General features: G+C 33.8%; 2 protein-coding genes and 1 pseudogene across 10 annotated transcripts in view; 1 reads left to right on the top strand and 2 right to left on the bottom strand.

Moving 5' to 3' along the window:
* Window positions 1-14,143, bottom strand: part of LOC143245471 (uncharacterized) — a 106,885-nt gene extending 92,742 nt beyond the window's left edge. Inside the window, exon 1 of the mRNA XM_076491831.1 lies at window positions 13,596-14,143. Coding sequence (XP_076347946.1) covers window positions 13,596-14,064 — 469 coding nt within the window. The 5' untranslated portion in view covers window positions 14,065-14,143. The remainder of the gene's footprint in view (window positions 1-13,595) is intronic.
* Window positions 14,144-71,610: 57,467 nt separating this feature from the next.
* LOC143240927 (uncharacterized) lies at window positions 71,611-241,530 on the bottom strand (annotated as a pseudogene). Its single transcript, XR_013022056.1, has 20 exons — window positions 241,392-241,530; window positions 206,139-206,336; window positions 167,267-168,539; window positions 151,362-151,592; window positions 147,586-147,669; window positions 143,218-143,310; window positions 141,358-141,453; window positions 140,063-140,158; window positions 134,884-134,970; window positions 130,207-130,311; window positions 127,774-127,907; window positions 127,510-127,610; window positions 126,518-126,544; window positions 119,669-119,740; window positions 98,499-98,652; window positions 97,434-97,539; window positions 96,058-96,403; window positions 92,933-93,709; window positions 79,045-79,178; window positions 71,611-74,841 (listed from the first exon to the last, which is right to left on the bottom strand). The product of XR_013022056.1 is annotated as an uncharacterized LOC143240927 (transcript).
* An 11-nt stretch (window positions 241,531-241,541) lies between these two features.
* On the top strand, window positions 241,542-271,188 carry LOC143240954 (sodium channel modifier 1-like). Of its 8 annotated transcripts, none has more exons than XM_076484281.1 (9): window positions 241,542-241,667; window positions 250,388-250,485; window positions 253,329-253,399; window positions 254,139-254,227; window positions 254,722-254,828; window positions 263,365-263,470; window positions 266,270-266,584; window positions 268,441-268,550; window positions 270,025-271,188. In XM_076484281.1, the coding sequence occupies exons 2-9, from the start codon at window positions 250,435-250,437 to the stop codon at window positions 270,052-270,054; spliced, it is 879 nt and encodes a 292-aa protein (XP_076340396.1). In that variant the 5' UTR covers window positions 241,542-241,667; window positions 250,388-250,434; the 3' UTR covers window positions 270,055-271,188. The 8 variants fall into 8 exon arrangements, with proteins under 8 accessions (XP_076340396.1, XP_076340426.1, XP_076340430.1 ...); XM_076484311.1 differs by having other exon boundaries at window positions 270,021-271,188; XM_076484315.1 differs by having other exon boundaries at window positions 269,801-271,188.
* The last annotated feature ends 17,170 nt before the right edge of the window (window positions 271,189-288,358 follow it).

Here is a 288,358-nt window from a genome sequence, read left to right as displayed (position 1 = left end):
CAGAATGCACTCGTAGAAACAAGTATAAATAATTCATGAAGATAATTTGATCCTTAACTTATTATTATTATGATTAATAATGTTTCTTTAATTGATTTTTCTGAGGTATTACTTTTCCTGTTCGTGTTGTACGACACACTGTAACAGTTAGTTGTTCATTATGCTTTCCTAGAATGCAATAGAACTGAAAAAAATATAGCATTACACTATATAATAGGCTTAAAAGTATCTATAAATAAGATACTGCACAATGAAGATTTGTATAATCATGATGTTCATAGACGTAATTAAATTGTTAATAATGAAAGAAAATTACTGTAGAACTAATAATTTAGCCACAACTCTTATCACTATCGTTAAATATTAGAAGATGTATTTCTAAGTCACAAAAAGATAAAAGGTTTTGACATTTTTTGTGTTCTGCAAACGAACTAAGTTATTTAAAGTTTAGCACACTTTCCAATACATTACAAACTTATTACCCCGGTTATCAACAAATAAAATATATTCTACATGAATATAATAAACTTAATGCTTTCAAAGCAATTTCTATTTTAACTGGTTGATCTTCAGTGGTGCGTCTACGGACTTCTAGCACTAAAAACCGGGATTCAATACCCAGTGAATAGCTTTATGCTTAATAATAAACATCAACAAATATTTAACTAATCATCAATTACTTTGTAAATCTTGTCTTATTTATTTACTCTATAATAACCTTTACTCTATAATACAAATTCACAGTTTTTCATAGTTATGTTTCCAATAAGTAAAGACTTCAAACGCACATATAAATACATATTAGTTCTATTAATGCCACAAACTCCAGCACACGTCTTATGTCCGAGAGCCTATCAATTGAATGTAGATATTGTTTGTTGTTTTTGAATTTCGCGCAAAGCTACACGAGGACTATCTGCCCTAGCAGTCTCTAATATAGAAGTGTAGGATTAGAGGGAAAAAAGATGATCTTCAACACCCACTGCCAATTCTTGAGCTACTACTTTACCAACGAAAAGTGGGGTTGACCGTCACGATATAATAGCCCTACAGATTAGGAGTTGGGCACTCTAACCACCTGGTTATGCCGGGCCTGTAGAGATTGAACAAATAAATCAATAATTTGTATTTATATGCACAATTTATTTTACACATAAGACACCTTACAACTACTTTATTTCACACCTACTTCATGGACACCTATTTTAGTTCGTATCTTCTCTATTCTACATCAGAGACATGGGGCTACTTTAATTTACACATCCCTCTACAACCTCAACATGCTTGGCCCTGCATGGCCAGGTGGGATAAGGCGTTCGACTCGTAATTCGAGGGTCGCGGGTTCGAATCGCGGTCGCACCAAAACATGCTCGCCCTTTTAGCCATGAGGGCATTATAATGTGACAGTCAATCCCACTATTCGTTCGTAAAAGAGTAGCCCAAGAGATGGCGGTGGGTGGTTATGACTAGCTGCCTTCCCTCTAGTCTTACACTGCTAAATTAGGGACGGCTAGCGCAGATAGCCCTCGAGTAGCTTTGCGCGAAATTCAAAACAAGAATACTTGTTTTTTAATGCAGTGTTTCAACACACACAGGAAATTGTATTTATAACCAAGTTCTAAATACAATAAGGTTTCAACTATAGTATTGTTTATGTACTATTGGCTTGTAATTTCTGTTTCACCCTATACATGAGGTTTCTAAGATAACATCAAATATATATGTAAGAAAGTTACCTTCAACAAGTAATGGTAACATCGTTTACAATAAAACAATGATTTTTTGTATATACTACTAATTGACCGGGCATGGACAGGTGGGTTAAGGCGTTCGACTCGTAATCTGAGCGTCGTGGTTTCGAGTCTCTGGCACACCAAACATGCTCGTCCTTTCAGCCGTCGGGGCGTTATAATGTGACGGTAAAACCCACTATTCGTTGGTATAAGAGTAGCCCAAGAGTTGGCGGTGGGTGATAATGACTAGCTGCCTTCCATCTAGTCTGACACTTCTAAATTGAGGACTGCTAGCGCATCGAGTAGCTTTGTGCGAAATTTAAAAAAAAATTCCCATGCTCTGAGTGTTTCTTGATGGACCACATTAAAAACTCTTCTTCATTCTTGGGTCAAAATGAAGAGATGCCTTAGTGATCTTACTATTTGAAAAAAGCTAACATAAAATTGACCACATGAAAACGAAGGGGTTTCCCGATGTAGTCTTGTCACCAAAAGGGTCTAATTTTGTGCTTCAGTGGCCCTTTTACCTGGCCATAATGTGAATGTTCCACATTTTTAATGAGAAAACTCAAAATTATTTTTAAAAAATGAATTTTGTTTGTTTTGGAATTTCGCACAAAGCAACTCGAGGGCTATCTGTGCTAGCCGTCCCTAATTTAGCAGTGTAAGACTAGAGGGAAGGCAGCTAGTCATCACCACCCACCGCCAACTCTTGGGCTACTCTTTTACCAACGAATAGTGGGATTGACCGTCACATTATACGCCCCCACGACTGGTAGGGCGAGCATGTTTAGCGCGACGCGGGCGCGAACCCACGACCCTCGGATTACGAATCGCACGCCTTACGCGCTTGGCCATGCCAGGCTTTAAAAATGAAGAAAACACTTAAAATAAAAACGTTATTAATAAACATTGTTTTCAAACTGTGACATTATTAACTGATCACTCTTTTTTTACTGTGAGCATGACCCGGCGCTACTCCATGACAAGTCCCTTGGTCCAATATATCATCTTATCAAGTTTGATTAAAAGTGAGCCAAATAGCATGGAGTAGTTCGCGGCCAAACAAATATATATTGCAAATTTAGATTATGTTTAACAAACATAGGCACCTACATCCGGGTTATGAATTTAAGAAAAGGAACGTTGGTTGGATGCTATGAAAAATAAAACAAAATCCCAATGTAACATATTATTACGGTACTCACTACTACCGCACCAAACTTTTGGATAAGCTTTCAGAGTTCAATATATGTATACTCGAAACAAAGTATACACAGTGCAATGTGACTTTGTAAGTAGAGGTAGCGGTTAAAGTAATGGCGGTAAGAGTGTTTTCTGATACCCGCTTTCAATTTTTAATTTCCTTCCAAAGTGTTTCACGTGATTTATTAATTCACGAAAATTAGCCGCAAAAGTGACATACAGGCCAAAGTTCAAGGATCACGGGTAAAAGTAAAAAGTGGGTATAACTCAAGAATAGGTTATTATAATGGACTTATTAATATGTATTTATTTTAATATCTATATTTGTTGAATTTAATATGTATTTAGAAGTGCATGTAACTCACATTGTTGAATGCGTATTTCAAAACTCCCACCTATTTATTCTTTAAATTTATAAAAGATTCTCGCGTGTAAGAATTAAAAACGTACTATGTGTGTATTTAAAATATTAGATATTGCCAGTGTTATTGCCAACTCAACTTTCGCAAACTTAGCCTAATAATCATTAAAGAGCCATCGCAACACGCGGAGAGACAGTAGAATATTGTTGGTTTGCTACAGTTAGTATACTATATATCTAAGAAGCTATAACTGTGATAAACACTTATTAGTCGAAAAACTATAGTTGTTTGACCAGGAATTAACTACGGAAGTTAATATTTCTAGAGGACATTAGATATTTTCATCAGGGCCCGGCTATTTATTTATACAATTTTCTATATGTATACACACTTCACGGCCCTGCATGGCCAGGCGGGTTAAGGCCTGCGACTCGTAATCTGAGGAGACGCGGGTTCGCATCCCCGTCGCGCCAAACATGCTCGCCCTTTCAGCCGTGGGGGCGTTATAACGTGACGGTCAATCCCACTATTTGTTGGTAAAAGAGTATGCCAAGAGTTGGCGGTGGGTGGTGATGACTAGCTGCCTTCCCTCTAGTCTTACACTGCTAAATTAGGGACGGTTAGCACAGATAGCCGTCGAGTAGCTTTATACGAAATTCCAAAACAAACAAACAAAATCTTCATCAGAGAGAAGTCAGCTTGTGAACGTTGTGAGGCCAATCATTAATCGCAGTGTAACAATGTCAACTCAGAATTAATTCGTTCATTGTGAACCATCCACAAACTCTTCAGTTCCAGACTAGATAGGAGACTTGATATTGTTTCTAAGTTTGTGAAACTTTTGTATATAAATCATTATTTGTGATAACCGTTAGTACAAATCGTGTCGTTGTTTGTATATATTTGTGTTAAGAAAGAAACTTGTGTATGTCAATCTTGTTGGTAAATACAATAAATTATGATACTAACATTATTCATATGAACATTATGGTGACTGTTGAGTAGAAACTGAGTTTATGTATGAGTGCAATAGTGTAGCCATTATTCGCATTGCATTTCTTCATAGTGAGTGCTAGTGGACTCTGTAAGATATAAATGTATAAGGCATTTATGTGCCCTCGCCCACACTATTTGCAAGTTGTATTATAAAATATTGAGTACAGTTTTTGTATTCTGTAATGATATGACGCCGTCTATTAATGTAGTTAACCTCAATACATATCAAACATAATAATGCTCAAAAGCAGCAATAATAAGGTAGAATGTGTTGTGAAATTCCATTAATATGCATTTTGTTCCAAACTATTATCCCACAAATTTTGATTGAGATTAGCCAGACGAACTAAGAGTGTAAACAATGTAAACACCTGAGTTGTCTTCTATAATACATTTTACATCAGGCTCCACTGCAATGTTTTACTTCTGCATCAGATCAACCTAAGTTCGAGAACGTTTCCAAGCTGTCTTCTAAAACACTTAGTTAAACTCAACACAAGCTTCTAAGTATAGGTCTTAATTTTTCTCCTACTCTTAAAAACATAGATAGCTTTGAATTATTTTCCAAATCTTTTAAGTGTTTGTCGTTTTTTCACAATCAAACGACTAAAAGAAACAATTTTTACTCACAATTTAAGCTCCTCAATCGCACATCTATGTGTCTGAGGACTTACTACGATAGATACTTGGTTTGGGCAAAGCACAGATGGTTCATTGTGAAACTTTGTGCTTAGCATAAAACAAGCAAACACATCACAATTTAAATAAAAATTCTCCTTAGAATGGGTGTTTATTCTTTATACACAAACATTTCTCATGACGAAGGCCCAAAAGCCCAAGCATCTTTTCACTGATAAAAATAAATAAACCCAACACTCGAATTATTACAGACTTAGCTGAACTAGTACTTACACTTAAGGGTTTTGAATTTAATAATAAGTTTTATATTCAAACAAAAGATACAGCTACGGGTATCAAACAATGCCAATATTTTGAAGGGAGACATATACACAAAACTGTTGTAGAGTTGCACAAATAAACCAGAGTTTTGGAAACTCTACATTAATGACCTTTTTCTCTTATTTATGTAAAAGACAAAGATGCATTACTGTCCTTCTACAGTCATGCTAACATTTTCCACATTTCTGTCGTATTTATTCTAGATTACTCCACTACTCAAATAAGTTTTTTCAGATGTAAACTTAACATTAAAAGATGGTATTCTAAATGTTGATTTGTACCGTAAACTATCAGATAAACCACAATTCTTACATAATCAAAGCCATCAGCCCTCCACACCAAATGCTATGGCATTCAATCAAGCACTTAGATTACATAATATATGCTCTGACCGTCACATTAATTCTTTGAAACAGACTGTGACTGAGGATATAAACAAAACACTATCATCCAACAACTGAACAATATAGCACATGAAACTGCCTCGAATCAGTCACCAAAAAACCAATTCTTTTCTGTTTCACTGGTTATTACCTATCTCCAAAAGATATTAAACCTACCACAAATTCTAAAGACACTTTTTCCTTCTTCAACTTAATTATCGACTAAAATATAATTTTATAGAAGTTTCTATTGTCTCTTTCAGAAACTTTGTATTCATACATAGTTCACGATATAGTCATCTTTAAGTCTACCGAAGGTGGAAGTCATCCTTGCAATAACGAGCGATATCAAACCTATAAGTTCATGCATGAAACGGACAAATTTTCCCATAAGGACAACAAAAAGTAATTCAAAATTACTAAATCCATAATTTGCTCTACTAAGAAATGAACGTTATTTGCTTAATCCAATGCCGAAAATGCAGCTTGCAACGAACAGATGAAACCAAGACAACTGTACGGGAATGTCTTAATAACCATAACTCAAAAATCGAAATAAAGAATGAGCTTCCAGTCACAAAACACTTTAACATTCTTGGACACTCTCTTGAAGATATTAAACTGACGGATGTAAAAAACAAATTTGAAATTTAAGAGAAACCTGGAGATTAAAAAAGCTTAGTGGAAATTACTATTAAATGGTGGCCCGGCATGACCAGGTGGGTTAAAGCGTTTGACTCATAATCTGAGGGTCGCGGGTTCGAATCTCCGTCACACCAAATATGCTCACCCTTTCAGCCGTTGAGGCGTTATAAAGTGACGGTTCATTCCACTATTCGTTGGTAAAAGAGTAGCCCAAGAGTTGGCGGTGGGTGGTGATGACAAAGTGCCTTCCCTCTAGTCTTACGCTGCTAAATTAGGGACGGCTAGCGCAGATAGCCCTCGAGTAGCTTTGCGCGAAATTCAAAACAAAATCAAAACAATTTACTAGTTGAACGCGCGTTCACGATTGATGAGTATATATGTACAATATAAAATAGTTCTTTGCGAAGGATTTCTCAGTGATTGCTTTTTTAAAGATAATCTAGCTTCAATACGAAATGTGTTTTAATGTCATTCCCATGTGGCATTTAGAGTCGTCCATTTCTTCAGTGCGATACGTTATAAAAGCTCTTATTCAATACATTTGATACTGAGAAATCATTCAAAAAGGTATGATCGACAAATAATTAGTATTATTTTAAAGACATATGCCAAGCAAAATTTTTTGTATGTTGCTTACCAACGCTTATACTATGATAGTCACAAAAGTAAAGTGTTTTGGTTGTCTAGATACGTTACAGTAATAGTCTTCCTTCCTTGAAGTTGGAGTCAGGTTGAAGTCAATATTAATTGTACACAAAACATATAGTGCTTCATTTGTTTGTTTCGCATATCCAACCAAAGTCACAAAAAGCTATCAACGTTAAAGTCCTTAATTTTGAGTTGATAAACCAGAGTGAAAGCAGCTAGATAACACAAGTCGTAGACTGTAATCAGTTGAAGATGAAATGAATCTGGGTAATCGAAGCCAGACGCATCTTTCTTCATTATCTCTCCTCAATATATCTAGAGATAAATGGGTGTTTTAGTTACAAGCTGTGTTGTATGGAACTGTTAGAGACATACTAAAATCAAGATAAATTTCAGTAAAAATTTAAACGTTAAAATCGGATAGAAAATAACAACGATGAAGGAAAACAAAGAAGACTTAATTGTTATCAAATGGGCCGACAGATTTTTGTTTTAGTGAAGCGAAATGATGCAAGTACTGTTATACGGTTAAATAAATATCAACTACTAGTAAAATGTTTAGTAATTAGTGTCTGATAAACTGAAACTTAATCCTGTATATAAATGCGCATCTCCTTATCTCACACGGCCCGGCATGGCCAAGTGTGTTAAGGTGTTCGACTCGTAATCCGGGAGTCGCGGGTTCGAACCCCGGTCGCATCAAACATGCTCGCTCTTTCAGCTGTGGGGGCGTTATAATATTACGGACAATCCCACTATTCGTTGGTAAAAGAGTAGCTCAAGCGTTGGCGGTGGGTGGTGATGACTAGCTGCATTCCCTCTTGTCTTACACTGCTAAATTAGGGACGCCTAACGCAGATAGTCCTCGAGTAGCTTTGCGCGAAGTTCAAAACAAACAAACAAACCTTATCTCACAAATCTTGGAATGTTTCTGTGTGAAGAACACAGTACCGTACTGAGTAGTTATATTCAGTGTTATGCATGCAATTCTAATGCTTTAAAAATGTACAGATAAAATGAACACTATTTTTATGAGCGAAACGGTGCTGAAGAATACAGGACGTTAATGATGTTTTAACAAAAATGGCGAATAAAAAAAACCATTACTACCGATATGGATAACTGCCGAAATAACGTTATTCTTTACTCTATGTGAAAGGTTAAGAAGGGTCGAACAAAGTAACCGTTACGAGGTTTTAAATCCTTTTCAGCTCATCATTTTGTAACCTAAATTAATTTAGGTGTCTTAATAATATTATGGCATTGCACCTAATTTGTTATTTAACATTACACAGTAGATCAACCGTTTGATGATCATATTATAGTTAGTGGATTTGTTTATTTAATAGCAAAACTACATTGAGCTATCTCCTGTCCACCAGAGGGAACTTAACGCAATAGGCTTTAAATGCTTAGAAGTTCAGGTTGGAATAAATACATGAACAGGGGAAAAAGTTGATTTATAGCCTGATGCTAGACTGGGTAAATATGAGGAGAATATCTCCCAAGAAATGGTAAAAAAAAGAGATATTTTGACATTGGTGCAGATGTTAATGATTACTCCATCCCAACAGTTTCAGAGGCATTACTGTTTGTAATTATAGACCTAAGTGAAACCTGTTAGGCTAGTCTATAGTTAAAGGTATGTCAGGTACAGAGAGAGGAAACATTCTTAATATGTCTTACAAGACTAAATGACAGTGTTGAAAAAACGGTTTCTTTAGCGTATAAATGTAAAATTTATCACTTTAATATATTATGATGAAAAATTAGGTGGGAATATAGAAATACCACATTTAATGCTGTAGTCCATTTGTTTTGCATATTTTGACATGCCTGTATAATATTTATAGGTACTAATCACATGCGAAAGATTATCAAGATGCTACGGTGAAGAATAAAGTATGTGTTAGAAGTATATGGAACAGTTTCATACCACTCAACGAAAGGAAGAACTCATATTTGGAAATAAACACATCAATATTCACATCTTATGGCAGTCTCAAACAATGCAAGCAACTTAGCAGCTCAGACTACTTCCACTATAGCAGACGTGATTGAATCTTGCACAGATTAACTTGTACTACCAGAATCAGAAGCCACCGTTTGTTTTTTGAAAACTTCTGACTTTATACTTAATATTTTCAGTTCAAAAACTCAACTGCCAAAGATTACGACAATGCTTTAAAACCTAATGATGAACACATTTGTAGGCCTCTTATGAATCTTCTTTCGGAGGGAAACTACCTGTGGTATTTTGTTTTCTTTTGTAAACGTTTAGGACTCTGTTGAGGCTTACAACGGCTAACATCCTCTATTGCAACATGAGTTCCATAAATAAGTAAAGGAGTGCAGTGTTAACAGAGATCTGTATTAACTCAGAACTTCCTTGTTGGTAACATGGTGCAGTTATGAGAGAAAACTATGTTTCGTTGGATGTTTCTTGTTCGTTATGAGACGGATCTGAAATAGAATTGTGTTGTGTTTAGTTGGGTGTTTCTTGTTCGTCATATAGCGTCACCATCTTTCTTGGGTATATAGTTCAATATTTTGATGTATGTCGAAAGGTTAATTTTAAATTTATATATGAATTGCATCTTTTATTTGAGATGGATCAACAGTAAATTCTCGAACGTACAACACTAATCTTCGGGGTTCGATTTCTCTGGTGATGCCCAAAGTGACTTTGAATCTAAAACAAACAAACGAACAGAGGTTTACCTTCTGAGAGTTTTTATGTTTTTGTTTAACAACCTGCTTTGTTTCACTGTATGACGTTTCCAGTTTCAATGGCTGAAGTTTTAAAACTTTTATAGTGAACGTTGAGTCTTACACTTGTGGTTAGTCTTAACTCTTGTAAATTAGACAGTACAATATAAATTCAATGAGGATGAATAACTTATCAGAAATGAAAATTTTGAATTGCAGCAAAACCAAGAAACAAGAAAACTTTATAAGATTTAATAAAACATCACAGCTTATTTGTGATCAAAATCAAAAATGTGTTATTGAAGTAGAGAATAAATTTTGTTTATTTTTAAAATTTTGCTCATAGCTCCACGAGAGCTGTATGTACTAGCTATCCCTAATTTATTAGTGCAAGACTAGAATGAAGGCAGCTAGTCATCACCATCCACTGCCAACTCTTGGGCTACTATTTTTACCAACGAATAGTGAGATTGACCAGTAGCTTATCTATATAGAGGCTAGAGGAGGCAGACATGACGCTGTTCCACTAAAAAGGCCCAACACATAGAATCAGATACTTTGGATTTACTCTTAATACTAAAACGAAGTTCTATAACAATATAAATGACGCAATAAACTGGATTTCGATATCCGTGGTGAGAAGAGCACAGATAGCCCATTGTACAGCTTTTTGCTTAACAATGATAATAATGGGGCCCACTGATAATTTTATGTAAAACTTACGTGGGATGTAAGGCACACAAAAATTATTAGCTCCTGGGCTCACACAATCTTAAAAAAGTGTTTTACTGAAAGTGCTTGAACAATATTAAACAAATTAGAAGTGTTGGTAACCAAGAGGTTAAAGTATGTCAGAAATTATGAAGTGATATGTATCTTATTATATCTGACGAAATGAATTTTAATTCAGAAGACTTTAAAATTTGTAGAAATTATCATGAAAACAGCAAGCATTCTAAAAGAACAATAAGTTATGGTCTTGTATTTCATATATCTTATAATAAAAATCAATAAGAACAGTGGGTGATTTAACAGGAAGCAATTAGTGTTTGAATGTAAAACACCAAATTTGAAAGAAAACAATATTTTGAACATTGTAAAATAAATATTATTTTATTTTATTAAACTATAATTGTCACCAACACATAGATCTGCGTATTTTTTGTGTATTTCAAGTTGAGTACAAAGTTGCACTATGGGCTACATGTGTAATGCCCACTACGATTATCGAAAACCGGTTTCTAGCGTTGTAGCTCTGCAGACACGTCGCTGTGCCACTAATGAGACCCAACACATAGAATCAGATGCTTTGAATTTGTTCTTAGCACTAAAACGAAGTTATAAACAATATAAATAACGCTAAAAACAAGGTTTCGATACCCGTAGTGAGCAGAGCACAGATAGTCTATTGTCCAGTTTTTTGCATAAATACAAACAAGCAATATAATTGTGCTTCTTGTTCATTCTGATATAAAGAGTGGCCATCTTTCTGTAACGTTTTCTTGAAAGTAAACACAGCAAGATATATTTATATACATATTAATAGGTTCAAGTTTAAGTTTAGCAATGCAGATAGTAAAATTAAAAAAATAGAAAATAAATTGAAAAGTATGATTTCATTGCAGCTTCAAATGCATGTGAATTAAAACATGAAGAGTTATTGAAGTAAATATTATTATGTTTTTTCATATTATCCGTTTTCAGCACAATTATATAGGTCTGTCTTTAAAAACAGACTGTAACTCCAATGATCCATTTTTAGCGTCCCGTTTCCTGTACACAATGAATATCTCTATCTCCGTGAGTTATGGAAGTGACGGTCAAATCCGACTGTACGATCAGAGTAGCCAAAGAGTTGGGGGTGGATATTGTAGAATTTACTTTTAGTACTAAAACGCAGGCTTGTGAATGGTAAGTTAATTTGCAGAAGTTCAGACTTATGGATAACTATTACAAGTACCCAATGTGTATTTTTACAGTGTTCATCTATTTTGTATTTACTAGTTGAGGCCCGGCATGGCCAAGAGTGTTAAGGCGTTCGACTCGTAATCCGAGGGTCGCGGGTTCGAATCCCGGTCGCACCAAACATGCTCGTCCTTTCAGTCGTGAGAGCGTTATAATGTGACTGTCAATCCCACTATTCGTTGGTAAAAGAGTAGCCGAAGAGTTGGCGGTGGGTGGTGATGACTAGCTGCCTTCCCTCTATCTTACACTGCTAAATTAGGGACGGCTAGCGCAGATAACCCTCGTGTAGCTTTGCGCGAAACTAAAAAAAAATAAACGAATCGAATTGAAATTTGAATACGTTAAGAAAAATCTTCCTCTTTTTACTTAATTTTCAATTGACTTTATACTAATATAAATAATTTTTTTCAGACTCAAAAGATATTTTTTTCTATTTCAATTCTACGAGTCATTAAGATGTGATTGTAATGAGAAACGTCGAGAGTCTCATTACCAAGTCATGTGATGAATGAAAAAAGCATGAATGAACAGAAATACAATAAAAACAATGGGACGAAGACAATTCCAGTTCCTGGGCTGCGTCATGAGAAGAGACGAGCCAGAAATAGTAGCGGTAACAGGAAAAATTGAAGAGAAACAAAGTGGAAGTAGGCTTAGATTGACACATCAGTAATCTCACTAAATGAATGAGAGTGAGTGAAATAGAAGTATTGAGAACATGAAAGGATAAGTACATGTGGAAAGCCATGATCACCAACGATGCACCCGGATACGGTACTTACACTTTTGCATTATTTTATCCTTTCATGTGCGTGTAATTAATATATATTGGATAAGATAAAATAGTAAAAGTATTCTTTTATTTATTTTGATTTCAATTTATTTTCTAGCGTCCATCTAAGTTCAAGAGAGAAATAATTTGAAAATTAACACACTTATTTTGTATACGCAATGGCACAGCGGAATATCTGCAGACTTACATGGCTAGAAACCGTGGTGGGTAGAGAAAAAGGGCTCAGCATGGCCAGGCCGCGAATTTGAATCTCTGTCCTACCAAACATGCTCACCCTTTCAGCCGTGGAGGCATTATCATGTGATAGTCAATCCTACAATTCTTTGGTGGTATGTGATGAAGCTGGCTGCATTGTCTTTAGTCTTACACTGCTAAATTACAGAGGGCTAGCACAGATAGTCCTCGTGTAGTTATGCGCGAAATTCAAAAGAGAAGCAAAACAATTGGACAGTTCTTGTGAATTATAAGTTAAGCAAATTAAACAGTAAATATATATAATAATAAAAATAATTAGTGTTAAAATAAATGAATAATTTACTGGTACTTCTTTTCCAAATTCTGATTCGCAAATCATTTAAAAATAATTAGAAAAAAAAGTATTTGCTAATTTAAAATCCATACCACAAAAATTGTTGTTTATTCATTTTGTTTTTAATTGAGTTTTATGACAAAATATTTAAATCGTGTTTGTTAAAGAGATTTTAAACAAAATACTGGTTAAGGAGCTCGAATTGTAATCTGAGGGCCGTGAGTTCGAATCCTCTTCAGGCCAAACATGCTCTCCATTTCAGCCGTATGGGCGTTATGATGTGACAGTCAATCCCATTATTCGTTGGTAAAAGAGTAGCCCAAGAGTTGGTGGTAAGTAATGATGACTAGCTATCTTCTCTATAATTCTGCACTACTAAATTAGGGACAGCTAGCGCAGATAACCCTCGTGTAGCTTTGCGCCAAATTCAGAAAGAAACAATTTTATTATAATAAAGCCTGAGGAGTTGTTTGATGATGATATTAGCAAATCCAAATACAGATATGCGTATAAAGACCAAGGACTGGTTGGTTATAGCCAGTTTCAACCAGTATGTCCCAGTATATCGTTGTTAACAGTAACTGCTAAATATATAATTTATCAGTGAGAAAATGTCTTATTCAGAAAAAAGTAAAAATAATATATATAGAACTCAGTGTAACTTACCCCAAGACAGGCAGAAAGCTTGAATGGGGCCTCTTGTTAAAACAGCTCTTCCACAGCTTATAAGTGACATTCGAATCAGAATCTGATCTACAACTGGAAAACAATTTCGCTGAGACGGTGAGTTTACGGTGTTACATCGTTTGGCAGAACCTAGGGCATAAGTCAATAAAATCGTCAAATTTCCTAAAGTCGCAAATAGGGAAAACACTAGAGATAAACTTACTCTTAACGCATTCCACGAATTATCTTCCACTTCCTGAAAAGCAGTCTGTGTCTCATTTGTTATAATCTCATATTCTTTTGTAACGAGTGTTTCGACGTTACTTTGGAAAGGTGCAAGGATCACATTATTACCCGAGCTGTTGCTAAGAGTTACGAGATGAGTTTTTAAACTGATCATAGTCAAAACCGTATAACCAACAGAATTTCTTAACATTCCTTTAGTGAATGACCCAATAGTAACTGTCATCAAATCATGTAAGTAATGTCACACAAATCACTTAAAATACGGCAGTTACAGAAACTCGTTATTGATTCACAAAAACGTCTTTATTTCATCTTTCAATATTCCAACCGTCTTTTACCGAGGTCTTAGAAAAATAGATAACGCTGTGCTTGTAACTGAGCGTGAACAACCTTTACCCACCAGACCGAGGCATGCGCGCCCTCTGTACGATTTAATATCTATTATTGATCAGTACATTGTTGTTTCTGTAAACTTAGTGTTAAGAGCGGAGGCTTAAAATCATAAAAACTTGGTTATGATATCCGTAGAGGGTATATCATAGGTAACCCCCTGGGTAGCTTTGTGCTGATCAACATAACAAATAAGTTACCAATAATTTTCTTTATTGGACACTGTTGGGTCGCTAAACACTATTGAAAAGTGAAAACATTACTTTTCATTGACTGAAAGTTTCTTTCACTTTGAATCTTTTCGTCGAAGCAGATGCGTAGTCTCCAGTCACAGAGTGGCACAACTGCATATCTGCGAACTTATAGTGCAAGAAACCGGGTTTCGATACCATGGTAGGCAGAGATAGTTCTATGTACATAATAACAAAACAAACACACACATGTAATTTCTTGATATATACTTTGATCATGAACAAGCTGAAAACTGTATACTAACCTTAAAGCTACAAAATATGAGATGACTTTGACACTTGACACGCACGGTTGGTTGTTCGAAGTTTCAAAAAAATAAAGAGAGTAGCTTTAAAACACATTCTACAACTTTAGTCACACAATGTTCAGACAACAATAAAACAATAAGTAAAGATAACACTCGTTTCACAAAATTTAGTCACACAACGTGCAGGTAACGATAAAACACGGAGTAAATATAACACTCCTTTCATAAACTATAACCACACAACATAGAGGCAACGATAAAACACGGAGTAAACATGACACTCGTTCCACAAACTTTAGTAACACAACGTGCAGGTAACGACAAAACAATGAGTAAACATAACACTCGTTTCACAAACTTTAATCACACAAAGTGCAGGTGACGATAAAACACGAGGTAAACATACACTCGTTCCACAAACTTTAGTCACATAACGTACAGATAACGATAAAACACGGAGTAAACATCACACAGCGTGCAGGTAACGATAAAACACGGAGTAAACATCACACAACGTGCAGGTAACGATAAAACACGGAGTAAACATAACACTCGTATCACAAACTTTAGTCACACAACGTGCAGGTAACAAGAAAATAATGAGCAAACATAACACTCGTTTCACAAACTTTAATCACACAAAGTGCAGGTGACGATAAAACACGAGGTAAACATAACACTCGTGTCACATATCACAAACTTTAGTCACACAACGTGCAGATAACGACAAAACAATGAGTAAATATAACACCCGTTCCACAAACCTTAGTCACCTAGTGAGATGGTAGCGATTGTAAAAAAATTATAAGAAAACCAATATTGACATCATACAACTAAAGAATTTAATTAACAATTTTCATTTCTTGTCAAAGCACGACTAAAATAACTGTTTTACAATTTCTTCCGGCTTACAAACTATAATTTCTTTATCTGCAGCAGCCTCTTGATTGATCCGTGCTGAAGCTGAAGGCTTATAATATTAAATAGTGAGTTTTGTTTCCCACAGATCATAGACATCCCATAATGACAAAGAACATGGACAAAAGCGCCCTCTTTCGCTTATCATCACTTAACTTCCTATCGAGTGTTACCGAAATAAGGACATTTTTTCTCCTTTTTTTAATTAATCGCAAAGCTAGATAATGCTTTATGTACTGCGTCCAATTGAAGTATCGAAACTTGTGAGCCCGCAGACGAACCGCTGAGCTTTTAAGGGTCGTGTTTAAAAATGGATCAACGCTACCTAGAGCAACGCATTGTCATGAAAGTTGTGTCTTCTGCTAGGTTGAGTCTTAAGCCTTTTATTAAAAAACAAACAACAGAAACATGTCTAGTTTTACAAATAAGAAAGTGAATAACATTTCTCAAAATTCACGAAACAATGACTGTTTTTTTCCCTTTCTTTTCTAACAGTTTGCAATGTTTGCACAACTTGAGACTCAAAACGCAGTACTAAAAGTTTATTGTGGACCTGTACATACGTTAAAAGTAAAAAGCCCAAACAAAAATTTTAGCCCATAGTGAAAAGTAGTCTTGACTAGCTAGTTAAACAGACGAGTTCCCATAATACAGTTATCACCACTAGGTCTTGTAATTTTAATGTCCAGTAATAAATGTGTGAGAAGTGAAATTGTTCTTTGGGTATAATGATTATAAAACAAATTAACCCCTGTAATAATTTTAAAAAGTATTCAACTGTAGGGACTAAATTATTGTCACAGAATGCACAACGCTGTATTCATACGAGTTCACTAACTCGAACTTATATTAATTAATTAATATATATTAAATATTTTCTGTTAACTATAAGCTTCAGTTTGTTTTCTAAAAGTAAATCTACTCCGATACCCAGGGAGTGTAATATGAAACAATATAAGTCTTATGGAAAATATATATATTTTGAACGGGTAAATTAAACGTTTACCTTTTCAGACTTAACCTGAAAAATTAATTTCCTCTTGACTACTTCACTTCAAATCCATTACTGAGCTGAAAACTGTTTTTGCTTGGAGTTAAGAACAGAGCTACCCAATGGACTGTCTGTGCTCTGTCCACCACGAGTATCTGAACCTGGTTTCTCGCATTGTAAGTTTCCAAACATACCCCTGTGCCACTGGGGGTGCTGAAAATCTGCCGCCTTTTTGCTTAACTAAATTTTCCCGGTAAAATATCCTTGCTACTTGACTAGTTAGTTTTATATTGCCTAGTAGCAACTAATATTGTTTACTCTAATAGCCATCAATTTAATTTGTCAAACAAGATGGAATTTTTCGTTTACGAAAGATTCCGGGGCCGGCATGGCCACGTGGCTAGGAAGCTCGACTTGTAATCAAGGGATCGTAGATCCAAACCTCCGTCTCACCAAACATACTCGCTCTATCAGCCGTGAGAACGTTATAATATGCGGTCAATACCACTATTATCTGATAAAAGAGTAGCCCAACAATTGGCAGCGGGTTAGAAATTTAATGATTTCTTCTACAGATTCACTGGTCTTATGCAGTCTCCAAAATGACATATTTGTTGGTGGCAAGAGTATGATCTAATGCAACATTATAAAACCAGAAACCGGGTTTCGATACGTGTAGTGGGCATAGTACAGATATTCCATTGTGTAACTTCGTGCTTAACTTCAAACAGACAAACTGATAAAACAGGCAGGTTCCCGCCGAATTTCTTGACTGTTCAAGTCAGGAAGCATGACGTCAGCGACTTTGTTATTTTTAAGGAAATCTCTGAGATCAAACATGGAGGAAGATCTAGCCGTTTTTTCACTTGTGATTGGTGACATGAGGTTTATAACAATCTGTAATATTAAGCCTAAAGTCAAGTCGAACGTACCTCCACAATTTGACAAATTCCTAAAAAAAAAATTATAAATTGGAATAATGTAACTTCTCTAAATAACCGAGATAAATAAAATATTGAAAGTAACAGCAGCACAAACATTACTGACTGAGAAAAGAATGTTCATTATCTGTTGTTTATTGTCTTTTGTTGGTAATGTGACACCTGGCCAAATATCTCAGATAAATAAAATATTGAAAGTAACAGCAGCACAAACATTCCAGATTGGGGGAAAAAAACGTTCAGTAACTGATGTTTTTTGATTTCTGTAGCTAACGTAACACAATTTGTAACTTAAGTATTCCACCACACGTTATTTTGAGCAAGTTTGGTGCAAACTTGGGTCATGGTTTCAAAAATATAAACAAATATGTCAAAAGTTTCAGTGTTAGCATCTCAGAAGTAATAATGATACATGAGATCTAGAAACAGCTGTAGCACTGACGTTAAGAAACATCATGACAGTTTGTGATGACGAGAAATCCACTTGAAGTAAAATATATTCTCAAGACGGCTGGTATGGGTATTAAAACTATAAATGAAATAAATTAGAGAATAACGTTTGGATCTTTTATATTAACCTAAGGATGACCTAAGAAGGTCGAAACGTTGTTCTGTACTTTATTTTAATTGATTGTTTGTTTGTTTCTTTTTGAAATTCGCACAAAGCTACTCGAGGGCTATCTGTGCTAGCCGTCCCTAATTTAGCAGTGTAAGACTAGAGGGAAGGCAGCTAGTCATCACCACCCACCGCCAACTCTTGGGCTACTCTTTTACCAACGAATAGTGGGATTGACCGTTACATTATAACGCCTCCACGGCTGAAAGGGCGAGCATGTTTGGCGCGACGGGGATGCAAACCCGCGACCCTCAGATTACGAGTCGCACGCCTTAATTCGCTTGGCCATGCCGGGCCTATTTTAATTGAAACTTTACTACCCATACCAGCAGTCTTGAGAATACATTATGACTGTTGTTCTGTCCGCCATGTTGTTTGCAAAAACACACAGTATGGTTTGTGTGATAAGTTTCTAAAATATAAACTGTTAGGTCTCATCAATGCAGTTTTTATTTGTAGTTTATTTAAATGTCGTTATTGTATGTTGCGGTTGGTTATACATTACCTTCTATATGTAGCCCATAAATTATTTTAACTCTTACTTTTAGATGTATATTTATTCACGAAATAATCCAGAATAGTCACGTTATGAACAAAAGCTAATTTTCCGACTGATTTACGTCGTTCTTCCCAACTGAACATTTCTGCTGCGTACATGAAGACTATAAAGTTATCAATATACCTGTAAACGTTACGATGCATTTCCTTCTCAGTGCTACCCAATACTTACAGACATATGGAACAAAGATGATATCTGACAAAAAAACAGGAGTTAGAGATTTTAATCTACATATCTAACTGATCCATTATTAAGTTTTTAAATGGCTTATTACTCGCTAGGATTTATTTGAAAGCATTCTATGCATAAAATTATTGTTTCTGTTGTATTCACATAAAGCAGTACAGTTTATTATTTGCATTTTTTCCTCCAAGAGGATGTGAACCTTGAATTTTAACGCTGTAGGGCTGTACATAGGGCTGGCCCACTGGGAGATTCTATGTATAAAGATAACTTAAAAATTACATTCGGCGATACATATTAATAAGGTTTCAAATGATTAGTTTAGATGCAAAGTTTGACGCACAATTGTGTAGGAGGGTACAGTTTTCTATATCAAAATTAATTTATAAATTGTATCACTGATATATGTCTAAAAAGTGTGTAATTAAACATTACAATTTTTTGTCAATTTTTATTTGTTTGTTGGATTTCGCGCAAAGCTATTAGAAACGCCATCTGTGCTAGTTTTAAAGCGGCAGACTAAAAGAAAGCAGCTAGTCAACATCATAATAAATATATTTGGCTTATACCCCGTGAACCAGAGAATTTTACGTACAGGTAGAACAAAACAGGCTGGTTTCAGCTAGTTTATTTCAAGAAATTGTTAATGAAGGTAAAGAAAAATGCACGACGATATGTCAACTACGCTGTATATCTCTCATAACCAGTGCCCGCGAAGTTATTCGCTCAATATAAGAGATCTACGGGCCATCTGAAACACAACAAACACAGTAGTGGTGGAGCTATGTAACAAAATTTTTACTTTGTCTTGTTCCTGCACAAAAAGTGTTATTTCCCAATTGTTTATACTTCAAGTAAAGAAAAAAACCTATTTTTTGCTTCAAACTTTGCTTTTGTGACCTGGGTAATGAAATTTTCAAATTTACCCATTTTCAAGAACATTGCAGGTAGATTCAACTCTGAGTACAAGAGTACAAGTTACAAGAATTTTTAAGAACTTTTTAGAATATTTTAGAACTTACAAGAATTTTCTAGAATGTTGTAGAACTTAGGAGAATTTTAAAGAACCTTTTAAATTTTTTCTAGAACTTTCCATAGTAATATATATATATATAGGGGCTCCCCACTCACCACTTCAGTTTTGTTCTAGCTGCCAAAGTGAACACATAGACCTATCTGATTTATTAAATACGGCATCAAGAAGCTGCAAGCATTCTGCTACGTATTTGGCCAACTTATCAACACAAGAGCGAAATAATACTCTGTGACAGCATCCGCTAAAATCTGTGAAGCCTACATGGCTTTATATCACTTATAAAATATTCTGATTGAACCTCTTACACAGTAGTTGTGGACAAAATATATTTATTTTTCATAATAACAATTTTATTTTTATATATTGCAGGATGGTACAGAGGGGAAAAGAGAACCATAAAGTTCACTATCCCAAGAATTTGGCGTGAACCCACTGACTGCTCAAGCAATTACTACTTCTGCATGGTGGACCCTTTCAAACGTCGGACTGACAAGGATGCATCTGCTATAATGTATCCGGACCTTCCATCATCCATCACCCCAGTGTCACACTGCCCTGAGCTCCATCTACACACTCTGCCATAGAAAAAGCAGCCATTTCGAAAAACTACTCACTTCTAAACATTTTTGTTCTTTTTGTACATCTTTAATGTAAATACATGTAAATCTTGATTCTTATGTTGTTTTATTCAGACCTTATGCAAATGAAAATGTTTAAATTTCTAAATTTCATTATCTAGGTCACAAAAGCAAAGTTTGAAGGGAATAATGGCCATTTTTGTGTACTTTTACAACACAAGCAATTACGAAATAACACATACTATCCAGGAACAAAATTTGTGTTACATGGTGTTATATTATCACAGTGCGTAAAGATCAGCTGTTCTAGTCTGTACTAAATTAATTTCGTGACGGCTATTCTTTAAACAAGTGTTATACGAATAATTTACAAATGAGAATTCGAATGAGGATTGACAACACGATATCATTTGTACTTGAATTAATTTTATCTAACGTTCAAAACTGGAAAACCGGTAAGCAAATACTGTATTCTAATATATAGAATCAAAAACACCTAGCTTATAAAATAACATTATTTATAGCTAATAGGTTTCATAGAGTTGATACCACAAAAGAAAATTGTTTTATTTATAGAACAATCTTTCATTCTAAAAACAATTAAACAAAGTAAAAATACCAACCTGAAAACTAAGTGTTCAATATTCGGAAAGTGATTCCATCACTCATTTCATGTGATTAATAGACTAAAAATCCTCACTGTGCATTATCATAGGAAATATATGCAAAACTGTTTTGTATATTCGTAAGAAGGAAGAGAGGGCAAATACAGTTTAAAAGCGTGAAAAGTTAAATTCACTGAAACACACTACGGTATTTTTTGTAATGCATATGGCTACTTTAAATAGTCTCTAGGTTTTACACATTTGCGCTGTAACAAGTTACCATTTTCGAATTAAGAAACGTATTTGTATGTTTCACATCTAAAGTGTGTAACATGTGGAAGAGAGATGTTTGATTTCTCCAAATATCAAATACTGATCACAGCTTGATATCATTAGCGTGTTTTGTCAAAGTTTCTCATTTTATTTTTTGATGCTTAACGGTAACTTTGTGCAGTTGGAAGTGACAGTAAATACGACGTATACATAAAAGGAAATGTTACCTATGTAATACAGTGATGGGAGAGTCATTGTCATGCTTCGTGAATTCATTTTGATAAAAACATTCACTTTGTCTCAGTTTTTAAGCAATTTACATGACAACTGAAATTATTTCAGATTTTTAAACTACAGTGTAACTTAATTCTTGTAAAACTGTCTAATATTACAGAGGAATATTTAAACTTTATTTCAACAATTTTGGTATGCTTGCGTAATTCAAAATCTTAACTGCATATGTTATTGACAACAGATTCTACGTCGTGTAACAGTACAATATCGCCACGAAATAATTGTGGTCGAAGAAAAAATTTTCGTACAAGATGTTGTTAGAAGATATATATACAGAACCAAGGTACAAGATGTTGTTAGAAGATATATATACAGAACCAAGATACAAGATGTTGTTAGAAGATATATATACAGAACCAAAGTACACAGTATTAAAAAAATACTTAGATGATTTCATAAAAATTGAAACATTCGCAAAGTAGAGCATTTAGAACAGAAATGAGCTCTGAAACCATTCCATAAGCTAACAGAGAACAAGTTATCATTCGCAAAAGGAATGGTTACATAAAAGAATCTTCTAACACAAAAAGTCATTGAGACCAACCTGGGTATATTTCCTGGTAATGCAAACAAGATAATGAACAAGAATTTCATGTTAACAAAAATTCAAAAGCCATAAGGACACAGTATTCTAATCATATCACAAAATTAACACTTATATTCGTGAAAAAACTATAACAATCCCTTTTAACTGAATACCTATCGTGTTACATTTTAGGTCCAGTGGAGAGTTATACTTTGAGATCTTTAAACTCGATTCCGAAACTCAAGAAAACTGGGCAGTCTACATAAAATTTGTCAATATACGTGCTCAAAAACTGACCGTGACATTCTTTGTAATACCTTGTTACAGCGGAACTTACCGCATAGTGCAATATTCTACAGTCAAAGCCATCAGGCTGAGCACAGTTAACGTTGAATAAAATAGGTCCAAGGAGAGTATGAGAGCTCGAATCTCATTCTTATAAAGTGCAGTTGATCTCAGTACAATACCAAGTGTTAGTGCCATGAACAACGAAAATAGTTTTTGTCAGATATAATTTCACTTTAGGTCGCCGTATATATATATATATATCTTATTTATATAGAAATTGGGATATTATATATTTAATATGTATCCACAAATCGTACAATTATTTGAGTAAAGATATCGTACGTCATTGAAAATATTACCAGGCACCAATCGACCCATACAAGATGGTATCATATTTATTTTTGAACCAATATTTTTCTAAATAACGTTAATAAATTAAAAGTTTGTGGTACTTAAAAGTTTATAAAGAATATTGTGGTTGAAAGATTATGTTATAACTTTCTCGAAGATAAATTTTTCTATAAAATGTTAAAAGATGTAGAATAGAGCCAAGGTACACAACATTCCAAAAAATAATAATTATATGTTTCTCATGAAATGTGAAAGGCTCGCAAGGCCAAACATTTAAAAGAGAATGAAACCACTAAGTTGGCCAGTTGAGAATAATTTATCAACCGCAAAGATGTTTTTGTACTAGACTTCTGTCTGTTTGTTTGTTTTGAATTTCATGCAAAGCTACACGAGAGCTATCTGCGCAAAACGTCCCTAATTTAGCAGTGTAACGCTAGAAGGAAGGCACCTAGTCATCACCACCCACCAACAACTCTTGAGCTACTCTTTTACCAATGAATAATGGGATTTTATGGTACTCATTATAATGTCCTCCCAGCTGAAAGGGCGAGCATGTCAAATCTACGACCCTCAGATTGCGAGGCGAGTGCCCTAATCACCTGGCCATTCCGGACAACAAGCTAGACTTGAGAGCTTATTGTAATTAATAAATTGTTTATATTTAATCACCATGAAGCTGTAACCGATATGAAGGCTAATTTAAATGTACTTTTGGATTAAGTAAATGAGCGACGATTGCTCTTTATACAATTCTTTCACCACTAGCATTGTTTGTTATGACGAAGTCTCTGTGCATTAGAACACAATAGAAGCAAAAAAGTGATGCCATACTGCCCTAATTCTATAATCAAGACGTAACCATTCTGTCATATGTACGCATAGCATCTATATTTACCAATCTTACACTCGCAAACAATAGGTGCACAACGAAAGACAATTAACCCGATTCTAGGAATCTTGTATCCTGAAGGGTTCTGCTTAAATTTAGCAAAACTAAGATTTAGTTATAATTTGAGAAAGATATTGAGAGTACATATTTTGTTGTAAGTTTTACTTTATTCCTCAAGTTAACCAGCTGGAAGCGTAACATTTAGCATGAACCAACATTAAACTCTGATGAATTATCAAAATAAATGATACAACTTCACAAGATGTAGTACTTTAATTTCAACGTTTGGTTTAAATATTCACGAACCTATTTTTTTTTATCAAGAACACAAAAGGGCAAAACGATTAAAAATGTAAAAGATGGCGAATATGAATCTAGGTAACTAAATCAAGAACAAACTGAACTCTGAAACAAAGACTAAACTGAAGTTAACCCAGCTAATAGTAGCTTACAGAAATGTGCTAATTTTAACATGTGAATTATTTAAGCTTATTTTAAAATGATGTATTATCATATAAACTTGAATAAAAATATACGTGTTAACAAATGATAATTCTTTATGATCAATGTCATCGGCATGTACTGCTATAATAATGATATTGAGTGTCGTCATAGTAACAAATAATAATTGAAATGTTATGAATACTAAGACATAACTACCAAGTTGTATTTTTTCTGCTGTTTGTAACATAAGAATAATATTTCACGAGATATGTTTCTTTTCATGTAATAGATTGGGTTGTTTGAAATTAAGCACAAAGACACACAATGTCTGCCCACCACGTGTATCGAAACCCGGTTTTGAGAGGTGTGAGTCCGCAGACCTATCGATGTGCCACTGGAAGTCTACGTAACAGAGGAAGATGTACAGTATTTTTAGTAAGTCATAAGCATGTGCTGCTTATACGTTAGGCTTACAAGTTTAATTCTGTGACTTAACCACTTTTATTCATAAGCTTCAGATTAGCAGCTGGTAATGTACACAACAATGTTTAATGATATTTCTTACAATAACAGTCGTCCTAATCATGCATTTAAATCTGCAGTGGAATTCTCAGTGAAGGCTTTACTTTCTAGTTTTGAGGCAGCAAAGTAAAGTCGTCGTGGCCTCTGAAAACGCATATTTTGTCTCCAGCGTCATTGGGCACGACATCTTTTATTCGTCCTTCAATAATAATAGTTAAAAATACTTTCAAAGAGTAGATAAACATTGTTAGGACATGGATGAAAGTAGAGTTAAAATACTACGACTTTATCTTCCTATTTATACAGGAAGGCTTAAGTTAAGCTTAGGTAATCTAGAAGAAGCTTACTGATCGAGCTTAGCTTATTAAATTTAACTCTGATATCTTCTGTTCAGTGGAAATCAAGTATACTTTCTTAATTCGTTTTGATGAGTTGTAAGCTATGAATTTTCTTGTGATATTTGACTTTGGTTGGAATGTGTATTGAAATCAATATCTATTCACTAGTAACTAACAGATCTTCAAATTTACTCGCAGCCTGCTTAAACCTTTTCATAAGAACATTCCGTATATAAGAACTAAATAAAAATATGTCGTTTGTTTGGTTGTTTTGGATTTTGCACAGACTACAAGGTGGTTATCTGTGTTAGCCGTCCCTAATTTAACAACTAGTCATCACCATTTACCGCCAACTCTTGAGCTACTCTTTTATCTATGAATAGTAGGATTAACTGTCAAATCATAATGCCTCACGGCTGAAAGGGAGAGCATGTTTGGAAGGGGCTGAATTCAAACCGCTGACTCTCAGATTGCGAGTCAAGCACCCTAATCAACTAGCCTAACGTATGTCGTTAGTAGTATAGGTATCAATTACCTTTAAGTGAGAGATATAAGACGTATTTTTTAAAACCGTAATCTGACAATGGTCGTATTCAGCTAGTTCAACTATGTAGTGGGGTGTAACCAAACGTAACTTCATCGTTTCGACTTTATAATTTAACATAAAGCTATAATAGTTTCAAACAGAACTGAACTAAGAGTTATTGCTATTATTCATGGAAACTAGTTTGCAATACTTATCGAATGGACTTTCTACAAGTGTGAAATATATGTTTTGATCGGTTTGTTTGTTTTGTGAATTTCGCTACACGAGGACTCTCTGCGCCAGCCGTCCCTAATTTAGCAATGTAAGACTAGAGGAAAGGCAGCGAGTCATCACCACCCATCGTCAAATTTTAGACTACACTTTTACCAACGAATAGTGGGATTAATCACACATTATAACGCCTCCACGGCTGAAAAAGTAAGCATGTTTGGTGCGACCGGAATTCGAACCCGCGACCCTCAGATTACAAGTCGAACGCCTTAACCCACCTGGCCAGGCCGGGCCTTATGCTACGAACTGTTCAACATCAGTTTTATATTTCTTGTTCAATTTTTTATTTTATACATAAACAACGGAAGCAAAGCACGTCATATCCCATTCAAAGCGATGTGATAAGAAACGTTCACAAAACGGCAAGATGATCAGAGATGGAATTTAATTTGAATCATTGCTATTTTAACGTATACATTACAAGATGATATGTGGGATTTGTTAACCACGGTGAACGGAGCCCTGGATTTTAATGAGTTGAGCTCATAAACGTGTTGTTGACCCATCGCGAGGCTTGATAATACACATATCGTCTCCGGTGGACTCATTAATTTTGTTTTTTTTTGTAATTCCACGGTAACGGTGCATTAAACCGTTTTTTTTCTTTGAAACGTAAAAAGAAATAAATTATTATTATATAGCAGCACTGCAATTTGTCAGAAAACATGAAATCAACTGAAAATTATCTCTCTATATATGTAGCTAACAATCTCGTGCGGCTCGTGTTCAGTACCTTGTATATTCCTTTATTTTCGTTAATATCCAAACATGGGCTCACATTTAAATATTAAAACCTCCACTCTACCTGGTGTTTATTCTTAACTTCTGCAGAAAGTTAATATATTTTTTTCTTGGTAAATTTGTTCAGAGTTATTGTGTTACCCTGACTACAGCCTCAATCAGAAAGTTTTGTATTTTCTTACTAACTATCAGCTTAAGAACTATCAGCATCTTATTGGGTGATTTTTCGGAGTATTTATCAGGACTGTTGAGCACCTAAACGATGTCGTCTGAGAATAACAAAAGTATTACGTAATATGACGATACATCGTCAGATAATAAATAAAATCCTCTAGTATGCGTAAACGATATTATTGTCAAATCAACGACAGTGACTTACGCAAAAGTTCATATCGTTGGCTCTGACAAAGTACTTACAAAAATTCTGGCTTATAAAATACAGACTTTTCACTGAATCTGCTAGGGCTATCTTAAAATATCATCAGGACAACAATGACACTGTGTATTAGCCACTAAATTATCACTTCGTCTAAATACAAATGAATAACTTTGATAATTATAAACGGGCCTGGCATGGCCAAACGCGTAAGGCGTGTGACTCGTAATCCGAGGGTCGCGGGTTCGCACCCGCGTCGCGCTAAACATGCTCGCCCTCCCAGCCGTGGGGTTGTATAATGTGACGGTCAATCCCACTATTCTTTGGTAAAAGAGTAGCCCAAGAGTTGGCGGTGGGTTGTGATGACTAGCTGCCTTCCCTCTAGTCTTACACTGCTAAATTAGGGACGGCTAGCACAGATAGCTCTCGAGTAGCTTTGTGCGAAATTCCAAAACAAACAAACAGATAAATATAAAAAGTTACAGCTTATAAAGATCTGAAATAAATTATTCTTGTGATTAATTATGGATAAATGAAATTATAGTGAAACAAAGAAAATATTTAGAAACGTTTCAGTTTTACGCCTCCATTAAGATTTTAACTTCTTGTATTAAAACATCTATTACTGAAATTAAGAACCGCTGTGTTCTAAAAGTTAATATAATCAAACATGTCACACTTGTACTCATCTTCATTGTTACAAAGCTCGTGACGTATACTTGAACACTATGAGATAAAAACTACTGTTAAACAAAAGATTATATATGTTACACAATTAAGGGAAAACCTGTAGAAACATTCTATATAAAATTAAGTTTCTAAGTAACTATTGTTTAAATTATCTACAAGTTATCCCACGTTATTGGTATCCCAACCGTGAAATTTAGCTAACATTTAATTAAATTTAAGAGAGGGGTCATATATTATTTTCATTAATTATCGATTTGCATTCTTATGCATCTCCAATGAGTAAGCAATAAGTTTTTGCATTATAAAAAATAAAGAGTTGGATTTCGATACCAGCGGGTTTTCCGGGAACGGCGGTAATTCTTTGGATATGCAACGCCAAAACGCGAAAATCAGGGGCTTGGTTCATCGTGGTGGACATAAAAAATAGCTCAGTAAAGGTTTTCAATATGCTGAACCTTAACAAAGTCTCTAAACACACTTATAAAGGTTGAAATATACGTTCAGAGATTGTTTTATGTATGTATTTATAAAATAAAATGGAAAAATATTAATACATATATGAAAATAAAATGTTCTAGATACGTAACGTGTTCTATTCTAAATTCAATCATGTCAATAGTTCACTTATTGGTTTATTATACATGCAACGGTTCACTTGTTGGTTTATACATGCAATGGTTTACTTATTGTTTTATACATGCAATGGTTCACTTATTGGTTTATACATGCTATTTATTTATCATTATTGGTTTGATTTACCATAACAAAATAAATTTCAAAATATTTGATATTATTTTAATGAGATCTGAACTTTCTTAACACGTGTATCAATGTTTTACTTACGAATTACAATGTTCTAGTTTGTATTTAATTGGACTAGTGAATTTGCAAGATATCGATAGCTCCTGAAGAAATTCTAATCGAAAAAAAATATTGAGCTAATAACGGTCATGATTTTATTTACGTTTATAAACATGTCTCATAATGAACTCCAGTTTGCGTTAAACAAAGTATATATATATCAGAAATTACTTCTTAACTTTCCGCTCTAAACTCGTTGGTTTTGGTAAGAAATGTAAATATTATTGGGACGTCTGCTTGATGTATCATAATTCAAGAAATATTTTTCAATTACTGAATTTTTCTACTTCCGCTTTGTTTGTTTTACAAACGTGTTCATTGATAGGCTCAAGGATGGCCTTATATCATAAGACTTAATAACTAAAAATAAATCTGTTTCAACACAAGCCTTGTATGACAAAACTAGATTCCTTGCTTCACAATTAATTTTGAAAACTGTGTTTTTTCATGCCCGTTTGTATCAATATTATTTATATCTTGCAGACTTTTTCGTTCAATTCCAGAACGAATGAAGGAAATGGAAATATGATTATGCACAGATAATAGGTATAATGATTAATTAGTGAAAAACATTTTAGAACAGGAAAAAAAACAACTCCAACAGGATAAGATACTTCACAAAAATCAGCGTTTTCTACAACGAAAAGTAACTAAAATTCTATATCATATTTTCTCCAGCCGTCGACTGCGCGATAAGTTTTACTTACTTTCTTACGTCATGCATAATATTGAATATTCAAAATACAAGTTGTCATTATTCTTGAGCACAGAGCTACAAAAAGGGCTATCTGTGTTTTGCCCACCAAAGATATCGAAACCTGGTTTTTGGTGGTATAAGTCCGTAGACATACCGCCCTGCTACTGAAGGGCTTAAAATACAAATTTTCTTTGATATGCAATCTTAAATATAAGAATTGCAAACCATTTTGTACCACATATTTGAATTATGCTAGTTTATCTTTCATTACAGAAATGATTCATGCAAAGACCTACGCGTTATAACTATGTTATAATGTTGTTTTCTTACAGCAAAATTTAGAAGAAGAAACTGCTAGCGTTCAAAATGAAATTTTTTACAAAACTTTGTGTCTTTTGTACCGTTTGTCTTTTTTGAGGTAAAAATAAGGTAATCATAATGCGTCATTTCAGACATAAATTTCAACACTTTTCTGGAGAAGGTCCTTGGGATCAATACCAGTATCCTAGGAGATCGTTTCGGTTCAAATTTGCTGACCTAAAAAAAGAGATAGTCAAAAACTTTTCAGCCAAAAAACAAAAAAAAAATCGTCCTGACTGTTACTACGGCACAGAACACTCGCTAGCCGACGATAACTTCGTCTTTGAATAGATTTCACAACGATAAATAAACACTTGAATCTAACGTGACGTCGAGTAACTTGTTTCCGTCAGTTGCTCAAGTCAACACATTTATTTTCCACACTTTCTGCTCCACAGACGACATATGGAAGAAACGAAATAAACAAGAAAATATTTGTCTCCTCACTCTCATCCCATGCTTAATTGAACTATACACCTAGTTATGACCTTTGGTCTGTCTTCAGTGAGGGCAAAGCTCACGCGATGGTTCAGTTATGTAAAAATGAGTAGATAACGTTCATTTCAGAAGTGGAGTCAAGAGATCAAATTTTTGTATATCTTTTATATACGCGTTTAGCCAGTAATCAACAATTCTGAATTAACAGCATAGCCACGCTATAGATTACCAATACTCGTAATCGCCAAACAACATTTTAAGTTTTTCACAATGTAACTTATAAAACATTTTGGATCAAAGTATATTCACTGCAACAGCAATTCTTCAGATATAATATTTCTAAAATAATACACACGAATTGTAATCGAAGCATTTGATATATACGACTATTCATTTTAAGTTTAATATGAGAGTTTTATTGAACTTAGATTATATGAGTGTTAAAGTAAATTATATTAGAAGCAGTAGTTATGGCAAATTTGCTTACGTAACTGATTAGGAATCATTTGTTGTTTGCTCAGTCGTCGTAAATTGACATCACGTTATTAATTCTGTATTTCCAGCAGTGGTATAACAGGTCATAGAATGGCTCTGAGTTTTGACTCGGCATATCAAACCCTTTCAATTGATGTGATTAACCACGTCCAAGGTCACATAGATCAATTTACACTAACACTTCCTGAAAGAATTTCAATTTGAGAGTAAGCTGGTAAGAATCTTGGTGTATAATAAAATCAAATAAGATATATGCTTGCCCCACGCTTGGTATTGCTGGCGTCCAAAAATATAGCTACAAAAATAACAAAAAATAGGTCTCAAATTAATTTATTCTAATCCTCTTTAAAAGAATTTCATATGTCGCGGCTATTGAGCATTCCCTTTGTTCTCGTTGTTTAAAGAGAGAATTTATTACATCAAAGCGTTTCATAGTTAGTAGAAAGTTCTAGGCCTCAGATTGAAAATATATATTTAGATGCAACAAAGTCAGCGCAAGTTATGTTAGTGAAAATAAAACAAAGTTAATGACAGATATGGATCTAAACTGTGTTTTATGTTTAGCCATAGAGTACAGTGGCAATTTTTAATGTGTAGTAATCGCAGATTGTATTGTAATAGGCAGATCAGTGAAGAGTAATTCATCTTGTCGATTGTGATCTGAGGTAACTGAATCAGCCTGAGTGAACCTTGATGAAATAGAGAGACAATTATTTTTATTTCTGGATACAAGTGTGATAACCAATAGTGTAACGAAATTTTTGTACGTACGTTTTGCTTGTTTTGTATATATTGTTTTAAATCAAGTAGCTCTCCGTTTATTGTTAAATTTTGTGGCCAACAAGTCACAAACACCTGCTGTAAAGAACCCGTTGCCTTTATAAAACCTGACACGTAAACACAGAAATGTGTAGGTCCACTTGTATATAGGCCGTACTTTATAAAACCTTAACTAATATTAGACCTAATTTCAACAAAGAGATCAGTTAATACTGTAATATCTACATTTTTTACTTTAGTTTAGATTGGACTAAACTTTAGTTTGCTTGATACTATCAGCAATGAAACTTATATTGTTCTACTAACTAACGTTGGGCCTTTCAATATTGTTAAACAAAATGGTTGGTAAAGTATATTTACTAAACTTTCTACGTCTCTCCTTCAGATAGGCTGGATGTTGGCAAGTGCATAATGAGATTTTTCTTGGGTAAAATTCTTACTGCGCATGCTTATAATGCGTACTGATGAGCAAAATTGCATTGATTTTTATGCTTTATTATTTTGAAAATATTCAATAAAGCATTGTGTACGCATTGATTGAATATGTCGAGTCCTCATGTTTGCGATATTATTTGTATTTTACAATTGCTGTTCCTTAGTAGTACGTATGACATAGGAGAAAGGGGTAATGTTTTGTTCAGTTGTCGTGTCCAAGGGAAACAAATTCTTTGTTGAAAATACAAACTACAGTTAAAACTTAAAGGGGTCTAAATCTGACAGCAAGGTAAAAACGAAAACAATGAAGCGTCGTATATTCAGGATAGATGAATTAAACCAGGCCACAAGTTATGCAGTTGTAATAAAGTTAACCATTAATTCCACGAGTAACTATTTTAATAACGAAATGTATCTGAAAATTGAATTAAACACATACTGGACATTGATCAGAAGTTAAATATACAAACAATACGATACGTATTTTATTGAACATAAAACAAGACTAAACTACATAAGATGTGAAAGCCTACAGTATTCGAATTATTCAAGATATCAAAATATTAAGTTTGTTTGTTTTGAATTTTGCGCAAAGATACTCGAGGGCTATCTGCGCTAGCCGTCCCTAATTTAGCAGTGTAAGACTAGAGGGAAGGCAGCTAGTCATCACCACCCACCGCCCAGTCTTGGGCTACTATTTTATCAACGAATAGTGGGATTGACCGTCACATTATAACGCTCCCACGGCTGGGAGGGCGAGCATGTTTGTTGCGATTGGGATTCGAACCCGCGACCCTCGGATTACGAGTCGAACGCCTTAACACACTTGGCCATGACGGGTCCCAAAATATTAATAATAAAACTTAAAAATTTACTTCAAAACTTGGAACAGCCTCTTTATCTTCAGAAATTAAAGTATTATATCTAGAGACTATATCCAGTTGCCCAATAATAAAAATAATGAAAGTCTCGCATGTATGGTTCCAAAAGTAACAGCTGTATAAGAACAAAAATAAATACTTAGACATCATTAATATAGATGCATCACATTCCAGACGGCAAAAACAAAATCGTATATGACTAATACCTAAAGCAAAGTTGATCAGTTACATATATTTCAGTTTACCTTAAATATAAAGTTAAAATTGAATAATGTATTGAACCTAGTCATTTTAATTTCTAATATAAGAAAATAATGACATTCAAGACAAATAGCATCCTAAAACAAAATAACACACTAGTATTCCCGAAATTCTTTCTATGTCATATTTTTAGCCTTGATCTTAAATTATATTAAGTATGTGATATAGTTTTATCAGAATACTAAGAATTAAAATTCTTCTAAAATTTATTATTATATCACTTTTCTAGACGAAGAGCTTCCTTTATTGTGTTGCATAGAAGTACCTGGGCGTCTTTTGAACTTTATATTCGCGGATTCTCCCTCTTGCAAATCTTAGCGGAGTAAGACTAGAGGGAAGACAGTTAGTCATCACCATCCATTGCTAACACTTTGCCTTCTCTTTTACTAACGAATTGTAGGATTAACAGTTAAATTATAATGCTCCCCACGGCTGAAAGGGCGAAAATATTTGATGTGACGGGGATTCGAACCAGAGAACCTCAGATTTGGAGTCGAGCGTCCTTACCACTTGGCCATACCGAACCATTCATTAAATAAACCCCGGAAGCTGGTTTAAAACTCGAAAATTAAAGTAAAAAGCTTAATTGCGCAAATTCTTTTACGTTAATTACTAGTGAAATTTAATTAATAAACTTAATACCAATCCAAATCTTAATTTCGCGTATTAACAAATGGCAAGAAAACTGGTTAAATAAAGGCCAATTCTTAAGACACAATTTAGCTCCAAGAAATCGTATAATCAGAATTTAATTTTAGGTTGACCATTAGAAATGGACCCAGCGAGGATTATTTGCTCGGTTTGTATCTGAGAGTTCATAGACCCGTGAGTGCAGTGTCAGAGTGACAAGGGAATTAAAATATTCAGACAGAGGAAATCAACGTTAAAGTACCAAATAACTTAAATATAGTAAATAAATGTTCAGTTGTTGTTGAGTTTTTACTTGTGTTAATACGAGCATCTTTTTATATTCAAACAATGTATTTTTAGAGCATGCTTTCTGTTTTGTTTTGGTTTATCGCTCATACTCCATAGGTTGCTATATATGCCCTCACCGGATATATGGGAACGTATGAAGTAATTTGTTGTTTGTTTGCACAAACAAAGAATGCAAATCTCATTGCACTAAATAAATCTTACAAACCCTCAAAACATGTGAAATAAAGAAATGGCCAACAAAAAGTTAACATAAACCTGTTGGCAGGAAGAAGTTTTAAATTTACGATAACAACTAAATAATATGTTTCTGTGATTAACGAAAGAATTTTATGTAATATTAACGTAACTCAACATCAAACAATTTACGCTGTAATCATATGTTGCTTTAAAACATCGACTTCAGTCTCTTGTACAGATTCTCCATATAGATCATCTAACAATCCTCTTTTGCAACCATAATGTCTGTCAATTAGAGCATTTATTTCTAAAAATATACTCTATAAAAGTTTTGATTGGAATTTTATTTTCAACGTTCTATTATTCTGTGCCCTCCCATTGGCTCAAATAACTCATTGTGTAGTTTTGTGCTTGCTATCAAACAAGCAAACAGATTTAATAAACAAGTTAATATATCCAATATCTACGTGATAGTTTTAGAATTCTATTGAACTGTGACATTGGTTTACAGACGTGATTTTATTTTTATTTTTTTAAACTATATAAACAAATTTTCTGATATCTAAAGAAAACATGTTGGAATTATATCCATATATTTTTCATACATTTCTTATATTTTAAACTGATAATATTTAAATCGTGTTTATTAAGAAGATTTTTTCACTAAATGTTAATTAGGCAATCTGAGGGTCGTGGGTTTGAATCTTCATCACACCAAACATGCTCGCCCTTTCAGCAATGAGAACGTTATAATGTTTCAGTCAATCCCACTATTCGTTGTAAAGGAGTCTCCCAAGAATTTGCGGTGAGCAATGATGACTAGCTATCTTTCCTCTAGTCTTTCATTGTTAAATAAGGGGCGGCTAACAAAGACAGTCCTCGTGTTACTCTGCGCGAAATTCAAAACAAATAAACAAAAAATAATGATATATTTTCAACATTAACTGAATATAAAATATAATTTGTGTGACAAAAATGTTCATCCCTAATATATATATAGAATTACTTTAACAGTTTTATATATTAAAATACATTTCAGTGTAAACAAGCTTACTTTTATGTGCAAAGTACTTAATTTCCTTGTTTTATAATTATATCTTTGAATTCATTTTATTTACGTTTCAATATATCTGTTTATTATATTTGGGCAAACTTTTTTTTTCAATATCCCACTTTTTAATCCCCTTTATGACTTACAAAAAGCAACCTAAGTTTGAGATGGAACGTTTAGTATCTACCAACCACCAGACAAAATTGTAGTGTTTTCCTCCAATTAAATATATGGTTATTAGTGTGTGTCACATTTTAAGCTTTGAATATGCGATATTTTCAGATAAACTGTTGTCCCAAAAGTATAAATTGGGTAAATTTTCTACATAACAGGAGATTCAGCCAGATAATTTGTAAGCTACTTCTGAGTTCCGCTAAAACCAATTGAGTATGTACTAAAAAATAAACTGACTGGATACAAAGTATGATACGAAAGGGAAAAAAAAAATATTTATTAATATCACAGTGATAGTGTGAGTATTTTGTTGGACACTGATCGGTCACTTTTATTGAAGTTGTGAATTAATTAGATTGGCTATACTCCCTCGAGACTTACTTACAAACTAACCCACTCACCCGAGGTAATGTTCTAGAATTACTAAATCACGTTACTTCTAGGTCAGACGTACCCCAAAGCATTTGGGACTACCAACTTGTCTGTTCATTTCCATTCAAATATAAGGAAAGTTATAAGCTCGAGATATCACATGACTTACATTTAGAAGTCAATGCGGTCAACCTATAAGCACAAACAGCAGCTTTACTTCCATCATTTTATGGGAAGAACACATGTCATCTCCCAGGGAATAGCAAAGAACAAAAGTAGCTAGAATGAAGTCAATATAACAACCTTCCTGACTATGTGTTATGTTAAAGATTGTACATTTTAAGAATAAAATAATAAGGTAAAATACCTGGTATATCTGCACATCACACATATGTAAAATAGTTGCAATGAAGTTAGGTTCAAGAACACAAAGAAGTTGACGTGCAGTTCGGATGTAAAGTTATTATATTATACATTGTAAAACTGCCTTCACTGCAAAAGTTTTATGTTATGCAGTAAAAACGGATATCTGCTGCAAACACTTCATCGTTACTGTATCTTCTGTTAATACAGACCAGGCTGTTAGGGCGCTCGAATCACAATCTAAATGTCGTGGGTTCGAATCCCCGTCACATCAAACACGCTCGCTCTTTCGTGTTGTAATTTTACGATCACTCCCAATAATTTTTAGTAAAGAAGTAGCCCAAGAGTTGGCGGCGGGTGGTAATAACTAATGGAGGTCTTAGACTGTTAAATTTGGAAAGGCTAGAGCAAATAGCCCTCGTGTAGCTTAGCGCAAAATTAAAAACCAAACAAACAAAAATGTATATATATATATATTATTTTGTTTTGCAGAAAACCGGCTAATTAGACACAACAACATACCATATATGTAGACAAATGTTAAACCGTTAAGCAATTTTACTTCACTTCATATTCTCAAGGCTAATTTAGTTACCGAGTAATTTTATTTCACTTGCACGTCATGAACAGATGGTGAGAACTGATAACAGTAATATATACGTTGTTATAAGTACATTCCTCGAAAGATCATATATTCGCCTGTATAAACATTGTTTTGTTAGGTTTTGTTCATTCTGCGCTCCATCTGGTCGTTAAACTATATCACATAGTTTGAAGCACGTGTCACATTAAATATAAGATTCGAGTGTTTGTGTTGTGAATGTACAGTTGAAATTAATTTCTGAAAGAGACCTTTTCTAATTCGATTAGTTCTCACATTTTACAAACACGTTTATTAGGAAGTAAATTTTATTCGTATAGTAAATGAACAAATAAAATATGGGGTTAATAAATATTCAGAGCTACAAATTTATGTATATAATCCAGAAAACGGGCTAAATGTAAAATCACGTCGTGTATTGCCCATCTATTGAATATCTATCGAGTTACAACCCTGAACTCTGAGTTTCATTCCCCGCGGTGATCACATCCAACATACACATCCTTTGCTTATTATGTATTAGAACAAAAAATACTACAATTTTAAAATCGTGGTCTTTTTTGACGCTGAACAAAATATTTATTCATTTATTATTCATATAACGTCAAAATCTAACACTATATTAATTTGACCGAACAATTACAAATGTATAATCTAAGTAGTATACGTAATGATAGAAAAATACATCAGGCATAAACAGTGAAAGTTTCATTCAATCTAATCATAAATATTTCTATTAAACAACAAATGAAATTAGCAGAAACTGATTGTAAAGTCAATATATACGATAAAAATTTATTAAAACAATTTTTAGTTTTGTTATTGCTTTTAACTTTATATGACAAATTATTGTGTATTTTAAAACGTTGGAGTCGTCATTGAAGCTTATTAAGATGAGCTAATCTGATCACGTGATAAGATGGATTATAATATTTATGATAATATAATTAAATATATTTGTTCGTCTTTCTTTAACATAGTCTTTACGGGGACTTGCTCTGAGTAATATATTTAACCTTAAATAATGTCAGCTCTAGTGGTTTGGCTAGGTCTATGATAGGTCCGACAGATTTTACGTGTCTCCATATGCACAAATTTCTTTTGAGTAATGTAGTTTCAAAGAAACCTTACATATATTTGTATGGTTAGGTAGTTAAGACGCTCTACTCGCAATCTGTGGTCCGCGGGTTCGAATACCCGTCACACCAAACGTGCTCTCCATTTTATCGGTGGGGACATTATAATGTCACGGTCAATACCACTATTCATTGGTAAAAAGATAGCCCAAGAGTTAGCGGTGGGTCGTGATAGCTAGCTGCCTTCTATCTAGTTTTTCCTTAATAAATTAGAGTTGTTGTTGTTGTTTTGAATGGAACACAAAGCGACACAATGGGGTATCTGTGCTCTGCCCACCACGAGTATCGAAACCCGGTTTTTAGCGTTGTAAGTCCACAGACATACCGCTGAGCCACTGGGAAGAGCGCCAAATTAGAGACGTATATTTGAGCGAAATTCAAATCCATTTGTAATTTTGTTTTTCATGGTGATGACAAGTCATAGTTACGTAATTTTCAAGGAACACATTTACTCTGGTATATCAATAATAATATACATTATCAAAAGTTAACAAAAATAGTTTTCTTACGTTAATATAGTTTTAAATCACCCAAAAGAATCTTTAACCGGTTTATGTGATCGAAAATATTGTATTTTATTCCGATTATCTATAAGTATAAATAAAACTGTATGCAGAGAACACCAGATTTTTTTCCTTTTGTTTAGACACGTAAACATTTCTAGTTTACTTACAAATTTAAACTAAAAATCAAAGACGTGTAAAAGTAACATTTCACATGCTTCTGATTATGTATCCGAAATGAATGGAATCAAGAAAAAGTGTGAGAAAAATATTTACAGTTAACGTGATTTTATCACAAATGCTAGGCTTATTGTTTCTAATGCGTCGTCGGCTTTTGGCGTTTAAACTATAATTTTTAAAGTTTTAGACATTTGTTTCTATACGCGCTTATAGCCATGCTTGTAGTTTTAATAATATGGATCGGTTCTGAGGGGCGAATATTTAGTGGTTGCCTTGGTTACTTTTATTATAGATCGTTCCCTTATCAGTATCAATTAAAACTTTGCTAAAATAATGAAAGACATTTTTATTTTACGTTTCAAAATAGCTAGATTCCACCATCAATACTCTACAGAGGATACAGAAGGTTTTAAAGATACCTGATTACATAAAACAACAACAAACAAGAAAAAACACCAACATAAGCATTATAAGTAAATAGAGCATATTTAATTGAAAAGAGGACAGTGAAGTGTTAAAGTGTAGGGAAATATCCATTAATTAGTAGGTCTAATTTAATTAAACGTTCGTGTCGCATATAGCAGTAAAAAAATGGTGAAGTTGGTAGATATAGCTTGCGAAAAATGTTTTCGTTGTGCTGGCGTATTGTCTATCTTTCTTTAGAACTAGTAGCACTGAGTAAATAATCTTAGTTATTGTTAAAACCGGATTATGAATCTAAATATATAAAAATCACCAAAGTACTCCAGAAATAATTTCTTTGATCGAACCAACGTTTTGGGTCCCTGTTTTAATTGCATAATTCGTATGCCAATAATAATTTGATTTGTTTTTAATTTCGTGCAAAGCTACAAAAAGGCCATCTTCGCTAGCCTTCTCTAATTTAGCGGTCATCAACACCCACCGCCAACTCTTAGGCTACTCTTTTACCAATGAATAGGAGGATTGACCGTCATATTATAACGCTCCCGGGGCTGAAAGGGCTAGCATGTTTGGTGTGATGGGGATTCGAACCCGCGACCCTCAGATTACGAGTCAATTGCCTTAACTACCTAACTATGCCAGGCCTGTATGTTAATAAACTCGTAAAATAAGTTTGGCGTTTAGAGTCGTAACATGTCGGCTCATGAGCTGTCGATATATCCAATAATATTGTTTCCACGCGCATATTGACAGGCTATAGTTTATTGATTCTTGAGTTAATCAATACGTTGAATGATTAATGTGTTTGTTGAAAAATAATAACTTTATAATTGAATATTTTATTACTACTTTAAAATATATACTGATCATAGAACACTAAACCAAATATAAAATCTTATGTCAATAAAAAACAAACTTTGAACACAAATAATATGCTTTTCTTACAGTGTTTATTCGTGTCAATGCTACATAAGTGACCTCTTTGGTCCAATTGAATCTTGTCGTATAGAAAATGAAGCTTGAGTTGCGATGCAATAGAAAATGTGAAGAGTGAGTCATTTAAAATAATCAATCATGTTTCTCACAATATTATTATTTCGGCAAAAGTTCTATATCGCAATGCTACATTTTTCTTTTGGTAGCTTATTTATCAATGGATTAGATTATTACGCCCCCGCTAGCATAGCGGTATGTCTCCGGAGTTACAACGCTAAAATCAGTGGTTAGATTCCCCTCGGGGTGCTCAGAAGACAGCTCAATGTGGCTTTGTTATAAGGAAACACACACACACAGGTTATTGCATTTATATTTACTATAATCACGACATAAAGTATATTAATATATATGAGAACCGATGGTAAGAACTCAGTCGTGGATTTTTAATGTTTCTCTTAGTTTGATTAATATAAAGTTACATCAACATCACATAAAACGAAAGTGTACGGAAAATTTGGAAAAAAAGGTTGTACGGATAAGCTTTTATCTTTGTGGGTTTAGTGTCTATCAGTGTTGTATCACTCACTGCTGCACACAAAAATCTTGTTTCCAGCATTATCTCTAGTATAAGTCGCAAATAATTTAACCAAGAAACATTGTTTATCTCGGAATGGTCTCCAATTTATTATGTTACGTACATTAAATATCAGTTTCAAATATCGGAAAATTTAAATTTGAATTTAGAAGTTAATTAAATGTTAATATGTATCAAATATATAATATTTGCCAACAAGATTGATACACAGTTTTCTTTCTTAAGATAAATATATTTTATCATACAAACAATAATACAATTTATAGTAACGGTTATTACAAATAATGAGTTATATACAGCAGTTTTACAAACTATATTGAGTCTTCTATCTGGTCTGGAATTGAATATTCTATCGACGGTTCACGATGAGCGAATTAATTCTATGGTCATACAGAGATGCACTACTCTTGATGAGAAGCTAACAAGCCTCTTCACACACGACAAGATCTAATACCCTTGTAGAAACACTAACGTCCAAAGTTAATTCTCTGAAGTTAAGCGGTTTGTAATGTTCGAAATCTATCAACGTTCCTGGTCAGATATCTGTAATTTTCTGATTAATAACGTTTATCATAATTATAGCTTTCGAGTTTCATAGTATACTAATTGTAGCAAACCAACAATATCATTAAAACTGTTTTCTGACGCGTCGATTTATAATCTTTAGGCGAGGTTCTCGAAAGTTCAGTTAGTAACAATATTTTACTTATACCTATAGTGCATAGTTGATTCTTAAACTCGAGAATCTTCTACAAAGTTAGAGAAAAGGAGGAATTTTCGCAACATTTATTTAATACTATAAGTTGCATGCATTTTTAAATATATATATTTAAGTAAAGCAAACATCTAAATTAAAATAAATACATCATAATAAATCCGTTGGACATTCACCATAGTTTAAAGTTTTAGTTTATATTCTGAGGGTTTACAGTTTTAAGTACATTAAAGTCTAACAAGTAAGTATGCTATGTAATAATTACACTTATTCAGTAAACAAATTAGGAATCTACTCTTAGGTAAGTCAGGGAATAGTTGCCAAGATGTATCGGGGTATGAATTACAAATGCTATCCTGTAATTAAAACTTCGTTTACGTGTTAAACCAATACGTCATGTGCCTGAAGGATTGCTTTGTTTCATTTGCTTCAAGACGCCAATCGTCCTTTAAACCGATACCAAAACTCTTGTAAGGCTATGCAACAATTCTTAAATTAATCTCTATATGAGGTGACAACATGTTTTACTGAGTAATGTGGCAGGACTAATATAGGCATTCAATCTAAAACCAGCCGACTTCACTTCCTCTTGTTCAGTTTTACTTCATTCTACTCTTTAGTTAAACATTATCCTCAACCGTAAGTGAATCGGTTTGATGCGAACTAAAAGTTAAAACCAACTGTCCAAACGTAACCATTACCCAAACTTATTTTTATATGAATACAAAACATAGACGGGCAAAGACCTCGTGTGCGTAGTTACGTAAAATACGAGTTTGTTGTTAAACACAAAGTTATACAATGAGATTTCTGTGCTTTGTTCACTGCGAATATCGATACCTGATTTTTGTGAGAGCCATCGAAAACAACATTAATGTACTTTATCCAGATCACCTTCTATAAATTGTTTGTGTTTTCTTTAATAGTTTTTATGCAATGTTATACATATCTATTGTGAATAAAAATCAATATTATTCAAGATAAATAGGAACAACATCGGACTTCACTCACGATACAGATATTTGTAATTCATCGACCAGTGTTCTCTCTCGCTAGAGGCTACCTTGGCTCTGATTGTGAACGTTATGAAAAACTGAACAAACCAATAATCCTCACCACGCCCTTATATATATATATACATATGAACTGGCAATTCTAAACAATATCAAGAGGTAAGGCTCCGAATTTAGTTCTAAAAGCTGTGAAAATGACATAGATGTATTACGGATGACTGACTGAGCTGTGCTCTGCTTGCCACAGGTATCGAAACCTGCTTTCTAATGGTGGGAGTGCAGGTAATGAGTACATGTGTAACTGAAAGACAGATGATATTCTGGGCGATCATGATATCTATTCAACTCAGCTATCCTGAAAGAAGAGAATAAACTTTATAAATATACGTCAATATCTGTCTGTGTGTATCCGTTCCTTATACATTTCCACGTTTCTTAATCAGTCGACATCAACGTAACACAGTTACGCAGGACATCATGAGGAAGGTCATGAAAGGGGTTAGACCCCCATTTAAGTTAATATCTAATTTCTGAACAACTACCAGTGTTATATATTTCTCAGAATTAAATTGAACTATGTAACCAATGTTATTAGCATTCTTGAAAACTACGTGTCTTTTATTTCAACATTCGTAACTTTATGTAGTTATATTTCACTTTTAGTATTTATTATGCAAAGGAAAACTGGAAGCACAGTTTCCTATCCTTTGTCACGTACGAGTTTTTATTTCACCAATGGAAGAATACTCCAGCTATTTATTTACACAATTTTGTATATGTATACACACTTCACGGCCCGGCATGGCCAGGCGGGTTAAGGCCTGCGACTCGTAATCTGAGGGGACGCGGGTTCGCATCCCCGTCGCGCCAAACATGCTCGCCCTTTCAGCCGTGGGGGCGTTATAATGTGACGGTCAATCCCACTTTTCATTGGTAAAAGAGTAGCCAAAGAGTTGACGATGGGTGGTGATGACTAGCTGCCTTCCCTCTAGTCTCACACTGCTTCATTAGGGACGGTTAGCGCAGATAGCCCTCGAGTAGCTTTGTGCGAAATTAAAAAAAAAAAAACATACACACTTCACACACACGATACATTCACTTCTTTTTTATATTGGTGTTCAGTTAAGTTTTCTGAGCTTTAACACTTTAATTTAAACACTTTTCATTTGAAGTAAAATTTTAATTACTTTTGCAAAGTAAATTAACTAACAATCATATGTTGAAAGCTACACGACAATAAGTTAATGTTAAACAGAATCCATTAACTCGATACATCCTAAACTTCATAATATTGTTTGGAATCAATTAATTACGCTTTTCTAAATTATGTTTGAAAAAGAAAAAATGGGAACCGCTGTAAAAAGATATTCCTCAGAAAGAAGCAAGCGATGTAAGTTATATGCACAGAAGAACAACACTATAAGTTATTTTATCTTGAAAATTGTTGTAATAAATTTTATTTCTTCTATGAATTCAGCTTCTATAAGTGTGTATGTATTTTTGGCTAACTACTCAACACCTCAGAAGCCAGAAAACAGAGACAGAGTGGCACAGAGGTGTCCATATCTAAACATCACGTCTGTTGTGATTGTTTGTTTGTTTTTACCTAACTTATCGATTTGTTTTAGTTGACAAACTTACAAAAAGTAGCTGCAGTCCGAGGTTAATTGTTCACATTATAATAAGCGTGTTGTGGATTCGAATCTCCATCACACCAACTATGCTTGCTCTTTCATCCGTGGATGCATTACAATGTTCGGTCAAAGCTACTATTCATTGGTACAAGAGTCACCCCAGATTGGCGGTGACTGACACTCACTTGTTGTCATTTCCTGTAGATCACTCTTAAATTAGGGCGGCTAGTGGAGATTGCTTTCGTATAGCATTACGTAAAATTCAGATTAAACCAGACTTATATATTATTTGATATAATAGAAAATGTGTTTTTACTTTTGTGAATAGTTTATATCGAATTACTTCATTCTATATTCCATACACAATCAGTGTCAGTCGAGGAAATCGAGACTGCATTATACGTGATGTCTTGGTGGTAAAGTATTTACATTTTCAAATTAAGTCCACTTTTACTATCATTATATGTTCAACATCAACACACGGAACTCCCTGAAATTTAACAGTAATAAAACTAAAACCTTTAAACTGTGATAGGAATCAAACGGAAATTTTGAGGAACAGTATAAATTGGATTGTAAGTTTTATTGGTTATTAAGCACAAAGCTACACAATGGGTTATATGTGCTATGACCACCGCAGACATTAAAGGTCTAATATTTGCTTAACCCTAAACTACCAGGTGGCTTGCAGGTTTTAACGGACGTTGTAAATAAGGTCGAATACTTTGAGGGGAACTAGGAGTGAAGAGAAATAGAATTTGTTTTTCTTATAGCAAAGCCACATAGGACTATCTACTCAGCCCACCGAGGGGAATCGAACCCCTGATTTTAGCGTTGTAAATCCGGAGACATACCGCTGTACTAGCGGGGGCGTAGAAAAATACTGTTCAGGATCTATAAGAATGCGAATGGGGTTCGTAAAACTCAAATAATGATCGCTGAATTATTCGGAACCTTATTTTTGAAAGAAATTCTAAAAATACGTTTGAATATTAGTGTTATTGGACAAAGCACTTCAATAATTTAGAGTAAAGTTCTGAAATGCATATACATTAACTCGTAAAATGTTTTTGAAATGTTCACTATATTTTTCCAGCATCTGTATTGACCAACAATCAATTGTTATAATCCAGATACTACATACATTTTACTTAGAACGATAAAACACTATGTAAGTACTTCAAGCATCTACTTATTGGCCTAATGGCTTTTAATGTTTTCATCATTTTTATTTAATTTTTGGGGGCAATTTAAGATTTGTCCAATATTTAAACTACTTAAAGCTTGGTACTGTCATCATGGTTCATGTTTTAGTAGATTAACACTCTTGAAGAAGCTGCAAAGCGAAACGTTGAGAATGCACATTTAAAGTTGAATAAAAAATGCGGTGTTAAAAGGTCGTTTATTTCTAGTATTCCGAAATAACATTTCTATCGTCTACATACTTCAGTATGCTATGTAGACATAGCAATACTATGTTCCGTTTTAAATTAACACAAACATTTTATTACAAATTTTTACAATAAGGAAAGCAGCATTTAAAGTAGGTACAGCGTTTCGATCCCTAGTTCGACAGTTCTGAAGTACACGAGTTTTAACGATAGAGGTTTTAGTTTATAAATCAACATTCATCAATTTAACAATGTAATTTAATTTTAGAATTGGCAGTCGTTGCTTGTATATCTGTCCGTGTTAATTGACAGATTATTTATTTGTGGTTGAAGAAACAAAAAACAAAAAAGTTAATAATATAACAATATGTTAATTGGGTTAAATAAGTGAATTATTCGCTCAAGATTACTAGTGCGTGGGGAAGCAACAATCGAAGACATAATGATGTGCCTGTATGTTTGTTAATTGTGGGATTGTCTGATTTTATTAATAAAGTTTCATTTTTTTGTTTTGAAGTCAGGCTCATATTTTAGTACTGCGACGTTCTGAACAGAAAAACTGTTTTCGCTTTTAATCACGTGCTCATGGGCTTGGGAAGGGTTTTATTGTTGTTTTTTTAACTTGATCTTCAAGTTACCTCCCGTTTCACCTATGTAAAAGGCTGAACAATTGTATTTTGTAAATGCTTCCTGGTCACCTGGATTTGTTATACAATATTCTTAACATGTGTTTAATTTTTTTTCCAGAAATCTAAGCGTCATGTTAAGGTGCTAATCATTTCGAAATTTTTGAGAAACATATGCTAATATCTTTTATATGGTGCAAGTAATTAAACATTCTTTGTTTTGTGGAATGTTTGAGTTTGTTTGTTTATTAAACATCTCTTGTCTGTGTTTCTTTTTTATTAACAGTTCCTACAACTACTTTAGTAGGAAACTGGTTAACGTTAGTGAAACATTGAGTTAAGTAACTTATTTAACGATGTTTTCTGTGGTGCATACAGTGTTTGCTATATTTTGGAGGTTTTCTGCACTGTCTAGCTTCTGGTAGATTAAATGATTAGAAAACCAGTTTATATAATTTTCGCTTTTTTTAGTGAATTTTACTGGTGAAATCTTGGGAGTTTCGTATGGTGTTAACGTTACAAAATTAGTGTGTAGTTCTTTTCATTTTTAACTATGAACTGTTTGTCTTGTTGTAGGTTGTTTATGTGTTAAACGAGTTTGTTTTTTTTCTGATCATCTTGACCAGGAAAACGTCATCTGCATATTTAAGCCATAATGTTATTTCAAACTACTCAAACTGTATTCTTTAATTCGTTAAACATACATTTATATAATATATAACAAAATTTACTGTTGTAGAGATAAAATCGCAGATTTGGTGGGTTTTGAACAACACGAGTTCCTTGTGGTTTTCAGTTCATTGTTGTGTTCTGAAGTTACGTTTATAATGTGTACATGTACATTATATATAAACGCACACAAAGAGTAAACAGCAACCAACATATTGGATTGTTTTCCACAGTATATTGCCATCATTCTTACTCTACGTTTTACCAAGCATATTTTATCGTTTGTATTACTGTTGAACAAGCACCGTTTTGAATTTTTCATTTTTGTTATTACTGTTTAAAAAGTCTCACTTTGATTACTTTATTTTTCTTATTGTTTAACAAGCAACGTTTTCAATATTTTATTGTTAGTATTACTGTTTAATAAGTGTCAGTTTGAAAACTTTTTGCTCGTATTCGTGTTTAATAAAGCAATGTTTTCAGTATTTTATTGTTGGTATTACTGCTTAAGAAGTTTCGGTTTGAAAACTTTTTGTTCCTATTCTTGTTTAATAAAGCAACGTTTTCAATATTTTATTGTTGGTAACAATAACTTCAGTTACATCTCTCCAGATAAGACGTAACTCTGTTATCAGATTTTATTTTAAAACTTGTTTCATTTTATATAATTGCTTGTTATTAAGTTAACCTGATGTTGACTAATTCAACCATATTTACATATACATTCAAACATCATACTTTCAATTAAACAGAGTGACCGTGGTTTAGTTGTTGACGCGTCGCGTTGCCGTAATAATGCTGCCCATAGTATGGGACCATGGCTAGGTTATAAAGTGACGGTTAGTCTAACTCTTCGTCAACAGTGTAGTTTAGAAGTTAGCAGTGGATGGCTCTGACTAGATTAGATGTTTACTATCTACTCTAACCCTCCTAAACTGGGAGAGCAAGCAGAGGTATGCCTCTGGTAACTTCACGAGAAATTGAACATTCATACCCCTGTCATGTGAAAACAATTTATTCAGCTATAACTCTGAAACGTTAGGCACATTAATATAAAAGAGAAGTCTAAATAACGAAATATGAAGTCATTTCTCTTAAAGATTGAGAACTAACAAACATAATAATTCTTTGTTTCAATGAAGTCTGGGATGAAATTAATTGAATTATAGTCTTACGTGTAGCGTCGCTTATATTCATCTCGAACAACTCTGGTGTCAGTTTGCCTGGTAATTCCAAAAATCAAAAGGCAAACAATATTGGATCTGGAATCTATTTACTCACACTATAACTTTTGATCTGTTGGATGACGGCCCAGTCAAGAAAAACAACGGACGTTCTTTACTATCTACGTGCATGCGTAAGTCGACGTTTTCTGCTTTGAAAGCAAACAAAAGAAGAAAGCAATCTAGTCTTCAGAAAGAAAATGTTTGCCTTCTACTATGTACTTCATTTATTTCTTTATGGGATGCGGGAGTATGCAGTACGACTAATATTTTAAAAACGGGGAGCCTCATACAAAGTAAGTAAAAGATTTGCGCACCATTGCTCTAGAGAAACAACTAATCTGATTACAAAAAAATCGATACTAAAAAAAAAGCACATATCATGTGCTGTAGATCTCCTATACTTCAATGGGATGCTTCAAACAAGTGTAAAGAGTGAGAATAACGAGCTTGAATCCCCGCCACACCAAATATGCTCGCCCTTTCAGCCGTGGGGGTGTTATAATGTTTCAGTCAATCCCACTATTCGTTGGTAAAAGAGTAGCCCAATAATTGGTGGTGGATGGTGATGACTAGCTGCCTTCCCTCTAGTCTTACACTGCTAAATCAGCGCAGATAGCCCTCGAGTAACTATGCGTAAAATTCAAAAAAACAAACAATCTTATCTTGTAGTTAGTTAAGCTGTTTATCATTAGCTCTTTCATTGCTACGTTTATAGGTTAGTCTCCCAATTTAAGTTTTTTTTTTTTTTTTTAGATACAGTATAAAACGAACCACGTTTGGTATTTCGTTATTTGTCTGAAACTTGAAACTAGGCAATTTTGAGTATTTTGAAGGGACTACTTCTTCTTGGTGGCACAAAATTCCAAGCATCGTCATATAGGGGAGCGTACAGGGGTTAGACAAAATGACATGAACACCTGTTCATTTCAAATTGTTATTATTAATATGGATTTGGTATTCTATGAGCAAGTAGTAAAGCATTAAAACGACGTGACAGTTATGAAACAAGATACTGTGCATCATAAAATGACCATTTTGGCCATTCGTCTTCAAGAATTTCTTCTAATTTTCGAAATGTTGTTAGTGGTAGAAATACTTTTCAAGAACCGACCGCAGACACCCAGAAATACTTAAATCTAATCACTCGGATAGTCAAGTAAGGAAGGAATCTATAAACATTTCAGTAGTTTGAACTGGCGCATTGTCTTACTTAAATGGACTATCCCCGTTTGTAGATAAAGTGTTCATCACAGGCAAGGCCGGATTAAGGGTTTTATCGGCCCTAGGCTTTTCAATTTATGAAGGCCCCCTCGAGACAGAACATTTACGTGCAATACATTTATAATAAAAGCTTAAGGCCCAGGGCTTCAGCCCGGTAAGCCCATGCTTTAATCCGGAGTTAATCACAGGGTGGATATGTTCTGTAATAAGCAGGAATGGATACAGAGGGGGAATGGGGGATGCATCCCCTCACTGGCCATACCAAAATTGTGTAAAATTACTTGTAACTTGCTATTTTGGAATAAAATCAATAAATGAGAGTTCATAGTCATATATGTTTCTTTTCTTTGTTTCTAAATTAATTCCATGAAATATACGTTTCAGTAACAAGGAAAAGTTCACTTGGGGTCGGGTTTAAGTCACTGTTACTTAGTCGATCATACCCTTCATCCAAAAAATCCTGTATCTACCCCTGGTAATAAGGTTTGTGCCGCTTTAAAATGAGATCATAGGCCCTAAACTCTCACAATGTAAGGCTGCCAACATAAGACTATTGAGTCCCTCTGTGCTTAACTGATGATATAAAACATTTCACTTCATTTTTGTAAACATTTTTTTTTATTTTAGCCACACTTATAAACACTTCTACTTAATAAGGAAAGTCAAGAAGACGATACATCTGACAAAATCACATTCTTTCGTCAATCTTCGACCCAATTTTTATGTTCATGATATCAATTTACTCGGGAGTTTGAAATTCCTCGTGTCATCAGAGTTTTCCGAATGACTGACCTACTATGGTAACTTGGTTTGTGCATTTTACTTTGAACTGTTTTGATAGAGATAATTGTTGTTCTAATTAATATTAGGTTCAGCGCACAGTTTTAACCTGAAGTGTTTTGTTTTAATCTAATTACTCCCATTAATATTCGTCTTTCACGACATATCAACTTCGCGTTAATGTGTGTCTCTCAGTTTTGCTTCAAGCACTGTGCTGTGTTTGTCTGATCCAGTTTTATTTCTTTGTGATGATGTTGGCATCACAGTGCACCCTTTAATTTAGGATTTCTTATTACCTATAACCACGTATTTTTGGAGACCTGACATAGTTCCAGCTCGGAATATCCCGAATGTTTTTTATCAGTAAAACCAATGAATTATTGTAATAAACAAATACAAAGAAGTTTAACGTTGTAGAATAATTCCAGGCACAGTTTACTCCTCTCGAAATTTTGATAAATTAGGTATTTCCATTATTTTGTCCAACCCTGTATATATATATATATATATGTGTATGTGTATTTATGTGTCTCTATAGTTAAAATGTTTCGTATTGTTACGTATTAAACTTTATTCCGGACGGGTCTCCAATTTATTACGTTACATATTACAATTTCAAATAACCGACAATTGGGAATTTGAATTTAGTAGTTAATTGAATGTCTATACGTATGAAAGTTATAATATTTGCTAATAAGATTGATATACACAGTTTTTTATTTTAAAACAAGTATATATCAATGTACACCCCAACAGTACAATTTATAATAACGATTATTGCAAACAGTTATTACAAATAATGGTTTATGTACAACAATTTTACAAACTTACAAAGAATACTGAGTATTTTATTTGATCTGGAACTGAAAATTCTATTGATGGTTCACGGAGAGCGAATTAATTCTATGTCGATACACAGGTACATCTCTTGACGTGAGAGAAGTTAACTTCTTCGCACATGGGCGCGGCATGGCCAGTGGTTAAGGCACTCGACTCGTAATCCGAGGGTCGTGGGTTCGTGCCCGCGTCGCGCTAAACATGCTCGCCCTCCCAGCCGTGGGGGCGTATAATGTGACGGTCAATCCCACTATTCGTTGGTAAAAGAGTAGCCCAAGAGTTGGCGGTGGGTGGTGATGACTAGCTGCCTTCCCTCTAGTCTTACACTGCTAAATTAAGGACGGCTAGCACAGATAGCCCTCGAGTAGCTTTGTGCGAAATTCCAAAACAAACAACCAAACAAATCGTAAGAGTACTAATGTCCGAAGTTTATTCACTGAAGTTTGTAATGTCGGAAATCTATAAACGTTTCTGGTTAAATATCTGTAGTTTTCCGATTAATAAACGTTTGTTGCAATTATAGCTTCCGAGATTTATAGTATACTGACTATAGCGACCAACCAATATTAAACTGTCTGTCCATTTGTAAACTAGAAAGTTCAATTGGCAACAATACTGGCAATCACTAATATTTTATATTACATACTTCGTACACTGATGAGAATCTTCTACAAATTTGTAGAATAAGCGGGGCTTTAGCAATACACATTTGACAATTTAGGTTACGCACTTTTCTAAATATATATTTAATCAAACAAACGTCGATGTAAAAATAGATATACTTTACATGGATGCAGTAGAAGTTTTATAAGCACCTTCATGACAATATACAGAAGTTATATAAACTAATCTTTTGTGTGTCAGTACTTTTATATTTTTCAGATCTCAAAAATCTACAAAATGTTCATACAACATTAATATAACCTTCAGTCCAAAGTAATCTACCCACTTAGACCAAAAGGAAATTCAATCTGGTAATGCGTATAACTGATTAACTGTATTTTTCTTACATTCTTATTTATAAAAATTATTATGCACTATTTTATCAGTTAAGCATCCTTTATGCGAATAGTATATGATCTTTAATATGCCAGTTTGCTTAAAATAATTGCCTAAAGACACAACGTATACTCACTGGTGATTCACTTAAATCGTCCACTTGAAATATAATATTCATAAACTTACAGAATTCTTTTAAAAACGGTTTTACATCATTTTTGAATAAGTGTAAAGTTGGTCATTAATGAAGTGTCTTACATTCAACGGTTCAATACACTGAAAGTTTAAAAGTTCGTTTGCTAAGTTAAGAATATAAATAAGCAAACAGATATATTCAATTTCGAATTTTAGCAACTAAACTGAAAAAATAACAAGCTAATTGCTTGGGCAAGAAAACAACTTGAATTTTATTGGTTCACAACTAGCTTTAAATTTGGAAATAAATATTTATTTTTTTACCGAAAAAAAACTTTTATTTTTGCTAATAGTTCTTATAAAGATATACCTGTTCGTTATAAATTGCCCCTAGTGGCACGATGACATGTTTGCGGACTTGCACTGCTGAAAACTGGGCTTAGATACCCCTGATGGCTGAAACACAGATAGTATATTATGTGGGTTAAGCCTAAACAAACAAGTCGTTATCAGTTAATTACACTTCTCTGGTTCAATATATTTGTTTTATGGGAACGTCTAACATATGTTTTTCTTTCTTTTTCGGATACTTTTTATTTTTACCTGTGTCATTATTTATAATTTTCATAAAAAAGCATTTTTTGTATATCCTAATTTTCATTGCTGTGTTTTAGGTACTATATATTGTATCAATATCATTCAAAAACATCACATAGCAATAACTAAATATTTGTCTCTCAATTTCGACAGCTATAACCGATCAATAACAATCAAAGATTTGCTGAGAAAATCATTATCATATAGGACACATCGAGTCGTATAACAAAAAACATCATTAGTAGAAAACAACTATTAACAGTTTTCTTTACTTGTTTAGATATCAAAAATAACTAAACAGGATTTTCCTGTTTTATATCTTTCCTTGTCATTCATCTAAAACTTGGAACAACTATTTGTTTATGCAGTAGGATATTATATCTAACTATATAGGTTACGCTGTCTGCTGTGTGAGACAAGCATGCTAATGTACATGCTCAGTATTAATGTTGTTTCGAATCGATGCAAATATATGTTTTGCATTATGTTGGTATTCATTTCTGACATGATGCACAGTAAAGGATGTTATTAAATATTCAAAGAGACAAAGACGCTTGTATGCTATCACGACAAAGTGACTTACAGTAGGCAATATAGATGCATTAAAAGCAAATTAAAGTTTACTTATATAAATGCGTTTACAAAACCCAAAACCTTGAACTTTCAAACTTTTATTTTTGCTAGTTTCGAATCTTTAAATGAAAATACAACATTGTCTTCTAGGACAACATACAGTTTGTTTTGTTATTTGTATTAAGTGCAAAGCTGCACAACAGACTATGTACACTGTAACCATAACAGGGACCGAATCCCAAATTTCAATGTTATAAGACCTTAAGAATACTGCTGAACCAGTAGGGTGAAAAGTCGAACAACGCATGTGAAAAACAAACTGTTACTAGAAAGCAGATAAAAATATTTAAGGATAAACTGAAAAATTTGCTTCTTTAATGTTAATTATAAACTTAGTTCTACAAATGTTATATATGTAGTTTTACAGTCTTATATTTTCAAAGCTATTTCTACAAGGAAAGGGAAAATTTAAGAATTAGAATAAACATATGCAAGCCACATTAAGTTGACAATACCTATGCTAAGCGTTTATATGTCAACCAGCATTGTAATATATCTATTGTAAATATATTTGATTGTCTTAGTGAAACTTTTTAGGTATACAATTCTTTATCTTGTAACAAATAAAATAGTAATAAAAACATATCATCGATACAATTGGTACAATACTGAAGAACTAGTACTTAAATGTAGACGTATGAAGTTAATTTATTCGTTAAAACTGTTGTTTTACTATTTGTTAAGTGTGTACACGGATTTGTTACTCCATGTGTTTTGTTCGAGTTCTTATGGTTCTCTGAAAAGAACAACTGAAGATGTGAAACCACTAAGGAGAGTGTTTTTTACGTATTAACTCATATTTTACGTGTGTGTATTTGTAATTTCAATATATAAAGGGGAAATAAAACGTCCTAACAACATCTATATGCCTTTGATAACATCGTGTAGTATCTCTCCAAAAATGAAAGCCAAAAATAATAAGTGATGTACATATATAAGGCAAAATATCTAATAAAGGTACAAACTACAACGAAAAAAGAATACGAAGTTTGCCTTTGTAAACAGAAGTGTCTACGACTCAACACAAAGCAAGGATGGGTAAGCTTTTGGATTTAATCTTCATTCGCAAGTCTTACATACGGGAATGAAAACAATTATAAACATTTCGAATAGATATGATTGTTCAAACCTAGGCCATTCTACGTCGAATATTGTCTTTCACCGTTTACAGTTAGGTACCTGTTTTTAATAAAACAGAATCACATAAATATGAATAAATACAACTAGCAACTGGAACAAGAACAGTGAGATGATGAATGAGTTATCTCTCAATTTTTCATTCCAGCCTCCATAGTAGTCACCTATTTAAACAAACATTATGATAAAACGTAGAATATTTTATGAAAGAAAAATTACATTTTATATAGACTACATAATAGTAGCTAATAAATAGTTTGTGTATTTAAGCCACCCAATCTAAACAAATTGAAATCGCATCTTTTATTCTTATTTCCTGTAAGATATTTTAACTACTGTCTTCTTGCTTTGGAACTATTGTTTGTTTGTTTTGGAATTTCGCACAAAGCAACTCGAGGGCTATCTGTGCTAGCCGTCCCTAATTTAGCAGTGTAAGACTAGAGGGAAGGCAGCTAGTCATCACCACCAACCGCCAACTCTTGGGCTACTCTTTTACCAACGAATAGTGGGATTGACCGTCACATTATAACGCCCCCACGGCTGGGAGGGCGAGCAGGTTTTGGCGCGACTCGGGCGCGAACCCGCGACCCTCAGATTACGAAGCGCACGCCTTAACGCGCTAGGCCATGTCAGGCCCTGGAACTATTCATATGTATATCTGTAATCGGAAAATTTAGGATAAAACGAAACTGATTTTAAAGTTCAAGATACTTAATTCACTGCCAGAAAGCCATTAGTTTCTTCTGTAAAACATATTTTGTTAAATTCCATTTCACGAGGTTTTATAAAAAGCAAAGATAACCTTAAAAAAGTACAGAAGTAACACTTTCAATTATTATGTAAATAAACCAAAAATTGAGCCTTGACAATCGTTTGAACATCAGAGTTGTGCCCAGATACAACACATATAAAAAAGAAACCCAATAAGTGAAGCGCCCTTGAAAAAATGGCCTTTTCTTCATCATGAGCAAATGGTAGATGGCCGTTGAAAATAGCTTTACCAGTCATAGAGAAGTTATGCTGGAAGTGGTCATAATAATGCGGTCTAAGTTATACACTAACTTTGTGTTTGTATGTGTGTACGATGTGTAATCGATAGAAACGAAGAGTTTGTTTTTTTGTTTAGGGCAAAATTACACAATAGGCTACTTGTGCTATGCCTACCACGGGTATCGAAACTAGGATTTTGGTGTTATAAATCTTTAGATTCAACTTTAGTTTGTTTGTTTTTCCTCTAAGAAAAAGTAGTATTGAAATAAAAACGACAACTAGAATATATGATTGTGCAAAACTAATGTCCAAAATAATAGGAAATTTAGCAACAAAAACGATACGAACAGTGTGTGGGTGAAATATTAATACGAAATTTATGAAATGTTGGCCTATAATAATACATATATATATAAATGAAAACAGAAAACTGATATATAAATTTAAAAAACACATAATGCTCACTCAATCCCTCCCTCGTCTACCTCACGAGCCTGTCGACCCCTGGAAGTCTCTCCTTCTTCTCTCAAACCTCTGAACGTTCTTAGTTTATTTGCCAACTCCCAGACGTTCTGTGAAATATTATATCGCCATCTTTTTCTCATCTTGCTAATGATCTTCTACTTTTTGGTCTTCCAAACGTATCTTGGCAGTCTGTTGTCCTCTGTATAGTATAGAGTTAAACATTATTTTAATTAAATATTGGAAGTTGAAACTTTATTAATGCAATAAGAAATAAAAAGTACAAAACAAAATTTTCTGAAATTTTAAAGAAAAACTGAGATTAATATCGTAAATCACTGATATCGAGAATAAGGCTTAGACCGTATGGGATAACAGTGTTAAATTTGTTGCTCCGGCAGGCTTCTTTTCATTCTCTGTCGGTTTTGATTTAACCTGGTTTCAACGTCAGTGTTACTGGTAGAATGATCAGACTGAATAAAGCGTAGGCCTCCATGAAGATCTTTTTTTTTTCTTCAGTCTTGACAAAAGTTTAGATCCATTGAACAGTCTTCAAGGGTTTATTCAACATTCTGATGACAGTATGGTTTAGCATTGTATAAAATATATCACATTTTGGATTTCATAAGAAATTAGTTTCGTCAAAGCGTAGTTTTTTATGAACTTACATAACTTTCATCCGACTTTACTACAAGGGAAGCAACAGTTATTTATCAGGATATAACTGACTTCCGTGTGAACAAGAACACTTCCAAAGTTCTTCTTTTTTCGGAAGGAAACTGGAATAAGGTCGCTGAAGATTTACTTTAGACAATTACTGGGTTGTTAAGATGCAGATTTTTCTTGGTTTTTTTCGTTGGTTTTCTTCTTTTTTTTTAAGAATCCGTCAAGCAATATGGAGTTTCGATGACAACACAGACGATTTTGTCAACTTTTTCAATTCCTTTCCTGTTTCAGAAATGTTATAACCTTTCCTGTCAAGAACATTTTTAGACTTACAGTTTTTCTTTGTTTTTGTAGTTATTAGTATTAACAAAATCATTTCATGCGAAAGGCTTGAATGAAAGTAATTAATTGTATATGGATATAATTAAAACAAAGTAAATGTTACTTTTTCAAATATAACATTATTATAAATTTAAAAAATTTAAATCTTCAGTTTTATATTTATAATAATGAATGTATGAATAATAATAACTACAAACGTTTGGAAATTGAAATAGTGGGTATTATAAAATATTAGCCTTGCTTGACCCATCAAAATCTGACGGGTTGAGGTTTTGTTATCAACCTTCAGTCCTTATGAAGAGTCCCAGTCTTTCCTTCAGAGAGCTTTGCTCATCAAACCTTCCTCTTCATCATAAAAGAATAACAACCACACAGTAAGAAGATAAAAACAGTTTTTAAGTACACTTTTTAAAACATCTGTAAAAATGGTGAAAACTTAAACTAAAAATGACTCATGATATGATGTTGCACACATATACACAAACCGGGTTTATTGTTGTATTAGATTTGAAGCTACAGGGCGGATATCTCTAATTCAACAGTGATAAACTAGCGGAAAGGAATGGAGGCAAAAACCACAGACCGCCAACTCTTGAGTGACTCTTTCATCACCAAATAATGGGATTGAAAGTAACGTTATAGTACTTTCATTTTTTTTATTGAGGACCAATGTTATTGGTCCTAAAGGGAAAGGGTAAGCACGCTAGGTGACGGGGATTCGAATCCACAACACTCAGATTGCGAGTCGAGAGTCTTAACTTTGATATGGGAGATACTTACTCTATTAATGTAAAGCCAAATGGTTCATTATATAATACTATAGTAAAAATATAATGTTATCACATAATATAAATAAAACAATGTATAAAAGGTGTATGTTATTAAAATATTTCTTTTGAGTTATCATATACAAAAACAACTGCCCCCTCCCCAATGGCTAGATTGATTGATTGATTTAGTGTTTTATGGCACAAAGCAGCTAGGCTATCTGCGCCAAACGTCCGGTAAAAAGGTAAAATTAAAGTAAATGTAGTAAAATACATAAAAGGAAATGAAGGTAAAACAAAACATCATTGAAAAATAGAAAAAAGTATAAAACCAATCTTGACACCTACTCTACAATGTTAAGAGAAAAACTACAGTAATAGAAGTTGTAAAGTATTTACTCTAGCAAAATGGTAATGATCATAACCCACCAGGAAGACTAACAGGTAAGTACAAGAACCACCGTCAGTCACCTGAAGTTGGTCTTTCCAGTCCTGGTTCCGGGTTATGTGTCATTATGGCAGTACTAAAAGGTAAAGTAATAAAAGTGTTAAATGACATGCAGCAAAAGTGTAATAACAACTCGCTAGGACGACTAACTAGTAGTTTAAACGGATAGTTCAAAAAGTAACGTTAGTCACCTGAAGTTGGCCTTTCCAGTCCTGGTGTTGAGTTATGTAATGTTTTGGCCATTTTCCAATGTAAAATTGAACTAGAGAGAATGAAACTGTGAAAAGGGAACCACAATTAAAAATGTGTAATGAATAAATAACAAACATTTAAATGAGGTTAAAAAGATTAATGGCCATTAAAAAACTAAAAACTTTATCAAGGTGGACAGTGTCACCATTACCAATAACACTGTCCAATGTTACAGATAAACCCTGGGAAAAAAACATGTTTAAAATAGTGCCATTGTTGAGAATCGTAACGATGGCAAGAAAGTAAAATGCGGCTTACAGTGATTTGAGTGTTGCACAAAATACACACTGGCACATCAGTTCCAGATAAAAGAAAACGATGAGTTATAAAACTGTGGCCAATGCGTAGTCTAGTTAGAACAACTTCCTCCTTCCAAACCTTACGGAAGCTAGATGGCCAGAGCCCAATATAGGGTTTTATTTGAAAAAGCTTTTTGTCGTGTTGCTCACTCAAAGTGGACTGCCAGCTGGCACGGAGCAGAGCCTTGAATACAAGACCATAACCCATGTACGGAATAGGCACAGTGGTGATAGTGCCAGAGCAGATCAATTTAGCTGCCGTGTCTGCAAGTTGGTTCCCGCGAACACCAGCATGGCCTGATATCCAGAAAAACTGGATAGAAGTGAAAGTTAATGAGAAATGGGTCAGTCGGTTTTGAATATCAGCGAGAACAGGGTGTGAGCCAACATGTAGCGATTCCAGGACCAGTATAGAACTAAGCGAATCAGTATAAATAGTGCAGTTGGAGTACTGCTCAGCTTCAATATGATCCAGGGCAAGAGATATGGCATACAGTTCAGCAGTGAACACAGAAGCTGTAGAGGCGATTCTGCGCGCAACCACCAAACCGCAGCAAACCATAGCAGAGCCCACTGAATTACCTGATTTGGAACCATCTGTATAAATGGGAACGGAATGATTGTTTGAAAGATGTTCATTAAATAAATAACGGTACTTCCAATCTGGAGTATCTGCCTTTTTCAGATGACTGAAAGAAAGGTCACATTTGGGGGCTGTAATAAGCCATGGTGGGATGGGCTGACCTGTGGAATCTGCAATGTCATCCAAGGAGAGACCCAATTCATCCAATTGCGCCTGGATGCGAAGGCCAAACGGAGCAATGGCAGATCGTCTGTTCTGAAAAAGTACGCCCCACTGAGGAAGGAAAACACATCCCCAGGTGGGATGCTTTGGTAAGGAACGAAGTTTCGAAAAATATAGTAAAGATAGTTGCAAACGGCAAAGGTGCAGAGAAGGTTCATGAGATTCAACGTACAAAATTTGAACTGAAGAGGTGCGGAAAGTCCCAGTGCAGAGTCGAAGTCCTTGGTGATGAATGGGGTCTAGCATCTTTAAGGCCGAGGGTCTGGCAGAGCCACAGACCATTGATCCATAGTCGAGATTTGATCGAATAAGAGCACGATATATCTTTAACATTGAACATCGATCTGCTCCCCAACTGGTAGTAGAGAGGACACGGAGGATGTTCAGTGCTCTGTGCATTTGACCCGAAGCTGCTTTAAGTGTGGTATAAAGGTCAGCTCACGGTCAAAGATAAGCCCCAAGAACTTGGTCTCAGGGACCACTGGCAGTGAAACTTCACCGATATGAAGTTCAGGATCAGGGTGAATACCTCGTTGGCGGCAAAAGTGCATGCAAACGGTTTTAGAGAGAGAGAAATTAAAGCCGTTCGCCTTAGTCCACTTCAGTACACGATTGAGGGCAGTTTGTAGTTTCCGCTCAATATATCTCATGTTCGACGACTGACATGAGATGTGAAAGTCGTCGACATACAGCCCATTCGCAACAGTGAGAGGGAGTTGTTCAGTTATGGCATTTGTCTTTATACTGAAAAGTGTGACACTCAAAACACAGCCCTGAGGGACTCCAAGTTTCTGTACAAAAGAACGGGAAAGTGTCGAACCCACACGAACAATGGCACAGTAGTCAGTCTGTGGATTTATGATGCTAAAAACCGGGTTTCAATATTCTTGGCAGACATGAAACAGATAACTCATTGTGTAGGTTTGTAATTAAGACAGACAAACAAAAAATGATGTTTAAGAAATAAAATATAAAATTCCCATAAGCACTTTTATTACTTAGCACTAAAAATGTTTAACGTTAAATCTCTGGTCTTAAAAACTAAAATCCACGTTTCAGTACCCGTCGTGGCATAGAATAGATGGCTTGTTGTACAGCTTTGTACTGAACTGAAAACAATCAAACAATAATTTACTTTCAACTACAAAAGTAAAACCAAGATAAATAAATTTAGGTTACTAGAAAAATATTTTTGTTTAACTGAAAACTATATAGGATATATTTATTGTAATTTAAATGAGTTAGGGCTATTTTTTAAGTTAAAATGTGATTTGACAAAGTATTTAATAATTAACATCATTGTTGTTAAAACTAATGAGTTCAAAGATATTGATTTATTTATAATTTAATTTTCACTGAATTATTTTGTATTCAATAAACAGATTTAATGTTGGTTTGTTGTTTTGACTTAAGCACAAAACTACAAAGGTGCTATCTATGCTGTACCCACCAGGGGTATCGAAACCCGGTTTTTAGCGTTGTAAGTCCGTAGTCATACCGCTGAGCCACTGGGGGAACTACATTTAATGTAGTCCAGGTGACAACTTTGTTAGAGACTGCAGATATTATGGTCTGTCTGAGTGTTTGTTGTAAAAGTAAATGTATAAAGACCCGTCTTTTGAAGATATACTGTCAGTAAGAATATATATTTCTATTGGAGGATATTCAAGTGTGAATTTTATTGATTTATGAAAAACGTTTGTATATCAAAAACGTCTCTGAGGGTTTGGAGGTTGGCAATCCAAGTGAAATACATATCTTTAATGAACCGTTTCAAGAAACACTTTTGACGAAACTTTTCTCTAGGATTTGAATTTTAAATTCTAGCCATAAAAATGTTTGCAAAGTTGGAGCCATTTTAGTGCTTTTACCAATATCATTAATTTGAATGCAGTACTCACGATGTTTTAAACAATAGATAGATTTTGAAATGGACAACCTAATACATTTATATAAGAAATATTACATTTCCTGGTGATAAAATATTGCACAAATAATATTGCTACAAATGCTTTATTTCAATATTGTTGTTGTTTTGAATTAAGCACAAAGCTCCACAATGGGCTATCTGTGCTCTGCCCATCACGGGTATCGAAACCCGGTTTTTAGCGTTGTAAGTCTGAAGACATACCGCTGAGCCACTGGTAGGCGTTTTATTTCAAGAAATAAAAAATGTAAATATTGCAACCTTGATATGTAACACGGTATGTCTAACATTTTTTATTGTCATAAATATTAACACGTGTTACTTGATAGTTTGCACTTATTTGTAAGCATTTTAAAATATGTAGCTTAAAGTAGGTTTTATGCTTTGGAAATAAATGCCTTTTTTCCTTAACAGCAGTGTCGTATTTCTTTTCCTTATTAACAGTGTAACATTGATTTATCCATATAATCTTTAATATATATAACCTTATGGAAAGCATTCTAGAATAAAGATGTGTGGTATTTGGTTACTTTTTACAACGGCCCGGCATGGCCAAGCATGTTAAGGCGTGCGACTCCTAATCTGAGGGTCGCGAATTCGCATCCCCGTCGCACTAAACATGCTCGCCCTTTCAGCCGTGGAGGTGTTATAATGTGACGGTCAATCCCACTATGCGTTGGTAAAAGAGTATCTCAAAAGTTGGCGGTGGGTGGTGATGACTAGCTGCCTTCGCTTTAATCTTATACTGCTAAATTAGGGACGACTAGCGCAGAGAGCCCTCGAGTAGCTTGGCGCGCAATTCAAAAACAAACATACTTTTTACAGGCAAATTATTTTCTTTTTACTTTTGTCAGTTGCCAGAAGCAATTAAAAAGTAAAATTTATAAAACAGAATTTAATTTCAAATAAAATTGATATGTTTTACTATGTTTTTAAAATTCTACACGTGTTAATCATAATGTTTGTACATTTCTTTATTTTCGTGGATTAAGAATTTTTGTCAGAGTGCTTTTAAGTTGTTTTCTAATATGCTATTAATTTCTTGTGATTTACAAGTGAAATTCACAATAACAAGTTCCATAATTAATTTAATGTAAGCCCAGCAAAATCAATACATGCGTTAAGAAAAACCTCAGGTTTAGGTATAAGAAATAAAATAGAATTATAAAGAATAATCGAAACACTGGATTTCTATAACCCGCTTACCAAAAAGCACGCTCCACACTTTTCAATGATAAGTGTTAGTGCCAAATCCCATTATTCAGTTTTTCAAGATCTGATAGTAGCTGTTGTCGACAACACACTTTTCATTTGATCTGTCAGCTCAAAATTAAGAGCATCTGAACACATATAATGTGATATTTGCAGTTTTACTGAGTTTCGGTCGAGTAATTGAATAAGAACGGTATGATGACTGAAGGTTTTCCAGAAAATATACTGGAAAGCGTAAACCTGACTTTCTCTGACATAAAGAAAGAGAGTGGACACAAGCTGCACACAGTGAAACTGTCATTGATTCAAAGCACAATCAAATAAAAACCAGTATAAAAAGGGTTGTAACGTATGGCACCTTTATTTAATAAAGATGTGTTGTTCACATAAGAAACTAAGGTCAAGTTTCAAATTAGTTCGAAAGTAAATTACAAGGTTGTTAGTTACCTTGTTCCAAACTAAGAGAATGTGACATTTTTACCAATAACAACAATGTTATTCTCTTCAGAGTGTATTGCCCTATCCATATAACTGAAGGCCATAAGGAAATGAAGGAAGTATTGCTGGGGCACTACAAAAACTGCCGGTAAAAAAGACCATTGTACATTTATATACAATGTGTCAGATGTTACAGCAATCTTTCCACAAGAAAGAACACGTGACACTCTTGTTCAATATCCTAGTTTCGTAAGCAACTGCCCCCAAGTTGCACAGCAGAATGTCTGCAAACTCAGATTGCTAAAAACCGGGTTTCGATAACCGTGGTGAGTAGAACACACATAGCTCATTGTGTAACTTTATACATATAACCTTACATGCATTTTCTTAAAACCATTTCTTATAAAAAATTTTATGCAAAAGCATTCGAACTGTCACAAACAAGCAAGGTATAACAAATGTTTTTGTTACTTTAGATTATTATTAAGCCAAAATTGTTTTCTCAGTCAATTTATTTGGATGTTTTTGGATCAAAACTATATAAATGGAAGGTCTAAATTGTGTCCCCTATGTGTGTTGTACTCACATGTTTGTATTACATTGCTTTAAGCACAGCCACTAGGAAACTTTTCAGCTGCGTCAACTTTGAATTAAAAGTTCTAGAAATGTATTTATTTAGTGTTATGGCAACTAAAAATGTTAGATTTTATCTTTCCATAGTTAAGGTTAAACCCTTGTGCAAATTAATTGAAAGAAGAAGAAAAATTACGATTTTTTTTCAGTTTTTTGCGTTTTATTTCTGAGAATCCAAACATTACTCAGAAATTAATACATGATATGACTGCCTTTATTTTGCAGAATATCATTAATCCGCTTTGACATCGAGTCCACGATTTGACTGCAATCTTTAATATTTTCTGGATCGCGGTACCACACATGAATTATGGCCTCAATTAGCTTATCTTTCGTAGTACAGTCTTTTCGCGAAATCTTTTTTACAAATCGCCCAAAATTTTTCAATGGATTTAAGCCTGGAGAGTTTCCAGGCCAGTCCAGCAGCTTTATTCGCGTTGTAGTTATAAAATTCTTCACAAGTTTTAATGTGTGGCACGGAGCCAGATCTTGCTGAAAAATGCCAGATCCATCTGGAAATCTCTTTTTCAATTCTGGAACAACTCTTCTCTGTAAAACTTCGATGTACTGTGGTCCTCGCATCATACCTTCTACGATATGTAAGCCTCTGACGCCATAGTAGCTAAAAATGCCCCAAAACATCTTCTTCAAGGGATGTTTTACAAACTGATTGATGTGATTTTCTCACCTGGAGATCTGCAAACATGCAGACTTATTTGACCCTGTACGAAGAAATGAGCCTCGTCACTGAATAACACCTTCCTCCATTGTTCTTGTTCCAGTTCTTGTATTTCAGACCCCATTGATATCGTTTTTTATTCATTGAGTTGGTAAGAAGTTGTTTTTTGACTGGTCTGTATGCCCTTCTAACGCAATTTCGAATGACGTAATATTCCTCAAAATGTCGTCATATATTCCAAAAATCGATCGACCATACTGCGAAACACAGCTAATGACGCCGGCTGTATGAAAAAATGACTATTAAAGGAAATTATAGGGTCCAACAAGCCTACACCGCCCGCCATGCTGAAAATATTGTAAAATGACCATTTGTTTCAATTAATTTGCACAAGGGTGTACATGCCAGAGTAGTAGTTTTAGAGATCTTATACTCACATTATATTTTCTCACATAAACTGTGAACGGATAGTGCAAAGTTCAGTGCAAATTAGTTCATGCTGTACATAAACTTCTACTTGAATATACAGTAACTGATAGTTAAGCAAGATACTGCATTAACATTTTGGTCTGACTTGAAGGAATCACAAAATATACTGTCTGTGCTCTGTAAAGACGTGATAAATCTCAAAACCAGCAGTTAACTCAGGACGGTGATGTCATCCATTTCAACATGGGAGGATTTAATAGTCAGTTACAGCTGACCGGACTCCTATTTCCTTCTGCTTGCTGTATAATATTGGTATGAATAGAGCCTAAAGGGCTCCACTTTGTTTAAATGACTAGGCGTTTAGGCTTAAAACCACCCCTGCACTTCCAATTGTAAGACCTCACCAGAAAATATTATAAAAGAAATAGTTTCCTGTACACTCTTTTACTTGTTTTTGAGTCTTTCTTCAGTTGTTCATTTTTAGTATGGTCTCTCTCTCTCAAACAAGTCTTACTGAACCTACACTATTGCTGACTTACTATTTATCTCTTGTATCCTATTTCACCACTGTGTTACAAGACAAGAAATCCTTTTGAAAACTACTTTTGTTGTTTTCAACCTCAAAAAGCAGAGGCGTCGTGAGATGCATAATAATATTCAGGTCTCAGGCCCATAGGAGCTTGAATAAAAACCTTTTCTCCTTATAACTACCAAGAGAAAACCAAATAGATTGAACCTCGTTTCTAAAAGCTTAGGTGTCATCAAACTGAACAGGATGTAACTCACACTTTCAGATAAAACAGTTCCTTCCCCGGTCAACATATAACCATGTATTTAAAAGAAGTTCCTCTCATCAGAATTGTCTACACTTAGCTAGGTTTAATTATTCCCATTATGTGAACATTTCCAACTAGTGTCCTTAGTTGTTTATTTTATTTCTCATGCTTTTATCATTAAAACAGCGTCACATTCCGCATGCAGGCGTGTTATTGAGATGACATGAAAATCCCATTATTCGTTGAGGCGGGGACATCGTTAGGTTCATGAAAAATTCAGAGTTCTGGTGTAAGATATCGATCGGGATTTTATATTCTGATTTTTTCAAGACACCAAATGTGGATTAAGAACAATGTCAAATAGAACTGGGGCCTCGTGATGCTTTCCTAAAAAAACACTGTTTTAAAAGTGTGGTATTGAAAATATGTTGAACTGTATTGAAAGTAAACACAAACTTCAAAAATATAACCCCAAAAAAATATTTCAGTAAGATCGGTGAACTTGTTTTTCTTCTGTCCCTCGGGGAGGAGGGCAGCGTTGTCTACAGATTTACAGTGGTAAAATTTGTGGTTTAGTTGCTCGCAGCGGACACAGCAGATAGCCTAATGTGGCTTTACTTATAAAACTACGACAATATTTTTTTCTTATTTTCTTAGGCCTAATTATAAGAGCTACCACTGATAAGTTAGAAAATTGTTTGTTTGTTTTTGAATTTCGCACAAAGCTACTCGAGGGCTATCTGTACTAGCCGTCCCTAATTTAGCAGTGTAAGACTAGAGGGAAAGCAGCTAATCGTCACCACCCACCGCCAACTCTTGGGCTACTCTTTTACCAACGAATATTGGGATTGACCGTCACTTTATAACGCCCCCACGGCTGGGAGGGCGAGCATGTTTGGTGTGACGGGTCGCGAACCCGCGACCCTCGGACTACGAGTCGTACGCCTTACGCGCTTGGCCATGCCAGGCCAAGTTAGAAAACAATGGACTCGCTGGCTTCAAATAGAAATAATTTCAAGATTTTAACTGCAACAAATGAAAGCTAGGAAATAGAATTTTACAATTAATATTTTTAGATTACTGAAACTGATTTGGTTCAATTTTTTTTACGCATGCTAAAAGTGTATTAAATAAATTCTAAATACTTTTCACATAAAAGTTAATATGTTGAGGTCGGATAACGTAGTTATATCAAACAACTAGTAGTACACGTAATGTTAATCATACACATTAATTAACTTATCCTAACACTTAAGTAATCATATGTGTGTGATATCATATAATTGTGAGGCTAATATTATTTTGGGTCACATCACAATATACTAAAATAATGACTTCTGGAACTGAGTGAGATACACATGCAGTTGGGATAGTGTTATTCAACTCTTTCCTGATGATCTGTGTTAGGCTAGCTGTGATGTGTTTCTCTGGTGACAGTGAATGTTTTCGTGCATAATAATCTCAGAGTTCTGTGATTTCTTCTTCAGTAACTAGAGATTTTCTTATAGCAAAGCCACATCGGGCTATCTGCTGAGCCCACCGAGGAGAATCGAACCCCTGATTTTAGCGTTGTAAATCCGAAGACATACCGCTGCACTAGTGGGGGGCCCCAGTAACTACAGAAAGAGAAATTTTCGTTTGTTTGTTTTTGAATTTTGCGCAAAACTACACGAGGGCTATCTGCGCTAGCCGTCCCTAATTTAGCAGTGTAAGACTATAGGGAAGTCACCACCACCTACCGCCAACTCTTGGGCTACTCTTTTACCAACGAATAGTGAAATTGACCGTCACATTATAATGCTCCAACGGCTGAGAGGGCGATATTCGTATGATACTGTATTATATAGCAATGTCGCTTCGTTTTGTTGTTTCTCGTCTTTCATTGACTCTTTACGTAAAGAAATAAACGGGACACAGGTTTCCAAACAATCATATTGATTGAACAACACGATCAAAGCTCGTACTTGGAAAGTGCTTATGTGTAGGACTGTGGATAGCTTTATCTGTGTTATCTCCCACCCGTTTAATTCCAGCTCACAAATGATAGAGATAAAAGCTGTGGTAAAAACAGTCTATCACAATGGTTTGGTTTTTGAATTTTGCGCAAAGTTACACAAGGGCTATCTGTGCTAGCCATCTCTAATTTAGCAGTTTAAGACTAGAAGGAAGGCAGCTAATCATCACCACCCACCGCCAACTCTTAGGATACTCTTTTACCAACGAATAATGGGGATTAACCGTCACATTATGACACCCCCACGGCTGAAAAGGCGAGCATGTTTTGTGTGACGGGGATTCGAACCCACGACCCTCAGATTACGAGTGGAGTGCCTTAACCACCTGGCCATACCGGGCCTATCACAATGCAGTCTCAAAATGAATTCTAATTCTGAAGAGTCCAGCAAGAAGTATGTACCAACAACCGAATCTAAAATCTGTATTCTTGATAAGAATGGCAAATATTTAAATCTCAGAATTCCTGTTAAACAAAGAAAAACGACAGTATACACTATGTTCTACCCTCTCCAGGCACATACGCCATCCAAGTGAATGAGACCCACTATTGGACCATCACATGGATCGTCATCAGGGCAGAAAACTGTTTCTACCTCTAACATCTTTCATTCTAGGGCGATCTCCCATAATAAAAAAAAATAATAATTGTGACCCAACCAGTCATATCAATAGCCAAGACCAAGAAAACACAATCGTTCTATTGACCATGTTCTGTACTGAGAAAAAACGCTTGAAATATGATAGAAATTAGAAACAGTTATCTAACAACAAAATAGAATAAAACTCATGCGATATTCCCGCATAGATTCTTCAAACTGATTTGTTGTTCACCATAATAGATTTTATTTTTTATTTTTACATTCCTCACAAGTGATGGGCTGTCTTATTCTCCTCGGTGGACACAGCAGATAGCCCGATGTAGCTTTGACATAAAAATAATAATATTCTCTACCTTTCCAAAAATATTCTATACTAGCTGGAGTACCTCTTCCCTGGAAAGAAGTTACATAAATTCATGATTAATGAAAGATTATCATAGGGCGTAGAAAGTTGCTTTCCTTATATGTAATTATAAAAATTAACATCCATATAACTGCAAAACACAAAATGCGAAACTGCAAATATGTATATATCTCCCCATGTACCTAATGAACCTCCACACCAAATTTGGTGAAGATCCATCCACAAGTAATGGTAAAAAACGAAAAATGTGAAACTGAAAATACACTTAGTGGCCACTTTATTTGGTGCACCTGCTCTTTAACGCAAATAGCCAAAGAGCGAATCGTTGTGGTTGCAACTCAGTATATAAAGCATGCGACCGTGGTCAAGAGGTTCAGTTGCTGTTTGACCAAATATAAGAATGGGGAAGATGCATGTTCTAAGCGACTTCGACAATGGAATTATTGTTGGTGCCAGACGTGGTGGTTCCAGTATTTCAGAAACTGCTGATCTCCTCGGATTTTCATGTTCTACAGTCTCTAGAGTTTACAGAGAATAGTGCAAACAACAAAAGCATCCAGTGAGCGACAGTTCTGTGGACAAAAATACCTTCTTAATGAGAGAGGCCATAGTAAAATGGCTAGACACATTCAAAGTGATAGGAAGGCTACAAATACTCAAATAACCACTCTTTACAACAGTGGTGCGCAGAAGGGCATCTCTAAATGCACAACTCATCAAACCTTGAAACGGATGGGCTACAGCAGCAGAAAACCGCTCTGGGTTCCACTCCTGTTGCTAAGAGCAGGAAGGTGAGGCTACAGTAGGCACACGATCACCAAAACTGGAGACTAAAGATTGGAAAAATGTCGCTTGATCCGAAGAATCTCGATTTCTGCTGCGACATGCAGATGGTAGAGTCAGAATCTGGCATAAACTCACGGACCTATCCTGCCTTGTGTCAACTATACAGGCTGCTGGTAGTGGTGTTGGGAATATTTTCTTGGCACACATTAGGCCCCTTAATACCAATGAGCATCATTTCAATGCCACAACGTAGCTGAGCATTGTTGCTGACCATGCGTATCCCTTTATGGCCAGAGTCTACCCGTTTTCCAATATCACAAACAACGCATCATCTCAAGCTGTTTTAACGAACATGACATTGTACTCCAATGGCCTGTACAGTCCTCAGACCTCAATCCAATAGAGCACTTTTGGGATGAGGTGGAACGGGTGGTTCGCAGCATTAATGTGTAGTCGAGAAATCTGCTGGAAATGCGTGATGCTATCAAGATGGAATGGACCAAAATCCCTAAAGAATGTTTCCAGCACCTTGTTGAATTAATGCCGCGAAGAATTCTGACTGTTCTGGAGGCAAAAGGGGTATTAGATAGGTGTACCTAATAAAGTGGACACTGAGTGTCTGTATGTATTTCCCGTTGGACTCAATGAGCCTCTATACCAAATTCGGTAAAGATTCATCTACAGAGAGCAAAGTGGTGGTTAAAAAAAACGAAAAAACGTTCATAAAAATCACAAAACTCAAAACTGAAAATTTGTAAGTAACCTACCATAGACCAAATGAACCTCCATACCAATTTTGGTGAATATTCATCTACATCCTGTGAAATAGGTATATGGCCTTGCAACAAACATTACAATTATATTTATACAGGTTAATATATTAATTTCCACTTTGGAAATATTAAATAGCAATTAAAATTACGATATTAAATTTACAATTTGATTAAGTAAAAAAAAAAATTCTGACGTTACAGCTGATTAAAATTAATACGTTACTTAATAAAAATGATAAGTTACTTGTTTATGAATAATTCAATAAAAGAGGTTCTCGTAATATTATCATCCAACTAAAATGAAGTTTGTTTGTTTGCTGTTTAGTGCAAAGTTACACAAAAAGGCTGTGTTACATTCAGTGAGGGTATAGAAACCCAATCTGTTTACATCATAAGGCCATCGACATATCGCTGAAACACTGGGGTGGAAGTCTAAAAATAAAATGAAGTTCAAATTTCAAGAATTTGTCCCAACGTGTATTTGTTTTCATGTTATGAACTATTTCTAGTATTCGTACTATGTGGATTTTATTCATTCTGTGGCCTAGCGCGTTAAGGCGTGCACTTCGTAATCTGAGGGTCGCGGGTTCGCGCCAAAACATGCTCGCCCTCCCAGCCGTGGGGGCGTTATAATGTGACGGTCAATCCCAATTTTCGTTGGTAAAAGAGTAGCCCAAGAGTTGGCGGTGGGTGGTGATGACTAGCTGCCTTCCCTCTAGTCTTACACTGCTAAATTAGGGACGGCTAGCACAGATAGCCCTCGAGTTGCTTTGTGCGAAATTCCAAAACAAACAATTATTCATTCTGTGAGTTGTAAAAATGAATATATCATAGATGCGTTAGGTCGAATTTCTAAGTAAGAACTGTCTTAATTAATACCACCAGAAAGTGTCTGAAGAATTTACTCTTGGTAAACTTAGATATAGACCTACAATCTTAGTCCGTGAGATTTCATGAAAAGAACCAAAAATTGACAAGATATTCATAAGTGAATCGTTATGGTTTCCAATTGTCCTTGCTCTTTGGTGATCTGTGACAATGGGACGCGGCAATCTAATCCCTAATATCGAAAAGGTTGAGAAATGGCGTATTACATGACTTACATTCTCGAGATGTGTCTTATACCTCGCTTCCTTCTCGGAGTATCTCGATAATTATATCTCATTACATTTTGGAACACGTCCGGCTTACAGCGAGAAAAGACCTGCACAATTTAACCATTAATACGGCCCGGCATGGCCAGGTGAGTTAAGGCGTGCGACTCGTAATATAAGGGTCGCGGATTCGTATCCCCGTTGCACCAATCATGCTTGCCTTTTCAGCCGTGGAGGCGTTATGTTACGGCCAATCCCACTATTTGTTGGTAAAAGAGTAGCCCAAGAGTTGGAGGTGGGTGGTGACGACTAGCTGCCTTCCCTCTAGTCTTACACTGCTAAATTAGGGACGGATAGCGCAGATAGCCCTCGAGTAGCTTTGTGCAAAATTCAAAAACAAAAACCATTAATACTAGTCCTGCTAGCCCTTCCACGAACAGTTTAAAACTATTTCAGACTTACATCTCAGATTTAAGTGAAAATGACAAACATCGAATATTTGAATATAAACTTGGTAATTTCGAAGCGGTATATATGAATGTAAATATTTTCAAATATTTGTTTAAGTGGAACGTGGTTTGTTGTTGTACAGTTTGAAAAATAACAAAAGTCATTTCGTGCCAGAAATTGCTCGTCGAGCTACTTATCAAAATCTTAAACACAAAAAATCATAATAATTCATTTCTAGGTATGTATTTAATATTAAATACCTCCTGGTTATTTACAAAGAGAAAATTCTGAAACTCTTTAGAGGTTTCTAATTGAAATTAACATTAAGATAGTACTTCAAATGGAAAATAATTAAACCTTATATTAATATCTAACTGTGCTACCCTGGTGAGAAATGTATCAAAAATAACTCATATTAGTCGTTCCTTTACAAATAATTATATTTAATCCACAAGCTGATATAACAAAAATACAGTCTTCTTTATTTATTATATTTAATCCACAAGCTGATATAACAAAAATACAGTTTTCTTTATTTATTATATTTAATCCACAAGCTGATATAACAAAAATACAGTTTTCTTTATTTATTATATTTAATCCACAAGCTGATATAACAAAATAGTTTTCTTTATTTATTATATTTAATCCACAAGTTATTATAAAATAGTTTTATTTATTGATTTTATTATATTTAATTCACAAGCTGATATGATAAAATACAGCTTTCTTTAATATTCATCATAAAGCTGATCTTCATGTAAAAAAGTTTTACGTATAACAAACTTTTTTCATAATAACTCAGTATTAATATACACGCTGAAAATATTCTTTAAACGATATCATATACCGATAATCTGAAACAAAAATAAAAGCTTAAGCTAAAGGCAATGTTAGTTTCTTCAAAAATACCTTTACAAACACTTACAAACTTTCGAAAGCAAGAATAAGAATGACAAAAATGAAACAGTAACATAGAAATTGATCGTAAGATATATCAAAACCAACTTACAAATCAAGTCCTCCAGCCTCATCCATTCAAATGAAGGAATCAAACAATAAAACGACACCTATTAACATTCTTCAACAATAATTATTTTAGTCGGTAATTTCACATTATTGCAAGTCGACGAAGTTTAAAGACTAAAGTATATGCATTAATACAGTGTTACCTATGAAAGAAAAGACTTTCAGAAAGGATACATTTCTATAAATATTCAAAATGTGTTCAAACGAAATTTACTGATAAATCAACATCATAACCACAAGTGATCAATTGCTTAAGGTTAGTATCTTCATAAGTCAAGCTACTTATAATTGCTTGAAATATGAAATTATATAAAACATGGAAACATTTGATTTAATAGGCAAAAATAAATAGAAAGCTTATAATAATCATAAAAACAACACGAATCAGAAACAAGAAGTCATAAAACATCAACAGTACATCCCTAATATATCACTTTCGACACAGTTCATGATTAGATTACACAGTCAGATGAATAAGTACTTGCTATTATGAAAAATAATTATACATTGGTACAGTAACACAACAATCTTAATATTTCTAAATAAACGTTTTACAAGTTAGAAATAAAATACAAGTATACAAATATGGATATTACGTGTCTATAGTTCACAAAATAAATGATGGCTCTGAAATATTCATGGTCAAAGATTACATATGAATTTAGTTGTTAGGAATAAAAATTAAAAGAATGTAAACATTAGTTACATAAACTGTAAATTCTACTTAAGGTATTGTATTGTAAAATAACTATCTTATTGTTGTGGGTATAATGCAAAACATACCAGTAAATCAAGGTGTTATTTTAACATACTGTAAGGATTATTGTTACTCAACGTCCAGTTCAGTTAACCAAACATTATACTGCATTTCTTCCTAAGTTACACAATTACAAAGAGGATAAAAGTTAAACTAAAATCTTAACATGTTAACATTATGAGACAATCTGTAAGTATATCACCATTTGCCATCATTATAAACTTCCATTCTGCAGTGACAAAAAATGAAAGATACTTATTTCATAAAGTTTCTGAATTTTTATTTATTTTTTTACAAAATGTATTTTAAAGTAACTTATTGATGCTGAAAGTTAGGTATTTATGATACTGTGAAAAAATGGAATACAATGTCAATTAACAATGGAAAACCTAATATAATATGTGATGGAGAGACCATAGATCAAGTTTCAAACTTTAGAGATATGGAAACAGCAATGAAAAAGTGATGACCAGAACAGGTAAAGCAAATGATGTATTTGGAAGACTCAGAATGCTGCTCAACAACAGAAGTGTGAACATCAGAATGAGAGTTAAAAGTTATAATTGCCTTGTTGTGCCTGTCTTGATGTAGAATTGTGAAACATAGAAAAAATATGGTAAAGACAAAAAATTTTAAATGCATTCTCTATGAACAGTCTGCATCAAATATTGAAATTATTATGGAAGGATGAGGTATCAAACATTGAGGTGCTGAAGTGTACAGAAGAATGTGACCTGACGGATTTAATCAAGCAAAGAAAATTAAAATGGATTGGTCACATCATAACAAATGATGACATAAAAATAGTGAAGCAAGCGATCAATTGGAAGGTTGAAGCACAAACAGAGGATGATCACACCTCATGGAGAAAAATGTGTTGTGAAAGACATCAGTGAAAAAACAATCACATGAGAAGAAACAGAAAAGATACTACTGGATGAAAAAGGTATGATCAAGAGATGGCCAAATTTAACAGAAGACACAGGATGAACTAAGTGTTAGGTAAAGTATAATGTAAAGCCTTTAACTTTGTTTTTTTGTTTGGGCTTGTTTTTGTTCATTTAAATTATACCATATATATTTGAAACTACTTTCAGTATATTACTATTTGTTGCTATACAAATATCCACCATAGAAAAACCTTTTACACCTATTTATCTGTTCTACATGCATCTACCTTCTGTGTTATTGACATACTGACATATTTTACTAGTATTGATAAAAGTAAAACCTGGAATAAAACTTACTTTTGAACAAATGTAAAGTAAGACTGTGTGTGTCTTTTCTCTTTGACCATTTAAATAACTTAAATCCATACAAATTAGCACATAAAATCTGTTATTTTAATATCGTGTATAGAACATCAAAAAATAAAAGTTTTAAAATATTTAGGAACTGGTGTTTTTTAAAGACTGGTGGTTTCATCATCAAAGCAACTGTGTCTTTTAAATTTAAGTAACTGTAACTGTGATAAAATGCACTATGATTAAACCTATATATTTCCAAACATCCAATAAATTTTAAGATAAACCAACAGTGCAACATAAAACTGTTTTCATGTTGTCACCTTATCAACATCCACAGTCTCCTGAAAATCATTATGGACACTTTCAGATGCTGCTTCTATATTTGCTACTGCAGTGTTAGGATTAAGCACAATTTCATTTTCTTGGTAAGCTGCAAACAAAGGCTTTTGGTTAGCTGCCAGCTCAGGTTCTTCATTAGTTGCAAACGAAGATTCTGAGTTAACTACCAATACAGGATCTACACCTCTAATTTCTTGGGCATTTTCATTAATTTTAGATATAAAAAGATGTTTGAAATGGGGAGTGCAATAAATCTTCCCTCCACTTGTAGTGTAATTTTCTAACCTATATCACAAAACATAATAAAGAATAATATTACTTTAGAACAAGATTAATTGTGATAAAATGCCACTGATAAAATTTGTTAAACAAGAATGTTTCCAGCAATTCTCAGATGTTTCCACAAGTTACCTCACATGGTAAATATAAAATACAACACTGAAGTGTTGCTTAACATGAAATACACAAGTCTTAAAATAGTCTTATAAATTTAAGTACATGAAATATAACTTTTTGTAAAATGAAGCTCAGATTAATTAAGAACTGTAAAACAATGATTGTCAGTTTTGCTATTTCCACAATGATAAGATGCCACTACTCTTGGTTGGTACTAATAACAATTACTTTATTTCTTTGTTAAATTTCATGCAAAGTTACTCCAGGATTATCTGCACTAACCATTCCTAATTCTGATGTAACAAGTTAAAAGAAAGGCAACTTTTTCACATCACCCACTGCCAACCTACGGGTTACCCTAATCAAATAGTTGGATTTGATCATCACTTTTATAATGCACAAATGCCCCAAAGTGCAGAATATATATTTTTCCAGCATTAATTGGGTATAAACCAAAGACCTTTAGATGCACAGTCCTGTACATCAAGAAATGTCAATTCATGTACAAACATCTGAGGCAAGCATGACCAACTGTGAGAAGTAAATCTCAATAACTGTTTAAAGTTCTGAATGACAAAAACACTTAAGAGATCACATACATACATTATTTAGTAATTAAGTACATGGTCAATATTAAAATCTAGTCATCTAATTATCTCTGGAACTGCAATATAATAGCTGTAACCATTTAGATTCCAAAAATAAGGTTATTCAGCATGGCTTGATTCATATAGTATATAGTATCAAAACAATGTAAGTGCTAGTTCAAACTGATAGAAATTAAGTTTCTTTTAACATAAAACTTTAACAATGGCACCCTTTTGTAACTTATGGTAAACATATTTATTCTCATATAGTGTTTTGTATTTTTTTTGTGTAGAACAAAAGAAGACATTTAATTTTTAAGAGTATTAAACTTCATACCATAATTAATAACAGTAATGATCATAAATTTCAATTAGATTAAACCAAATGTAGAAAATGATTTCCCTTACAGAATAATGAGAACCTTGGCAACAAGAAGATATTTTTACCAAACTGAACAAATTTTGCACAAAGTCTCATAACTGTATAGCCTTGTTTCCCTACTTTTTATTCGACAAGTGCACAAACCAATAAGAGATATTTTTCTTGCAACAGCAAGTTGTATAAACTGCATAGTCACATGTTGGTTATATTACATGAAAATAACAGGCACTTAGAAGAAGTTTCCAAATCAATTTTGTGTTTATACATTAATTAAAAACAGAAACACAAAATATCATGTCATGAAAATTATGAAGTAACATACATTAAATAAATATAAATGTACAATATTTTTACAAGAATTTTTAAGTCAAATAATTATAAATTCTTACCTACTAATATTACATTACGTGGCTGCTATATAAGCTTAGTTCCTCGTAGCAGAGGTATGTAGAAAAAGTTTATGTTAAGAAGCCATGTATATACATCAAACATTGGCATTTTCTTACACTGAAAATGTATTTCCAGTAGGTACTTATTTCCACCCACCCAAAGCTATCTCAATCCTGGACTGCCTTCTAAGCATTGCATAAGTTTTTCAATTATGGCACATCAGCCTTTTACAGCCCATCAGTTTCATGCCACTCAGAACATGTGCTTATCATGTGTAACCCTCTACCAATAATACTGCACCCTCTGTACTAATACAGCTAGCTCTCTCTATTACTCTACAGTAATACTTACTTTCAAGAATTGGCAGATACAAACCAGAAACACCAGCAGGTCAGAGGAAAGGAAGGGTGAGAAGTGTGTAAGAGAAGATAAATACCTAAAGAGAATATCTTTTCATGTAGGAAAATGCTAACTTCTCCTCTCATCCATAGTTAGGTTAGAATCCCACACTTCAGAGGTGGAGAGGCCAGTGAAGGAACACTGACATCCAATGAAGCAAAAAGCAACTACACTGAAGGAACAGGTGTGCAAAAATATGAAAAGAAAGTACATACAATTATGGAACAATTATGCTCTTCACCCAGGAATTAACACAGGTCAAAATTTGAGCAGAACTGAATTTGCAGGCACCAATACATTCAGAAAAGACACATACATCCTCCAGTGAAAAGTGCTGTAGAATCATGACATTAAACAACATGGTGTAAACAAACACATCAAGTCTAGTATGAAAGAAACAGAAGCCTTGCATAAGGTGAGTGCCTTGGGTTATGTTGTAGTATGTCAAGTGTAGTCCATCCAGTAGAAATACCTTGTATAAGATATTAAAATCAACAAGTGTGGTCTTCTCAGGCAATAAATATTTGGGGGAAGCACTCTGGATATGTAGGATGAAGGAAAAAATTACAGACATGAGTGTGTCTTTGAGGGTTTTCATAACCAGTCTATTATCAACAGGCATGTCATATTTCATTCACCTATGTAGCATGCAGTAATAACTAACATATTATTAGTACACCACAGTATGATGCCAGAGAAAACAAAATAATTAAAATATATATGTAAAAATGGCTGGTTTGGTTGAGAAAATTTTTATGTAGAGGAGCAAACAACGTTTCAACCTTTTTCAATCATCGTCAGGTTCATAAAGAAAGAAAGATGGTAACTGACCGATAGCTGACCACATGTTTGAAGGGGGTCATGTAACTGAGTGTAGGAATGTAGAGGGCATGCTTACTTAGATTTTTGATTATATTCACTAATATAGGTACATCATTCCAACCTTAGAAATTAAAACATGTTTAAAAGACCTAGCCAGGAGACTTGTGATACTTTCCACAGAAAAGAAAAAATAAAAAAACAACCGAAAACAACCAACCAAAAAAAGACAACTTCGACAATTTTATTGACATCCAACAGCCAAACTACCCAGAAAAAATTTAAAATTTATATTTTCCAGAAACACCTAAAAACAACATCTTAAACAATTTTTTCAAAGAATTTTCTCACAAAGCCATCAACATAATTTCACAAAAGAGAAAACTAAAAAAACAATCTTACAAAAAGAGACATTAACTTCCATTAAAAACCTAAAATAAGGCAAAAATATAAAAATTCTAAAAGCAGATAAACATGAATGAATAATCCAAAAATGGAGAACATCCTATCAAACACAAACAAATTTAAACCAATACACACAAATCCAACAAAGACACACGAAACCCAACTAAAAATTACTACTAAAAATGAAAAAACCAACATAATTTCAAAAACACTTTATTCCTACCTACGCAAGATCTACACACGCACACCACAAATATACGGCATCCCCAAACCTCATAAACCAGATTGTCCATTACGATCAATAACGTCCACATATGAATCATTTAATCTTGGTAAATACATAGCTTGGGCATTCTCCAAATATGTAACATCAGCCAGCTCATTCATCAAAGACTCTTTTCATTTCAAGTCCAACCTTAACCAACTTAATCATAAAGCCTTAATGGCCAGTTTCAATGTTATATCCCTTTACAGAAGCCCCAATAGCTGAAGCCTGCAAGATAGCTTTAGAACTCTATATCCAAGACCCTAACCCATCAATAGACATTCCCAGCAACCAATTAGCAACCCTCATAAAATTCACCACGATGAAGACAAACTTTATGTTCAACAACCACAACTATATACAAACAAATGGCCTAAGCATAGGCAACCCAGTATCACCAGTTCTAGCAAATATTTTTATGACACAAGTTGAAACACAACCAATTAACACAGCATTACATCCACCACTATACTGGTACAGATATGTAGACAACACGATTGTGGGATTTATATCTACAGAACACACACTTAATTTTTTCAATCACAATAACTCTATACATCCCAACATTAACTTCACATGTGAACAGGAAGAAAGCAATCAAATATAATTTCATAACCTCAAAATTACAAAAACTGATACACAATTTAAAACAGAAATCCACTGAAAAATCACCCATACTGGACTATACATTCCTTGGGACTCAGCACATGAAACAAAACAAAAAGACGATACCTACTTGAGGAAGACACTGCTATGTTGTGCTACTAAAGAGTTCCAAATTAATAAATTTAAATCTGAAAGTAATTAGGTATTCCAGAAGGAAATAAAATTCACAGAATACAGACCTTAACATGCAGTTACAATGTGCACAACGGAAGCAGTTTCGATGAAACTTCAGTCCACTGGCTTCCATTTTTTCTGTCAGATACAGACGCTTCCCACAGAAGTCACACCCTTCACTCGTAGTTGAACCCAAGTCCTAAATGAAAAAAATTGCCTTAGCTTTTATTCCTTTTATAAAACATTAATAACATCCTTTATTCAAGTTATATTTAGGGAAATTTAACTTATTAATTATAAGGAAAGTTTAACACTAGGGAAACCTCTGTACTAAGTTTCATTGAAAACATCAATGTTTTAGATTAGAAACTTAATAATACTTATATTTGTAAATGAACTACAAAGTTAATATACAAATCTGACATCACCATAAAATTGGTGTTTATTAAGTACAGCAACAACATTAGTTTACACATCTGATGGTAAACTGGTTCATATAAATAAATGTAAGAATATATGTTCACATGATACATTCACAATCAAAACATAAGAAAACAATATATTTTCAAATAATCATATTTCACTTACTGACACATTTCACAAACAAAGTGAACACAATGGATTAATAATGCTGACTAAACATTTTCTTCAAATTTTTTATATAGAAATACACATATCTGTTTGTGTATATGGAATAACGTTTACATTCTATTAAACAAATAAATACATATATATAAACAAATTGAAACAAAAAGTGTAACATGCCTTAATGCATTAGTGTGTAATTTATGCAGGTAGAATGAAAGTAGAAACCAGAATACATGTAATGCTGAACACAAACCAAGAAACAAATATCTCTTTGCATAAAATATAGTATTGATAATGAAATCAAACCACATAATTAATTCCACAATTAGTATAACCTCTATTAACATGGTAATGATCCAAGCACCATTAAAATTGATGAAACTTTGTAGAATGGACAGCAACTGTCTGTTGTGGAGACACAGGTGTAGAGGACGACATTTTCAAGTCAGTGTGTGTGTAGGTGCTGATGGTCTTCTATAGTGTCCTGGTGGATTGTGGAAAGCATGTTGTGATTGTTTCTGATAAGAGGATAGATTTCCTGTAGATTCAACCAATGGCAGCCACAGGTTACTCACCTCTAATCCAAAATCTCTATTTAGTGAAGGTTTAATAGTATTAATATAAAATGATTCTCTGATTTTTCATGTCTTCCAGAATTTGTCTGTGTCGATGATTCTAATTTTCTCCGTTTATTCTGTGTCCAGTTGATGTGGCACGCTTTGCAGTGGCTGAATTTTGTGTTTTCATGAGTCTTTTACTATCTTTATGTTCTTTTATTCTTGTTGCAAGTTTTCTTCCCATTTCTCCCATGTATGTATTGTTGAAGGAACACCATTATGCACTATGATCCAATATCACCTTGTGTTAATAACTAAAAAATATAACACTGGCATTATAGTGTTAAGTATCAATTGTGTTTGTATCTGCATTGTTGAAAGCATAGACTATTAACCTTTGTTAACAACTTTGTTAATTATATTTTTTTGCATAATATCAAAACAGTCTTATTAGAATGTGTGGTAAAAGTATCTTAACTTAATATCAACTGGGGAATTAATATATGTGTTTATGGTATTTTTAAATACTGGATGGCTGTATTCAAAAACAAAAAGTCTATTGTCAGCAAGAATTTTTACCTAATTCCAGGATACAACCAGCAATATGTCTTCAGGTTCACTTTAATATGTTTTGTTCTTAAACACAGATATATACAACTTATGCTAACAACAAAACATCATTTTCTTACTTTTACAAACAAGCATGGCACTTTTACATATTATTTACATTTATTCTGCATAGTTAAGTGAATACTGACTAAGCCTAATTAGTGTCAGTCAGACCTTACAAAACAGAAACAGGTTATACTAAACGTTGAGATTATTTGCCAATGAATTTACTTTCATCAATGATAATGTAAAGTACTATGGAGAATCTAAATTTTGAGAAGGAAACAAAAGCATCAATTGATAGCACAGCTTCTACTTTGGATTATGTTACACTAAAGATCATCAAGACACACAAACACATCTGGAGTTATTAATTTAGTAAAACATTTATTCAGTGCACTTGTCAGAAAGAAAATTATGCTCTAATTTGGAACTGCTTTATCCATTTTATCTACCATCATTGTTGAGAAGTTAAGCTTTAGCATAAAAAGGAAAGACAATCACTAGTATTTTGAATCAATCAACTGGATCTCAATATTAATATAAAGTCAAAATAGAAGCAATAAATAAATAAAAACTACACATCTCATATACGACATGGTTAACTAAAATGAGGTTTTATGTTTTTGTAGAATTAACAAAAAACTGACTCTAAATGTATTCCTTGTTCTAAGGATATGCAAATTTCATAGAATATACGGTCCATAAAACTTCCAAGTTGATCTTGTTTCCAGTTGCTTTTGTGCCTTGTTATCCTCAAGTTTGCTCAATACAACCTTGTGTAAGAAATAAGTTGGTAGTGGTCTCATTGGTTGTTCAGGTAACATTCATAATTTAATGCCTCTAGTGTGTTTTCTGAGCATAACTTGTCATGTAGTGATACCAGTCACACAGTATAAAAACAAGGTTTCTTCATACACTAACGAGTACAGAGAAACGCAAGGCATACAAACCCATCTAAGCCAAGGCGAGGTGCCCTACTGTCCTACCAAGTCCTTATTATAGCAAACAAGTACACAGACAGTTTTTATGTTATGTATTAATGAAAATTTTGCTTTTGGTGTTTTTTTATGCTGAATAAAACAAAAAATAATTTTAGGTAAGAAGCATTTTAAAATCACTCATAAATTTACATTTTGAAAAAGAAAAATCTCTTTAGTAGATGTACCCAATACAGCTTTCAACTTAATTCACCTGAATACACCACTCAGCCTGCAAGAAGAATTGCATTAATTAGATGTTGAAGAACATAAAATCCACTTTCAAATACAAATTAAACAGAATTTATGCAAGTGATGAATACAAGTGGACTCAACTACATAAATGCTTTTCTTCTTACTAATTTTTCATGTTGAACCACTCTAGGTAAGACTCACCATTCAGTACATTGCTGTTTTTTATTCATAGTGAATATGATTTTGAGTGCATACAAACATATTCATGATTTAATCTAGTCTTCAATAAAAAATACATATATTTTATAAACACTGTTTTTTTTCAGCAAAAAAATTATGAAATTCTTTCATCTATCAACATTTCTTAACTTTAACTCTAACAAAAAATATATATTCTGTGGATATATTGTATAGCTGAATTACAATTCTCTATGAACATTTTTATATAAAATATTTTATCTTTTCATCATTTAAAAATTTTGAAGTACAGATATTTAAGACTTATTTAAAAACAGAAGGAAGATAATTATTCTTACACATGTTGAAGCTTTGCATATACTCTTAACTAGCTGTGACTAAATTAATTTAAATGTGTCACTTATGTGCATATGCTCTCAACCAAATATTTTAAAAAACAAAGTATCCCATGATCATACAGGTCCTTCTCTTTTACAACCTGTACTTTGTTATGCTAATTAGAATTCACTAAATCTTAATTTACTTATTGAGACATTACTATGTAACTCTTTATCCAAAATTAATATTTACTCTTCACAATGCAAAAGCCAAGTTAATCAATGCAGTGTTTAATATAAAGGATGTATTAAAATCCAAAGGAAGATAAATTGACTAAGATATCACACGAATGCCAAAAATAGAAAAACTGTTGTTCTTTTTCTCACAGTATTATTTTTGTTTGTGCATAAATATATTTATTTTTCCAACGAATGCCTATTTACTCCTTCAAAAAGCCTTGTGGGTGGATCAGATCTTGGTATTTTTATGACAACGGGTCATGGGAGGTCATCGTTCTTTAATGCAGAATCCTCTTTAGCTGTGCTACCCAGTTCAAACAGTTAATCTCTAATCCATCCATGAGGAGTAGCATGTTGTTCTTCTGTCAATGTGCAACCCCACCCTCATACAGAGTAACACCTTCCAGTTTCAAGAATGGTGGGAATCTACAGTTGGCTAGAACAGTTCCACAAGTTTGTGTATGGTTTGCAAGCGAGCAACTAAATACTAGTAAACCATTGTAAAATTATTCATGCATATATACCATGTAATTCTGACCATACAAATATCTAAGAAGATCATCAAAAATTTGAATCACAGGTCATTCCCTGCCACAATATGAATTCTGAACCTGATTCATAAAGTATATAACAATATTTGTCTGGTTTCTCAGAGTTACATACTCCAAATATGAGCCTCTTCCTCATTTCAACATCCCCTCATCTAATGAAAAGTGCTTTTCAGGCATGTACAGAGTGTGGAACTTCTCTGTGATATGATTATAAACTAGGCATTCTTTGTATAGTCTATCATTACATGGGCTGGGTCGTGCATAATTATTGTTGAAATTTAGAAACTTAGCAATCATACAAAATCTGTCTCTTGGCATGAGACTATTTAAAAATGGTATAGCTTGCATAGCATGTTCAGCTGAGGAGTTTTTTAAATTACACTGGTAAAGAAAAAGTCCAAAAAATTTCCACATTTCTAAGGCAGTGACATCTCTCCAGGAATGAGCTCAAAATTTTGACTTCTGTAGTGTGTCTCTGAGAAACTGTGAAGCATAGCAGTTGGTTTCCTGAAAAAGCAGATCCCTGAAATCATCAGTTAGAATAAGATCTAACTAGTCCATACAGCCAGCATCAACAGGAATTTACATAAGTAGGCCAAGAGTGGCAGTGAATGCAAGGACATTTGGTTTAAAATAATTTCACTCCAGCCATGTTCAAGGTCACTTTGATTTCTATTCAAATTCCTACCTATACCCCTCCATGGCCATGTCCTCTACTACAGTTCTATTCTCTATCAGGAGCCAGTTCATCGGATGGGGGATCATCACCATCCCCAGTGACTTTTTTACTAACATCCTCATCTTCATTGTAAACATCAAGATGTGAGCATCTTTTCATAGGGGCAGCCATCTCAAACTGCTGACATAAGTCACTCACTGAGATAGCCTAGTATATCTACAATTTCCATAATAAGATGAATAGTTCACACTATGGCAAAAAAAGAAACCTTTTTATAGTTACAGTATACAAAACCTGAACATGTTTGTTGTTAGCACTGGAAGGCAACTAACAAAAACCAAACATATTCATTTTTAGCAGTGAGAGTATTAAGATCACAGCAAGGGAAAGTTTTACATTTCTGAAATTAAAATAAATTCCAAATGGGTGCTTGCCAATCTCTGAAATACCAAAAGCCTTTCTTTGTTGAATTTGAAGTCATGTTATTAACAAAACACGTGACCAAAAATTTCTGAATGACCTTACCATATTGCACACACTGTACAATTTACCCATAATTCTCCACTCTTCCAAATTCCATTTGAATTATTGAACAAGTATAAGGAAAACCTTACATAGGTTTTACTTTTCCACCATAATTTTCATTTTACTGAAAGTTGCAGTTGTGATAAATATTGTATTAAATACAGACAGCAGCAGGGAAGATATTACAGATGTAAATACCTCTTTAAAATTCATTTTAATTCTAAAAATGCAAAATTGAAATTAGGTAGACTTACTTCTGAAATACTGAAAGCCACAATATCTTTGCTGTAAAGGAGGTGGGAACTAATTAAAGTATAATAATCTAAGTTATACGAAATGTGTCATTAACTGGAGTCAAAGTGGAATCTAAAACCAAAACTAATTCACAGAATGGGGAAAACTACCCTTATAAACAAACTGAACTTAATGGACATTGAGAAATGAGAGCATTCTTTTCAGTTGGGTATCTTTTCACCCTTTAATTCAGTCAACGTATTTGGCTTAGTTAGTAGTAATAGTGTATAAAATAGTTGGAGCCAAAAAATGGACACAGGTGGTGATATAAACAGGTAAAAGGAACAAGATATCCCGCCCTAGTAGTGAAAGATTTTGGAGAGAGTATGTATTATGACAGAATATACTCCAGAAGTAATAACCCCTATTATCCATAACAATAAAAATGTCCAGTAAGTCATGCAACTAGCCAAATTAGTGAACACTCAGAGAGAATAAAAGAAACACCCATTCAGTACCAAAGGACAGACTCAACAATATAAAGACAGTGCAACGGAAACATCAAAACAAAAAGACATGGTGTGAATATATCCAAAGGATGAGGAAGTCAAAGATACAGGAAAATTTTATGAAATGTAACCTGAAGATCATCGGAAACATCATGATAAACAAGATGGACTAGCTGCAAAAATTTGATAATAATGTGAATCTAGCAAAATCCATAGAACAAAAACCGTCATTAGGTATAAACGACCAATGTTGATTCCCTCAAAAAAAAAAGAAAAGATGTTTTGCAAAAATAGAAACAAACATCCAGTTTCACAATAGAAAACATTTGTAGAAGGAGAACCAGAGTCAAGAAGAGAATGCAACACAATAAGAAAAAAAAAAAAAAGCAATTATCATCTCTTGCAGCCCAAATCTCTGGAAGGAAGGCTTTATCAGAATACAAATACAAAATCTTTCTGGAAAAAGAGAAAAAAACATAAATTGCAAAAATGTTTGAATGTCTCCTCCATGAAGCAAGTAACAAGATAAAAGGAAAATGGATAACAGTGAAACAGTTGGAACAAGTTCAAAAAGAGAAATAAGACAACTTAAGGTCAGACTTAAATCCTACTGAGAACAGTATCTAGGTGTTTGTGGAGGATGTAATAATAATAAAATATGAACCTGAAAGAAAAAGTGGGGCCAAAAGAGGCACATGAACTTTGAGGTACTAAAAGTGAATGAAAATGCAGCTCAGTATCCATCAACAGAAGAATTCAAGCCCCACTAATTAAGGAAGCACATGAGACAAAAACTGAAGCATGCTACTAAACAGTTGGAGGAAGACAAGAAACTCCAAATGATATATCAATAATGGCAGTATACTGCCAGGGAAGAATTTCTACAAGCATGTGACAAAAATTGAGCTACTGAATAAGAGGAACTGAATTCATTAACAAAGGATTTCATAAGAGCCACCTGTAAATGTAAAACATCATCATGAAAGGTGTGCCAAAAGATTAATAGAAGAGAATCCCTATAAAACTGAGATATTTAAAGAAGTGAAGTAGGCCAGCATGGGGTAATATAATGAATTGAATAATAGTACTAACTAATTTTGGACAACACCAAAGAAAAGAGAGAATTAGCATAGAGAAAAAATTCTCTCAAGATGGGTGAATGCCATCCACTGCTGAAAAAACTGAACCTGGAAATGAAAACTATTAAAACTGCAAAAGATGATATATATTGCCATCATGTATAAAACGGCCAAACTGTTGGCACAACCAATACAATACAAGCTCAAGAGAAAGACATGAAGGTAAACAAACAAGTGAAGAAACCACAGCAAACAAAGACTGTAATATTAATTCTTACCTGGCCTGTTGATATATTTCACCACAAATGAAGTATCTGTTAGTATTAAAATACAATTGGTTCAGCAAAAGCAGAAACTTCACTTTCATACAGATCAGACCAAATCTCTGATACAATGATGTAAAAATGGAATACCTAAGAAGACTTCAGGCCATAAAGATAACAGTCTCCAAACACATAACTATAACCCCAGAAAGAGATATGTGAAGAGATCCAGAAAGTGGAAAGGAAACATACAACAAGAAACTTGCTTTAAAGCAGTTGAAAGAAAGAAAGAGAAATTACAAAGGAACTTAAGAGATTCATAAAAACAAAAACAATATCAATCAGAGCTCTAGGTAATAAAAGCATCAAACAATATATGTAACTCAATTAAAATAATCAAGTGAATGAGAACAGTGGTGAAGAAAAAGGATGCCTTAAGACAAGAAAATCATAGCATGTAGATTTCATTATATATATAAATAAATAAGATAAAATAAATAAAAGGATATCACCAGAAGTGACATCACGATAACAGCAAGTAACTACTACACAAATCCAGCTCCAAAAGCAACTGAGCCTGAGCTAAAAACCAGCTGTCATCAAAAAGAAAATAATCAATGACTTTTACACAAAAGAAGCATCCACATGATCACTATAACCATTAGGAACATTATTCTTATCAGTATATACAATGGCAAAAATATAACCACCAGGGGTTACAATGCACTGACAACATTGCTCAGGCAAATTGTGCAACTAAGGCTTCCAATGAATTTAAAGAAATATTAATAATGGAAGAAATAAGTTGCATCAAAAATAAAACTGTGGTAAACTTAACAGCATAGTTGTTGATGAAAAATCTAAATTATGATATGAAAAGAAGGCTTATGAAAAATCCCCTGACACTTGTGCAGTAATTTATATGGAAGGTAGGAGAGTGGAGAGAATTACGTATAAGTGATGCATGCTGTGCATTTTGTGAAGAGCATTCAGAAAGTTTTAGTCATATGTTTATTTACAGCACAAGTTCAAACTCATTATTTCTAAGATAAAACTTTCTGAGTTTAAATAAATTTTACAGTTCTTTTCAGATGTAAAATGTTATACAAGATACTTTTTGATAACAGTGTTAAGTTTAAACAGTTGAATACACTTTATCCATATTTTTCAAACTGTTCATAAGTTAAAAAACCTTTTGTTTGTTTTTTCAATTCAGTTTCAAGTTTGTAAAATTATCTTGTCACATCATTTTAAATTAACCAAACGTTTATGTTTTTCAAGATTATCAAAATACATGACACAGTTTACCTGGAACTTTTATTTCAGAAATTCATATGCAGTAGTACAATCCTATTAAACAATGCAATAAAATAAATAACATATTGCAAATACTAATATTCTAGAAAATGCAATATAATCTTACACAGTTCAATGGGATAAAGCAAAATTATGCAGGGTGTTTACCTTTTCTTTATATCTAATTGCATGTAAATCCAATTAGTTGTGTGTACAATAAGGTTAAAGTTACTAATACTTGTCTGACTTTCCAAGTGCATTAATAAAATAAGCAGTTTTTCCCCCAAAACTGGAGTGTTTTCAAGTATTTCTGTAAGTTTCAAAATGTATCAAATGTATGTAATAATTTTTTGTTATGAACTCTACACTAATGTAAAACTTTAAAAACACAATAAGTACAGAAATAAAGTAATTATACAGTAAATGTACTTAATCACATAAGTTGCGATTCAACATATATGTGAAAGTAAATATATTTAGCTGACAACATCCAAAAACATTAGATTTTGTAAATCATTTATTATGAAACTAGAACATTCAAAACACATAGAGCTAATAAAATGCAAAGAAAATTACTGTACGAAAATTTGGCAAAACCAGAGAATAAAACTAAATTATGTTTTGAACAAATAATAATATCAAAAGCAGTATAAAAAATAATAAACTTTGGAGATTAACAACCTTACCAAAGTAATCAATGATTAACCCATTGTTTGTGGTTGTACTAAGTGTGTACAGAGTTAATGCAAGCTGTACACCATACATGGCACACTCACATTCAACTGTGATAAATCAGTAGTCAACAAGTTAAACTACAAAACTGACAGGTATTAAATATCAGCAGAATGAAATGAAAAACACAATATTAACTACTATATAAGTATTCAATTTGAAGTTAACTGTACTTGCAAATAACAAAAATTGTTTTATAAAATATCAGCATTCAAACCAGATTAAGTCTTCATACTTTCTGGTGCAACGTTACATATCACAAGCACTCATAAACAAATATTTTAGGAAAGACTGAAACAGATACCAAAACTTATGAAAATAACTGTTTATTATCTAAAAACATAATTTCTGACTTAAAACAAAGCAACATCAGTATAACTTTTTACTACAATCATGATGTTAGAAAAGCACTTAAGTTCAAGAAGTCTTGATAGAAATAAATAAAAACCCTGCAGCCCAAGCACTTTTGAAAGGTGGACCTTTCTTCTTCAGGAGCAAACTAATATTATAGGCTTTTAGGGTTTTTATTCATTCCCAGTTTTTACTGCAACATACAAATATCAATCAAAACAAAACTTGTACATAAAAATTATCTTTGGATGAAACACACACATAATAATCCATAACTGATCCAGTAGAATAGAAATGTAAAAAAAAAAAAATTTGTTGTGTAAACTAAAACAGAGGATCTTAAAATGTTCAAATGATAAACTTGGATGCAAAAAATTAACAAAGATAGTCAAATCTTCAGTTTAATAGAAAAGATACAACCATCATTTTCATGTCAGAACTTAAATTACTCAAAAAAGTGGTATTACTACTTTGTTTTACTTTTTCTTATTTTATGCACTTACAAACAACACAGGATTAAACAATCAGCTTAAGTCTAAAATATATCACCAGAGACAGAATGCAGTATAAGTGACTTCATTTGCAGAGTTGAGATAAAATATAGTTGATGAATATGCTTACGTGGTTTACAACAACAAAATAATGTATAACTGCTCTTTAATCTTTTCAACATCCAAAAACAATTTCTTCTTCACAATGTGCAGATTTTTCACTTTTTAGGCCAAAGGATCAGCTGGGAATATCCATGATGTTTAGCCTTGAGTGAATTCACTGAACAATGAAGAAAGTAGATTGATCAGTCAGGTAGTTTTTAAATTCTTCCAACAAAAACTTCAAACTCCATTCTTCTCGGATACACAGCATGCAGCAGGCATATTTCAACACATCAAGGCAATGTTTTATTACACAGTGATCATCATAATGCAAAAGTTAAGACAACTAAAATAGTTCATGCAGCAGAGCATCATGCAGGTTTACTCATGACTACCAACAAATTTGGTTAAAAATCATGGTGGACATTATTCCAGTCTTTCAATAAGTAGGCTCCATATTACTGAAATTAATACCAGACACATGGAAACTCTGAATACATTTTTAAAATTGTACCAATAAGATCATGTGATAATATATTTTTTGCTATGAAAAACAAGACACTACAGTGGAATCCCTCTAAAGCAGCCACCTTTGGGACTGAGACAAACTGGCCTGATTAGAGAGGTTCCACTGTATTTTTTGAGTTTTATTGCTTTTTTGGCACTTGAATTGTGCTTTTTTATATATTATTTCAACTTAATTACATGTTTTATGTTTGTGTAAAAAATTCTCTACCCACTTTATTGTTCCAGGACAAAAATACCTTAATTCTGTAATTATTTTTTACTAACATAATATACTCTGAGAAAGCCAACATGGCAGTAAAATATGTAAGGAAACAGTTACAATTAGCATTCAGCACCTTCTTCAATGTAGTCCTGTCTTTACAGCAGTTAAAACACTTTCCTTAACCAACTATTTTAAGGGTGAATGTAGCTCTTATCATAGAAATATTTAACAAATTATATAAAAAACAACAGTACAATACTCTGAAAAATGTATAATAGAAGAGAACTACAGAGAAAATATTAATAATTCCTGTGCCATGATATATTTGTGATGTCACAAAAACATGTAAGTTTAAGAAGTCTTGATGCAAAATGATAAATATCCAACAACCCAAGTCCTTTTGAAAGGTGGACCTTTCTTTTCAGTTTGCCCCTGAAGAATAAAGGTTTACCTTTTGAAAGTGCTCAGATTATTGGGTTTTAATCATTTTGTGCTATGACATATTAGTTTAAGCATAGCTGTGGTCCATTTCTGTAATTAAAAATATATAGTGTAACTAAAACTTTATGAATGTTTGTGTGTTTTATGTCTGACATTTGAAATTATGTCACTCAGATTGACCAAAACATTAACTATTAGTATATAGACAGTAAGCTCATCCCAAGCTATACAAATGAGAAGAAAACATAATTAGTGAGTAGGTGAGTTGTTGTTTTTTCATAATAAATCTAAATATGAATAAACACAACTGAATATGTACTCTGTATAAATTGGTTTTAAGTAACCAAATAGTTCTTCTCATGAAGAAAACATCTGATAAAACCTCAAATATAACCTTGATAATTTGATTCTACAGAATGAAGATGAGAGTGCTGTTCTTCATTTGGTCTATTTCTGTATTAACAGAATTATGAAAAAAAAAAAAAATATAAGTGCTTGTTTGAGTCATGAATTAATGAAGATCAAGTTTATCCAAATTTGATGGGAGCACACTGAAGACCTGTGTCATATCAAGTATAAATATAAGCTGTTATTACAATGTAAAGTTAACTAAATTTTTAATTTCTAAAAGTTTATTAGTGTGAGCTAAATATAAGGCAGATTTATAAATCAGTGAAAAACAACACCACTCACTCAAATCACATGACAAGATATCATTTACTGTAATCAATAAACATATAAAACAAACTGATATGTTAGGTATTGGAATCTTATGAACCAAAGTAAATACTTTAAGCACATGTTTGAAATCACATTTAAAATGTGGTAAAAATTCAAATATTCTCTGAATTTTTAACACAAGCATTTAGTTTTACATTATAATATTCATACTTATGTAGCAAAAACTGTAAACTCCAACCAACTAGAACTGTCATAATTTATCATTTTTTCCACTACAGAAAACGTACTTACAACAAATTCATAGTACACATACACTATAATTAATTAGACACACAAACAGCACTGATTCATAAAATCTTAATTTATAACTCACTTCCAATTATTTTTACCAAGCACATAGAGAAAATGTTTAATGTTTCCTAGATTTTTGTGCCTAAAACTTCTTCATGACATGACAACAAACACTTATATTAAATACTGCATAAAATTATGTTTACATAAATTATTCCACAAGATCAAAAATTGTAACAAATTACAGAATACGAGTGGCACTCACGTGTAAGCTTGTTAAGACATAAAGGTTAGAAAAATGGATGTAATCTTAATAATGACTAAAAACTATATTCATTAATATGGTTAGGATGATGCACACTTTTCACACATTTTTTTAGCATCTAAATTAAGGAAAGATGTTTCTTAATTAATGAAAAATTATGATGAAATATAACATTCTTTTCTAAACAACAAATCACAGTAAAGTAATTTATGAAGCATTACACACTTACTAGTGATTCTAGATCTCGCAACAGTATATGAAAAAATTAAATATAACAAACATTATGTATAGTACTATTACATGTAGGACTATAAAAAAAGTTATCTATTCTGTAAACACCTTTCAAATATAAGTTTCTCTCTTGAAACATAATCTGGTGCAGTGAGCATATTTTTCAAAAACACACCAAACAAGGAAAATGTTTTAACATTGTGTAATTTTCAGTCATAAAATTTGATAAACATACATGATATAACTGCATATTGTTCTCAAAAGCCACGTTGTTATGAATCATATAATATATACTCTTCATGTATGTGTATGCAGAAAAACCCTACACACCTAGCAAAAATGTTATTAGGGTCAAGCAAACAAATAAAATTTATCTAAAGTCTAACTCACACAGGGCTAAAACTCTATTCTGCATATCATCTTTAAGTTATACTTTCACACAAAAGTGTATAACAAAACATACTTAAGTATTAAGATTACAATTTGTACTTATAACACTAGTTTAAAAATAACATTAACATGCATTATATTTTTTAATTAAAACTGCCTTCTACCAGATCAACAGTATCCACTGGCAAAACAAAATAGCAACAAAAAGCCTTACCGCATCTATAATTATTTTCAAAATACTATCTATATTTCTGGTCAATGGCTAGGACAAAAATTTATCACTTTTAATAAATTATATTTTAGATTTTGATTAAAACTACAAAAGTAGGGTACTTAGTTCCTTGAAAATGGTATTTTCATGTTCTAAGTTTAGTAATTAATAATTTTATTTTATCACTAAATGCACATTGAAATTATAAAGTACTTACAACAAATCTCTTCACTCTTGGTTTTGGTTTTTCTATAGGCTTCACGCTTTCTTCACAAATAGCTTCAAATTTGGCTCGTAGGTTCTTGGCAATGTCCATTTCTGGCAAGCATTCTTCTTCTTCATTTTTTGGTATTTTCTTGTTCAACAACAGGCTGCCAGTGTTCAAACTTAGCACGAAGACTCTTGGCTTTATCAACCTCCCATGTCATTTCATCTTCAGTTTTATAACTACAACGAATAATGTTTGGATCTCTTTCCGGTTCTGGTGATGACTCATTCTCATTATTAACTGCAGTGTACTCTCTTGGTGGAGTAATACATTTGACTGGTTTGCGTCTGGCTTGGACATCAGGTTGATTCTCTAAATTCTTGAACTTATGAAGCATTTTTTTAGCTGTGTCTGTAATAAGAACTTCCTCTACAGTATCAGATGATCGTACTACATTTGGATCTCGGATAACTTCTCTTTCAGTAGACTGATCTTTCTTAATTTCTCTTGGAGGGGTAATCTGAAATTCTTTCCTTTCTATTGGTTCATTTTTATAGTTTTCAAAGAATTTGAATCGTTGTGCTACCTGCATAGAATCAATTTCAACATCATCCCTGAAAACAGGGTCGCTAAACTTGGTGACATCACCATCACCAGAAGAAGACTGATTGACAGTTTCTCTGACCCCACAGCGACCATAGTGAGAAGTTTTGTTTGATGATGAAGAAACATTTGTAGTGGTTGCATCAATTTGCTTGAAAAGTGTTCTAGCTTCAGCTGCAGTTCCTGTAACCAAAATTTAATTTTTTTTTATCTAGATGCAATATTGAATATGCAGGAAAGAGAATCATATGAGCTTAGTTTCAGTAATTTCAAACATTATTTGTTAACCTTCATGTACAAAAGGAATGATTTCAAAACAATAATTCCAATATTTGTACTGCTACCGCTGTTTCATAACATGTAAAACAGGGATACACTATTTCTTGACTACCACTACAACACTTCTATATCATAGATAAGTCAAAACTGTATAAAAAGAGAGTTTTCAAACTTTTAACAAATAATACTCTTTCAATATATCACAGAAACAATGTTAAGTTCTACATCATATATTACAATGAAAAAATAACTCTGCAGCATATAGCTATAATGTTCAGACTCCTCTCTCTCTCTGATTCTCAAGTCAGTAAATATCATTTAAAATGGATGATTTATTAGATCACTGTATAGAAAATTAAAATGTGATTCATAACTATGCATTGTACAATAGCAGAATAAATTGTTTACTTCATAGCCATCCATTTCTTGTAAAACCCATTCATTACAAAAATATACAAAACAGTACTGTAACAGTAGGGAAGAATGAGTTTAATACACTAACTGTTGAAACAATACAATAGTAATTTTCCTTAAAACAGTGATGAATAAATAAAAATTGTACATCAACCCAATGTAATGAATTACAATATAAATGAATATGATTGTCTAATGGGCCATTTACTACTGTATTTTGTCACTTCATATGGAAAATTGTAGTGCATTTAATTTTAAGCAAAAGAGACAAACATTGTTGGCAAAAATGTTTGGGATTCAATACAATGAATGCATCCAACACAAAAGAACTCTAAAATTCACTACATAGCCATATGGATATTTTTCCACTAGATGCCACCATTCCATGTCATTCTACTGAGTGCAAGAAATGGTTAGAAGTGAATGCTTCTATTGTAATGAATTACAATATAAATGAATATGATTGTCTAATGGGCCATTTACTACTGTATTTTGTCACTTCATATGGAAAATTGTAGTGCATTTAATTTTAAGCAAAAGAGACAAACATTGTTGGCAAAATGTTTGGGATTCAATACAATGAATGCATCCAACACAAAAGAACTCTAAAATTCACTACATAGCCATATGGATATTTTTCCACTAGATGCCACCATTCCATGTCATTCTACTGAGTGCAAGAAATGGTTAGAAGTGAATGCTTCTATTGTAATGAATTACAATATAAATGAATATGATTGTCTAATGGGCCATTTACTACTGTATTTTGTCACTTCATATGGAAAATTGTAGTGCATTTAATTTTAAGCAAAAGAGACAAACATTGTTGGCAAAAATGTTTGGGATTCAATACAATGAATGCATCCAACACATAAGAACTCTAAAATTCACTACATAGCCATATGGATATTTTCCCACTAGATGCCACCATTCCATGTCATTCTACTGAGTGCAAGAAATGGTTAGAAGTGAATGCTTTTTTACAGTCGTCATTTCTATACAAAGTAACAAATGGGAGATACTCAATTCATTTTAAATCAGGTTACTCAACATGGCACAATAAATTCATGTGTATGATACTGACATATTAAAAAAAAAGAATATATACATATACATAAATTCAACAACAATAACAAATATATACTCAAATACATTCCTCTCCTTTTACATTACTTCTATTCATGCTTCCATTTAAAAATGTATTTTTCAGTGAATCAATGGAAGTCTCAAAGTTTTCCTGAAATTCCCTCATAAAAAGAAAGATTTTTATTTTCCTAACAAGTTGTTTCTCATGCTGATTGTTCAACATCATCAAACTGACAGATTGTTGTTGATATCAAAAATGAACTTTTAGAAATTGCGAAAATGAATAATTTTCCTATAATGTACACTTGAAAATAATGCATTTTGATATAAAACTTTTTTCAATCATTATCCATTCAGGAGGCAGACATTTATCTATTATATATATATATACACAAATAATTCTTTACAGTAATGCAATGAACATTAAGTCAGGTTTAAAACAGTACCTAACAAAAAAAAAAAAAAAGCAGATTTTTTCCCCCATAATAATGAAATATGTTTCAATATTTTTAATCCTTTATGTTATAGTAGTAATTGCAAAAAAGTTTGAAAATATGTTGGTTAATACAATGCTGAGCATCCATGAAATCAGATAATGCCTTCATTAAGATTTATGTTTTATTGTTCAAAGTATTTTTCTCTTCAAATTTTAAACTAGAAAAATGTTTATATCACCAGGAATTATTCAACACGAATTTTCAGTTAACTTATGAAGATTGAAGGTGAAATTGAAAGAAATGCTTTCAAGATACCTGCTTCACTGAAAACACTGAGATCATCTGCTTTTTCCCGTCGAGTTTTTTGTAGTTTCTCCATTTCCAATTCATTTTCTACATCACCTTTCTCAAACCTTTCCTTCAGACTGACAGTTTTTACTTCTCTGCCTAAGTTAATGGATTCAGTTTTTGAAGGAATGTTATTTTCAGCTTCCTTACAAGCACGTTCATAAACTGCACGCATTGACTCAGATCTTCCAAGACATATTCTCTGCCTTAGTTTAGAGAGTTCCTCCCTTCTATCCACACCTCTTCCTTCATGCTTCCCAACCTTTCCACTCTCCCACTGAGACTTTAGATTAGACATCTCGACAAACTTTACCTGGAAATAGAGAGTACAATAAATTAATTATAGCAATATTACAAAGTCAATAATAATATTAGACCATTGTATAGCACACAATTAGAAAAATTTTAAGGGGATGATAAAAAAAAATGAAAATGATAATATATTAATAATTCAGTTCTTATGTGGTGGAGGGGGCTCTGTGAATTTATGTCCAATACAATGTGTCAAATGAAATGATTTTACATAATGCCTATTTCATAAGTTCAAAAATTAGTAGTTATGTAATAATACTTTTATATTAATCATTTATTAGAACACTGAAACATCTGTAAAAATTCTTTCCCAAATATATTGGTAACTTCCAAAAATTTTTCATTATTAGAAAGAACAAAAATTCACCAGTTTATCAAAAAAAAAAAAAAAAAAAAAACATGTATGTCAAATATTACAAAACCATTGCATCACAGCTTCTTGTTAAGTGATATGTACTTTGTATCTCAAGATGGCTGGTATAGGTATTAAAACTTTTATTAAAATAAAGTAGAGAACAACATTTCGACCTTCTTAGGTCATCTTCAGATAACCTAAAAAGGTAAAAAAAATTGTTCTCTACTTTATTTTAATAAAAGTTTTAATACCCATACCAGCCTTCTTGAGATACATTTTTACTGTGAGTTTCTTGTCATCACACGATATGTACTTTCCTGCATACATGTGTAATTTTTTCACTTCTAGCGTAAAGTCAACAATGCATAGTTTCTATTTAATGTAAGTATGAAAAAATACAAGTATTATTGATAATGTAATCTGATAACATTAGTACTATATCTGCATAAACAACTGAACTGCAACCAAAAATATGATAATATAATTTTACAATTGGTCATGACCATATTTTTATCATGTTCTAATTTTCTGTCCTAATGGATTCAATGTCTTTATTGTACATTCAGGTATTTAGCAATTGCCAGGTATCATAAAAATGTCATAAAATATTTAACAGCTGACTTTCTTTCCTAACTTAAAAAACATGGAATTTTGAATCACGTTGCAAAATAAACACCTTTTCTTTTTTCTTGCTTCCCCTGACAACAGACAAATCATCATCCTCATCTTCACCAGAGCTGGACATCTCTCCATTTTCTTGACCAGAAACAGCAGACTGATACCTTAGATTAAAAACAAATTTAATCACAAAGACATGCACAGCACTCAAGAAGCCAAAGCTGAAGTATGCTAAGCATGGGTATAAATTTCTACTGGTATATATTGGCATATCATTCTACAATAGCAATATGATCTTAATTACAAGTTAGCATAACAGTTAACTAAAGCAATTTACTATATAGCATTGCAACATGGACTGTAGTTAGTAAATTTGAATTAGATTAATGTTTAAAGTATTAGAGATGTACAAAACATTGTCTAAACATTGCAATGGAGAACTAATGCACTATCTAAAAACATTGTAATTTTATATATGACTCACAATTAATCACTCGTATAATTATTTTGCTTTTAATATTTTTGCATAAAACTCAGCACAGAACCTATTACAGTATAGCCATTCCTAGATTTGAAATAATAAACTAGATAGAAAGCAGGAAATCAATAGTATTCATCTCCAAAACTTGGGCTACTCTAGTTTAATCAACTAATGAAATTTGACCACCACTCTTATAGTGCACCAATGGCCCCAAACTCTGGAGTGCATTTTGGTAGAAACAAGATATGTAAACCATGAATCCTCAGACCCACAATGTGGTATCTAATCACTATTTTTATAATTACTGCAGATGTTTCTAATAATTAAAAATGTTCTCAAACCCTTTGATCATTCAAATTCTAAAATCATGTTTTTTCTTGAAAACATCGTAAACTGATTTTAAACTAGTAATATTGAGTGCATTATTAAACTAAGCACTTTGTTATACTTTCAATAATTTCCAGATGTTTAGCTGTGCAGATAATTACACATGGAGATTGTGCAACACATCTGTAGGTGATAAAATAATAACACTTTGATTTTGTAGAAATCTGAATGCATGATCCTAAATTACACTAAAATAAGAATACAAAAAAGGATTCATTAATTACACTATACACATCTGCAATGCTAACAGCTTACTTGGCTAAACGCTGTAGAACACTTTCTGATCTTTGAAGTGAATATTTGTCTGTGGTAGAAGCATAATGAATTTCTTCCTGAGGGGATTCAAAGCGAGATCTAATATCACTCAGGTCTGGAACTGATGGCAGGTCTACATCAACTTGGGTATCACCTAGTAACATCAGAGAGTAACTCAGGTTAGAATAATAAAAACAGTCCCTGGTATATTTTTTAAACAATGATGTGTAAAACATTTATTCTTTCATAGTTCTTATTGATGTTTTCTTTCTAAACAATAAATACTGATAAAAACATTCATGCCTATTTTATGGTATTTCACACTCTACATTTAGAATGCAAAAATTAAAATATCTCTCATAAAATATCCTCAAATATTCTTATTAACAAATAAAACAAATAAATATGCTTCAAATTAAAAGCAAAAGTTAAATCATTTTCTGAACTCGAACTGCTGTTGCAAAATAAACATACATACACTACAAAACTTCAAATGATTCTCAACAGTTCTTCTTTTATTTACATAAACAACTTATGTTCATTTTGCTGCAAACTATAAATGTGGTCTTTTCACTAGTTCACACCTATAAAAAGAAATTAAATATTGTGTGTCAAAGCTACTCTATTAATAAGTTGCAAAATTATTTAGATGTATATGAAATATATGTAATAAAGCTTTCCCATGAAATTATATTGCTACCTTGGATATACCATGTCTAATCACCTCAAAATATGAACATTCATATTGATAAAAGTCATACAGAAGTTTCAACAAAATTACAAAACAAACAAATTAGAAAAATAAATTTTATGAAGCTTCTGAGCTCTTGCTTTCTTATTTCATACTTTTGTGCAAAGCTTTGCATAGCTTTTGTAGTTTTGAAACCAAACACTCAAAGGATGGCACCTTATCAATGCCATACATTGCTAACTCTTAGACTATTCTTATCTGATCAACAATTACAATTTGATTATCAATACTATAGACTACTTACAACCAAAAAGTATAGTATTTTTTGCAATAATAAAATGCAAACAAATAGACCATGCCATATCTATTTTATTACTTATATGTGAAAATGACAACAGTAAATTCTATTGTAAGATTAGTTTGTTTGTTTTTTTGTTTTGTTTTTTTAATTTTGCACAAAGTGCTAGATGTCCATAATATAGCAGTATAAGACTAGAGGGAAGGCAGCTAGTCATCACCACCCATTACCAACTCTTGGGCCACTCTTATACCAACGAATAATGGGATTGATTGTCACATTATAACACCCACATGGCTGAAAAGGCAAGCATGTTTGGTGTGACGGGGATTTGAACCTGTAATTCTCAGATTTTGAGTTGAATGCCTCAACCCACTTGGCCCTGCCAGGCCATTATAAGATTAGTATTTCCTAGTTGAACATGATCTATTTATCTTGCAAATGTATCCAAATTCATCAAAATTTAAAATAACTGGTAACAAGTTAATGATAGTTTGAGCACAATACTCCAAAAGCATGGGATAGTTTTGTCACACTTTCAGGTCCACAATATGAACATATAAACAGTCATGAGCCAGCATTAATCAAACAACAACGTACTCTGGCCAAAAATGATAAAAATGGGTTTAGTACATTAATCAGCTAATAGTGTATTCTAACCAGACATACAACTTTAAATAGGTTTCTTTGTTACTTGTTTGAAAGCTATCAAAAGTATTTTTATTAAAATTCCAAAGTCATATTAAAAAAGGCTATTTTCAATTTTAATAAAAGTATTATAATTTCATGAGAAAAAAAAAGTATGCATTAACATACACAATGCTGCTCTGCCATTAGTAAGTCTATTGTTTCAGTAACATGCATGTGTTTTCTTGTAGCAAAACCAACTGAACTGTCTGCTGTGTCCACCAAGGGGAATCAAACCCCTGATTTTAGTGTTGTAAATCTGTAGACTTATCCCAGCAGGTGACTGTTTCAGTCACAGTATATAAGACTATATTCACTAACATACATGTATCATGTGTCTGGAAAGGATCAGACTTAAACATAAATCAGAATGAATTTGAGTTTGGTGAAACTTACAGAAGCTATAGCATACAGTGAGATGTGAAAATTCTAATTTAGTTTCTAAACTGCACAAAAGTAGGCTGTGTTATGACTAGCTGAGTCTTCAACAAAACCCCTATACTTAATGACAATAGTTCTTGTTGTGTAACTGATGGGTTCACTGGGTCTGTTTTTCAGACCACAGCTAAACAAGTCTTCAGCAAACAGCTCCAATCTCTGTTAATACTAAAGGAAACTTTGTTTCTCTTCAGCAAGATACCATTACCAACATGTTCAAAGGTTATAAAATGTTTGATTTGCAACGTGCACAGCAGCTGTGAATGCAACTGTTGTGGATGTTTTGGCAGCTCTTGAGATAAATCCATCTATTACCCCAAAGATGCTGTGATGCACTTAAAAATAGGTTTGGTGCAAACAAGGACAACAGTGTTACATCCACAGATCAAAAAATCAAGAACAAAGTATTAAACAGACAATATAGAAAGGTTGTATGATCAGATTTGAAAACCAAAAAGAGATAATTAAGTCTTGTGTAAAGACACAAGATGATAAGATGTTGCAGCCACTCTAAAACTCTGTCTCTTTGAATACTTGTAACTTCCGAATGATGCACATCATCCAGGGAAAATGTCAAACCCTCCTTGGTTTGTGTGTAGAGGAGGAAGATAGAAAAACTGTAAAGAGGATAAACTCTGGGGGCACACAAACTGTAGCATTCACAAAGTGAACCAGCTTTAATACAAAGTTGTTGTTGTTTTTATTGAGTAATGGGGGATAAAAGGATAACTGTCTTATGGTAGCTTCACTCCCAGATGCTCCTAACATTACCATTTAGATACATTGCATATTAGTAAATAGAAGGTTTTGGACTTTCCAATGTTGTTTGCAACACTTCCAAGAAAGAACAACCAAAATTTCTTGTTCCTACCACTTAAAAACAGTATGTTGCCTTTGCTTGAGTTAAAAATCCTTTGATAAACTTATGTATAAGCAAAGCTTAAGCCATGAATTAAAGAATACATGACAAACTAGAACACAAAATGCAAAGACATTGCATACTAATTGCCAACAAATGTTTCTTTTTTTATTCTTAGTGGGACTAAATATATAATATTCAATTCATTTTCTAAGCATTTCATTATTTCCACTTTTACCCTTTAGTGAATGAGCAGTGTTCTTCTTATAGCTACGTTGGACTATTTGCTGTATCCACAGAGATGAATTTAACCCCTAATTTTAGCATTGTAAATCCAAAGACCTTCTGTAAATGAATTTATTAACAGAATTCACAGCTATACTTACAAGCTATACTAATTAAAAGTGCAATATATATTATATACAAATATAAGTATTACGTACATTTATAATGATCAGTCAACACAATTTAAACATCTAGTTTTGATAACCATTAAAACCCATTCCTGACAAAGGGCCAACAGATTTAGCACAAAAATGCGTATAATCCCATCTAAGTTTAAGATAAGACATACACGCATATAAATTAATTACCTCTAGTATGCTAAATTGCAATGTACTCTACGAATAATCCAAAATAATTTTGTAAAGAAAGAGGGCGGTAAAAATATTTTTGGCTGTGATCGCTCAAGCTAACACGTGTTAAAACAAAACCGTCTCTAATATGACAGACTGAAAGTAGTACAACAACAGTGTTAGGAAGGTCACCTACGCATGGTCAGGCCCGCCATACACTTTGAATCTCATTGTGAAACAAAACAGGAAGACAACAGCAAAAAATATGCTAATAGTTCAACAATAACAGCCAACAGCCAGTGTTGCAGAACGATGCAAGCCCAACAACTGAGGGTATTATGGTCCAGTGGCTATAGAACAGTCACGCGCTACATGCACTCTTGGGAAATATACGTTTGCACACGCAGTAGTGCGGTGACCACAAATTATGGCCTCCGGGATCAGGGCGAAAAGTGATATGATCAGGTGAATCACCTATTTTCCATTCAGGAAGACAAAGACATCACTTTAGCCATATATCCTCTAATAATTTTTTAATATTTTTAAATTGTTTCGTATATTCGTTTTGTGGCAGTTTATATGTTCCCATCTATTTAATAGCCTTCAGTAGCATTCACTTTGCAATTAAGTTATAGTTTGAGTTGTGTTATATAACTTACAAATCAAAAACCAAATGAAATTTAAAAGTACGTTGAAGATGTATGTTTAGGAACGACTCAAAAACATCACAGTAGCTAAATCAATAACTTGCACACAATAGTGAGAAAGCGCAGATAGTCCTCGTGTGCAGCTTTGCGTGAAATACAAAATAAAGAAATTTGAAAGAATGCAGAGACTATGAGATTGGAAATACTTCAATAAATCTCAACTGAATGAACCTTTAATACTTAACAAAATCAGGGATCTCTACCCACATTTATAGAAAGCAAGTGACTAAGGTACATGTAGTGTTTGCACTCTGTCCACATCTTGTAACATTTTAATTTTTTATTACAGAATATACTTCCTGGTTGGTTAGCAATAAGACTGAGGGCGTATAACGCTAAAAGTCGGTCTAAGATTCAAAGCACAGATGTGATGTTGCTTTGGGTTTAACAACAAACTATAAAATATATAAATAACAAACAATCTATACACTAATTTATGTTTAAATTTAACATATTTCACCCTGACGCCTATATTAATAAATATGCATTACAAATCTTAATAGCTTATATATATATATATCACACTCCGACGTAAAGCAAAATGTTCATAAAGAATGTTTCAGGCCAGTTTACAAAAATGTTCCAAATGAACATATTTCAGGATTAACTAAGTTGATACGTGTGAATTCGACGAAAGTGTACTTAATGAACATATTTCAAGGTAGTCTACGCTAACGAGGCCCGGCATGGCCTAGCGCGTAAGGCGGGCGACTCGTAATCCGAGGGTCGCGGGTTCGCGCCCCCGTCGCGCTAAACATGCTCGCCCTCCCAGCCGTGGGGGTGTATAATGTGACGGTCAATCCCACTATTCGTTGGTAAAAGAGTAGCCCGCCCAAGAGTTGGCGGTGGGTGGTGATGACTAGCTGCCTTCCCTCTAGTCTTACACTGCTAAATTAGGGACGGCTAGCACAGATAGCCCTCGAGTAGCTTTGTGCGAAATTCCAAAACAAACAAACAATCTACGCTAACAGGGTGTGGATTATACGCGAAACGATGTTAGTAAACGAACATATTTGATGGTAAGCTTCGTTGAAATGAGACAGTCGCAAAAAAAGTAAACACATCGATCGGTGTGGTGTATCTTCGCTCAAAGGAGTTTAAGCGGTTTCAAAAACTATTGGTAACAATTTCCTTATACGAAGTTCTTTTATTAATTCCACATCACTGAAAATGATACAGATTGTAGTCTGTATTAGGTACAACTACTGAACTTCAACATTTTACTTTTTCGAATGTTCTTAAAGACGTCGGAGGTGATCCTTTATCTTGAATCATATTTCTGTGAAAACCTGTTACATCATAGTGGTCCATTCCAAGTTAGTGTGGCCCAACACAGTATTGAATATAGTTGGTTTGTATATTTGTATTGGATATTCGCATAAAGATTCATGATCGCTATTCGTAATTTTGAGTTGGTGAATTAAAAGAATAATGCTCAAACATCCTTTGTTTGTGGCCCACCCAATTTATGCTTATTTCAGCAGATGAAAGTGGGATCTATACACCATGTTACTACTGCTACCGCTTCCGTTCCGTAATCATGAACTTATCGGAACAACATCACTGGTAGTGTTGTTACACATTAGCTTGAAGTCACCTTCAGTCACTTATTCTACAACTTACTGCAAATAGACAGTGAAGTTTGAATATCACTGTTGTATCAAAGACCCGAAAGTGTGAAGTGGGATTTTTTCTTTTTTGGAAATAACGGAACGACTTGCTTTTTTTTGTTTGTTTGTTTTTAATTTCGCGCAAAGCTACTCAAGGGCTAACTGCGCGCCGTCCCTAATTTGGCAGTATCAGATTAAAGGGAAGGCAGCTAGTCATCACCACCCACCGCCAACTCTTGGGCTACTCTTTTACCAACGAATAGTGGGACTGACTGACATATTATAATGCCCCCACGGCTGAAAGGGCCAGCATGTTTGGTGCGACGGGAATTCGAACCCGCGACCCTCAGATTACGAGTCGAATGCCTTAACCCATCTGGCCATGCCGGGCCCACTGTACACTTAAAGATGGACAATGAAACAGACAGCCCAGTCAGAGAGCAGTTTTTCGCAACAACAATACACAAATATGACAGTATATGCAATATCACATACAAAAACGTATTATTTTGCCAATACACCGTCATGCAACTTCTAGCAGTGCTTCCTATATTTGACAAAGAATTTCAAACATGAATGTGAGGAAATGCTAACAAAACATGTATAAAAGTACGTCTGTGGTAATGATACCTTTTATCAGTGGGCACAATTCAGATAGGAGCTAAAAACGTTTTCCATGTAGAAATAACAGTCATGCGAGATAAAATAGAACTGAAATTTCTGAAATGTGATTGAACATCGTAAGGTACTTTCGGAAACAAACATTAAAAGCCGATAAACTGTAAATAAGGCTTAGAAAAAATATGATTAGTTTTGTAACGATGTTTTATACGTTTACATAATTATTTAAAATCTTTATATTGCATTTCATAGTCTTCTGCCTTTCATCGTTTAGCCTAACTGAGAAGTTTGGAAACTGAAGCTAAACCTTCTGGAGTGTGACAAAATGTAGATCCAAAATCTTATTTTTAAAAACCTGTGATTTTAGCCACAATGGACAAATTAATTGGACTGTGAAAAAACAAAAATATAATTAATTATTTTTATAACATTATTTACACTTAGAGATTTATTTAAAATTTGAGTTTTTACGACACTCAATATTTTACCAGATCGTTACCCTAAACATCAAAGTGCGAAATAATGCAACAATAATTTGATAAAATAATCTACACTTAATAAGAATGTCATTTATCGTCCCGGTTTGATGCCAATACACACACACAGTTTTCATATTAAAAGTAAAACGGTAACTCAGTACTGAACATTTCATGAAGTTTTCTCATGTTTATGCTAGAAGTAATACAAATATGCTACATAATAGCCAAAAGCATGCTACAGTGAGTACAGATTCTTTTTTAAACTAATTTAACAGGCTGTTTAATTGAATTACTGCATGGCCGCAGTTAGATATGACACAAAACACGAAAGAACAAAATAAGAACAAACGGCGGCTTTATGTAAGCTTGTTTTAGTTTCCACGCATTACAACCAGTTCCTAGAATCTTTAAATTTAACAAACAATGAAATATATATATATTGAAATAGCGACCCCTGGAGAACATCAGCTATCCTGGTTTCGTCTCCCACAAAACGCCATAGTTGAAAGCTTCCCATTTCTGAAAATAATATAACAATGAAAGTTATTAAGAAATAAGCATACAGTGCGCACGTCCATTTCCTGTAAGTGTCACGGAGGTTTATATATTGTGTTTTAAATAAACGTTTCTTACACAGAACATAGTTTAGTAAAGTAAAGATACATAGAAGAGCGAACAACGTTTCGACCTTCTTCGGTCATCGTGTCGAACGTTGTTCGCTCTTCATGTAAAGTGTACGGTTTTGCATATAAATTTCTCAACAAGTGGGTTTCTCGTCATCACTGATTCGCTTCACCTTTTGGTGGAATCATAAAGTATCGGGAAAACTGAAGTCAAGTACAAAACTAATGTTTAGGCCGAAAGGACTGTAACCAACACATAAAGGTCTATCTATTTTCTACTTCTGTCTTAGCTTTTTTACTTTCACGGCGGTAATTGAGGGGTTTGTTGATTTATGTCCCATAGATTATCCGCTTGAATAAACACAGGAAGGTTGATATTAATGCTTAGTACTTCATTCAACTTAAATATGTGTACATACGTGTTACATGTTGATTGGACATGTCACATGATCATGTATCTCAGAACGGCTGGTATGGATATTAACATTTTTATTGATAAGGAGAGAACAAAGCTTCGACCTTCCTAGGTCATCTTCAGACTAAGAAAGAGAAAATTTGAATGAGACTGTTGACGGACACAATTCTTAAGAACGAAAGTATAAACGGATAAGGGATTGTAGGGGGCGTTGCAGGAGGATGATAGGTTATTAATTAGTATCGGTTTAGAGGCGTTCCTTTATATTGGTTTAATTTTGGTTTTAGTAGTTGTATAAGTAGGGCTTCTTTGATTTTGTGTTTGTTTATGTTTGTTTCCCACTTAATATCTAAGTGTTTTCAATGGTTATGTTGTGTTTATTTGATTTGCAGCGTTTAAAACGTGCGAAGGTGTATTTTTGTGTTATTTGATTCTAGTTTCATTTTTCTGCTTCTTTCTCCAATATAGAAGTTGTGGCAGTTGTTACATTGTATTTTATAAATTATGTTGGTGTTGTGTTTGTCGATATAATTTTTAAAAATATGGACTTTAGTTTTGTACCTGGTTTTTAAATAAATTTGGTGTTTACTGGAATGTTGTGTTTTAAGTTTTTTTTCAAATGTTGGTTATTTTTTCGCTGATGTCAGGAATATATAGTATGCAGCAGTATAAGGTTTTGTTGTTTCTTGTATCATTGGATTTACTGTCGTTTGTTCGTTGTTAGTCTAGGTGTGTGCGTAAAATTTTTTCCACGGTTTTTAAGGAAATTTGTTGATGTTGATGAAGTGTTGTTTTATTTTGTTGATTTCATCGTTAATTTTATGAAAACCAGTGAAACAAAAGAATACTACAAATAATAATAAAAAAAAATACAATATCAGAAAACATTTATTCTTACCTACGAAAGACCAACTCACGCATACCACAACTATACGGCACCCCAAACCACACAAAACTGATTACCCACTACGACCCATAACATCGACCTACAAACCATTTAACTACAACCTCGATAAATATATAGTGTGAACATTTTGTAAATATATAACATCAGTCGGCTCCTTTTTCAAAGACTCTTTCAACTTTAAATAAATTCTCAATCAACTAAGTCATAAAGCTTTAATGGTCAGTTTCGATGTCATGTCCCTCTTACAGACGTCCCAACAACTGAAGCCTGCAAGACAGCTTTAGAACTTCATATCCAAGACCCCAACCCATTGATAAACATCCTCAGCAACCAATTATCAACCTTTATAGAATTCACTACCGCCAAAACTAACTTTATGTTCAATAACCAAACCTACCTACAAATAAATGGCCTAAGTATGGGGAATTCCCTGTCACCAGTTCTAACAAACATTTTTATGAGAGATTGAATCACAAGCGATCAATTCAGCTTTACATCCCCCACTGGTACAGATATGTTGATAATACAATTGCTGGATCCACTTCTACAGAACACACACTTAGTTTTTTCAATCACGTTAACTCGATACATCCCAACATTAAGTTCATCTGTGAACAGGATAAAACTAACCAAATAGCATTTCTTAACCTCAAGATCACTAGACCTTATACACAATTCAAAACAGAAATCCACAGAAAAATCACCCATAATGGATTATACATTCCCTGGGATTCAGTACATGAAACAAACTAAAAACTTAATATATTAAAAAACCAAATAAACACAGTCATAAAATTATATTCACCTGATAAAATTAACGATGAAATCAACAAAATAAAACAACACTTCATCAATATCAACAAATTTCTTCAAAAAACCGTGAAAACATTATACACACACACACCTAGACCAACAACAAATAAACAACAATAAATCCCAAGAAACAACAACACCTTATACTGCTGCGTACCATATGTTACCGACATCAGCAAAAAATAACCAACATTTGGAAGAAAAAAAACTTATAACAAAACACAACATTCCAGTAAACACCAAATTTATTCAAAAACCAGATACAAAACTAAAGTCCATACAATGTAAAAACTACATTGACAAACACAACACCAACATAATTTATAAAGTACAATGCATCAACTGCCACGATTTCTATATTGAAGAAACAAGAAAAAATGGAAACCAAATTCAAAGAACAAAAAAAACAACCTTCACACGTTGCAAATCAAATAAACACATCATAACCATATAAAACAACCAGATACTAAGTAGAGAAACAAACATAAACAAACGCAAAATCAAAGAAGCCCTACTTATACAACAACTAAAACCAAAATTAAACCAATATAAATGAACACCTTTACACATATACTAATTAATAACCTAACATCCACCTGCAACGCCCCCTACAATCCCTTATCCGTTTATACTCTCGTCCCTAAGAAATGTGTCCGTCAACAGTCTCATTCAAATTTTCTCTTACTTAATCTGAAGATGACCTAGGAAGGTCGAAGCTTTGTTCTCTCTTTATGAATAAAAATGTTAATACCCATACCAGCCGTTCTGAGATGCATATTTATTTCAAGTGGATTTCTCGTCATCAAGAATTATTTCACATTATCAAATTGGTTTGAGTGCTTCTGTTATCAGCGTAGCAAACAAGCAAAGATTATTTATGCTAGTCGTCCTTAAATTTGAAGTGACAGACTGAACAGTCAACAGCGCCTCCTCAAACTCTTGGGCAACTTTAATTTAACAACAGACTTTAACCGTCATTTTCATAGCTCCTCCACGACCCTAAAGTGGGAGGTGCATTTGTGTTTCGCTTCGTTTCTTTCTTTATCGGGTTTTTGGTCTTAATGATCAGGGAGAGTCAGGTTCACTTAGACCTCTTCCTCCTTGTTTTTCGTTAATGATTGTTTGCTTGTTTGTCTTTAAATTTCGCGCATAGCTACACGAGGGATGTCTGCGCCAGTCGTCCCTAATTTAGCAGTATAAGACTAGAGGGGTGGCAGCTAGTTATGACCACCCACCGTCAGCTCTTGGACTAGTTACCAACGAATAGTGAGATTGACCGTCACTAATAACGCCCCCACGGCTTAAGGGACAGCATGTTTGATTTTAAGGAGATTCGATCACGCGACCTTCAAATTACGAGTTGAGTGCCCTAACCAGCCGAGCCATTTCGGTAACGAAATGCGAACTATTAACTCTAGGTACGCCTATTTCTCGACCATGCCTATCTCCTTCAAATTATAAAAGGTATTTATAGTGAAGTTACGAACTTACTTCATCTTCGCGCATTGTTTAAATATTCATATTAATATTACGGCTCTATAACGCTTTATTTAGTTTAAGTTGACAAAATTAACCCGACTTTCTCGCTGTTATCTTCCAAATCAAATTAGTAGTGGCTTCTATACAATTATTGGACGTAATTTTCTACTGTATTCTTACAGCTCTTTATTAGATTAACTTTTGCTCCACGCGAAAAACCAAAGCTATAACCAATCTTGGGTTTGATTTGAATTTCGCGCAAAGCTACACGAGGGCTATCTGTGCTAACCGTCCCTAATTTAGCAGTGTAAGACTAGAGGGAAGGCAGCTAGTCATCACCACTCACCGCCAACTTTTGGGCTACTCTTTTACCAACGAATATGGGATTGTCACATTATAACGCCCATATGGCTGAAAGGGCGAGTATGTTTGGTGTGACTGGGATTCGAACACGTGACCCTCAAATTAAGAGTCGTGTGCCTTAACCACCTGGTCATGCCGGGTCCCAATCTTGGGTTAATCGCATACATACTACAAATTTTCACTTATATTTGATTTATTTACGAATATTTCTTTAATCCATTTCACAGTTCGCTTGTTGTTCTTTTTGTTTTTTAACTTATGGTTCGCAACTTACATTTACACTGAAAATGAGTAAAAAATATCAGTATAATATATGAGAATTACATTCGTACAATGCTAAAAAAAACTACGGTAGAAATGTTACCATCATACAAAGTGATTCAACATGTTCAAAAAGGCAGTCCTATTTGAATCGAGTCAGCAAGGAAGGCCCTCAATTGATTCTTCTTGCTTATCTAATAATCGATAAGCCTGTAATCGTTTTGGCAGCCATTATCAAAAGTAAAAGAAAACTGTCTCACAAATATTTCACTAATAAACCCACAGCATTTTTCATAAAAAAAAACTGTACGTTTGTCAGTTAAGAGAAAAACTGCAAAATGTGCTATTTGAACTATGCACATTGCAGAGATCAAACCCCAAATGTTGGCGTTATAAGCCCTCATGCTTATCGCTGAGCCACCTAGTGAGGGGGTTAAAAAAAACTTAAATGTATATTTGACATTGCTAAGTGACGAATAATAATGTACAAGTATAAAAAACAAACAAACTTGATTTTATTCGTACGCCAGAAAACTGTAACAAGCGACAAACTTTTGATACCGTTTCTCTTAAACAAGTACGTTTGTGGAAGGAAATAAGGGTCAGTTTAAAGAGGAATGAAAGAATTAACAACACGTTTTGTTTGTTTGTTTTAGAATTTCGCACAAAGCTACTTGAGGGCGATTTGTGCTAGCCGTCACTAATTTAGTAGTGTAAGACTAGAGGGAAGGCAGCTAGTCATCACCACCCACCGCCAACTCTTGGGCTATTCTTTTACCAACGAATAGTAGGATTGACCGTCACATTATAACGCCCCCACGGCTGAAAGGGCGAGCATGTTTGGCGCGACGGGGATGCGAACCCGCGACCCTCAGATTACGAGTCGCACGCCTTAACACGCTTGGCCATTCTGGGCCATTAATAACACAATAACATGTTTTAATGCTGCTCGAAATGTATGTTCAACAGTAACTTTTAACCAATTAAATATTTTCCACTGTAGTACAATGTTTTCTTTACATCTTTACGTGCATTAAATCTAAGATACACAGAAGCCACACGGAGAAGAGAGAGAGTATACAATACCCCAACGACGGTAGGTTGATATCCTCACGATTTCCATCTGAGTCTCGGTACACAAACAACGCCTAACTCTGAGGTTATATCATCAAAGCAACGTTTTATACTGTGTGAGTCACTCACACCACAGACCGATGTAACGGGATCTGTACCCAATTTTGGCAACGTTACCTCGCCACTGACAATGCAAATCGGTGAATGCCATCCGGCTTATTCCTGTGTCACAACGTACTGTAACGTTCTATGTCACCATAAAACATCTGTGAGTCACGATATGCCTAGATGTTCTGAGTGAATAAATTACATTACGCTGAAAAAAAGTTCTCAATTGTCCCAAGCAATTAATCATGCGTAAATTTGTCCTGTGAACGTGTATTGCCTATCGTAACTTGTACGATATCATAGCAGATGAACCTAAACCTAATTACGGGGAAGTAATGTAACACGAGTACTAACAACATAGCTATTGTTTTTGTTTTCTTACCATTTCAAAGCAAAACACATAAAAGTCACATTAAAATAATTTTCCAAACATCAGAACTTGTGAAGTAAGCCGATTAACGATACCAAGCGAGAATATGGTACCCATATTAGCTTGTATGTCGTAATCAATGCGAACACTCACCTTTCTTGTCACTTTTTCTACATAAAGATTTAAAAATTAACACGTATTTTAATATATTTGAGAACCTAATAAACACTCATTGGAAGTAATAACTTGCTCTTAATGAGCAAATATAAAATTACTGATACTTAAAACAATCGTGGACGAATATTACAAATCACAATTTTTTTTATACGAATAGAAAAATAATGAAATAGGTTTTTGTTGCACGTATTTGAAGCCACTCTTTAAAGCACATAAAATTACACATCAGTATATACTTAAAAGTGTATGTGTACAAACGTCGACCTCGACAGACCTCAGGCAGTAATGTAATTTTATCACACAGTTCACTGTGCGCTAGCAGGAATTTTCATTCTTGTTGTTTATTAATAAGCTACACAAAGGGCTACTTGTGCTCTGCCAACCACGGGTATCGAAACCCGGTTTCTAGCGGTACAAGGCCCGGAGCATACCGTTATGCGACTGGGGAGCAAGGAATTTTTAAGGGGACACCCAATACACGAATTAAAAATATTACTGTGTTTTAAATTTCGCGCATATCTACACGAGGGCCATCTGCACTAGCCGTCTCTAATTTAGCAGTGTAAGACTAGAGGGAAGGCAATTAGTCATCACCACCCACCGCCAACTTTTGGACTACTCTTTTACGAATTAATAATGGGATTGATCGTCATTAATAACGTCTACACGGCTGAAAGGACGAACATGTTTGCTGTGATGGGGATTCGAACCCGCGATCCTCAGATTACGAGTCAAGCGCCCTAACCACCTGGCCATACTGGGCCGAAAACTTATTATGGTTCAAGTTTGATGACTGTTATTTCTTGGTAATGTGCATCACTTAAAATCAATGAATACATTTTTAACTGAAATGTGATGTTTCACAATCTAAATTTAATAGGCTAATAATTTAACTACACTTTTTATTATAACCATATCCACGTTGCAATTTGCGATCGTTAAAGTGAATATTGTATTCAGAAATAAAAGCAATGATTACAAAACTCTCTAAAACTATATACCTAAAAATTTATAGTGCGATGAATCAAACCTAACAAAATTTTAATCATAAGAAACTCGAGCATTCAAAGGTGGTAAAAATCGTAAATTAAACGATTAAAATTTCTGTTTCAAATTCCATCTTTACGTCAGTGTTGAATTCAGGGGGGAATTTCCCTCTGTGAAAAAGCATTCCCCCTGAAACATTTAATCATTCTGTCTTGTCTTTGATCATAGATGTTATTTTTTTCTTTCTTTCAAGAGACATTACCAATCCAGTGAATGTCGTGACGCATGGATCAGGATTAATTATTTCGTCGAACACCTGCATCCAAACATCATATAAATGGAACAGGCCCGGCACGGCCAGGTTGTTAAGGCACTCGACTCGTAATCCGAGGGTCGCGGGTTCGAATCCCCGTCACACCAAACATACTCGCCCTTTCAGCCGTGCGGGCGTTATAATGTTTTGGCCAATCCCACTGTTCGTTAGTAAACGAGTAACCCAAAAGTTTGGCAGTGGGAGATGATGACTAGCTGCTTTCCCTCTAGTCTTACACTGCTAAATAAGGCACAGTTAGCGCAGATAGCACTTGTGTGGCTTTGCGCGAAATTCAAAACAAACCAAACAAATGGAATAACTCAAAATTATGGTGACGTTTTGAAGAAAGACGCGTTTGATCTTGACAGCTGGCTAAGAAGGAGGGCTTGTATCAAATAGTTCATAATTAGGGTTAGATTGCACAGATAAACATACTTATACCAAACATTCCTCAAATTTTTCGAAATGTGTAGGCACTATTTGGCTTGAGAACGTTTCTGGTTTGATTTTGCTGTCTTGAATTTTGCAACAAAGCTACATGGGGGATATTTGTGTTAACCATCCCTAATTTAGCAGTGACAGTCATCACCACCCACCGCCAACTCTTGGGCTACTCTTTTATTAACGAATAACGAGATTGACAATTACATTATAACGTCCCCATGGCAGAAAGGGTGAGCATGTTTGGTGGAAGAGGGATTCGAATCCGCAACCCTCAGATTACGAGTCAAACGCCCTAACCACCTGGCCATGCTGGGCCCTGCCGTTTCTAGAAAAATGGTTTATGCTTTATAAGTCCGAATGGAAAATATTTGTATAGTGATGTTATTACGTTGTTTGGTGCGTTACTTAACGTTGTGATTAAACTCTGCAATTTGAACTTTTTGGGGTGCAAAGTAAGTTGCAGAAATCAACTATTTCAGTTATTTGTTATTATTATTAAAATAAAAGAAACCACAAATGACGTTTGCTCGTTTCTTTGTTTTTCTCATATTCGTGCAAAGTTATTCAAAGTCTATAATTCTGAAATGGAAGGCACAGATAGCCTAGCTGCTTTGTACCATAAAACGCTAAATCAACCAACCAACCAAATGAAAGGGTAGGCTAGGCCACTATATGGAGGGCAGCTAATCATTAGCATCAACCGCCAACTCAAGGGTTATTCTTGTCTCAACAAATAGTATGATTTGGTCATCACCATTATTACGCACCCATGGCCTCAAAGTACAGAAAACGATTTTGTTTGTAGTGACGCGTGACAAATGCTAGATCCACTAGTCCACAGCTCGTCCAAAACGCTAACCATTGAAATGACAAAACAAACCTAAAGGTTCGCAGCCGTCAACCAAGCGCGTCAAATAGAATGGCAAGTTTGTTTTGTTCTTTGGCACGGATGTTATAAGTAAGCAAGCCTAATTTAACTTGTATAAATAAGATGAGCAGTGCTGAGCATCCACCACAAAAGTTCGTCGATGCGATATATTTGTGAACGAGCATATTTATTTTAATTGAAAATACTCGCACGTCTGAAAAATACATACAAGTCAAGCTATTGGTTTAGTTAACAAATGTTCGCTTTATTCAATGATTATGATGCGAAACAGGGCCCGGCATGCCCAGGTAGGTTAAGACGTGCGATTCGTAATCTGAGGGTCGCGGGCGCGCATCCCCGTCGCGCCAACATCTCCCCCCTTTCAGCCGTGGGGGCGTTATAATGTCACGGTCAATCCCACTATTCGTTGGTAAAAAAAAATAGCCCAAGAGTTGGCTGTGGGTGGTGATGACTAGCTGCCTTCCCTCTAGTCTTACACTGCTAAATTAGGGACGGCTAGCACAGATAGCCTTCGAGTAGCTTTACGTGAAATTCACAAACAAACAAACAAGCAGCGAAACAAATCCGAAGTCTACGATATTTCTGTACAAGTGAGCTTTGGAGTTAATTTTCGACAACCGGAAGTAAATTCATTAGAGAGATGTTTAACTCCAAAGTTTAACAAATGTTTACAAAAATATTTCAAAAAGTATCATAAACAATTCCCTGAAATTCTCCTTACATCAGAAAGGGCACTGAATTGTTGGAAAAGGTTGACAGGAGGGCTACTATGACGATACCTGGGATTAAAAAGATCATAGGAAGACAGGTTAAACAATTTTCTCTTGGAAAAAAACGTTAACGAGAATCTCACTAAGGAGTTTAAGGGAATTAACAGTGATCATGCATCATCTTCTTTTCGTATTTAATGGTGAAAATAGTGAGACAAAAAGACTTAAATATAAATTTTTGCAGTGTAGAAGTGATCTTCAGCTACAACAGCTTTATTACTGGATGTGTATTTGTTTTTTGAATTTTGCACAAAGCTACTCGAGGGCTATCTGCGCTAGCTGTCCCTAATTTAGCAGTTTAAGACTAGAGGGAAGGCATCACCACCCATCGCCAACTCTTGGGTTAATCTTTTACCAACAAATAGTAGGATTGACCATCACACATTATAGTGCCCCAACGGCTAAAAAGGTGAGCATGTTTGGTGTGACAGGGATGCAAACCCGTGACCCTCGAATTATGAGTTGCACGCCTTAACCCACCTGGCCATGCTGGGCCATTACTGGATGACCTCTGATGTAGTGGATGCTATGAGTCACAATGCCTTAACCCACCTGGCCATGATGGGCCATTACTGGATGACCTCTAATGTAGTGAATACAATTAATTTAAGGGAACGATTAATAAGTATTTAAATGATAAACACTGGCTTTGAGTTTATAAGAGTTCAGTTTAAAGTCAGTGGACCTTTTGGTTTAACTATTTGGTCCTTTAATGTTATATGTTCTATTTTGGGTACTCTTACAATGATAAGAGGGCCTAGTGGTTAGGGAACTAAGTCACCATCTGTTGGTCATGGGATTGAAGCCTTGCATTACAGTTGCTTTTACGTTCACCCACAGAACATAATAATTTGATGGTAAAAACCCACTGTTCATTGGTAAACAGTAGCCCAAGAGTTTGTGTGAGTTATTTTGACCAGCTGCATTATCCCTAGTTTATCATTTCAAAATAATGGATGATTAGTAAAAAAGGCAGCCCTCAAATAACTTTGTATGAAATTCAACAAAAACCACAAACAATAAAAAAAATAAGCTTGAAAAGATTAAATATGAAAGAGTGAAGAGTGAATGAACAGTGAAGTGTGTAAATCTTATCAGTCAATCAGAAAGCATTTGTGTCTTTAGGACGACCTTAGAACTCTTTTTAATATTTCAATAATATAAACTCTAAGATAATATCAAAGAAAATTATTTTTGTTAAAATTATTTAAAAACATTCTTGGCTACATTTTCTAATAACATGCACCTAAAGTTGAAGGCAAAAGGTACGTGACTTAAAAAGTACTTAGACGTAAACATCCTACGATAAACAGATTAAAACAAAATGTTTCCTCTACTACTAGATTCTTATGAATGGCAGAATGTTTAGGGTAAACTTACCTTTATGCCCACCCTTCAGCAGCAATAAAATAAATATACATATCTGATGAATTGCACATACAAAAATATTTGATAAACAGAACTAGACTGAGAACCACACCCTGTTACACTGATATAATTGGTTCTTTTAAATATGTGGGGCAACAACTACTGATTAAACTGTATTCAGCCTCAGAGATACTGCAATCAATTTATCTGTAACTTACATATTTTTATATACAGGCAAGCTGGTTTTAAGTAAATGTATTCTCAATATTTGTTTTTCTGTATTACGACTTTGTTTTAACCTTACATTAGTCTTCTTGGGTCTTCATGGACCCGAAGTATTCTGTAAAGTGTATCACCAACAGATGGAAGCATGTTTACATATTTGTTGTTCTCGATAACTTTAGTATTCAGCTAGTTTGTGTTAAATTATTACACTTAGTTTAGATGGTAAAAAACAAACAAACAAGTTGTAATACTCAATGTTTATTTATTGATTATTAAAGGAAAAGATTTTAAGTGTTAGCTTTTGTTTTAAAAATAATAGTTTATTATTATTCAAATATTCTAAAGGTAATTTTTTTTTAAGCTGGGGCCTTCTCCGACCCCAGAAGAGCAACTATGAAAAAATATTTACAGAAGACTAATGCAGGGTTAATACTGGTAGTATCATTTCTGTGAGTTTTATCATTAAAGCTATATTAATGTTCAAAAGTTGTTTTTATACATTATTTATTATCACAGCCAATGGTGGTGAAAAGGAATATATTAGAATCACATTTTGACACTGCTTGATATAACATATAAAGTATGATGTCACCAAATATTAATCACTTCTGGAAAGGGTATGTAACAGTCCTATATCATGCAACATATTCATATACTCAGATCATAAATATGGTTCAGGTCATGGATATAGAATTTCCTAGATGGGGATATCCCTTAAACTTAATGATATTGGAAAACAAAAGAATATGGATAAACTAGGGGCATGAAAACAATCCAATACAAAAATCTGTAACAAATCATACTCTTGCCATGAATAGCTGAGTGTGGCATCTTATAATAGGTATGAATTCATGAACACAGAGGTCAGAGTCAAATGCCATCCAAGTATCTAAATAATGGAATGGAAAACAATCAAACAGAATTTTCATCTGGAAAAGTGACATATACACAAGTTGTTTCCACGACATATCCAGGAAAGAAAAGCCAACGCAGAAAATGGCAACAATGATAATTAGTCAAAAAAAAATGTCAGTACATCATGACACTCACAAAGAAAATATGTAACTTTATAACTGTAACAAATCTACCAGCCAATGGGTTAAAAAAAATTCCAAAAGTGATAACTGGCATGTCACAAAATATTTTTTTGAAGCAAATCACGATCATCACTGAACACTGTGTGAAAGGAAAGTCAGAAATCAGAAGAGAGGGTGCACAAAATATCAAGGCAAATTCTGCTTACTTTTAAACTTATACTTTGAACCCTTTATACTGTGCAGAAATATTAATTTTCTATATGAATGAAGCCAAATGGGCATGGATTCACTAAGATAATGCTTCCTGTAATATCTTTCATTCAACCATTGCATATCTTAAGCAGCCGGAGAATGAAACAAGTATTCACACTATTTCAGAAAGATATACATCAGTTAAGTCACCACACACACACTGCTTATAAATTTCTCTGCAATCATACTGTTGAAACAGGTGCTGGGAAATTGTCATCATTAAACACTAAACGAATTATGGAAAGCAACAGGAAGGAGGTGTGCTTTGGACCAGAAGTATTAAAATTGAGCTTTTAATTCCAATTAAAAACTGTGCTGTACAGCAACTGTCAAGATGTATAACTTTCAAATAGAGCATAACATTCTATATGCTGATGCTCTAGAATTGTTTTAATATAACACACTTAAACTTTCTATTACACAAATAATATATAAACATTTACTTTAATCATTTGTGTACTGGGTATTTTGTTTGAATGATTAAATTCATCTGAGAAATTATCAAAGTTGAAAAAGCTGTTGTTGAGCTAAACTTTGAACAAATACCTTTTATCAAGCTTTGGTTAAGCCAAGTCTTGATAATGTATTTGGTTGAAACATAATCCAACAATTATATTTTTAAATTAGATCATCTGTTTCTGAAAGTACATATCTGCACCACCTCATTCAAAAAAATGTTAAAAGATTTTGTTATGCCTGTCGTGAAATTTGAATTGACTTACTGTAGTTTTAAATTCAATTACAAAAATATATACACAAATCTTAAACGAAGGGATAAGGAAATAACTGATAATTATAGATTAAAATAAACATTCACTAGCAACTGAACAGAAGCAGAAACAAATGCATTCATCTTTTTCTCTACATAACAACATTGTATAATTATAAATACAAATATAAACCTTAAATATTCAGGCTACAACCTCATTATTTTCACAAGAATATTTTAATATACCTGAATGGTTGACTACACCAACATTCTGAAAGTTTCAATGTATTTTTCAATTTAAAAAAAATTTTACAACAAGAAATATTATAAGTTCATCATTTGCAATTTATAATTATGTTTTTATATTAACATAACTCTGGAAGTCTTATTTTGATCAAGGTAAAGCACATAATTTTAATCTGTATCATGTAGTAGAAAAGGTTTAACATTCAAAGGGAATAGTTATGCCCCTAATGTAATAACTTCGTGTTACTTAATGCAAGACACTTGTACGTTACTAATGCTTATTTTAAAATACAAAACATGTGAAGATATGTCATTTTATGACACTAATGTCACACATTTTATTAAATTAGACACAATCGGTACAAATATACTTACATCGGATTACATCTGCTGGCAGTTCTTGTGGCACGTTTTCACGAATGATCATTTCAAACTTTCTTAGCTTTCCTGAAAAGTTTCATTAAAGTGCAGACAAGAATAATTAAAAACATCATGTACATAATAATGTTGATTTTAAAATGCTTAGCATTTAGCAAAGAAAACATCTATGTTTCACTTACAGGTCCATAATATTTTATCAATGTCTGACACATATATTACTAGAGAACATTTATACTTATATGCATGAATCATCAAAATAACAGCAAGAGTATAAATTTAATCATTACTGTCCTTCACTTATTAGACACCACAAGTAAGAACAAGTTAAACATTTCTTTTAACTTGTCCACTGGGACTAAAAATCAGAGGTGTAAAGACATTAGCCACAATGGACACGAATGAACTAGAATTTGTAAAAAAAAAAAAAAATTTGCAGTTAACCTTTTTTGAAAAAACAATCTTTAGATCTACTGATTTTCTTATATTTTACAGACTTTTGACATTTAAACCATATCTTATGAGTAAGAACAGTATAACAAATTAGCAATATTTATAAGAGGGATAATTTTTATTTCTGCTCAATGTACGTAACTTGTTTTGATCAGGACTTTGACAGACAATAACAGTGACTTTTATTAATTAGTACTGTACAACTTGCTGAGTTGAGAACACAAAGGATATGCAAAATAATATCAAATTTCTACTTAACACAAAATCATGTTGTCTACTACAAGAAAGACAATACTGATTAACTTGTGCTTAAACCTTTTTTGTGTTAGTAAACTAATTTATAATTTGGGTGAACACTGGCCATTTATATTAGAAGCATTTCATGTTTTTCAACAGTAGGTTAACATGAACTCTGTACTCAATAAACAAATAACTGATATAGTTATTGTTAATTTTAACACAGTTGAAGCTCAAATATCACTCCATCATTTCTTATAAAAATTGATATTATACATGCATGCCTGAATCATAGCTTAATTTGCAAATATAAGATTCAAAATTACACAAGTTACACATAAAGCTATACAGAAGAAAAGTTATAAAATGTGAAATAAGACTTAATCTCCTCTGAGATTACATTTCAGGCAACCATTTAAAATAAACATAAATAAAATAAAGCACAAGCAGTATAAGAACCAAAAATAATCGCATTAAAAATGCCACAATGTATAATATAGTAGACTGCTGTGTAATGAACAGCTGAGAGGAAAAATAAAAGTTAAATAACACATCATAAGTGTACAAAAAAACAGATGTGTATGAATATATACATATATACAGTATTGACATAAAAATATTAGAACAAGAAATCTTGAAAATAGAAAGGTCACATATTAATGCCTTTTTTTTAAAAAAAACTGTTGGTATATGAACAGTCAAACAAACTTGTGCTAAAAAAATCATAAAAAGTTTTTTATGATTTATGGATCTGACTATTATGTTCTCTAAACAGCATTTCATTATGTCCCAGAGTGATTCATTTGGATATAGACCAGATCTCTCAGCTGGCAATGAGTACACACTGGACATTAGACATTGCAAACTCTTTGTGAACATGGTGTGTTGTAACATGTGCTGCATTATTATACTACTGAAAAAGGTACAGTTTCATTAATGCAGACAAAGAAGCATTATCCAAATTGCTACTTTAAAATATTCATGGATCCTATTAATTATTTTTCTGTGGACCAGTCCAAATGAGAAAAAAAACAACAGGACTTTAACATGACACTACTCATGTTTTAGTCCACAGTAACGACAGTACAATTATACACAATCTCTAGTAAGTAAAAAGATTCATTATGCTACACAGTGGTTTTTACATTGGTTTACACTGAAATGTAAGTGCTCAAAGTACCATGATAGTCAAATCTTTGCATTAAAGACAGAGATAAGCTACTTATGGACTGCAATCCATCCTTTGAGTCAAGTAGCATAGATTTACTTATACACAGTCAGGAGCCCAATTAATTGGAAGAACATAAAGACAAATGCATAGTAAGCTACTCTGTTTTTAATGTATTAGTAAATATAACAACACATAAATGAAAAGTAGATGAAAAACATTGACAATACCAAAGCTTATTGAACCCCTGTATTCTAACAAGTTCACTTTTACTGTATAAATAACTAATTTGGTTATAATAGTATCATTCAATAATAATCTGTATATCTCCTTGATTTTGTTGGCCACTGGCACATGGAGTGCACTATGCAGAACAAAAATACTGTTAGAAAATTTGTTTGAAATAAATTAACATTAACCAGCCAGTTGAAAACTCTCTGAAAGCACCAATGATTTGAGTATGATCACTCAAATGCTCAATGCAAAAAAAAGAAGATTTTTAATATATATTATTGGGTGTAAATAATCTTCTACAATGAAGTTGCCACTAAGTTGAACTGTTAAGTAGGTGATATTTCCATTTGTATCGATATATTTTTAATTAATTTCTTTGTTCAATAAGAACTTCACATACTGTCTCCTTTTGATAAGCCTATACAATCTAATGCCTAGATCAGTGGTTCCCAACCAAGGGTGCTCACACCCCTTGGGGATGCGAGATAGCATTCCAGGGTGTGCAAGATAACATTTGTTTTCGCCACCTTCACCTTTATTCTAAATAAATAATTACTGTGAGGGGTGTGAGAATATTAAATTTTTTAGGGGTGCAGGGCATAAAAAAGGTTGGGAACCATTGGCCTAGATTATTGTAGGGATTCAAAACAAGTGCAATCTCTGAGTTAAGCTTAGTTCTCAAAATATCAATTTACCACTTTTATAAGTAAACCTGAAATTTATGTGAAGTTCTAAAAAGACAAAAATTAAACATTTTTAAACAAGATATACTGCCTTTCATACTGCAAACAGTAGGTCTACTAATATTGGCGGTAGGAAGTTAATATCCTGTGATAGTAATAATACCCTATTGGAATATAGAACAATGACTTATGGTTTTACTGTTTTAATGTAATTTTGCCAAAATCCAAACTTAACTAAAAATAAAATTAGAAGTTTAAGTTCATCAGCATTTCATAGAAACCCAAGATAAATAGAATAATTAATGCTAGAGTTGGTTGAATAGCTGAAGTATGGAGATGTTTATAACATACTAAGCCTAATTTATAAATAACTGTAGGTGCAGTAGTTACAGGCTTAGATCTGTAATTTTTAAATAAATTCTTAATGGACCATAAAAATTGACTAAAACAACTGATTTTAATGTTTTCAGAATAATGTTTCATATGCTTAGTACATGACTGATTTTAACTTGAGCATAGTGAAATCATCATATTTAGTAAAAGTTGTAAACATGTCCTTGTTTATGCAAAAGTGAATTATACCCCACCACCAAACAGTTGTCATCTATGTAATATAGCTCACTGTCTAACCTGCAAATTTATAACTACTGAGTTTTTATGATAAGTATACCCCAAAACATTTTAATATTACTTGTGAATTTAGCTATTAATCACATACAATTTAGTTGAAACAGCATAAAAAATGAAAACACTATAGGACAGGCCCAAATCACTCTTAGAGAGCATTTCAACAACATTAACACTAAAAAACAAAACAAACAAAAAAATTCAATTTTATTAATAATATGATTCTCCTAACCAACAAAACCAGTTTCAAAACTAAAGCTGATAGAGAAACAATTAGTATAGTTATCATTTAGTTTTACTGGTTTCTTTCATTGATGAAGTTCACTGTAAACACTAAGATCTATTATAAAAATTGAATGCCAATTACCCAGTCACAGATTTAGATCAAATAATTGGTTTATAGCAAAAGGATCTGTGAAATGTCTATAGTTCAAATTTACATGACAGGGATGTTTTGTTCAATTCAGGTCTAAATTATTAAGTCTGACAGATCAATGTTTTTTTCTTGACCCAAAAACATTTGTGAGAACAATGTCACAAGTTTAGCAGAAAAAGCACTGGATGAAATTGCAAGACTACTAGTAATGTTTAAATAAACCAGCATGAAGAAAGAACTAATTTTATTTACAAAAATATCTTATGAAGTAGAAGGTTATAGTTGGAAATTACAATATTGTATAAGAAGAAATACAATATTATATCAGGACTATGTGAGGTCCAGTCTGATAGCTATGAAGAGTGTGAAGAGAAAACATATGCAGAGCTTGAAGAAAACCTACAATAAATGAAATCCAATAGGAAGAAAAATTGCCATAAGTTTTAGTATGCTGTTACAGGCTTCTCTATAAATATAAATTCATTCAGCTCTTTATACAAACATGTTTTTGAAGTACAAGGATTTCTTTACATTATAATTTACAAACAGTAGCTGCGAATGTGCTTTTTGCAAAGTTAACATTTTCTTCACATGCCCTTTGAATAAAACTCCAACCCCTAACTGAAACTAACACTGGATAACAAAGAGGTGAAGGAATTCACAATGATGAGAAACCCACTTAAAGTAAAAATGTATTCTCAAGATGGCTGGTATGGGTTTTGAAACTGTAATTAAAATAATTAGCCATCATGGTGATGTTCCACCTTCACTGATGTCTTGATAAAACCTTTCCCCTTGTTCTTCTCTGACAAGAAGAATATTTAAAGAGAAATATTCAACATATGAGTATAAGAAATGAATTTTCAAGCTTACCCAAGTCTGAATTCATTAAGCATGCTGCTGACAATATTTTCCTAATTAAGTCCTTGTTGTTCCCCAAAATATGTCAATAACATCTTTAAAGATAATCCACACTTCTTTTTCAACTTTCATCATTGTCCTTCAAAACAGCTCAACCAATTTCCTAATTTGAGTCCAAACTAAAAGCCCTACTTTATGTTCTCCTTCTAAAAGAGCTAGGAGTTGCCCACATAGATACTTGATACAGTTGCCACCTGTGTCTAAACCTTTACAAATTCCTTCATGAAGCCCATTCTTATATGAAGTGAAAGTAATAGGACTTGATAGCAATAAAACTTTCATATTTAATGTTTTTCTACCTGATATCAGGTAGACTCTGTGTGGATATTGTTTCTTTAACACATAAAAACTTTATATAAGTGGTTTGTTGACTCAACAACATACAAAGGACTTTTAAGACTCCTCAAAGTAGCCAACCATGTGTTTTTGTATGGACCTTATTAAGAAGTTCAAGATTTTTGTATATTTCCTTTAAGCAAACTGAATGAACAATAGAAACAGGTGCATATATGTTACCATTCTGAAAGAAAACACCTTTTAAGATTTCCTCTGAACAATTGCCACTCACTTTGTTCACAGACTATACCTCCCAGCATTCATATTAATTCAACATTATTATTGCACTAAACCAGTGAACTTTCTTGTAAAAAGTAGTATGATATAAACTATTTCTCACTACTTCTGTACTAGTAAAATGAGATCTTGGAAAAAGTAAGTTGTTATCTTCAAGTCTAAACCCCAAAAATCTCTCGCCAAATCATTAAGTTCACCCTGTGGAAAAAGTTATGGTTTACCAGATGTTTCATGTTGAAAATAATTCCTTTCATCATTTCTACTGACATCAGATTCAAAATCATATGAAATTATATAAAGAGTCTCTAGCGGGAAGGTACAGGTCTTATAGCAGACAGGATATTTCTTTTTTATTGTAAAGTGTTTTAGCCGTTAATGTTACTTGAGTAAAAATAAAAGTCCATTCCATGGTTTCTAGGCTCACACCAGACCACTGATATTCAAAAATTAAAAAATTTTTTCATACCTTTAGTCCATTGTCTTAACTCTTTGACACAAATGGTGCAAACTTTGTGAGGAGCCTATGATTTGTCTTTGTCCCCAAGTTTTACTCCAAAATGCATGTGGTGCACTTTTTTTGTGACAAATTCTGTAATGCTTTGCCTTTGTTTCCTTACAATAAATTTACCATAAATATAACAGAATATTTGTAGGTTATTTACACAACCCATTACAGGCCTGTGTTATTCATTTCATAAACATTATTATGATATTGCTGCACATTAAGAACTGATAACGTTTAAATAAAGGTTAACTCACTATTACATGTTGCTATGAAAATGTAATTTTGAATTAACTACAAATAAACAACTAGCTAAGTGTCAACATCATTCACAGACTACAAATTTCTACTTGATTAAATTTTGAAAAATAATAAACAGAATTTAGAATTAACTCATCAAATATGAACATAAATTATTACTTTACATAATGGTACACTGCTCTAACACTTCAGATCAAATAACATTTTTGCCATATTTGGGTAGTTAAAAGTGTGATAACAGGAAATGAAATTTATGAAAAACAAATGAAAATATTGTGTCATTAAGAGGATTTCAACACAAAATTAACCCCAAACATCTCTAGAAACAAATACAATAACAAAGAATATGACAAAACCCAACACTCATAATATTTCACGTGCATTTAAAACTGTAAAGGATTACAAAAATTTGAAATTATACATAAAACAATGTGTTATACACTGACAAAAAAGTATCTGAGAAATTTAAGTTTTCATATAGAGATGTGATAAAACTTTAAAAGATTCAAGCATTTGGCAATAACTGGTTCAGTAGTTTGCCAGTTATAAGTAAACACACACACACTTTTGTTAAGTAATAATTTAAATATATACTGGACATAAACATACTTATCCTCAAACAAAATTACTGAAATACGTATCTTTAGTGAACATTAACAACTGACTAATCAAAACAGAAAACATCTAGAGTAAACAGAGTATTACTAAGCACCCAGCTGTCTCATGTTTCTCTTATATATAAAACCCATAAATTATTCATAAAAAAAAACAGCAAAATAAAGTATAAAAATTAATTTTGAAGCTACTCTACCTTTTTCATCGTGGTTGTCACTGAGCACTTGCAAAAGAAAAGAAAACATTTTACAAAAACACAAAGTGTTAATTGTTCATTAATTATAATCTACTAAATATATAGTGCATGCCATTCAATTATACTACATCAATGATAAGCTTGTTCTTTTGTTGTTTTTGTTTTTTTATCAACAGACACATGCACAATAAAGAAAATCTGATACAAGTCAATAAGGCAGTAACAGGTTATAATATTTGAATGCAAGTATTTTGTTTCTTACTACAAGTTAGTGTTACATTATGAAGATCTTATTCAATGATACTGTAGCCTAGAAACATGCATTGTAGTAGTATTTATACCAATAATGTGAATATTTATATTTATTATAAAACCTAAAAGCGCTGTTATAACATGCACATTTTTTTACTAATTCCTGATCAGTAAAGATATGTCTAAGATCATTACAGAACACTAGAACTTCTCAGTAATAAAATTAATTGACGAAAAAGAGTTTGCTAAGCAAAATGTGTTGAGTTTTTAATTATAAAACTATTTGGATTTATAAGTAATCATAACAAATAGTTTTCATATTATCAGAATAAGGATTTACCTTGTAGGCTTATCTGTTAATGTAAGTGTATTACAATGCTGCTCTCATCTTGCATGAAATCTTAGACTAAGAAGTATTAGAAAAGTTACTGTTTTTATTCTTTTATCAATGAATAAAGATGAATTTTTATAAACAAAGAAAACAGTTGCAATTGAGGAAATAATATTTCCTAACATAAATTGAGCAGTTATTTCTCAATTTACATTAAACAATGAAAATGCACGTGCATTTTTCTTGAAAGTTGTTCAAAAGACCAAACTGTTTGTTGCCAATTCTAAAAAAGTATGCACAAAATAATTATACAATTCATAGATGACTAGGAAAAAATTAAGGTTTGAATATTTAAACAGCTAAAACTACTTAGTATCATATGGTACTATTCAATTTGTAATGCACCTACTAAGGCCAGCATCTTGATCAAAATTGGCTTTAGGTTGAAACAGCTGCTTAAAATGGAGTTTACAGTAGATCTCACCCTCATGGGAAGAATACGTATCCACACTGCAAATTAATAATTATCGTCAGAAAAAACAGATACAGTTAAAGTTTTAGTGTATTTTATTTTTGTTAGTTCTTCATTTAGAAATGTTTCTTTAGATATAACCTTACAAAGAGAAGAATAGATGAAGAAAACAATGCTGAAAAATTTAGCAGTTCGACTCACCTTAAGGCCTTTCCACACTCCTTGCATCGAAAGCATGACTTGTGAAAAGCACTCTTCTCTGCTTTAATTTTATCCATGAGGTAAACCTGCTGGCCACAGATTTTACAGAGTACTTCATTTTCATTCTTTTGGTTCTGTAACAGGAGTATAATATTTTTAGATATCACCATATACAACTATAAATGACAGTATCACTCTGTATGTTCATAAAAACATATATAATTATCAACTAGAAACTTCCAAACTATTAACTTTTCATTCCAAACACATACATGTAGCACTTCAGTCCTACACCTTCAAATCTAATAAAGTGACAGTTACTTACTTAGCCATTTCACACTTACTTTTAATATATATATCTTCACAGTTAATTTATAATAAAATAACTAGTATTAAAAAAATAGATTTGTAGAAGAAATATTCTTCTTAATAGTTAAATTTGTTTTACTGAATACTCTGAAATAAACCAATGAAATAACAATTGCCTCAAAGATGTACTTTAAATAATATAAAGAGCAGTGGAAACTATAATGGAGTAGGCTAGCATCAGGCATTAAAAACTGGACAAAGGGTGTAGCTAAAAAAGTAGACAAAACTACAGCAAAGGTTGTGAGAATCAAGTCCCATCCTGTTAGTTTATATGTCACCACAATCAAAATATCTGTGAGTACTAAAACATAAAGGTAGCATAATAAAGACAGGAACTACTGTCATTCATAAGGAACAGCCTAAATCCCAGACAGAATAATGTAAGAACAAAATATCAGAAAATATTACAGATTATAAAGATAACAGTTCCCTGAAACATCATCCTAGATCTGGAAACACAAGGATGTTCATGTGTCACGGAAATAGGTTAAATAGTCGAAAATATATATCTGACAGAAATAGTGATAAAACAGGTAGCAGACAAATACATTTCTGCAGACTCTGAAAGCAATTATGCCTGAATAAAAAAAATTTTTCTTTACAAAAAATGAAGAAAATGATGACTGTTATGTAAACCAAGCAACCACAAAATTATTATACCCAAGAAATATAAGTGTACAATGGCATGAATACATTAAACTATTAGAGCCAGCTTGGTAGTTACAATTTACCCTACATGTTACAGTCCAAATACAAAAGTAAACCTCCACAAAAATTACAGAAATTTGTAATCACATGTATTGTTGATAGCAAATATTTAAACTCAATGGTTTGCAAAATTTTAGAGGTACATCTACCTGATTTATATAGTTATTCAATATTTTAGAATCTCAGAAAATGAATAATTTAAAAATATTGAATTTTTTTCAAAATTTAATTTCATTTACAACTTCAATTTACTTTGTCCTTAAAAAAGCATGAGGAAACAGTTGTATATATGTAATTTCTCCTTTCAGTTAATTTAAATCATTATATAAACTGGTAAATTTATCTTGATTGCTATGATAATCATTCCTGAAAGCTGGACTTACCAAAAGGTACATCAACAAGTAATTTGTTATTTTTTGGGTATTTCTCAAACTTTTAAATGTTTGACCAACTTATTAATATTATAAGTATTTTACTCAACAAGAGGCATAAATTTAAATAAAAAAATCCATCTTTAGTCTGTTATTGAGACAAAAATGCAGTAATTATGGTATTTGGTCGATTTTGAAAGCTAAGAAGGTTGTTGTCACAAGCATTTCTCAACTGTATGTTGACATCCTAACACATTTCTCAACGTAAGTTATGTCAATAAAAGCTTTACAAAATTCATACATGTTTTTGTATTATATAACAATTTTGATTTTCACAGATACATAACAGTAGCTTGTATTGTAAATAACTAGAACATTTAAAGTACTATCTTTCTAAATCTATTAATCTAATTCTATTTTTTTAACACAGAACAGTGAAATGCATTGTGAAACTCTACAGACCATGCATGATTTTATAATTTTGTAACAACTGTTACTATGCTAAGATTTTTCAATTATCATATTTAAATATTAAAGAAAAAGAGTATAATATACTGTTTTTGTTTACTTTTGTCTCTTCCTTCAGAATTCTTAATCCTACGGTAAACAAACTTAACTAATTCTTTATGTTATGGTTACAAGACTTTAAATCAGTTTGTAGTTAATTTAAAAATGTGTGATCATTACACAGATTATTCCATTTTGAAATATTAAAATAAACTTGCAATACACACTACCCTAAGGATTTCTACTGACACATAGAACAATTATTCTTATTTCAGGCTTATTTATATTTTTTACTATTTTATAACATTTCATTCAGGAACAATGAATGACTAACATTTAAATTAAAAAAAAGTTTTCATTGTGTAAAGTTAATGGTTGTGCACAGTTCTAATTTTTAGCTGTCACATTTCAAATTTAAATGTTAATTACAAAGGAGTAATGATAAACTGAAGTAAAAGCTAGCTTTAGTGAACAGTACCTGATTAAATGTTTGAGACACTTTAGCTCTGTCAACAGAAGGCTTGATTTCTTCCAAAGGTTCTTTTTCAATACTTGTATCTTTTTTCTCAGTAAAACTTGATTTCTATTATAAAACATATTGCAAAAGTTACAGAATTTCTGTACATTTTTTTATATCTGGCCATACTATGAATGAATATGAAGTGTGAAATATTAAAAAGATTTTTTATTAATTTTTTAACTATCTTTCAATTATCTTGAATATCTACAAATAAAAGTAAAGAGCAGAAGGACTATGAACAAAAAATCTAATTATAACTAATATTCATAAAATGCAAATACATCATAATTTCACAGCTTAATAAGATATTTTTCATAAGAAAAAACTGTGAATTAAGATTAGACTTATGTAATGCTTCATCAAAGTTTTATGTAACCAAGTTTCAAAAGAATAAATGTTTCTTCAAAAGTGTGATACATACAAACAGAAACAAGTCTGAATGCTTATGAATATGGTATTTATACCATTGTCTATGATGGTCTACTAACTGCACATTTTCACTATATATATACACTTTTTGACTTTCCGAAGTTACTTAATAGCTCCCCAACATTTTCAAAATGTCTACTGATACATGTGTTCAACAGTGTGTATATAAATCATTAGAAAAAGGTAAAAGGTTTTTTGCATCTATAATAAGTTATTCAAAGTGGAAAATTAATGCTCATTAGATGCTAAAATATATTGATTACACACAGCATAAATAAAGTTCATAGCACTGAGAAAACATCTTACTTGCATAATCTATATTAAGTGAATTAATGCATTTATAGAAATACTAAGTATTTTAATACAAGTCTTTTACAGAGTTTTATATTAAAATATTTCAACATTTGACTAAATAATCCCAGATTAAAGCTTTATAAAATTTTTATTTTGTGACTAACTTTGTTAATTTTCAGTTTGTCAAAAATAAAAGAACAAGGTAAGTAACTTTACACTGCAGTATAACCAAATTTAATCTACACATTTATAAATAAAGCAGATATGTCATCTGTTTGTCTGTATTTCTCAAATAAGCTTGACAGGCACCCCTCGTGTTTCTATCACCCTGGGGATCAAACAGGTGTGTCACCTAGTGGTTCTCTAGTGGTACTGTATGTTTGCTTACAATGCTAGAAACGAGGTTTGATATTTGTGGTGGGCAGAGCACAGACAGTTTTTGTATAACTTTGTGCTTAACTACACAAAAGCAAACAAACAAACCTAGCAACGTAATAAATTATTCTTTAGATAGCTAAATCTTTCCTTTCTTCAATAAATAGTTACATGTATAAAGTGATTTAAGACACTGTGGTACAGAATGAAATGTAAAATATCTGAAGATGTTACAAAAGTTCACAAGTGACCAGCACAAAATTATGGTAGCAATTAAAATGTTCACTATGCAAAACTACACAGAAGAAACATGAAGGATGTTCTTCAACCAACCCTAAGGCCATTTAAACATTAACAAAGAAAACTGTTTTCCTTCTCCCTAACTTTAACTTCTATGTGGTAACAAATCACTATAGCTAAAGCATCAGATTTGAGAATTCTTCTTGATATTAGCAATTAACTTTCAAAATCAATATGCAGAAATATGTTTATAATATTACTTCTCAAGATACAATCCTCATTCTTGTTTCTATCAATTTCAAATTTAAATGCAAAAAAATTGTTGATAGTAAAGTATATTTAAAATACCATTTGTATATATAATTTTTCATTATTGTTAAAATAGTTTTAATCAATCAGTCTGTAATGTATAGTTGCAATTTTTGATAACATTTAAAAATGTACACATACACAAGTGTGACATTTATAATCCAAAACAAGCCTTAATAAAAACAAGATAATTAAAAAATTGGAAACATAAAAACCTGCAAATAGGGATAGTATAAAACGTACTGAAACAAGGCTGGAAATATTGTAGACATTACTTAATCAAACTACAAACCCTTACTCTGGTTCCATATTGCTACCTATAAATACATTTTGTGGAGTCAAAATAGAGATTTGTAGTTTAAGTAAATAGTGTCTACAGTATCTCCTGCCTTGTTTCCACACTTTTGTTAATAATTCTTATCTGTAGGTTTTTAAATTCCTGACTTTCTTCTTTACTGGCTTTTTTATGCTCAACTATGAGCAAAGGATTACTTGATATGGTAGATAACTTTATGTATTGTATTGATAACAAACATAGCTTGTAGCTAGCTGATATGGTTCATGATGATTTACTGTAGATACTGACTACTTGATCACATTAGTTTGAGATGTAAGATATCAGGCTGCAGATGGAGATTACCATGAAGATTTGTTTGAGAATACAGTAAGCACTTATAGTTTCTGTGTAATTAAATTTTCATTATATAATGCACAGCAATGGACAAATATATACCTGGACTAAGACACAACCTTCACTAAACATGTGTAAAATATTACCACTAGAAAAGCAGCCTTTTCAAATAAACATCTCTTTAAATAAACTTTCATCTCTTTCAAGTAGATATTCCTTGAAAGTGTGTAATAAAATTTAACATTATGTGTATTGAACGTATTTTACTCATTAACTTCACACATAATATACAAGTTGGTCTAAAAATGTCAGTTGTATAACATACAAAGCATTGAGCATCTATATATTACTCATCTGATGTTCATCTATTATTGGCTGGTAATTCCTGTTTCACTCTGCTGTACTTAAACTTTTTAAAGGAATACTGGATACTTGTAAGAAAGCTAGCTTCAAAGGGTAATAATAACATTGTTCTCACAAGAACTATACTGTTTTTTAGCAAATGTAAATCACAGAAAAAACAAATCGACTTTTCAGTACTTCCAAGGCCTTCACAAGACTTTATTTAGTATCTTATACAAGGTATGGGTACAAGATATTTTTGTTGTAGGCTAGCAAGAGGATACTGATACTAATAATAAGAAGAATTGTTACAAATGGACCATTTTGAGCAGATTTTCTTTTCCTCTTTAAGTCTAAAATTTGTAGTTTTTTTGTGAATTTTCATATGCATACAGCCTTAGCAGTCAATAGTAAAGGTTTTAAAGAGTTGTTTGAATTGAATCTTTACTATGTAAGGTGCTTTTTACAAGAATGTTCTAATAGAGTTTTGTACAATTCCTCATAATATCTATTATGAACTACTGTCCTGATTCATGACACAACAATTCATAACCAAAATAAATGAAGTCACCATGGTACAATGATTAGTTTTAAGATTTACTACCATAATGAGGGCTGGAATACCAACTTCAGGAGCTTTTTTAACACACCACACCCAAGGGGAAGCCTGTTTTTTTATTAATCATTTATTTTCTTCTCACACCAGTTACTTTCCCATACCTGTCTGTAGACAGTGAAAAGTGATATAGATGTAGGACATTGTGAGCTAAAGCACCCACCTCTTGCTCTCTTATTTTATTTTATTTTATATTTTTTGCTAATTTTCTCTCTCATTCATTATATATGATACTTGTTGAATGGAATTTTGAGACTGGTAAACAGTGTATCCTTGCAGTCACCTTCAGAAGCCAAAGCCCCAAAAAATATTTCCAACTTTATAGCATGTGTCCTGTTGACTACATTTATTAAGTTGTCCAGAAATAAATGTCGTTTTTGAACTGTGAAGTTTGGAAAAGTATAAACCAGTGTTGCGAAACATGCTTTAATCAAAGTAAGCACCATTTTCTTCAATACACGTTTGCAAAGTATAACAATGTTGTTTATGCCCCTGCTGTAGAAATCAGTTTCTAAAATGAAAATCTGTAGGATGAAGGTCTGGAGAATAAAGTGGATGAGGCAGAACCTCAATTCTCAATTTGTTCAATTTTTGAACATCATCCTTAATAGGTGTTAAAATGCCAATTTTTTTTATCTTCAGTCAACTCATGCTGAACCCACTTTTCCAACTTTTTTGTCTTATCAATTGCACTCAGATGGTTGACAATGATTGATTTCCTTGTGCCTAGCTTTTCTACAAGCTCACGTACTGTTGTGCAAGGGTCTGTCTCAACTGCTTCCCTCAATGTGTTTTAATCTAAGAATGGCTTCCTTCCATGACCTTAGTGGTCTTCAAGACTTTTATCTCCATGTTGAAACCTTTGGAACCAACACTGAACTATGCAGTCAGTAGTTTAGATAGCTTTTCCTCCAAGTTTGAACTCACAGAGGAAAATCAGATGAAAGTCCTTCTGTCCATGCTGCCTCAGGGGTTGCAAAAGTTACTCTGAGTAGAGTTGAAACAGCAGACAATTAAGACACCTTGCAAAGGACAAACGTTGGATTAAACCAACCAACTAGCGATAATTTACTCAATATTCAGCTTCTAAATGTCATTGTAAAAATTCTGACATTTATTACTGAACAACCTAATATATTGGTTATGTTGAATTATATTTTTATCAAGGCTTGTTTTGAATTACAAATATGTTCTATTTCATCACAGATTTTCAATACAGTCCTTTATTTTGAAGTAAATATTAACTGTTTAAATAATGTGTATATTTCTATTGTATATACACACACTTATTTTATATATATATAAATATAAAGCACATATCACATTTTTACAGCTAACTACCTCACTTTAATACCCATGTTACTCTGTGTATCAAAATCTAAGCAAATCATTAACTTACAAGCTCTGAAATGTTGACTCCAGTTTGAATGACTTCTTGAGAAGTTACTTTCTCGTCTTTATTTTTTTCACTCTGGTAAAGTCTCCTCTAAAATGGTGTAGACCCATACGCATGCAAAGACACAACAATAACATACTCATGCTCAACATGCACAGAAACATGCAGTAACAAAATGCCTTCCACACCCAACAAAACACAAAAGGTTATGTTATTAACCAGAATCAAATATCTAACTCTAATCCAACAAAAGATGGTTTACAAAATGCAATAAGAAAAATTTTAAACAGCTTTAAAATGTAAGTTAACATGACAAATGTTATGAATATACTGTAATTTTTTTCTGATGAAAAGTATGGTTCATATTTTGAATATGCTATCTGAATATATTGTCATTATATCTAAACATCAGTAATTATTTACTAGTATTAATACTTACCAAAAATGTTATTTTCTGAGCATCATATTCATAATAAATTATTCTTGAAATGTATTATTATAATAATACTTCAAGATATACAACTTGGAAGAAACACCTAATATTAAATATTTTTCTTTGTTTAGTTTTTATATAGAATTATGTTAATAGTTTTCCTACAAACAAGACATTAAACTCCAAGTAATCACCATAAATCTCCATAAGGAATTCAAAGAAACATTACAATTAAAATGTTTGACTAGTAATCATAGCAAGTTAATACATAAACATAGCAGCAAACAAAATCTACATCTTGACAATGATCACATTATTAGATTTCATTACCATATATTTCTTTGTTTTTTTCTTAATGTTGTGAATAAATTTGTACAAATTGATTCTCAGCCCAACATGGCCAGGTGGTGAGACACTCAACTTGTAATCTGAAGAAGGTTCAAATCCCCCTCACACCAAACATGCTTGCCCTTTCTTGAGCATTATATAATATGACAGTCAGATCCACTATTTGTTGGTAAAAGAGTAACCCAAGAGTTGGAAGTGGGTAGTGATGACTAGCTGCCTTCCCTCTGATCTTATGCTGCTAAGTTAGGGATGGTTAGTACAGATAACCCCAGTGTAGCTTTGAGCAAAATTTAACAAACACAGGTGAATGGTTTTCTAATCGATTAATAATATAGTGAACATACTATTCATTTTTCTTGCATTTTACTAAAACAATGGAAATAATCTAACTACTGTATGAAATTTTGTGTGATTAAAAATAGCATAGCCTGTGTGAGATTTTATGTTATTCACCTTGGGATGTTTAGCAGTCAAGTGCAAGAAAGTTATGCCATGAAATTTACATGTTGAACTAAAGCAACAATTTAATTGTTATTCCTCACATCCATACACTGCAACAACAAACTTATTATAATAAAAAATAAAGCAACTTGTATGGAGACTTAGAAACTTGCTTCAACAATTCCAAAGAAAATATGAATCCAATTTTCTAAGTATATGCAACTCAGGAAGTACTGCATGAAAGTTAATGCAGGTTTATCAACAAAGTCATGTGATGATTAATATTTTACAAAATGTAAAAGTAACATGACATGGTAAAATATATGAACATTTGTATTAATGAATGTACATAGTTTAAGTACATTTCAAAGACTAATTTTCTTCTTCCCAATAAACATGAAAAACTAAAACTAGCAGTCAAAATAACATACATAGATTTTCTCAAATAAAGTTTAAACTTAAAAGATTCCAGTTGAAGCCATTACAAAACAATGTAGTGTACATATATGTTTCTGTAATAATGGCTTTTTTTTTCACAGATCTGGCTTTATTGTTTTAATTACTGGATGTACAAACAAACTATATATTCTATGACATTTCCAAGGTAGGTTGGTAGGTATTTCATGTTTATTGGCACAAAGCTACTACGCTATCTGTGCCAACAAGATATAGGATAAAATATTACGTAATGAGAGAAATATTCACCAAAAGTTCTGGCAATGCTCTGAGCATCAGTAACTTCATGGCCATTGAATATTAAGATAGAGAGGGGGCCAGAAGTATACCGTCTACTCACCTTCAGGATCTTGTTCCATATGACTTTTGAACTGGGGGTTGAAGAAATGTTGGAGGTGTATTTAATCCAAGGTTTCTTCTGGCTTTGACGTCTAACTTGTTGAGCCTGTGCACGGACTTACTGAAATGCAATGCAGTTTGGAAGCGTGTGATATCTATGAAATTTATCCCAAGCACATTTCTGAGCTTTTCGTGTTATAGACAAGCAGAATTCCACCAAGATCAAGGATGCCATAGGAAAGATGTCAAGGTTTTGGGGATGCACTGAGCAGCTGCTTGGACAATACAGTTAGTTACTGCTGCCACACAATCATCTATCGATGATTTACATAAGATGGTAGGAGGCTCACTTGGCCTGGTGCAACTTCCACAGAGGCACACGAGTCAGATGGCACTGACCATGGCCAATTTCTTTTAATATGATAGAATAATGATCACTACCCAATCGATTTATGTTAACCTTCCTAGAAAAGCAAGCAAAAAGCAAAGGGGAGCAGATAGAAAGATCTACAGCAGTAAATGACTGACTGGGTGCATGAAAATAAGTGTAAGAGCCAGTATTGAATAGAGACAGGTTGTGATTCAGAAGCATATGCTCTATAGCACAACCCCTCACATCAATCCTAGAACCACACCAGAGGGGATACTGCCCATTAAGATTCCCTAAAATTAAAAAGGGGGTTCGGGGTTGCTCATTGAGAGCATCAAGGTCTGATGGATGATAACTATTTCCAGGGGTAAAGTACAGAGAGCAAACAGTGATGGTACAAAACAAGGAAATATGGACAGCTGCAGCTTCTAAGGACATATTCAATGACAAGGACTTGGTGGACACATGTTGATCAACGAGCAGTGCTACTCCCCCCACCCGTCCTTGTTCTACACATCACCTGTCATTTCTGTATAAAAAGAACTGTAGAATTGTGACTGTATTAGTAGGTTTCAAAAATGCTTCTTATAAAGAAAGACATTTGGGATGATAAAAGTCAATCAAATCCTTGATGTCATTCACATTTGATTGAAAACCTTGACAGTTCCATTGGATTATCATGGCTATATTTATTTATTTTGGAGGAGAATATGGCAAGGAGACCTTCTGCTTGTGACCAAGCTTTTTTTTTCTTTACTTAATGTGGGTCGGTCACTCTCTAGTGATCCTGCTCTGGATCGAGTAGGCAGGCCTGTGTTTGTAGACATACGTTCCAGTAATTGAGGATGGGAACGAATGGTTTGTTTAAATTTTGGGGTGTCAAGAGAGGAAGACCCCATGGAAACACCCAGGCTTGAACAAGGTGATGTTGGGCAATAACTGGAAGATGTGGTAGGGACAGAGATAGAAGTAGATACTGATTTGTTAACTTTGTTGATTTTAAAAGGTACAAGATTAAGATGTGCTGTTAAGGATTTTGTAGAATGCATGGAAAGGTCTGTCTGGACTCCTACTGTAGTAGTGGAATGGATTTCAGCAGCATAAGTCTGAGATGTAACTGGGAATAGTAATATCCAAGCCTCTGGATAAGTAATATTATGAACTGTCTTGAGACGTTGTACTTCTTTCTCTTCCAGACATTTAGGGCAAGAAGTAAAATAGGGAGGATGTGGACCATTACAGTTAATACAATGTGGTTGCAGTTGGCATTCAAAAGCATCATGGTCCTTACCAGCACAACAGGCATGTGTCAAGAAACCTCAGCAAAATGTTTCTGAATGAACAAATAATTGATAATGAAAACATCTAACAGGGTTAGGAATATAAGACCATACCTTACAATTCAGATATCCTGCCTTGATTGTGGTGGGAGGGCGTGATGTTGTAAATGTTAATATTAGAATATTTGTTGGCTCCATAATCCCGTCTCTACAAGTAAATATTTGGTGCACAGCTGTAACACCTTGGCTGGTGAAACCTGCAAGGATCTCAGACTCAGGAATGGTCTTTAAATCCCCCTGAACTATAACTCCTCTAAAAGAATTCAAAGTATAAAGAGGAGTAACCTCAATGGGTATATCCCTAATGCCCTTTGATTTCAAGAGGAGTTTGGAATATTGTGATGAAGATGTTTCTACTAAAATGTCGTCACGCTGTAATTATTTTTACCGATTTAGGAGAGCCAGCAAGCCCTTCTAATCCCTTCTGAATAAAAAATGGAGAGATCTGTCTTAAGGGTTTTCCAGTTAAAGAACGTATAATTAAAAATCATGGAACAGATTCATGATTCAAGTTGTGAGTTGGACCATACAGAGTCAGCAATGCGCGGTTGTTTGCCAGTAGTCGGAGTTTTCTCTATGGTGTCATGTTTGTTTATTTTTTTTATTTGAGGGGTATCCATAATAAAAAAAAAGAATATTTCGGTGCCCTATGACCCCATCCACTATGGCGCCCTATGAGGGGGCACACAACAGTGCCATACATGGTCACTGCAGCGACACCAAGATTTTGTGAGCATTATATCCTAACACCAGTATCAGATATAATGTCCGCTGCACCTGTTGAGGACATCCTATGCTGGCACTCAGTTGACCCTGGCCCAAATGGACCAGCTGATTGCTCTTGAAGGGGCCACCCCAAGACTCCCCGTCTACAGGAATTAAAGGCCAAAGTGGTGTATTGGAGTTGGACCCCTCATCCACCAGGATCCTCTCCTCCCTTTCATGGGTCACCACGCATGGCAAACATTCAGGTGGATGTTCAGATCCCAGAGAAGGTAAACTGAAAGTACAGAACCTTCTCTGGGAGGTCCCCTCACCACGTACAGGAATCCACATCAAGGGGACATTTCCAAGATGTCTGATTATGCTTGCGGTCAAACTTAATTACATAATGATCCCTTTTTGCACTACTAAATTATATTCCAGTATCTTTTCATTTTGTATTTTGACTTTTGCTATCACAAGATATTCAAAATTAATGCATTAATATCCTTAATCAGCAAGCCCAGATAATTTCTGATATGATGCAAGTCGTGTCACAAAAAATACCAGTTAAGAAGTTAATGTGAGAAAAAATATTCTTTTCAAATAAAACATTCCTTTGGCTGAGGTTGACCACAAAAAAATTTTTTTTGGTGCAACTTTTTCTCAACAGATGATATTGTTTATGATTGTTAAAAAACACAAAGATAATACAAAAAGATATGTGTTTATATTTAAAAAAGGTGCACTTACTAGAGAGTGTATGTCCACACCCGTCCAAATAACCTCACGGGTGGGTGATAAAAGATGTGGATCAGGATGTTGAACTTGTTCAATATATGATGTTGTCTGATTAACAAGATCAGAATGCATGCAAAACAGAGGCAACAATATGAAAAATTAAATTCATGCAAAAGCATCTTAATTGAAAAAAATAAAAAATATAAAATCCTTTCAAAAAAACATAAACAAATAAACTAAATAAAGCAAGGTGATAAGTATATAATGCATAATGTTGTTTAATTAACAATACTGGAATTCATGCAAAAACAGCAACAAAAACATACAAGAACTTCACAAGTTTAAAAATAAAGTAAAACTATTACATTAAAAAGAACAAATAAGAAAATAATATCCAATCAAACACCAGAGAAAATAAACAAAATAGAGGAAGGTGATAATCACAGGTGATATATACTGTGAATTTTAAATTTAAACTAAGATGTGTAAAGTGAAAGGGACTGATATTATTTTAAATGCATGTGTTAATAACTAGGTTAACATAAATATTCTCTTTTGGATAAATATGTAAATGTAATAGAGATGTTTTAAGAATTATATTATTGATCTATAAGTCTAGACTTTATGTCTCAAAGTTTCAAAAATGCCTTTACTTCTATGATAATTAACATTTTCTAATACTTAAAATTTTTTTTCTGATAGATTCTTACCTCGTTTCACATAACACTTCACCACTAGCCTCAATACTCCCCCCTAACCCTCAAGCTTTCACACCACGCAGCAAAATTTTGAGGATTGAAGTGTAGCAAACTAAAACAAAACTATGTTCTAATCTAAAGAGATAAAGACTGAAATTCCTTAAGTAAAACTAAAGTGAAAAGCATGTATAAACACCATGAGTACCAATCAAGAAATAAAGTTGAGCTAAGTTGTAGAGAAAGTCAGCTGTGCTAGGAGTTGAGTCATACTCCTATTGGTGAAGAGTTGTCACATGCTGATATGAAAACTATCATGCAACTGCCTGACATGAAAACAAATGAAAGTAGATAGAACTATTCAGGCAAGTGGCAATAAAAAACTTTCACATACAGAGGGCAGTATAAGTTGAAAAAAGGTGTTATGTGGGAGAAGGTTAGATATCATATCAGAAATACCCTGATGCTTTTTTTCAAAGTTTGAAAATAAACCTGTATTGTAATAAAAACTTATACTCAAGATAAAATATTTACAAATTAAAAATCAAGTCTTCAAAAGATTATTGAGGTACATCAATTCTGAAATTAAAATTAGCTTGTTGTCAGACTCACCAAAGTTTTTAAGTCAATACACTTTAGGATGCTATCTTTGCATGGTTCCTGCTCATGTTCTGACCCATGGAAGGCATGTGTTATATACTCTTGTTTCTAGGAAAGGTAGGGTTAGTGAGGGAGTTATAACTCATAAGGGAAACAACAATTTAAATATATTTCACATGAGTTTAAATGTGATATAACCAAAAGGATTAATTCAGTAGCATTATTTTGTTGCTTTAACTCTTGTTTTATAATTTTAATTTCCTTTTTTATTGTCCAGAATCACTTCAGTGTTTCTTAAATAACACTTAAATTTTCATAGCAAAACTAATTTAACAGTTTTATAGTTCATATGTTATGTTTCATAGTTTTTCACATAATATACTATTTAAGACTAGAAACACATGTTAGGCACAAAAAAAGAGATAACATAAAGGCAAAATGGAAACTACACCATGTTTAACTCTCATATTCACATGCACAACTACAAACAGTTTAGTTTAATAAATGGTATACCACATAAATCTTACTTCAAGTACTTTGTAAATAAGTAGGTGAATCCTTTTTTGCACCTGGTAAGCAAACAAGGCCAGTGCTTAAGTTTTGCTTTCTGTGATGCAAAAAGATGAGAATTGTGATGCATATGCTCCCCTGGATTGGATTCCAGCCTCAGCTACCAATGAAAACCCATTATACAGCAGGGTAGAAAGTAACAACTCAGATAAAGTGTTTTGTCCAAGGATAAATTGTGTGGACAGAACTCAAACTTGTAACTTTTCCACTATGATTCTAAAGTACTCACCACTATGCTATACTGTATCAGTTACTTTGTAAGGAAAGAAAAATGGTAAATGCACTAACTGAGCATGGCCACACAATAATATTCTATATACTTCACCTCATGTCCAAATCAAATAAAGCTCGCCACAAGTACTTTGCAATGGCAGAAAAAAAATTACCAGCATATATATATGTATGTATGTATGTATACATGTGCACACACAAACAAACAAACATAACATTATTAAGTGCAAAACACAAAGGCTAATTTAATTTCAGTTCACTCATAGTTTCAAGAAAATAGAATTTTTAATTTACAGTAAAAGAAGCAAACATTTTCTTTTCATTTCTATTTCAATACATTTGCATTACACAAGTATATTTGTTTTATAATAAGTAAAACAAATATCCTCTACTGCAAATAATACTTTAAATCAAACAGCCCCATTTGCTTAACCTAGGACTATTGGATGGTTGGTTCTCTCATACATGTCAGTTATTTTCACAATTTTCATGAAGTTTAAAGTTTAAGTACTAAACTTAGTAACTATGATTCTCTTAAGGTCGCCAAATGCCTCGTCATCTAATTAGTGACGCGCATGAATGGATTAACAAGATTCCCACTGTCCCTATCTACTATCTAGCAAAACCACAGCCAAGGGAACGGGCTTGGAGAAATCAGCGTACTGATAGCGTAAGTACTGAGTACAGTACTTAGTACAGTTTAGTACTAGTACTAAGTTTAGTACTGGTTTTGATCCTCATAAACCAAAAGTGTCAAAACTTGATTAAACTATTCCAAAATTGTTCATGTAAATATGAAAATATAATGTGTACACTTGACTTGTGTACACAGGATTCACATTTTGACTACATACATAGTCAACATAAGGTAATTATGATATTCTCAACATTTAAATATCAGTCAATCATGTTATCATATCACTGTATATTAGAAGATAATTCTTTTTCGTAGAACTCCTCATGTAGTTTGTATATATTTGGCTCACTTCTGCTGGAAAAAAGAAAAATAATTTGATTTCTAATTCTGAGTTTCTCAGTTGTTCCATACTTGAAAATATGTTACACACTCACCATACTTTTCAGGTCAATATTTTCTAAACTACTATCTTTGTGTACTTGTTCTTGTTGAGAATCATGTGTTGCTTGTTGTATATAATCTGTTTTCTAAATATAAAGATAAAATTGAGTTGGTACTTCAACTAATCACTCAAAGAAAAACCTTTGATTCATTTAAATTCATAATTACTTTTTTGTTGTACCAATAAAGACATAGTGAATATAAATGGCATAAAAATAGCTTATCTTAATACACAACCTAGTACAATGTCTAGTTTTAAAATATTAACTGATACAAATCAGGTACACAAGATAAAAATACAGTGTTTAAAGTACACAATATAAAAATACAATATAAAAATACTGACACATTTAACTTTTGATTTTTGAAAATCTTCAAGTTTAAACATAAATGGAATATCCTTTCAATTTGAATTTTAAGCACTTTTCACCAGTACAATGAAAAGTATGATTTAAATGTAAGATCTCTGTCAAGTTTCATTCTGACTTACCATATCTATATAAGAATTCAATGTATTTTATTTGAATAAAAGATAAAATAACTATAAATTATTCAGTAAGTGGATATGTAAATTAAGACTGCATCTTTACAACTTAGAATACCAATAAGTTGGGCATACAGTATGTTTTGTAAACTACTATTTTTACTTGCTTGAATATTACAAACTTATCTCCATGGGGCAATCTTAACCCTCACATGGTATTGTTATAAGCTATATTTCAATACTCTAATTTAGTGTCTTTTTGTTTTGTTTTTTACTACAGAGAGCATGTCATTACAATAAAAGTAGAAAGCAAATAATGATATAAATTGAAGTTATTTTGCTAAGTAATCAATGAAACATTTACTAAGTTCAGTGCATGTTGGAGATTTATTGGGTTTTCTGTGTAGTGTCTAGTTGTATCCAAAAGGTAATTATGACATTTTCAATATTAATAACCTCTGAAAATCAATCTATAATGTGAACAAACAATCCACAATGTCAGTCAGTAAGTTATGAGTTCTGTGCAGACCCATACTATGAGTTCTGCAAGCTATACCATTTGCACAGGGTGCCAACTTATTGTTAGCATCTGCAACAATCACAGAAATAACTATAAAAAGCAAAATTCAGAAGCAGTTTATGGAGGAAAGAAGTGACTCTATCTGTACTTATGGAACATGTGGAAAGACCTGCCCAAATAACTTAACCAGATGTTTTGTGTGAAATTTATAGGCACATGATCAATTTATACATGCCACAGCAGATGATGACAGGAAAATTAGGTTGAAACAACACTGATGCACATCTCTAAAGGAAGCTCTCCAGCCTGTGAAACCACTTCCAGGAATAGATCCACCAGCAGTTTTGCTTGGTCACCAACCCAGGGAAAACTCCTCCAGTGACAGGACAGCAAATGATAATAGGAAATAAAAAACCATCTCATCTGCATATCATAATATCTCATGAAATTAAGACAGGAGTTAAACAAATGAGATTTAATATTTAAAAAAGAATCAAGAACAAAAAATGAATGCAACTTAAATAAAAATTGAAGCAGGTATTGGAAACTGTACAGAAAAATTACAAAAAGACTGAAGGAACACAAACAGACATCAACAAAGCAAACATCAAAATACAAAATAACATCCTTAATGTGTAGAAAAACAACAAAACTAAAGGTGAATAAAATAGAAATCAATGAAAATATCAAATATTATACATTTGGAAAATGAATTAGTAACTGAAAAGATCAAACTGTCCACACATCTTTCTACATCTGCCTAAGAATTCAACCCTACAATTCCATTTACTGTAAAGTATGAAATAGGAAAAATTATTTAACTACAACTACTACCACTACTGCAGTTCCATTTGTGGCTGCAGGATCTTCATAATCTACTCTAATTATGTCTCCATCAAATCATGTTCCAGTATTTACCAGGTCAGTTTAACAACATATCCAATCAAGAAACCATTAAACTACAATGGAAAGGTATTATGGGAGAAACATCATGATGCATTCTAAATACTTCCCAGACTGAATGGATGAAATAGTGAGCTATAAGCCATTCATCACACTGTCTATTTAAAATAACCAACTCTGATAACACTAAGCAACTATCAAGCACTGGTAGCTGCCTTAGCTGACAGATTCAGAGTAACATACAAAAAAGAAATGCCAAAAGTAAAGGATATGGAGGAAAGAAGTGACTTCACCTGAACATAGAAAAAAAAATTTGGGAAAACTTGCCAAATAAATATCTTGTCCTGGCATTCCATGTGAAATTCTGGATGACTCATTGCCATATGACTAACGTAACTCTCAAGTTGGCAAAACTACTTCCACATGATTACTAAGTATAGAATCATCAACATATTTGTTTGACCACATCACAGGAAGAAATCCTCCCCAGACAGGACAGCAAGTAAGAATAAAGAGCTAAAGATCATCCCATCTGCATACTCTAACCATTATAAACAAAACAACAATGCCTAAGAGACTTTACAAATGGACAGTCTAGTGTGCTATTTTATTTTTGTATAATGTCTGATAAGGGAACTTCCCAATGTAGAAAGGTGGCACTATTGTAAACCATATTTCTGATATTTTAACATAAGTATTTGCCTTGTTAAAGGCATTATATTATATTATAAGGATGATGTAATGATTTAAAAATAAGATGAGTAGTGATATGACATAAATGCCAACTAGTGAGCTAGGTAATCAGTGAGTCAATGAATGAATCAATGCCAGTGAGTGAGTTTTTCAGTTCTGTGATTTTTCATAATTAAAGGGTGAAAAATTGCCTATAGGCCAATGTAGGTAATTTTAAACTGTTATATTCCACACTGGAAATACTATTTATCTGTGCCTAGGTAGTCTACTTCATGAGATAACTGCAAATAATTTTTTCTGACTAACTCAAGATATTTATATAAAAACTTCTCTTGATTAGCTTAAGATTACTCTAATCACTAACCTTTAGTGTGTAAACATAACATTATTTACTTCCCAAGACAACTTTCTAGATTTATTATTTGATTCATTTGATTATTTTCATTGAATAAAAATTATTCATACAGACGTAGTTTTAATTCCAAATACTAAAGTGATTTTTTTTGTACAAACTGTATATTTTACTAAACGTTCAGATAATTAAAGCATGACCCAAAATCCAAACAAGTTTCATTGTAACAAGTGTAATGTCAAATACAATAACTAAACACAAAGGTTGCCCATATATCCGTTATAGATGAACAGAAAAATTACAAGAGGTTGGAATGTTAATGAGATCTTGCTTATGCTTTTCTCCAGAAGGTGAAAATAAGTTGGGTAAAATTCCCACAAAAACAAAACTTCATGAGAAGAAAGTCCTAGCAAAATAAATACCTTTAAACACAGCACAATAAATTATTGTGTGAAAGGAAGAAACAAGCCACATAATAACAAATAATAATTCGTAGGAGATGCAGACAGTGAATACTAAAAAGTATAAAATTAATCCTAATGAAAGGAATCAGATGAATGAACATAAAAAAAAGAAATAATACTGTGTAAAATACCCCATTCAATAAAAGCATAATGTGAGTCTTGAACTTGTGAAGATAGATGTGTTATGGAAGAAAACCCTACAAAAGGCCCACCTGTATAACAAATATGAGTATCATAATAAATTCTGCTGATTTATGAATGCAACAGAAGCAATCCAAGTATATGCAAAATGTGAAAGATACAAATATTCAAAAGCCAAATCATCTAATATAACAGGAAACAAATGCCTGCCCTAAGTTAACAACAGTTATTAGACCTAAGCAAAATATCATACTTATTAAACAATACATAAAAGGTGGACACCCCAAAAACTCAGTATTCACACAACAAATGATTCAACATTAAGAGCCGTAGTTAGCTGGTAATGCAATGTTTTTCTGCAATCTAGAATGCCATATGGACAAAATCTTCAAAAAAATATGAGAGTTGTAGAATGTTTACATTAACCAAAGTATTAACAACAGTGCTAACAATGTTTTCATGAGTAAAACAACAAAAGCATAAAATTCACATAACAACTGTCAACATGAAAAACTTCCTTGTGACAGTAAAACACAGCTTTTATAGTTTCTCTAGTGTTTATACATCAGGCCATGTGTAAGTGTGTGTGGACAATTTTGGCTAATGGATGCAATATATTAAATGAGCAACACTTTGAAATAAAAGGTATGTGAATGTTGACAGAGAAAGAAGGACTAAACAAGAAAAGCTTTACAGTGGCTCTATGGTAAGTCTACCTAACTTGGATCTCTGATTTAAAAACTTCATAGATAATTCTTTACCTACACACACATATATATAGTGCTTTCATAAAGACTCTCTTACCAATTTAGCCACAGATATTGGTGAAACAACAATGCTGTCCTTCATGTCTTGATGGTCATTTTCAGAATCACTGTCTAAATGAACCTGGTTTGCAATATTACATGTAAATCAAAATTAACACGCTGTTAGATGTAAATTAATGGCAGCAGAAAACAAGTTAGTAAATCTTATTGACAACTGTATAAAAACAAGGGTTTGCAATATTACATGTAAATCAAAATTAACATGCTGTTAGATGTAAATTAATGGTAGCAGAAAACAAGTTAGTAAATCTTATTCACAACTGTATAAAAACAAGGGAGTGAAGGCCATTAATAATGTAAATATCGATTTAGTTTTGTCAAAATTCAAAAGACACATTCCATTTTTCTGAAGTTGAGAACTCATGAGTTTCAATAATAATTACAACTTTCATTTGTTTTCCTTTTGATGAAAAATTGAACAAAATGAAAAAAATATTTGTAACAATTATACCTCCTCATTTAAAATAAACCTCTCTGTTATAAAAAAAAAAAAGCAGTAACTGGCTTGTATGCTTAACAAGCCTGGGTAAACCCTTATTTCTCTTTCGTCATTTTAGTTTAGTTACACATAAATGCAGTTTTAATATAAACTAGAATACTTAGTTTTCTTCAGAAACAAATCAGAACATAAACTACACAGATATACTAATCTAAAAATATACTACATGAAAAATGTTTAAAGCCATTCATTATAACTGTGTTAATGGCAAGCAAACATAAACATATCTTTTGTAATCAAGGATTAATATATACAAGCTATGGCATGCTACAATCTATTTACTAATGTCACTGTTAAAATAAATTTCCGAAGGAGTTCAATACATGTAAAATGGTTCAGCTATCAATTTCATAAATAAATAACTTTGTATGTTTTATAGAATGAAACCGAATTCTAGGATGAGCTAAGTATATATACAACAGTAACATGATCAACAACGAATCCATCACAAAAACAAATGGACAGTGTATTTCACGATATGATACAAAATTCTAGGATAAGTTGAGATATGTTCAGTATTAATACTACCAACAACTAGCAAATCACTAAAACAACTGGCATAGCATACATACATTACCTGTCATATTTGTTTTTACTTAACTGTTAAATCTCTTTTTGAGCTTTCTGAGGGAAGAATACTATTAAAGTTTTCTCCATGATGTTCAATCTGATATAAAATTTTATTTATACACTTTGGCTAGAGTACAACTTCATTAATAAGATAAACACTATATTCTAATATTGTCACTTGTTAGTAAGTTGTGAATCCATAAAAAAATAATAATAAAGTACAATCTGTTTTTATTAAGTTTGTACAGATATAATTAAAAAACAACAAAATTTGCTTTAACACGTGATCCATTTCACTTATATACTGTTACTTGAATCAAACCAACACAAGTTCCATTTCCCTCAATTATTGGTATTGTTTGTAATAAGCAATACAAAATATGCATGTACAAGTAATTTATCTCAATGCAATACAGAAACATTACATGTTTATGTGTGCAAATACACTTATTTTGAACTCATTAATTAATCTATCCTGTAGTGCAATTTTATTTATGCAACAATAATATATGTGTATATTTGTGCCTACAGAAACTGACATACATGTATATATAAGCTGATTTCATGTCATGCACACTTAAGCACCTTTTTAACCAACTTTTCACTTCCTTCAAAATTTCTCACTTTTACCTTATACTAAAGATTAACTGAATATGACAGTAAATAAATTTGTACTTGTTTTCAACTATTTACTACACCAGCGATACAAGTATAAAAGTTTGAAGATTCAAAATCAAATATAGATTTTTTGTTTTCGCTAACTTCAAATTCTTGTTGATTAAATCCAAGATCTTTATACATGTATTAATATACCACATTTCGTTGTAAATTTTTGTTTTAAAATTTACTTTGCTACCACATGATTAAAAAGAGCATACAAATTATTATGTCTTCTAAGTCACAAAAATGTACTCCAAACAATAAATGTCGAACTCTTCAAAATGGAATTCATTAATTTGTCAAATCTACTTAGTTATTAGAGGGATTTGTCAGTTAGGGAGTTAAGGAAAACTGTGAAAGTGTTTTCCTCAAAAGAGAGTTAATCACACTTTTAAGTAAGTTCCCAACAAGCACCTGATCATCCATCACTAACAGTGCTCATTCTGATGGATATATTTATTTTAATGCTTAACACTGCAACTTCCATTGCAACAAGATTCTGAAAAAAATAGCAATTTTAAAAACACAACATTTTGTCACACTTGATCATCAGTTTCCAACATAGTGTTTAAGCAGCCCAAAAGCCATAAATCCTAACAGAACTGCATCAAGGGACTTAATAGGTACATGACTGAACAGGTTTGCTGTAATTGCAGTTTGATCCACTTTCTCAAGAAAATAGGCATTCATTTTCAGGTACGATCCAAAACTTTTGGTTATTAAATCTTCATCAACTTTTAATCTTTGTTTATTACCTTCTTAACAGAGCCAGAAAACACTTCCAACTTTAGACAATGTCATTTTTGTTCAAAGTATTTTTCTGTGTAAAAATAACCTTTAATATAAGAATAAAGGTAGCACCCTTGATTCATGTGAGGTGTGTTTTTAGAGCTCATTAAGGCCTAATCACTCTGCATCATAAAATCTTCCACTTTTACAGAGAACAGTGAAGACTCTCTTCACCACAATCATTTTGTTTGACTCTACAACATTTAAAAAATCTGATATAGAAATATCCTTCATTGAAAATGGTTGAGAGATTTCTTTCAAATCATAAATCAAATAACAGTCCAATGTCCTGACAAATGGGTGAGAAGACTCCATGAAACAAATATACAGATGCCAACACCATGGGTTGCATCTGATTTTACGTACCACTGTATTATATTATGAAAATCATCCTAATAAAGTGCTGTTAAAACCTATGGCTAAAAATTGTTAAATTGAAGACAGTGAACAATAAATGTATGCAACTTAGCTAACCATTGTCATATCACTCGAGGGTAAAACAAGCAGATGTTTTGGATAAAGATTTAATAAAAACAATATTTGAAAATAAAACAATATTATAACTGTTTGTTTTTGACCACATAGCTATGCAATAGGCTAACTGTGCTCTGCCCAACATGGATATAAGAAACCAACTTTAAGCATAAAGCCTTCAAGCTTACTGCTATTCTACTCAGGGCATATTATGTATATCATAATGAATTGTACACATTGGAGGACTTTATTAGTACTTTATTACACTGTTTGACAACTATAACTACCAAATGAGGCATTACTACTTTACCTTAAACATTTCATGATCAACCATCTGACAGAATGAAATTGACACAACAATGTAGTTATAATTAAGACATTACCTTCTATGTGATTTTCTCCATAATAAAGAACTTATGATTTAGAGGAAGTTTTGTAAAAATTTCTACACTATTCAAGTTTTTAGTTACTTACAATACTGTTTCTTACATAGAAAACCATTTCATGAATGGTTTTATCAATACAAAAATAAATCCAGTGTGTTCAGTCACATTTCTGAGACACAGCTTATATTCATAATGCATAGACTTGTAACAACTAATGCGTTTAAGTTTATCATACCAACAAAACCTAAACATGAAATGAAATTGTATGTAATTGAAAGCAACAACTCAAAATGCAGAAAAATCTAAAATAAAATAAGTACCTGATATACAGGCTTTAGCTTCCTTACTCCCTTTACAAAAATTATAAAACTTTACCTTTTCACTTTCTGATACTCCGTTTACTTTTTGATACTGTCTAGTAGTAATCTTTTCTGATCGTCTTGAAGTCTTCACCATTTCTTCACGACTTTCCTTGTTTTTAGCAAGTTCTTCTTTATGCTGTGATTCACTGCTATAAACTGAATACTTTGGTTCCTCGACTGTACGCACAGAAGATGTGGTCTTCTTTTTGGTAGTAGTTTTCTTTTTTTTTCCACTTTGCTCCACCTGAAGTGGATAACCCATCAACAGTAAATAAACTAAACACACTCTGAGTAATGCCTTAACCTTTCCTAAAAATTGACTATTACCTTATGTGCACTTCTTCAATGTTAAAGTAAAACATATGAATATAACAAACACAGGCGATGTGTCATGATAATATAAAAGTAAAGTTTATTAATAGTGCCATAATATAACATACTTTGCAATATTACAAATACAAAAAACATTAATGACTTAAACTAATTTGATGTAGTTTTTTTCATATTCTTGGTTTCCATAATTTTGAGAGAACAGCTGTTCAAATACTAATCCTTATCAGAATTAAACTCAGAAATTATTACAAGCTTTCCACTGATCAAACTTTTGTATTGAGAAAAATAAAAATACTATATGTGAAATTTGGAAGAATAATTAATTGTAGAAAATTATACTATAAAATACTAAAACATATTCTGTGGCTATTTTTATTTCTTCTCTTTATGTATTTGTGATAGATACCTTAAATCAGAAGACAGATATACAGTTACGACAGAAAGTGTTCAAACCTCTGCGTTGTGAGTAGTTTTTTCCTCATAACTTAAAATGTATCATGATTAGGATGATGAAAGTAAAGTATATTATAAATATTATACTAACACACATCTACATAATTTTTTATGTAAATTGAACGACAAACTGTTTATAAACAAATGACCAAACATAAAACGGGCAGAAAGTGTTTGTGCATCTACTTTAATGGTCAGTTGAGTAGCCTTTCAGGTGAATTACTTGGCGCAATCTCTCCTCATAGCTCTCCATGATCATTTGACAGTACTCGACTGGTATTTTCTTCCATTCTTCTTTACAGAAGGCCTCCAAATCTTGCAAGTTTTTCAGATGATGCAGTTTCCCTTACCAGTTTCTGTATGTCATTACGTGTTAAACGAGGGTTCCTACTAACTTCTCTGAAAACTTTCTTCTTGGTTCTCTCTGGAATTTTGATGGGGCGTCTGGAACGAGGGAGGTTAGCAGTTGATCCTGTAAACTTAAACTTGGTAATTATGCTTTGAACAGTAGATTTCGGCGCATTAAGTTGTGTAGCAATACCGGAAAGAGACACGAGACTTGTATTTTATATTAATTATTCAGTTTTTTAAATCACTGGACAGTTGTTTCCTGTTCGCCATTATGACCAAGCAGATAATGACGGAGACAGCACTAAATTGCCAGAAGTAAATTTTTTGCTGGCTAAATTCCAATAATTATGAACCAAGTGTCTAGTTCTGGAATGGTATAATGTAGTTTATTCACCAAACTAAACAACATTTTTATGAGAATATCCGTTTTTTTCACACATTCTGAAATGTACGAACACTTTCTGCTCCTCCTATTTTTGGTTATTTGTTTATAAACAGTTTATTTGTCATTTAATTTACATAAAAATGTATGTAGATGTGTGTTAGTATAATATTTATAATATATTAAATGTCTATTAACCTAATCATGATACATTTTAAGTTATAAGCTAAAATATACTCGGGACACAGAGGCACAAACACTTTCTGTCGTAACTGTATATGTAGCTCATATGAATTTAGAAGAGCATACACAACTCAGAATCAAATAATCAAGAACAACAAATCCTTTATTTTGTCAGATACTTCCATTACGTAAAACACTGGCTTAACATGATACACATGAAATATTTAATGTTTTCCATATAAATATTATTTAAATGAAAAAACAATGAATGGAAGATAATTGATCATTAAATGTGCTACACAATTGTTTGCTATCTTTAGTTATCTTAAGTGTGTGAAACTCAAGAAAACTTTGGTAAAATCTATATGAACGTTCATAAAGTGAAGATTAATAATCAGTATCATTCACAATTGACAAACAAGTTCAAATAAGATAAAATATATAGAAATTTATTTTCCTTACATGAAAATGAATTTCAGATAGATCTTTACATTTCTATACCTCAACAGCTGTTACCAAACATGCAAAAGCTATAATATTTTCTTCCATAATCCTTGAAAAACCACCCACCTCTAAACATGTTTACATATACTGAGACAACCAATGAGGTAATTAAAATAACACTTTAGCCCTCCATCAATAAAAGTAAAACACAACCTCCATATATAGCAATCCCATGAGCATTAGCACATGATCATATGCTCACTGTTGATAAGGCAAAACAAATGCACCTAAAATGGGAAGGAAGAGTGTGAGGATGGAACAGAGAAATAAGTATCTTTGAAACACATTTTCAAGTAATTAAAATAATAACTTCAGAAATGCACCACCAAGAACTAGATACTCAAACTGATAATGGTGGAGCAGCACAGAACTTCAAATCACAACAAAAACTCTGAAATGCACTGCCCTCTAGGAATGTGTATCAATAACTCCATTATTAAAACCCACTAACAGGATATTAGATCACCTGACAGTCCTGTACAAATCTGTTTCTATTATCCAGTTACTACCTGTTAATCTAGAAATCCACATTAATTAAGGTTATTCCTTAAAAAAAAACAAAAAAAGACTCAAACCTTAATTTACCTACTAATAACAGATCTTATAAGTCTTCTTAACACATTAGTAATACTCGTGGGAAAAATTACTCACAGACAAGTACTTTACTCTCTAAAAATAATAATACCTTTAATAAGACCCAAAATGCATTAGTAGAAAAAAAAGACAAACCACAGACCATCTACTCAGAATAATCAAATCTGTATACAAAGGGTTTAATCACAAATTTATAATAATGGCTACATTTTTAAACATCAAACAAGTCTTTGATTCCATCTGGCACAACCTACTAAAATTCAAACTGCTTAAATTTAAATTACCTACTCTGATAATTAAACAGTAATCTAGTTTTCTCATAAACAGAACCACCAAGAATAAGAGTAGCAACACCATATCTAACTAATTTCTGCTATAAGCAGAAATGCCACAAGATTCCCTTCTCAGTCAACTACTGTGTATTTAATTTGTAAATGACATAACCATTTCCAAAACTAGCTTACAGTCTACACTATCAATAAATTCACTTTGAAGTGCATCTTTTTGCATCATCCAGAGTTCTGGAAATGCTAAACTTAATTATTCACTGGTGCAACAAGTGGAGTGTGCTTCGTAACCTCATAGATATACAACCACAGTGTTTCACGTAAGTGTAGGAAAACACAAGAAAATACTCTGAAACATTAAACTTGTGATATATAACACACTGCTATACTTAATAAAATGACTAAATTCTTAGGTTTGACTCTAAACTCTCACCTCATTTGGAACACACACTTTAACAATATTCTTAAAAACACCAGTAAAAGACAGCATGCTTATGTTGTATCAGAGGTATGAACAAAGCAGCCCTGGATTAACCATTCAGCAAAATATGCTTGTGCTTAGAGCACCAAGAAAAGGGGGGTGGGCACCACAGAGTTTTTCCCCAAGCTATCATTCCCTTAACTCTTTCACTGCCACACTCAACTTCAGTTGATTGTTTTATAATTGTCCTTAACTGCCATGTTCAACTTTACTCTGCATTGTTAATAAAACACTTTCTTTGGCTCAGTAATTGACTAAAGATTTGAGAAACTACGAAACTTTGTACCTGAAGTAAGAAGTCAGTGATTTGCGAAAGATAACTGTAAAGAGCAGTACAAAATGTTGATAAAACTTCAGGTAAAAGATGATCATGTGTTATGATGTCTGACCTTGAAGATGAAATATTTTTCTCAATCATTTCTTCTGTTGTGGCTATTTATAAGAAATTATAGACAGTGGAATTGCTTTGTTTTACCTTTTACTGCTTTATTCAGTCACATCTACAGACAAACATAGAAGAAAGAGTATAATACCACAGAAACACAAGTCATATGCAATGGTGAGAGATATGTTTTTTCAACTTCTGTTTTCCCATGTTATATTTAGATTATTGTCTCATTTGTTTTAGTTTTATATGTGTTAGTATTGCATTTTCATGTGTGTTGTGTAATATTTTTATAAGTGTGTTTCTCACTGAAGCTTTTCTGGGACATAATTGATTTGGCTTTAAACAACTTGCTGCAAAAAAAAAACCTCCTTTGTGCAGTAGTACATGTTTTGAAATTTATCAAACCAACAAAAAATTTAGAAAGGAATACCACTGTAGCAATGCTACCTTTCATAGATTACTTGTAACCTATAAGAGTATTTGGGCATGTATGTATTCCCTTGTGATTATGTAATAATATAAACAGATCTGAAGTTGAGATTTACTTAGGGGATAAATAGCCAGCAAAGTTTTGTCAGATGTGTCATTTTTAGACCAAAAAATGAAGACCACAATTATATTCTCATTACTTCTTCCTTGTTCCTATCCTGATGTCATAATGCCCTGACATGGCCCAATCCTCTGGTGATATTTCTTATAAAACAAATGAAAAATCCAAGACAGAAACACAGAGACAACAATGATAAACTTTTAGGTGTAATTCAACTATTTTGTGACTATAAATTCAGATCAGTATGTGTTCTATTACATTTCTGAGAAGCTGGGAAAACAATTGACTGGTTGAAGCAGTCTAAAGGCAATAATTTGACCGATAAGGTCAAACTGCGTAACACTTCAACATGTAAAACAACATTGTTGTTAATATTGTTATATATACACTATATTACTAGTAGTAGTACAATACAATGTCACAGTGTTTATACAAAGATACTGTAAAGAATCTACAAATCAACAAAATCAATTTAGGATTGTTTGAAAAAGTGCTTGAATTGAACAAGTTCATGTGATCAAAGTCAGTAATAAATACTAGGCTTAATGTTAGTGGTCTCAGTTGCAACGTATTAGCATTAGGCCAATAGTGATAATAACGTTAGGCCTAAATACTGTAACTAGTTTAGTGTAAGTACACTGGAAATACTACTGTAGCCTGGAATAATGATGTGGACTATTCCCAATTTAAGGCCAACATTTTGAATTTGCCTTCCTATCCAGGCATGCAGATAAAGTTTTAGACATATGCCTATTTTGTTGATGTATGGTTTGCTGGCTCATCTAAAGTCCCTGGGTCAAAATTGAGCTCAAAGTTGAGGTTACAACTCATTCTTCAGATATTTGATTAGGATCAAGATACTCTAGCCTAGGCCTAACCCAGTACTTAGTAGTTCAATGTGCAGCACAGTTTACAATTGATTATATGTTATGTATGTGTACCAGTACAGAATGATCACTGTGTATATAAGCTACTACAGTATGTGTTAGTGATCACAAATTATTTTGGAATACTTTTTGGCTCACAGTGGATTTTAATATTACCATTTACATTGCTTCTTAGATACAGCTACCATAGCAACAACCTCAATGAAGCTTTTGCAATGACTGAAAATAAATTTGCCATATATGTGCCCTGTGCAATACATTCACTAAATATGGTAGGTCAATGTGCTGTTGACTGCTGTCAAGTGGCAGTCAAGTTTTTCTCTACAGTGCATTTGCTCTATATATTTTACAGCCTCATCCAGCCAGTGGAAAATTCTTAAAGCTTGTCTTGGAAATGAAAGTGTTAAAATCCCTCTCTGATACCAGATGGGAGGCATATGCTGTGGCAACAACAGCAATTTAAGATTTTAGAAGCTTTAGGATAAAAGGGAGACACTAGAAGAGAAGCAGACAAAATTGCAAAAAGATGCAAAAGCTAGAATCTGTTTTTATGTTGATGTGGAATGAGATTTTGCAAAAGTTTCATAAAGCAAGTCAAGTTCTGCAAAATGAGGATGTGAACTTAAAAACATGTGCAGATCTGTACGGGTCATTAACTGATCAACTACGCACTTTAAGGGATGACTTCGAAAGATCTAAAGCAGTTGCAAAGGAAATACTACCAGATGTTGATTACAATGAAGCTCAAACTTGCAAACGTGTCAGAAAGAAGGAACTCAGTGACGGAGATGCATTAGAAGTAGATCTGAATGCCAGAGATAAATTTCGTATCACCACCTTCTACACAATTGTTGACAAACTAGAAACCCAATGAGAAGAAGAGGTGTACAAAGAAATAGCAAACAGATTTCTTTCTTATGTGATGTTCCAAATGATGTTACTTCATCTGTTGAAACTGAAGAGTACTCACAGTGTTCACAAAAGCTAATTGATGCTTACCCAGAGGACTTGGACACTAATCTCTTTGCCGAACTTAAGCAGTTTCACTCATATGTGCACCATAAGTTCAGTGCAACAAAAACTGTAAAAACCAGATTCAGTCATGCTAAACTTTATAAAATAATTTCAGAAGACAAAATTGAGTGTGCATTTTCAAATGCAGACATTGAATTGTGTATATTTTTAACACCAATGGTCACAACTTGCACACCTGAGCATTCACTTTCTCAACTCAAGCATATTAAAAATCCCAACATAACAACTACGTGACAAGACAGGCTGGATGCCTTGTCTCTGCTAAGTATAGAACCAGATTTGTTATGCCAAATTAGTTTTGAGGACTTGATCAAAGACTTTGCAATTAAAAACTCTAGAAGAAGACTTTTTTAAAATTTAAATAAATATTAAGGTGTAAGTAAATAATTTACTTTCAGGGTTTTAAGTTCAAAGTGAGAAACTGTTAACATCAAAATGAGAATTTTTGGAATATAAAGGTTCTGATTAAGTTTTTCATTTTTGTTAACATCAAAGTGTGAATTTATTAACATCAAAGCAAGAACTGTTAACTCAGAGTGAAAACAAACATACAGTAAAATTAATTATTTTTAATTATCATTAATCAAAGAAGTGATTTCCCTCATCATTTCTAAATAAAAGGCCTCAGTCATTGCTTGATTTTCAGCCATGCCCAGTCTGTTAAATAAATAAAATAAAAAAGTTTTTAATTAATATAGTTGTGGGGTCTGACCTGGAAGAAACCTGAAGAAGAGTTATACATTTTCAAACTTTTATTTCACTTTCAGCACTTAATGAGTCTTAATGCCTTGTCAATTAAGTAATGGAAAGGCCAAGGGAGGCACTATTGTTGGGCTGTGCTTAGAGTATTAGTTATCCTTAATCTGGCCCTAGAACAAAGGCAGCAACAACTTTTCTATTATAAAAATATATGAAGAATTCCTTAGTCCTCTACACAAATATGGATGTCCCATCACCTGCAACATGTCTGACACTATATATAACATACAGATATTAAAACATTCAAACTACCAACATACACCTCTCATGAATATGTCAGTTATCTCATTAATTTACCACTAACAAAAGATTGAATTCACAAACCTGCCAAAACCTATTACAAAAAATCAAGCACACATAGTAGTCAGACTAGAACCTTCCAGACACTAGCAGCCATGACAGATGCATGGCAAACTTTCATATCACCCCTCAATTATATAAAATCACAAATCAACAGTAATACAGTGCTTTAAAATATGTCAATAACTTTTTTCTTTTCAACCTTATATTTTGGGCATGGGTCAAGTAGATTATTCAGTGTTTGATCCCTGAAAGCAAGTTTTCTCTAAGCACTCCAGCTTTTTCATGCATCAAATTAAGAGACACTGGATAATTTTGTCCCAACCCCCCTTAAAAGGGTCATTATTTTTTGTAAGTCCAACAGACTCATTCCAATTATAACACCACTTTAAATTTACAAAATTTTCTTTAAGTTGATGAATCTTTTGGGAACCATTCAAACACAATCTTGCTCACTCAGTATGCATCTCTCTGCTCCTTCCCTCAACAACTGACATCACCACAACATGGACCGAAAACAACATGCACTTCTATCTTGGCTACCATTCAATGGTGTCTTCATGACTTTCTTGGTAACTTTGAGCTAACATTTTTCATGTTTTACCACACTTCACAACAAAATGCTAATTGTGTTTAAACTAAATTAAGCCCAGTTACTTCTTCCACATCTGTTTGACTTTTTCTTACATGGGGTAAACAGAAACAAAAGTTTCTGAACATCCCAGGTTGTCTTTCAGGTCCCAAATTTTCTGAGACTTGAAAGATCTTAAACCGAAATTAGTTCCATCGATTATTGTTCTTTAGTGGGAGACATATAAAGTCAATTAGGATCATAACAATCATAAACTAAAGAAACAGAAGAGAAAGAGATGGTAGAAAGCCTAAGTTTCTGAAAACAAAGTAGGCTGGAAGTAACACCAATTCATCTGTACGATAGAGTATGGTTTGGTTTGAATTGCCTGCCAAGCTACACAAAACCTATCTGAAATAGCTGTCCCTAATTTAGCAATAAAAGATTAGAAGGAAAGCAACTCCTTAATACAACCTACCACCAACTACTATTTTACCAACAAATAGTGGAATTGATTGACATGTTAAAAGACACAGATGACTAAAAAGGCAAGTGTGATTAATGAATTGAACTCACAGATTGTAAATCAAGTGCCCTAACCAAAAATCCATGCCAGCCCCCCCCCCCCCTCATTATAAAGAGCATGGGAAGTCTCTAAGGTGTAAATTTCTGGATGACAACAGCCATAAGCAAGAAGGAGAAAATATGTCTTAAGAGACAAATAATATATGTGAATTAGGAGACAACTTCTCAAAGGAAGGTTAAAAAGAAAAAAAAACAAAGAATTACAGAAAAGTCCTAGTAAGAAAGATGGACTAGATGAGGAGAGCAAAGGAAGGGGTTATCTGCATAGCAAAAGATGGAAGGTTGTGGCAACATCACCCTATAATAACCTGTAATAAATGAAACAGGCCATAAATGAAAAGCTAGACAGAGAATAAAGTAAACTTTGTACAAGTAGGGCAACTGGGTTGAAGAGTGGGCCAGTAGAAAACCAATATATGTTGACAGAGGGCATCAAAAGAATACTGTCAAGAGTGAACAAAAGAAAGCAGACTACTTCCTGGGAAAACCTCATACATCTTGAAAAAATGAATAACCAAGGTTAACTTAGAAGACCTATAAAATGGGAGTCACAAAAGCATTGATATGAAAGGTTATGAGGTTGGAACAAATCCAACAGAAGACTGGAGAATGTAAGAACCACTGAGAAGAATGGATTCTGTCAAAGTGAGAAGAACAGTTCATTGCAAAATACAAACCCCAGCAACATATCATGAGGTGAATAAGATGACTGTATGTCCAAGAAAGGAAGTCCAGAGGAATAAAGCAAAGGTCCCAAGAGTTGGTGCCTCTCTGGCAGTTGACTGAATTGACATCCATAGAGTTATTGAAATTGTTCACAAGAAGATGATCAAATTACTGTGAAAGACAAAAAAGAATAAGTCTGACAAGCCACAAGCATCTCCAGAACGTTGATATGAGAAGAACACTCCTATGGAGAGTGGTGGTGGTGGTGGTGAGAACAATTATCAAGAAGTACTGATGGAAATTTGTACTGAAGAGGGATAGTGGTATACCCCAGAATGGATTAAAATGATCAAACCACCGTAACAGATGGATGCAGAGACTCAAGGGTAAAAACAGAAAATGCAGGACATGTTCCAATGATCTCACACAGCCCACTGAAGAAGAGGCATGTTTGCATGACTAAGAATGATCAAGAATTCCCAATGACAAAAGAAAGAAATACCTTGGATATAAAAATCTCCAAGGTAGAAATACATAAGGGAGAGAGTTGATTCCACTCTGTGTAAAAGTTAAGGACAAACTTCAGGTGAATAAGAGACTCAGTGGAAATCAAAATGGACTTGGAAAGTTAGACCAGCCAACCCAGGTAAGAGGCCTTCTAAAGAGACAAGATCATAAGAACCCAGACACCATATAATAATGGAAATGAAGGCCCAGAGAGTGCATGCACCAAACAAGTAACATGATTTAATTTGAAACATAAGGTTCATTGCAAAACTGTTTGTTGTTAAGCATAAATTTACATAATAGGTCATCTATACTTTACCCATCATAGGTACAAAAAACCTAGAGTGGAGTGTTATAAGCACTCAGGCTTACTGCTAAGCCACAAGGAAGCTTTTTAAGAGTGGCAAGAGAGTTTGAGAACTCATGTATAGACATTGTTTAAGTATCAACTGTAAGAAAACAGAATACAAGGTAATTACAAAGAGGAAGATCATTCCTGTATACACTTTCAAAGCTTATAAAGAGCAGATAAGACAGGCCAATAAATTCAACTACTTAATTACATATAGGCAACATGTATTTTATGCTCTGTTTGATAAACTTGTGGCTTTTAGGAAAATAACAAGTTTGACTTCAATGGGTGCACTAGCTTTCTTTGTCACTTACATGCATTTCATGGGTTTCTCATCCGACCTTTTACTTATTTTCAGAGAAAGCAAATCAGGTCATATAAATCATTATCCCAGGTTTTAATAAGATAAGTAGTACTTCAGCTTATTGTAATAAATAGTTTATCATTTGAAATTTACACACAATAGAAAATATCACATATGGATTTTTAAAATATTTTTTTAGTGTGTACATGCATATAAGCAACTCAAGTATTAATCCTATAGTAACCTAACTATGAAAGTTAAAATGTTTTAAGCTAGAATGTTCAGTTATATTGAAAAGCAACTTCTTTCTTTGAATAGTAATTTCTGCATATGATGGGTGAGTCTTTGGTGTCATTATCTTCTTTGTAGTAGAATCCTATCCCAATGATACTCAAACCACAGGGTATACCCTAACAGGTCAGTATCTGCAATGGTACAATAATTCATGTACTTTGCAAATATCTCCTGTCACTTTGGCATAAAAACACACCCAAACCATCACACTGCCTCTCCACATGCTCCATTCATGGTAGGTGCTTTGCATTGAGGTATGTGTCTTTCAGCTTTCTTCCACCAGACGTACCACCTACGCTTTGAACCAAATATTTCAAACTTATATTCATCTGTCCATAACACTCTTTTCCAATCATCCCCATTCCAGTTTTCGTACTTTTTAACAAACTTTAGTCTACTGACAATATACGGAGATTGTAGATTTTAACTGCTACACAACCAAATATTCCATTCTCATTGAGTCTTGTTGATACTGTCATTTGGTAAATAGTCATTTATCTCATGCTTGAGATCAGTGGCAGTCTTCCTTATGTCCCAAAGGCTGCATGAATGAAGATACTTGAGTTTAGGTGTGTACTGCTTCTTCCTTTTCTATTTTCAAATTTACATTTCTCAGTCTCTCATGATCTAAGGTGTACTTGACAGTGTTTGGGAGCACTGTTTGCAGCAATTTGTCAAAGTTTCCAACCAGCATCGGGTAAAGCTTTAATGTCTGTTTGTGTGTTTTCTAATATCAAAGCCACCTTGGACTATCTGCTGTCCACTAAAGGGAATTAAACCCTTGATTTTGGCACTGTAAATCTGAAGACTTACCACCGTCCCAGCAGGGGACATGTGAACTCTCTGGTCTACTGACAATTTTCTATGCTTTTTAGGCCATGACATGACAACAAAACTTAATATATGGTGTTAAACACAGTTTCTATTGAGGTTTATTTGAAAATGCTACTGATTTCTTTTAGCATAAACATGTATGCTAACTTCTTTCTACATAGTTAAGAAACTGCATGGGGTACCATGACAGTTATCTGAAACCCTATATTTGATCAGTATGTTCATTCATGTTGAACCTTTATAGTATATCCTTGGTACAAGTATATGGGAGTTCTAAAGAATGATAAATATTTTCACCCTGGCTCATTCAATTGTCAACAGGAATCAATGAAGCATTACCACAGTGTTGAAAATTACATTCTAAAATGGGAAGAAAGAATTAGTCCCACAAAATGGAAAGAAAGGACAGGATAATATCTGTCAAACAATTAGTCCCATATAATGGAAAGAAAGGACAGGATAATATCTGTCAAACAATTAGTCCCATATAATGAAAAGAAAGGACAGGATAATATCTGTCAAACAATTAGTCCCATATAATGAAAAGAAAGGACAGGATAATATCTGTCAAACAATTAGTCCCATATAATGGAAAGAAAGGACAGGATAATATCTGTCAAACAATTAGTCCCATATAATGGAAAGAAAGGACAGGATAATATCTGTCAAACAATTAGTCCCATATAATGGAAAGAAAGGACAGGATAATATCTGTCAAACACTTAGTCCCATATAATGGAAAGAAAGGACAGGATAATATCTGTCAAACATTTAGTCCTATATAATGGAAAGAAAGGACAGGATAATATCTGTCAAACATTTAGTCCTAAAAATGGAAAGAAAGGACAGGATAATATCTGTCAAACATTTAGTCCCATATAATGGAAAGAAAGGACAGGATAATATCTGTCAAACAATTAGTCCCATATAACAGAAAGAAAGAACAGGATAATATCTGTCAAACACTTAGTCCCATATAATGGAAAGAAAGGACAGGATAATATCTGTCAAACAATTAATCCCATATAATGGAAAGAAAGGACAGGATAATATCTGTCAAACAATTAGTCCCATATAATGGAAAGAAAGGACAGGATAATATCTGTCAAACAATTAGTCCCATATGATGGAAAGAAAGGACAGGATAATATCTGTCAAACAATTAGTCCCATATGATGGAAAGAAAGGACAGGATAATATCTGTCAAACACTTAGTCCCATATAATGGAAAGAAAGGACAGGATAATATCTGTCAAACAATTAGTCCCATATAATGGAAAGAAAGGACAGGATAATATCTGTCAAACAATTAGTCCCATATAATGGAAAGAAAGGACAGGATAATATCTGTCAAACAATTAGTCCCATATAATGGAAAGAAAGGACAGGATAATATCTGTCAAACATTTAGTCCTATATAATGGAAAGAAAGGACAGGATAATATCTGTCAAACAATTAGTCCCATATAATGGAAAGAAAGGACAGGATAATATCTGTCAAACAATTAGTCCCATATAATGGAAAGAAAGGACAGGATAATATCTGTCAAACACTTAGTCCCATATGATGGAAAGAAAGGACAGGATAATATCTGTCAAACACTTAGTCCCATATAATGGAAAGAAAGGACAGGATAATATCTGTCAAACACTTAGTCCCATATAATGGAAAGAAAGGACAGGATAATATCTGTCAAACACTTAGTCCCATATAATGGAAAGAAAGGACAGGATAATATCTGTCAAACAATTAGTCCCATATAATGGAAAGAAAGGACAGGATAATATCTGTCAAACAATTAGTCCCCTATAATGGAAAGAAAGGACAGGATAATATCTGTCAAACAATTAGTCCCATATAATGGAAAGAAAGGACAGGATAATATCTGTCAAACAATTAGTCCCATATAATGGAAAGAAAGGACAGGATAATATCTGTCAAACACTTAGTCCCATATAATGGAAAGAAAGGACAGGATAATATCTGTCAAACAGTTAGTCCCATATAATGGAAAGAAAGGACAGGATAATATCTGTCAAACAATTAGTCCCATATAATGGAAAGAAAGGACAGGATAATATCTGTCAAACAATTAGTCCCATATAATGGAAAGAAAGGACAGGATAATATCTGTCAAACAATTAGTCCCATATAATGGAAAGAAAGGACAGGATAATATCTGTCAAACAATTAGTCCCATATAATGGAAAAAAAGGACAGGATAATATCTGTCAAACAATTAGTCCCATATCATAGAAAGAAAGGACAGGATATTATCTGTCAAACAATTAGTCCCATATAATGGAAAGAAAGGACAGGATAATATCTGTCAAACAATTAGTCCCATATACTGGAAAGAAAGGACAGGATAATATCTGTCAAACACTTTTGCACATGACTGCATGTAAATGTTATTAATCTTTTGAACATATTAAATATTATAAAACCTTCTCTTGTCCCCTGTGACTTTTTATTAAAGTATTAATAATTAATATAATTCTGGATAATGTTTGCCCTTCTGTTTTTTTATGACAAAGTAGGTATATTCCACAATATATTGAAAACATAAAATTTATAAAATATTAGCATTAATACCTCTGACAGCTTCAGCTGATGCAAACTGAAGATGCAAAAGATAATAAAAAAAAGGTATGTTCAGATCAAGTGATGATGCTAATTAGAATCTTTCAAGATCAATCACACTCTCAAAACTGCATAAGATTAATACAGAATATGTGCAAGAACTTAATACTGGATAAACATAATCACATTACGAGATACTTCAATCTACCTGATAACTACGAATCTCTCTGATATAACATGCAATATGACTCATGCTCCATTATAAACATGCTCATTTAATACTGTTGCCATAACAAGGTACTTTAAATACACATTTGCATGCATAATTGTTGAGAAAGAAACCAGCATATACTACCATCTAACAGTTACGTATTTTTCATACTGAGTTATATCATCCAATTATATTAAAAAACATGTGCTGTCCAAAATGCAAATAAACAAGATTAAATTTATAATGAACATTTTCTTAAAAATATAAATAATTACATTTATGAAACATACATTTTTAACTCAGTATTGCCAAAGCACGTATTGAAAGATAAGATCACTCAGTTATTTTTCGTGAAAAACTTTCAACCATTAAAGTAGTGCATATCCACACATATACACAAAAGTATCATTATGATAAAAAAATCTGATAGAATACTGGATGCACACACAGTGTATAATATAAACAGTCACTATTTCTAGCTCAGAATATACCTTCTACACACACAAAAATTAGCAAAACATTATTCAAATCTGCTAAAGCATACTTAGATGCACTGAGATATAGGGTTGTTAAATCAATCAGTTTGAAGATACTTTAACACTTAATGTGAGCAGACCACTAATTTAAATTATGAACTCACACCTGAGTATAAAAATAAACTTGTGAATAAAATTATAAAGCATTGCATTTATATAGACATTTAAAGCTGCAAAGTTAAACAACAATAACAAAAAGGCTGATAAAATTTCACTTTTTTTGTTGCCAAGATATGGTGACAGTAAACAACTACAGAACTCTGATGTAAGTAGACAGCAGTAATGTGTATTTCACTCTTTACAATGTGATTTTTTTGTTCTAACTGAAAACACTGACTATTAACATTTCCCTACCAGTAAACGTATGCAAGACGGATATTTACCTACCCAGAAATAGCTAGCACCTCAGCTCTACTGAAGAAAATATTTTATGAGGAAGAAATAAGACAAACAAATTGCTTGATCCACCTGGTCAAAGAGGAAGGAGAAAAATTGTGAGATGTAAAAGAAATTCTATAGCAGAAAAAAACTATTTCAATTGGGTCTAAAGGTAGTTACAGGAGTGAAGCAACATCACATTGTTGCACAGGACAAAGGACAGAAATAGCATAAGAATGATCATAGAGGGAAGAAACTGAATGGTGGATGAGTGGAAAACTATCCATTCACCATCCATGACATTCTTAGTCTTTGGAAGGAAGAAACAGTTTGTAAAACAGATCTTGATTATACTTGTTCATTTGTTGTACAACTTCTATAACTTTCCTCAATAAATGTCTTCTCTTATACTTCTCTGGTTTTGGTATTTTATAAACTGTTTTGGTTTAATGTCACCATCACTTAACATGAGGTTGGTAAAACTCATTACTATATAATCCAAATATAAAAAGGTGTTAATTGCAAAACTTATACATGCATTTAAAAATATTTGGTAAAAAACAATCTGAAATACAAAACCTATGTTAATTTCTACATACACAAACTTACATCTGAGTCAGAGGAATAAGACACCACATGCTCTTCATGCACTACATGCTCCTCCAGTTTGCTTGTTCCATGCTCCATATAGGGGGTTATGACTTGCTCTGATTGAATAGCATCAGGAAACAACCATTCTTGCTTCTTAATTCCCTCATGTCTCGGAGTTACATCTTGCTCAATACGTGCTTCACCTGAGGTTGCATCATGTCCCGTTTTTGCAATAAATGGAGTAATAGCATGCTTAGTCTCTGTTCCAATTGGCATTAAATCACACTCAATCTCCAATTCCCCTGGGGCAACAACATGCTCTACAGTTATATTTGTGTGAATTAAGTCATGCTTATTACTTGTGTTTTGACATAAATCATCATCTTTATCTTCTAATTTTTTATTATCTGTTTTGTTAACATGCTCTAACTCAAGACTTTCATTTATCACTTCTTCTCCTACACTTAGATTTCTGTGTTCTTGTAAACGTGTGTCAGTAACAAAACCTATTACCGAGTCATGTTCCTCACTAATACTACTTTCAAGTAAGTCTATTACTTTGTGTTCCTCACTTTCAAAGTCATCGTATGTATGTGAGTAATTATCAGTCACCTGTATGAGTGAGCTGTCATCAACTATGCAAGTATTCATCTCAGGGGTGGTGGCTGAAGCTGTTGTGACTGTAGATACATCTTCCCCAATGGAAATTATGTTTTCAATTTTGATAAATGATTTAATATCATTTTTTTAGTTGGAAGATCATATATCTGCTCATTTTCTTGTGCTTTAACTCTGTGTTCTAGATTTGCAATAGAAATTATATCTTCTTTAACATTTTGGCTTTCATTAACATCTGAAAGTGTATCTGAAGAATCTATATCAGACTCAGAACCTGACCCATCACTAGAGGTTTGTTGTTCATCACTTGATGATTCAGAATCTTTAATGTTCTTAAGTAATGAATCTCCTACGTATTTTTTACCTGATATGTGTGATCTGTTTTGTAATTCAGGTATTGAATTTTGTATGTTTAAATTGGCTTCACCATGATTCTTCAGAGATAAAAAATTCATTTCATCATTTTCAATCTGCTGATCTGCTTCCTCACCCTCAAGCCCACTGGTAACAAAACTTTCAGAATTACACTCTTTGAACTCAAAACTCAAAGGATCAAAATCTAAAGTTATTGGGCTATTAAGAAATTTGGTAGCATCAGGTGAATGAGGAGCATGATGGTTACTTACAGAGGCATCTCCTACATCTCCTAGTGTCTTCACTTTTGACATGATTCCTACATAATAAAGAAGAGAAATAAATAAGTTAATTTTTTACTACAATAAAAAATGTATTTCTTACACGTACTTCCACTCACACACATAGCTATTTATATTCAGTGTTGTTCTCTATCTGCAAACTTCTTATCATATGCCACAAGACTTTCACTACCAGGCATCTCTCAGTTCAAATGGTTTAACTGATTCTTGCATACAAACTATCATGCAACAAGCCAACAACAATAAAAGTACTACACACCCACATGACTCATGACTCTCTCTATGCTATTCTACCTAACTATCACTTTGAAATAAGACAGAAAGTGAAGCTCCAGTTGATAGGAAAGAAGAGTGGGAAGTGTGAACCAAAGTAAGTACTTGTCAGAAATATATATTCAGTGCAAGAAAATTATAACTTCTGACAAGGTACTTTACTTCTGCTCACATACATAGCTAGAATTTCACACTGAATAGGTGAAGGGGAAGCAAGAATAGGTACAAGCAAGAAAGTAGAAGCATCCTTTGAATGTATCCAAAGGACATCCTAACAAAGGAATCCTCTAATAAGATGGTTATACATGGAAGACTGCACCACTTCTGTACCTGATACACTCTTTATCAAATGTGGAAAATATATGTGGCAGATCTGGGTGGAAAATTGTGAGGAGCACATCCTAATGGTTGAATAGCGACAGATTTGGGTTGAAAATTATGAGAAGCACATCTCAATGGAAGAGAACACAGGTTGAACAGTGATCTGAACTATACATATAATAATTTCAATCTCTCTTATGAACAGAATGTGAGTAAATTAAGGAATGCAAAGTGGCTAGAAAGTCAACTTCATCCAAAACTTGACTGATGGGAACTGACATCCATTTAGGTGGTATGAAACAGAATAATACTGTCTTCAGCCAACCAAAGGGATAAATCCCACCATCTATCTGTGAATAAGGAACATGTGAACAAAGTGTTATATCATATATATCAAATCAGAAATCTGACCTCTAGATGAATGGTGTGTGTATTTTCTTACAGCAAAGCCACATTGGGCTATCTGCTGCTAGATGAATGGAGGCTAAACAAATGTTCCAATTATGTGCCATGTTCCACTAAAATCCAACAGACCAGAACCACCTTAAACACAGTAACAGAGACAATGAGGGTAACTTAAGACAAAAAAGTGAAGCAACCAACAAGTGTATCCAACATGACCCAAAATAGTGAGGTAGTGCGCTCATGGCAATTTAATTGAAGGACCAGAGACACCTTGAACACGTGTGAGTACATTATGTTGACTGATTCAGCTCTTAAATCCCAAACTTAACTGCTGGGAACAGTAGTTCATGTAGGAGTATACTGAGGGATCCTAACTGCAAGACATGTGTTAGAACATAGAGCAATTGATTCAGCTCTATATCCAAAACTAAACTGCTGACAACTAACTTTCATGTGGGGGGTTGAACAAGGGATCCCAATAAATATAACAGCTTACACCAGAGCAACAACAATCTCTTGGAGAAACCCATGGAAAGATGAAGCATCCATTTAGAAGACATCATTCACACCAGCAGAACACCACAATCTTACTCTCAACTGAAAGGAGTCATTATTTTTAAATTGTATATCTCACATTCAGAACTTGGACTTGAAAGCAGTAAGGACTCTTGCACACCACAGGTAAAATGGAAAGAGAAAAGTTTCAAAAAGAGCCTGGAATAACATTCAAACCAGAAATAATGGAATGAGTGACCATGAAACTTTATTTTGACAATCAGACCAAACATGATTTATTCAATCTAAGAAATGACAGGGTTGGTTGGTTGGTTAATTTGGTGTTTTATGGCCCAAAGTAACTAGGATATCTGTGCCAAACATTGGGTAAAAAGTTAATAGTAAATTTAGTAAAATTCATAAAAGGAAATTAGGGTAAAACAAAACAAAGTTTAAAAAACACATCACCAGGATGACTAATGGCAGTTCAAAGAGCAGAGTTAGTCATCTGAAGTTGGCCTTTCCAGTCCTGGTTTTGAGTTACTGAATGTTACAGAAAGTTTCTAATTTCAAATCAAAGTGTCTACTTTTCTCAGATGACTTAAATATAGGTTACAATTGGGGACTGTAAGAAGCCATGGTGGGATAGGTTGACCAGTGGATCCAGCAATGTTATCCAGACCCAATTCATCCAATTACGCCTGGATACAAAGGACAGAAGGAGCAATGGTAGACCTCCTGTTCTGAGAAAAAGCATGGCCCACAGAGGAAGGAAAACACAATCCCAGGTGGGATGCTTTTGTAAGGAACAAAGTTTCAAAGCATACAGTAAAGACAGTTGCAAATGGCAGAGATGCAAAGTAGGTTCATGAGACCCTATGTATAAGTTCTGAACTGGAGAAGTTTGGAAAGCCCCAGTGCAGAGCTGAAGTCCTTGATGATGAATAGGGTCTAGCATCTTTAAGGCCGATGGTCTGGCAGAGTCATAGACCAGTGATCCATAGTCGAGTTTCTATCAAATAAGAGCACGATACATCTTTAGCATAGAACGTTCATCTACTCCCCAAGTGATGGAAGAGAGGACACAGAGGATGTTCATTGCTCTTGTACATTTGACCCATAGCTGTTTGATATGTGTTATAAAGGTCAGCTTACGGTCAAAGATAAGCCCCAAAACTTTGTCTCAGAGACCACAGGCAGCACAACTTCAGTGATACGGAGTTCAGGATCAGGGTGAATACTCCGTTGGCAGCAAAAGTGCATGTAAACAGTTTCAGAGAGAGAGAGAAGTTAAAGCCATTTGCTGTAGTCCACTTGAGTAAAGATAGAGGGCAGTCTGTAGGTGCCTCTAAATATACCTCATGTTCGACGACTGACAGGAGATGTGGCAGTTGTCAACATAGATCCCATTTGCAACAATGAGAGGGAGTTGTTCAGTGATGGCATTAATTTTTATACTGAAAAGTATGACACTCAGAACACAGCCCTGAGGTACTACAAGTTCCTGTAGAAAAGAACTGGAAAGTGTCAAATCAACACAAACTCGGAATCTCCTGTCCATTAAAAATTTTTCAATAAAAATGGGCAAATGGCAATGTAACCCATATATATGGAGGTCCCACAAAATACAATACCTCCACATTGTATCATAAGCCTTCTGAATGTTAAAGAATATTGATACAAGATGTTGTCATTTGAGAAAGACTTCTCTGATTGACATTTCAAGTCGAATCAGGTGGTCCATGGTGGAGCGCTGTGATTTGAAACCCACACTAGGTGGGCGAGAGGAAGTTGTTTGATTTGAGGAACCGAACAAGACGAGCATTAACCATCCTCTGTAAGGTCTTACAGAGACAGTTCATCAAAGCAAGTGGACGGTAGTTTGAAGGAATCTAGGAATCCTTCCCAGGCTTAGAAAAAGGTAGGATAATAGCCTGGTGCCAGGCATCAGGAAAAACGTTCTCCTGCCAGATCCTGTAGAAAACATTCAGAATAATAGCAAGAGAAGCAGGGATAGATGGCACAGCATGTCATAGTGTATATTATCAGGTCCAAATGATGTACTGCCATACCAATGAAGGGACAGTTGGAGTTTCACCAGTGTAAAGGGATGATTATAGTCATAGAGACAATCAGCTCAAAAGGAAAGAGGTGATTGCTCTGCCCATGTCTTGATGGCTAAGAAGGTGAAAAAGCAAAAGTGCTAGATACCTGGCAAAAGCTTTCACCTAGAGTATTGGTGATGTTCCAGATATCAGCTACTTCCTGGCCCTCAGATAGCAAGATCGGGAGGGGGACAGATGACCAATATGTCACCAAATCATAGCTTCTTTACTGACTTTGGAGAGCCAGCAAGTCCTTCTAGTCCCTTCTGAATGAAAAAGGGAGACATTTGTCCTAAAGGTTTGTCTGAAAGTGAATGAAATATAAGAAAATGAGGTACAGCAAGTGGTTCAGATGGGGAGGATTGCTGCTCAGAATCTTCAAGATGTGGTTGTTTACCTACAGACTGATATTTCACTATTTTATTAAGATTTTTAATTGGAGTATCCATAATAAAGAAAGAAAATTTCGGTGCCCACTGACCCCACCCACCATGCAGTCGTATGAGGGGACACACTACAATGTCAAACAAGGACACTGCAGCAATGCCAGGGTTTTGTGAGCATTATACCCAAACACCAGCATCAAATATAATGTTCACAACACCTGTTGAGAACATCCAACACGTGTACTTGGTTGACCCTAGCCCGAGTGGACCAGCCAACTGACCCAAGGGGGCCACCCCAAGGCTGCCCATCTACAGGAATTCAAGCCCAAAGTGGTGTGTTAGGGTTGGACCCCTCAACCACCAGGTTCCTCTCCTCCCCTTCATGGGTTGTCACACATGGCAAACAAGTTGGTGGATGTTTAAATCCCAGGAGGTAAACTGAAAAAACAGAACCTTCCCAGGAATGTCCCCTCACCACATACATGAATCCACACTGAGGAGGTAATGACAGGGATGGACAGTAACCCCATCTGCTTTACCCATCTGGGCTAGTGTTGTCTGGAACAGATATAGTTACAAAACAAATATATCATGAAAAATAACCTAAGAGCAAACAAAGGTGAAACTGTAACACAATACAGATAATGAGTGATGAAAGCATGTAGGGTGGTTCACATGCCCATTGAAAAATTTCCTCCAAAAGATGATGAAGATGAGATGCCAGGGAAAACTAAGGTTTCTAATCTGATGGAAAGACACCCAAACCAAATAAAAGAAAAAAGGAGTCAAGAAGGAATGAGTCAATCAAATTCAGCTGGTAGGATGGAAGGAGAGAGAGGGATCACAAACAGAAAATGGATGCCAGGGAATGACAATGTAGGAATGGTTATTACAGAAGGAAGCCAAACGTGACACAGAAGTCTATCCAGATCAGATCAAGAATAGAGGTTGGAAATGAAAGAAGGAGAAACTGGCAAGAAAGAAAAATTACCCTCCTGTGTCAATAAGGTTTTGAGAAGGAAAGACTGATCCATGTAAAGGAGTATATAAGTGGAATAATACAGAGTTTGTAAAACATCAGTTACAAACAACATCCACAGGCCAAAAAGAGAAAAAAATATACCGTAAAAGATAAAAGAAGTATGGAACAAAATAACAAAGATTCAAATGAAGGTAATGTAAAGCAGTGCAGCACCATATCCCAATTCAGAAGAATCACATGCCTTGGAGCTCTGAGGGCTAATCCAGAAGGAACATAACAAGAACAATGATATGAGTTAAAAACTTTACAGTAGCAAGAAAAATAAATGTTTGAGATAAGGCAACCCAATAATTCACAATCAAGGAGATGGAAGTCCCCTGACCAAATAACCAAGTGAGACATTTGTAATAATAGGAACAGAAGGATGAGCAGAGGAGAACCTTGAACTAAAAATACACAGCAGAAAAGATTCTACATACATTGATAAACCTTTATGGAGGTTTACAAATGAAGCTACTGCTACAACCAACTGCAACTCCTCACCAAAGACTGGATAAAAATGAAGAATGAAGCCAAGACTGGAAAAGGTTGGATAAACAACCTGTCACTAAGATTGCCAGAAAAGTGATGAAGTCATATAAAGAGGTAATGCTGATGAACTCTAGACCTGGAGTAGCCAAGGAAACTAGGGCTGAGCTGGCCAATAAGAGGCAATAAGAAGGACTTGACATAGAGTAATGTGAATGATATAAATCCCCATGGAAAGGAGTTAGATGGGAGGATACACATAAAAAAATTTGTCTTAACTGAATGCATTAACAGCTAGTGCCAATGAATGAAGTGCCAGAGACTAAAACCAAAGTAACTTAATAGTGAAGATTGTGGCAAATGCATACAGGTGCAGAGTACCCAATATATTGCATATCCACTGGAAAACTTCAGGATCTAGAGACCACTCTAAATTTTAGCTGAGAAGGAAAGACAATCTGTGACAAGGTTGATAGCATCCAGTACATGTCACACTGTAGATGTAAGCACAGAGAAAGAAAATCCAACATTTAATCACAAAAAGAAGAACAGGATCCTCCCACGTGATTGATATATAAAACCAAAATACAAAATAACCAGACATTTGCTGGCAGGATGAAGAAAATGACTCAAATCCCAACATCTGATAAGAAGATCCATGATATCGATACAGTAAAATAATTCAGTCAGAGGCAATTTATCTGAATCTATTTTTTGCTGAACCTATGCTCCAGCATTGAAGCAAAGCATCAGTGAAAATATATAAATCCAAACAAGGAATATCCAACCATCAATGCAGATTCTCTACAAGTGAAGAAGGAAGGGTAACAGGAATATCCAAGAAATATTGCATTAGTTGTGGAGAATTCATTGAAGAGATATCACATGAGTATGACTCATGGGGATAAAGAGTTACCATAAAAGACCACATTCCCAAAATATAAGAAACCTCAAATCAGTAACAATGGGAAGACCAAAGACAATGAGAACTACTAGCTCCATTGAATGGAATTCATGAGAAAAAAGTTGGGCTCAACTAACACGAGTGTCTAAAAAAATCAACAAGATACTGTAGGCAGGAACAAGAAAGGACCCAAGTTGCCTCCAAAAGAAGCAGATGAATGTGCTGCATGAAATACAGTTCAGAATGAGCCAATAGTAACCAGTCATTTATGTAATGGTGCATGCATATCCAGTGCTCTACATCTCAACAAAAGACACACAGTATCAGTGAAAGCCCAAAAAGAAAAGTGCAAAATTGATAAACCACCCAGTGATGAACAAACCTAAGACAGTGTCCCAACAGAAGGTATTTAGGAATGTGGAGATAAGTATCCAAGATGCCAACCTCAGTCATCTATAAATCTGAATAAAAAGCCTACCTGAGGGTAAAATAATTCCATGGTAAAGTGAGGTAGCACCAAGAAGTAATTGAGGAGGGGCAGATCAACCACAGGTCACCAGTCACTTGTTTTTTTGGGTACCAGAAACAGTTAAGAATAAATCCTGAAAAAGTTTGAATGACAGGTTCAGTTGCTTTCTGAGAGAGAAGATCTTGTACTGCCTCAGACAAATGCTGAAGTGTGGTAGGATCCCAAGGCAAGAGAAATAAAACAGGTATCCAAGATAATGGGGAGAAGAGAGGAAAGAAATTGATGGCAAGTCCCTCAGAATCTCAAGAACCCACAGATGTTTATCAAACTTCTGCCATAGTGGAACAAATTATGGATAAATGAGCCCCAACTGGATTAACCCACAAGATAATCACAAATACTCTACAGTGAATAAAATGATGAAAGAAAGATCTCCTGGTGGAAGAAAAAGGTAAAGAATGGGAAGGATTATGATGGGACATGAATAAAGGAGATGGTCAAGGCTCAGAGCAAGACAAAATATCAACAAATGAGAAAAAGAGTTGTTTGCTGTCTCACTGATTCCATTCTGCATTCCAAAGTCACCTGAAGATTTCTAAATGCTGACTTATGGGAAAATGAAGCCAAGCACAAGTCCCTAAGGTAATTAAGAGGCAAACAAACTTAATCTCTCTCCAAAAGATTCCAAGTGTGCAAAGAAAGAGCTAAAGCCTACAAACATGCCAATGTGGATGCAATTAAGGCAAATGTATCCCAAAAAAATTCTCAGGACTTAGAAATTCTCTCAGAGAGAAGGTGGATCATGGACAAACATGAGGGTAGGGCAAAGGTGTCAAATTGGACAAGGGATAAACAAAATGGATAAAAATTATTCTTGGAGATGAAAATCAAATAACAGAAAATCAGCCTGATGGTAGGCTAAAGCAAACTTAGTGGAAGCCCATAGAGGGCAAGACATGCTATCACTCTCACATAACTTAGACACAAAATGCTTAGCATTAATTCCAGCATCAATGGAAGGAGGAAACACAAAGTACTGAGAGGAAGGAGTATCAAGTATGAAGAAAGGGACAGGTATATAGGAAAGGGATAAAATGGAACAAACCCTTGAGATCATGTCCAAAAAATCCACATGAGGCCTAGATGATTGTACAGTATGAACCTTCAAAAACATGGCCAATTCAGATGGAAGAAAAAGACGATAAAAAGCTTTGTTATTCCAAACGGGTTTGGCATGTTCATGAAGAAAATGAGCAACATCAGAAAAACAGGTTGATTCAAATGAATATCAATCTCTCAACAAATAATTGCTGGCAATTCCATAGTCAAAGTGTCCCCCATGTGAAGACTCTGTAAATGTGCTGATAGAAAGCATAACCTCTGACGTAGTAACTTGAACTTCAAAATTAATTTCTTAAAAAAAAATAACCAAACACAACTGTATTACTAAACAGTATGAAAATGTTTATAATTAATGACTAAGATCCATAACTGGGGTAGAAATATAAAATAATTCTGCTTTTGAATAAATTACAAATTAATACTATTGGATATGAAAAAGTAAACAGAATAAGAGTAAATTGATACAAACAAACAAAAGCCTTGAAGAAAGCAGAAACACAATATCTGAACATGAGTACTGGCAAACAAAGAAATTATAGTTAAGTAGAATAGTTTAGAGAGTCACGAGTGATGTGGGTATGTGTTGCTTCTACTGATGGAAGTTTGTCACATGACAGTTTGCATGAGAGAATTAAACTACATGAAACAAGGGGTATTTGTTTATTGGTTTGTTTTGAGTTTCATGCAAAGCTTTTCAAGGGCTATCTGCACTAGCTGTCCCTAATTTTGCACTGTAAAACTAGAGGGAAGGCAGCTAGTCATCATCACCCACTGCCAACTCTTGGGCTACTCTTTTAACAACAGATAGTGGGATTGACTGTCACATTATAATGCCCCCAAAGTTGAAAGAGTAAGCATGTTTGGTGCAATGGGGATTCGAACCCACAACCCTCATATTATGGGTTGAATGCCTTAACTCACCTAGCCATGCACAGCCTGAAACTAGGGATGTGTGGGAGCAAAAGGCTTGTAGCATGGAAAACATTTTACAAATAGAGGGCAGCACTAAACAAGAATACATGAGCAAAATTAAGGTACCTTGTTGTAAAAGTGCCTTTACTTAAAAAAAAATAATGCATACATTTTTGTACCATAAACTTAAACTCTGAACAGCTATAAGACATAACTGTATACTATTAAATGAAACAATGAACTTCCTAATAGAGAAATAATAAAGATAAGAAACTCAACAACCATCCTAATGCAAGTAAATGTACCAAGGTTTGAAATAACTGCTTGTCCATGACATACAGATAGTAATAACACCCATTTAACCTTGGCCCTTGAGACTGGAAGAATATTTGGATCAGTGTTTTTTCTTTAATTAGCAATTCTTCATCAACAGGTCTCACTGAGTAATATTACTGTATCAACAGTTGTCCAAATTTTCATAATTTTTTGCAATAATTACACTACAATAAAAATACAATCACCAATGAATCTGTTATAATAGTCCACAATTTAAACTTAATGCTGTATATAAAACACATAGCAACTGGCATTTAATAGAAATATTAGGAATATGTATTACGTCAGTGGCAATTTCACACAGCTCACTAAAATAAAGTTTACATACCAAGGAAACAGAGTGCAATTTACTTACTTCTCTATATCATAATTACAAGAAAATAGTTCATATTTTAAAAAAGATTGTATTAGAAATTACAAAAGGTGAACTTTTAAAGAAATATAAAAGCTTATTTATACATCAAACTAACTATAAGATCATTATCCATTCTTAATTATAATCGGGCCAAAGGTAGCATGGATAGTTATAAATTGTATACAAAATAATTATTTAAAAAAAATAAGCAACAGAATTTAACTGGCCTATATACATACAGCAACACTTGTTTAAATTCAAAGGTTTTCCTATTGACTATTTATAAACTGACATATCCAAAAAATGCAAATCTTGCCTATCTGAGTGATATTTGTTTTAAGAAAACATTACACATTTATCTCAATTATATGGTGGTGCACTTCATATAGGTTTCACTTGAGAAAAATAGGAAGCAAAAGTCTCGATTAGGTTAATAACCAAACAAAATGTTTATGAAAATTAAAGACCTTTAAATACTAGTTAGTAGTACATCATAATAAAAACTGCTAACTAATTACCAATTAGACTTACATTATCAAATATATCATAGATTACTAACCATGGCAGTGATGTACAATACAAGCTAATTTATTTGTATTAGGAGAAATCTTAAACTTAAATAAGGTCATTAAAATTATTAAAAACTTCAACATCCTGCTTGAACTAGTGGTCTGTCTAATAGATAGAATGAGCAAGTTGGAGTTGTAATGCACATTACTAGGGTCAACAGGTTTAAGCTTTGACAGTTCAGATACATTCTTTATAAAAAAATTATTCTCTATTCAGGTTTATAATTTTGTGAAATGGTTTGCCAGATAACATATAACAAAAAATTAATGAACAACAAGAGACCTATTGGTTCTTAAAAACTAGGGGTATAAAACCTTTAAAAGAAGAACAAAACATTTTGTCTAAGACCAAAACATCACAAGAGCTACAAAATGCCCTAAATGCCTAACCTGCTGAACTGAATTAATTTCACAAATGTTATATTAAGATATTTACTCTTTTTTTTTAGTTTATTTACATTAATGAACAAATAAATTCTATAAATTTGCTGATGGTGTTAAGACCTTAGATATTGCTGACTGTGAGGAAGATGCTGTTGCTTTACAAAAACTTTGAAGAGTTGAGCAAATAAACAGCAGATGACTTTTAATTATAATAAATTCAAAGTGCATGCATGTGAGCAATAACAGTTTAAATTATAATTATACTTTTGATGGAATTAATCTCAAAAGTGTTATTTACAAAATGGAATGTAGTGGTTTGATTTATCAATTTCTTAAGCCATCCAACTAGTGCACTGTTGATAGAGATAGGATAAATAGGATTATAAGTTTTATCTACAGAAGTACTGAATATAACTCCAAAGGGGTTATACTGTTGCACAACTTACAATTTCATTGTATAGGTCACTGGTTAGGCTTTACTTAGAGTATTGTTTTCAGTATTAGCTTCTTAAAAATGTTGGTAAAGGTTTCAAAGATGACTAGGATGATAGCTGAGGTGGAAGGGTTGTTATACAAGGATAGGTTAAGATTTCTAAAACTGTTTCTGCTTGAAAAAGAAGAGTTAAAAAAGAATTGATTGAGGTGTTTAAGACTGCTAATGGAATTAACAGTATCAAAGTACAATCTTTTTTCATAACACTATGTAACACAAATTTTGTTCCTGGATAGTATATGTTATTTCTTAATTGCTTATGATGTAAAGGTAGAGAAATGGCCATTATTCCCTTCAAACTTTGCTTTTGTGACCTGGATAATGAAATTTAGAAATTAACCTATTTACTATGTAAAAACAGGCAAATTTGCACATTTTCATTTACATAAGGTCTGAATAAAACAATATAAGAATCAAGATTTACATATATTTATACTAAAGTTATCCAAAAATGTTTAGAAGTGAATAGTTTTTCAAGATTTGTGACTGTAAATTAAATCACTTTTACGTATCAGCCACCAAATATAGTCTCCCATCATGTTTTCGTTATATGTTCCCAGGTTACAAAAGCAAAGTTTGAAGAGAAAAATAGGTCTTTTCCATTTACTTTAGACATAAACAACTGAGAAAAAAAACTTTCTGCCCAGGAACAAGAAAAAGTAAAACATTTTGTTACATAGTGTAATTAATGGTGAAAATGGTTAAACTTGGGGACATATGTATAAAATTTGGCAGGGTAGGAGTAATCTTCAGCTAATAGTTTTATTTTTCTAACAGAGTGGTTGACCTTTGGAATAAATTGCCTTCAGTAAATTTAAAGGAGTCTGGCTTGATAAATATTTATAAAACAAAGACTAGTTTTTAATATATTTTTGTTTTCCAAAAACAATGTAACATTCAATTTACTGGACTGAATAGATGCTTCTCCTGCCAGTACATGTTTAACAAAACTACACAAGTATAATTAACAGAAGTTAGGCAAATGTTCAAATATTACAGCTTGGGATATACATGATACAATGTTGGTAGGATGAAAGTCATGGTATGCTTAAAGTGGAACCAATTCTGTAATATATCAGGTTTGTATCAACATTAATTTATCTTTGTTTTGCAGTTTACAAATAAAATAATAAACTTTTAACTTTCACATGAAATCTCTTTCCTCAACAACCAATATTCTTTATACTTTTAGCTAAGTTAAACAATTTGCAAGATGAAGTACAGTGTTGTTTTTGGTGTAGGTACCACAATACAATTACGTACAGACTGAAATATATTATAAATTACATTATTATTATAACCACACCTAAACAACAAATGCTACATAATATTAATATATAGAGACTACAACTTATAAGCTAAAAAAACAAGCAAGCTAGTTAATGTTTATATTTGCATTACCACTGTATAGTGCACTGTGTGTATTTTCTTATAGAAAACCCACTTTAGGCTTTCTGCTGGGTCCTCCGAGAGTAATCAAACCCCTCATTTTAGCATCGTAAATCCAAAGACTCACCGCTATCCCACTAGAAGACTGCACAGTGTACTACTAACACTAATTGTAGTAACAGTATTAGAAACAGTAATAATAGTAACAATATCACTATCACGTAAATTACTTTAAACCCAACACTAGTAATGTACATTAATAACAATACTATCACTATCAGTAACACATTAGGAAAATATATCACGATATATTTCAAACGGAGAATGTAAAGCATACTTTAATTTTAAAATAAATTAAACACCAAAGCTTTATTAATTTCGCTTTCACACCTTTTATTTAATTACTTCTTTCAACAATAACCGGTATATATTTTAACGAAAACCACAACTTTTTCCAGTGTTTACAATCTGCTTTTGAGACCTGAACATCACTTTTCTATCAAATATTGTGTAAAGCCATTTTGTGTCTTGCTGAGTTGCTAACAATTGTCAATAAAGTAAACCGTGTGACATATTAAGATTAGAATTAACCTAAATAATGTTGAATAATTAGATCTACTTTTTATTTTTCTGATTAGTTAGAATACTCTGACGCTTGATAAAATATACTTTTGACATTTATTATATCGAATAGACAGAAATATATATATACATATAAAGGTTAATTCATTACATTAAATTCTTTTATACAATTTTTAATACTAAGTTTAATTTCATATTAATATACACCAAAACAAACTTATAATAGCTTAAAAAATGATTACATTTTGATATTTATAAATAGCAATAATGGATATTTCCGTCTTGGTTCAATTTCGCGCCAAGCTGTTCGAAATAGCCGTGACTAATACATTAAAAGGTAAGTTAGCACTCTATATCACCAATCGCCATCCTCTTCATTGTATTTGATAGTGTCTCTCTACCCATTTGGTATCTTGAAATTTTTTCATAAATGAAAAGAACTAAAACGTGGCTAAAGTTCAACAATTTTACTTAAAATAATTTCTTTGAAGTATAAGATTAGGGGCTGATTAATAGGAATAGATTTCTAAGAAATGGGGAAGAGTGGTTTTATCTGTAAAATGTGGGTTAAATCTTGTTCAGTTTGATGACGTCAAGTTTTGTAATATTCCTTCTGCTGAACTGTTTCTCGATGGAAATGCGATTCAACAAGATATTAATATTAATTCTAAACTTGTTAACAGAAATTTTGGAAGCTTAAAGAATCATAAAGCTATTGGGCCAGATAATATTTACCCAAGAGTTTTGAAGGAGGTTAAAAATTGGGTGTGGAGCTAATTCCTGCTTTTTTTTCAAAGTCCATGAATAGCGGACAGGTGCCAGAAGAATGGAAGTTAGCCAATATGACTCCTCTTTTCAATGGAAGCGGTAAAACTGCGCCAGTAATTATAGGCCTATTAGTTTCTTTTCCATGGTGAGAAAAGTTTTTGTAAATTTGATAAAAGATGTTTTGCAAAAAAATTTGACAAAGTTTAAAATTTTGTCTGATATTCAGTATGATTTCAATAGGGAAAGTCTTACTAATCCTTTGGCATTCTTAGAAGGATTTAATGCTTATACGTATAGATGAAGGTGCGTGTGTGGATTTGAAATATAAAGATTTTAAAAAAGCATTAGACACGATACAACATAAAAGGCTTGTTAAAAAGTTATTTCTGTCGATGTGAGGAATAATTCGGTTCATTAGATAGAAAACTGGCTAGCAAAGAGCTCTTATAAATGAAGTTCACTCAAATCGAATTAATTTCACAAATACATTACCTCAGCACTCAGTGTTAGAACTTCTGCTCCTTTTGATTTATGTTAATGATATAGATAAAGAATGGACAATAACTTATTTGAATTAATTGATGACATTAACATTTTAGGTGTTGCTGGATAAAACAAAAATAAAACAATTCCATATTTATGGAAATGCTTCTTAAATATTTCAAATTCACATCCTATATTGTCATTATAATACCATATACCTCTTAACCTTTCGTCCCCTCCTCAAATTATGGCCCGGCATGGCCGAGTGGGTCAAGGCGTTTGACTAGTAAACTGAAGGTCACGGGTTCCAATCCCGGTCACAACAAACATGCTCGCTCTTTCAGCCGTGGGGGCGTTATAATGTGACGGTCAATCCCACTATTCGTTGGTAAAGAGTAGTCCAAGAGTTGGCGGTAGGTGGTGATGACTAGCTGCCTTCCTTCTAGTCTTACATTACCGAATTAGGGACGGCTAGCGCAGATAGCCCTCGGGTATTTTTGCGCGAAATTCAAAAAACAAACAAACAAACCTCAATGTATACTTATCAATTATATTGGGTATGTCATGAATAATAACATATGTTTTTCCTAAAAACTAGTTTAAAACTCCAAACTAAACTTAACATATTGATAAATTATTGGAATATTCCGACATTTATTTGTGTTTTCAGCTTTATATTCCTAATTATCAGAGAAAATCCAGTGGCACAGTGGTATGTCTGCAGATTCACGCCGCTATAAAGCAAGTTTCGATACATGTGGTGGGTACAGCACAGAGAGACAATTGTATAGTTTTGTGCTTAATTCCAGACGGGCCCCGCACAGCCAGGTAGGTTAAGGCATACGACTCGTAATCCGAGGATCGCAGGTTGGAATCTCCGTCGCACCAAACATGCTCGCCCTTTCAGCCGTGTGGGCGTTATAATGTTAGGGCTAATTCCACTATTTATTGGTAAAGGAGAAGCCCAAGAGTTTTTGGTAGGTGGTAATGACCAGCTGCCTTCCTTCTAGTATTACACTGGTAAATTAGGGACGGCTATCGCATGTAGCTTTGCGAGAAATCAAACAAAAAACTAAGAAAACTGTAAAAAAACAAGATACGTATTCATGATAAAACATGCTGAAAATATTTTATAATGTACTGATGTGCACATGCATCTTATCTTATTTTTTTCTTTTTTGGTTCTGAGCAACGCCCTATTCTGATAAAATTTAAGTATCCAACATTTTGTTTTGATGCAATCAATGTGAAACTGATGTAAAAGAATCATAATTTATGTCTGTATTTCAAAGAGATACTATTAGAAGAGTAAACCTTCCTAAACCTTATAAACTGATTTAGTGACAGTAACATAACTATATTTACATATGTAAACGCATTCCAAATCATTTAGGTCTATCGGACGCTAATGAATATACGATCTTCCGAGTGAAGAAGTAACCTGTTCTTGTTTTTTTGTTTTGAATTTCGCGCAAAGCTACTTGAGGGCTATCTGTGCTAACCGTTCCTAATTTTGCAGTGTAAGACTAGAGAGAAGGCAGCTAGTCATCACCACTCACCGCCAACTCTTGGGCTGCTCTTTTACCAACAAATAGTGGGATTGATCGTCACATTATAACGCACCCACTGCGCGAGTGTGTTTCGTGCGACCGGGATTCGAACCCGTGATACTCAGATAACAAGTCGAACGCCTTAACCCACCTGGCCATGCCGGGCCTGTAACCTGTTCTTTTGTACAACGTACTTGAGCCAAAAAATAGGCTTATCACATGTATTGCTATTTCTAGTGTCCTTGATGGTATGACGTGGACTGCAAAATATGCATACCAAAAAACTATCATGAAGTGCCATCTAAAAGTAAGAGATAGTGTTATAAATAGTCTGTTTTCTTATACACCACAGCCCATCTTTCTACATGCACGTATTTTGAATTAGATAAGAACCTCGTATTTTTGTTTTTCTCTTTATGAAGAAACAAAGTATTTTAATCAACTGTTTAAACAAAAACTTGAGTGAATTAAAAATATGAGCTTGAATATTTAATTTTTAGTTTAATATTATTTATGATACTTCCGCAAATCAGCTTATAAAAATTCGTCAGGAATTTTCAAATATACTGTATGGTTAGTTAACTTAGCGAAGAGACTGGTGGCTTATAATGCTAAAAAATTCAGGTTTAAATACCTTCAGTGGGCAGAATATAAATAGTCTATTGTGTAGCTATGTGCTAAATAACGAACAAACAAAACTGAACAACACAAAATTAAATGGAGAGGAAGAAAAATCATAAAACACATAAAACTTCTATCATTATTACTGAAATTATATGTTGTGTTTTCATTACCAGGATATTCGAGACTCTTGCAATTTGCAATAAAAAAAAATTATTTGTCAAATTTTCAATCGAAATTGAAACTGACTCTTTTTTCGCTTTTACTGTCTCAAAATGTTATTTGCACCGCGGAAACATTGCGCTTTCGAATAGTCAGAAATTCGTATTTAACCAAATCTACAGGGGTAAACATTTTTCCTGTGACCTCACAACTGTCACCTGCGAGGACATGCTTTTGCTTGGAACACAGCTTTTTATTTGTCATTCATTGTTTACGTAACAAATCAAAGAAATAATGTTAGGCCTCCAAAAATGTTTTCGCTCAGTTCTTGAGAACATCATGATATTCAAAAACAATGTTTTCATACAGAAATATCAATCAGGTATTTTTTACATAATGCTTATATATATTTATAAGCGTTACTATTTCCTAACAAATTCAGTAGTACAACTCCGAGACTTGTATAAAGTAAATGCATCTTCTTTCTAAGAAGGAATAATTTTATTAAGTAAAACTTCAGTTTTTTTTTCGATAGCATATTATTTCACAAAAAATTCTAATAGCACATTCAACAAAAAACATCTTAGAAAGCGCAGTTGCTCTTGAAACACTCAAGACATTCTATCTCAATGGCCAAATCTATTAAAATATTGATAATAGCAAAAAAAGTTTATTTTCCGATTGTTAGACAAAGTTCATTCATTTATTCTACATCTTATTCTTATTTTACAAGCTCACAGAAGAAACAACTATGAATAATTTATTAAAACCCAACCAAACCTACTAAAAACTTCTGAGTAGGTCATAAGACTATTTTTGCGATGATGCTTGAAAGAGATGAAGAGGTTTTATGAGTTTGTCCTCGCTATTGGCCAAGTTTCTTTTTGAAGCCATTCAAGTACTGGATCCTACAGCATAAACAACTTAATGTATTGCGCCAAAATTCATGCGCGGTTACTAAATAAACTCCTGTGAAGGTTGTATGGCTACATTGATAATAATGAATGCAAAATTGAGAATGTCATAAGGTAATTTTAAAAGTAATTCAAGAGCCTTGGTTTTATCGTCATGATGAATTTACTTAAACCCTTCACTTTCTACCATTGAAAAAAATCTAGTGTTTTACTAATGCACATTAATGGGAAAATAATTTGTGCAACATATAGCGCATTAATTCAAAACTGTCGCGTTGAGGATTTATTATTTCCCGAGTTCGCTGTTCAACATTGTTTCTGTGTGGTTCTCTGCGACTGTTTAAGTGAATGTTTTACTATTAAACGAGCCCCTCAATGGCACATCGTTATGTCTGCAGATTTACAATGCTAAAAACAGGGTTTCAATAAACCTGGTGGGCAGAGCATAGATAGTCTTTTGTATAGCCTTGTACTTAATTATAAACAACAACAACCAGTAGACGACTACCATAGTGGATTTCTCTGCTCTTGTGAATGGTGATTTATTCTACTGATTTACGTACTTCGCTAAAATTGAGTACATTTATTATTATTTTGTTATTTATAATTTTGTTTTAAAAGCCTACAGCGAAATCGACTGGGTGATTTGCATCAAAACTTAAACAGATCTATTACATGAAACGCTGCAAAAGCCCATGACCTATTTAAAATATTGATTATTTTTGTTGAAAGTTGATTAACGTGACTATGAATATATTATAAATGCGGTGTTGTTTGGAAGGGGCTTCCATTTTACTCGATGTTTGTTAAACGGAAACATAAGGCACAAAACCACCAAGTACGGTAAATAATGAATGGGCGGAAAAATAAAGTCAAAGTAGCGGTACAGTGTTGAAAAACACGCACCATTCATGTAGTTTAAAATGTATTCTCCATAAATTGATTTTTAAGAAAACGTAAGAAACAAGATAATTTCTTTTAATTTAAAAACGGAAATTTGGATCGTTAGAAAAGTACACAAACAATTTAATCAAAATGCAAATATTATATTTTCAAGCCTACAACTAGGAAATCTAGAAGAGTAAACAAACTAAGCTGGAAATAGTGTCTACATTATTTGCTTAAGCCACAAATTCATATTTTGACTCCATATTTATAATACTTATCAGTTTCAGTGCCTATACTGTATGAAGAATCAAACTTAACAAATAATCCAGAGTGGCCGATGTTATATACTTAAAGTATTTGTTTCTATAACAATGATATTCTTTTCTTGTACAGACGCATGCATAACAAAAGTAATTCTTATATGTATATATACAATTTTCAAAAATATTGTGCTCTTAACCTTACATTGATTACAGCCAAAATAAGTTTATTACATAATGGGTGAAGCTAGTTGTGTCAAACAAATCAATGCATATGTAGAATTAAAATTATTTTTGTCTCTTATCAATACGTTCTACGCATTATCACCTAGAGTACACACGATATATAGTAAGCTACAATAACACTAGATTACACACGTTATATAGTAAGTTACAATAACACTAAAGTACACACGATATAGAGTAAGTTACAATAACACTAGAGTAAGTTACAATAATACACACGATATATAGTAAGTTACAATAATACTAGAGTACACACGATATACAGTAAGTTACAATAACACTAGAGTACACACGATATATAGTAAGCTACAATAACACGATATATAGTAAGTTACAATTACGATATATAAGTTACAATAACAACACGATATATAGTAAGTTACAATAATACTAGAGTACACACGATATACAGTAAGTTACAATAACACTAGAGTACACACGATATATAGTAAGTTACAATAATACTAGAGTTACAATAATACTAGAGTACACACGATATATAGTAAGTTACAATAACATATTACCACACCTTTAACTGTTCCTCCCCACTGTTAAGACTTTTTTCAGCTTCTTACTTTTCATATTTGTTTAGTTGGTAATAGTTATGCATTTTATTAACCTTAGAAACTAGCGAGAGCTGTGAATGTCTTATATATATGTTATTAGCTTTGTTATCAACACCGTTTTCTACGATTAAGATTAATCTCGAAGATGTTACCAGTAAAGAAAATTTGGTTGTTCACTTTCGCGTAAAGTTCTTCGAGAGCTATCTGCGCTAGCTAACTTAGAAGTAGCTTAGCCAAAACTTCTCATCGCAAGCTCTAAAGCAACTCTAATTAGATATTAGGATTAATTGAAACATTATAACACCCCAACGGCTGAAAGGATGAATTTACTTTGTGCTGGATTTGAATCTCCTATTGCGTATTACAAGTCCAGTGCTCTAACACCTGGCATGTTATGCCCCATGAAGGAAGTAAGCCAAAATCAATCATTACAATTCTAGATTATGAGTCTAGTGTTCTGGTTCTCTGGAGCAAAGTTTTATTATATGTCGAAAGGTATAATAGTCACCAGTGCAGTTTACTAAGTTTAACTAATGTAATCCATTAATGTCATTCATTCCTTCTCGAATTTAACATACAAATAGAATTTTCAATAATTACAATGAATTCCTAATTGACACACTTTTATAAAATAAACACTATGATTGGTTAAAAAGTAATCAGTGTTTTACAATTAACTGCAAAATCTACATCAATTTAGACAAATAAACCAGTTCTTATACTGAGCCAAAAACATATTTTGTGTGGTTTTGTCTTGCTTGTACTTTGTTAAGAGTGTGGTATAAAGGTAAACCATTTCTTTATTACTTCTTAACTATGTTTTAACATTCCAGTTTCATTAAAAAAATATATTGTTCATGTTTTCTTCTCCCAACTCATCTACCTCATGTTAAAATTTACATTAAAAACTCGTTTTTACTTCCATATATTCCAAGAACGATTGGCTTTTATAACTTACTTTCGAACGCTCCTATTTGCAAATAAAATCATTATTTTCAAACAAATTTATTGCATTACTCCACTCCAAAGGTGTATATAATATGGATGATTATTGTTATTATTCCTTTTGTCTTTGCGACACTGAAAAACCTTGATTTTGAAACAATAGTCTGCTCTTGATTTGCAATACGAAAATGTGCTAAACCTTAAGCACATGTCAAAGAAGCTTTAATAATTCTAGCTAACAGCTCCCCTTAAAAGAAATAAAAGTTTGAGAAATATTTTTAATAGCTTTTGTTTTTGGAATTTCGCACAAAGCTACTCGAGGGCTATCTGTGCTAGCCGTCCCTAATTTAGCAGTGTAAGACTAGAAGGAAGGCAGCTAGTCATCACCACCCACCGCCAACTCTTGGGCTACTCTTTTACCAACGAATAGTGGGATTGACCGTCACATTATAACGTGACTACGGCTGAAAGGGCGAGCATGTATTTCTGCGACGGGGATTTGAACCAGCGACCCTCCGATTACGAGTCGCACGCCTTACGCGCTTGGCCATGCCAGGCCTTTTTTTAATAGCTTTAATATGTAACCGTCACTAGCAATGTAATAAAAGAGCATCTGTTACAGAATTATTAATAGCTTAAAATAAAGAACGATTATTTAAGTGGATTATATAGAAATTAACTATTTGAAATACACAGTTATTTTACAACTTGAAATAAACAATAATTAACTGTTCGGAATACATAGTTATTAAATACATGAAATAAACAATTAACTATTTGGAATTTAAAATAACTGCTTCGAATACGAAGTTATCAACTACTTAAAATACATAGTTATTTATTGCTAGAAATACAAAGTAATTATATTAACTGCTTGTAAAGTGTTTAGCAGCTAATACGTCATTTGGTATAAGCTATAAGACATTGTCACGTTGACTTTCTCATCAGTGAAGCTACAAGAAAGCTTCTTTTCACAACTTCCAAAACACAGTGTGTTTATATGATACAGAAATTTTTATTTATTAAATCTAAGAAACAATGAAACACTGACCATAAATACTACACCGAAGTTGGATCGATTACTTGGTTTAAAGTCATAGTACCAACATTAAAAACGAAGTCATAAAGCTATCATTTAATTCACTACTTGTCACTGAGTTATACCGGTTTCGGGAAATTTTGGGCAAGAGAAAATCGAAAACATAGAAATAGTGGTGTACCTCATATATGAATGGTCACTTCACTTTTCCTTTACTCGCCATAATGAATCTATGATTATATAGTATTCGACAAGATGTTAAACAGTTACAGCTCCTCAGAATATAGAGTTCGACCATTTATTATCTGTTTATTTAATCTGAGGGTCGCGGGTTCGATCCCCGTCGCACCAAACATGTTCGCCCTTTCAGTCGTGTGGGCGTTATAATGTGACGGTCAATCCCACTATTCGTTGGTAAAAGAGTAGCCCAAGAATTGGCGGTGGGTGGTGATGACTAGCTGCCTTTCCTCTAGTTTTACACTCCTATATTAGGGACGGCTAGCGCAGATAGCCCTTGAATAGCTTTGCGCGAAATTCAAAAACCAAAAGAAATCTGTTAATTATAATTCAATAAGTCACTTTATCACATATAGTATTCTACTAGTTTATAAACTTTTTGTTTAAAATATCTACTAAGATTTCCTACCACGTAATAAAGGAAGCTTAAACATCTTTTTGATTATATTGAACATGATTAAGAAAAGAATAAGCAAACACATGAAATTCCCCTAAAATTAATGAAAAACGCGCCACCTTTTAGCAACATTAAAAAAAAAAACAAGTAGTGTTAAATCTTTATGAGTGTGCTGTGTGTAAACAATATTCATCATAACGTATAACAGTGGATCAATTCTACATATCTGAAAATCATCGTTAGTTCATAGAAAATGGCACACTACACGGAACGTGTGTATCAGCTCAAAATAGAGACGATAACATTTGTAGAACAAAATATAATATGTTGTTCTTACCAATAATGTAACCATGCTGTTTATAATCGTAAATTATGCCGTTAAGTTCAAGACACTAAAATATAATATAACACGATGTTCGTAACAATTAAACTTCTTATGCTTCTCCTGATAACAATGTGCAGTCAGTAACAATAATATATACAGGGTGCCCCGATATTACTGAACCACATTCGTAAGAGAATAGAAACCACACGGAGTAAACAGCTACCTTTTTGCGACATGTGGGTGACTGGAGTATTAAGTTTTTCCTGCTCGTTTAGATCATGATTTTTCAAACTATGCTCCGCGGCGCCCTTAGGCTCCGCCATAGTTATCTGTGGCTCCGCGAGGAAACTTTAGAATGTTAATATTTTTCCTAAAACTATAAAACTGAATCAGAATAATCTGTACAAAAAAATAAAAAATAAAATATATCTTTAATATAATCCGTTTATCGCGTATTGGGCCATTTAATATTTTATTCTACCTAATGCCAGACGATTTTATTTAGCGTAGGGGGAAATTCTTGCGGTTAAAGTGTTGTTACAATCGCAATTAACTTAGACACTGGCACCATTGGTTGCTTGTAGATATGGCACCATCTCAAGATCGCATGCGTCATTGGAGATGCAAGAGAGCCTAGTAATTTTCGAATGAAACATCGGTCAACCTTGGGTAGTGATGCCAACTATCTTTTAAAAGCCAGATCTGGATTAGCAGCTATATCTCGAACGAAATGAAATAAAATGAAAAAGGATGTCTCACCTGAAACTTGTCCAAATTTGGAACATTGTGATGCAATTAGATGCAATATCAATTGTTTCAAATACAAAGTATATTCATATGAAGCATAGTTATATTTATGACAATTATAATTGGTAATTGTTAGGTTCGGTTATATTCGTTGTAGTTTAATTAGACAAACTTAGTACCAATGAGTTTTATGACGTCATACGCCTGCATGACGTCATGTTTCATTTCGTTCGAGATCTAGACGCACGTCAGATCTGGCTTGATATTTTGTTATTTGGCTTTAAAATTTCTGTTAAAACAAATAAAAATTGTGAAAATGATAGGTTACCCTTTTTCTTTGGCCCGGCATGGCCAGGTGGGTTAAGGCATTCGACTCGTTACCTGAGGGTCGCGGGTTCGAATCCCCGTTGCACCAAACATGCTCGCCCTTTCAGCAGTGGGGGCATTATATGTGACGGTCAATCCCACTAGTCGTTGGTAAAAGAGTAGCCCAAGAGTTGGCGGTGGGTGGTGATGACTAGCTGCCTTCCCTCTAGTCTTACACTGCTAAATTAGAGATGGCTAGCGCAGACAGCTCTCGTGTAGTTTTTACACTGCGTAGGCGTGCGACTCGTTAGCGCTAAACATGCTCGCCCTCCCATGGGGCGTATAAGTCAATCCCACTTTTCGTTGGTAAAAGAGTAGCCCAAGAGTTGGCGGTGGGTGGTGATGACTAGCTGCCTTCCCTCTAGTCTTACACTGCTAAATTAGGGACGGCTAGCACAGATAGCCCTCGAGTAGCTTTGTGCGAAATTCCAAACAAACAAACAAACAAACAAAACAAACAAACCTTTTCCTTCAGAAAATTATATTATTTTAGCAGCCTAACATTTTTTCCACAAATCTTTATTTCTGACTTCGTCATGGCAACACTGGTCTCAGGTCAGCATGTCATTGTATAATGATAAAACTCAAGTGATTGAACAAGTTTTCATTAAGAAGCTATTCTGTGTCCGTGAGGATACTTTTGAAGTGCCAAAGATATAAGAATACGTTTTCAGACAAATCAATAATTAGTTGTCACCCTTATAATTGATAAGTGGCTGAATATCAGTACTAATCTGATACAAGTAAAAATCTTCTTAGTTCTAGGCCTAATACGAATTCATCGGCATAATCGTCGTGTGCAAGCACTTCAACGTGAGATTATGTAAGACGTACCGAAACAATAAAGAAAAGAAAGTATGATGAAAGTTTTATTTGATATGATTTTACATGGACAGGTAATGAAGATGGACCTAGTGGGTTGTGTGTTGAATGTGGAACATTGTTGAGTAACAGTAGTTTGCATCCAGCAAAGTTAAAACGGCATCTATAAACCACACATTCCCAATTAAAAAATCCATCTTCCGAGTATTTAAAAATAAAGTATTTGTAATTAAATGCAAGAAAAGATACATTTCGTTCGTTTGTCCATCAGAACAACAAAGACGATCTTTTTGCTTCATATCGTGTTAGTTACCGTATTGCAAAAGTAGGTGAAGCTCATACAATTGCAAATGATTTGATAAAACCATGCGCAAAAGATTTGGTAGAGTGCATGATTGATTAGATTTAAAAAAAAAAAAACATTAACTCTGTGCCCCTTTCTGACAACTCGGTTTCTCGAGGAATGAAGAACATGTCAGCAAATTGCTTAACGCAGTTAACAAGACAAGTAAAAGCGAGTCCAACTTTTTCGCTTCAGATGGATGAATCAACAGATGTCGCAGGTTATGCGATGCTGTTTGTGCGTGTTCGCTATATTTACGAAGGTAGTTTTGAAGAAGACATGATAAGTTGCGAGCCTTTGTCCATTCAAATAACAGACTAAGAAATATTTAAAGTGATCGATTTGTTTATCGAAGAACATGAGATCCAGTGGCAGATTTACTCAAGTATTTGCACTTATGGGGCTGCAACTATGATTGGAAAATTTTCAGGCGCAGTGTTACGCATAAAAAAGAAAAACTCAAACATCGAGAGTATCTACTGCTGTCTTCATCGACATGCACTTACAATGAAACGAATGTCAGATCAAAAGAGGTATTGGTTATGCCATAAAAATAGTTAATATTATAAAATCAAGACCACTCAACGAGAGGAACTTCAGTTTACTCTGTGAGGATGTGGGAAGTTTGCATAAAAATGTGCCGCTTCATACTGAAATCTGATGGCTTGCTCGGGGAATTGTGCTTACTTGATTTTACGAACTGCGTGAGGAGATAGGTTTATTTTTATCTGAATGCCATTTTGAACTTGCATAGAAATTAAGGGACAGATGCTGGATACAAAAAGTAGCTTACCTTTCGGACATATTGCCTATCAAAGTTAAGTGAATGCCACAATGCAGGGTAAAGCTCAGACTAAAGTGGAAGCGCTTCAACGTAAGCTAAAACTTTGGGGTGAATGTATGCTTATGGAAGATCTTGATTGCTTCGAAAATCTGTTTTTTTTTTTACTTATGAATAAAATGTCTTCAAGTTTAGATGCAAAAGTTTCAGTCTTGCAGCACATATCTAATTTGTGTGTAAATATTGAAGTGTACTTCCCTCCTCATTTAGAAAAACATTATTATTGAGGATTCAAAATTCTTTATTGACTCTGCAAATACGAACAATTTGCCTTTGAAAGAGAAAGAACAGCTTATAGAAATTTCAATTGATTACACCCTAAAAACAAAATTTCAGCACGAAAAAAGTACACAGTTTTGGATTCAAGTGGCCATGGAATACTCTGAAATAAGTAACAGAGCTTTGAAACTTTTTCCAACAACATACCTTTGTGAGCAAACATTTTCACTGTATACAGCTACAAAGACCAAATTTAGAATTGGGCTAAATATCGGAGATGATTTGCGCTTACAGATAACAATCATAACTTCAAATAACTACTACTTTGTGAACAAGAGCAAACCAATCCGAGCTACTAATAAACAAATAAGTACACTATACTTTTACTGATATACATTTTGCAAGCAGATATTTTTGCACAAGTAAGTAGAAGTAAAAATGGATGTTTAAATATTTTTATTTCTAATAAATTTATGTTCTAAAAGCTTGAAGTAAACTTTATCTGGTGCTAGTGACCGAATGTTTATATTTTTAGTGTATTTTTTTATTAAGGTTCCGGAATGTTTTTTTTCTTTCTGATGTGAAGCTTCGCAGGTCTAAAACTTTTGGAAACCCCTGGTTTAGATAATGTTGTGTGAAAAACATTGTCTATGAGACGAATGTACCGGATATGTAACGTTGCGTGCTTGAATAACTCAAGTAATTGCGACGATTACTTCAGAGATGTTGGCATATAGGAGGGAAGAAATTGATTATCACCTGAACATGCTGCGAGCCACGAATGATGTTCATATCGAAGGAAGCTAATGGCATCACTAGCCCATAGCAAACCTGAGGTATTATCTCCATTATACAATAAACCATGTTCATCTTATGTAGTTCTCTTTCTATTCTAGGCCAGGTGAGTTAAGGCGTTCGACTCACAATCTGAGGGTCGTGGGTTCGAATCCCCGTCACACCAAACATGCTCGCTCTTTCAGCCGTGGGGGCGTTATAATGTTACGGTTAATCTCACAATTCGTCGGTAAAAGAGTAGCCCAAGAGTTGGCGGTGGGTGGTAATGACCAGTTACTTTCCCTCTAGTCTTACACTGCTAAATTAGGGAAGGCTAGCGCAGATAGCTCTCGTGTAGCTTTGCGCAAAATTCAAAAAAACAAACAAACTTTCTACTCTATTATTAAAACGGTTCATGAATTTATGGGTATACTGTATTATAGAATTTATAAAAACAAAAGATGCTGCAATGTTCGTAACCCTAAAGTATATTGTATTATTCACAATGATAAATAGATTGCGTTGTTAGTGAATACATGCATTTATCAAAAATTCCATTACAAAGAATATTAGGAAAAACAAAAAATAGCATATACAGTGCAGTAAAGACGCCAAAAAACAGTCGTGGAACTGTAGAAGCATTTCTAAATAAATACAAAAACTTTTATTCGTAACAATCTTATTCAATTTCATGTATATAACTGTTTCTTTGTAAAATATATTTTTAAGACCTTTGGATACACCTCTGCAATAAAAGTATATTGATACTTTCAAAAATATTATTTGCAGGAAAATACAAGACACAGGAAATCAGAATTATATTCAAGGCTCTGGTGCAACGGGTTAACTAGAAAAACAGATTATATTTTATATCCTCTCAAGCAAGTGTGTACCGACCTGAAAGTCAGGGCGCTCGACTCGCAGTTTATGGGTTGCGAGTTTAAATCACATCACCGATCATGCTCACCCGTTTAGCCATGGAGGATATAATATGACCGTCAATGACGGTGGGTGATGATGGTTAACTGTTTTTCATCTAGTCCATCATTTTTAAGTTAGGAACAGCAGTCACAAAAAGTCTTAGAATAACTTTGTGTAAAATTTAAACCAACAAAGGAAAGGCATTACCGGGTGGGGGTTGAAGAGGTCAAGCGGAACCTGACGTTCACAGGTCTTTAAGAAAAACAAAAATACCTAAATCCCGATACTTGGACAGAAGCGAAAACTTCCGAGTTGCCCAAATAGACGAGTTTATTTTCAATAAACAAAGTGACGCCCGGTGACTAGAAGCGCAACGCAGAATATCTATCTGTTCATGCTCCCTTCAACACACACTTCATACTAGAGAACTGAAAGTTCATAACAAGTATCCTACATGAGGTTACAAGCTTTATAAAAGTACCTTCCAGTTACATGCTTATAGTTGTCAGTTATACTGCAGATTTTAACTGGCTTCTTATGACAACTAAAAAATCATTGATTGGTGTCATGTCCTCTGTGTGTGTGTGTGTATGCGATCCATAAAACCAGATGCGTTTGGGGTAACATATACCGTGTGTTTGTGTTCAGAAGTTTGACAAGCACAACTAACCTTACATCTTTTATGGCACTAGTTATTTTCTTTGCCAAATATTAATTGTAACGGATTTTCTGTTAAATGTTTATTTTATTGCCTACGCTTGTTTCAGTATAGTTTTCTTTTCTTGCATGTGATGTATATTATTGGCTGTGTATTGCGCAAATTCCGCCTGTTTTCTAAATTTGTACAAGATTCTTGAGAGTAAAAATCAAATAATATATGTTTTACGAAAATACTAGTCGGGCTTAAAAATAAATGTGGTCCAATGAATTAGCTATCTGACGAAAGTCGAATCTCACCAAGTTGTGTCTTAAGCCTCATCTTTAGCAATAATTTATGCTTACATTTTTCTTTCTAAAAGTAGAATACAAAATTACGGAAAGCATTATTCTAATGCTTGTACTTCCATATTTTCAATAAACTTGAAATACTGTTACTTGTAGGAGCTTTGGCCCACAAGCTCCTAGACTACTATGGTTGCCCCATTGTTAAAAACTCATAACTCTCCTAAAGCCTGTCAGGGCTCAGCATGGCCAGGTGATTAAAGCATTTGACTCTAAGTAATCTAAGGGTTGCGGGCTCGAATCCCTGTCATACCAAACATGTTCTCCCTTTCAGCCGTGGGGGCGTATAATGTGACACTCAATCCTACTATTCGTTGGTAAAAAACTAGCCCAAGAGTTGGTGATGACTAACTGTCTTCCCTCTAAATTAGAGACGGCTAGTGCAGTTAGCCTTGGTGTGGTTTTGTGCGAACTTCAAAAACCAAATAAAAAATGATCAGTCAGAAACGTATCTCTAACAATAACGCAGCTTTTAAAAACGTGTTAACGATTATTTTAAATCAAAGTCATTTCAAGCTGAAAATTAAGTTCAAGTGTTATATAATCATTAAAAACATAATGTACATGAAGCTACACTTTTATGTTATGTAATCATTTCTTTGCTGTTACTAGTGTATAGACGTTGTCTAACAGTTTGTCATCAGGAAGAAACACAGTTATCACCAGTAAATGACTCTGAGTATTTCCTTCATGGAATGACGTCACTATTAATACAGATCTTGAAAGTGTTGCATAATCTGTATAAAACATATTTCTCAAATGCTTTGTTCATTGATTTCCAGATACTTGCGCTATCTCTTGTTACAATATTTGAGCTGATAGACTATAGAGAAAGTAGTTAGTCAACAACATCCACTACTAACTCTTGAGGCTACTGTGATCAAGTGAAATACAAAGGGTTATGTACGTCGCACTATAGCGATTTTTGAGCTTCACTATGTCGTATACAATAAATTTCGTCACGTTTGCCAAACTCTGTATGACAACGGCATCTTGTATAGTTTTCACAAGAAAAGGCTCCGTTCTTCGGCTGTCATATCCAAAGCACACCAAACTTCTATGCATGGTTTCCATAAACCTTATTGCTTATGAACACAGTAGTTTCTCAGCACTCATTTCAACAGTCCAGTCGTACAGAAACCTATAACTATTGCATTCAGCAACTTGACTAATATCTATTCACATAAAACGGTAAGAATACATGCTTGAGGCATGTGATGATAGTACGGGAAGTATGATAGGAAGAATTAATTTGGTAACTCCTTCTCATTTGGAACCAAGATCCTTCTTCACTGTGTTAAGTACTGCTGTCTACAGCTAGTTTACAACTAATGTGCCTGACCTGTTACAAGACGCCACACTTTGCTGATCACGGCCGGAATACAACTTGTTGCAGGTTTTGTCCTGGATGGTCATATCCCTTAGTTGATTCATATTCCAACGTTTTAAATGCCATTAAATGCAAATGATATTTTCTCATTTTGAAAATTCTAAGTCGCAGACTTAAACAGATCTTAAATTCAAAAATATTTTATGCGGGAAAGCGTTATTACATGTCCTTCCCAAACATGTAATATTTGCAGTGGTATCATTCTACTCACATAACCCTAACAATGTCAAAATGTAGTCTTGGTGTATTTTGTACACTGCGACTTAACGATTGTAGTTCTCACGTAAATTACTAGTCTGCTTTTTCAAAATTGTTTTATTACGTATTTGAACCCGTAGTGTGGTGTGACCATTACTTTTATAGCACAGCCATGATCCCAAAGTGCAGAGTGTGATCCTGCAGCAAAGAACGTGAACCATGAATTGTCGGATCTACAGTCAGGGTACATTAACCACTAGACCACGTCCGACCAAACTCAATCATGCGATTCGCAACATCTGGTAGATTTGAAAAGAACGTTCCAGATTTAATTAATCGGATTCATCACACCATTCAAAGTTGATCTGAAAGTATAGGAAACCTTAAAAAGTCTAACTCGAATTTGCAAAATAATTGTAAAAAAATGCTTGTTTAGTAAATTATACATATTGTTACCTTACCTTATAACTACAAATAAAAAACAGTTAACCTACATTACAGTACACATATCTATCAGGTTATCCTATAAGAAATGTCCAATTTTAGATTCAGAAAAAGAGAAAAGTTTTCAAACGCTTTTAATGTTATTTAATCAATAATGTATGTTCCATTGTTTATTAATTACTTCCCGGGCCCGCCATGGTCAAGTGTGTTAAGGCGTTCGACTCGTAATCTGATAGTCGCGGGTTTGAATCCCGGTGGCATCAAACATTCTCGCTCTTTCAGCTGTGGGGGCGTTATAATGTGACGGTCAATCCCACTATTCGTTGGTAAAAGAGTAGCCCAAGAGTTGGCGGTGGGTGGTGATGACTAGCTGCCTTCCCCTCTAGTTTTACACTACTAAATTATGGACGGCTAGCGCAGATAGCCCTTGAGTAGCTTGACGCAAAATTCAATACAAACACACAAACAAACAAACAATTACTTTCTGCCAACGATTAACAAGCTTCTGAATGCCACTTCTATAAAATTCTTGGGATTGGAGGAAAAGAATGTAAAGAAGATATCTTCATGTGTTCAAGATATTTCTGCAAACTTTGGAATAGATGATAATCAGATGGAACAAGGTCTGGAGAATTAGCTTTTCAATCTTTGCAGATGTGAATTTTGTTGTATGGGACTGTGCATTATCCTAGCGTAACACAACACCTTTACGATGGATCAAAGCAAGCTTCCTTTCTTTCAGTACAACATTTAAGCGCTCTAACTGTTAACAATAGAAGTCTGGTGTAATCGTTACATTGAGTGGCAGCAACTCAAAGTGTATCACACCAACAATATCCCACAAAATGCTTAACAAGACTTACCTAGGGTAGAAATCCATTTTGGGCTGCGCTTTAGTCAGTTTACCTGCACTTAACCATTGTGTGCGGCACTTAATAATTTTATAAAATATCTATTTTTCATCTCCAGTCACAAACCTGTCCAACAAAGCTGAATTACGTTTACGAGAGTGCACAGAAGTGCAAATGTTCATTCTTGTTCTAAGGTTGGCTTGTGTCAAATCATTTGGGATCCATTTTCCAAGTTTTGACACCTTTCCAAGTTGATGCAGATGAAGGTGAACTGTTGAATGGTTTTAATTAAGTTTCTGTGGTAGTTCTTCAACTGTTACAGCACAATTTTCATCAAGTGCAGCAAATCATCATTAAACTCAACAGGATGACCCAAACATGACACATCACTTAAGCTCTAGTCACCTGATCTGAACTTTTCTTTCATTGAGAGATTCGTGTAGGTTTTGCTGCACTACTGCCTCTTTTACACTCATAAAGCATTATATACCTAATGTACTCCTCAGACACATCCATCTTCAAAAGGGTTAATTTAATTAATGATCTGAAAAAGTATAGTTGGGTTAGTTTTTTATTTGACATTTTTATACATGTCCTACTACATATTTTAATCATTCAATCCTTTTACAAAGACAGAAATGATGATTCACTTTCTGTATTAAATTTTCGGATATTACTTATGGGATGACCTGATAATTATAATGTTGTTCTTTCTTTGGTGGACTGTTTTAAACAATTCAGAGACCAGTCTAACTAACGATAACAAATCTGTATGTTTTCTCCTTTAATGTTTCTACATGGTTAAACACTGAGGTAACTTGAACATTTACAAACAACGCTACAGTAATGTAAAGAATAAACCAACTTTCACTTCATATCAGATCGACCAAACACTCGATATGCACCACAACTAACAGAGATCCAAATACTTCAAAGAAAAAAGTTCTGACTGAAACAAAAATACACTCTTACTGATTCACTCTACTGGATACAAACAACTCTACTGTCTCTTTAACTACCTTATCAATGCTTATAGTCTACTCTCGAACAAATTAGAAACTCTGACATCAAATCTTTTAGAATTTTCTAGGTGTTCTAGGCCTACATTAATAAACGATTCTAACGTTATCATTATGATTGTTTTTTGGTTTTTTTTTAATTTCGCGCAAAGCTACTCAAAGGCTATCTGCGCTAGCCGTCCCTAATTAAGCAGTGTAAAAACTTTGTTTTTTCTTATATTCGTTTATTTGAATCTATTGTTAGAGAATGATTTGTTAAAGTGAAAGTGAGTTAGCTTTACATGACATTACTGCCCTGATGGAGCAAAAATCACGTTATCCCAGTTTGCTTTAACTGTCTCTTCGTAAAAGGTTTCTACGATATAATGTCATTTATCTTAGTTTTAATTAGTGAATACGACTGGTACGATGCTAGCTTAAAAACGACGCTCAAGACCGAATAGTGGTCATATTTAGCTCCGTTGACCGCAATACGCTGATAAACAACACATTTTTACGTGCCTTTCGTCAAGTGTACGATGTCATCGTACGAACTAAATAGCTTTATCTGCAATTAGATATGTCACGTTTTTCAGGCATGACTTTCAATGTTCTTTGTTGTTATTGTTGTTTTGAGCATAAGTTCTTGTTCTCCTACAGATGTTTATTCTATGTGTTGTTTTTCGGCGTAAGGCTGTTTAAGAAGTTATATGCGCTCTGTTCGCCGCAGGAATTGAACCTGAGTTATGAGCCTTGAACTACAAACAATAACATGTTTTACATGATTTGCCTTTGTCAGTTGATAGACCTTGAGCAGTACAATATCCAATCCAAGTACTTAAAATATAGTATTTATAGATAGGCAAGAACATTTATTTAAAACATTATCTTGTAAAACATAAATTGTTTGTTTGTTTTTGAATTTCGCGCAAAGCTACACGAGGGCTATCTGCGCTAGCCGTCCCTAATTTTGCAGTGTAAGACTAGAGGGAAGGCAGCTAGTTATCACCACCCACCGACAACTCTTGGGCTACTCTTTTATCAACGAATAGTGGATTGAACGTCACATTGCAACGCCTCCACGCCTGAAAGAGCAAGCATGTTTGGTGTGACGGGGATTCGAATCCGCGACCCTTGGATTACAAGTCGAACGCCTTAACCCACCTAGCCGTGAAACATATATATATAGTTAGTGAAAAAGTTAAGAAAATGCATTTGAAAAATAATAAAATCGATTATAAGGAGCTTAATACATTTGAAATATTTCTCAGCACTTTAAACTATTACGTTTTAGTCTTATTTTTAATAAAGAAACACTAAACTTGAAAATATCCTTTATAAAAAAGAACAAATAACCTCTTTAAATAAATTAGAAGAATTATTGGGAAAAGAGAAGTGAAGTATTTAAAAGTTAACTTTTCCTCTGTTATCAACTATGGATGTTTGTTTACAACCATTAAATCAAAACGGTAACCTGACCCAGAACAAATTTAAAGTTATTAATACGTTTTAGAACTAATTTAGCGAAATAACGCAAGGAAATAATTTTAATAAAAGTGATTAATTTATTATTTGTTATATCAGATTTATCAACGATCTGTAGAACTAAGATTTTGCAGTAACTGCTGATATGTTTATAGACTTTGTTTCTCAGACATGTGTAAGCAGGTATTGAGAAATATAGGGCTGAAGAAGCTACATCTTCAAAAACAAAAAATTGTTTGACCCACAGGATAATATATGTAGAAAAAGAATAAAAAAAAACATTAAAATCAAGGCTCACAATAGCCAGACGAATAAATATGCAATAACAACTTATTAACTAATCATACTGGAAATATCAGATGTCGAACACACACAAATGCACCCAGACCGATCCACTGCTACTGTGCAACTGCTGGTTTATAGAAGTAATCTATGTATGTGAGCTCACGTTTTGTACGCGATATTGTATTATGCGCATGCATTTATGTTAGCACGTATATCACAACACTGACCTATCTGCTGCAGCTTAATGACTGGGTTCATGGTAGTGCGTTGTAACATTCGATTTATTACCGGTTTAATATACATCTTCGTTACGTTACCTACCTCTACGACTGTTCTAACGTTATAAAAAAAAGGACACGCCATTTTATTATGATAAAATTACACGATACAGAATTCAATGTGAAGCCAATTCGACAACACCAAACATATTGAACAAAGTGGTATGTCATTTGTTAAGTACGTGAAGTTAGGTCTGAAAGCACTTTAAACATTGCATTTAGATCACAAAATATATTCAAATGTCTGAGTTCTCTTTCAAACCCGCCCGCCATTTTTGCTGATGTTTGCCGTCAAAGTTCAGTATGTGATAATACCCTATCGGGAACAATAAAAAACACAACTTTTTTTTTTTACTTTTTTAGAACACGTATTAATATGAACGTAAACCACATGTGATGATCAACAACTTTTTTCGACTTTTTTTTTAGGTGATGAAAGAAATGACACGCACTATCTGTTAGTTTTATCTACCTTTATCATTAAAGTTTGTCTAACCACATAATGAAGCTTTCATGTAATACAGTCATGAGTATATTAGCACACGAAGATCATTTGATAAAAAAATACTGCTTACATTTTTTTTTTCCATTCCTGAAATTGCACGTGACTGTGAGTGTAACGAAGCATAAGACCGTATATATATCTGTTCTTTTTTTTTTTTACACCGCTATTGTTGGTGAATTAAATCTATCTTACAAGCCATAAAAATCTTTCATTATTCTTTATAGGCCTGCTGTAAAAAAATACTATAATTGAACAATCACACCTTAAAAAATAAGGACTGAGTGAACAGTACAAGTTCAAATATTTTCTTCTAAACCAAAACTAGATATGATTTGATAATATTTTTACTATTAATGTTACCATTCTCCCTAGCGGTTAGTAACGATGAACATGTATGTAAATATAGATGTCAAAGAAGAAATAATAAATCTAAATAAAGCTGCCAGTTTTTGTTAAGTGTTACCTACTACAGTTATACAGTTATATTTAATACAGTCATACAGTTATATTTAATTTAAGTCACTTTTAACTGCTCCGTAGCCTTAGAGCTTACTAACAAAAATTTTGAATTCGAACCCTGCGACAGGCATAGCGCAGATAGTCCACTGTGCACCTTTGCGTCTGAAACAAACGTTTTTAATTGGTCAAACAAATATTTATAGTAAAGTTAAGTTAATGCTTATCAAAGTTTCAGGAATATTGGTTAGAAACTTGCATTTCAAATTATATAAAGAAATATAATCTAATTCATAAATTATATTCCAAAGTTAATAAAGACATATAGTCTGAATCACGAATTATTTCTCAAGAGTACAGTTTAAAAGACGTAAGCATTATTGTAATATATTTACAGGAAAAACAAAAAGTATGTGCTTCATTACAAGGAGTTTGTTAAGTTTGTTTGTTTTTTGAATTTCGCGCAAAGCTACTCGAGGGCTATCTGCGCGAGCCGTCCCTAATATAGGAGTGTAAGACTAGAGGAAAGGCAGCTGGTCATCACCACCCACCGCCAACTCCTGGGCTACTCTTTTACCAACGAATAGTGGGATTGACCGTCACTTATAACACCCCCACGGCTGAAAGGGCGAGCATGTTTTGGTACAACCGGGATTCGAACCCGCGACGCTCGGATTACGAGTCGAACGCCTTAACACGCGTTAAGGCCTATTTGTTACGTAAATGTTATTAAATATTCCAGGTCAGCAATTTCACCGAATCCTGTGTGGTATACAAATGTCCGTCTCTCATACTGAACTTAAGACTAGAAGGAAGACATCTAGATAACAGGCACCTCCAACTCTTAACTGGCCAATTAATGAGATGTGGTCGTAACTTTAATAGCACCTCAAGGAGGCCAAAGCGTAGCATTTTTATGCCAACGTGACACAAACCACGAGCCCTCAGGTTCAAGGACACGAAGGATAACCTATGTATTTTTGTTTCCAAATTCTGCAGAGTATCTACAACGCTTTAATGGATGAGAAAAACAAACGACGGAAAAGAAAAATAAAGTTTTAACAGCAGTCAGTTAATTAACAGAATTTATTACTTTCTTTAAATTATTTCCAAACCACGCCATAAAATACGTTTATTTTGTTTGTTTGAGGAAAGCTAACTTGTCACCACAGCCCACTCTTGGGCTACTCTTTTACCAAAGAATAGTAAAACTGACCGTAACATTATAAAATCCCCCCGGCTGAAAGGGCGAGCATGTTTGGGGAGACTGGAATTCGATCCTGCGACCTTAAAATTACGAGGCAAGTGCCCTAACCACTCGGCCGTGCCAAGCCTGAATACTTTGCTGATTAATAATATTTTATAGTTGAGTTAACGAATACATTTGATTTGTAAATGTTCTTGTGCTCTTCATTTGAGCCTGGCATGGCCAAGCGCGTAAGGCGTGCGACTCGTAATCCGAGGGTCGCGGGCCCGCGTCGCGCTAAACATGCTCGCCCTCCCAGACGTGGGGGTGTATAATGTGACGGTCAATCCCACTATTCGTTGGTAAAAGAGTAGCCCAAGAGTTGGCGGTGGGTGGTGATGACTAGCTGCCTTCCCTCTAGTCTTACACTGCTAAATTAGGGACAGCTAGCACAGATAGCCCTCGAGTAGCTTTATGCGAAATTCCAAAACAAACAAACAAGCTCTTCACTTTTCTTACTTATTCCAACACTGCATGTGGTATCATTGAAACACCAGCAATAAGTGATAGCAAAGGTAAACAACTATTGTTGTTTGTAGAATTAATCAAGTTAACGTTACTGTGACGCAGTTATACATTTATCTATCTGTCAGAACTTTTAGACTGATAACTTATAATTTTAGATGTTCCATTTAATCTATGAGTCAACTAGTGCATAGAATTTTTACAATCAAATTTGGCTTATTAAAACCACACATGCTAGTAAAACATTTTATTACTCGATTTTGATAATTCTATATTTTATGTATTACTGTCTTGTTTTCAATGACATTTATTCTACCAATTTCAATACTGAAGTTTCTCATGGAAGTAACGAGAAATGCATATTGTTTAGCGATTAAATGTGTTTTTCTTTTAGCAAAGCCACAAAGGCTATCTGCTCAGCCCACCGAGGGGAATCGAACCCCTGATTTTAACGTTGTAAATCCGGAGTCATACCGCTGTACTAGCGGGTTAGCGATTAAAATTTACTGAGCACATTAAAACACTTGGAATGAATTACAACCCTTAAAACATAACTAATGAACACTTACCAGGTTTTACAGTAAAAAGTTCTTTTCCTCTAAATTTAAACAAAATGTCAGTGCAATCGTTTTACGACCTTCTCGATATTAGTTGCTGAGGGCCGACTCTCTAAGTGCCGACATGGGACATCTGAAGCCCAACGAGTACTCTCTCTCGCTTGGTTTCTGTCTTCAACAGTGTCTAAATTTAGCTTCAGCCTGTATCACCTAGGCAAAACAGAAAGATGGTCACGTGACATGCACTAGAAATGAATACATTTCATACAAAAATACATCAAAACTAAACAAAGTTAACAGCGATTAAATCGTTCATTGTTGTCGTTGTTTGTTTGTTTTTTCTGTTTGTATCAGAGTTCCCAAACTCTTTTTTCGTTGGAATTTTTTTTTCTAATTTATTGTTCTCTTGATTTCTGGTATATATTCTTAAATTGTTGTTGCTAGACGTTTAGCCTAAAGCTACACAATGGGCTAACTACACTCTTTCACCCAAGTCGATTAGAAACGCTGGACTCGTAATCTTAGGGTCGAAGGTTTGAATCCTCGTTACATTAAACATGCTTGCCCTTTCAGCCGTTAGTGTGTTATAACGTTATGTTCAATCGCATTAAATGTTGGTAAAAGAGTAGTCCAAGATTTGTCAGTGGGTGGCATTGACTAGCTACCTTCTTTCTAGTTTTATATTGCCATATTAGGGACGGCTAGCGCAGGTAGCTCTCGTGTAGATTTACCCGAAATTCAAAAACAAACAAGCAACCTGGGATTCGAGCCTGAAATTTAGATCCGAAAATTCACCGCTGACCCACTGGGGTTGAGCGCTTAGATTGTACATCAAATTAAACAAGTAAATGTAACTGTTCTAAATAACTCGCGTAATTGACTTAAGATAAAATTTTAGTAAATTTCTTTTGTTCTATAAGACCGGAAAATTACTCAGGTTTGCATGATAATTTTTAAAATCAAAATATTGGTTTTGTGGCATTTCTTAATACCAATCGGATGACCTGAATATTATTATTTTTTTAACGTTTAGTAACACTTCATTTTTCTTATTCAATTTTTGTTACTAACTTATGTTTTACTCTAAATCTAAATTTTAGTACACCATAAACGTAAATGTTTAAATGCGCCACAGTTCATTACAATTCCAATATTAGTGTTTACAATAAATAAGAACAATATTAATTAATATAAAATATTAAGTTTATGTCAACGTTTCCATATAATATGTCTTAACATTTTATTACAATCGTATTAGAAGTAACTTTGAATATATCGGAAGCAATGAGTAGACCTTACTTCAAAGGAACACATAGCACATTCTCTTTCGTATAAAGACGATATCGGGAAGGGATTATTCACTTCGGCCTCCTCAGAAAATGTTCAAGGTCTTTATAATTCGAAAACTTCCAGATCCTTCTCTACTTACTAACAAGTTTAGAACCCAGATTTTTCACTATACTATTGCGTTTTTTGTAACAATTATTATTCTCAATGTTTGTCTATAATTCGTTCTTTGTCGTCGTGAGAAACTACTACGTTTTGAGGCGACGTACACAAGTGAAGCCGTTCCCAGTTCCACTTCGGTGAGATGTCACGTGATAAGTGGCCCGTGGTGAAATCTTGATACTGAGCTGTTGAACCTTACCAGAATAATTTCCCTGTACTTTCATCGACCAACTTTATTCATCCATCCGTTCGCTTGTTATTTTGTTTGTAGATTTGCCTCATGTCAAAACTAACAGACTTCCTGATTCTAATTTACTAATAAGAAACACTTAAGCAACAAACACTGTTCCCAACAGCTTTTGCCTCAGTCACAGTTCATATCTTGCTGTAAATTAACTAATTGCGATACACGTTTGTTGACTGGTCTGAAGTATACATACTCGATATTCGAGAGAAAGTACACACCTTAGTAAAACGAAGTAAGAATTCATAATAAATTACTTACGTACTGGTTTGAACATATGCGTTTAACAATGATTAAAAACAATCCAGTATTCACTTTTGTATCCATCAGCCGGCATGTCATTTTATCACATTGTTTTTAAGTAATATTTTGACACACTTGTAATATTTAAAGAACCGGTTACGTAACGTGGGGCCCGGCATGGCCGGGTGGTTAAGCACTCGACTCGTAATCCGAGAGACACGGATTAGAATCCCCATCACACCAAATATGCTTGCCCTTTCAACCGTGGGGAGTTATAATTTGACGATCAATCTCACTATTTGTTGGTAAAGGATAGCCAAGAATTGGCGGTGGGTGGTGATGATGATGACTAGCTGCCTTCCTTCTAGTCTTACGCTGCTATATTAAAGACGGCTAGCGCAGATAGCACTCGTGTAACTTTGTGCGAAATTCAAAAACAAACAAAAAAAACGTAACGTGGACAGTAAAAACCTGAGTATCCTGCACGTTGTTTCGATGCTTAAACCTCAGATAATCATAAATGATACCAATACCGAGAATGTTTAAATTATCAACAAAATATCTTTCCAACCTAAGCCTGATAACCCAGCTTTAGAACTGGAGGTTCAATATTTACAGAAGACACAGCGTGAACAATTGATTATGAAATTTGAGCTAAAACATCAACAGGAAAAAATAAACAAACCTCAAATGTGTCAAAATCGAAATGTTTTAGTGAAATAAACATGAAAATCACTTACAGATGTTTACGGTTACAACCCCGTATACTTTTCCTTTTGTGTTTGTTTGTTTGTTTGAATTTCGCGCAAAGCTACTCGCTAGCCGTCCCTAATTTAGCAGTGTAAGACAAGATGGAAGGCAGCTAGTCATCACCACCCACCGCCAACTCTTGGGTTACTCTTTTACCAACGAATAGTGGGATTGACTGTAACATTATAACGCCCCCACGGCTGAAAAGGCGAGCATGTTTGGTGCGACGGGGATGTGAACCCGCGACCCTCAGGTTACGAGTCGCACGCCTTAACCCACCTGGCCATGCCGGGCCCTTTTCCTTTTGTGTATTTTATCTATTCCAACATTATTTTTTTTACATTTTACATATTTAACTTTTGTTGTCAGTTCAAAACCGTTTTTCCTTCGTTGTTGATAATATGTAGTAACTGAATTTCAAACATAAATAGCTGATTTAGATAACTTAATTATGCAGCAGAATTGATCATTGCACATTTTCTACATGTTCTACATGTTAGGACACCGATAAGTTTACGGATTTACGACGCTAAAATACAAAGGTCCAATTCCTCACTGCTAACACAGCAAATATCCTGGCGTATCTCTGCTTTAATCGCTCAGACTAATACTTTCTTTGTCAACATTGCTAAGGAGCTGATTTTCTCTTGGTAATTAGGCCTGGCATGGCCAAGCGCGTAAGGCGTGCGACTCGTAATCCGAGGGTCGCGGGTTTGCGCCCGCGTCGCGCTAAACATGCTCGCCCTCCCAGCCGTGGGGGTGTATAATGTGACGGTCAATCCCACTATTCGTTGGTAAAAGAGTAGCCCAAGAGTTGGCGGTGGGTGGTGATGACTAGCTGCCTTCCCTCTAGTCTTACACTGCTAAATTAGGGACGGCTAGCACAGATAGCCCTCGAGTAGCTTTGTGCGAAATTCCAAAACAAACAAACTCTTGGTAATATACAGAAGTATCTAACAACGCCATCTGTCAGTGGCAGTTTTTGACTTGTGTGTGTGTGTTTCAGGTTAAAACGAGCGATGATAACAAATAGCGTTGACACTGTGTTATTTTATGGTCACAGTTACCATTCACACCATAAATTCTACACAAACCGCTATCATTTACAATTTTGCTTATTTTCTGTTAGAAACATACCATAGAGTAATGCTTGAACACTGCCAATAAATCACTGGAGCCAGGTAGTGGTAATTACTGTCAGTCTTCTGATTATAAACACAATGTGTGTATTTTACCATGTGATGAGAGACCATCATTCTAATCCTGACAACAAGGTTCTTTGTGATAAGGAAGAATAGAGTTATTTCTCTGGATCTGCAGTATTATCATTTTTTATCCTTGAGAGTAAACTTTCAGTTGTCATTTCAGTTATTTTCTATATATATTTAGCAAAGTGTGTGTTCTGGAAGATATACACTGTTGTATATATATTTAGCAAAGTGTGTGTTCTGGAAGATATACACTGTTGTATATATAGTTAGCAAAGTGTGTGTTCTGGAAGATATACACTGTTGTATATATATTTAGCAAAGTGTGTGTTCTGGAAGATATACACTGTTGTATATATAGTTAGCAAAGTGTGTGTTCTGGAAGATATACACTGTTGTATATCAACCATTTCATATTTGTTCCTTATACATCTCCACATTTCTCTATAAATCAACACGAAACTTGACACAGTGATACAAGATGACATGAAATAGATAATGAAGTGGGTTAGGCCTCATCTAATTTCAGAAACACTGTCAATTCAGCATATATTACGACAGTGATACAGAATGACATGAAGAAGGTCATAAGGGGGTTAATCCCCATCTAATATTATAATGATAGAATTTATTGAAAACACAACGCCTTTCTTTTCAGTATTGATAACATAATCTATTGTTATTGTACTTTTATTGTTTATTATGTTACGGACAAAAATAGAAACACAATTTCCTATTTTTTGTTAGAAACGAGTTTTTTATTTCATCCGTCCAATAGATGGGCAATCCCCCAAGTCCTCCAATAAATGATTTTGCATTTATAATGTTTTTCTCAAAGAAAATTTAACCGTCTTATACTGTAAGGTCCCTTTTTAATGTGACCTATATTTTTGTGATTATTGCGTTCACTTAAGAAAAATACTAAAGATAGTGACGCTTAATAACCTCTTTAGCTAAGTTCGTGTGTGAACTATATCCCATTTCAAACTCAACCCAGTGCCTTGTTCTGTATCCAATGCTTCCACTATAAGGCAAACACACACTCAACACTAAAGAATGTATTTTAAAGCATAGCGTGGCTCTTTTTAGATAGCTAAAAAAAGAAAATTACAGTAGCAACAAACAAAAGAGGCATTTCTATCATGAAAAATACGATAAAAATTTGAAGTGGAATTTTTAAGCTTTGTCCTTGAATTTAAATAGTCATACTTTAAAGCACGAGTAAAAAACAACAATAGGAAGTTATTGAGTCTGAACATCACAACCATTGTCAAGCAAATAAAAATACCTTCATTTTTCCTCTTCCTTAAGGTTAGATTTGTTGGTGTAAATATTGAAATAAATACCGTTAAACTTTTAAAAAGGTAAAAAAAAAAAAAATTTGTACAGTTGAGACAGAGTTTTGCATAATGCATTGATGTCGCTTTCATCAACTTAGAAAAGAAAAGAAAAAATGATTTTGACATTTTTACATATCCAACGAGTATGTATGCTTATATTTGTTTGTATAACACTGTTAAAAATAAAGAAGTGTCTAAAATTCATAAAATGTTGTTTCTATAGAAGAGTGTGTTTGTTAACTTCGAATCTTAAATCTTTTGCACTTTCATGTTTAGTAATGTTTTAAGGATTTGTTTATCAGACAATATATATTAATTTCATCCAGACTTTGAAATATTACATGTTCATTTATCTCTTCTTTTTTTGCCAACTACCTAGAAACAGAAATTTAACATTTAAAACAAAATAATAACAAAGATTTTTACTACAAATATCAAACTACTATTGTCCGACAATAAAAGAACAAACACAATTAGAGAGGTTTCTCGACTATTTCCTAAAGAAATATTATGACAGTCAGAGCAGAAATGCGCTGACCATGCCCAGAAATAAAAACTGTTAAGTTTGTTTTTCAGCTAGGACTAACCGTGAAATAAGGAATCCTAGAAAAATGGAATTTATATGCAAAAACATATTTAACAAAAATGTATTTTCTATGATGCAAATTAAGTTATCCATAGAGCTCAAAGGAAATAAGTTCCACTATAGTAGGAGACCCATTTGAGGTTTTTAGGTATTATCATGGTAGTTTAAGACTGGAAATTTATCTCTATAGAGAATTACAAGAGTGCCCTAAATAATTCAGATCCGGTGATCTCGCTGGCCCTGCTATACGAGTGAGATCTTCACTTTCAAGGTATTGATCCACCAGTATTCGTTAACATCCATTGAAATGAATCTGAAAATAACAGCATCTCTGAAAAGACGAAAATACTGTAGGAGAAAAATTAATCTCTGCATTGCAGACCAATCACATATCCTTCCTCAAAGACATTGATGTCTGTAAGGCCATTACTGGTGATGCCTGCTCAGACCAGGACACTACTACCTCTGTAATGGTCCCATTCTATGGAGTTTGATGGATTAGATGGAATCTCGCTCCCCTTTTCTCCAATTCAGTCTTTGTCGAGAACCATTTCATCATTCTCTTGGTACTAGTTCCAAAATATGGAAACCATTCTTCAGGAAACATATAGTCTTCTTGCGACCTGATCCTGTATTTGCCCATTTTCGATCCTTCTTATTGCTTTCCACCTCAGAATGTTATCCCAATGGTGCATTCTCGACATTTCTTACAATGAATTTCCAGAAGAGGATCTGACAGCAAACACATAGAAAAATAAGGCAATCGGGATCTGAGTGCTTTTTTTCTAGTGTGTGTGTGCGGAGGTCATCTGTACATTTCGTATGAGATTTACCATTTCTTCACTAAGTCAAGCAGCAGTAAATTGGTTTTCATTGAATTATATTGTTATTTTTCAACAGACAAATAAGTTTGCTTTTTAAACTTTGATCATCAGTGTATTATTGACGTTATTAATTTCAGTAATCAAATAACCAAGTGCTTATACTTCATGTATATATATAGAATATTAAAAAAATAAGTAAACTCAAAGTAAATACCGAAAGATGAAAAAATAGTTCAGAAAAAGTGTCTTTATTTAAAATTACATTCAAGTTTATTAAATATAATTCATTTCAGGTGGATTTGCTTTCAGCTTTTTGTAATAAAGACACTCGTGTTTTTTTTCCTTTCCTTTTAATTATATAGTTCGCTATTCAAAATAAACATCGCTCTATGTGGTACCATAACGTCTGTAGCTTCAAAATACATTAAACGCACAAAAGACACACTTAAGTAGAGTTGTTATTACAGCTTTCTACACAGTACTCATAACTGGCGTAGTTATCGATTCAGACATGACATTAAAAAAGACATTAACGACATGCAATATTTTCATTTGTCTTTTTTTTTTTTCACCGATAAAATACAAAGTTTAGTTTAGGGTTATTTCACTCTGTATTTAGTTACAAGTTACACGCATGGAAAATAATACGTTTATACCTCATAAAAAGTTCAAACATGTTCGCTCTTTCAGCCATGGAGTCGTTATAATTGGACGGTCAATCCCACTATTCGTTTGTAAAAGAGTAGCTCAAGAGTTGGCGGTGGGTGGTGATGACTAGCTGCCTTCCCTTTAGTCTTACACTGCAAAATTAGGGATGGCTAGCGCAGATAGCCCTCGAGTAGCTTTGCGCGAAATTCAACAAACAAATAAAACAAACATTGTATAATATGGAAAAATAATTTAAAATATTTCACGTTTAAATTAATTTTTACGGCTTTTGTGAAAAAGAGTGATAACAGAAACTCTACTAACCAAATAATCTCTTATGTCAAGTATTCTACGACTTTACTTTATGATACACAATTTGGAATTTATCAAATATATTAAGCAGAGCCGTATTAAGAATTCATGTGGCTCAGGATATAAAGGATAACCTTTCACAGTCTTTCGTCATTATACATATAAATGTTTACTGCTTACTGTTTGTCCTCTTTATGATGGTGCAGCGTCACCTACTGTTTGAAAGTTCATAACAGTGAATTATTTATGATAAAAACCTTTTCTCAAAAATTCTTTTTGAACAAACTGTATTATTAAAAATATGCTCTTATTCGATTTTTATAATTATTAAGATACATTTGGAGGTGGGTTTGGTTTATTTGGAATAAAGCACAAAGCTACAAACTGGGCTATGTGTGCTCTGCTCAGTATAGGTATCGAAACCCGATTTTTAGCGGTGTGAGTCAGCAGACATGCTGCTGTGCCACTGGGGGGTGGCGCTCGAAAATGAGAGTGGGGAAGGAATTAATGCCTGGGATCCTGGGTGCATGCGTTAAGTATAAGAACAATTTCTGTTGTGCTGAGACATAATATTGGATGTTTTGTTCCTGTATTTATAACAAATTTACAAAAACGTTATTTGCCGCTAATTTTCAATTACTGACCAAAGGGAATACAGTCAGTCAGTTTATCACTCACTATCCATACTAATGGGTTGACTGTCACTCTTATAAAGCACCCACAAGTTAGAGTAAGGAAGGTATTTATTATAGATTCATATGAATTTGAGCCATTTTCTCTAACTTCAAAACCTATAACTCTACCGCAGATCTAAACCATGCTTCGTCATCTTAAAGGCAAGAGTTTAATATGGCTAGTTCACCACATTACGTTGAACTATGCAAGCTAATAATATCAAAATGATTGGCTTTCGTTGTCTTGGTTATCGACCTATACTATTAACTAAGTATAATTATTAATTAGTAACTTTTTATAACCAGATACTAATTACTAACTAATTTTATCATACGTTTCGTCTATTAATCCGCTACCTTCTTCAAAGAGGTCTCGAGAATAGTTATTTTTATGCTGCTAATTTTTGAAATTTAAGCCTAATTCTTCTTGAAAGAAACCTGTTGCGTCATCCGCTCATCTATAACGCGAATCAACTAACTATTTAAATGTTTTCAGGGGTTTTAGTGACTTGTACGCTATGTTAACTGAGTTTATAATCAGATATAAAAGGCGTCTTTCATCATTCCGATTTTCCTGTCTGGTTCATATCTTTACTTGTTAGTTTATCGCGTGGTGCTCTTTTATAAGAAGGTTTGTTTGTTTGTTTTTGGAATTTCGCACAAAGCTACTCGAGGGCTATCTGTGCTAGCCGTCCCTAATTTGTCAATTTGTTACGGTCAATCCCACTATTTGTTGGTAAAAGAGTAGCCCAAGAGTTGGCGGTGGGTGGTGATGAATAGCTAGTTTCCCTATAGCCTTACACTGCTAAATTAGGGAGGGCTAGCGCAGATAGCCATCGAGTAGCTTTGCGCGAAATTAAAAAACAACAACAAACAAATCAAAACTTGTTAAAATATAGGACAGCCGGATCGATTGTGGGGAAATGATTTGCCAATGTAATAATGTAATGTTACTTCACGTGTGATAACACAGAAATAAACACATTTGATACGTTAGTGGAATGTGCCTCATCTAAATGATCAATACAGCAAGCGTCCTTCGTCCTTAAGGTCAATAATTCATAAACCAAACTAGTTTAGTCACTTCAACACGCTCATTAGCAGTCTACTGAAAAGCATTTCGATACTCCAAGTTGCCTTAAGGTTAGTTCATGTACTCAGACTAGCACATGACATGGCGACCCTTAACATATATATATATATATGGCACGTGCAATATACGTTAACTGATTACTCTATTTGAGAGCTGCATGCGTCATTAACCTAAAATGGCGAGTAGTCTAGAGGCTCTTGATTGTAAAAGTGTCGTTTCATTAGTGACGTTAATAACTATATAAAAAATTGAGTTATTCAAGTCGATAATTAATCACTGAACGTCTGAGCTGAACGAAATAACTGATGTATTACGTGATACGATTAATCACTACCAACGTTCCTTTCTACACGTACTAAAGGGTTAGTTTGTTTATTTTGAAATTCCCGCAAAGCTACACGAGGACTATCTGCGCTAGCCGTCCCTAATTTAGTAGTGTATGACTAGACGGATGGCAGCTAGTTACCACCACCCACTGTCAACTCTTGGGTTACTATTTTCCCAACGAATAATGGGATCGACCATCACACGTAATGCCCCACCGCTAAAAGAGCGAGCATGTTTGGAATGGTAGAGATTCGAACCTGCAACCCTCAGATCACGAGTCCAGCGCCCTAACCACCTAGTCGTGCCGACTACACCGTACTGAAGTGATGGTTGATGAATGCATGAATTTAGAAATCAATATTATTCAGTTCTTCCTATATATCCACGGGTGCGGGAAGTAGGGATGTGGAGAGTGCGGAAGCACCCTTGGCTTGACGTACAGGGGTGCTGAATTTGCCTGATTCCTAGCATCCACAGGAGTTTCAGTTTTGTTGAATGGTTTTCAGCACCCTTCTAGAAAAATGATTTCAGCGTAAATATGCATACACGTGAAAGATATATTGCTCCCCGCTAGTACAGCGGTATGTCTCCGGATTTACAACGCTAAACTCAGGGGGTTCGATTCCCCTCGGTGGGCTGAGCAGATAGCCCCATGTGGCTTTGCTATAAGAAAACACACACTGAGAACATGTCAGTGTGGTTAACATTAGAACACTGTTTGTTGCTAGTTAAGCCGTTAAAAGATATTCGTAAGTTGTTGTTTTTTTCTAGATCATGTGCTTGTATGAACGACCATAAATTTAAGGACAGTAATTATTCCGTTGAAAATAAAATTGCGAAATTTGTGATATTCTGTTTACGCGTTCTCCATTGCCACAGCGGTATGTCTGCGGACTTACAACCTTTTGTGTAGTGCTTAACTCCAAACAAAGAAAGAAACAAATCCGTTTACCCGTTTGGAAACTTTGCTGCCACTAGTGATAGCAACTGGTGAAAGTTGGAAGTAGCAGGAGGTAACTTCTAAAATGTTTTCAGATAAATCCAATACTTCGAGAATTCCAAACACGACCCAGAGATCAGTTTTAGACAAACATTTAACAGGCACGTCAAAAGACAATTTAAACAACCTCTCTCCGACTTTTACCGACACCCACTATTAATGAAGTATTTTACTAACGAACGTTATTCATCATACGTATTATTGTGTATGGGCTGTTACTGTATTTATTTTGTTTGTCATAAATTTACCTTTTGCTACTCATCCTAACGTCACTTATAATCACGGTTTTTATTGTTCTCATGATGACTTAGCAAAGCGTTCTTGAAACTGAAATTTGCACAAGCCCAGAGATACTGTTTTTTCAGGTTATAAAACAAATGGTTTAATACGTATCAAATATATACACAGATTGTTCATGATTCACTTTAGCAAATTTTTGTTATTATAGATGAAACCTTGCACAAGTCCACAAATTTTTTTCTCAAAATTTCATAACGTTGTTAGTTCACTACGTGAAGCCCCCAGTGACTCAACGGTACGTCTGCGGACTTACAACGCTAAAATCCGAGTTTCTATATCCGTGGTGGGCATAGCACAGATAGCCCATTGTGTAGCTTTGTGCTTAATTCCAAATAACAACAATAATAGTACGTGAAAAATATATACACGTTAAATGCTTTTCCTTGAATTGCGAGCTTTTGGCCCTTTTATCACAATCTTTCTGAGGCAGAGTCAAAAAGTCTTTGAAATTAGGTTGGATAATAACGAGAAGTCTTTAGCCCTAGAATATAAGTATTTTTGATTTACCTAAATTTATACAAGTATAGGTCATTTAAAACAAAATACATTGCACACAAGTATCGAAAGTAAAATGGAGGAATTCTCTTGGAAAATGTTTATAAGTTAGACCTATTTCTTGCAATGAGAGCCACGATGTCATAGTTTAATGGCCAACTTACACAGTCTTTTAATTTTTTATCCTAATTACTTTAATTTATATATTTGCTTCTTCCAAACTGAATGCTAACCACACATTCTATTTGAGGTTCCTCTCACCTTTCCCACATTTATGTTATAGGCACTCGTTTCCCTTTCCTTTCTGTTAACTTTACATCGGTAATGGCCAGTCATGACCAGGTTGTCAGGTCGCTAGACTCACAGTCAGGGTTTCGGATCCTCATCACTCCAAACATGCTCGCTCTTTCAGCTGTGGGGTCGTCATAATGTTACGGCCACTCCCATTATTTGTTAGTAAAAGAGTAGCTCAAGAGTTTGTGTTGGGAGGTGATGACTAGCTGCCTTCATTCTAGTCTTACACTGTTAAATTATGGACGGCTAGCGTAGATATCCCTTGTGTAGCTTTGTACCAAATTCAAAAAGTAATGTGTAACCCATTTTTAATATGTTGGAAATCATTAAGTTTTGTTCGTCACTGGCACAGCGGTATGTCTTTGAGTTTACAACTGAAGAAACCTGGTTTTGATACCTGTGGTGAGAAAAGCACAGACGGTTCATTGTAAAGCTTTGTGCTTAACTTCAAATAAACATTACTTTTAATATCCAAATACAGGATCTAGTTAGATTTAGCGCCATGCAAAGTACTACAATTTATTTATTAATTTACATTGTATACCGTTTACAAGTAATTTAACAATTTGATTTTTTAAATACGTTCACACAATGTTCTAACAAACACGTCAGTTTAGTTAACTACTTGATCTCAAACTGCATTTCGTTCAGCTAGCATAAAGCGTTGTAAAATTACGAGTGAACTCGAAAGGTATTTATGTATGCATTTTATTAATTTTAGCCGTTGCATAGCAGCGAAAGAATGGCTCTGAGTTTTTTTTTTTTTCTTGGTACAAACTTTTAGTTCATAGCCCCATCTCTTAACTGATTTGAGATCTAATTATAGCCGCGACTACTGAGGATTCTCTCTTGTTCACTGTAATCTTGAACTTACTTCTCCGAGATCGTACACTATGAATACACCTTTAAAAATAAGCAGATGGGAAGTGTTAGTCTACTCGTGCTTTCAATTTTAGTTTGTTTGTTTATAAAACGGAGGGTAAAATATGATTGTTTAGCATTCACGTTATTAATGGACAAATAAACAGTAAAAAAGCCTACTTTTTATTGTTAGCGTTTCTTTTCTTGGGGGCCCGACATGGCCAAGCGTGTTAAGGCGTTCGACTCGTAATCCGAGCGTCGCGGGTTCGAATCCCGGTCGCACCAAACATGCTCGCCCTTTCAGCCGTGGGGGCGTTATAATGTGACGGTCATTCCCACTATTCGTTGGTAAAAGAGTAGCCCAAGAGTTGGCGATGGGTGGTGATGACTAGCTGCCTTCTCTCTAGTCTTACACTTCTAAATTAGGGACGGCTAGCACAGATAGCCCTCAAAGCTCGACATTCAAAACAATCAAGCTTTTCTTTAAATAACTATATATATGTAACATCTAGGAATTGGTATCCACGTGGATAGGAAGTAACTTAAGAAAATAGTTTATTATAATAGCCTGTTTTATCGCTGTAGAACATCATTACATTCTTCCAATATGGATCAAAATAAACATTAAGAAACATCCACCAAATATTAAAAGTTCGAGTCGCTAAGATGAATAATTTTTATTTCTTTTTTACATGAAGAATAAACCTTCACATCGATAACATTGTAGGGCACGGCTAGGATGCTGAAAGCTTTCAAATGTAATAAAAACTACATATCACTAGCGTAGAGCCCGTCAAAGATAAAGTCAGTTTAAAATTGATTCGATATTTTTACTTTCATGCACTCAGCTCTAGGCTTAGTGATCCCATATTAAGTCTTCATTTGAGGTTTATTATACCAACATTCACAACACTTATAGGTTTTTCTGCACCCCTGTCACTAAATCGTAATGGACAAACAGTAATAGAACTATTCTACTAAGATAAATACATTCTCGGATTTATGACTCCTCCTAGTTCGAGAAATGAAGATCAATCAATCGTGATGTGACGTGACACACAGAGTGTTTTTTTTTTTTACATAGTTTAGGTTTTAGTGTTTCAGCATTTTGAGATGGAACAAACAAACCTTCTAAAAACGTTAAGGTTTCTAAGGTAGAAGGTTGCTTGTACCTGTGAAACTACATTTGACTGTATTTTTGTGCTGATGCTAAAATCGGAGTTGACATCTTGTTTTCTTTGTTACACACTTGATTCGGTTCCGCTTAATACTTTGTTTGTCACTTAATTAGAAGTTCGAAACACAAGTTTAACCATCATGGCTTGGAACAGTTGTTGAAAATCTTTCTGAAACATGTGAAACTTTGGCAGACACAACAAACAACTCTTTACGCAGATAAAGTTCTTGTACAAATTACAATATATGTTTTGTTTACCACAGTGACAATAAAGTAAATAGTGTTTTTTATTTGAATGTATTTGTTTAAATTTTTGGGATCAAATCAGTAATGCAGAGTGGATCTTAACACAGAATAAAAAAAACAACACCAACTCGGAAGCAAAGAACTTTCGTGTTTTGGTTGTATATTTTATGCTAAGAGTGGATCAATCTATATATATGCCTAAATTATCTAGTTTCTATAATGGAGCCGCACATGGTGAACAACAATATAAGATAACTGATAAATCCAGGCAGACCTTTCCTTCTCCGGTTATCCGGTTTATTCTGAATTTATTAATTCTTACTTCATTTTCTATAATGGAGCCGCACATGGTGAACAACAATATAAGATAACTGATAAATCCAGGCAGACCTTTCCTTCTCCGGTTATCCGGTTTATTCTGAATTTATTAATTCTTACTTCATTTTCTATAATGGAGCCGCACATGGTGAACAACAATATAAGATAACTGCTAAATCCAGGCAGACCTTTCCTTCTCCGGTTATCCGGTTTATTCTGAATTTATTAATTCTTACTTCATTTTTGAATTAGCAGATGGTCCCTAATAAGGTCCTTCAAGCAGTATTAACCTTGCTCTAATACAATATTTTTGATCCATTATTGTTTTTACTTATTTTAGTTTGAGTGATCACTTTAACGTTGTTTAATTTTAAGTTTGTTTGTTTAGCGCGAAGGTACACAATGGACTATCTGCACTTTATGCGCCACGGGTAATCAAACCCGGAATTTAGAGCTTTCAGTCCGTAAACTACCAATGACCCACATAATAAGTAAATTAGGTGATGTATAATTTAAATAAAACAATTTATTGCAATATTTGCTCAGTCGCTTGCAAGTCTATAACGGAATTAAACGAAGGTTTAAAAAAATAATTAAGAACAACAATCGATTTCGAAGATAGTACATGTATGGTGTTTTAAAGTACTGTACTACGTACCTGTGTGGTATTTTAAAGTGCTGTACTACGTACATGTATGGTGTTTTAAAGTGCTGTATAACAATTTTTAGGCCTATTGGTTTCCAGTAATTCACCTGATTTTCGGATTTGAAACCGTAATTTTGTGTGACTATTTTATCTCACCATTTTTGTAATGAAAGTAAATGTATTATTTCTTTTATAAACAGAATATTACACTACTGTTCTTAAGGTTTAAAATCTTAATACATTCATCATGGCATTAGACTTAACTCACAGATTTATAGTGCACTGGGTTTATTTTAAAACTTTCTTCTTATTACGAATCAGTTTAAAAATTATTCCAAGAGAGAGAGAGAAAACAGGAGAGCTTGCTCAATAAACATTGCCTAGAAACCTGGTTTCGATACCCGGGGAGGCCAGAGCACAGATAGCCTATTGTGTAGCTTTGAACTTAACTACAAAACAATGAATGAATATTGGCTCCCCAGTGGCACAGCGGCATGTCTGTGGACTTCAATGCTAGAAACTATGTTTTAATATCCATGGTTGGACTTTAACATCCATTGTGTAGACTTGTGATTAATTGCAAACAAACTTTGCGCATAGAGTTAAAAAACATTATTCTTTCAAACGATCACAACTCTCAATTTAACGTTTTATTTATTAGTCTATCAGCTATAACAAAAGGTTAACAAAAATCGAAGTTCTTATTTAATAATAAAAACCTCGTTTTGATTTACTTTCTATATCTTATCTCGCAAAACATTTTTTGTTTATACTTTACAGTAATATTTCTGACCTTAACCATGCAAAAATGAGATAGAACCTTAAGATTAAAGGGTAAAACGAAGAACATATGGGAAAATTCAGTTTGCCTAAAATTTCTTATAACTAGTCAAGACACATTTCAACTCAACAACAGCTGCATATCCTATTATATACGTAAATTACATCAGCAGAAATAGAAAAAAAATATATAAAAAACAAATATTTCGTCATAGAATGTGAAACAGTTTTATCTTATATTATCCACATAAAATAACTTCATAATTATCTTGTTCTCCAAACAAAGTTTGTAATGATAGATATTTCTCTTCTTCTTTGGACATCTCACGACTCCTAGTAGTTTAACAATAACATTAAAAATCAGGTTTCGATACCTGCATTCGGCACAGTACAGATAGCTCATTGAGTTCCTTTGTGCTTAATAATAAACAAAATACATCTGGCGTTCAAAGTTTAAACGTATTAAACAACTAACGTTAATTTTTATAGAAGCATCAATATTACTGTTCCATTTAGTTCCTTCTATTCAGTGAAACTGTAGATCTTATTCACCAAAAACGTAAATAAACCTATATCCGACTACATAACATACTGAATTACTTTCCAATTACCACTTTCTATATTGCAAAAGAAAAAGAAAACAAAAAGTGGTATACGGAATCAACCAACTAGTATTCTCAGGAGAGTAATTAGCTTAAAACAAAAAATAATTAATATTTTCACAATGTAAAATTAGATTGTTGTAATTCATAAACAAAAGGGCCCGGCATGATTACATGGTTATGGAGCTGGACTCGTAATTTGAGGGTCGCGAGTTCGCATCCCCGTCGCGCCAAACATGCTCGCCCTTTCAGCCGTGGGGGCGTTATAATGTGACAGTCAATCCCACTATTCGTTGGTAAAATAGTAGCCCAAGAGTTGGCAGTGGGTGGTGATGACTAGCTGCTTTCTCTCTAGTCTTACACTGCTAAATTAGGGACGGCTAGCACAGATAACTCTCGAGTAGCTTTGTGCGAAATTCAAAAAACAAACAAACAAACAAGCTATTAATTAGGAATTAATTTTAGAAAATATTTTAGAATGTCTTTCATGTATCTGACAATTCCTATGACAACACGTGTTCTATAAGATATCTAAATCTGTAAGTTCCATGAACCCTCACGTAAAAGTGCAGTGAATACCGAACTTTGCGAGGACTTTGAGTCTTCTGACAGATCCGTGATTCCTTTCTGTATTTGTTTGCTAAAGATAGTTGTTTACATTAAACAGAAAGATGGGTCGAGGACCTGAAAGATTGTGAGCTAATCCAGAAAAATGTGTTTGTAAATGAAAGTTATTTTATTTGTTTATTTAGTTTTATCACGTAGATAAATATTCATGACGCTTTTCAGCCAGAGAACATATTCCGTCAGATTTAAATTGGCCTTTCAACGAAATATCTTATCTCTCATAGTATTCCTGAACACAATGTGACTAGTGTGAACGCATGTTACGTGTTTTACACAATAAGATATGAAAGTATGATCGCCATATTTGCTTGAGAGAAAAGTCCATGTAAATATAAAGTTTATCCTTAGAAAAACATAAAGTTAATTGGTTTTTTTTTTAGTTCGTATATGAACATATTATAGCATATTCTGTTTTTGAAGTACCTACTCGAAAGCAATTCGAAGGGATTTTAATATAAGTTCATGTCAGTTGTTAAATGTTCAAGTTTAAAATTGTGTTTGTTTTGCACAGTGTCAAACTGGGGCATACACGTACTCGGGAAGAGTCGAATTTAACATACTTCCTCACGTGTTTTCTATATTAGCTTTGTTCGTGTATATTGTGTACTTTGATATCATTATTTTATTTATTTTTTATCATATACTTTTACTTTTATGTGTACTATAATTTTATCATTTGGAAAATTATCCCACTGTATGTGTATATGTGTGTTTTTTTTATAGCAAAGCCACATTGGGCTATCTGCTATGTCCACTGAGGAGAATCGAACTCATGATTTTAGCGTTGTAACCTCGAAGACTTACCGCTGTCCCAGCGAGGGACCATCTTACTATAAACCCAGGTTCCTTTATATAATTTTATACACGAATGTTAGCTTGAATGAATTCAATCTCCTGTAAAACCGTGAGAAATGAAAGATGTAAGTACATATCATAGATTCTCAATATGAAAGGACTGGCTTTTTATTATTCTTATTGAGGGCTTGCGCATGCATAAGTAGGTACAAGAGTCCATTTACTTGAAAATTAATTAATTACCTAAACCTCGTAAGTATAAATGGTCAATACTATCATAGTGATTTATTCTCCAAAACGTTGTGTAAGGATAAGGATCTTTCTGGTAATAAAAGTAATATTACAGTAACACCCGTCTATAAGAAGTGTTATAAACAGATTTTTCTTTAGCTAGTTGTTCAAAAACACTGATCGAAGTATATCAACTCAGACAATGGAAGAAAGAAATGTCTGCCTAAAAAGAAAAGACAAATCAATGGGAAGGCAACTATAAGTTTCTGTAAAGTTTCAACAATCGTCAAACTCTGTTTCTTCAAAAGGAATCAATATTCAACTCTCTACAACTTTAGAGTTAAAACTGTGAATGTAAATGTGTGGTGTGGTCTTATGAGTTGCTCATGTAATTTTCTGTTACTGTTTTGACAGTAGAGTAAAAACTGGACAAATATCGCATAACGTACTTAATTTGATTGTGTTGAAGCAATACTACAAACTGTTGAAAGTGGTATGATGGTGTGAATAAAGATTGTGTGACAATAATTAGTTAAAATCATTGAATTAGAAAGGATTTTGTGTGTGTGTGTGGTAAAGCGCAAAGCTACATAATGGGCTGTCTATTCTGTGTCCCACACAAGTATCGAAACCCGGATTTTAGCGTTAGAAACCTTCAAGCATACCATTGAGTCACTGAGAGGCATTAGAAATGTAAATGATATTTTTAATATTTTAACCTGTTATCTACACACACATACTGCAATATTGCGTCTTACACCCTGACGAACTGTATCAAGATGAAATTACACTTCAATCAGCTGCGCATGTACTGTCTGATATCATTTCTAAGCCTAAGACAATTACTGCAATCATATTACTATATCATACAAATCTCGTTGCAACTGATCATATTTGGGATGAAATCGAACGTCACATTCGTCAACGTAGTCGTTTGTAAACCCAGCTCGTAACCTCTAGCATATAATGCTGTACCTTAGAGCCAACTCACATAAACTGATATCGAAACATATATATATATATATTAGTGAACATTAATACATTTTGATAAAGTTAAGTAAACAAAATCACAAGGAAGGACTGTATTAAAAACAGAAAATTCAAACCTTTGAGTAATTATATTAATTTGTTATAACTTCAAAAAAAAAGCTAAAACAAAAATAAATTAAACAAAAAATGCTGCATTAGATGAAAAGATCTCAGGGTAAAAACTGTAATGTAGGATTATAAAATGTACCCTAGGTTTTGGAGGTGACTGAAAAAGAAGAACCCACATTGCGGTGGAGATACACCGTCTATCAGTCTTAACCTCCATTTGCCAGTCTCACATAAGAGAAAAAAAGAATAGTAATTAATATACAAATAGAAATAACGAAAGCGATATGTGGGTGCTCAAGGCCACTACGCCCCACATCTATAACACCCTTCACTGCCTCCAGACAATTTTGGGAGGGTAACTGCTCTCAATTACTCAATATTTTACTTGATAACATTTAAGATGTAAGCGTTACTAATAAAAAACATAGTTTTTGGATAATAAAAATAATCAACCTATTTTAAAATATCTAAAAAAATTGTGAATAAATAAATAATATTCAAACATTTGATTTGATCACATTGTACACCATAATTCCATTAAAAGATATAATCTTTGTTTTAAATTAATTAATATAACAGTTCTGTTATTTTTATAGAACTGAAAGAAAGAAAATTTAGCTCCAAAACCATAAAATATTATGTTTCTGTATTCACAATAATCATATAGTTTTCAACAAACAGGTTTTAAACAAGTAATTGGAGTTCCAATGGCAGCGAACTAATCCTATTGTATAGTAAATTTATATCTTTACTATTATGAGAATATATTTATTGAAAAAATACACAAATTCAGATATTTGTATTTTAACTTACAGACATAAATGATTTGATTAATGTAAATAATCCTGAAATAAATAATGTTATTAACACTATTTATCCAGCAGAACTAGAAATTGAAAATACTTCAATATGTTATACCGAAGTACATTATTTAGATTTAGAAATTTAAATGATTGATAAGGATATCAATGTAAATATTTTTGATAACAGAAAATATTTTGCCTTTCCAATTTATGGTTTACCCTTTTTATAAAAGCAACTTAACATACCCTTCTGTTATAAGCATTATAACTTCGCAATTAGGCCCGGCATGGCCAGGTGGTTAAGGCACTCGACTCGTAATCCGAGGGTCGCGGGTTCGAATCCTCATCACACCTAACATGATCGCCCTTGGGGGCGTTATAATGTGACGGTCAATCCCACTATTCGTTGATAAAAGAGTAGCTCAAGAGTTGGCGGTGGGTAGTGATGACAAGCTACCTTCCCTCTAGTCTTACACTGCTAAATTAGGGACGGCTAACGCAGGTTTAGAGTATTCACAGAAACCAGGTTATTGTAGAAGGTATGACGCATTCACATCTACTTATCTGTAAACCAAACCAATATCCCAGACAGAAAAAAAGCTTCAAGTCAACATTTAAATTTTGAAAATTTCGATAGAGCGAGCATGGCCCAGTGTTTGGTTCGGGCTGTATATCCGGGGAGAGGGGTCCAAAGTTTGTGTCCCGTTACCTCTTAAAAATTCACTCTCTTTAGTTTGGAGCCATAGATGAATTGTTTGGGTGATGACCAAATGTCGTTACTTGGTCTGACAGAAGGAGCTCAAGATTTGGCGGAGGGTGTTGTTTACGAGCTGCCTTTTCCTATGTTTGTAAGTTCAAAATTAGCGACAGCTAGTGCAAGTGCTCCTGCCGTAGTTTCGCACGAATGTCTGAAAAGCAAAGAAATATTAGTTAACCATCACCAAAGAGAACCTTCGATTAAGAATTAAACTTGTAACTTTGTTGCCGTAAACCTCCTCGCTGGCTCGGCATGGCCCAGTGGTTAAGGCGCTCGACTCGTAATCTGAGGGTCGGGTGTTCGAACAGCCCGTCACACCAAACATGCTCGCCCTTTCAGCCGTGGGATCGTTATAATGTGACGATTAATCCCACTATTCGTTGGTAAAAGACTAGCCTAAGAGTTGGCGGTGAGTGGTAATGACTGTCTGCCTTCCCTTTAGCCGTGCACCGCTAAACTGGGGACGGCTAGCGCAGATAGCCATCGTGTATCTTTACAACCTCACCCACCCATAACCACTGGGCTACTTTAATCTAGAAATGGGATCGTTAGTGACATTATAACGCCCCAACAGCTGAAAGGGTGAGCATACTCGATGATGAAATTTAAACCCTCGACCTACAAATTGAGAATCGAAGATCCTAAACACCAAGCTTTGCCAGGGTCTTTGTTTCAGCATATAGTTTCATTATAGACTACCTCCGCTCTGTCAACCTTGGGAAATCTAACCTTGGATTTTAGCTTTGTGTGTCAAAAAATTTAACGCCGACCAATTGAAAAAAGTACATATAATTAATATTAGCAGAAACATAAGTTTTCCATTTAAAAGTCCGCACAAACGTCCTTTTAATTTATTTGTACCATAGAAAAGTAATCATAAGAAATTTAATATTTTAACCAATTTTGGTATTAGAAGGAAAAGGAAACAGGGACTTGTTTCGTTAAGATTACACGCGCACGTTTGGCACTTGTATGAAGTAAAACACTTCAAAATGGATGCCCAAACTGTATTAGATTTTACTGTGATAAACACACAAAAACTTCATTCCAACAAGATGACTAAACGCTCACGTACTTGCTGGTGATTAAACTGGTTTAAATAACGAAGAACCACGAGATTAATCATCAGTTTAAATTTACTTGTTTAAACAACAATTCACGTGTCTCTATCTCTCTCTCTCTCGCTCGCAGGCCTGGCATGGCCAAGCGCGTAAGGCGTGCGACTCGTAATCCGAGGGTTCGCGCCCGCGTCGCGCTAAACATGCTCGCCCTCCCAGCCGTGGGGGTGTATAATGTTACGGTCAATCCCACTATTCGTTGGTAAAAGAGTAGCCCAAGAGTTGGGGTGGGTGGTGATGACTAGCTGCCTTCCCTCTAGTCTTACACTGCTAAATTAGGGACGGCTAGCACAGATAGCCCTCGAGTAGCTTTGTGCGAAATTCCAAAACAAACATACAAACAATCTCTCTCTCGATGTTTGGATAAAAAAAGTTCATACCCTGGAGGGTCAGGTTTTCTATGACCTCTTCCTCCTCCCCATACTTATGTTCTTGCCAGATTAGTATTTGTAATTGTAGAACTGAATATTATTTTGATCCTTTTCAGGGCAATATTCATGTATTGTGGCACATATATAGTTATTATTTTATTCTATCAACAGAATGTCAAGTTTGTTGGTTGCATTTTTTATTATTATTTAATATTTCTTATTTTATTATTATTATTTTATTTATTTATTTTTATGTATTTATTTATTATTTGTTATGTTTTATTTATTTTAATGTTTTTATTTATTATTTGTTATGTATTTATTTATTATAATGTTTTTATTTATTATTTGTTATGTATTTATTTATGATTTGTTATGTATTTATTTACTTTTATGTTTAAAATATAAATTAACTGTGGAGAGATATTTAGGACTAGCTTCATCATGTATGAAGTACCTATCTAGTTCGCATAGTAATTCGTTCTCCGTCCAATTCTTATCGAAGTACATTATTGTACTATGTAGGAGCCTATCTGGTACGGTTGGTATGTTAGAATATTTATGAATGAACTGAGATGATATAGTTCTTGGAACTCTGTACGCAGTTGTGAGGAGTGTGTTTTGGATTGGTTGTAGTTTGGTTTTAATGATTTTATTGCTTACAGTTATCCATGCTGGAGCTGCATAATCTATTACTGGTCTAATATATGTTTTATAGATTTTTAATAAGTTATCTGTAGATGCTCTACTTTTCTTACCAGTTAGACTCCTAGCATAGTTAGTTCTTCGCCAGACTTTATTTTTAATTTCGTTAACATGATTGATCTAATCTAATTTTGAATCATAGGTCAGACCTAAAAATTTTACCGATGGGGCAGTCTGAAGTAGCGTGCCATTCATATATAATTCTGGCTGTTTCTTTGTATTTTGTCAATTTCATAAAGACTTCGAGTTGTGTTTTTGCTGTGTTTATTTTTATTCTATATTTTTGACAGTATTCACTTATTCTATCTAGTTGCGGTTGTATGTTAGTGGCTGATATCGTGGGTGTTACAGCACTTTTCCAGACTGCCACATCATCTGCGAACTGTGAAGAGAATCCATGATTCGGATCCTTCAGTGGCATATTGTTTACATACATGATGAAGAGTATAGGGCTATCCACCCCTCCCTGAGGGACACCAGCTTCTGGAGTAAAGTATTCAGAAAATGTACCCTCAACATTTACTCTTCACTTTCTATTTTCCAAAAAGTTAGATAACCAGCGAATAATTCCTCGCGGTAGTTCCATTTCATTCATTCGGAACCTTAGTCCATCGTGCCATACAGTGTCGAATGTTTTCTCGATATCAAGGAAGCAAGCGACAGTACATTCTTTTTTATTTAAGCTATCTATTATGGTTTCGGTTAATCTGATTAGGTGATCTGTCGTTTGTTTAAATTTCCTGAATCCATTTTGTTCTTTTGGTAATTTTGATGTTATCTCCAAGAATGTGGAGAGTCTATCACTGATTATTCTTTCGAGAATTTTGCCAACACAGCTGGTCAGGCTGATTGGTCGGTAGCTATTAGGTTTATTCGCTGGCTTTCCTTCCTTATGGAACATTAATATATTAGCAAGATTCCAAGAAACTGGGATGTATCCTGAGGATAGAGATAGGTTAAAAAGTGATTTTAGGTGGTCAAACAATTTCAGAGTGCCCTTTTTTAGAAGAATAACTTGTATTTCATCTTCATCTGGAGCTTTGTTTTTTGTGTTTTTTATTGCTTCGAGTAGTTCTTGAAGGGATATTTCATTTGTTAGTAACGTGTTTGCATAATCTGTGTTAGGTCTTGTGTTTGTCTCAGTTATGTTTATTGAAAAAATTGGTTCAAATTGTTGTTTATTGTTTAATATATGGTTAGTGACTTTATTGTAGAAATATGTATCCATATCTGGATCAGTGTGAGTTTTAAAAGTATTTTGAAGTTGAACTTTGAAAGCTTCGGCTATTTCTTTATTTGTGTGTGCTATTGTATTATTATGTTCGAGTGTAGGATATTTCTTTGGGACTGTATTATCATTGATGAGTCTTTTAAGGCGTGACCAGAATTTTTTCGGGTCAGTTTTATCATTTAGTTTTGAGCAGTAGTTGTCCCATTTATCTTGTTTTTGTTGTTTTATTTGTGTTCTGATGTGATTTCTAATATTGCTTATTTGCGTTTTAGTTTCTCTGTTTCTTGTAATCATGTACTGTCTTCTTAATTGTCTTCGTTTTTTGATTATATTGAACATTTCTGTGGTGGGTTTCCATGTGTTGTTTGTTGTTTTATGGTGTTGTTAACTTGGCTGCTTCCTGAAGGCACTCCGTAATTGTTTGACAGTAATTATCCATTACAATATGTGTTTTAACTTCTTTTATAACTTTATTAGGTAATAGGTTGTCTAATTCCTATTTATAATTTTGCCAATTTGCTTTACTGTAATTAAATTTTTCTTTCCTAAATGTTATATTTATATGGGGGGCGAGATCGAAGATGCAATATATTGGTAGGTGATCACTATCAACATCTTTTCCTACCTGGAATTTTATTAATTTTTGACTCAGATTATATGTGCAAATACACAGGTCAAGTATATCACTGGAGTTAGTGGCATACGCTGTATGTGTAGGGGTGGTATCATTTAATAAGACTATAATGTTATCATCTATGAATTGTAATAGACTTCTACCATTGTTGTTTGAGCTCCGGCATCCAAAGTTAACATTTTTACTATTTAAGTCACCCATAACTACTTAAAGGATATTACTTGCTAAACCAATAGTCCAAAAATATCATGAAACATTTCGTAATTTACTCTACACGCCCTAACAAACAGAATAAACGCGAATTGAAAAACAAACTGAAATGTATTACATGATATCAGCTGAGATTTATAAAACTAATTGATTAATTGCAAAAAGTACATAAATAGAGCGAGTTTTTCTGCGTTGATTGTTTGTACATGCTACAGTCTGTCAATTGACCTGCTATTGGCTCAGAATAATAAGGTCTATTGAGGTCGTAAATAACATATTCAAGAGGCAGAGTTGCGTATGTACAAGTTTAGTGAGAGCTCTGGAGATCTATTCAAAACTACCACCACTCTTGTACGTGACATCAACCTATATGGAATTTGGTAAAAAAACAACTACAAAAAAATCTTCACGTACAATTGACAATTAATGAAGCCTCAGTCTGTTAACTAAAGCTTTAGTTTAAATTTCTTACATTCCAACTGGAGTTGAATAATGAAGCTTACGAGTTTAATAAATCCATGATGACGAGAAACCCATTTGAAATAAAAATGTATTCTCAAGATGGCTGGTATGGGTATTAAAACTTTAATTAAAATAAAGTACAGAACAACGTTTCGACTTTCTTAGGTCATCTTTGTGAACCCGAATATGACCTAAGAAGGTGGAAACGTTGTTCTCTACTTTATTTTAACTGAAATGTTAATACCCATACCAGCCATCTTGAGAATACGAGGTTAATAAATGCTTATTTTTCATAAAATGTTTAACTTAACAATTGATAATTATATAAGAGAGTTAGAAAAGCCTGCTGGCATCGTTTATATTTTATTTTCTTCGGTTTCCCTACTGTCGTCTACAAAGATTCCAGAAACATAAACGTTAAACTCCAAAACAAAACGAAACTTCGATCGCATGTAGACCGTAACTAAATCGACTATCACTCTGAGCCAGTCAGATGCTAAATGACGGACTATTGTTATCCGTTGATATGATGTTTTAACTGACAATTAAACCTGAAGACTGCTGCAGTCGGTTAAGCATTAATTTTGCTTTAGTATAACATTGAAAAACTTCAGATGCAACTATGCTACTAACAACAAGAAACCTGCTGCGTAATTTATTGTGTGGCCATATGTATTATATTATGCTCAAGTTATTCTACATACATATGCTCAACATATACTGAAGTCTAGAAACTAAAAGCATCACCCATAGCACTTCTCTAAAAGATTAGTCGTGCTGCTGACGTCCTTTCGCTGATTGGCTCGGGAAAAGTTATCATAAACAAACGACCTTGTTTTAAAAGGTTTATTAGTCAGGAAAACAGAATTAATATGTCAATCAATTTCCATTTTGTGTTTCAAGTTTAAATGATCACATGCAATAACAGGAAGCATTCAATGTGGGCTTAACCTTCTAGGTAAATACCACGTTTATTGAAGATAAACGCTTTGAATTCGAAGTGCGTTTTATGAGAATTATGCTGAATTATTTTGCACACGATCTGTACAAAAATGACCTACTGGGTGAATTACATTGCTGCTGCATTTGTTATAAAAAATGGCTCTAAAGTCTTCTCTCCTGTTAACATTTATAACAGAAATAAAAATTCATTAAGGCCACTTAACGTTAAACTGAGACACCAACATTAGTTTTATGTTTATACGACAGCATTGTAAGGGCGTTATATGTAAATACTGTCAAAGAGCAATGAAACCAATATCATGTGATGAATATGTGTAGAACTGTAAAGAGATAATGTATTTATCCTTGGATATCAATGTAGGTTCCGACGTGGACATTACCCTAAAAGAGGTCAGAGTAAGAGCAGGATATTCTGACCCTCATGTAGTATTTAAATTTATATTCACCCAAAACAGTAAATAGGGGGGAGAAAGATGTCCTATGGATCCTGACCCTCCCAGGTCTATAAGGCCTGAATACTGATTATGAGACGAGAGAGCTATTGCCTTGAGCCCCGAATAAATATCAAGGAATAATTCATGCATTGTTTACTGAAGAGTGTCAGTACATTTACGTTAAATATTCCTCACTGAAGATGTATTAATTACAAATCTCTCCTAGTTTGTACTGGATGGTATCCTATGTTGTTGACACGTATTAGTTCAATTTAGCTGGCATATGTATACTCAAGTTGTACAGTAACAAGTTCTTCAGGACTTCTTAATTTGCCCAAATTCAGCTAATTCCCATTTTCGGACGCTTTATTAGATCTTTGTTGTTCCTAGGTTTGTTTGGGCTCTGAGATTCATCTTCAGAGTGTCATCTCTTTTGCTCATTACAATCTGTTGATTGATGTCCACGTTTTCCACACTTGCAGCAGTTCCCTTATTTGTTGTTCTTTGGGTACAGTTTTTACTTCCTACAGACTTATGTCACCAGTTCCAGGAAATATATCCTTTTATGTTGCACTCGAAACGTCTAACATCCTGTAGTTTACTTTACTGAAGAAATATTCATTTAACTAATCTTTTCAATTCACCACAGGGAGTTAGACTCATTGACTTGTGGAATGGTTTCTTTAAATAATGCACTCCGTATCTCATTTGGGGCACATGTAGTATTCTCATGTTCAGATTATCATCTCCTGGACTTATTATTGATCTGGAAACCCAGATATTTCTGAATGGAGCTTTAAGTAGTTTATTTACAACTTTAATTGATTCAAGTACGATTACCATAGCTTCTAACAACGTTCACCTACTTTGTTTACGCATAATATCCATAGTCTCCAACCCTGTGAATTGGTCGAACGCCAATAAATTCATCACTTCCATTGAAGGTAACTATATAAGGTAACTGAATAAGTATTTCCATATTTCCAATGACATCAACTAAAGGCCTCATCATTCCTCCTCTTTCTGCTTATTATTGATTGCTTTGCTTTAGAAGCTTTCTTCTGATGTCAACTCTATTGAATAGGTAATTACCAATGTCTGATAGTTGTGTTTATGTGTTGGAAATTTACATATTTGTTTTATTTTGAAACTTTTTCTTTTAAATAATCAGCGAGATGAACAAGTTATTATTCACTATTCTTATTCATTTTGAATATTACTTCAAACTGTGTTACATATAAAACCACACTACATTTTTTATCATAATCGTTTGGTTTCTCAACTGGATGACGTGGTCGAGTTAGTCAACCTTATTCTGTAGCTTGATTTAGTTAGAGTATTCCAGAAAGTTCCTGCAAATGTAGTGGTGCATTAATGGCGGAAACAGATGCAGAAAATACGGGTTTCCCAACTTCACGTAGCTTATGTAATGATATATGAAATTTAAATTCTTGAGTGGATGCTTACAGAATTGTGACAGTTATATCCTTGCATTTGTCATATCAGTTTCCAGATGTTTTATTTCATTGTCAATGTCCTTCTGTTTCAATAAAAAGAAATCACGGTTTTAATAATTCAACGACTTCGCTAATTTCACTGAGTAACTGTATAATAAGTAAACATTTATTTCCTAGGTTAACTCATGTTTTAAACTGTTCGTTTCCAACACGTTCAAGGAAATTCCAGTTATTAAATCACGCCCATCACGTGACGTTAAACCCGCCAAGTAAAATTACAAATATCTAAATTAAGATTCATTGTCTAAAACATATTTATAAAGCCCTATGTTCCTATAGGGATTTATATGCTCAATAATAATTTACTCAAAATCATACTGGTAGAAAAATATAATGTGATTTTTTTGTTCAAACGTTATACGGATATTATGTAAACTGTAAATTACAAAGAACTACTTATAAACTTTGCTGCATAGCATCAGCTAACTGAATATAAAATGTATCCTTTTTTAAAAATGTGTCAAATATAACACCTGCCTTTTATTTTTCCACAAAAAAAGTAAATTATTTGAAAATAAAATATCCATGTTTAATTTTTATTTCATTCTTTCGGACCTAAGATCCGAAACCTGTTTTGGATTTTTTCCAAACTAAGTATCATTTTACAACTGCGTTTATTGCATTTCGAATTTATGTTTAGGTGATGTAGTCTACTAAACAACAAAATTATTCCCTTACAATTTTATTCCAAATAATAGCCTCAATAACGTCTAAGTTATTATTTTCCAAATTCTCAACCACCACCCCATCCGTCAACAGCGATCTCGTAGCGTTTTCTTTTATATCAGAAATTAAGTACAGCAAATCACAATTCTAAACATTGAAGAAGCAGAGATAAGTAGCGTGAGATATTTACTTCAAAATATTTACTTTCGTCGTTATGCTTGAATCTCTTTTGTACGCAATAAATTTCTGTGTAAACTTGAGGAATTACTTGCAACAGTAAAGAACAGATTGAATTGAACTTAACAGCTGTGTTTAAGGCTTTCCACTTGGCTGATTCCTTCTATTCTTCCTAACTAGAAACATGTTGCTGTATGCTAGTACGAACAAAATAAACAAGGATTAATATTGAAATCTTCTTGGCAACTTCTCACTTTTGTATTGCTCACATTATATACAATTACTTAAAACTTTATATTTCTTGTTGAATTTATAGAGTTAGCAAAGCATGAAACCATGTAGTACCATGCTGATTCGTTCCCCAGGATACACCTTTCTTCAGATAACGAGCAGCTATTTAGAGAAAAGTATACTCGGATATCTCTCTACGTTATATTTGCTCGAAACTGTGAATGAATGTTGTATGTTTAAACTTTTCATCCTCGAAGAGGACACGAACTCTTCATACACATAGTTTAGCTGTGTATCAAATATTCTAGGAAAAAAAGAAAGAAAGAGCGCCAATCGTGTAGTTCTTGTCGATATGAAGTTAGAATTACTGTTATTATATTCGGATATTCACAAAAGTTTATAACCAACAGGAACTTTATTGTGAATTTTTCTTTGTGTTTTATTTAATAGTTTAAAGTATAAATACAATGTATCTTTGTGTTGAACTGCTGGAGATAGTCCACAGTCTAATATCAAATGTATCCGTGCGTATCTTCTTACAAATTCAGTAAAATCAACTCAAAAAATATTTTAATTTTACATAACCTGCATTGTAATAAACCTATAACATCTTCATCTTATTAACATGGCAATAAGTTGATATTTTGATAGCCCTACGAAATCATGAGTTATCGACAATGTATTAACTCATCTTTCTATAATTTGTGTGAAATTTGTTTGTGTGTTTGTCTTTAACTTATCCCAGGTTTTTGTATTTGAACCTATCAGATATGGTTTAATCAACAAGAAATGACTGAGGACATGTCTAAACGTTGTTTTTTCTTTTAAAATGTATATATTTCATAGCTCCACTGCTAACTAAATACAGATCAGTCAGTGAGAGTGACCACTAGGGATACTGGTAGGATCTATCCAGTTTTTCTTTTATTACGAGGAGTATACATACAGTCCATGTTGTTTCAATCATAACTGTCATACTTAGGACAGAAACAGAAACGCTATTTATATCCATAACTAGTAGACCGTCGATTTTATGTTTGCATTTCGTTTTCAAACCCCACCACTCATTTGAAGGATTTATTTTTCACATATTGTTTAAACGTACTTTCAATATAGACACACCTCTCTATGAACTCGACAAACGAATCATATCATATAAATGACATGTTAACTATTATAAACCTCCACTGTTCGTTGCACGAGTATATCTGCTAGCAAAATGAACTCGATATTTCAAACTTACTCTCAGGGCGTGTAGCTTATCTCTATTCCTTCTGAAAAATTACTTAAATATAAAAATAATGCCACTTACATTTTTGTATCTTCGCCCCAGCATCAAGTAAACACTGTTCAGATTTTCTGAGATTTTTTTGTATTTTATAAAATACATCACTGAAAATGTTGCATAACTTAATTTACCTACATAGTTTACGTTGGTCCAGCATGGCCAGATGGTTAAGGCACTCGACTCGTAATCCGAGGTTCGAGGATTCGAATCCCCGTCATACCAAACATACTCGCCCTTTCAGCTGTGAGGGTGTTATATGTGATGGTCAATCCCACTATTCGTTGGTAAAAGAGTAGCCCAAGAGTTGGCGGTGGGTGGTGATGACTAGCTGCTTTCCCAAAATTAGGGACGGCTAGTGAAGATAGCCCTCGAGTAGCTTTGCGCGAAATACAAAAACAAACAAACAAACAAGCTTTGCGCAAAATTCGAAACAAACCAAATATAGTTCACAACTAAAAAAATTATTACATACGTAAATTAGAGAAGACTAAATAACACGACAGTTCATAAGGAGGTCACAGAATAGGCCCGGCATGGCCAAGCGCGTTAAGGCGTGCGACTCGTAATCTGAGGGTCGCAGGTTCGTATCCCCGTCGTGCCAAACATGCTCGCTCTTTCAGCCGTGGGGGCGTAAAAATGTGACAGTCAATCTCACTATTCGTTGGTAAAAGAGTAGCCCAAGAGTTGAAGGTGGGTGGTGATGACTAGCTGCCTTCCCTCTAGTCTTACACTGCTAAATTAGGGACGGCTGTTACAGATAGCCCTCGAGTAGCTTTGTGCGAAATTCAAAACAAAAGTCACAGAATAACAAACGAGGCCAATGTGGTGCCTCAGGACAAGTTTAGTGGTATATCAGTGAAGGAGCAAAGCGACTAATATAGGTTAAAGTAAACGAAAACAACGTGTTGAGAGAGAGAGGAATTATCTAACTATTATTATTGTAAAATATATGAATCAAAATATAAGTGTTTTTTTCATAAATCTAACCTTTCTTTAGTTTTATAAAATTTAGAATCCATGATATTTCTTACACAATCTAAATTACAAAAATATGTTAATAGGTTGACATTTTAAGTAACACACGTTGTCTTACTTGTGCATATCCACATTAATATTGTTTAATTATATTAGGATTTGTTACACAAAATTCCTAAAGGCAAAAAAGCGGCAAGTCTTTCTTAGTAGCTTCACAATGGTAAAATTAAATGCTTGGTTTAGTTTGTTTTTGAATTTCGCACAAAGATACTCGAGAGCTATCTACGCTAGCCGTCCCTATTGGAGCAGTGTAAAACTAGAGGGAAAGCAGCTAGTCATCACCACCCACTGCCAACTCTTGGGCTACTCTTTTACCAACGAATAGTGGGATTGACAGTCACATTATAACACCCTCACGGCTGAAAGGGTGAGCATGTATTTCTGCGACGGGAATTAGAACCTGCGACCCTCGGATTACGAGTCGAACGCCTTAACACGCTTGGTCATGCCGGGTCCGCCTAGTTCAGTTGTTGTCACAATATATAGGTCATGGTCTCATTACAGAAACATGAATAACATTTATCGGTATTTCCTTATAACAATGAATTTTACTGATCATAAAGATCTGCGATTGTTTTTTTGAAGGTTAATAACCTTTCGTTACAGTCTGAACCCTTTTTTATCTTTATAGCATTTCCTTAACCGTTTTATTCAATTATCAAAAAGTTTTCTTAAGAAATTCTTATAAGCAGAATAACGTTTTATTTTCGTTAATCATAATTTTATTATATTCGTACAAAAAATTGAAGAGTATTATATTATGAAATTTACATCCTCCTTTGTATCTCGCTGGTACAGCGGTAAGTCTACGGATTTACAGTGTTAAAATCAGTGATGCAATTCCCCTCGGTTGGTTCAGAATCCAGCCCGATGTGGCTTCGCTGTAAGGAAACACACCCGCACCCATATCTTCCCTTAAATCAATACGTCAGTTTACCAGATATTTTACGCCCATTTATTTTTAAATTAGAAATATCTAAAGAAGAAAAAACAAAACCCTTATTGAACTCCAATAACTGTAGTTAAAAATGTGAGTAATTAATAGCAAAGAAAGTTGTTTGTTTGTTTGTTTTTGAATTTCGCACAAAGATACTTGAGGGCTATCTGCGCTAGTCGTCCCTAATTTAGCAGTGTAAGACTAGAGGGAAGGCAGCTGGTCATCACCACCCACCACCAACTCTTGGGCTGCTCTTTTACCAACGAATAATGGGATTATCTGTCACATTATAACGTTCTCACGGCTGAAAGGGCGAGCATGTTTGATGTGACCGAGATTCGAACTCACAACCCTTAAACGCCTTAACCCACCTGGCCATGCCGGGCCTTCTTGTAGTCAACATAGGAAATAGTTCGGCATAAAAACTAATTCACTTCTGTTCTGAGTATAATTTAGGGTTTGAGGGTCATACTTTTCTGAACCGTATTTTGCATATTTTAGTACGTTTCCGCTCATTTTTAACACAAAATAATAAAATAATAAAAATGATACACGTACAGATAGACTCACAATCTATGAAGTGAGGCTTACGTTTTGCCCATTTTTTTTTAACTTCATTTAATTTAATTTTCTGTTTACTTACGTTATTGTTATGGAATTATTTTACCTTATATTTCCTTAATTGTCATCTCATTACCTTATACTACCCGGTAAATAAAAAAGCAAGTGCGCTGACGGTTAGATTTTTTTAAAAAAAAGGTAGAACCTGTAGTTGGTCCTTGTAAATTTCAACACTTGAAGCTGTGGATGTGTTATTAGAGTAACAGTCAATTCCTTAGTGTGGATGATAAGTAGCAGGTTGTTATTGACTGGTTAGTTATCTTGGATTTCGTTAGAAGTTTAATATTAGCCTGAGTAGCTTTGCCGTAAATACGAAATACAGTACAAAACTTCATTATTATTTGTTTCTCCAGTGTTTTTTATTTACTACTGTCGCTTTGAACTGAAGATAGATTTGGGCCCAGCATGGCCAGGTGTTTAAGTCATTCGACTTGAAATCTGCTGCTCGATGGTTCAAATTCTCGCCACACCAAACATGCTCGACCTTTCAGCCATTGGAGCGTTGTAAGTTCGGTCAATTCCACTATTTGTTGATAATATAGTAGTCCAAGAGTTGGCGGTGGGTGGTGATGACTAGTAGTCTTCCCTTTAGTCTTAAACTGCTAAATTAGAGACGGATGGTGCAGAATGCCCTCGTATAGCTTTGCGCGACATTCAAACCAAACCAAACCGGAGACAGATTTTGCGTTAAATTTTTTTAGTTCTATGGGATTATTTTGTGTCGAGACATAAAAAGAAGTTTAAATAATGTATACAGTACGTGCAACGTCGTGCGTATACATATGCACAAGGGCAGACAGAGTACACATTTCTTCAGCTCAACAATCTAAGTGTAATCGTGTTCTTTACCTGCTGATAAAATAATAAGACAATGGCGTTGCTTAGACACTTTACATAAGAACATAAAGTGTTCTTTAAGTGTTTTACCCAGGAAGTGGCGGTGGGTGATGTTGATTAGCTGTCTTCCCTGTAGCCAGTCAGTTGAAAATTAGGGAGAATTAAAGTAACTTTGCGAAAATATCTTAAACAAACAAGTTTTGATAGAATTTAACTGTTGACCTTATCCACTGAGGTGGAGAAGGGGTTATTGCAACAGAGCCCATGTGTTTTTATCTTTCTATCTGTGTTTCCGCGCGTATCTAAAAAACTAATAGACTGACATAGAAGAAATTTTTATATAAGATGGGAAGTCATTGCGTGACAGTCTTTCCCAAGTTTGGTTTGGATCCAAATCCGGACTCGGATTCTGGATTGCTTTGAAATATTTTTTATAATGGGGACATCAAGCATTATCGCGGTTTGGAGTTAATAACTGTGTAAAGTGTAATAAGATGTATACCACATATCATGGGCACATTAGGGTTAAGACTTCTCATCATATTATAAGAAGATGATCTAGATTACTGATCATTCTGGATCTGAAAAGGATTTTCTGTGTTTTCACGTTATCCAATATAAACACATGCAACTTCAAAACGCGAGACGAGGGTACGCAATCTCTGTGATTGTTCTGGTTAATACATATATACTTTATACCTGAATTTACAATACTTTGCGGTATAGTTTGTATCAAGTACAGCTCGCCAAATACCAGTGTTGTCTTTTATTCTGTTTTCTGTTCTATATTAACATTAGTAATAATTCTGCGTTTCAAAAGTGATTTTCAATCACTTTACTGACATTGAGTTACCGACGATAGAAGTAAGATTCAAAATCAGTGTCCCTACGCCTCAGACAGGAAACAAGTTATTTACTAATTGTCACCACACATTGTTCAAGAACATTGTTTTACGTTTTCATACAGTAAACTATTTTCTTACTTTTAACATTTATATATAGACTTCGTCGAAAATTCAGAATTAAAATCTGCTATGATCTAGAAATGAATAATATGTGGCAAAGAAATGATTAATTAACTTTGAAAGTCAAAAACTTACCGTCAGTATCTCCACCTATTTCCAACGGGTACAACGTGGACACGAGCTCAAATGGCCAACTTTTTTACAAGCCTGCTTGTTTCCAGTCTTTCAGGAGCCTCTACTCAAATAATCAAGTTTGGTGCAAGCTTGCTCGGTGCTAACGAATTCTAACGATCGAGCCATGTGCATGACCGCCGAGTGGAGTTGGAGTTTTCTTGTACCGGAAATTACGATCTTTTCGCGCATGCTTCTCCACTTCAAGGCCTTATAGGGACAAGAAACGCCATTTGACAGGTACGTATGATAAAGCGCTTAATAACCTGCGTGAAAAAGTTTCATTTAACAGCGTTGCAAAATTACTTACTCTATTTTCAATCCCAGCCACCTATTTGGCCACAGACTTATCCACATATCCATTGGATTTTTAACCCCTCTTCATTTCCCATCAAGCAACAAGTCTTCAGATTTCGTAATATATTTTGTCCGTTGTAAAATATATTATTTTCCGAACTTGTTAAATAACTTATCCTTGTAGTTCGCACGTGGAAAATTATTAGGTATTGTTCCTGCGATGATTGTTAAAGAGTGTGTGTGTGTTTCTAAGTGCGTGTGGGTATATTTCTGTTCAAATTAATATATGATAATTAATGTACGCTTCTGTTTAAAAACATACAAAAGGCGAAACGATTATGCAGAGACTATGAATAGAGGAAGCGGGTTCAAACTTCTTTTCTTCCAAAAACCTGTAGATGGCAGTACGATCAACATTTTTAGAACCCCAGGAAAAATGTGCCCAGCACAAATAAGGGAACATAACGCGTATGTACATAACTTTAAGCACTTGTATAGTCGATTACAAGCACAGGGAAACGTGCTATAGAATCTCCATAAACCATACAATTGTTGTCCTAGGTTGTACTGTAGATAGTTCCCCAAAACTCTAAGGTAAGAGATTCTAAAGACTGTATAATATAGACACTGGAAGTCACCAAGATATTATCAGCACTTGTTCTAACATTTCATGAAAGTTCTTCCAACTATCTTTGTGTTCAACCTTTGCGTGAAAACTGTAAACAGTTTGTCATTCAGAGAACCAACCAACCAAGACAGAGTAAACTCTAACAAAGAATTATTGAATTTCTTCTTGAGAGGATAGCCATGAATATTACCAATTCATTTCCAAAGGCTGCTAGAGGACATTAATACATACTCGATACCATCATCTATTTCATGAAAAAAGATGTTAATTATCAATTAGTTGATACATTAGTGTAGTCTGTAACTGATGTGTTGATGAAGCACTGAATAACATGTATTGGAGCACCAGAGAAGATTTACATCATTTCAACCATCCATTGATTACATGGTTTATTTAAATGTTTAAGTCGCTCGATATGCCCTTTCATTCTCAATCATATGGTTTAGCAGAAGAAGTAATACAAACTACCAGTCATATGCTTGCAAAGTTATATTCCCAGCCACGACAACTGGAACGAACGATTTCCTTTCATTATAATGTCAAAGTAACTAAACATATTTCTACAGATAGTTCACATGAAATGTTAACGTTTGGGAAGGAAATACTAATCCTTGTTGACGGCCTCTCAGTGTCACAGTGATATATCTTCGGACTCACACTGCTGAAAACCTGGTTTCGACACCCGTGGTGGGCAGAGCATAGGTAACCCATTGTATAGCTCTGTGCTTAATTTTAAACATAACCCCGTTGTCATACAATTTCCACAGGTATACATCAAGTGGTCATGGTATGCAATAGTCAATATCTATGAGTTTGATTGTCAAAATCTTGGAAAGGCTATCTGATAACAGATAAAGTGTTGTGGAAAGACTTTAAAAGAATGGATGCACCAAGGGTATGAGATATAGCTATGGCTGCAATACAGAATTAGCTCAGATCTAGTTCAACAGGTTTATACCTCATACTTTTGCAGGCTGGCCCATTGATGTATGATTTACAGTGGAAACAAAACATGCAAAGGTGTGTGGAACATATCAATAATCCATGTTTGTGTGCCACAGATGAACTTCTCAAGTACAGGCCTGGTCAGGAGTTTGACATTAAGCCACGGAGGAAAGAGTTGAAAGTATCTATTTAACAGACCAAAATGAGTCAGGTGAGGAATGTTGGTATTAGAGATGAAATATAGCTTAGAAGCCGGCCATAGAAGTAATATTATTTGCAACGGATTTACTGTTATACATTTATTTTAATATCTGCGTTTGTTTCAGTTTGATGCATATAACATATATTGTTGGGTGTGTATTGCGTAAGTCCCGCCTATTCTCTACACCCTTGTGCAAATTAATTGAAACAAGAAGGAAAATTATGATTTTTTTCAATTTTTTTGCGTTTTATTTCTGAGAATCCAAAAATTACTCAGAAATTAATACATGACATGACCGCCTTTATTTTTCAGAAGATTATTAATCCGCTTTGGCATCAAGTCCACGAGTTGACTGCAACCTTTAATATTTTCTGGATTGCGGTACCACACCTCAATTATGGCCTGAATTAGCTTATCTTTTGCAATACAGTCTTTTCCCGAAGTCTTTCTTTACAAATTGACCAAAAATTTTCAATAGGATTTAAGTCTGGAGAGTTTCCAGGCCAGTCCAGCAGCTTTATTTGCGTTGTAGTTATAAAATTCTTCACAAGTTTCGATGTGTGGCACGGAGCCAGATCTTGCTGAAAATTGCCAGATTCATCTGGAAATCTCTTTTTCAATTCTGGAACGACTCTTCTCTGCAAAACTTCGATGCACTGTGGTCCTCGCATTATACCTTCTACGATATGTAAGCCTCCGACGCCAAAGTAGCTGAAAACATCTTCTTTAAGGAATGTTTTACGAACTGATTGATGTGAGGTTCTCGAAGTTTCTTATCTGGAGATCTGCGAAGATGCAGACATCTTTGACCCTGTACGAAGAAATGAGTCTCGTCACTGAATAACACCTTCCTCCATTGTACTTGCATCCAGTTATGTATTTCAGACCCCATTGATACTGTTTTTTCTTCATTGAGTTGGTAAGAAATTGTTTTTTGACTGGTCTTCTTGCCCTTCGATCGACATCAAGAAGCCTACGACGAACCGTTGAAGAGCTGACTTTTATTTCTTTGACCTCCAAATATCTTTTTTATGTGAAAAAATGACTATTAAAGGAAATCCGCGGGTCCAGCGAGCCTACACCGGCCGCCATGCTGAAAATATTGTAAAATGACCATTTGTTTCAATTAATTTGCACAAGGGTGTAAATTTTTTAAGATTTTCGAAAGCAGGAGTCAACAACATATGTTTTACGGAAACACTAGAGTATCTTCGAATATTGTTGAACTTTCATGAATCTCCCCTTAAAGTATATAAACCGACGTGCCAAGAGATAGTAATAGGATATTGTTTGGTCGCTATAGTCGGTATATTATAAGCCTCGGAAATTATAATTGTGACAAATGCTAATTAATCGAAAAAATACAGATATCTGACCAGGAACATTTATAAATTTCGAGCATTACGAACTGTTCAACTTCAGAGAATTAACTTCGGACGTTAGTATTTTCACGAAAACATTAAATATCTCTTTTCTTCTGGAAAATGTAAACCGATAAACCTCGTTAGACTAAACAAGAATAGAGCTAGCTGGCATTTCTGTCAAGTGAAGTATATCTATGTTTTAACATAAAATTAATTCGCTAGTAATGAACCTGGACCGTCGATAAGATATTCAGTTGCAGACCAAATAGAAGACTGAATTTGTGAATTTATAAAATTTTTGTTTAGAAATAATCATTTGTAATAACTTTTATTATAAATTCCATTGTGTTATTATTTGTATATTAAAACATTTGTGTTAAGAAAGAATATTGTGTGTGTGGGAAATATCATATATTTGATATATATTGACATTCAGTTAGCTTCTAAATTCAAATTACAGATTCCGTTTATTTCAAATCGAAATACGTTACGTACGTAACATATTTGAACAAAACAATTATAATAGGCCAGGAGAGATGCTTACTGTAGGATCACTGACTAATATGAAGTAGCAATCCCTGTTTTCCAATCTATCAAGTGTTGTTCACAGTAAAATTTATGTTCATTATAATCCGGTTTCCACTTGTTTATCACACAATCAGAACAGTTTGTAACCGTCCTTTTCTCCCTTCAAGTTATTGAGCAGAATTTCACAAAAGAAGATATCCTCCGGATTTCAGACGTTAGTTACTTTATATTCTTTATTAGCTAGGATAAATCACTGTGATTATATATCAATGGCTGAAATGGAATTGTAAGCCTTGTTTCCTTTGTTACTGTGAAGAAATGCTCTGATGTGAACTGTCGCATGTCTTTACAAGAGAATCATTCACCTGATTTAGCTGGGTGATGAAAACTCTATGGAAGATGCGACCTGTTATTTGATAGATTTTTCCTAAATACGTGGATTATTTATCAATTGAGCTGTGTTTCTTCTGAGTGGAAGTTAACAAACAGTAGTAACAACAGAACTGTTTATTCTGGCTTACGAACATTTTTGCTGAAAAGTCTGAGTTCACTGGAATTGTGATGTACGAATTGAAAAACGAATGAGTTTTATGCCTACTAGATTGAATCACATCATAGGACTACTGGTATCAAGACAGTATCAGAAAATAATTTGATAAAGTTATCAAAGTGATATACACTGCAGGCGAAAGCAGTCATTATAAGCTAATAGACTGTGTAAGCATTGTCACGTATATACCAATATATGTGTGTGGTATTTTATTGCATGCGTATACGAAAATTACATAAACTAATTCATGAGTGTTGTATAACACAAACGAATCAATTACACAAACAACACATCAGGCCTCCCAGTGGCACAAAGGTATGTCTGTGGACTCACACCGCTATAAACTGGGTTTTGATACCCGTGGTGGGCAGAACACATATTATCCATTGTGTACCTTTGCGCTTATTTTCAAACAAACAAACAACTCAACAGTAAGCAAGATGTATGTAAACAAAAAGGATTAGATCTCAATGTAACATGAAATTATCTGTAATAACTAACCTGTTATTTTCACTAATGCCTGTATGAGGATTTTTAAATTTTTAGTTTGAGATGTGTGACATTCAGTAAATTTTATGGAAGAAGTAAAAGAAACATAGATCTGTGCTATGTCGAAAATAAAATAATTTTATCTCTTGTTTTCTTTTTGCCAATGTAAATAGTCCGATTGATGTTAATTTAGATACTGGTGACTATCAGAAATTATCAATCGTATATGAAACTTAGACATCATAAGAAACGTAAACTTCATATATTCAGTGTTTTATTTGATTTGACAGACTACCTTCAGTCATGTGGATTGAAGGTGCTTTTATAAGTATAGTTTTAATAAATGTGTTTCAGGCATTGTTCAGTGAAAGGTGTAGTAATAATACAAGAAAATTCAGACTGTAAGTATGCTTAGGGAACGTAGTGCCCGAGTGATGAAAACCTTATAAATCATACCCAAACTAATGCAAAGCTTTTAACTGAAATACGAGGGTGGAACTGAAAAATCCATTGAAAAAGTTAAAATGAGAAAATCGTGCTAACTGTGGGTACGTTGTAAATTCTGTATATTTATTATCTCCAATTAAGCACTAATTGTATATTTTAATAACTTATAACTATATACGTATCTGTATATTTCTCTTAATTATTTAATGTCATGCTCTATTCCGTTTTGATGTACTTTGTTCAAGTGTATTTAATAAATGTTGTTTTTTTTCACAAAGATATTTCACTTAACATTTTAGACATTTAATTCGGGATGCACATTATTTCTTTCATTCTAATCTTTTTGTATGTGTGTTTTTTTTATAGCAAAACCATATAGGGCTATCTGCTGAACCCACCTAGGGGAATCGATCCCCTGCTTTTAGCGTTGGCGACCCGTAAACTTATCGCTGTATTAGCAGGAAACAATATTTTTGTTAGGCATTTAATTTGTTATTCGATTGTTCCTTTTACTTGAGTAAAAGGGTCTTTCTTTAATGTATTGGGGTTATGTTGCTTATAATAAAAGGTTTGGGTTATGTCAATGTGTTTACTATGATTTTTTTTTAATTTTGATTGGTTATGTCTTGATTTTTTTCAATGTGTAGTTTAATTCCACTTCTTTCTGTATTAAAATATTTTTACTCCTTATTGGTAAAATAGACATTAATGAACAGAGTTTTAGACTACTCTTCCTAAAGGAGATAGATGACCTATGTAAGACGGCTAATTTTGTTTAAAATTATACAATGATATTTCCTTTGTTAAAAAGTTTATTTTTGCTTGTGATATTTATTATAAGGTTATTTTTCTATAAACATTTCTTCGTTATATTTATTTTCTGCACATGTTTAAGCCACTCCGTTACTTAAAAGTGTTTTATTTTTATCTTAATGTATTATACGTGTTTGTGTATGCACGTGTTTTTCTGATAGCAAAGCCACACTATCTGCAGAGGGCCCGGCATGGCCAAGCGTGTTAAGGCGTGCGACTCGTAATCTGAGGGTCGCAGGTTCGTATCCCCGTCGCGCCAAACATGCTCGCCCTTTCAGCCGTGGGGGCGTAAAAATGTGACGGTCAATCTCACTATTCGTTGGTAAAAGAGTAGTCCAAGAGTTGGCGGTGGGTGGTGATGATTACCTGCCTTCCCTCTAGTCTTACACTACCAAATTAGGGACGGCTAGCACAGATAGCCCTCGAGTAGCTTTGTGCGAATTTCAAAAACAAACAAAACAAACTATCTGCAGAATCCACCAACTTAACGTATTATTAATAATTTATTATTATTATGTATTATTTCATTGTGTTGTATGGTGCTTTTATTAACTAATAGGTTTTGATTTGAGTTTTGCTTCGTTCTTAAGCTTGTGTCATCCTCTTCATGATGATATAGCTCGCGCAAAGTTAAGTTCTTTAAAAGTTCAATTTAATTTTCCTCTTGAAGACAACTCCGAAGCAAAGGGTCGAAGGAAAATTGTGGTAAACAAGCGTATCATGGGTTTTCTACCGTTTTATTGTAATATACAACATTTTAAAATATTTAGTTTATTATAGATCTATGCAGTTTTTGCATAGGTTTTCTTTATAGCAAGGCCCGGCATGGCCAAGCGTGTTAAGGCGTGCGACTCGTAATCTGAGGGTCGCGGGTTCGCATCCCCGTCGCGCCAAACATGCTCGCCCTTCCAGCCGTGGGGGCGTTATAATGTGACAGTCAATCCCACTATTCGTTGGTAAAAGAGTAGTCCAAGAGTTGGCGGTGGGTGGTGATGACTAACTGCTTTCCCTCTAATCTTACACTACTAAATTAGGGACGGCTAGCACAGATAGCTCTCGAGTAGCTTTGTGCGAAATTCCAAAAAAACAAACAAAACAAACTTTATAGCAAAGCCACATCAGACTATCTGCAGCGTTTACCGAGAGGAATCGAACCCCAGGTTTTAGCATGTAAATTTGTTGACTTACCATTGTCAGCGGAAGACACAGTTCTTATATACCACTTTGTCCAGAAGGCCGTTAAGCTGACTTCGTTCTAACTGCTTTTGTTTCTATATGTTTCTTTAAAGACCATCAATATTCTGCCCATGCATGGTGTTGCTGTAATGCTACATGCCGTGCAACCATGTAGAGACAACAGTGTCCTGCACTGGTTAATTACATCTAGAGTTTGAAGGGAAAAATTATTGAGAGAAATAAACAATTGATCAATTTAGGAGTCCAATAGAAAGCAACTGTTCAGTATCCAGAAATCAAGTACATATATTATGTTTTCCAATTGGTTTAATAAAGGTGGCTTTTATTCTGTATTACATATCGTGTCCAGTCTGTTTATTTCTTTGTTTAAACTCAGTAAAATTCACTATCACTTCATGATTTATCCTGCTGATCCTGCTGTTATAAAGCAGATTTACCTGATACTATTTACAAAAATCAGTTTAGTCATAGAATACCACAGCTCTAAAGTTAATTAAGTTCTGCCTGTATGCCTTACAAGGCAGTACTTTCGTTCTAAATTCTTTCTTTGGTGCTTTCCCCAAGGAAATCGTATAGTCAGAACTTGATCATCATAACACATTTATTTTTTTCACCATTATTAAATATGCCTGTTACTACATTATAGCATCGTTGGAAAGAATTTTAAAGAAATAATTTACTACTTAGGACTTTAAACTACACTTTGCATAAGATTGGTTTTGTCTTCCCTCTTTTATATCCACTACAAAACCTCTTTGAAGACTGTTAACATGTGATCCTTTCCTGTCCTAGTTATAGAACGGGACGCGATTATTAAGTAGTTTGTGATATAGTTAAAAATGCCTTTCACATGACAAAAATTAGTATGTACAGCCTCTGTATTTATGTACAACGTATCTGTTCTTACAAGGACTCTTCTTCATCTTCTTACAGCCTCTTCGTTGTTTAATGGTATCTAATTGTCAATTCAATGATTTTTTCATTACTTAATGGAAAGCGCTCTCTTGCTTGCACCCATAAATATTGTAGTTTGGTGTATAAAAATTCATATTCATTTTAAAGCACCATCATTCAATTTCATCCATCAGATGCTTTTAGATAAACCTAGCGAAATGTAGCGATTTGTGTTGTTGCTTGTTATTAAGCATAAAGCTACTCAAAGGGCTATATGTGCTCTGCTCATCACAAGTATTGAACCCAAGTTTCCAGCGGTATAAGTCCGCAGACATACCATTATGTCACTGACCCTTCTCCCCAGTGACAAGAGTTCATAATGAACGGATTAACCGTGTCGTGTTCGACTTCAAAGAGTTAAAAACCAATTGTTTTTAGATCGCATCTAAATAATAGAAAAACCTAATAATATAATCAGTAACTTGAATCGTATAATTTTCAGATTTTTTATGACTGAAATATTATTAATATTTGTGTATTTGTTAATTATTGATTATTCAAGATTCTGACATGACAATTAATGAGTTTATTTTTTAATGATAATAGGTTGTTTCGCTCAAAAGGTTGCAGCACATTTCACAAGAGTAACCATAATGTCGTTTAAACGGGATGGTGATGATTTTGCTCTTCTGCGTAACTTGAAGGTTTGTGAACGCTTATAATTGGTGTTAATTTATATGCAATTATTATTATTAGATAACTCTCAGTACGGATTAGTTACTAAAGTAGTTAGACTTTATATAATTAGGGGTCTCATTATTATTAGTGTCAGTAATACTATTAGTATCATTGTTCAAAAAATAAACTTTTGTGTTCACGATCACTTAAAGTACCCTATTTTGTGATGAACTATAGGAAAAACTGGAGTTAGACGAACTAAATTAAACTATTGATGTCGGTGTCAATAGATTTTCTGTAACACTGACTGCTACCAATAGGTTGAAACAGAAAGTGGCTTCAAGTTTTGATAAGACACTGACTTATTATTTCAACTTGTTGATGGCGGTCGGTAACAATTATAATGATACTAAAAGTTTGTGTAGTTAGGCTTGAAATTTTAAAGGCTTAATTACAAATACTAATATAGTACACAAAACTGGTAGCAGTAGTATGTAAAAATATTAAAACATGCATGTTGAAACAGTGTTTTCTGTGTTTGGATATTTAAAACCAATATATATGACGTAAAATAAATTATCTTACCCTTTTTGCATCTTTTTAACATTGTAGCAGCCAGAAGTTTAGTCTACTTTTGTCTGTTAGTAGCAGTGTCTTGATTCTAATTATCACATTCTTCTTTGTGTCAATAGCTACTTTAAAAAAAAAATTAAAGCCAATTCTTATAATTTATATATTTATAAGGTTGTCCTCTAAACTTCTTCAAAAGGTCGGTTGCCTTTTTTTTTAGGAAAAATAAAATTTTCTTAGTTGAAGTTAACTGCTTCCATGTCAAAATTTATATTTATGATCCCTAGCCCTACTGTTCTCACCATTAAGTACAAAAAGAAGATGGTACATTAAAGTTATCAATTCCTTTAAGAATCTAAAGAACTTCAATAAAACCTCTAACTCAACTTTTTATTTTGAGAGAAAAAATGATAGGTATTAGCCTCCAACCTTTTTCAGGTATCATCATAGTAGCCTTATGTCTCTCAACTGTTTCCTTCAATTCAGTATCCTTCTTAATATAATTAGCCCAAGACTAAACACAGTACTCCACAAACTGCCTAACCAGTGACCTATCCAATAAAATGATAACCTCTTTAGACTTTTACTCAGTACTTTAAATATACCCCAAAATTCTACTTGTCCGACCAATGTGGTAACAGCCCAATACTTTGGATGGCTTAGGGACTGAACAACCAACTAACCAATATCTTTTTCTTCCTTCACCCTGTTAAGGTCTTTTCCATTAAGATTACACATACAATTTAGATTATGATATTCATCATGCATTAGCTTGCAATTATTATAATTAAAAGCCATCTGCTATTTATTTGCCCAACTCACTGAATGAAACCTAAAGTAAAGCAGCAACATTCTTCTCAAGCCTAACATGTCCAACATTTTAATATGGTCTATAAATGTAGCTAATTTATTTACCATTTCTTTGTCTGTGTTACTGGTGTAGATCAGAAAGAACAGAAGTCCTGACACTGATCTCTGAGATACCCTATTTATGAAATTAATCCAGTTTGACTAGACTTCATTTATAACAATCTACTACTTTCTTTCATCCAAACATTTTTTCTGTATAATGATTCAACTTACTTCTCATATCTGTAGAAATCTTTTTTTTTGTCAAATAAGCAATTTATTTGGCAACATTTTTCGTTATCTGTATAATCTCAAACAAATGTAAAGATTCACAAGACAAAATTTTTCAAGTATGAAACCACGATGATTACCCAACAATATTTTGAAGCTTTTTTAAATGACTTCGCAAAACATCTTGTATCAGACTTTCAAACATTTGCCCCCTTGTGATTTGGACTATGAAGTGTATAATTATAAAGACAATTTTAATGGCTATCAAGTAGGAGTAATGTTAGCTTATCTCCAATTTCCTGGCACTTAGCCAGTATACAAGGACTCTGAAAAAATATTAGCAAGGTGATGTGTCAGTACTCATTGTAAAACACTAGGTTAAATTTTCAACCATAAAATGGCCATCAAGCATTTATAAAGCTTGTAGACGCACTGTCTTGTGTTCAGTTACTTACTGTAGTTATTGTGCAGGAAGCCATACTTCCTAATGATGTTACAACTCCATACATTCATTGGTGAGACAGTGATAAGTCTTCTGATGTAGAATACTAAAGTCAAGAGTTTGTGTGTCTTTCCTATAACAAACACATACCACTCTATCCACCAAACAACCAGCTAGAGCAGAACATACAGACAAGAAGAGAATTTGATCCTTAAAGAATGCCCTTTCACACCCCACTTGTGAAAATACAAACCCAAGAAATCATCTGTTCTTTCTCCCTTCAACTCATGAGGTACAAGCATCCACTATTGCTAAATAATAACTCATGTAAACCAATCATCATGTTAGGAAAATATCCTCCTTTCAGTTTTTAGTTAACACTCAAGATCACTGTATTTCTTTAAATATTTTCAGATTTTAAAGATTTTGTTTAATTAATGTCTCATTCAATATCTTTTACTGTACTTCATCAACTAAATGAATCAAATGACTTGATTTTTGGAATGCAGCACATATACACAATTCTTTTGAGTGTGGCTGTGAAGCTTTGTAACTGTTTTGCTTTCTTTATATACTCTCAACAATCACCCTATTTTTACACAAAATTAAAGGAATAACAGCAAAGTTGTCACTACTTATAAAGATGTAAATATTTTTGTTATTTTCCAGGTCTGTATAGATGTAACCTTTAGAATATTACTTTCTGTAAACCACAATATAAAGCAGTAAATTTTTCACTGTTCAATAATTCACATACCACTACCTTCAACTTTTCAGCGTAGGCGTGTGAGTGACTTGCTTGTTGGTCACATTCCTGAAGATGAGGCTTTACTTCTCAAGAATGGCAGGTTGGTGAGAGTTTAATTAATAAATTTGTAGCTACAAGTTTCTATTTATTTACCTAAAAATAATTTGGAACTTTTAATTGTTGAATCTCAGGTGCAGTTATGAACATCAAAATATTGCCAGTTATGCAATTATTTGATTAGATATATAATGACAAAAGTTAGCATTATGTTTTTACTGAATTTGTTAGTGTGATCATTTCATATCCAATCTGTAGCTTAGAATGAAGGGGCATTGTTATTTTTACTGACTACAAGCTTTATCTGAAGACAAAAATATGCTGATAAAGCATTTTATATTGGATTTAAATAAGTGAACTTACTGCTAGTTATACATTTTTTTATGCATCAGTGAAAGTTAACATCTGTTCTCAAATTAAAATAGAAGTATTCATTTCAAGGTAGATAAAATGAGGGATGACTTAGTGGCCTGAATGGCCTTCCATCATTGCACTTTAATTTCTGAAGTTTGGTTTTTAATGAACTATTGCACCTACCACATAAAATCTGAAGCTGTAAGGAAATATTTAAGAAAGAATTTTTATCTAGTCCAGTTCTGTTAGAATTGTTATTTTTTTATAGAAAGATCTTTTTGATATTGGTGTTCTTGTTCATGTGGACATACAGATATTTGAGTTATAAAATGCATAATTAAGAAAGATCACTAAAACATTAAATTTATGTATATATTAAAAATATAAATATTTTGTTCATTGTGGAAAAAAAATCTTCCTTTATTTAGATACACTTGTACTGTGTGCTCCTATCGTCCTATTTTTGATACCATTGAAACTTTGTCCTTACATAGAAAAGGAAAGAAGCACTTAAACAGTAAGTTGGTTAAGATAGTTTGCTGGAGATTTGTGTATAAAAATAGTCTTTTAACTTCAAAAGAGTGTTATTTAATTATAAATGTGTTATTGTCTACAAGATATTTCATACTAATGCTATTTATGTAAATTAGATGTTTTATGTCATTTAGAAACCTTGTGGTAGCACATCATTGTATAAGTGCACATATAAAGGCCTACTGTATTTCCAATGCAATTTTATCTGTACTCTATTTTTTTAATACACAATCCAAGTATTTTACTGTATTGTGTTAATTGTCATACACAGTCAACCAGTGTTCATTGAGTGGTTGATAGTGACCACTAGTGGCCATGAAAATAATCATTAAAAACGTGTGTGCTTTGCATGATGTGAAATAAACATCATAGTGTCTAACTCAGCAAATAGTACTTTGTTTAAATTCATTGTTACTTTGTGATTTATAGTATATCAGTTAAAAGAACTGATTACTTTTTCTGTTATTTTTTTCTTAGACTTAACTAGGTATCTTGCTCAACAGCATGAGTTTGTTTTGCTCAAACAGAAAAAAGAACATGAAGCATTTATAGAAACAGGCTCAACAAAACTTTCTGGAGAGAAGGTAGAAGAATATTTTTTTATCCATCTTTCCTTTTAAAATAAAGTACCTAATAATAGCACATAGAAATTAAAAAATTTAAGTATTCAATAAATGCTTTTTTCATCCCTCAAGACTTGATTGTTGTTATGTAACAAGAGTGTATATTCTACTTGGTTTTCTGTACATTTGCAAATTGTTATAATGCCTGTGAACATCTTTAGAAAAGCTCTTTCTGTTGTGAATTTAGACTAAAATTTGTGTGTTTACATCGTGCTTTTAACCTTATTCCAATACATAAGAAGGGTCAAGATGATAAAAAGCCCTTCTGTCTGTTGTGGTTGCCCCTCGGTGTGGATTCCCGTACATGGGGAGGGGATCTCCTAGGGAAGGTTCTGTTCTTTCAGTTTACCTACTCTGGGATCTAAACATTCACCCATGTGTTTGCCTTGTGTGGCAACCTGTGAAGGGGAGAAGAGAATCCTGGTGGTTGAGGGGTTCAACCCCAACACACCACTTTAGCCTTGAATTCCTGTAGATGGGTGGCCCCCTTGAGTCAATTGGCTGGGTCTCTAGGTAAACAACCATGTCTTGAAGATTCCTGAGCAGCAATCCTCATCATCTGTACCACCTGTTGCACCTCATTTTCTAATATTGCATTCACTTTCAGACAAACCTTTAGGGCATATGTCTCCCTTTTTCATTCAGAAGGGACTAGAGGGACTTGCTGGATCTCCAAAGTCAGTAAAGAAGCTTCGATCTGGTGACATATTGATTGAAACATCCACATCTCAACACAGTGAACTCCTCTTGCATTAAAAGGCAATTGGGGATATACCTATTGAGGTTACACCTCATGCTACTTTGAATTCATCACAAGGAGTTATTGTTGAGAGGGATTTGAAGAACATCCCAGAGACAGAAATTCTCACTGGTTTCTCCACCCAAGGAGGTTCTGCAGTGAGGCGTATATCCAATTGCAAAGAGGTAATTATGATGCCGAACAATGTCCTCGGTCTCACATTTACGTCACCACGTCCACCTGCCACCATCAAAGCAGGTTATTTTAAATGCAGTGTATGGCCATACATTCCAAACCCTCTCCGATGTTTCCAGTGCCAGCAGTTCGGTCACTCGAAAATGTCATGTCGTGGTTTCTTGACGTGTGCTCATTGCAGTGGCAAGGAGCATGATGCCTATGAGTGTGAAATAGACCCTCATTGCATCAATTGCAATGGCTTTCATCCATCCTACTTTCATTCTTGCTTTAAATTTTTGGAAGAAAAAGAGGTGCAGCATTTGAAAATGATTCATAACATTACTTATCCTGAGGCTTGAAAATTGCTGTCCACCACTTCATCTCAGATGTATGCTGCTACACTTCGTTCCACAAGCCGACATATCTCTCTGTGCCTCCAAATAATCATTCTTTGAACAAATGAAAAGTCTTTTGACCTCCATGGTTAAAAAAATTGATGAATCATCTTCAACATCCATCTCTGTCCCTTACATTCTAACAAACCCCAAGATTCACATCTTTTGGTTCCAGGTACAGGCATTTCCTTGGATACATCTTCTTCTCCCATCCCAAGATGCAAAACAATCATTCATTCACATCCTCAGTCACTGGAATCCTCTTTTAACAGCAAAGACCTGCCCAATCCACCCAGGGCAGGATTCATGGAGGTCGATAGTCCTCCCTCGAATAAGGACAGTAAGGAATAAAGTTGTGGTCATAAACAGAAGGGTTCTCCACCCAATTTGCCTACATGTAAATAAAAATGGCCACCCTGATACAATGGAACTGTCCAGATTTACATTCTAATTTGGATGACATCAAAACACTGATTGCTTTCTGCCATCCTAGAAACATTACAAGAAACATTTGTGAAACCTGCCGATACAGTCAGCTTTCTGCGGTTTTCTTTGTACAGAAATGATAGGCTGTGTGATGGACAAGTGCATGGAGGGGTGGCACTGTTGGTTGATCAGTATGTGCCCATCCTGTCTTTTGTCACTCAACACATTCTTGGAGGCTGTAGTCATCCGTGTTTCCTTGGGTCATACCATCACTGTTCTCTCTACCCATCACCTGGAAAGACATGATCAATCAGACCTTGATGCTCTCATTGAACAGTTGCCATCTCTCTCTTTCATCCTGGGGGACTTTTATGGACATCATCCCCTCTGGGGTAGTGCTGTTATTGATAGTATGGGTTGCTCCGCAGAGCTTATGCTCTCTGATCACAATCTTTCTCTTTTCAACAGTGGTTTTTCTACTTATTTCCATGCACCTAGTCTGTCCTTTACTGCTATTAATCTCTCAATTTGCTCCCCTTTACTATTCTACCATTTTTCATGGAGGGTTGACAATAATCCACGAGACAGTGATCATTTTCCTATAATTTTAAGAAAGATTGGCCATGGTTAATGCCACCCAACCTGCATGCCCAGGTGGAAGCAGGATCAGACAAACTAGCTGTCTTTCACTGCTCTCGCTGAACTTGATCCTGCCATCATTTGTAAGCCATCAATAGACGACTGTGTGGCAGCAGTAACTGACTGTATTATACAAGCAGCTGCTCAGTGTATTCTTAAAACCTCTACATGTTTTATAATATATCCTCGTCCATGGTGGAATCCTGCCTGCTTCATGGCACGGAAGGCTTAAAAACGGGCCTGGGACACACTCTCGAACCTCATCACTTTCCAGCGGGCCCATGCACATACTCGGTGGGTAAGATGTTAAAGCCAGAAGGAATCTTGGATTAAGTTCACAACCAGCATATCTTCTACTACCAGTTCCAAAGTCACGTGAGACAAGATTCGAAAGGTCAGTGGGCAATATAATTCTGTCCCCCTCTCAGTCTTGCTCTCTGATGGCCAGGAAGTAGCTGATACTGGAGCATTGCTGATACCCTAGGTGAAAGCTCTTGCTGGGAATCTAGTACTTCTGCTTTTCATCTACCTTCTTAGTCATCAATACTCAGGCAGATCAATCACATCTTTCCTTTCGAGCTGATTGTCTCTATGACAAAAATCATCCTTTTACACTGGTAGAACTCAAACTGTCCCTCCATTGGTCTAGCAGTACATTGGTTGGACCTGATGATATACACTATGACATGCTGTGCCATCTATCCACTGCTTTTTTTGCTATTCTTTTTTATTGTTTCTAACAGGATCTGGCAGGAGAATGTTTTTCCTGATGCGTGGCACCAGGCTATTGTCGTACCTTTCTCTAAGTCTGGGAAGGGTCCCAAGATTTTTTCAAACTACCATCCAATTGCTTTGACAAGCTGTCTTTGTGAGACCTTAGAGAGGATGGTTAATGCTCGTCTTGTCTGGTTTTTCGAATCAAACAACCTCGTCTCACCCACCCAGTGTGGGTTCTGACCACAGCGCTTCACCATGGACCATCTGATTCAACATCAAAAGTCAATCAGAGAAGCCTTTCTCAAAGACAATATCGTGTATCAATATTCTTTGACATTGAGAAGGCTTATGATACAAGATGGAGGTATGGCATTTTGTGAGACCTCCATATATATGGATTATGTGGCCATTTGCCCATTTTTATTAAAAAGTTTTTTAATGAACAGGAGATTCCAAGTCTGTGTGGGTTTGACACTTTCCTGTTCTTTTCTACAGGAACTTGGAGATCCTTAGGGCTGTGTTCTGAGTGTCACACTTTTCAGTATTGAAATTAATGCCATCACTGAATAACTCCCTCTCACTGTTGCAAATGGGCTCTATGTTGACAACTGCCACATCTCATGTCAGTCGTCGAACATGAGGTATATTTAGAGGCATCTACAGACTGTCCTCTATCTTTACTCAAGTGGACTGCAGCAAATGGCTTTAACTTCTTTCTCTCTCTGAAACTGTTTACATGCTTTTGCTGCTAGCGGAGTATTCACCCTGATCCTGAACTCCATTATCACTGAAGTTGTGCTGCCTGTGGTCCCTGAGACAAAGTTCTTGGGGCTTATCTTTGATCGTAAGCTGACCTTTATAACACATATCAAACAGCTATGGGTCAAATGTACAAGAGCACTGAACATCCTCTGTGTTCTCTCTTTTACCACTTTGGGAGCAGATCGACTTTCTGTGCTAAAGATATATCGTGCTCTTATTGATCGAAAATCAATTATGGATCACTGGTCTATGGCTCTGCCAGATCATTGGCCTAAACGATGCTGGACCTTATTAATTATCAAGGACTTTGGCTCTGCACTGGGGCTTTCTGCATTTCCCCAGTTCAGAGCCTACACATAGGGTCTCATGAACATTCTTTGCACCTCTGTCATTTGCAACTGTCCTTATTATATGCTTCAAAACTTTGTTCCTTACCAAAGCATCCCACCTGGAGTGGTGTTTTCCTTTTTCAGAACAGATGGTCTGTTATTGCTCCTTTTGGCCTTCATATCCAATTTTGAATTTGGTCTGTCCTTGGATAACATTACTGTATCCACTGGTCAACCCATCCTACCATGGCTTCTTACAGTCCCCAATTGTGATCTATCTTTAAGTCATCTGAGAAAAACAGATACTCCTAATTGGAAGTACCATTTTTTATTTGCTGCACATCTTTCAAACTATCCTTCTATTCCCATTTACATGGATGGTTCAAAATCAGGTGACTGTGTGGGCTCTGCCATGGTTTGTTGTGGTTTGGTGATTGCATGCAGAATCCCTTCTACAGCTTTTGTATTCACTGCTGAACTGTATGCCATTTCTCTTGCCCTGGATCACGTAGAGGCTAAACAGTACTCAATCTGCACTATTTATACTGACCCCCCCCAATTTTATATACTGGCCCTGGAATCACTTTGTTAGTTCTCATACTGTTCTTGCTGATATTCAAAACCAAGTGGCCTATTTTTCTTTAACATCTACTTCTATCCAGTAAGGATCAGAAGAGAAAGTTGTTATAACTAGACTACATATTGGTTACAGTTTTGTTTTATCTAGGACTGATACATTGATGTGTTGTCTGTGTGACACTCAGGCCACAACAAGCTACATTTTACTGTCTTACCATCATTACGACTCTCAATGATGACACCATTTTAGAGATGTTTTGTCTCAAGGTTTATGCATAATGTTGGACAGTGTCATTGGTGATGGTGACACTGTCCATCTAACAAATGTTTTTAGTTTTTTAAAAGCCATTGATCTTTATAATACTATTTAAGTTTTTAATTCATCAACTAGACCTTTTTTTAATGATTCCTGTTTACAAATTAAAGTACAACTAGTTTGATGTGAAATTAGAAAATAGCCATGACGTCAAATAACCCGAAACCTGGACTGGAAAGGCCAACTTAGGTGATGACTGACGCTGATATTTTAACTTACCTGATGGTCATCCTGGTGAGTTATAAAAATTTAAATTGTGCTACAAAAAGACTTTTAAAACTTGTATTACTTTACTTTCTCAAAAGGCTGTGACATCAAATAATTTGAAACCAGGACTGGAAAGGCCAACTTCAGGTGACTTGCACTGATGTTTGAACTTGCCTGTTATTCATCCTGGCGAGTTATGAGAATTAAAAAATTATGCAACAGAAAGTCCTTTAAAACATGTATTACTATACTTTCTTTCTTTCTACTGTAAACTAGATGTAAAAATTGAATTTAGTGCTATTTAAGTTTTTATTTCAAAAATTAAACTTTGTTTTGTTTTACTGTGATTCCTTTTTACGAATTTTAATAATTTTACTTTAATTTTAACTTTTTATTGGATGTTTGGTGTAGATAACCTACTTGCTTTGCACCATAAAATGCCAAACCAATCAACCCTTTGCTCTTACTGGGGCTACAATCCCTGCTCTTATCTCTGTCCAGAGTACTCTTCTGACAGTCATGATAAGATATTTTTCATCCAAACATACAACACTCCAGTTTCATGTGTGACTTTTGTCCAGTCCTGTTCTTCAACTTAGGATCTCTCCTTGCCTGTGCCTTTCACCCATCCTCCTCGTCTGTGTACCAGAGACCTTGGTCTGTTGGCCATAGCTTCTGGCCTTCATGTTCTTCTGTTCCTCACCTGTCCCACTTCTTCATCTGGTTGTTTGTTCAGGGTTTGTCTGTTTTAACTGTTGTTCTTTTTTAGGGCCACCCTGCAAACACCTTCCTTTCTTCCACTTTCAGAATACCTTCTCTTTTCTGGTTATTTTTTTCTGATATTTATGCTATTTATTTTTCCTGTGTTCTTAACCATTTCTCATGTGTTATCCACTCTAGATCAGGACATGAGTTGCATGGGAAAGTTGTTTGACCTGTTCTCCTATTGCTTTCACTTCCTTTTCCTATCTATTCTTTCACTTGGATCTGGATTGTCTACTTTTGTTACATGCTATGTTATATGGCTTGTGCTGCCTCCTTTCTTGTTCCAATGAATTCTTCCTCTGTATTCCATGATCTTTCTATCTATTGTGCTCCACTGGGTGGGTTTGTCAACTCATATAACTGGCATATTCTGACACACCCATGGATGGCCACCCTCTCTATCTTGTTTCTTCACACCAAATTTGCCATCTAACTATGTTTTTAGCTGCTTGCAGCCTCTCTTTTGGAAGAGATCATTCAGGTTCGTATGTGGACTTTCATATTCCCAGTACTTTCATCACTCTCTTTCCTGTACATCATAGTCACACGTGCAACTCTATGTTGTTATGTTTCATATTATACCATATGCTGAATCCAAGGTGCCTCTCGTAGATGTTTTTCACCTGAGTAGAATGCACTTGTTCACTAAATAAATTTTCTTTTATGCAAAGATGTTCCACTGGATTTTTTTCTGCCCAGATGAACTGCACGTGACATACTCAGTAATTTCTCAAGGCATTTCCTTCAGATGTTTTTGGACATGCTGACTGCACTTGTGAATTGCACAATCTGTTATATACAATATATAAGCAAAATACTATCCAAGGCACTTACACTGGAAGTGTGCTGCCTGGATGGACCACACTTGACATAATTTGATGGATACCAAGTGTTTACCCTGGATGTTTTTTGCCCAGGCAAACCACACTTGTTGATTTTATAATCTTATGCAAGATGTTTCCACAGTTGTTTTTGACTGGATGGACCAGATTTCGTATAATCTGACTTATCTCAAGACACTTCCCCAGGATGTTTTTTTGCCTATCCAACTGTAATTGTGTCATGTACTCGCACTTGTTACATATCTGAATATCTGATGTACTGTCTGTTGTCCACTGGTGGAATCAGATTACATGACATTGTGCCTGTCTCTTAAGTTCTGCCCTAAATGTCTTATTTGTTCATTAATGGGCAAAAAGCGTACTTGTTCTAAAGAAGTGCTATACATCACAGGTGTGTCTTTTATAATTGTGGCATGCCTTTTCTTTCAAGGCAATTATTTTTGCACCTCCACCGTTGTGATACGAGATTCTAGTTTTGGATAAAATTGTGAATGTGTTAAGTACTTTCCTTCCTCTCACCCACTTCTTGCTCTTCCTTCCCACTGGATTACTGCTGTTTTTTGCTTGTACTTGCCATTTATTGAAAGTGTACTTGGTATGTTTGTTGGAAGGTAAGGACACAATCAACACATGCTGTTGTAATTATGCAAAAATGAAGGGGTGTAAATGACTGGTGCACTGTGGAAAAGAATTTGAGCAGTTCTCAGAAAGCAACTCAAGGTTGAGGGAGCTTTGAGTGAGAGGTGGTAGGTACTTATCAGAAGTACATTTTCGGTGTCAGAAAATGTTAACTTTTGTTTAAAACCTACTTGAATTCATGACAATTTCTGATTGTGGTTTTTTGGGATAATTCAGTTACTGTTTAAGTGAATTTAAATTCAGTTTATCAAATATAAATTTAATTCATTATGCTTCTCAAGATACTATGAAATGTTGTTTTCCTTTATCTATTCTAATACTTTGGCTGGTAGAAGTACCGTGGTTACAGGCTGTAAAGGGACATTTAATTAATGATTTATGATGTTATGAGTTCAATAATGCCTAGTTAATCTGTTCTGTTATCTTTCCTTTTTTAAACACTAATTGTGAAGAGAAAAATGTTTAATAGTAGAAGATAAAAACAAACTAACATGAGAACATTTTGGTCTCAAAATGTAATAAAACATTTATTCAGTAATGTATTGTATGAAGATGAGAACTTGAGGCTTATGGCCATTTTTGCTAATTTTACATTTTTGGTGTATTAGTTTGTCATCATTATGACATCAGAAGTTATGTGTTGAAATGTGGAATGTATGAGACAACTGTGAGGTTCAAGATTTTATATATATAGATTACTGTGTAAATGTTTTATTTTATCACTGAAAGTTAGAATGATAATGGTTTAAAAGTTATAAACAGTATTGTGTACAGTTGTTTTCTTTGTCAGCTGTGCTATTTATAACTTTTAAACCATTATCATTTAATTTTCATGATTTAGAATAGTTGTATTAGGTCTAGAGATAGTGTTAAGTGAGCATATATATAGATTTCAACAATTTATTTTATATTATATTACTTATAGACATGTTTTTCAATATGTAATGCTTTTATTTTTTACTTAGAAGGTGAAGGAAAAATCATCCTACCATAAATTATTAAAGAAAAAACCTTACAGCAGCTGTCAAAGAAAGCTCAAGATCTCTATTGAGAGCAAGAACAAAGAGCCTAGTAGGTAACTTTCTCAGTTTGTGGTTTGTAACTTCTGAAATTAGGTACATGTGTATTTATGTGTGTATGCTAAGAAAAAACCTTACAGCAGCTGTCAAAGAAAGCTCAAGATCTCTATTGAGAACAAGAACAAAGAGCCAAGTAAGTAACTTTCTCAGTTTGTGGTTTGTAACTTCTGAAATTAGGTACATGTGTATTTATGTGTGTATACTGTCCTATCCATTGTTGAATACAGTGTGTATCCTGCATATTAATACTTAAATCAGTGTCAAAATGAAGCACTTAATCTTACAAGTGTATTAAAACAACAAACAAAAAGTTATAGAAGGTTGAACAGTGAATTTATTTTGTATATTCTTAGTTGAAGGAAAAAAATGAATATTTCACATGCAGTTGTATGGGAATAGTTAAATGCTAATTTAATTGGGCAATATGTTGCAAATTGCTTATTAAATATAGGAATACACTTAAATATACGAAAAACTAAAAGTATATAAATTTTTTTATGTTGCCAAACTAATTAAACACTATATTTTGAGTAGTATTTGAGGATACTTATTAAGAAATGTAGTTAATTAATAAAATATGAACTTAAATTCAACACTTTTCATTGTTACACTTAAATTGTTTGTGTGAGTTATATTTAAAGAAATTTAGAATGTCACCATGTCCAATAATGCTTTGTCTGATGACTTTGATTCTTACCAATAATCCAGTATCATAGTCCATATGCTACATCTTCTGCAGTGGTTAAACATGAGATAAGACTGGAAATCTTGCTTTTGTAAACCCATACCTTGCTGCTTCTTGATTATGTTACATGCTATTGCTTTGGACATGCAAATTATTACCACTGATTATCTTGTTTATGAATTTCCACTTGTTATATGACATTACACTTGTCTTACCATGGCCGAGATACAATATGTTACAGCTTGCTTTCTGAATGGTAACAGTTTCTGAAGTTGATCTTTATTTACTTTCTTTAAATGCTGTTAATTAACTGCAAAGGACATCCCACATTTTGGACATTTTAATAAGTGCCAAACCTTGATACATTTATAATATGAATATTTTGCAGTAGTAAGATCTATTATATACCCTTGCCAAATCAATTAATTTTTTTTGTAGCATCGAACTACTTTTGAAATGCCAATGTTAAAATTTAGTTCTGATATGTGGTGGTCCATTGCAACTGTTGTATGTATATATCATCTGTGGTTATGATGTAAGTTGCTGATTTGGATATTTAAAGTCATATTAATACAATCAATTATCTGCATTGGTTAATAGACTGAAGTATTTAACTTTTACTTTTCATTCCTGTGTTATTGAATGGATTAATTATTTCAGTATTACAAATGATAACTTGTCACCTAATTTATTTTATAGACAGCTGCTCAAGATAGAATTTTATCAATCTTGTGACATCTTGCTTGAGTTCTTCTGTGTTCATTATCTAACTCTTAGTTTTTCCTAAGTACAAGGTACAGCATGGATAGAAATCATGAGCAAATTAATGTGGAGACAATGTGTTTTCCACTAGTTTCTTTATGGCTGTACATAGGAGTAAGCTCTCAGCAGTGCTGATTAGTGATGTCAAGAAAACCCACTTGTAGAGAAATATATATGCAAAAATATATTTTGGGTTGAAAAATATTTTACATAGAAGAGCGAACGACGTTTTGACCAGTATTTTTTTGTGTAAATTGAATTGAGGATGGTTGTTGTGGACTGCTTCTGCTTTTTGTTACATCTGCTACTGAAGATGAATGAAGATTGTTTTCACCACTGTATGCATGTTTGTCAGCAGAATTCTCTAAAATGAATGCATTTGAAGGAAAGTTGGAACACATTTCAAGTATGACCCAACTTAGAAGTGGTTAGTTTTTTGGAGGGTCAAGGTCATAAAAAAACATTTTACTCCATAACTCAGTCAAAAATTGTGATTTTGATGAGATTGGTGGATACATCCATCGAATATTATTCCTCATTGTTCTGCTAAAATAGTCTGCATCCATTGATAATGACAGACATACAGACACATTTTTAAATTTTTTTGAGAGCCATGTATGATCAACACTGCATGGTGAAGGTGTATGTCCTTTGCTGAAGAGATCCTCTAGTTTGGTATGTTTTGAGCTCCATGCTGAATTCTTCAGGTCTTATGAATTGGGTTTTTTTTCTCATTGACAAGAAACAACACTTAAAATTTAGGAAATTAAGTTTTAAGAATACAAATGGAAAAATCAAGTCTTAACAAAATTGAACTTGGATCTACTTAAAACAATGTAGTTGGAAGTTTAATGTCTTTAATGAGGAATGTTTAGTGTGTTTAGTCAAAAGTTTTATGTATGTGTATTCAAAAGTTCTTAGTGTATTTAGTAAGAAATAACAAGACAGTTTTTTTTTATGTTTTGCCATCTTATTTACTTTTTTCAACTGTTTGGATGAGAACTTTTTTAAAGATGAATTTAAAATCATTAATTAAAACAATGCTTTATAATGTAAGAAATTCAAACTTGATACAAATGATATTTTTTAACATGTATTAAAATATTGCATTATTAATTTTTCAGGTTCTTGATTTATTTTATTTTAAATATCTTCAGTTTTTGTGTCATTGGACAGTTGTTTCTTCACTGTATTTAACTGTGGAAAACCTGATTTGATATTTTTGGTTTCATCTTTTATCAAAGTTGTATCACAAAGTAGTACCATGTCCTACATAAGAACAATGCTGTTTTTTTGGGGGGACTGCTATAAAATAACTTGTTTTTTATTGTGACATTTCTAAAGGTTCTTTGCCAGCTGATGAGTCAACTCCAGCAACATGTGATAACGTAGAACCTAAAAGACCTTCAGATGGACCATCTGTGAATTTGTTGGTAAGAACTTACATGAAGAACCTTCAAAAGAAAAGGGATTTTTCTAAAGTGGTACACCAGTCCAGGAACAACTGTGTTCAACCAGTTCAGGCTCTATGGAAAGAACCTCAAACTTCAAGGACAGATTCAAAGCACGAAAGTAATAAACCTGATGAAAATGCTTCAACACCATCAACAAAACAGATGGAAGAAATGAATCTTGCAAATCCTGTTCTGGAGGAGAAACGTAAAAAAACTGAATACTACTTGAAACTCCGAGAGTTAGTTTTTCCATCTCATTTAACTACTATTGAAATGATACAATGACATGCTGTAGATTGTTTTATTTACATAATGTATATTGTTTATTTGGATTGTACACATGCACATATTCTTACCATATAATCTGTCCGTGAATGTAACCACTCTACTCTTTCAACCTAAATGGATAATGTTTTTTTCTTTAATGAATATTATGTTTTTTTACCACAATTTTTAAAGTAAGTTTGAATGGTATGCTTGTTTTTATTGTTTATTATTAACAATAATGACACCTATGAAGGTTAGTTTTGCCCATTACTAGCTCAGTATATATGTTTAGGAATAATCTGAGTTTCCTAACCTAGCAAAACCTTTGAATGCAATTTGTTTTGTGACTAAAATAATTCATAGTAGTGAGACATTCAACTGATGAATAAATGAAATTTGTTAATTCTAGTCTTTAGACATTGCTTGATTTTATATTACATATCTCAAGTCTGTTTCTTAAAATTATCTTAAGTAATCTTTTGATTACTTTTTATTTATGGTATGTAGAGAGTTAGCTTAGTTATTAGAAGTTATATATGATAATATTATAAGTGTTGATAGATTTGACTATATGCAGACAAGTTTGGTATTTGAGGCAAATTTGGAAAGTTCCACCTTATTACTACTGTATTAGTGTTATTATCGTTTGAAGTTCATTATACTATATATATTTGTATTAAAATTTGTGATGATCTATAAGTAGTGAAACTCACTTGATGAATTACTATTGAATCTCAAAAATTGATTTTACAAAATCTACCATAATTTGGTAACAGATTTAAACAGGAGAAAATATGTTAGATTAATTTCTCATATGAAGTTTTGCATAAGTTTAGTATTTGGTTTGTTTCAAACAATTCTGTGAAATTCCCAAAATGTTTTAGTGCTGATGAAAAGGCTACTTTTGTTCAGGACTGCTCCATTTTGACATTGATTTGCACTCAGAAAACTACGATAAATTGTCATCGGTTTCTTATGACTTGTTGGTGTTGAATTATTTAAAACAATTGAAGTGTTTACAATGAGAAAAACAAAGTATCTTATTTTATTACTTCTTCTGCTTCAGTTTTTTTAGTGATTAGATTCTAACATTTTTGGACAGAATCTATTTTTTCTGATTGTTTTAACATCAACATGAACCCCATGATGACTAAATCCACAAATTTTGTATTTTCTGCAAACATAACACTTGCAACTGATATGGATGTTCTATAAGTAAGTATTTTGCTAGAAACAGTGGATGTTCACTAGACTTGACAAATAGGAGGAAGAATTAATTTCCAAATAAAAACTTTCTACATGAGATGGATCAACTAGCACAAAATTTATATTGTTTAAAATCTCTAAAGCTAAACTGTTATTGATAGTCAAATTTATGATTTATTATATTATTCTGGATCGTGGCCAAACCACTTAAGTTCTGTACAACCAACTGCAGGAAACTAAGCTTATTTAACCTAAGTTGGGTGAGATATAGTTGTAAGTAGTGTACAAACTATATGAAACATAAGAAATAGGTAAAGTATATTGTAGGACAGAAATGATTCTAAATTTAGATGGTTTAAGTAATTACTTTATGATTAAGTAAACAATATCATTTAATATTTACCGTTTTTTTTGTAACACTAGTAGGGTTAAAAACAAATGTAGTACTTTAGTACTGAATTGTTTATGTAAGTGACTAAAATATAAGGTATTGCTTTGTAAAATAAAGTAAAACAGAGATTAGTGGACAAGTTCACTTACATTTTATAGATGGACAAAATGATTAAGAAATATTTTAATAACTTGTAGGTCAGGGTGGAAAAAAGATTGGGTTGGATGTTGGGTCAAGGATGAAGTGGCTGAATTTGATAGTGATGAAGAAGAACCTTCAGACTTCAGTGGATGACCTTAACTGTATGGTTAGTAAAATTATATATGTATATATAAGCAATAAATTATTTTTCTGTTTTAATAGTTTAGTATGTGTACCAAAGAAAAAGGTAATAAAATCTAAATTACAGCACAAACCTTGACATAGCAATAAGTTAAGTATGACTGATGGTGCTTCCTTTGGTTTACAGTGTGACATCAGAAATTTGCATTATTTTGTCACATTTAACTATTTTATTCTAACATTTCAACAGATACAAATAAATATTGCATATAATGAAATTGCTAACTCTACTACATCAAACTCATCTCCTCACATTGATTTTATCATTCTCAAGCCTATAATATCCAACCAGATATTGAATATTAAATGTGTGGAATCTGTTTTACACAAATCATCAGGTCTAAGAAGTGAAGCTATATAATCTAACCATTATACATATGAAATAGGCATAAGGATAATACCTATTACTTTGGAGTTAAAAACCAAGCTTAATGTGTGCATTTGTTTTTTGTTAGGGAACAAATCACCACCTTATTGTTTTAAGAAAGGATGCAAAAAACAGTATGCTGTGCCTCAGTACTTTCATCAATGTAGAGTGATAGTGTGAATATGGTGTGTTTATTGTAATACAGATCATCAGATGTACTATAATGTGATGAAATATAGTTTACATTCTGTGTTATACTGTTGTTGCTGTGTAAAGGTTTCATCAAAATCTGTTTAGAATGAAATCAATTTCCTCTGCTGTTATTGGTATATGATTTAGTGACTTGTTAAATATCGTGTTTCTCCGAAAATAATACAGGGCTTATATTAATTTTCACTCCAAAATATGACACTAGGGCTTATTTTCGGGGGATGTCTTATTTTGATATATTAAAAAAATGAAGTTACAAAGTAAAACTATTAAACTAACCATTTAAAATAAACTATTATTAAACTATTAAACTAACTGATTAATACTTAAACAAACTAATTAACTAACTATTAAACTAATTAATAAATTAATTTTTTTGTATTTCTTTCCTCTTCCTGCCACTCTTAACTAGGGCTTATTTTAAGGGTAGGGCTTATATTAAAACTATCCCTAAAAATCACACTAGGTCTTATTTTATGGGTAGGTCTTATTATCGGAGAAACACGGTAGCAGCTTTTACGTTTTTATTCACATTTATATTAAAATGTTTGAATCCAGGTGTAACCACATTTTGTAGTATGTGATATGACTAGCTGTGTGAAAAAAGGATAAATTTTGACTTTTCATCTTTTGTACAGTTTGATCAGTGAGATGTGTAGCATTTTTCAACTTTCATACGTGGTTCTGCCAGTTTATTTCAGAATATGTGTAGGATTGTGCTGTGTTACAGACCTGGAGTTATCAAACTTCTGTTATACTTTTCACCAATATACTTTTTATAATATGCAGATAATAAAAGAAAAATATTGTATATTATTTGAAATTAATATTTTCTTTATTCACATGGTATTTCACAAGAAAGAAGAGACCTGAGTTGAAAATTTGCAAGTGACTTAAATGCTAAAGTTCAAGTGTTAGGTTGTCTAGGTCTCAACTATAATAGTTGAACCTGCATGAATTGTATCTTGATCTTATGACTTTCTAATATATGTCTTCATATTTTATGTAATGTAAGTTGGGAAAAAAAAACTTCAGGAAAAATGGACTGCAAAACTTACAGTTCTGTACTCAGAACTATACAGATGCCTTATGACTTTACAGTTAACATTTGTAAAGCCACATGTAAAATTATAGCCTAGCTCCCACTAGTTGTTTTCAGACTGTTACAGAATAGCAGCAAAAACTGTATTACTAGTGTAAAGTCACACACATCCTGAATATTTTTTGTAATGTAAAATAAATGTGGGCTTATTTTTATCAAAATTCTTTACTCTTTAGAAAAAATATTATGATTATATTTCTGATGAATATTAATTTTGTATCAAGAATTTCTGGTAGCAAAATGTCCCCAATAGTCTATGAATGTATTTAAACACTTATTTAAACTTTTTTAGAAGTTCAAACAGAAAAGGTTATTAAAGTTGTTTTTTTTCTCAGAACAAATTACTAATAAACATGTTGCAGTTAGATCAGTATAATGATATAAAATTAATCATTGTGTGATATAAACTGTTTTAAAACTAGGAAATAATTTGGAATATTTTAATTTAGAAAAAAAAAAATTCTGAAACCACAGAATATTTCTTCCATTGACATGAACTTGGTTGTATGAGAGTTTTTAACAAATGAAATCTTTTGTAAGAAGTTAATTTAAAAATGATGGACTGGCTTGTAAAGATCAAATGTAGCTTACTCTTGTTAAAAGAAGCAATTCATTTTATTCTTGTAAATTACTCATAACTCTAAACTACCTTGTTGATTTTAATGCTTATTAAAAACATTGCAAGGAATCTGGCAACTGTTTAAAGAAAATTGATTTTTAATATTCTCAAAATAATTCATGTAAGTAAAAAAATGTTGAACTGTGACAAACATTATGAAACCTGCTTTCTAAATACATCAACTTCAAAATGTTAGAAAGTGCCAATACAAAATATGTGTAACTTTTACTTTAAGCAGCTTATTTCTAATTCAAATTAGATTTCCTTATCTTATTTATTCAAAACAATAAAAATTAAGAACAACAGATAAGAGTTTTCTCTTTTTTGGAAAGACTGATGGTTTTGTAACACAAATATTATAATCTCCTCAGTTAGGTCAATTGTAAGTTTATGGGCTTACAGTGCTAAAATCAAAAGTTTAGTTCTCTATGGTGGACAGAATGCAAGTAGTCCATTGCAAAGCTTTGCACTTTTAAACAAAAACAACAAATGTTATAGCCCAAAGTTTCTAGATGCCTTTGGTTTGTGTCGGGTGCATACTAAGTTGAAATTACAAAGCTGCATTATGACCTGAAAGATTGTTATACCTTAATTATTTTACTTTTTATGCAGGGGTGTTACAAAATTCAAAAACTTTTAAATATGTCTTGGATGTACTGTACACACATTTCAAAAAGAAAAACAATTCTAAAAGTATGCTTGGGTAAAACCTATACGAACTATGAAAAACTTATGAAATTGAAAAAACAAACTGATTGGTAATGCATGAACTCTAATAAGAGATTTTTAGGATGTTAAAGTTTTCCACATTTTGTGTCTTGTACAAAATTAAGAATGCATTAATTTTATTAAAAATCTCACCTCGTCTTTTGCTTTTTCCAATTAATATCTAAAACTTTAGATTGTAATATATCTAAAACAGTAGGGGTTTCAATATGAAAGTATTTCTGAATCCCAGTGTAATATAGTATCTAAAAATCTAGGGGTTTCAATGTGAAAGTTTTCTGAATCCCAGTGTAATATAATATCTAAATAAGTAGGGGTTTCAATGTGGAAGTTTTTCTGAATTCCAGTGTAATATAATATCTAAACAAGTAGGGGTTTCAGTGTAAAAGTTTTTCTGAATCCCAGTGTAATATAATATCTAAAAAAGTAGGGGTTTCAGTGTGAAAGTTTTTCTGAATCCCAGGATTCAAAATCTTATTTATTTACATTATATTTTGTCTTAATCAAATGTACTTAAACTGCATTTTTTATGTAACTTACAGTACTGTGTAAAAGTGATAAGAGTTTTAAAAATTAGATTTCAGGCTACTGTTAATGAACAAAGGAAGGTAAATTATAAGTGAAACATCAATATTTTATCATTATTCATATTTAGAATAATTATAATGTGATGGTCAATCCCACTATTCATTGGTAAAAGATTAGCCTAAGAGTTAGCAGTTGCTGGTGGTGACTAACTGCCTTCCCTCTAGTCTTACACTGCTAAATTAGGGACAGGTAGTACAGATAACACTCGTGTAGCTTTGCCCAAAATTCAAAAACAAAAAACATTTAGTTTATGTTGTCCCAGCCTAATTTAAGGTTTTAGGTGAACAGATTATATGTAGCTCTGAGTTAGATTAAATTTGTTTTCAGGATGTTCTGTATGGGCAAAGTTAATGCAGGTTCTTCTGTGTGACCAATACACTAAATAATTTATTTGTTATATGAACTTTACACATGCAGAGTTAGAGGAAAGTTTCTTATGTTTATATCTAATTCAGGTGTATATCTCTTGTATGTGGCCAGTTCACTATATAATTCTGTTATTGTAACATCAGCCACATTGTACATATGCAGGTACAGACAAAGAAAAGATCCTTGTAGTCAGAGCTAGTGCAGGTGTATCTTCTGTATGTGGCAAATATGCTAAATAATTGCACTGTCATAACATTTGACACTGGACATAGGAGGAGATAAACAGAATCATTCCTTTTGGTGAAAGCTAGTACAGGTGTATATTCTTTATGTGGTCAGTACGTTAAATAATTACATTGTTCCAACATTTTGCATGTTGTACATAGAGAGAGGTAAGTATAAAACATTTAATTTCCTCCTCTTTGATAGAGTGTTACCTGGTGACATGAGTAAGGTGTGGCCTTCTGGGAAGGCTGTAGCTTGAATGTAAATAAAACTTAGCTATGATCACCATTTAGTGCCTATGTACAAACGTTTAGAGCTTTCTGGTTTCCAGTTGCTTTATTTCTTTGATAGAATCTGTATAAAAAGTTTAAAAAAAGAAAACAGACTCACACACTTCTTTAAACTTTTATTATCAAATAAACAAGCTGGCGTTTGGTGTCTCTAAAATTGTTGTTTTGCGAACATACTACCTATTTGTTGGTGTCAGATTTACCTGAGAATACCACATGCTTGTGTGTATAGTTGAGGCTATAAATAAGAAAATGCGAAAGATAACCTAGGTAGTCCATATAAACCTCACCGTATTAATCCTGTTTAAACCTGAAGACTAGTAAACTTCTGTTAAACATTTAAAGAACCAAAGACTTAACGAAGTATTAAATAAATCCCAACCTTCACTTTGCCTCCATACTTACTTTTCAGTAACTGGACATTGGGCACTTTACCAGTGAAAGTGGAATCTCGAGGCAACCTGGTAACACATTGGGCACTACCAGTGAAAGTTACTTTTCGAGCACTCCCTGGACATTGGGCACTTTACCAGTGAAAGTGAATCCCAACCTTCACTTTGCCTCCATACTTACTTTTCAGTAACTGGACATTGGGCACTTTACCAGTGAAAGTGAATCTCAACCTTCACTTTGCCTCCATACTTACTTTTCAGTAACCGGACATTGGGCACTTTACCAGTGAAAGTGGGTTTCTCGAGGCACTCCCGTTTTCCTTTACACCAACTCTTAGCATATCATTTGTAAGTTCTCGCCACCCTGAAGGACCCTACATCAAACATCGGCCATTTAATTGTTTAATAAATATCTCCTTCGCTGATTCTTAATCATTTAAAGTCTTCAACATTGTTTATATTTATCCACAGAGTAGTCCTCCATAACAACTAACCACGAACTGGACAAAGGAGGATTGTTTATTTAATCTTCGAGTGCCCTTGGTGATTAAATTGGAAACTATTTTACATCAAAACAACCGCCAAAAGGAAAGGAAAAGATAACCTAGGTCGAAAGAAGTGTGAATGTTCACACTTGTATAACTAAAAGACTTGTGATTTGGAGGTTCACCTCTTTTAACAGTCTGACTATTGGAGTTTCAAAATTTATCTAAACTCTTAGGAAAATTGAAAGAAGATTAGTATTTTACGTCGCTATTAAGATGACGAGTTCGAATCCCATCATTAGACAAATCAAACCTCAGTAGTTAATTTATTAAATATGATATATATTTTAAAATATTACGAATACCAATGTGTATATTGGTCACTACTCCCAGGTGTCGTAGTTTCCGCAAAAAATAGTGATAATAGAAATATTAAACTACAATGGCGTAATCTTACAATAGTTTATCTCCGTGCGAAAGATAAACAAACGTGATTAGATGTGGAAATTTTATACGCTTTTGTTTCCAAGGTATGCAAGACATGATAAGTTATCAGAATGAGTCACTTTGAGGGGCAAATTAGAAATTTATATCTTACCACCAAAGTTTTTTTTTTTTTGCTATTAAAAGAACCGCCAAAATAACGTAAATAATAACAGCGCAGCGACAGCGTAATACAAAGAAAGCCTTATGACTGGTTCTTTGCGCCTCAGTTGCTATATATTTACGTGTCTAATCTACGTACGTAAGATGTGTAAATAAGAAAATCGGTATACATGAAAGGGTTTTGATATTGAAAGGTGTCTTTTATTTTTTATACTTTGTCATGTTTGTCGGCAATCTAAACTTTTACATCATGCACGCATTAATGCTTGTTAAAAACCAAAACTATGATATTCTATACTCCATAATGATTTTCGGAGATCTAAATTATTACGTTATGTTTTCTTTCATGTTTGTCGAGAACGAAACTAATAGATTAGGCGATCTAATTCTTATAAGGAGTCCAAAATATATTATGTATTCCATCAGTTTGTCGCGAATATAAACTTACATTATGTATTCTATCAGGTTGTCGCGAGTATAAACTGTTACATTTAGTATTCTCTCATGCTTGTCGGCCCGGCATGGCCAAGCGCGTTAAGGCGTGCGACTCGTGATCCGAGGGTCGCGGGTTCGCATCCCGTTGCGATAAACATGCTCGCCCTTTCAGCCGTGAGGGCGTTATAATGTGACGGTCAATCCCACTATTCGTTGGTAAAGAGTAGCCCAAGAGTTGGTGGTGGGTGGTGATGACTAGCTGCCTTCCCTCTATCTTACACTGCTAAATTAGGGACGGCTAGCACAGATAGCCCTCGAGTAGCTTTGTGCGAAATTCCAAAAAAAACTCTCATGCTTGTCAGAAATCTAAACTGTAACATTTAGTTCTCTCTCATGCTTGTCAGAAATTTAAACTGTTAACATTTAGTTCCCTCTCATGCTTGTCAGAAATCTAAACTGTTAACATTTAGTACTCTCTCATGCTTGTCAGAAATCTAAACTGTTAACATTTAGTTCTCTCTCATGCTTGTTAGAAATCTAAACTGTTAACATTTAGTACTCTCTCATGCTTGTCAGAAATCTAAACTGTTAACATTTAGTACTCTCTCATGCTTGTCGGGAATCTAAATTTGCGTTACGCAATCTATCAAGAATGACTTTAAGTATATAACGACTTAAAAAAGTATCCTAACTAATAAAATGTTTTCTTTAGGAAGCCTAATTTACTCTTCGTAAATCTTATTTTACAGTATTTATATGATATTTTAAACCAGTTTTTTTCGCCATTGACCATATGTGATGAAATATAGCGTCAAATAATGACATGACTTAATGTGTGAAAAAACGAGGGTATTATTAACTTTAAGATAATTCCTTTATGCCATATTCTCTTAAACACTTTACATGAACAGAAATAAACATGACTTAATAGAATGGGCGCGGCTAGATATGGAACTATTACAGCTTAAGTCTATAATACTATATTTAAAATAAACAGTTAAAACTTGCTGCATATTTTGAATTCAGATAAACTGTACGTGTAATTTTCGAAAACTGGAGAATTATCGTTTATATATTGTGTAGTCTAAAACGTCTCGAAAAAAATTGCACAGGACTGCAAATTTAAACTTCATAAAAGTTGTTTTGGTTTTAATAAATGATTTTCCTTTATTAAGCTAGAGATTTCGCAAATGTGTTTTTCTTCGTATAACTTAAGGATTTTTACAAATCTGGAAGGATAAAACTGTTACTTAGATCAAATTATTGTTTCGTTTACCACAGTTAACATTTTTTAACATTATGTTTGGTTTCTACAATGATGTATAAAACCCACAGGTTGAGGTTGCCTTAGAGAAATATATAGTCAGGATTTGTTAAAAATTTGAGCATAACAAAATGTGACCCAATTTCAATGGAAGTTATTTACTTATGTAAAAGTACATATGACATTTTGTAAACGGTCTATACGGGATGAGAATAAAATGGATATCACTTACGGAATCAGCGAACATGAATTACTGAAATACCTTAAAATTTCACTATAAACTATCGCAGGCCTGCGTTATCAGTAAGTCTTGGTGCTTATATTGCTAACATTCAGGGTTCGATCCATGCGGTGAGCAAATTGCCCACTGTACATTTTCGCTGAACAACAAACTATGTAAAGTTCGTGTATTTAAAATGTTGATTATTTAATCCTACTGTAATTTCTTAGCTACGTTCAGAACTTAAGTTTGTCTGTCTCATGTATTGGTTGTTATATGAAATTGGTACTACGTCTGAAAAAACAAAGATTACATTTCTAGTTAACAAAGTCATTTCCGAGAAGATTCTGTTTTAAAATATTGTCATGACACGTTGTTTTGAGCATGCTCTTTGGATGAAATCTGTAGTCACAAGGATCGTGCTTTATATATACAAGTCTTTCACGGCTGAACGAAAATACTTGTAACGAATGTTTAAGATAGAACTTTTATTGCATTATCTTTTGCAGAACGTGGTCCAGTAGTTATGGTGACTGGACCGTAATTTGAAGCTGGAAGTGCGTTATCAGTTCAAAAGCAGGGACGTTTGTTTACATATAGTTCCTGTGTAGCTTTGCGCGAAATTCTGATACAAACATATGAGCCAACACTATCACTTAGCACTTATTATAAAATAAAGGTAAATACGTAAAACAACTCATGCAATGATATACCCTATACGGCTGATAACAACTGATTCGTGAGAGTTTGTAAACTCACTAAAGGTATCAAGGAAATATGATTAATACATACATACTCTATACGAAAATACGTTTGATTTAATTAACATAATGACTGTTCTTCCTTATATTTTTCCCCCAGTGGCACAGCAGCATGACTGCGGACACATAGCCGCTAAAAACCGGTTTTTGACACCCGTGGTGGGCAGAGCACAGATAATGCAGTGTGTAACTTTGTGCTTGATTATAAACAAACAAAACAAATTCTCGTTTTTACGACTAGTAGTGGTTTCGATGCTGGAATGCGAGTCAGAATATCCAGTATTCTAGCCGTAATATTTTGCTGGAACACGTTCAGTTTTTTCAATTATGGGCGCTTTTCAACTGGATAGTCAATGCAATTATTCCGTCAAGAGTATCCGCATAGGTTGTGGTCGCCAGTAACCGGTAATATTCCTTCTAGCCAGCAGATTTAATTTAGGGATAGCTATGCTTGAACTTCGGAGATTTCCAATGTGGCAGTTCATTTAATGTGTCACATGAGGTGTTTTCAGGTTGAAGATACCACGTTTTAATTCTTACATTCACTTTAGATGACTGCTTTATAAAAATTTGCCCCTCGGTAGTTCAGCTGTAAGTCTGAAGATTTTCTATTGATAAAAATTGGGTTTCGATAACCATTTTGAGCAGAGGATGGATAGCCTATTATATATCTTTGCGCTTAATAACAAAAAAAAAAAACGTAACAACACCAAAAAACATGACTACGAAATTTAGGATCCCCCAACTGCCTGGAAAACAAACGCCTTTCACGTGATTTACTTAATGTGCTATTGTATAGAATATTTATTAATCATATACAAGTGATGTAAGGTAGATAAGGTGCTTATTATTTTATCCCAGTATTTAACAGAATATAATTATACACAGTAATGCTATGTTTATCTTCACTTTGGAGTTGTTACGAACTTCTACAAGATTACACGATTCTCAAAACTTGGTCAGACTGGGCCTACTATTTGGCACCTTTATTTGAATAATAGACAAGTTTTAGGCAAACATTGTGCTGCCCCAAGGGACAGCCACTAGCGCCCTGCTGCTCGTAATTGTTCTCGATATACTGAATAAGGAGCGCCGTAAGGTACCTTATGGGAATTGAAAGTGAGCAATAGTTATAAATACAAGTTAAAATGTGGCAGAATAGTTTTAAAAGATGGGGGCACACCTCTGTTTTTTACAGAGCTAAGACGCGTTTTCTTCATGCTTTCTTCTATGACTTGTAGACCAACTTACGGCAGTACTATCGATTTCATCTCTAATCCTTGACAGATTAACCCTCCACTACTCTACTCACCAGATCATTAATTAAATGTGAGGCAGGCATCGGCGCTAGTAAAACTAGGCTACTACGACGGGGTAGAATATTTCTACAACAGTTAAACTTTGATGATCTTAACTTCCTATTCAACCCATGGAACTCCAGTCCACAATTTCGTAAAACCTTCCGTGCAACAACTCTATCATTTTCTCAGTGTTTCTATGAAGTATTGTTTTTTCATTAAACCACCCCGAAATCCAAACTTCCATAGAATAACAACTGAATATTAAACTACGTGGAGTCCATCATTTACGATATAATACAGCTGGGAAGATATCTCACTTTATCAAAGTAGTCACAACATTACATTCAATCGCCAACCATCTATTTACCCATGCCCTTTCTTTCCATTTTGAGAAAATTCTCTGTCTCTATTTTTTGTCATTTGCTGGATCCACCACCAAATATATGTTCCAAGAAACAACCACTATGTCATCTTCATTCTCTAACTCTTCACCCATTCACCAGTTGGTCCAACCCCAAACCAAACTCCAATCATGAACCAAGTCACTCAAATATATATTCAAAATACACGATACATTTCCACCTTAACTGATAATGCCATCATAACTACCCAGTCTGCCCAAACGAAACCATACAATGGGACAAAAGCCATCAAAACCCTGTAACCTATTAAAACCACCGTCAACAATACCAATTTCTCTTCAAAGTCTTTGTTTTTACCCATTCCTTCAGCCCAAGATACCCGCTGGCCATTTGTAATCCAGTTCACTAAACGATTTACCGATCTGCACTAATGTCAAATCTTCCCTATCACTGAATGCCCAAACCAACAGGCCTCGTCTCCGTTTTCCTTTATCCATCACCCTTCATGTAGTTATGAAGAAGATACGCCCCTAGATAGTTCGTTCTCTGACTGAACCTCTTTCTTCAGTATTGTCTGCAACAAGTTGAATTTATTACCACACTAACATACCTTAATGCCTGTCACATATTCCTCCTCCTCCATCAATTTGTTTAACAACTTTAAAGTTTATGTGGACTCTGGTTAGGAAGATTATTTATTGCCTTAACAGTGAAAGTGTATTTTCTCTGGGCATTCACGTTTCTCCCACATTAATATCTTGGCATTGGATTTTCACCCCACCACCCTGACTGACTATAAGTTTTATCTCTGCCATTTATTAGGTTAACAAGGAAGTTCATATGTATTAAGTTAATGTATTCAAAGCTAAAAAAAATAAACGAACTCAAGTCTGTTTTATACCATTACATCGAGCGGGACAAAAAGAACGAAAGTTTCCGATCTTCCTCAGTTATTTTCCAACACTTATTGGAACAATCTAAATCGAAATTTTGTCAATATTTTGTTTAAAAGAAGAGGTTTGAGAGTGAATGTCAAAAAATGTAAGTTATGGTGAGTAGAAGAGGTAGGAAGAGGGGATAAAGATGCAAAAATCAAGCTACTGGAACAGGTAAAAGCCTTTGAGCACTTGGGAAGTATAATTTAAAATGAAGAAGGAAGTGACAAAGATGTAAGAGATAAAATCCAAGTGGGTTCGAGGAAATGGAAGGAAGAAGCTACAGTTATCTGTAGCAATAGGTTACTAAAGACACTGAGAAATATTGTATAAGACCATGACTAGACTGGTATTATTCTACAGAGGCAAGACATTGAAGGAGAAAGAAGAAGATTTGTAGTTAAGAATAGAAATGAGAATACTGAGATGATCTGTTCGGAATGTCACTGAAAGAAAATATAAGGAAGTTGCAGGAAGGGTAGGAGTTTGTGGAATAGAAGAAAAAAGTGAGATAAGCGAAACTGATGCGGTATGATCACGTGAAAGGAAGAGAAGAAGAACGATTTATAAGGTGAATATTGAAGTTGATAGTAGTCAGCAAGACAGTGAAGACCAGTAAGAGTTTGACCCAAAAAATATTAAGTACATTTTATCAGCAAAATTATTTTTCAGCATATGCAATTGATTATTGTGAACAGCAAACTAAAGATAATAGTTGCTTACATACAGCAACTGGATTGAAAAACACTTTGAGATGTGGAAAATAAGGTTACTTTAAACTACAAATATCATATTAAATTTGTTATGTATTGTAATTTATCTCGGACGAGTCTTTGGTTTATTATGTTACGTACGCTACATATTACGACTTCAAACAACCGGAAATTTAAATTTCGATATGTGTCAAATTTATGATTCTTCTCAACAAGATTGATACACACAATTTTCTTTTTTAATACAAATATATTTTTATATACAAACAATAATACAATTTATACTAACGATTATTACAAATAGTTGTTATAAATATTGGTTTATATACAAGGGTTTTACAAACTATATTGAGTCTTCTATCTGGTCTAGAACTGAATATTTTTTTCGATGGTTCAAGTCCACGACGAGCAAATTAATTTTCAGTTCATATGTTAATTATTACACCTCACTTAAGCTAGTGCTGTCTTTTCTTGGCTGGTCTCACAGTGGTTGTGAGCTAACTTTTTCCGGCGAAGATATTTAATGTCTTCATAGAAATAATAGTGTCCAAAGTAATCCACTGAGGTTAAATGGTTTGTAATGTTCGAAATTTATAAACGTTCTTGCTCAGATTCTGTAATTTTCCGATTAATAAGTGTTAAATACAATTAGAGCTTCCAAGGTTTATAGCATAACATCAAGTAATAATTGTCTCTCGGTGCGTTGGTATTATATACCAATCACACGAGATTCTCGAACTTTAAACAATGTTCGAAAACACAACAACGTTTTCGTAAAACAAATGTTGATTCTTGCTCTCGAAATTTTTTAACAAATTTAGAGAACAGGAGGGACTTAGGCAGTACACATCTAACAATATATGCCACATGCATCACATTATTAAAATAAATGTATAAGTGTAAATCCATTATGAATGAAAAAAATTGTACAAAACGTTTTTCGCCTCACAACAGTACAGTAGTTATTGATACTGCATTCGTCTTTGCATTGATGTATCTTGTCAAAACTCATATTTCCCTTTTCAGCATCAGAGTCACTTTCAAACTATTTTATTAATTTTATACCAAGTCTGGCTAGCTTTGTCAGGATTGCTCCAAAATATCTTCTGGTCGAACAGCAGAAAGTATACAGAGTATCCAGATAATTCGTCACAGACAATTTGTAGCATCTGTATTCGTCACAGTCATAATATCGATAGTTTGTTCCAAGTTTTATTTGAATTCAAGTTGGTTGGCATTTTTTCGCGTAAAGCAACTAAACCAATGGCTCTCAAACTGTGTGCCACGGCGCCCTTGAGCGTTGCGGGATATTTCAAATTTTAGAGGGAAACACAGCAACATCGTCATCTGTCGGACACCGCGCGAACTACTAACTCGAGGTAGTTCACAGTTTTAACATGAGATAATGCTACGTTCCTTTCGATAACATTCTCGAATGTTTGAGATATGTTTTGTTTACTTGTACTTTCGGCTACGCCAGTAACTTCTCGAACTTTTTCGTTTCTTAGATTTTGTGTATAAATAACTGTCGACTCTCCCGGTCCATCAGTAATTGAAATAACTACAGGGTGCTGTGATCAAGTGTCTGGGAGGTTTAGCGAAGTTCATTGAATTATTTTGTTGATTTTTAGTCCTTGTGAATAAAAATGGAAAGCTTTTTGAACATTAATAAGAAGAGTGGGAGTGAAGAAAAGGATGGCAAACAACTGACCAGTGGCAAAGTTTTGAAGAAACGGAAATGTCGGAAATATGACGATAGTTATCTAGATTTTGGTTTTACTTCAGTAGATGTCAATCATGAAGAGTGTCCACAGAATGTATTATGTCTTAACTATTTGGCACCAGAATGCATGGTTCCAAGTAAACTAAAACGCGCCTTAGAGACCAATTATCCTTGCATGGCTAGTAAATCTCGTGATTATTTTACCAGAAAGTTAAAAGAATTGAAAGAACAAAAAGGTACAGTTTTGAAACAAGCATCAATGCCAACCATGTTTTGCTAGCATCCTACAAGTTAGCATATAGAGTCGCGAAATGTAAAAACCCTCATACCATCGCAAAAGAAGTGATATTTTTGGCTGCAGTGGATATCGTGAACATTATGGTTATTGAATCTGTGGGAAGGCTGCTTTTGAAGGTGCTTTTATCCAACAATACTATAAGTTCCAGAATCCAACACATGGACGAAGACCTCAACGATCAGCTAATTGAAAGAATTAAAGTGAAGGAATTCGGGTTACAGCAAGATGAGGTGACGGATAGTTACAAGGATACTTATTTGATTTGCTACAAATAGTTTATGGATGGTGATAATATCGTGGAAGACCTCTTTTGTAAAATCATCATTGCAGATGCAAAAGCTCAAGACTTGTTTGAGATCCTTGACACTTTTATGTATGAAAACAACATAGACTGGACTAAGTGCGTTGGTGTTTGTACTGATGGTGGTCGCTCTTTGTCTTGCTGTTATGAAGGATAGCAGGCACTCATACGAAGCAAAGCTTTTGATGCACTGTGGACCCACTGCATAATCCACAAGGGAACCCTTGCGTCAAACCACCTGAGTTCTCCACTGAACCTAGTCCTGGAATGTGTGCTGAAAGTGGTGAACTTTATAGAAACTCGGCCACAGAAGACGAGGTTTTTAAAAAAGAACCTGTGAGAATATGGTATTTGAGTATATATCTTTGTTGTACTACTGTAGCTCACGATGGTTCTCCCTTGGGAATGTACTATTCCGTGTGTTCGAATTATGACAAGAACTCTACTCTTATCTCGAAGAAGAAGAACTGGAATGTTCTAAAAACTTAATTTTTTTTTGTCAAAATTAGTATACCTGTGCGATCTCTTCGAAAAACTGAATGCGTTGAATCTCTCTCTGCAGGGAAGCAACACGCACATTCTGAAACTCGCAGAAAAGGTTTCAGACTTCAGAAAAAAAAAAACTACTACTATGGAGAAGAAAAATGAATAAAAATAGTGCTAAAGACTGTTTTCCTTTGATGCAGAAGTTTGTTACATCCAATGAAGTTGATTTGACCCACGAACTAAAAAATCTGTTTTTGAGGAGCACTTCACACTGACTGGTTTGAAAATTACTTTACAGAAGATATGGAGAAGTTTGCAGGATCCAAGACCCATTCATGACTAAAGTCCCATCTGAGTTTTGGATATCAGTAAAAGATGAATATCCGCTGCTTGTTACTAAAGCCCAGCAAATCCTAATTCCATTTGCGACGTCATATTTCTGCGAAGCTGGATATTTGACGGTTGCTATGATAAAAAAGCAAGTACTGCGCATAAGCCAATGTGGAACAAGAAATGAGGTTGGCGGTGTCCAATCTGATTCCAAGGTTCGAGAAGCTGTGCAGTGCCCAACAGGCGCATACATCCCATTAGTAATTGTGGTTATTTAAAAATGAATTTAAAATCTTTTTACTTTCAAGTTACGTGTATTATTTTTTCAACAGTTACTGAGTTGTTAAGACATAAATACTTATTAAGTTGTTTGGACCTAACTACTTAATAAACGGGAACTCTTAGGTGTTTCTTTTTGCCTAGGGGCGCCGTGAACCGGGAAAGTTTGGGATGCCCTGAACTGGGGTATCTGGGCCATTTGATGAGTAGGGATGGCGGCTAATATTTTAATCAATGTATTCAACAAAATAAACTAATAAGATAAATAATAACCAAAATTCAATACCAATAACAAATACAACGGTAACATATATGAAAGAGCTATATTAAAACGCACATATACAAAATATACGTTCGAATAGTACCAGCACCGCACACTTTAGGTAATATTTTACTTTGAAAAAAATGATCTAATCTGTAGATAAGAATGGTAGTGTATGTAAAATTTATTATGAAGCATATTTTGGTGAAATGGGCGAAAAATGAGTAAACGTATAGAAACATGAAGAATGATAATTTCAAAACAAAACCAAAAAACATATTCCAAGATGGAAAACAGAATTTCAGCGAAAAATGCTAATAAAATTCCTGTATTTTTACGAGTCATGGTGTAATCTAGGTGACTAAAATCACGTGCATATGAATAATAACTCGTACAACTGTTCCAAGAAAATATAACATACCATGTATTTAATCACACGCTGTCATTTAGTGAATAAGACAAGGAGTTTTATATATGCCAAAATCTCACAGCAGAAGAGGGCTTTAAAAATAAATGTGCAACTCTGTATTAAGTATTATTATTGTAAAAATATTGTTAAAAATATCGTTAGGTGTAGTCTTACGCACTCTCAAAAATCTGAATGACTTCAAAAGGTATGAATGGGTCAGGAAAAAGCATAATAATTTAGTAAATGATCAATGAAAATATTTAGAATCTCAAGAGAAAAATTCCCTGTAGATTTATGTGTCAAAACTATGGAATAATTATTGATTGCATTTATACTTGTACGTACATACTTTGGTATGTTTATGAAGAGATAATATGTACATATAAACAGGTTAAGTACATAATATTAAAACTATTTTGGAGCCTCACACCTTTGGTAGAGTTCGTTTTACTTCGTCTGGTCGTATTCGATCTGACGACTGTGTATTTTGACATTAATCCTGCCGCGTAATTTCCAGTGCAAAGTGATCCGTGGTAAAAGTGTCGTGTCATAGTCACACCCTCCTTTCCTGTGCTTTCTACAATTCATCTAATGTACGAGGAAGAATGTTTCCCAGAACTCATTTCAATCGTACTGTAACACAGAAATATATAGTTACTACTGTAATCTGAATGGTATGCCTTCGTATGGGAATGTATGAATACCTGTTTAGTTCGTCAGCTGCTTGAGGTTTACGTCGATTTTCAAATGGAAATCATTCTTGAATATGTTCTATACTGTTGCTTTAGGACATTTGGACGGCTTTTGTCAATTAATTTTGTGTTTGTACAACTTGTTACAGGTACCTTTGAGGATGTTCCTTGATCAAAACGTATTTTTATAATCTAAGCACATGAATGTTTTGCCTCAATAAAGGTTACAAATAATATTTTTCTCAAAAGCGAGGATCTTTCAGTGGCATCACATTATTTATGCAATTCCAAAATATATAAACATATAGTTGTGATAAAGCCTGTTCCATTATGACTTTGTACTGGCAATGATGATCAAGTGACTTGCGTATTTGTATAATAAAAATAATATTAATATAACGTACTCCACTCTCTGCGTGTATATTTTTGGTCCATGCAAAATTTTATTGTAAGTTGTGTAAAATATGAGGTTTCTTTCCTTTTTTTTTAAATGAAATGACAGTTGATTGCAATTGGCGAGTTGCATGAACTCGTGCACATAATACATTAATAAATATATCAAATCTCAATTTTCCTTTTATCTTCACTAAAATGGGGTACTTCAATGAACAAAAAATAAGAGTCTATTAATGACATAGAAACCTGTTCAGTTCTTGGCTTGCTCTCCCAAACTGTATCGATGAGCAGTGAGATCGACAGAACTGATCTATTGCAGAGAGAGTAGAGGCCTTCATATCTGTTGCACACAACAATTTGTAGAATACTTTTTCATTGTTGCATCCGACTGGAAATAATCAATATGGGAACAATAAACTATTTAATGATACAGTGTGAAGCGATTTAAAAGTTTGTAAATAAAACAACGTGAATGAACAAACTTATCAAAGTAGTTGGCCGTTAATAAAAACTGAGCAGGATGTTCGGCGTTCTGATCAATGTGGAGATAAAGGAGCCGAAACTCTATTTTACTTTTCCTGTTAATTGGAGTTGATTGAACTTCGAATTATGATGTAATTCAAAGTAAGCTTCTAAACAGACGTAAACTTTTACTCCAATTTAAAAACTATATAAAAGGCCCTACAGTGATATGAGCAGATTTTCGAATTTTCCGGCAGAGGGATTTACTTGTACTTTACATGTATGACATATATGAAGTTTCAGATACAAATAATGGTGGCGTGGCGGTATGTTTAGAATCTTTGTATTTGGTTCACAGCGAATTCCACAACCATTCGACAATGTAACTCTACGAAAGATATACTTGTAATTGAAATATTATGTCAAAGATAGAAATCTTAAATAGTTGCCAAGAAAATGGAGGAAAAAAAAACACTACTGAGCGGAGAATTTAGAAATTGAACCACACCACAGCCAGTTCACAGCAATATCCTCATTCGCAAAGAGATATTGGTTACGAAAGATAACCCTCTGATCCATAAATGTGCTGAGACAAAGCTGGATATCTCTCCTGGTACCATTAACAAAATGAGAAACAAGGATTTAGAGTTACTAAATATTTATAAGGAAATGTTTGAAAGTTCTCAACCATTCTTGAAAACAAAAATTATTTTAATAAGAAAAATGACTGGTAATTGCAACAGTTCATTCGACAACACATCTGTTACGTCCTCAGATGTATTTCAAATGAACTTTTGTGTTTTTGTCTGCCTAAATGTGGCCTAGAAAGTCGGTGTCCAAGTCCAAAATATGGTCTAAGATTGACCTTGTCATCTCTTTGCAAGTTTGTTACAGTATAATTGCAGTACCAAACAATAATGCCTAATCATAGTCATCAAAATGACCACTATCATCGATGGAAGTAAAAGAAAATAGTGCTTGTTTTCTGAATTTCGCGCAAAGCTACACGAGGGCTATCTGCGCTAGCCGTTCCTAATTTAGCAGTGTAAGACTAGAGAGAAAGCAGCTAGTCTTCACCACCCACCGCCAATTCTTGGGCTACTCTTTTCCCACCAAATAGTGGGAACGCCCCACCGCTGAAAGGGCGAACATGTTTGGTGCGACGAGGATTCGAACCCACGACCCTCAGATTACGAGTCGAACATCTTAACCCACCTGGACATGGCGGACAAAAGAAAATAGAGTAGATAAGCCATGGAACACTGTTTTCACAAATAGTGGTTAACCTTAGTACAATGTTTCCGTCGGTTGTAAGATGTATTTCTAATACATAAAGGGAAGCCCACTTTTCTCTTTTTTGTACCTCAGGAGGGCTGGTGTGGGTATTAGCACTTTTAGTAATAAAGCAGAGAGCAGCGTTTCGACCTTCTTAGGTCATCTTCGGGTTAATACCCATACCAGCCGTCCTGAGATACATTTTTACTTCAAGAGGGATTCTTGTCATCACGATGTTTCGTTTTGTTTTCATCTGTACTCAAGCAATTGTTAGTGTCGATTTATTTTTTCCTTTCTTTAGACGAAATTTCATGTTTTGTGTATGTATTATTTCATTTTTATATTCTCAGATACAGTATGAGACGTCTACAAATTTAACAAAATTCAAGTAAACCAATTAAAATAGCAATTCCCTTTTTATGCAATATTTTGTTCCAGTTTCGCTCGAAGCACATATGCACTGAAATTTTATTTATTTGTTAAAGATCCATTAGTAAGAAGCTAATGCAATTTAAACAGTGTATTTTACTCTCATTACCGATTTAAAATGCTGATATCAGTTCTTTTTTTAAGCGTATCTGTAACTATAAGCAACTAAAACTTCTTTTGTTATATGTGGGCCCAGCATGACCAGGTTGTTAAAGAACTCGACTCGTAATTCGAGGGTGGCGGGTTCGAATTCCTGTCACACCAAACATGCTCGACCTTTCAGTCAATACCACTATTCGTTGATAGAAGAATAGCCCAAGAGTTTGGCGGTGGGTGGTGATGATTAGCTATCTTCCCTCTAGTCTTACACTGCTAAATTAAAAACGGCTAGCGCAAATAACCCTCGTGTAGCTTTGCGCGAAATTCAGAAACAATCAAACAAGCCATTATATGTGGTTATC

Source organism: Tachypleus tridentatus, chromosome 2 (genome assembly GCF_004210375.1).
Source record: "Tachypleus tridentatus isolate NWPU-2018 chromosome 2, ASM421037v1, whole genome shotgun sequence".
Taxonomy (NCBI): Eukaryota; Metazoa; Arthropoda; class Merostomata; order Xiphosura; family Limulidae; genus Tachypleus; species Tachypleus tridentatus.
The sequence above is the reverse complement of the archived record's forward strand: the minus strand, read 5'-3'. Positions and strand labels throughout refer to the sequence as shown.

Bases quoted from the DNA above. Each gene is read 5' to 3' on its own strand.
- LOC143240954 (XM_076484272.1), top strand. From the start codon at position 250,435: ATGTCGTTTAAACGGGATGGTGATGATTTTGCTCTTCTGCGTAACTTG. The intron at 253,400-254,138 runs GTTGGTGAGAGT...TCCTTTATTTAG, and splicing joins TTACTTCTCAAGAATGGCAG to ATACACTTGTACTGTGTGCT. The intron at 263,471-266,269 runs GTAGGTAACTTT...ACATTTCTAAAG, and splicing joins GAGCAAGAACAAAGAGCCTA to GTTCTTTGCCAGCTGATGAG.